This window comes from Mus musculus, chromosome 15 (assembly GCF_000001635.26).
Source record: "Mus musculus strain C57BL/6J chromosome 15, GRCm38.p6 C57BL/6J".
In the NCBI taxonomy this organism is placed as follows: domain Eukaryota; kingdom Metazoa; phylum Chordata; class Mammalia; order Rodentia; family Muridae; genus Mus; species Mus musculus.
The window spans coordinates 102396904-102681962 of record NC_000081.6 but is presented as its reverse complement, the minus strand read 5'-3'; the positions used below and the strand labels follow the sequence as shown (position 1 = coordinate 102681962).

The 285059-nt window shown below is 43.2% G+C and overlaps 9 protein-coding genes, 3 long non-coding RNA genes, 2 other non-coding genes and 2 pseudogenes across 86 annotated transcripts; 7 read left to right on the top strand and 9 right to left on the bottom strand.

The window, feature by feature from the left end:
• The first annotated feature begins 10096 nt into the window (after positions 1-10096).
• Mir688 (microRNA 688) lies at positions 10097-10171 on the top strand. Its single transcript, NR_030460.1, has one exon. It is a non-coding gene; the product is annotated as a microRNA 688 (primary transcript).
• A 744-nt stretch (positions 10172-10915) lies between these two features.
• On the top strand, positions 10916-19095 carry Atp5g2 (ATP synthase, H+ transporting, mitochondrial F0 complex, subunit C2 (subunit 9)). Its single transcript, NM_026468.2, has 5 exons — positions 10916-10945; positions 14184-14252; positions 16108-16200; positions 16716-16909; positions 18835-19095. The coding sequence occupies exons 2-5, from the start codon at positions 14214-14216 to the stop codon at positions 18947-18949; spliced, it is 441 nt and encodes a 146-aa protein (NP_080744.1). The 5' UTR covers positions 10916-10945; positions 14184-14213; the 3' UTR covers positions 18950-19095.
• A 2396-nt stretch (positions 19096-21491) lies between these two features.
• On the bottom strand, positions 21492-24491 carry Gm4544 (predicted gene 4544). Its single transcript, NR_166829.1, has 2 exons — positions 24185-24491; positions 21492-22408 (listed from the first exon to the last, which is right to left on the bottom strand). It is a non-coding gene; the product is annotated as a predicted gene 4544 (long non-coding RNA).
• On the bottom strand, positions 46623-46981 carry Rpl39-ps (ribosomal protein L39, pseudogene; annotated as a pseudogene).
• On the top strand, positions 54078-54184 carry Gm25141. The gene has a single exon (XR_003951732.1). It is a non-coding gene; the product is annotated as a U6 spliceosomal RNA (small nuclear RNA).
• Positions 54185-56498: 2314 nt separating this feature from the next.
• On the top strand, positions 56499-156017 carry Atf7 (activating transcription factor 7). 3 transcript variants are annotated; one of them, NM_001310070.1, is made up of 12 exons: positions 56499-56924; positions 88223-88291; positions 118553-118649; positions 124385-124503; positions 128042-128179; positions 130402-130559; positions 134091-134190; positions 134696-134809; positions 135406-135558; positions 141026-141223; positions 143672-143780; positions 155851-156017. In NM_001310070.1, exons 2-12 carry the CDS (start codon positions 88244-88246, stop codon positions 155889-155891), a joined length of 1275 nt encoding a protein of 424 aa, NP_001296999.1. In that variant the 5' UTR covers positions 56499-56924; positions 88223-88243; the 3' UTR covers positions 155892-156017. The 3 variants fall into 3 exon arrangements, with proteins under 3 accessions (NP_001296999.1, NP_001296996.1, NP_001296995.1); NM_001310067.1 differs by lacking the exon at positions 155851-156017 and adding an exon at positions 147525-153327 and having other exon boundaries at positions 56499-56601; NM_001310066.1 differs by lacking the exon at positions 155851-156017 and adding an exon at positions 147525-153327.
• On the bottom strand, positions 73952-78955 carry LOC105246046 (uncharacterized). The gene is made up of 2 exons (NR_155446.1): positions 78855-78955; positions 73952-74344 (listed from the first exon to the last, which is right to left on the bottom strand). It is a non-coding gene; the product is annotated as an uncharacterized LOC105246046 (long non-coding RNA).
• A 1324-nt stretch (positions 156018-157341) lies between the features above and the next one.
• Positions 157342-158124, top strand: Npff (neuropeptide FF-amide peptide precursor). Its single transcript, NM_018787.1, has 3 exons — positions 157342-157456; positions 157692-157831; positions 157934-158124. Exons 1-3 carry the CDS (start codon positions 157355-157357, stop codon positions 158034-158036), a joined length of 345 nt encoding a protein of 114 aa, NP_061257.1. The 5' UTR covers positions 157342-157354; the 3' UTR covers positions 158037-158124.
• A 162-nt stretch (positions 158125-158286) lies between these two features.
• On the bottom strand, positions 158287-165886 carry Tarbp2 (TARBP2, RISC loading complex RNA binding subunit). Of its 9 annotated transcripts, XM_030248453.1 has the most exons (10): positions 165708-165886; positions 163361-164312; positions 162672-162841; positions 161386-161488; positions 160750-160842; positions 160167-160239; positions 159865-159982; positions 159412-159539; positions 158913-159114; positions 158287-158778 (listed from the first exon to the last, which is right to left on the bottom strand). In XM_030248453.1, the coding sequence occupies exons 2-10, from the start codon at positions 163411-163413 to the stop codon at positions 158621-158623; spliced, it is 1098 nt and encodes a 365-aa protein (XP_030104313.1). In that variant the 5' UTR covers positions 163414-164312; positions 165708-165886; the 3' UTR covers positions 158287-158620. The 9 variants fall into 9 exon arrangements, with proteins under 9 accessions (XP_030104313.1, NP_033345.2, XP_006520784.1 ...); NM_009319.3 differs by lacking the exon at positions 165708-165886 and having other exon boundaries at positions 163361-163771; XM_006520721.4 differs by lacking the exon at positions 165708-165886 and having other exon boundaries at positions 160750-160825; positions 163361-163691.
• On the top strand, positions 164959-184316 carry Map3k12 (mitogen-activated protein kinase kinase kinase 12). Of its 10 annotated transcripts, none has more exons than NM_001163643.1 (16): positions 164959-165175; positions 171958-172044; positions 172585-172673; positions 176395-176873; positions 177310-177493; positions 177657-177848; positions 178080-178238; positions 178316-178474; positions 179218-179326; positions 179539-179648; positions 179781-179897; positions 179992-180129; positions 180238-180862; positions 181041-181111; positions 181194-181455; positions 181787-184316. In NM_001163643.1, the coding sequence occupies exons 4-16, from the start codon at positions 176429-176431 to the stop codon at positions 181880-181882; spliced, it is 2667 nt and encodes an 888-aa protein (NP_001157115.1). In that variant the 5' UTR covers positions 164959-165175; positions 171958-172044; positions 172585-172673; positions 176395-176428; the 3' UTR covers positions 181883-184316. The 10 variants fall into 10 exon arrangements, with proteins under 10 accessions (NP_001157115.1, NP_033608.3, XP_030104449.1 ...); NM_001358844.1 differs by lacking the exon at positions 164959-165175 and adding an exon at positions 171263-171379 and having other exon boundaries at positions 172566-172673; XM_030248589.1 differs by lacking the exon at positions 172585-172673 and having other exon boundaries at positions 165019-165175; positions 181787-182520.
• On the bottom strand, positions 181895-211513 carry Pcbp2 (poly(rC) binding protein 2). Of its 50 annotated transcripts, XM_030248396.1 has the most exons (16): positions 210826-210853; positions 208862-208966; positions 208561-208678; positions 207809-207832; positions 207684-207716; positions 207272-207388; positions 203216-203347; positions 198675-198803; positions 197723-197797; positions 195923-196015; positions 194834-194875; positions 193686-193758; positions 193149-193187; positions 192156-192211; positions 191160-191329; positions 183032-183474 (listed from the first exon to the last, which is right to left on the bottom strand). In XM_030248396.1, the coding sequence occupies exons 3-16, from the start codon at positions 208627-208629 to the stop codon at positions 183438-183440; spliced, it is 1089 nt and encodes a 362-aa protein (XP_030104256.1). In that variant the 5' UTR covers positions 208630-208678; positions 208862-208966; positions 210826-210853; the 3' UTR covers positions 183032-183437. The 50 variants fall into 50 exon arrangements, with proteins under 50 accessions (NP_001361700.1, NP_001096635.1, NP_035172.2 ...); NM_001374771.1 differs by lacking the exons at positions 208862-208966; positions 210826-210853 and adding an exon at positions 211160-211424 and having other exon boundaries at positions 181895-183474; positions 192156-192208; NM_001103165.1 differs by lacking the exons at positions 208862-208966; positions 210826-210853 and adding an exon at positions 211160-211331 and having other exon boundaries at positions 181904-183474; positions 208561-208702.
• Gm36331 lies at positions 211467-212522 on the top strand. The gene is made up of 2 exons (XR_384469.3): positions 211467-211708; positions 212242-212522. It is a non-coding gene; the product is annotated as a predicted gene, 36331 (long non-coding RNA).
• A 6634-nt stretch (positions 212523-219156) lies between these two features.
• Prr13 (proline rich 13) lies at positions 219157-222793 on the bottom strand. Of its 2 annotated transcripts, NM_025385.3 has the most exons (5): positions 222708-222793; positions 222382-222499; positions 221817-221855; positions 221244-221593; positions 219157-219792 (listed from the first exon to the last, which is right to left on the bottom strand). In NM_025385.3, exons 3-5 carry the CDS (start codon positions 221833-221835, stop codon positions 219748-219750), a joined length of 414 nt encoding a protein of 137 aa, NP_079661.1. In that variant the 5' UTR covers positions 221836-221855; positions 222382-222499; positions 222708-222793; the 3' UTR covers positions 219157-219747. The 2 variants fall into 2 exon arrangements, with proteins under 2 accessions (NP_079661.1, NP_001164382.1); NM_001170911.1 differs by lacking the exon at positions 222382-222499.
• A 2508-nt stretch (positions 222794-225301) lies between these two features.
• Gm24128 lies at positions 225302-225400 on the bottom strand (annotated as a pseudogene).
• A 1922-nt stretch (positions 225401-227322) lies between these two features.
• On the bottom strand, positions 227323-236961 carry Amhr2 (anti-Mullerian hormone type 2 receptor). 3 transcript variants are annotated; one of them, NM_001356575.1, is made up of 12 exons: positions 236825-236961; positions 236441-236559; positions 235976-236158; positions 235508-235699; positions 235184-235255; positions 234851-234963; positions 234502-234732; positions 229700-229814; positions 229404-229576; positions 229071-229218; positions 228795-228931; positions 227324-227750 (listed from the first exon to the last, which is right to left on the bottom strand). In NM_001356575.1, the coding sequence occupies exons 2-12, from the start codon at positions 236487-236489 to the stop codon at positions 227457-227459; spliced, it is 1707 nt and encodes a 568-aa protein (NP_001343504.1). In that variant the 5' UTR covers positions 236490-236559; positions 236825-236961; the 3' UTR covers positions 227324-227456. The 3 variants fall into 3 exon arrangements, with proteins under 3 accessions (XP_006520357.1, NP_001343504.1, NP_653130.2); NM_144547.2 differs by lacking the exon at positions 236825-236961 and having other exon boundaries at positions 236441-236596; XM_006520294.4 differs by lacking the exons at positions 228795-228931; positions 229071-229218; positions 236825-236961 and having other exon boundaries at positions 227323-227750; positions 236441-236743.
• Positions 236962-245558: 8597 nt separating this feature from the next.
• Positions 245559-275647, bottom strand: Sp1 (trans-acting transcription factor 1). 2 transcript variants are annotated; one of them, NM_013672.2, is made up of 6 exons: positions 275541-275647; positions 274031-274191; positions 272244-273747; positions 256167-256332; positions 251807-252006; positions 245559-251238 (listed from the first exon to the last, which is right to left on the bottom strand). In NM_013672.2, exons 1-6 carry the CDS (start codon positions 275545-275547, stop codon positions 250931-250933), a joined length of 2346 nt encoding a protein of 781 aa, NP_038700.2. In that variant the 5' UTR covers positions 275548-275647; the 3' UTR covers positions 245559-250930. The 2 variants fall into 2 exon arrangements, with proteins under 2 accessions (NP_038700.2, XP_017172012.1); XM_017316523.1 differs by lacking the exon at positions 275541-275647 and adding an exon at positions 274548-274689 and having other exon boundaries at positions 245570-251238.
• Positions 275648-285059: the final 9412 nt, after the last annotated feature.

Below are 285059 nucleotides of genomic sequence, written 5' to 3'. Positions count from 1 at the left end.
GGTAGAGTTCGGTGGTAGAGCATTTGCTTAGCATGAATGAGGGCTCAGTGTTCATATGAACGTACAAGCCCTGTATGGTGACTCACACTCCTAACTCACAGCACCTCGGAGGCTGAGGCAAGAGGACCATCCATGAGTTCAAGGCCAGCCTGAGCTACAAACTGAGGCGCTGCCTCAAAGAACCAAGTACCAAATGAGAAGATGTATGGGATTCTAGTAATCATTAAAAAGAAAGACAAAGGAGTTGCCAAGGGGGCTGAGAAGAAAGCACAGCCATTGGTTACCTAGGGTGGTCAGGAAAGCTCTGAAGAGATGATCCTGTCAGTGAGATGAGAGTTGTAAGCGTGCATTCAAGGAAGAATGTTTCAGGCCCTCAGTTCTTTGTGTCTGAGAATCAGTAGGGGCCATATAGCTGGACCCTTTTTGTCTCTTTGGAAGAAAACTTTTATTGTTTTTAATTATTATCATTATTATTGTTGTTGTTGTTATTTTGTTTTGTTTTTTAGGTTTTTTGAGACAGGGTTTCTCTATGTAACACTGTCTATCCTAGAACTCTCTGTAGACCAGGCTGGCTTTGAACTCATAGAGATTTGCCTCCCTCTGCCTCTCAAGTGCTGGGATTAAAGGCTTATTATTATTTTGTTCATGTGGGCATGTGTGTGTGTGGCTCTGTGTGTGTGTGTGTATGTGTGTGTGTGTCTATGGGTGTGTGACAGTATGTGTATCTCAGTAGTCTGTCAGTGTGTATGTGCCAATGTATGTATGTGTGTGTGTGTGTCAGTATGTGAGTCTCAGTACTCATATGTGTGTCAGTGTGTGTGTGTGTGTGTGTGTGTGTGTGAGAGAGAGCATGTATGCTGCAAGAGATTGAATTCAGAGCACTTAGGCTGAGGCGGACAGACTGCGGCTGTGAGGACAGCCCAGGCTATGTAGTGAGTTCTCAGGGAAGACTGGGCTACACAGAAAGATCCTGCCTCAGAAAACAATAGAAAGGACTGGGGAGGCAGTGTCATTGGTAGAACTTTGCAAGCAGAAGACCTGAACTAGATCCACCTCTTCCCTCAGAACCAAAAGCCTGGCCATGACCATGCCTTTAATCCCAATGCCAGAGTGGTAGAGGCTAGTAGATGCCTGGGACTGGCTGAGCAGCCAGCCTAGCCTACTCCATGATTTCCAGGCCAATGGAACTCTACCTTGTCTTAAAGAAAAAAAAAAAAAAAGAGGAGCTAGAGAATTTGTACAGTGGTTAAGAGCAACTGTTGCTCCTGTAGAGGACCTGAGTTCAGTTTCCAGAATCCACCTGTCGGCTCAGAATCATCTGTAACTCCAGTTGCAGGGCACCAGATGATGCTCTCACCATATGGATGCTGGGATTTGAACTCAGGACCTTCGGAAGAGCAGTCAGTGCTCTTAACCGCTGAGCCATCTCTCCAGCCCCAGATGATGCTCTCTTCTGACCTCCTTGGGCATCAGACATGCATATGCTGTGCAAACACACATTCAGGCAAAATACTTATACACATAAGATTCTTTAAAATCTTTACAAATAAAAGAAAATTTAAAAGGTGGATTGTGAATAAGGAATGACATCCAAGGTTGTCCTCTGGCCTCCGTGCACACGGGCACACAGTTGCACTCACATTCACATACACGCACACGATTCTTCATGATCTAGTTAACTCCTAAAAATCAATGAGGAGATGATAAATAACCCAGTAGGAAAATGGACAAGACATACCTGAGTAGTCACTTCACAGAAGATGGAACATGAATGGCCAATAAATATATGAAAAGATGCACAACCTCATTAATAATCAAGGAAATATAAATTCAAACCACCGTGAAGTCCCACTTTATGCACAATAAATTGATTAAATACCAATGCTGGCTTCAGATGGTATAGCAACTTAACTAACTCCTTTATACTTTAGAAGATATAAGTATTGAAAAACAAAATGAGGTTAGGTAAAAAAGTTAAATTAAAACTTTTTGTTTGTTTGTTTCAAAACACAGTTTCTCTGTGTAACAGTGCTCTGGCTGTCCTGGATTCACTCTGTAGACCAGGCTGGCCTCAAACTCACAGAGATCCACCTGCCTCTGCCTCCCGGGCACTGGGATTAAAGACGCATGCCACCACCACTAGACCAAAACTAAAAAAAAAAAAAAAAAAAAAAAAAACAGGGTTTCTCTGGGTAGCCCCGGCTATCTTGAAACTCACTCTGTAGGCCAAGCTGGCCTCAAACAAACACTCAGAGATCTACCTGCCTCTGCCTTCAGAGTGATGGGATTCGATTTATTTATTTATTTATTTATTTTATGTGCTCTATCTGTGTGGATACCTACATGCCAGGAGAAGGCTAGATCGCATGATAGATGGTTATGAATCACCATGTGGTTGTTGGGAATTGAACACAAGAGGAAGAACAGACAGTGAGCTATCTTTCCAGCCTGAAATATTGACTTTTCAATCCTCCTGCCCCATCCTTCCCAGATGCTGGGATGGCTGGTCTGTGCCACAAGGTCCTGCTCATTTGTAGTTAATACTGAAGATTGATCACAGAGTCCCAGCCACGCTAGGAAAATTATCTGCCACCGAGGCCCATCTTGAAAAGATTCTTCTCCATGTAGTCTAGGAGACATGTATAAAAATTCTAAAAGCAATATTATTTGTGAGGGCAAAAGTGAGGGAGCAAATTTAAATATTGGTCAATAGGATAAATTGAAATACAACTATTTACACCAGCATGGAGGAGTCTTAGAGATACAGAGTGGAATGAAAAAAAGCAAGTGGAAGAAATTACAGACACTCTGTCACACTCAGGAAAAAAAACAAAAACAAATGTAAAATCCAAAATACTAAACATGAAACTCAGGATTACTGTAGGTGAGAAGCACATGGGACTCACAATGGTAACTTCGAGTTTTTGTTTTTGTTTTGTTTTTTGCTTAAGCTCAAGGATTGTTATAGGTGCCCAGTCCATTTCATATTATGCCTCATGGTTTATATAACACATCAGCTCTCTGGATAGATGAAGGTTTTGTGGTGGTAGTGCTGAGAGTTGTACTCAGGTTTTCGCACATGCTAGCCAAGTGCCCTATCACTGGTTTTTGTTTGTTTGTTTGTTTGTTTGTCTTGCTTTGTTCACATCTGTGTTCTGAGGTCCATGACAATACTTTGAATATAGTAGATGTTAAAAAAAATGTTCAAGGTGTAGGACCTATACCTCAGTGATAGAGAACTTGCCTAGTGTTTGTGAGTTCAAATCTCCAGTACTCCAAAAACAATCTGTTGAGTATATACATATGTTATGTACACATATACATATGTATACATATATGAATATGTATATGTGTATGTGTATATGTATGTATATGTATGTGTGTATATGTATACATGTATGTGTGTATATATGTGTACATATGTATATGCGTGTATATATATGTATATACATATATGTATCATTCTTTTTATAATTTACAAAAACATAGCCACACCTTGTAGCACAGACTGGCCTTAAACTTGCAGCAATCCTCCTGTCTCAGTCCTTTGTGTTCAAGGATTACAGTCATGAGCAAGTTAGCCTGGCTTATATTTCATAATTTTTGAGACAAGGCCTCACTCTGTAACTTGGCTGACCTGGAATGTGCTAGGCAAACCAGGTTAGATGGCCCAGACCTCACACAGATCCACCTGCCACTGCCTCTTGAATGCTGGGATTAAAGGTGACCATGTCTGGCTCATAATTTTTTAAAGAAAGCAAAATGTTCATTTTAATCATGATTTTCATTTAGTTATCTTGGCTAGAATTCATTCTACTTTCTCAACTTTTATTACCTATAAAGCCTTTTATTTAATATGCATATGCTATGCATCTGAAGTCTAATCTTTTATTTGTTTTGGTTTTGAGAAAGGGTCTCACTGTACATATAATATGCATATCCTATACATATTATACTTATGTGTGAAGTGATTCTTAGTGATTATAAATTCAAAAAACAAGGCACTACATATTATTTCTTCATTCCTTTCTTTCTCTCTCTTCTTTCTTCTTCTTTTTCCAAGACAGGGTTTCTCTGGCTAGTTAGCTCTGGCTGTCCTAGAACTCTCTCTCTCTCTGCAAACCAGGCTGGCTTTGAACTCAGAGATCTGCCTGCCTCTGCCTCCCCAGTGCTGGAATGAAAGGTGTGTGCCACCACACCTGGAACATTTTCTTTTAAAAAAATACTCATGCACAATATATAGTACCATACCTTGCAAAGTAAACATTCAATAAATGTCAGCTAATCGTTTAATGTCATCACAGGGGACAAGGGAAAGTGAGAATGACCAGACCTAAGCTCTACGATACGCACGTGAAGATGAAAATGAGCTAGTTTTCTGTATTTTACAAATGAGGACACTGAGGCACAGAGATTTGTTTTCCTCGGAGTCACATAATAAATTAGTAACATCCCCAAATTAGGCTTTGCTTGTAAATCCTAGCACTTGGGATGTGAAGCAGGAGTGTCACAAGTTCAAGGCCAGCCTCAACCACAAGAGACCCTGTCTCAAAAAGGGCATTTGCGGTGGGGATTAGAGGTCAGGAACCCAGCATAGTAGTGCTCGCCTTTAATCCTAGCACTGCAGCAGAGGCAGGCAGATGTGAGTTCAAGGCCAGCCTAATCTACAAATAGAGTTCCAAGCCAGTCAGGGTCACACATTGAGGCCCTGTCTCAAAACTAAAAACAAATGAAAGATTAGACTTCAGATACTGTACTGGCTTGTTCTTTGTGTCAACTTGACACAAGCTGGAGTTATCACAGAGAAGGGAGCCTCCCTTGAGGAAATGCCTCCATGAGATCCAGCTGTAAGGCATTTTCTCAATTAGTGAGGGCCCATTGTAGGTGGTGCCATCGCTGGGCTGGGAGTCCTGGGTTCTATAAGAAAGCAAGCTGAGCAAGCCAGGGGAAGCAAGCCAGTAAGCAACATCCGTCCCTCCATGGCCTCTGCATCAGCTCCTGCCTCCAGGTTCCTCCCCTGTGTGAGTTCCTGTCCGTCCTGACTTTCTTTGATGATGAACAACAATGTAGAAGTAAACGCTGAATAAACCCTTTTCTCCCCAACTTGCTTCTTGGTCATGAAATTTTGTGCAGGAATAGAAACCCTGACTAAGACAGAGATGTCTAGCTTGTAGTCTTCAGTTCTTCACAGCGCAATTAGGTTTGTTTTCTAACTTGTCTGTGACTTCCTCAAGTTGAGAAATATTTGTTGATTTTGTTTTTCTTCTTTCTTTCTCTCTTTTCTTCCTCCCTCCCTTCATTTTTCTCTTTCTTCCTTTCTTTTTCTTTAAGACTTTATTTTTATGTGTTTAGGTGTTTTGCCTGCTTGTGTGTGCACTTTATGCATGCAGTGCTTACAGAGGCCAGAAGAGGGCAATGGACCCTATGCGGCTGGCATTATGAACTGTTATTAGCTGCCATGTGGGTGCTGGATAATAAACCTAGGTTATCTGGAGGTACTCTTAACAGATTAGCCACCTCTCCAGCTGCTCCCTCCTTCAACATTTTTAGATAATAAGGTCCAAGTCATGGCGTCTAAATAAATAAGTAGGATATGTACAAATTCTTTTAAATTTTTATTTATTTAATTTTATTTTATGTGCATTGGTGGTTTTGCCTGCATTCACGTCTGTGTGAGGGTGTTGGATCCCCTGGACCTGGAGCTACACAGTTGTGAGCTGTGGGTGCTCGGACTGGAACCCAGATCCTCTAGAAGAGCAGTTAGTGCTCTTAACTGCTGAACCATCTCTCCAGCCCCCAATGTACAAATTCTTAATACAAATTCAAAAGCACTTAAATTCTGGTCTAGTAAATGCTTTTAATTAATTAATTTTTACTGTATAAAAATGAGTTTAATTTAGAAATAGGGGGTGGGGTTCTGGACATGACAGGACATGCCTGTGATCCTGTCACTCAGGAGGCAGAAGCAGGAAGTACAATCATAAGACCAACTGGTCTACAAAATACTTCCAAGCCAACCAGCAAAATCCTGTCTCAACAAACAAGCATTCAGGAGTCAGAGGTAGGCAGATCTCTGTGAGTTCAAGACTATCTTTGTCTCGAAAAACCAAAAAAGCCAGGCATGGTGGCACACACCTTTAATTCCAGCACTCAGGAGGCAGAGGCAGGTGGATTTCTGAGTTCGAGGCCAGCCTGGTCTACAAAGTGAGTTCCAGGACAGCCAGGGCTACACAGAGAGACCCTGTCTCAAAAAAAAAAAAAAAAAAAAAAAAAAAGAAAAAGAAAAAGAAAGAAAGAAAGAAAGAAAAGAAAAGAAAAGAAAAGAAAAGAAAAAGAAAAAAGAAAAGAAGAGAAAAACAAAACAAACAAAAAAGACTAGCTTTGTCTACATAGTGATTTAGGTCAGTTCTCTTGGGATTACAGGCAAAGTCAAATTTGAGGATATTACCGATTCATTATGTGACATTATGAGAAAAACTGTCTCAGAAAAAAAAATCCCTTTTTTTGTGATTTGTTTTTCCTATGCAGCCCAGGATGGCTCCTCCTGCCTGCCTCTTATCCTCACCTCTCTGCTGGGAAAATACTTTTGAGGACCTAATTTGTGACATTAAACATCCCACTGATCCCTACCTCCTCAGAAGCTGAAATATCAATGGTCCTTTCTTCACTCATACCTTGTGTCCTGCTACCTGGGAAACTAATTTAACAAGCCAAGAGCAAAGCCATCAGTCAGAGACCAGTATCCATCTCAGCCCCAGGAGTCTAACCAGGAGGTTGACATTAACTATCACAAATGGCCTTGAGGTAGATCTCAGTGCTAGAAATATACAGCTTTGTCTGCTGGAGGCTCTGGGTTCAAATCCCCAGCATCAAAAAGCAAGTACGAAAGGAGCTCAAGACCAAGAAGGAGTCATTGCTGAAGTACAAAGACATAAAAGTTGTAAAAGGAAAGACTTTTGGAAAGTTAACACTGGATAGGTTCTTCCTTCTGTAAATTCTTTTAAACTTGGAAAATAGAGTGTTGAGAGATGGAGTAACTCAGTAGTCACTCAGCTCAGTAGTAGTAGTAGAGCTGGAACTGGGCTCCTGAGCGGCTTCCTCCAAGCCAGGAGTTCATTCTGTGCTCACTGCCTCTAGCAAAATTACATAGCTTGCTTTTAAATCATCAGAATAAGAAATAAACTATGCAACCCTTTATACACACACATATACATACACATACATACATATACACACACACACACACACACACACGTGTGTGTGTGTGTGTTGTTTTTTGAGACAGGGTCTCTCTATTTAGATCTGGCTGTCCTAGAACTTACTATGTAGACCAGGCTAGCCTTAAAATCACAGAGCTTTGCCTCCCAAGTACTGGGATTGAAGACACATCACACCTGGCTCTCTGGAAATATTTTTAACTGACAAATAATAATTGTGTTTATTGATCAGGGTGTGGTAGCACATGGGTCTTGAATCCCAGCACTCAGAAAGCAGAGACAGGTGCAAGTTTGAGGGCAGTCTGATTTACATAATGAGTGCCAGGGCTGAGTAGAGAGACTCTGGCTCAAAACAAACAAAAAAAGTGTATATTTATGGGCATAATGTGATGTTTTGATCTACATATTCATTATAGAAAGACTCTATGTAGCTGATTAACATACACTTTATCCAGTCAATTCATTTGTATATGTCAGAGAAAACCTTAAAATTTATTTCAGCAGCCTTGAAATATCCAACACATTAAATGTAGTTAACTGCCAAGTTACTAAACCGTCTTTCTTCAAACTGTAACTTTGTATCCTTTGATCAACATCTCCCTTTTCTCCATCTCATCACTTGACATCTTTTATACCTTCGGTCGGTCCCTTTTATGTTTCTTCCTGTGAATCCTCCTGTCTGAGGTTTCATATTGAACAGAGCTAGCTGTGCCTGTATGATTTTGATTTTTTTCTTCTCTTAACTACTCTGTCTCCCGGCCAAAGGCAAATATATTCAAGACAATCAAGATTCTTTCTTGGTGACCTTTGAGGAAAAGAACTCATGGAATTTCGATACGTGGGATGCCAAACCTCCTCCTAACCTACCGGTCAATTAAAAGAGGTCTCTGTTCCCCTGAGGGTTGTTAACCAATCGGAGGAAAGGAAAGATCAATCTCATTTCTCCGTCACTCTACTGCAGGGAGGCTGCTAACCAGTTAGAATTTGCCACTAGAAGTCATTAGGAAAACTGGCCAATCAGACCAACCTTGTTACATGGCCTGGTCCGGAAGAGACCGGGACTGATTGGAAGGGATGGTTCTCGCTCCACACCCTTTCCTCCCAGGACCGCAGGTTCCCTAGTTGTTGAGAGAAGGACCCTTCCCAAGCCCAGGGTTAAGAATATCCCTAGACCCCACTCCCTCACGTGCCTCAATTCAGTTTTTTGGCATGCCCCTGCTCTCTTATTGTCTAATTTCCTGCTTTAAACCTTGTTGCAGAAGCCCTCAGGATTTTCAGCTTCACAGATTACCCATCACTATGTCAACTAACTGGTTTTGCATGATTTATGTGATTGAAAAAGTTTTGTAATATTTGAATCTCTTTCAGGAGATAACCGTGCAAGGACCCTTCACAATAAACAGTCTCACGGGAGCATGACAGAATTAAATTGCAGTGATCGTAACTATAATACTAACGATAATGATTATGGCGATTATTGAACTTTTACTGAGTACCAAGCCCTCTGCTAAAAGCTTCATGTACATTATTATCTCAATATAGGCTGCAGGGTAAGCGCTGTTATTATACCCAATTTTAAAAGGAGAGGGGAAAAATGACTTAAAAGGGTTAAATAACTTGCCCAAGGTCACATGTGATTTGGGAACTCAGGTTTGTCTAACTAAATCCTACCACTCGGGCCAGGGAATTATCAGACTCTGCAGTAACTTTTAGGAGAAGCCAGGGTTAGCTCCTCACAGGCCCTTTCTCTGATTCATCCTCCTCCGGGATTTTGTTAGCGATATATATACGAGATCTCTAAATTGTCGCAACCAACAGCTGCAACACCATTTGGTGGCGGCAGCTCCTAAGAACTATAGATTGTGCCTCTTAGGGTATGAAACTAAGAGCTACAAAGAATTCAGTTTTTGGCGGAGCGGGGTGTTCAGGGAACCTCAAGGGACCAACTCCTAAGCCCTGCTAGCCTGGGCCCCTCAGAGGGTGGCGGGTTTGCCTTTTCTCACACGGCATCTCACACTGCTTAGTACTTGGAAAAATACCTGTTGCTTCCTAAAGATCCCGGTTCTGCCCCTGCCCAGGTCAACAACTGGCACTGGAGGGAGATTTGGGGACCTCAGGAGAACCTGCGAGCATCCTAATCCAGCTGAAATCCAAGGTTTAGGAAAGGCGGGGAGTCCTCCACCCTCTTCTTCCATTTCTCCCCACACTTTCCCTCCCTTTCAGGAGCTCAGGGCCATAAAAATGCAGATGGAGGATCGGTGTGAAATAACGGGCCCATATAAATCCCTCTGCCGCCCGCCTGCAAGATGGATTGGCCGCATTGAAATTCCTCCGCGAGGATAATTAAACTCGGGGCCTCATCCGGGCAAAATTACATTCCTGTAATGGCGTCGCTCGGGGTCCCGGGAAATTGCTCCGTGGGCTTTCAGCGGCGGTTTTTATCGCCGGCCGGGGTGTGCCTGGCTGCGGCTCGCCTCTCCTCCGGGACCGTAAAGCTGCTGCCGTGATTTATCCTCCCCTTCTCCCAAATCCGATTAAATGGAGGAGCTTGGGGCCGGGGCGCCGCGGGGCCGGGGGCCGGGAGGGGGTGGCGGGAAGGACGGGGCCAAGGAGGGGAGGACAAACGGCCCCTCAGAGGGTGGCGGATTTGCCTTTATTTACAGCCGCGGCTTTCTTTTTATTTTTTTATGGGGGTTTGGTGAGCTCTTCCCGTCTTTCTCGCGCTGCGTCCAAGCACCCTAACCGGACAGCCGGGCTAAGGGGCTGGGTCAGCCTTGCAGCCGTCTGCTAGGCTCGTGCGTTCCTGCGTGTACACAAAGGCCTGCTCCAGGACTAGCGCAGGAAAGCCCCCGCCCACCGCCACTGGGGGAGGGACGGGCGAAAGGGCAGTGAAGAAAAGTAGGGGCTTGCTTGGGGAGAGCACCTCGCAGGCGACTACTTATTCCAGCTCGCCCCCCAGCAAGTCCGACAGGAGGTAAACTGGTCGCCTGGGGTGACTTCGCACCCCTACTGCAGGCCACAGGTGCGGTTATCCCTAATTGATCCCAGGACTCACAAAAGGGAGAATCAGGCCTTGTTTACCCCCCCAGTCTTATGACTCGAAGATGCTGGGTTTTTTTCATGCTTTGCTCATCAACGAGATAGGGAAAACAAAAATAAAAATAAGTTAAAGCAGAAACTGCCATGGCATTTTGCTAATAGCATTGGGCCAGTTCCCATCTCCCACCCAACGTTGCCAGTGTCCTGAGGGTGACAAGAAGCCAAGAGTTCTGTGATTTTATTTTCCCCTGCTACATTTTAGGCACTGAACCCCAATCCCTACTGTATGCTATAAACAATTTCCGAGTAGACTGGGTAGGGTGTTTTTTGGTTTTTTTTTTTTTCCTTAACTTTGCGCATGCTCGGAAAGGGGACTCGAGTCCAAGACTCCAAAAATGCTGTGCAGTCCACAGTTCCACCACGTTGCAGATCAGCAAGAGTTGGCGGCTCTTCCGTGCACGGTGGGCTCCTTTTGCAGTTTCTCCTGTTGGACGCCAGGTGGAGTGCTTGTCCCCCAAGACACCACCAACCTGGCAGAGGGAGCTGTGGCGTCCCGGCCGATCCTCTAGCTTGTGTCCACTCTATCCATGGAGAAAAGCGACTCGTTGGCTCCGGCCGCGCATGCGCAGAGCCTTCCCTCGCGCTTCCCGCGCCCCCGCCCCTCTCTGTCTTCTCTGCCCTGGGAGCAGGTAAGGCCTTGAGGCCTCGCGTCCTCTTCGTGCCGCGCAGGCGCGCGCAGCAGTACCCCTTGCGAGGACGCGTGGCCGCCCTGACCTTGCTAGCTCCCACGCGGGTCCCTGAGCCCTCGCGGTCCCGGCATCCCCACGCGGAGGGCTACCCCTTCCTCGTGCCGATGACCTCTAACCGCGCGGGCCTGGCGCCATCTTGGGTGTCTCACGGGGGTTGGGGGCTCTGCGGCCGGCGAAAGGCAGATGCTGGCGAGCGTGTTCTCTCCGGGCGCGAACCAAGGCTTTTATGGGTGCTCTTCGCTCACCCACACGCCTTTCACCATTGTCATGACCCCAGACTCTCCCCTCCTACCTTTGCCTCCCCTTGTCATCCTGAATCAAAATAGCCTTTATTTTTTATTTTTTTGAAGCTTGCAGACTTTGAACCTCAGGACCTCTGGCGCAGTCAAGCTAGTTCACCGTCCAAAGCCATCATCTCCCTAGTCAGCATCCTTCAGTTTGAAATAAACTGAACGTGGTAGAGAGTAACAGAACAGGCTAACCGGCCTGTGCACAGGTGGCAGGAGTGAGGCCTGAGCGAGGCCTGTTCCCTTAGAAACTGGTTGCCTCTAATGAAGGCCCTGACATACTAATGAAGTTAGAAATAAAATCTTAAATGGTGGAAATGGAGGTTTCTGTTAGGCAGCAAGCCCAGAAGATGGGAGCAATACGAGCTTTAGAATTTATACCTGCCAGCTAGTGGGAAGGTTTAAGGAACGGAATGGTTAAGTGGGGAATTCTCATTGTGGAGGGTTTCATTGCTCTGGTGTGGGCTTGCCCATATTAAGTGACCACTGGAAGGGCTCGCCGAATGATACGCTTGGGTTTATTACACACCAGCAACAGATTATACTATTCCATATGTTTGTAAACTATTAAATTTAATTCCCCTACTTTTTTTTTTTTTTAAGAATTGTTTACTGAGTTCTCTGCAAGCAAGCAGTGGGTTGGGCAGTAATTAGAGTATTGCCAGAACTACATTTTATAAGTTACCATGTTAAAACTTGTTTTTGGAAAAACGTCTTCCATTTTATTTTGGCTTCTTGACTCTAACCCACGTTTACCTCAAATTTATGATCCTTCTGCATCAGCCTCCCCAGTGCTAGGATCACTTGCACATACCACCATGCCTAACTTCAGACCTCCCTTTATTCACGTGTATGGTGACATGTATGCATGCATGCTGAGAGGTTAATGTGGGGGGCATTTCCACTCCACCCTCACCTTTCGAGACAGGATGTCTTACTGACCTGAAGCTCATCGACTCTGATTGCAAGCCAGTCAGCTTCAGGCCACCTGCTTCCATAGGTACCCAGCGCACGGGGTGTGGCAGGCACCATCATCTAAGCCATCAACCCAGCTTAAGCCTCTATTGCAAAAGTTTTAAAGAAGTACTGGGTTTCGACTCAATTAAACCTGAGTAGGTGGGCATCAAATCTGGGTTTAGGTTGCATAAAGACAAAAGGGAGGAGTTTGTTACAGGGTCGCACTGTGTAGCCAAGAATTCACAGAGCTCTGTCTGCCTCTCTGCCTTCTGAGTGCTGGGATGATAGATGTGTTCCACCGAATCCAGCAAAAAGTAAAGTTTTAGATAGAGCCAGCCTGAAGACAAACATTGGTCTAAAAGTAAAATTCAGGATTTACAAGTAGCATATCTGCCTTGGACAGGTTGCGTCCAGTGTACTTAAGGGAGTAGTGTTTAACAGGCCTATACTTTGAGCATCTTAGTTTATGGGCTATTCAAACTTCAGAGAGAAAAAGCAGGGGACGTAGCTTGGTGGTAGGACACGTTACCTAGATTGCACTAAGGTCCTAGGTTCTACCTCCAGTGTGGCCTCCCTCTGAGTGAAATTACAGAGTTACAGTCCTTTCTCTCTCACTGACAACCTGTTAGTGTTGTTGAGGCCATACCATTGTATACCTTAAATATAAAATGATTGGAAAAGTTGTTTAAAATATTGGCACCAGAGATCTTGTGTTTAGGGACTGGAGAGATGGCTCAGAAGTTAAGAGCAACTGCTGCTGTTCCAGAGGCCCCAAGTTTGGTTCCCAGCACCGGTGTGATGGTTCATAACCATCTCTAGGGAGTTCAGTGCCAGCTCTGACCTACCTTCTTGGGCACTAGGTGTGCATGCGGACAAAACATACATACAAATCTAAAAATGTCCTAAATTATTTTATGTGTGTGAATGTGCAGGTGCACATGTGCCTGTGGAGATCAGAAGAAAGCTCTTGGAAGTACTTCTTCCACTATGTGCTCCAAGAATCAAACTTGTTTTATCAGGTTTATAGGGCACATGGTTTTACCCTCTGAGCCATGCTGCTGGCCCAGTGACAGTCACTTCATATATATATATATATATTCCCTCAGATAATTCTGATTCAAGTGGACTTCTCGCTTCACTTGAGGAAGACACTGTCCTAAACCTTTACCTTACATATTCTTCCTTTGGATCTTGAAGACACAAAACTTAATACCCCTTAATGGAGTGGTGAAATTTTACAGTTGATGCTTATTAGATTAATGCTAGGGTTTCCCTCATTGATTGGCTGTATCTTGTTAAAGTAGAAATCAGTATTTTAAGGAGTGAGATGCTAAAAAGATAGTTGAAAAACTTCCAGTGACTTAGTCTTCTGAGAACTCTCCCAGAAGTTTAGGGATTCTGTAGGGATGGAGATACAGCCAGCACTAGGCCAGTGTGCTTCAGGTCTAGGGCTCTAGCCCTAACAATCCCCAGACTCTACCCAATAAAAATGAATACTAGTTCTTTCTGTCTTGAAACAAGGTCTTACTCAGTAGCTCAGGCTGGCCTGGAACTTTCTGCAATTTTGCCCTTGCCTCCTGAGTACTAGGATTGCAGGTGGTTGGAGCCTGTACACTGTACACTGACTGCTTCTAGGCCCAGACACTGAGACCAGAGAAGGGATGCTTTTGAACCTAGAAGAAGAAAAGGAAAGCAAGGGATGCTGGGGAAATTACGTTGACAATCCCAAACCGTGGGCTGTGGAAGTGGTCATGGTTCTTTAAGCAGGGAGCAAGTCACTTACTTGCCCAGGCCATGAAAGTCACTTGATTTCAGGATTCTGGTGTCATTTTGGCTCTCTGAGCTAATTAAGCTTCCTAGCGATCCTTCTCAGGTGTGAGGATGAAGTTTAAGTAGCAAAGCAAAGTGTTTACAATGCTGCTGCTTATTTCCAGCCCTCCTGCCTCGGCCCCTCACCCCTGAAAATGTACGCCTGCTCCAAGTTCGTCTCTACCCGCTCCCTGGTGAGTACATTTTCTGGAAGGACTTTAAAGGACACCTTGTTTCTTCATATAGGAGAATGCCAGAGATGTCCAAACTTGTAGTATAGGGATGTGACATTATCATGTACAAGTGTGCAGGGCTGCCTTCATAGCTTCCCTAAGGTGCCTGTGCCTGCAGTGAAAGAGAAGGCCTTCTGCCTGGAAAAGTGTTAGGCTCTGAAGCAGCAGGAGGTTAGAAATGTAAAAATAATAAGATAGTGGGTGCTCTTGCTAAGTTCAAGGGTGTGCTGCTGTTGGGAGGTACCAGCTACTAAGCACTTGCTTCATGCCTCATGCTGTTCACCAGTCTGTATCTCCCCATTTACTCCTCAGAACCCTAAGATTGTCCCCATTTGACAGGTGCAGAAATAGGCTGAAAATCATTAAGTAACTTAGCCCTTATACTGCATACCTGATAGAAAGTTAACATTTGGGATTGGAGAGATGGCTTAACAGTTAAGAGCATGGTTACCCTTGCAGACAACTTGGGTTTGGTTCCTGGCATCCAAATGGCCGTTCGTAATCACTGTAATTGCAGTTCCAGGGCATCCAGTGTCATCTGGTCATTGTGAGCACCAGGCACCCACAAGGTGTGCATACATACATGTAGACAAAACACTAATAAACACAAGAGGAAGTTACCACCAAAGGGATAAAGATACAGTCCAGTGTAGAGTGCCTGCCTAGCATGTACAAAGCCCAGGGTTCCGTCCCTCGTACAAAAAAAGAAGCAGCAGCCAGACAGAGTGGCTCATGTGTGAGCTAGGACTTGGGAGGATGAGTAGGAAGGTTGGCTAGTACGAATTTAAGATCAGCATGGCCTACCATGAGATCCTGTCAAGAAGAGGTATGTAAGCCTCGTAATTCTGTCTCTGTTGTCTGCCATGTATCTTAGAGATAAAGTCTTGGAGCTGATGAGAAAGGGCTGTCAGGATGAGGTGAGGTTTGAACATGGCTCTTTACATCCATTTTCCAGAGGAGGATACATGTATTCAGGGGAGAACACCGTAATCCTTGGCTTTCCTAGGAGCCAACTATTACCTGTAAATGTATCCCTTGTTGAGTGAAGCAGATACATCTGGGGCTTAGATCTCTTCTGATTCTCAAAAGGGTAAAAGAGTAGAGCAGAAGTTGTGGCCTCCTATGGCCCCTACAAGGAAAAACACTTTTCTTTCCATAAAGCAAAACCTGAAAAGCAAGACAATGACCCTGAATTCAGAATTTGTTGATACAAGGAATAATGTGACACAGTGCACGTGTGAAGTCCCAGTACCAGGGACACTAAAGCAGGAGGGTTGCTTAGCCTGGGGCTTCAAGGTCAGCCTGGGCAACATAGCAAGATTTCTGTGTCTTTTAGGATTTGTTTTGTTTTTAAAGATTTTTTTTGTTGTTGTTTTGTAGAAAATTGTCTCATGTGTATGAGTGTTTTGCTTACATATATGATATGTGTGCCTAGTATGGTATGCAAGGAGATCAGAAGAGTGCTGGATCTGCAGTTACGGATGAGTGTGAGACACTGTGTGGGTGTTGGGAATTGAACCTGGGTCTCTTCTAATGCCCTTAACCTCTAAGGCATCTCTCCAGTCCAGTTGTTGTTGTTTTTGTTTTGAGACAGGGTCTCTGTGTAGCCCTGGCTAGCCTGGAACTTGTAGAGATCCGCCTTCCTCTGCTTCCTAAGTCTAGATTAAAGGTGCCTGCCCGTCTCAAAAAAAAAAAAAAAAAAAAAAAATAGAAAGACTGATTCAAGGTTCAGAGAACATCCTACTGTGTGCAATGGAATGCTCTAAAAGTCACCTCCACAGCCTTCCTGACCTCCCTGCCCTTGTCATTCCACTAGATCAGGAGCACCTCTCTCAGGAGCACCTCTCAGCTGCTGAGTCGTCCGCTGTCTGCAGTGGAGTTGAAGCGACCACAGATGCCAACAGATGAGGTAGGTACCTTAAGGTGGAGTTGGAGCTATGGTTTGGTGAGGAGGAGTAAAGAGGGTTACCTCCCCGGACCAGTAGGGGGAGTGCTGAGGATAATCACCACAGGCTGGCATTCAGGAAGGATCAGACCTTTGCTGCTCTAGGTAGAAATGGAAGGCAGTGAATACTCTGTGTTGGCAGTTGCATCTGGTAGTTCCTGCTTTGGTGGACCTCTGTCAGCTCCCATTATTAGGCCTGGTCTGCTGACCAGGTATTGGGGGTCAAGAACAGGCTCATGTCTCATAACACTTGTAGACCATACTGGGTTGTGGAGGTATTTGAACCCTGCCTCCTACATTAAAAAGTTATCTTGCCAACATTTTAGGGAGGTTTTCAGGGAACTAAATGATTTTTCCATTGAGGGAGGAACATCAGATTTGACAGCCAGCCTAGCAGTTTGAAATAGTACAATGTTTCCAAAGCAAAACACTGAATTGATAACAAAAATCCCTGCCTTCTGTCTGCCTCTTTGTCACAGAGCCTCAGCAGCTTGGCGGTCCGGCGGCCTCTGACTTCACTTATCCCTAGCCGCAGTTTCCAAACCAGCGCCATTTCAAGGGACATCGACACAGCTGCCAAGTTCATTGGAGCTGGGGCTGCGACAGTTGGGGTGGCTGGCTCTGGGGCAGGGATTGGGACTGTTTTTGGGAGTCTCATCATTGGCTATGCCAGGTAAGGATACCTGGGCCCTCTGTTGGCTCTGTTGAGTGTTCCAAAAGCCGGGTCTAGAGCTTCACTGTCCTGTGCAGAGGCCACTAACTCAGTGTTGTTACTTTTTATCTAAATTTCTGGATTTTGTTTGAGATAAGAGTAAACCAACTTGTGCCTCCATATGCATGTGTTCGAACACATGTGAATATACACCCACACCTAAATGCATAAATAATAATTTTTGTTTCCTCATTATGTTGCCCTAGTTGGTTGGCATAGAACTCACAGAGCCCTGCTTGTTTGAATGTTGGCATTAAGGGCATGTACAGCCACACCTTGCTTTAATTTTTTTTAAATATGAATACTACTATGAAGATTATACTAGCTGTGATAATCCAGACCTGTGATGCCAACAGTTGTGTGAGAGAGGCAGAATGATCAGCAGCTCTGGGTTAGCCTGGGCTACATGGTGAGTTCAGCCCAGCCTAGTCTATATGAGACCCTGTCTCACATAAAATTGAGGTTTTCAGTTACTCTTTCCTGTAATTCCAAGTGCTTAGGAGCTGGAGACAACCGTGGTTGACAGTGCATCTGTAGCACATGCACATTGCCAGAGTTCTCTTGAATGGCTGTAGTATGGAGTAGGGACTGGCAGTCCAAGTCACTGCCTGGCTTTCTATGGTTGAGTTAAATTGTATGGCCCTGGCTGCCTCAGACTCCTGCTTCCCCGGTGCCAGGAAGTTTTTACATCCTTTAAAAGTATTTTTAAAAGCAGCAAGAAGAGGTTTTCCATGTTCTTACAAGGAAGCCACAGTCTACAGTGCTGGCTGCTGTGAGTCAGTGCATCATCATATGCAGTTCTTGTTTACACGCTAGAGTAAACGTCAGCACGATAGGCTCTGTGGTCCCACAGCCCCAAGTGAAAACCCCGGCCTTAACAGAGAAGGCCTCCATCCCTGGGCTCCTGCCAGTCAGTGCCATAGCCTTACTGCTGTTCTCCTCATCTTGGGGAGTCCCCTTGCTCCTGGGACAGCTGCCTCTGCTGCCAGCCCTGCCGGCCCCGGGCACCTGGGACTATTTAGTCTCTGCCACCTCTGGGCAAGTCACTGAAGAGCTAAATTAATCCCCTGGAGACCAGCGGGATCTTCTCGTCTGGGGAAGTGGTTCTTTTTCTCAGGATTTGCATTGAACAAGAAGCCTGATTACTTTTGTGTCCACAATTGTGCAAGAGTTTGTGCTGATTTACCTTACCCATGAGACTCTGTAGATACCAGGGTAAGGGAAATGAAAATCATCTATTGACTTGTAAAGTTAGCTCACAGTTGTCCTATTTGGATTCATATTATAAATATATCATACCACAAGCTCCATTCAGTGTCTTAAAGCCCAAAATCAAAGCTGTGATGGCACACACCTTTAATTGCAGCATTAGAAACCTTGTATCAAAAACCAAAATCATTAAAAAAAAATCTTGACTATTTTCAGATGACCAAAGAAAGCCTTCTGCCTCTCCTGCGTTCTGGAACAGTGTTATTCCCGTAGCGTCCTGGTATATACAGGGTGTGAGCTGCAACCCATCTGCAGTTTTGCTTCTTTGTCCTGTTAAGGTTCTGCTTCTTGAGAAAGAGCCAGCCATTTTGAGTATTCTCCATTCTGTTCTGACCCTGAATGTTAAATATCCAGGCCTGTGGTTCTAAGTTACTATGGTAGGAGAGATCCACTGGGGAAGGTGATGTTTGCACACAGGCTGTCAACACCATCTAAGATTGTCGTCTCTACCGTGTTTTAACCCCTGTTGAAACTTTAGTGCTAGAGTTTGAGTACAATGGGGTCTCTCCTAGATGGATCTTCTTATGAATAAGCTTCAAGTGTCTAGAAGTCCACCTTAGACGTTTGGCCTTTTCCTTGTGTGGACTAGAAATTCAGTCTTCTCTCCTTTTTCCCAGGAACCCTTCTCTGAAGCAACAACTCTTCTCCTACGCGATTCTGGGCTTTGCCCTCTCAGAGGCCATGGGGCTCTTTTGCCTAATGGTGGCCTTTCTCATCCTCTTCGCCATGTGAAGCAGCTGTCTCCACTTCCACCTCCCATGGTTCTTTCGTGTCTCGTCTGCCCTGTATGTTCCTTTTCCTGTAACTCCCCAAGAAGTCTGGGGAAAGTGCTTGGCTCAGGGTTTGACAGAGAGAAGACAAATAAATACTGTATTAATAAGATGTTTCTTGAGTCTCCTGTGTATATTTCTTCTCCACAGTTGGCAGAGTGCCTTGGTGAGAGCACAAGGCCAACATGGTGATGGTTCTAAGCTCTACAGGGATCTGGCTGGGCTCAGTCTCTCTCTCTCTCTTTTTTCTTTTAAGATTTTTTTTTTTGAAATGTATTTTATGTGTGTGGGTGTTTTGTCTGCATGTGCATCTGCACACCAGAATTAATTCTTTGTTTCAGGAAAGTTCTATTAAAAATAGCTGTCCTTTTCAATAATTAATACCTGGTATGACCTGTTACTTGCCTTGGAAGATTGGGGTAAGTACTTAAAATGGTTACTAAAAGGGTTTGTTACCTGTCACTGCCACGGTCCTGGGGCCCTCTTTGTCACTTATCTGGTCAAGTGCATGTGCCTCTTAACTGTCAGCCTGCTTCCAGTTTTTTCCAGCATTTACTTCTACTGAAAGCCAGGTAAATCTTCCCTTAAGAACAGGACTGATTTTGTCATTTTCCAATTCAAAATTCACACATGTCCCATACCTCACTGGCCTGATACTCTTTGTAATCAAACTCATGGTATTGTAGGCCTGTCATACCAGCATTTAGGAGTCTGAGATAGAAAAATCAAACTCAAGGCCATACTCAGCTATATGGGTAGTGTAAGGTTAGCCTGGGCTACATGAGACTGTCTCAAACCTAAGACCTGTATTAAAAAACTAAGATGGACAATCATGGATGTGATCTTCTGGCCTTTACACGTGAGCACACACAAGTGTACACAAAAAAAGCCACCAACAGATCCATTCCCATCATCCTTGACTTTGATACTGTGCTGGAAGGGTGGAGGGGAATAAGAGGTTTGGTTTCAGAGTTATATACACTGTCTGCAGTTAACTCTTTCTGACCTCTGGAGCTGACTTTTGTCTCCAGCCAAAAGTTGATATGAAGTATCTACATATTTAGAAGTAAGCAGTAGCCCTCCCTTTGGTTTGGTCACTTGAATTTGAACCATGATGGGAGGCTCTCCTGCCTTATTTTATTTCCCCTCTTGACCTTGGAACTGCATTGAGCTGAGTGAGTCTCTTGGAGAGAGCAAAGCTCTGTGGCCCACATGTTTATGTTTTTAGGTGTTAATGAAGTGGTTCTGTAGACATTTGCTGATTTATTCAGTAGTTAATACAACTGGCTCCTCTCTGCTGAGGCCCCAAGAGATACTGATTGGAACCCAAGTTGCCACCAACTTGGGGTGAAGGTGTGTTGTTTTTAGTAATGGATTTAATAGATTTTCTAAAGATCTGTCCAGCTTTCATAACTTTGGTTTCTGCTTGGCCTGGTTTTCAAAATAGCCCATGATTTGAAATCAAGAAGTCTCAGGAATTGATTTCTCTTGTAACACTAACCAGCTCTAACCAGTAAGTTTTCCAGTACTTCTGTTTTTCCCATCTGTAAACAGGAGTAGCACTTCTCATCACAGGCATTATGGAAGAACCTATAATACCTGGAGTATTCAAAAAGGACAGTGTTGTCAAAACTTAATATGCTGGTTTTAATTTTTTTTTTTTTTTTTTTTTCATTCTTTGTGGGCTTTCGCTGTCTGTCTGAGCCATTTTCTAGGTGGCTCTTCCTTCATAAGGAGGGGAATTTTGTCATCTGACAGGAAAAGTGCTTAGGAATGAACACCCAGAGATGCTACAGGCAGAGACCTGCTTTCCTGTTCTTAAAAGGCTCAGTAGAAGTAAGTGATGCTCTTTGAAAGTCATCTAAATATTAGGCTGGGGATGGTGATGTAATGCACCCCTTTAATCCCAGCACTCGGGAGGCAGAGGCTGACAGAGTCCTGAGTTCAAGGCCAACCTGGCTTATGGAGTGAGTTCTAGGAAAGTCGGGGCTACATGGAGAAACCCTGTCTCTCAGCAGTGAGGGGGAACCTGACCCCAGCCTCTCTCAGGATGGCTTCCTCAAGGGCATCACCAGGAGGACAGCTGTGTGTGACCTTCGATCAGGGAGCTGGGAGAAAGGAACACTTTACTTAATTCTGCAAGAGGGAAGAACAGTAGCAATCAGGGGACATCACTGTAGTCCTAGTTTTGAGCAGTAACACTTTGTATTGAGCCATATCTCAAAATACCTTGCTTTCCCCAGTCTGTTCTGAGCACACACCACTGTTCAATCTGGTATGCTCACCAAGAGGTAAGGAAAAACTAAAGCCTGAGACGACCTGTGAGTCCCCAGGTATTCCTCAAAGTTTCCTTATTTTTCGGGCAATGGTGGCAAAGGCAGGCAGATTGCTGAGTCCAAGGCCAGCTCCTGCACCATGCTTGTCTGGATGTCTACAGAGCAAGTTCCAGCATAGCCAGGGCTACAAGGAGAAACCCTGTCTCAAAAACCAAACCAAATGACAAATTATTGTTACTATTATTTTTAATATTGTCTTAGGGTATTATGGCTGTGGCCAGACACCATGACCAATGTAAGTCTTATAAGGACATTTAATTGGGGCTGGCTTACAGGTTCAGAGGTTCAGTCCATCATCATGAAGTCGGGAACATGGCAACATCCAGACAAGCATGGTGCAGGAGCTGAGAGTTCAACATCTTCATCTGGAGGCTGCTAGCAGAATACTGACCCCCAGGCAACTAGGATAAAAGGTCTTATAACCCACACCCACAGTGACACACCTACTCCAACAGGGCCACACCTAATGCTGCCACTCCCTGGGCTGAGCACATACAAACCGTCATAAATATTTACTTCAACACACTGTGGATATTAGTACATTGTGACCAAGTGGCTACTTTAGAAATGGCAAAACCCAGGCAGGAGGACTTTCTTGGCCTCTCCTAGTGCTCTGAAGTCAATCAGAGATGCTTCATTCCTGCTTCTTCCTTTTCCCTGCAGGGATCGTTTTTTCCTCATCTTTTGATGAACTGCTGTGATAGGCAGAGATTTTTGCATGTCTCACTGTGAGTCTTGTTCACCCAGCGCTGTTGTGGCTTGCACGTGGACTCGGTTCTCTTCCACTGCCTTGTTGAGGCAGCAGGCTTTTTGTTTCTGTGGCTCGGGAGCACTCCAGGCTGGCTGGCCCTGGAGTTTCCAGGCTGCAGAAGAGCTGTGATTGCAGATGCGTGTCACTGCTACACAATTTCTTTTGAGGGGGAGGTGTAGACCGTAGCACTGATGTGGATGTCAGAGGACAACTTGGGGGAGTCAGTTCTCTCCTACCGTGTGGGGCCTGGGAATGGAATTTAGGTCATCAAGTTTGGCAGAAAGTGTCTTTATCCCTGAGCCATCTTCCTGAATCCAGCTGTTTTACATGGGTTCTGCGGACCAAAGGTACTCTGTTAACCACTGAGTCATCTCGCCAGCCCTAAGCAAAATTCTTTTAAATGAACCTTTAAAAAGATCTAAGCCAAGCATGGTAGCATAAACTGGGAGGCTGAGGCAGAAGAATCTTGAGTTTGAGGGCTGCCTAGGGTACATATATGACCTTGCTTCAAAAACAGAAGAAAGTAAAAGACCTGATGGTATAGCTCTAAGGTAGAAGAATATTTGCCTAATATATGTGTATAGAGCCTCGTTTTATTCCCTGTACCTCAAAATAAATGACTCTTTAAATGTGCCCTTCTGTAATCCCCAGAATTATGCATTTGACCCCACTCCCCTGCTTTAGGTACTGGGGGGCGCTGCATGGGCCACATCCAGTCACATTAACAGCACAGAGCTTTCTCACACTATCAGCATTAGAGGAAATCAGATTTGAGGAAGGGATATAATGGACTATTGCTTGCTTTGTAGCTAGAGAGGACCATTTGCAAAGATAGAAAGTAGTCTGTCTGCTGAGAGAATGACATTCTGCTTCTTTCCCCTTCTTGCTTTTGTTTAGGGGATGTGGGAGAGACGCTTGCCCTGCTAGATCTAGCTAGTAATACACTGAGGATGAAAGAAAAAGTTCTAGAAAGCACAGGTTCATTTTTCTCAGAACCTCCAGAAAAAGGCCCAGCCCAGACAACAAGTTGCCTCCTCACTTGACTGGATCTGATGTAGCTCAAGAAAGCTGAGTAGGAAAACCACTTAATGCAGAAGGGCATGCATGCTTTTAATTCGTGTAAAGTAGGTACCTTTTTCTTTGGTGTTTAAGAATCAACACTTGCCGGGTGTGGTGGCGCACGCCTTTAATCCCAGCACTCGGGAGGCAGAGGCAGGCGGATTTCTGAGTTCGAGGCCAGCCTGGTCTACAAAGTGAGTTCCAGGACAGCCAGGGCTATACAGAGAAACCCTGTCTCGAAAAACCAAAAAAAAAAAAAAAAAAAAAAAAGAATCAACACTTGTCCAGGTATGGTGGCACATGGCTGTCCTTGCATTATACAACTGGGAAAGAAATCTGGACAATTTCTGAGGTTTCTCAGTGGAGACTTTTTAAAATTACCATCCCTGTGGCTATCTTGAAAACAGGTACATTTCCCTGCTCCTGGGTCTGTTTTACCACACTCGTCATTTTCTGAGGGGTTGTGAGCACGCTCAGTTTAGCTGGCACAGCTCTGGCCCTGTGATAGATATTTTTAACCATGGTGGATTATGGCCTTCCAGGAACTGCAAAGCTGCTTTTACAGAAAGACTCTCTCTGCACATCTTGCTGAGGTGGGGGTGGGGAAGTTGGCTGGAGTGAGGTGTTTGTATAATGTGAAGGAATGGTTTCTGAGTTAAGCAGACTTGTGCCGCCGCCCCCCCCACCCCCTTCCCTATGGCTTCTCTATCCACATCTCCCAACACCTGAAGCAGTAACTTCAAGTTTCCAAAACATAGCAGCAGAGTAATAAACATCTAGCCTGGCTCCCTTAGCAACAGGGCAACAGTCAATAGGGATTTGAGGCAGGGAAAAACTTTACAGCAGGGAAAGTTTACTCAGTACAAAAGACTCAAGGGCCAGAGATGTTCTCTAGTGGTGGAATGCTTATACAGCACAAACAGGCCCCGGGTTCAATCCCTAGAACCACAAAAACCTAAAACCATAAAAGACTCCTGCTGCTTTCGGGAAACAGTTTGACCCTGTGGAATATGGATTGAGAGATCCAGAATCTGGGGCTCCAGTTACTCACCGAGCTTTGTGTTCTCTTCCTGGGCTGCGTGTTCCTTCCCTTGGGAAATGAGGTTGCATCTGCCTCCCTGAGACGCCACAGAATAAGTGAAATTAGCACAGCTTTAATCTGATTTTCTTTCTTTTTTTTTTTTTTTTTGCTTTGCTTTAATTTTGGCTCTGGGGGTTGAACCCAAGGTATCACCAGGCTAGAACATATGTTCTACCATTGAGCTGCAGACCCAGCACAAAATTAGGTTTTAAAATGACTTGTTGGAAAGCTAGACTATAAATTCTCTCTCTCTCTTTCTCTCTGCTGCTTCTTAGTTACCAGTTTACCAAGAGTAACTTAACACTAGGATTCTCTGCCAGCACTAAAATTAGACTCTACCACTCTCTTTCCCCTTCTTGCTTTTGTTTAGGGGATATGGGAGAGACGCTTGCCCTGCTAGATCTAGCTAATAATACACTGAAGGTGAAAGGAAAAGTTCTAGAAAGCACTTTACCTACTAACCTGCTATCATCTTTTCAGAATAATCCAGTCTGCCCTGGGACTTGATCATTTGACTCTCTTGTAGAAATGTATCTCGGATGTAGGAAATGGAGGAGAATGAAGAGAATCAGAAGCTGGGACAGAAGCTGGGCTTCTGAGCTCTGCTCCCATTCCCAGCCTGATAGGCTGTCAAACTCCCCTGTCCTGTCCCTAGAGTTTACTTCTGAGTGCATAGGGTGGGAAGGTCAAGAAGTGGGCACCTTTCCTGCCCAGAGACTCTGGAATAAGGAACAGCAAGGAGGAACTCAATCTTTTCCAGCTGCAACCTAGAGAGGAAAGGAACAGATTCCTCACTGGGGAAGATTGTGTAAACACCGCCTTTGGCTGCAGCTATAGCACTGGGGAAGAAGAGAAAGAGATCTTTGTTTTCCCCTACCCCGGCCTGAGCACAATCGGAGAACTGGGAGTGTTTGCTTTGGCAAGGAACTCCCTGCCTGGAAAGACTGGTGAGGCCTCTGTCGGGTTTCCCTATGATGCTGGAAGGAAGACAACCCCCAACTTAAAGCCTCTACCTAAGGAAGTAGCTGGGGAGCCTGAGGCTTCTGGCACATTCTCTAGCTTTGTCACTGCCTTCTTTCTGATTCTCCTCTCAATACAGTTTGTTCATTAAGTTGACTTTCACCTTCCTGTCTTTGAGGGTCCTATTAGTTCTTGTTCAATTGCAAAAGAAACTGCATTTTTACTGGGCATGGTGGGGTGGCTGCAATTCCAGCTTTTGGGAGGTAGAAAGCAAGACGAGCAGAGGTTCCAGGCCAGGTCTGGTTACACAGAGAGTTTGAAGCCAGACTACACTACAGTAGACTGCCTCAAACATGAACACCTCACTACTGCCCTGGCCTCCCCCAAAACTACATTTTGGTAGAGCAAAATGATGTCAGGGCTGCTCTGTAAGGAGTCTCCTAATAAAGGGATTCGAAGACAGCTGGTCATACTGTCAAATGCCTCTGATCCTAGGAGAGACAGGAGGAACAGGAGTTCAAAACCAGCCATGGAGGCATTGTGAGTGTGCAGCCAGCCTGGGATACATGAGACCAGGACTCCAATGAACTGAAACAAATAAGGGGGCTCCTGGGCCATCTTGTCTACCCTGTTCTGGGGAACAGCAACACATGATGCTCATAGTTACAGCAGTAGACCTGTGCCTTCAGCTGGCATTGTTCTGTGTGCTTCTGTGTCCACACATTCCCCACTATCATATTTGCAGGCACAGAGGGTTACTTGCGACTTAAGCATAAGAGTTGTGAAGCTTATGCAGTTCAGTCTGTAATGAGTGGTAGCCTGGTTCTATTCACCATACTGGGTACTGGGCCATCTCCTAAAAATCAGGAAGTTCCTCAGAGTTTCTTCTGACTTCCAGTGTCTCCCTTCGGTCCACATTACTGCTTCTAATTATCTTTGGAATCATGGACTTGATCAATTTCCCTCCTGCTAAAAAAAAAAAAAAAACAAACAAACAAAAAAAAACATTGAATGAGTTCCAGTAACTAAATAGACTACAAAGTCCAGATCCCTTTTAGTGGTAAAAAAAGATCATGGCATCTCAAGTGATTTCTTTCTTGCCTCTTTTCTGTCTCCCTCCTATCTATCATTCCCTTACCCAATCACCACAAACACCAAGTACCTTGCAATCCCTTCACATTGTGCCCCAGACTCAATCATGTCTCTTTTTCATCCATGACTTAACTTGTCTCATCCCAGCGATTCAGATGGAACCCAGCAGGCACCCTTGGTTCCTCCACTCTAGGTTGCCAGCCACTGTAGTCTCTCACATGGGACTGACACAGCCTCCCTCCTTCCATGCTTTGCTCCATGCCTCCTCCCTAGTACAGCCACCCCCAATGGCAAGACTATATTATTTAGAATAAAACTACCTATGACAGGGCTGGGAGGATGGCTCATTTGAGAGAATGCTTTCAGAATAAGCAAAAGGCCTTGCATTTGGGTCTCCCATGCCCCTGCAAAAAGCCAGACATGTAGTAGTTCACTCCTGCAATCCCAGAGCTGAGGAGGCAGACACTCACAGACACACGTTACCTTTATAACTGTACGATTTAGACATTTTAATTCCAACAAGGTCCTTTGAGGCCTTTGTAGTTCTGTCCAACCCACCACAGCTTCCAGGAGCCTGATTTCTATCTTTGAAGTTTGCTTTCTCCGGAATGTTTTAGAAGGCTTTTGAGTTGTGTATGGAAAGGTCATGATGCATCCATGTTTTTGCATGCATTGGTCCTTATTGCAAATGCAGTCTCATTGAACCGTGTGCTGTCACTTCTTTATCTGGTCATCAGTTGCTATGCATTCTTGTGGGCTATAATTCAGGGTGTTACAAAGCAGCTACCATGAGTATTTGTGTGGCTATATTTTTATTTCTCTCAGATTTCTGGCTTATGTGGTAATAAGTGTAGGTGGACCTTTATAAGAGATTTCCAAAGACTATTTCCAAAAGAGGCATATCACTTTGAACTCCTACCAAGGGTATGGGAGTGTTCCAGCTGCTCTACATCCTTTCCAGCACTTCTTTAGTCTGTCAATATTTTAAATTTTAGCTGTTCTACAACTCTCTTATATAATTATCAGCTCTGTTTCTTTTTAAATTTGGCAAAGCCTCTATTAAATTTTTTTGTTAATTTGTTCTTAAGACCAGTCTTCTTATTACTAAATAATGATAGGTTTTTTTTGTTTGTTTGTGGCATCTTACTATGTAGCCCAGGTTGGGCTTTGGTCTCTCAAGTGCAATAATTACACTTGTGTACCCATTTTCTGTATTCTAAAAAAATTTTCGTTTTACTGGAAATTACAAAGAGTTTGCGTTTTATCAGGCATAGTAGTGCCTGTCTATAATCACAGCACAGACACTCGTATGAACTCATATGAACTCGTATGAACTTGGTCACGTCGTGCCATTTCATGCTCAGTGTAGGCTTCATGAAAGGCCAGTTTTTGTTTGATCATCCTCTATCAATTTGTACAGTGAATGACTTCAAATGTGGTTGGCAAGCTACTAGAAATTTTATCATGGACATACCTGCTTTAATGATAAATCCTGATATTCTGTCCCACCATAAGCACAATAATAGCCAACAGTACTGTTATAAATGGCAGTCACAATGAAAAGTGGGTATTGAAGGTAAATGCACTGAATGGATAGTTCTCAAAAGAAGAAAGAAAAATAATGTTTTTCTTGTTTTGTTTTGAGTCAAGGTCTTGTTCGATAGCTTGAAGCTGGCTATAAACTCACTGTGTAGCCTAGTATGGCCTCAAACTTTTGATTCTCCCATCTTAGCATCACCAATACTGAAATTACAGGCTCACACCAGCATGCTTGGGTTTTTAATTTTTTTTAAAGCCTACATTTTCTTTTAAAGACTTTCTTTCTTTCTTTCTTTCTTTCTTTCTTTCTTTCTTTCTTTCTTTCCTTCTTTCTTTCTTTGATGAGTATACTGTAGCTGTCTTCAGACACACCAGAAGAGGGCATCAGATCTCATTACAGATGGTTGTGAGCCACCATGTGGTTGCTGGGAATTGAACTCAGGACCTCTAGAAGAGCAGTCAGTGCTCTTAACCTCTGAGCCATCTCTCCAGCCCCTAATTCTCTTTTTATTTATTTACTTATTTTTACTTTATGTGTATGGGTGTTTTGCCTTGCACCATGTTCATGCAGTGCCCAAGGAAGCTAGAAGAGGGTGCCCTCTAAAACTGGAGTTAGAGATGTGAGCTCTGACTAGGGTGATGGGAACTGAACTCAGATTCTCTGAAAGAGCAAAAGTGCTCTTAACCGCTGAGCCATCTCTCCAGCCAGTCATGGCTTTTTAAAATGTTTGACTAAAGAATAATTCCAAACATACCTGCCAGTCTTTCTTACTTTCCTTTCTACCTTTGTCCCTCCTGAATAATTCAGTTCTAAAGCTGTCAGATTGATCTGGGCTTTAGTGCCAAAGTAGAGTGTTTGTGTTTACCAATACACACACACACACACACACACACACACACACACACACACACACACACACAGGTGTAGGAATACATGGATTTAGGAGCTCAGTAAGATGAGCAGCAACAGTAACTTACTTGTGAGGGTATCAGGACTGTGAAGGACTACAACATTTCTAAGTATCTATGGGGTTAGCTCTGGCGCATGGAGCTTGTAGGGGCAATGCACCTCTGTAGGTAGAGATAAGGAAAGGCATCTATGGCAGGGGTAGGGGCAGCAGTAACAGCATCAAGAGACTGGATGCACGTGAGGAAATGCTGATCAAATAAATGTACTAAGGATAGAATAAGTAAGATTTCTTCCTGCCAAAGGTCTCAACTGGGGAATTTTTTTTCCTTTAAGTCAGAATGAATTGGAAGTACCAATGTGATATAAAATGAAATATATATTCTATGTAATATACATTTCCCCCTCTAATACTGTTTACTGAGGCCTTAGGAAGCATAACACCTCAACATTATCAATCACACCTGGTATTGGTTTCTCAACGACATACTTCATTAAAAAGAAGCATTGCAACCGGGCAGTGGTAGTGCCGGCTTTTAATCCCAGCACTTGGGAGGCAGAGGCAGGTGGATTTCTGAGCTCGTGGCCAGCTTGGTCTACAGAGTGAGTTCCAGGGCAGCCATGGCTACACAGAGAAACCCCGTCTTGAAAAAACAAAAACAAAAAACAAAAAAAAAAAAACAAAAACAAACCCCTTCCTTCCCCCCAAAAGACGACAACAACAACAAAAGAAACTTTGCCTCTTGAATAAGATTGATTCCAGTTGGGGTTGGGAGACACTGGAGCCTTCTGAGGGCTGCCAACCTGGACTGATGCAAACATCAATAAACAATCGTAACCACAGATATCACAGGGTCATCACTGAGTCATTCTTTTTTTTTTTTTTTTTTAAAGTTTTATTTATTTATTATATGTAAGTACAACTGTAGCTGTCTTCAGACACTCCAGAAGAGGGCGTCAGATCTTGTTACAGATGGTTGTGAGCCACCATGTGGTTGCTGGGATTTGAACTCCAGACCTTCAGAAGAGCAGTCGGGTGCTCTTACCCATTGAGCCATCTCACCAGCCCCACTGAGTCATTCTAACAGTGATCATCTGAAGGAGATGAAGCTTCCTCCCCTCTAACCTAACTAATTAGGAATGCAGAATTCAAAGTTAGCACTTAGAGGGCTGGACAGATGCCTCAGTGGTTAAGAGCACTGCTTGCGCTTGCAGAAGACCTGGGTTCCACTCCCAGCATCCACATGGCAACTCACAACCAGTTGTAATTCCGTTTTCAGGATTCGGTTGCCTACTTGTGGCTTCTGCGAGCCTGCATGCACATAGCACACACACATACATACATGCATGCAAACATACCTATAATTTTTACTAATTTGAAAAGAATACATCTTTAGTAGTCATCAGAGTAATAATCTTAGAAGCCACAAAAATCTAAGTACTAAACCAAGTGTGTAGAAGTGTGATGAGGAACTGGATATACCTGGGTCTCAAAGTACTTTCTCATAACGCTCTCATTAATTACCAAGGAAAAAGTAATTTTATAGCAGAGAAGCTTCTCAGACATTACCATTATCAGTTGATCAAACTCACTAACAGGCCACATCAAAATAATTTGTCGTTTTATAGAGGTGTAATCAGAGCCTCACTTCTGAACCAGATGTGGTTAACATTCACAAAGCATTTGGTCTCTAGCTCTGAATTAACCAAGCATAAACCAGTGCGACTACATACCTATAGTCCCAGCACTTGAGAGACAGAGGCAGAAGAACCACAAGTTTAAGGTCATCCTCAGTTATGTATTCAGTTTGAGGTAACCCTGAGCTACATGTCTCAAAATACTTACGACTGAATTGGACAAAAGATGCAAAGCCATCCTGAAATACATGAGACATGTGGTTAGATACTAAAGGCCTGAGTACAGGCTGGTGAGATGACTCAGCAGGTAAAGGCACTTGCTGAGCAAGCCCTGAATTTGACACTGTTTTGGACTGCTGTGTGTGTGCTGTGTGTGTCCAGTAGGACATCCAATCCAAGGCCTCACACATGCCAGGTAAGTGCTTAACAATGATATATCTCTAGCCCTCTCGTTCTCCTGTTTAAATCACCGTGACACCTTTGCTGGCATTTAATTGATTGTGTGTGGGTAGAGCGGTCCAAAAAAGAACAAAGAATGTACTTTTCAACAGATGGTTCTGGAGTAATATGTGAAATAAAATCACCTTGCTGTTTGCCTCGTGGTATATACAAAAGTTACCTGAAAATGTCAAGATGGAGCCAGGGGTGGTAGCAGATATCTGTAATCCCAGCACTTGGGAGGCTGAGGCAGGAGGCCCTGAGTTCAAAGATCTTCTAAACTATATATTAATAGTCTGTCGAAAAGATAAAGAAAGACAGGGAAAGGAAGGAAGGAAGGAAGGAAGGAAGGAAGGGAGGGAGGAAGGAAGGAAGGAAGGAAGGAAGGAAGGAAGGAAGGAAGGAAGGAAGGAAGGAAGGAAGGAAAGGAAGGAAGGAAGGAAGAAAGGAAAGAAAGAAAGAAAGAAAGAAAGAAAGAAAGAAAGAAAGAAAGGAAGAAAGAAAGAAAGAGATAAAGAAAGAAAGAGAAAGAAAGAAACTGTGCAGATGCAGTGGCAGATGCCAACAGCCCAGTGCTGGAATGCAGAGGCAGGATCACTGCAAGTTCAACCCCAGTCTGCTCTATATTATGGTTTCAGGACAGCCGGGGCTTCATAGAACCCCACCCCCAAACAACAATGAAACAACAAAAATTATTAAATCCAAATATGGGTAGAATCTAAATTGTAAAGACGCTAGAAGAAAACAATGAAACTTTTAGTAACTTTGGGTTTGGCAGAGATATCTATTTATTTATGTGTGGGGGTGGGCAGGCATGTTCATGCACCTGCGTGCTCATGCAGAGACATGCATACATGTGGTACCTGTGTGAATGTCAAGAAGACAACTTGAGTCAGTTCTTTCCTTCCACCATGTGTGATACAACTCAGGCCATCAGACTTGGCAGCAAGTGCCTTTGTGGCTGAGCCATACTGCTGGCCCTGGCAAAGATTTCTTAAAGGGAACACAAAGAGGACTATGAGAGATGACTCAGTTGGTAAGTGACTGTGACACAAGCATAAGGACCCTTGCACCCACAGAAAAGGCCAGGCAGCTACTCATGCATCAAATCCCAGATCTGGGGTGGCAAAGACGGGGTGGGGGTTCCTCAGACTTGATAACCAGCCAGCCTAGCCACTCAATGAGGTCTAGTTTCAGTGAGAGAACCTGTCTCAAAAAAAATAAGGTCCAGGACTGGAGAAATGGTTCAGCAGTTAAACATTCTTTTGCAGAGGAGCTTGGGTTCCAACATCCATGTCAGACAGCTCACAAGTGCCTCTAACTACAGCTCCAGGAGATCTGATGGTACTGCTCTCCTCTGTCACCCTCACACATGTATACATACACACACACACACAGAGAGAGAGAGAGAGAGAGAGAGAGAGAGAGAGAGAGAGAGAGAGAGAGAGGCTTAAAAATAATAAATAGGGGCTGGCGAGATGGCTTAGTGGTTAAGAGCACCGACTGCTCTTCCGAGGGTTCCGAGTTCAGATCCTGGCAACCACGTGGTGGCTCACGGCCATCCCTGACAAGGTCTGATGCCCTCTTCTGGAGTGTCTGGGGACAGCTACAGTGTACTTGCATATGGTGAATGGATAAATCTTTAAAAAAATAATAATAATAAATAGGACTGGAGGGTTGTCTTCATTGTCAAGAGCAATTGCTGCTTTTGCAGAGGACCTAGACTCAGTTCCCAGCACCCAAGTCAGGCAGCTCACAATCATGGGAAGAGGAAGATCCACCCTGAATGTCGGTGGCACCAAAGCACAGACTGGTATCCTGGAATAAATAAAAGGGAAAAGGAGGAATAAAGAGGAAGCCAGCTGAGTATGCTCTGTATCCTGACTCTAAGACACGGTGTGATGATCCACTTCCCACTCCTGCCCCCGTGCCTTCCCTCCAGGTGAACTTCGGTTCTCTGAAGTGTGAGCCAAAGTAGACCCTTTCTCCCTTAAGTTGTGTTTTGTCAGGCATCTGAGCAGCAAAAACGAAGACAGCTAACATGTATGGGGCAGCTGTCCTCTCTCATGTACAAGCCCACTAATGATCTGTCATGGCAGAGGGGCTCAAGCAGTAGCTAACACTTGCTGGAGGGCAGAGACATTTTCTTCCTCAGTGGTGCACCCATGCTCATCTTGTAGGTTAGCCCCTCACCCATGCTCCTATAAGAAACCTCTGGTAAACTCATGGATTCACCAAGCTAGACTCCAGTGGAATACTTTCTTCGATCGGCTGTTGGTGTCCTACCAGGACTGAAGAGTCATTTGCTCCTCTCCCCAGCAAAAGCTTGTGCAACACAACACAATGAGCTGTGGCTTATGCAATTATAGAGATGGAGGAGTCCTACAATCTGCCATCTGCAACTTGGAGCCCCAGGGAAGTTGGTGGTATAAATCCCGTCTGAGTCAAAGAGGCTGAGAACTGATGATTCTCCCTTAAAGAGCCAGTGCCCACACTGAGGTATGTCTCGTGACACTTTCTGAAAGAAACTCACAGCCGAGCTTCCTGCTTTGTCTTACTGTCTTCTCAGCACCTCTCTTTCTCTTAACCCTTGGGCTTAAGCCTGTATTTTAAAAGTTGGTAGGTTGTAGTCCTCACATAAGAGGAGATGTATATGATACAACAGCCAGGCAGAGCAACTTCTCCTAAGTCCTGAGCTTGCAGCTTTGGGCCACGATGCTCAGCCCACCTTTTCAATTCAGACTTCTAATGGATTGGATGAGGCCCAACTACATGAGAAAGGCAATTTGCTTTACTCAGTCTATTGATTCACATGTTATCTTATTGAGAATATCCCCATGGATGGTCCCAGAATGATGTTTGGCCAAATAAATGGAGGCTGCCTGTCTCGGTCAGGTTGCCACAAAAAATAAATTATTCTAAATTATCTCTTTATCATGTTGGCATCCATATAAGCCTCCCCAAGCCATACTTAATCTCTAGTATCAAGGTCATAATACTGCCTAATATGATACGGCTGTCCTGAGTCCAACCACACTGAAACTCGCAAGGAGGAGGCAACATCCCTGAGTCGTGTGTGTTTTCTTCAGGAGGTAACTGTGCTACCACATCGACCCACACTGTCCTTTACTTTGCTAGCCCATAATTTAAATACCGTGATATCAAAATAACAATACTTTGGCTGGAAAGATGACTCAGCAATGAAGAGCACTGACTGCTCTTCCAGGGGACCTGGGTTCAATTCCCAGGACCCACGTGGCAGTTTCAGGCAATCTGGCACCCTCTTCTGTCCTCTGCAGGCACCAGGCTTGCATGGACATGCTTGCAGACAAACATACATAAAAAAAAAAAAAAAAAAGAGCCAGGCGGTCGTGGCGCACGCCTTTAATCCCAGCACTTGGGAGACAGAGACAAGCGGATTTCTAAATTCAAGGCCAGCCTGGTCTACAAAGTGAGTTCCAGGACAGCCAGGGCTATACAGAGAAAACATCTTAAGTTTACAGATATTAAGCTGAATGATAAGGACTAAAAGACAAAACAAAGATATTTGCTTACTATGTATACACCCATCCATCTAGATCCAGATAGATATGTGTGTATACAAAATAAGGATTTAGCAGGGCATGGTGGCGCACGCCTTTAATCCCAGCACTCGGGAGGCAGAGGCAGGCGGATTTCTGAGTTCGAGGCCAGCCTGGTCTACAAAGTGAGCTCCAGGACAGCTAGGGCTATACAGAGAAACCCTGTCTCGAAAAACCAAAAAAAAAAAAAAAAAAAAAAAAAAACAAAAAAACAAAATAAGGACTTGAAACAGTTACAGTCCTCCTTTCTGCAAGTCCACTCAAGCTTGCTGCTGTCACTTAATAATTACTTTATTCTGCTACCCTTCACATTCCTCTTGACTTCAGAAAGCACCTCAACTGGTCACAGTTGTTTTCTGTTGTCTGTGTGTGGTGTTTGCTCACATGCATGTGTACATGCGGAGGAGAAGAAAGGAGGATGTCCTGTGTTCTGCTCCCTCACTCTCCACCCTCTTCCCTTGAGTCAGGGTCTCTCACTGAAGCTAGTGCTGGGTCAGCAAGCCAGCAAAGCCCCAGTGCTCTCCAATCTCCAACCCCCACAGTGCTGGGTTATGGACATGTAACCAGTCACACCCAGATTTTCTCAAGGTCTCTTAGTATTTGAACTCATGTCCTCATACTTGCACAGAATGATCTCGTGCCCACTGAGCCATCTCCTCAACAGTTACCTTTCCTGAAGGATCTAGGCCATTGACGTCTTATCTGGATAGGCTGGTCTACTTTTCCACTGCTCTTAATCCCTAGGCATAGTAGTAGTAAGAGACACCCAAGGATCTCTTATATTCTAGGCATAGTTTTCCTTATCTCCCTTGTTTTTCTTATTTTTCCCATGGTAGGTGTACTGGCTAGTTTTATGTCAACTTGACACAGCTGGAGTTATCACAGAGAAAGGAGCTTCAGTTGAGGAAATGCCTCCATAAGATCCAACTGTAAGACATTTTCTCAATTAGTGATCAAGGGGGAAAGGCCCCTTGTGGGTGGGACCATCTCTGGGCTGGTAGTCTTGGTTCTATAAGAGAGCAGGCTGAGCAAGCCAGGGGAAGCAAGCCAGTAAAGAACATCCCTCCATGTCCTCTGCATCAGCTCCTGCTTCCTGACCTGCTTGAGTTCCAGTCCTGACTTCCTTGGTGATGAACAGCAGTATGGAAGTGTAAGCCGAATAAACCCTTTCCTCCCCAACTTGTTTCTTGGTCATGATGTTTGTGCAGGAATAGAAACCCTGACTAGGACAGTAGGCAAAATCAATCACCTCAAATTGCATAGTAACTTTCTTCTTTGCTTGTTGATTCAGAGCTATAAGGAATCCATGCAGTGAGTGATGAGATACAATTTTAACCTTCAATTCAATGGTCTAACTGTTGTGTTTATCGGTGGAATCTATACAGATAAGTAGTTTATTGCTTCCAAAATCTAAACTGATTCACTAGGTCTTATGCTTCCTTCCCCTGAAGTAAGGGCCAGGTGCAACAACTTAATCCTTTAGCTTAAAAGGAATATCTGTGCCTACCCTGTGCCAGTGAACCCCTAGAAATTTTACTGAAGTAGAAGGCCCCTAAATTTTTGTCCTGCTTCTCCCCTGCTATCTGCCATGCAAACCTCTTACCCATACATTTTTAGTAGTTTTTTTTTCTCATTAAATTCAATCAACAGAACCTATCATCAACATAATGGATACCATGATAGACTCCCCAAAGGAGGAATTGGATATCCAAAGATACACTTGGGAGGAATTCAAGGTCATGCTCAGTTTCGTGGCGAATCAAGATCAGTTTGTAATCCATTAGACTCTGTCCCAAACAAACAACAAACAAACCAAAGATTCTGCAAACTAAATCACAGCATAAGGCTTGAGAACTGATATACAAGTTTATATACTGCCACAACCTGCACCGCTCCAAGGATGGACCTGACTGGGGCAATGAGAGACTTAAGGCAGCATGAACATACAGACAAGATGGGGCCTGGTGGACAAGGCTCTCTGACTTACTGGATGCTAAGAATATCTATTGTAGTTATTCAAAATGGAGAGAAAATAACCAGAAGACTATCATACAGACCCACTAGATACACAGTGAGACAGATACTTAAACTCCTCCATTGGCCTCCTGAGCTCCATAAGCCCTAACTCTGACTCCATTGACCTCCTGACCTCTGTAAGCCCTAACTCTGCTGAATCACAGTGACACTTTGGTCCTCCTACAACTGGTGTCAGTTCAAAAATAGTGCATGGTATTCTCTAAAGCTCTTCTTATTCTCCTTTTCTCAAAGTATAGCTACCCTGATAAAAGGTCATATGTTTTTCTGATGAAAACTAGAAAGAAATATTAAAAGTGTACATTTTGGTTACTATCAAGGCTCTCTATTATTCAAGGGGTTGTGAATCTATAAACTGCCTCGGGTTTGGGAATTGTTGAGGGGGGTTGTAACTTTTTATGATTCAGGGTAGACTAGAAAATTTCTACATATACAGATCAAATAAAAGTCTGAATTTGCGGGGCTGGGTTTAGCAGATAAAGGTGTTTGTTACCTTAAGACCTGAGTTTGATCTCCCGGTCCTACATGATAGAGAGAACTGACTTCCAAAAGTAGTATTCTGACCTCCACATGTGTGTCATGGCACACACAAATAAACAAAATGGAAAAAGATATTCATGGATAAATTCCTATTTATTTCACTTTTAGGAACCATAGCCAACAAAGCTTCATGAGTGTACACATATATAAAAACCTAGCAAACCACAACAGATCAAAATGCAGAGAGCTGTGGGTCCCAGCTCCAGCTGAGACATCTACAACACAGTTCCTGCACCTAAGGCTCAGGGATGATTGCAGAGGAGCAGGGGGAAAGATTGTCAGAGACAGAAGGTCAGGGAGTTTACTGTGAGATTGTCTCCTAGAAATGTCAAAAGCTACATTCATGAAAACTTACCAACATGGCTGTCTAAAGAAGACCTGAACAGGGCAACATGTTGATGTGTAAGGGGAAAGGCCCAGTATGCTTTAATCATGGACAAAGAACTATAGGCAGCTAAGGAAAGCTAAGAGCAGGAGAAGTAATCTTCCCCAGGGAAGAGCACACCAATCGTCTCTCCAATACCAAATGGTTAGCCCTAGTTAGCCCTGAACACACATGACAAGGAACAGCATACAGTTTGGAAGGAGAGATACATGGGAGGCTTGAAGGAAGAAGGGAAAGGGGGTAATGATATAATCTCAAAAAATAAAAGATTTTTTTAAAAACCTGCTCCTCTTGTGGGGGATATGGAGATAAACCAGGTGGAGGAAGTGGGATGGAGAGCAAAGTGCCACAGGCTCCTGTGACTCTTTAGGGTCTGACGTGGCTCCCGTCACACCAGTGAGACAACACCAAGGACCTGAGGCCAGGGCAGTGGCTGCCTCCTCTGTCTTCACAGAATCTCCCTGGGGGATTGTTCCCTTCACTACAGGCTCATGGATAGGTGAATCAGATTCTGCTAAACAATGCAGGTTTGACCCTGAATACATAAACATACCCTAATTGGCTAAAAAGCGATATATAATCTTGTATAATAAACAATAAAGTTATATCTGCATTCTGATGCTGGTCTCCAGAGTTTGAATCCTGGGCATCTTTGTGGGCTCTGTCTCCACTTTCACCCCACTTCCCAGTCCCTGTTCCCGCAAAACCTATCATATTTTATACTGTAGTGGTTTGAATAGGTATGCTCCCCCCATAAATTTATGTGTTTGAATGCCTGGCCCATAGGGAGTGGCACTATTAGGAGGTGTGGCCTCATTGGAGTAGGTATGGTGTTGTTGGAGGAAGTGTATCACTGGAGGCGGGGTTTTGAGGTCTTATATATGCTCAAGCTACACCTAGTATGATACACAGTCTCCTGCTGCTGCCTGTGGATCAAGATGTAAAACTCTCAGGTCCTCCAGTACCATGTCTGCCTGCAGGCTGCCATGCTTCCTGCCATGATGATAATGGACTAAACTCTGAACCTATAAGCCAGCTCCAATTAAATGTTGTCCTTCATAAGAGTTGTCTTGGTCATGGTGCCTCTTCATAGCAAAATAACCCACTAAGACATATATTTTAAGTATATGTACATCAATTACACTACAATAGATTATAAAATACTTTGGGATGTGAATGATTATAAAATAAAAACATTAACAAATACTTTTAACAATTGGATTTAGGCACAAAGTCTTATTATCTACTAGCTTTTCCCCTTCTTTTAACATCTAAAGTGGAAGCTTACCACTACTGTGCATATTTTACATTTTTTACACTATAATGAAATCCATAAACTATAATTCTGTAAAGTATATGATGGATCACTCTGCATACTTTTAGTCAATAATTATAACTATACCATTTTTGTTTGGCTGGAGTTGAGAGTCTTGCTATTTTCTCAGGCTATTCTCAAACTAGTCTCAATCTCACAGTTTATATTATTCTCCCAACTCAGCCTCCATGGTGCCTAGGACTGGGCATGTGCCACAAGCCTCCCCATTGCCTAGTACTACACATGTACTACACGACATAGTATTTCATTTCTTCTCATCTTGCTTTGTCCACTTGTGATGGTTTGTATATCAGCCCAGAGATTGGCACTATTAGAAGGTGTGGCCCTGTTGCACCACTCAACACTATGTTTTTGAGATGGATCCGTGTAGATAAATCAAGTGTAAAGTAGACAATTTCCCAGTGAGAAGCAGTTAGATGGTTTCTTATTTTCTTTATTACACTGAAATGAAACGATGAACATTGTCTACATGTCTCCTTGTGAACTTGTGACTGTTTCTCAGGGGAGGACTTCTCCACATAATATAGATAGGTAGTGTGGTATATGGCTTGTGTAGCACTGATTTTATGGACTGTCATTATTTTGTACCAACAAAGTAGGTGAACCAACAATTGTCCTGGCTGCATCCATCTAACACTTACTATACCTAACAGTTTCCATGGCCAAGTGTTGCATCATAGAATCTTGTACTTTAACTTCCACTTTCCTAATTATCAGTTTTCGGGGGATGCTGGAAATCCACCAAGAGCCTGGCACATGCCTTATTATTAGTGTGTGTATGTCTATGCAAGCACAAGAGCACATGTACGAATGCATGCATGTGGAGGTGAAAGGACAACTTTAGGGAAGTTGGTTCTCTCCTTTTATTTTTATGTGGGTTCTAGGAACCAAACTCAGGTTGTCAGGCTTGAGTGGCAAGTACTTATTGTGTGTGTGTATAAATGTGCGTGTGCATGCATACTCAGGCCCCTTGTACATGCCAGGGCATACATTCAAAGGCCAGAGGACAACTTGTGAGAATCATTTCTCTCCTGGGAATGGAACTCCCATATCTGGCTCAGCAGCAAGCACCTTTGCCCACCTTATCACCTCATCACCACGGCTCCCTATTTCCATTTAATTTATTTGTGTGTATGTGTTTGGGTGCACATTTGACATGGTGCACATATGGCAGTCAGAAGACAACTTACAAGAGTTGGGTCTCTCTTTCCACCAAACTCAAGTCATTAGGCTTCATAGAAAATGCCTTTACCTGCTGAGTCATCTTCTGCCTCCCAGCCGCCACTTTTGAAACAGGGTTTCCTACTGGGACCTGGGGCTAGCCCCAGATCTCCACCTCCCAGCACTAGGATTATAAGCATGTGCCACCATGCCCAGTTTATGTAACTAAGTTGAGTGCTGGGGATGAAACAAGGTCCTCTTGCTTGTATGGTGAGTAATTAACCAACTGAGCTGTCTTTTGGGGTCCTGTGTGTCTTTTGATGCAAAGACCTTCAGCTATTTCCATCTTTTCCTTTATGACTTTTTAAAGTAGTTCTGGAGATCTCTGGTCTGTATGAAAGCCAGACCAGTGCTCTGAGCTATATCCCCAGGCCATGAGTATTTTTTAAAATTATGTATGTATTTATATGAGTACACTGTCACTATCATCACACACCAAAAGCAGGTATCAGATTCCATTACAGATGGTTGTGAGCTATCATGTGGTTTCTAGGAGTTGAACTCAAGACCTCTGGAAGAACAGTCAGTGCTCTTAACCACTGAGCCATTGCTCCAGTGCCCTCTCCCCCTTTCTTTTAAATTACCCATGAGTATTTTTCTTAAATTCTTGTTTTAGGATCCTTCCTAATCCTAATATTATTAATATATTCTACCATATACTTTTTCTTAAAGGTAATTTTGGTTGGGTTACTAACTAGCTGTGCAATCTCAGGCAAGTTTCTTCATCTTTCTAGGCCTCAAAGTTCTCTTCTATAAAATAGGAATGGTAACAGTGTTGCCTCACAAAATTAGTGTTTGAGCTATTTATTTGTGCCATACAAGACTTCTCAAGTTAGGATTCAGTAAGAAGGATACATTTACAACATATGGGATGGGGGCGGGGGGGGGGGGGGGGAGGTCTACAGAAGAAACGGAGTAGTGACAGCAGTTTTTTCTGTCCTGAGGCCAAATTCCAGGTAGATACAAATGAAACTGTAGTCTCTTCTTCACAAGCTTACTTTCTGATGTGAGGAGACAGATGAACATTAGCAAATAAAGCATGTCGGATAATTGTAAGACCTGAGGAATAGTGAAGCAATGTAAAGAAAATGGAGTGAGGAGATGTGAAGGGTTACACGGGTTTTATCTAGGACCACACAGGAATGTAGCTTTTTTTTTTTTTTTCCTACTTTGTAGATTCTTCATGGGTTCTTCTCCTGTCTCCTGACAATATTTTCTCTGGCTCAGCTCAGCTTCTTCTGGCTCAGCGCTCTCCTATCTGAACTGTGTTCAATCTCTTCTCCTCTCCTCCCCTCCCCTCCCCTCCCCTCCCCTCTCCTCCCTTCTCCTCTCCTCTCCTCTCCTCTCCTCTCCTCTCCTCTCCTCTCCTCTCCTCTCCTCTCCTCTCCTCTCCTCTCCTCCCTTCTCCTCCCTTCTCCTCCCTTCTCCTCCCTTCTCCTCCCTTCTCCTCCCTTCTCCTCCCTTCTCCTCCCTTCTCCTCCCTTCTCCTCCCTTCTCCTCCCTTCTCCTCCCTTCTCCTCTCCTCTCCTCTCCTCTCCTCTCCTCTCCTCTCCTCTCCTCTCCTCTCCTCTCCTCTCCTCTCATTTGGTTAGCCATTGGGGATCCTTTAAAGGTCAGGCACACAAAATAAATCATACTGCATTTCCCCCATTTGTTTTAGCTACTAATTATGCAGTCTTGCAGCTGTTCTTTGTAACCATGCTATTGTTGCAATTTTTGCTCCTCCATTATTTCCAGTGTCTTTGCAGGAGATCTAGTGTCTGATGTGATCTTTCTGTTGGTCTCTCAGGAGCACATTTACAACTGAGATAGAACCTAACAGTGATGATTCTCTTTCCTGGATACCACTTGCTGAACCGTTTATACCCTTGGACTATCTTATTCAGGAGTTCCTTGATGACCTCTCTTAATCTCTGCCCCCCAACTCTGTGAACCTTGGCTTATAGTCCCAATGTGGGCACGTAGAATGTGCATTCAGCAAGGTCTGTCTTAAAGACCTGCTCATAGGCCTGTAGTTGCTCTGTATTGCAGATGGCCCTGTACCACAAGATACCAGAGTCCTGCACATAGGCCTGTCAGTGGTTAGGTGCTGAACATTTCCAGGCTTTTCTGAGTGATCAGCTTTCTTCTTTAATCATTTTTGGGTCTGTGGCCAAAGTTTTCAGAAGGCCTCCCCTGCTCAATTCTGAGTTTTATTAGTTTTGATGGTATCCACTGCTTTTCATTTCCTATGAAAATCCAAGTCCCCAAAGCAAAACAATTGCTGACTTCCGTTCTGATGTTAACACATCTTTATAATATATAGGATGCTTTAATTCCACATTTTTCCCCGTAACCCAGTATCTCTTAGTTTCTGTTGCTCCTTTCTTGTTAACATTCAGAAAATTTAAAGTTAACAGTGTACTATTTAGTCTATCCTTGGGTGGGGTGGGGTGGAGGGGATCTTTATTTTTTTCTTTTTTCTTTTTTTCTTTTTTTTTTTTCGAGACAGGGTTTCTCTGTGTAGCCCTGGCTGTCCTGGAACTCACTTTGTAGACCAGGCTGGGCTCGAACTCAGAAATCCGCCTGCCTCTGCCTCCCGAGTGCTGGGATTAAAGGCGTGCGCCACCACGCCCGGCTCTATTTTTTTCTTTTTTGTTTTATAAGCATTTAAGATATGATTAGAGTTTTCTACAACTGCTTGTTCTATAGCAATGTGTGGTATATCTGTTAAAAAGTAGCCTTTATGCCATGTCTTAGGTGATAAAAGGAATTCCAGACTGTAATAGATCTATTGGTTGAATTCCTCTATTCAAAGCTCTTAAATCTGTTAACATTCTCCAAATCCCCCATTTCTTTTTTACAAAAAATACAGGGGAATTCCATGACTGTCTCTGGTATTGAGAGAATATTCATCTGAGTTTCCCACTGCTGTGATAAATCTCATTCCCATAAATGTATTGCTATGTCAGCCACATAAGGTCTTATGGGTATGTCACTTTGACCTTACAGTACCATACATTTAATCCATCACACACTTTGTTTTATCTGAGATAACTGTCTAATTTCTAAAAACTGGTATAAACCTTTTTAAGTGGACATTCTGAATTCCAAGATTTTTGTGAAAAAATAGTTACATCAGCTCCTGTGTCCACCAAACTTCTGCCTTAGTTAGGGTTTTACTGCTGTGAACAGACACCATGACCAAGGCAAGTCTTATAAAAAACAACATTTAATTGGGGCTGGCTTACAGGTTCAGAGGTTCAGTCCATTATCATCAAGGTGAGAGCATGGCAGTATCCAGGCAGGCATGGCACAGGAGGAGCTGAGAGTTCTATGTCTTCATCCAAAGGCTGCTAGTGGAAGACTGACTTCCAGGCAACTAGGGTGAGGATTTTATACCCACACCCACAGTGACATACCCATTTGAACCAGGTCACACCTATTCCAACAAGGCCACACCTTCAGATTGTGCCACTTTCTGGTCCAAGAATATACAAACCATCACACCTTCTATTTCAATGTCATTCACTTGCAACTTTAATTTCGGCCTCTGATCATAAACAACTGTTTGCAGAACACATGTTTTCCAGTACTTCCAAAAACCCTTCTGATCTTTCTACAGGAGCAGCTTTGCATTTGAGTCCTGGAACTCTGTAGTTCAGGCTGACCTTGAACTCAGAAATCTGCCTGCCTCTGCCTCCCAAGTGCGGAATTTTTCTTGATTGTATCATTTGCGGTGAGGATACCCACTCTCAATCTGGACTTCAATATAAAAGACAAGGAAGAAGAAAGCTTTTCCCTTTTGCCGTCTCTCTCCTCGCTCTCAATACCAAATGTACCCTGCTCCTGAGGCGTTAATGAAAGATCCTGACAGAATGTAAAAGGTCACAAAAGCCTTGAAATTGGCAAGATAGATTTCATTGCTAGCAGAACTAGCTTTACTGATTTAGAAAAATAGAAGTGCACAATGCTCTGGCCACTCCTTGAACCCGTGTGTCTGCCAATGTTTTGACTGTTCCTTAAACCCATGTGTGTGCCCACTGATGAAGCCCATTGCCAGGTGTTTGTGACATTGTTTAGATCTGGAAATCCCCTACTCCCCCCTTCTCCTTTCTCCCCTGAGGGCCTATAAAAACTGGGACCCCTTTTCCCTCAGGGTCGGCTCCTCTACCCCTGCGTGGGATATGAGTCGTCCCCAGAGCTCTGGCTTTCCCTGAATAAAGCCTCATATGGTTTGCATCAAGCTTGGTCTCTCGTGAGTTCTTGGGTGTTCGCTATCGTCCTGAGGCCTGAGTGAAGGGCTCCTCTCGGAGTCTTTCATTAGGACCAACTTCTTCAGGATTCCAGCGAATTCTGAAGAGCTTTTGAGACATCCAGCCTTGTGGGCTGAATGGCTATTAGAGTCTTGGGCTTTCCTTCAGAAGATGGCTACTGTTGGACTAACAGGACCACAGCCTATAAGCCACTCTAATAAATTCACTTTTAATATATAGAGATTCATTCTATCAGCTCTGTTCCTCTAGAGAATTCTGACTAATGGCTTAGTGGATGGAGCGCTTGCCACCAAGCTAAAATCCTGAGTCTGATGCCCAGGACCCACATGGTGGAGAGAGAGAGAGCCGACTCTCACATTGTCCTCTGGCCTCCACACGTGTCATGGCACGTGAACAACAGCCCTGCTCTGTCACAATAAATAAATGTGACTAAAGAAGAAGAAGAAGAAGAAGAAGAAGAAGAAGAAGAAGAAGAGGAAGAAGAAGAGAGAAAATATAAGAAAGCACTTGGAAGCAACAGCATTAGCAAAAATGGTAGATTGAGTCTATTACTGTGGAAGTAATAAACAAAATTGTCAGGATTAGCTTTTAAATGAAAAGTATTACTTTTGGCCGGGGTGTGTGTGTGTGTGTGTGTGTGTGTGTGTGTGTGTGTGACACATGTCATGGTACACATGTGGTGGCCATAGAGTTCTGGAGTTCTAGTTCAGATCATCAGGCTTGCTTGGCCAGAGTCTTTATCTGATAAGCAATCTCGATGGCCCTGAAGGTTCAGCTTCTTCAGAGCCCTGGAAATTAAGCTGGGTGTGGTAGCTCATACCTGTAATTCCAGCACTCAGAGACCTCCACAGAAAACTGTTACACATTCAAGCCAGTATGGGCCAGTGAATTCTTTCTTCTTCTTCTTCTTCTTCTTCTTCTTCTTCTTCTTCTTCTTCTTCTTCTTCTTCTTCTTCTTCTTCTTCTTCTTCTTCTCCTTCTTCAGATTTATTAATTTATTTACATGAGTACACTGTAGCTGTCTTCAGACACACCTGAAGAGGGCATCAGATCCCATTACAGATGGTTGTGAGCCACCATATGGTTGCTGGGAATTGAACTCAGGACCTCTGAAAGAACAGTCGGTGCTCTTAACCGCTGAGCCATCTCTCCAGCCCTACAGTGAATTCTAAGCCAGTCTGGGCTAGAGTAGTGAGGCTGTCTCAAAAATTAAAAGCAAAATAAACAATAAAAGCACAAAGTTTGAAATGTATCCAAGGGTTTGCATCCATGAGTGTTTATTCAAGGAAAATGGTAGATCTTAGTAAGAACAGCGAGTCTTGAGGCATTTTAACGTGTTCCTCCCATCTTCCTTCCTCCCTAAGTTCTGTGGGAACCATGAAAACCAACCCCCTACAGCCAGCAGTGTGGCAACCATGAGAGGGATAGAGTGGGCTCAAAGTTCATTCAAAGTCACGTTCACAGCAAACTCATAATTTGACATGTTTAGTAGCTTTCTGGAAGATTATACTTAAGGGTTTCAATGTTCCCTGCAAGGACCCTTGAAACAGTTTTTCATCAAACCAGCAGCTTCAGCTGCCACATTTCTATCTTTGGCTTAAGATGCACTACATTGCTTACCTCCAGCCTTGAAGCATTTGGCAAATGGTGGCAATGCAGACTCACCAGAAACATATACCTGATTTCCAACAACTACAGCAGTGCTGTATTAGAGTGGGGTTGCCTGCTTCTTGCCATATGGATAGCAACAGAAATACACACTGGAACAGAGCAGAACCTGGCCCTGCTGGCAGAATTGCTCCAAAAAAAATGCAAAGATCAGTAACAACGCCAGCTGCTGAAGTAACTCCTTCAGAGCCAACTCAGAATCATGCCAGTTCATGCCGACAGCCCTGCGCACCCACCCATCCACATACTGCATGCCAAGGAAATAGAGTACACATGCAGTCTGAAAAGAGAAGGCTATATTTATTTGATCTGACTTGAAGCTTGCAGAGAACATATTTTTTGTTTGGGGACTGTGGGGAACAGAGGAAGTTCTGAATAAACAGAGGTACACAGCCAGGTTAAGGACCCCATAGCCTCAGACCCATTGTAAAATGGTAAAACCTTCCCCATCCCAGCTCAGAAGAATGGCAAAGCCTTCTGCTGGTCCATTTGCTTGTGTTGATAGTGTGTGCAGAAATGTCCTCCATTGATTTCTACCCCCAGATATTTACCACCTGAAGAAAGCTCCCCTATAGAAATTGCTACTATTGAGATTAGCTAAACCTGCCCCCTTGATCTAGTTGTATGCCATAAGCCCAGCTTCCTTGTTTAGCTGCGTGTGACAGTCTTCCTCCTTGTTCAGCTACATACAATAAATCTATTTCTCAGTTCAACTGTATATAATAAGCACCCAAGCTTCCTTATCAGTGAACCCAATCCACAAGATTCCATATTTTCTGAAGGTCTGTTTGTCTTTTCTTTTTCTTTTTTTTTTTTTGAAAGGTTCTATATTTTATTACTGGACAAACATCCTAATTCAAGACACGAAAAGTCTCCAGGTTTAAATGTTGAAATCCATCTGGTAGGACTGATTGATGACAATTCAGTATAAATCCTCAGTCTTGCCATTGTGTGAATCCTTACAGACCCAGCTTCGTTCTCCTCCAGTGTCTTCTCTTAGAGTTGTACCTGATTTTGTTGCCAGTTTTCATCCGGATCCACTGAGGAATAGGGCGATTTTGCTTTTGTTTCTTGGCCAGGAATCGCTTGATTCGGAAAGTCTTGTGAGAAGACATGGCGAGAAGCCGAATCAAGAATAGCGCGCACGATGGCGGAGGAATGGAGAAGAGAAAAAGCTGTCTTTTCTTTATTCCCTTATTCAACTGGGGCCATGCTGGGCATGTCAGAGACATTTGTCTAAACAACAAGAGGTAACTGTTTAATGTGGCAGCATTCTGTGATAGTAGATAACAACTGGGGCAAAAGATAAGGTAACTAACATACACACAAGAAAAAGTTAGAGAGTCTGGTGTCTGTGTAGGGTTTTGGAGAGTCTTAAGGTGTTCCTGGGAATCTAGAATGTACACATACATTAGGTATGTGAATACTCAGGACTGTGTGTAGTTAGGAAAGACCAGAGGGCTTCTTACTTTCTTACCATTGATTCAACTCCAGGCTCCATCCCAGCAGGAAGTGAAGGAGTATCATAAACTGCCTGGCTGGGGGTTGAAAGCATGCCTCAGCAAGCACCGAGTCCCTTGGCAAAGACTGAGAGACTTATTGGTTCTAAGCATTTAGGAAAATCTCTATGAAATAAGTAGTTGACCAGCAAGCTTGCTGAGCAGAGATTTCAGTGGGCATAAACATGAAATAATATAGAATGCTTAAAAACATCTCTTGCAAAGAACATATGGACCTCACATAATAAAAAAAGAAAGTTAAAAACATTAAGTAGGCATGGTGGCACAGGACTTTAATCCCAACACTTGAATGGTAGAGGCAGGAGGATCTCTGTCAGTTTGAGGCCAGTCTGGTCTACAGATTCCAAGACAGTTCCAAGGCTGTTCCAAGACAGCCAAGACTACATAGGGAGACCCCATCTCAAACAAACAAATACATTCACACATACATACATACATACATACATACATACATACATACATACATACATAAAATGCTTATCAAGTTTGTCTGAATTTTCTAGAAAAGCACTATGGTTTGGACCTTCAATGTCTCTCAAAGGCTAGTGTAATAAATAAAGGCTCAATCTACAGAATGGGGCTATTTGGAAGGGGTAAAATTTGAGGGTGGAGTCTCTCTCTGTCTTATATATTGTATAGATGCCTCACTTGTCAGTTGAAAACTTTATGACTTATGGCTTAGGAAGGAAATAGAGGTGGGACATCAGGAGGAAAAAAAATTCTGGACGAGAAGGAGGCAGGGAAGGAGCCCTGAAAAGAAGCGAGGAAACAGATGCATAGACACATGATGCCCGAGCTCAGGTAACCAACCATATGGGAAAATGTACGTTAAACAAGTATCTTTAGTTATGATCTACTCAGAGTCGAGCCTAGCTCTATGGCCAAGGTGTTTGTAAATATAATTTGAGTCTGAGTCTTATTTCTGAAAGCATGAAGCTGGGAGGCAGATCAGGGACTTAACTGCAACAGGAGTCCCAACCCCTTCCTGTTCTGCTCTTGGATATCTCAGCCTTAAGGTAAATGAGTTGACTATGTCACAAGGTCATGCTGTGATGTGCTATGTGCCTTGTAGAAACCTACAAGCAATGGGTTTCATGATCTTGGACTGAAACATGAACCAGCAAAAAGATTCAACAAGTAAACATATTTGCCACCAAGCCTAACAGTCTGAGCTCAATTCCCAGAACCTACATGGTGTAAGGAGAGAACAGACTCCTGCAAATTGTCAACTGACCAATGTGGCACATGCCCCTCCCCCAAATAAATTGAAAAAGAAAAGAAAGAAAGAAAATCTAGTTTTGAAAAAAATATAGTAACATGAAAATCAGAAGAAAAGTTCCCCCATAGGTGTCAGTGAACAGAAGAAAGCAAGCTTTGGATGCCCAGAGGATCAACAAGAAAAACTAGCAATCAAGAGAAGAACGTCAGAGGTTTGTGGTGTCATCAAATGCCACAGATGGCGAAGAGAAAAGGGGGCACGAAGAATATCTGAAGAAAGAGTTGTGGATAAAATACAAACTTTCACATTCAAGAAGTTCAACAAGGTTCAAGCGAGAAAACGTCAAAGATTCAGAGGTGCTGCATGTGCACCTTAAGCAGCACAGAGTTGAAAAGCAAAGATAAAGACTCACGTTGGGGAACAAAACACCCATGAAAGGAGTTGCAGAGACAACATTTGGAGCTGAGACGAAAGGATGGACCATCCAGAGACTGCCCCACCTGGGGATCCATTGCATAATCAACCACCAAACCCAGACACTATTGCATACACCAGCAAGATATTGCTGAAAGGACCCTGATATAGCTGTCTCCTGTGAGGCTTTGCCAGTGCCTGGCAAACACAGAAGTGGATGCTCACAGTTCTATAAGATGGAACACAGGGCCCCCAATGAGGAGCTAGAGAAAGTACCCAGGGAGCTAAAGGGGTCTGCAACCCTATAGGTGGAACAACAATATGAACTAACCAGTACCCCCAGAGCTCGTGTCTCTAGCTGCATATGTAGCAGAAGATGGCCTAGTTGGCCATCATTGGGAAGAGAGGCCCCTTGGTCTTGCAAACTTTATATGCCCCAGTACAGGGGAAAGCCAGGACCAAGAAGTGGGAGTGGGTGGGTAGGGAAGTGGGGTGGGGGGAGGATATGGGAGGCTTTTGGGATAGCATTTGAAATGTAAATGAAGAAAATACCTAATAAAAAATTGGAAAAAGGAAAAAACAAACAAACACTCATGTTGGACTCTGCGGTAGTGTTGCGTACCTTTAGTCCCAGCTCTCTGGAGGCAGAAGGCAGATCTTTGTGAGTTCAAGACTAGCCCAGTCTATACACATGAATGCCTGTGATGTACCCATGGTATGCACATTCATAGTGGTGCACGTATGTGTGTGTGTGTGGGTGCTTGGATATGTGTTCCCATATGTGTGGAGGCCAGAGGTCAACCTCAGATGTCATTTCTCAGGTGCCTTCCATTTGTTTTTTGAGACAGGATCTCCTACTTGTCTCACCCAGTAGACAACACTGGTGAGCCATAAAGACCAAGGACTCTTCCAGTCTTTCCCTCTCTGGCACTGAGATTATAAGTGGGACACTACACCTGGCTTTTTACATGGGCCCTGGGGACCTTAGATTCTTGCACTTGTAAGGCAAGCACTCCACCAACTGAGCCCAAAGACATTTCTAAATAAAGGAGAACTAAAAGAACTTTTCACTAGCAAACTAACACACTGAAGCAGTGAAGATCTCCCAGAAGCTATGCAAAGCAAAGCTTCCAGAGAGCAAATAAGTGAACCCCATGAGAACAGACCTCAGGGGAGATGTGCAGAAATGTGAATGCTCTTGGAAACAGCTCATCCTAAGCTGACATTGCCTCACCCTCTGGGTAAAACAAGAGCTGCACCACCAAAGGAATCAGTGGGGGGCAGAAGTGCCGTGAGCGTGCAAACAGGAGTGACCCGAACAGTGCCTTCTCTTGACACCAGTCCTCCCAGGCATAAGCATAGGTATGATGGACTTGAAATGGCACAGCTTCTGATGGTACTTTTTGCCAGACCCAACTCTATCAGCTCACTGTTCAAAATTCAGTACTCAGGAGAGGAAGGTCAAGAAGGTCAACAGGAAGGAGGTCAGGGTTATTCAAGAGCTGACTTTTAGAAGAGATGGGTAAGCTGCCCCATTCTTGGGCATTGAGGTACTACTCACTTCTTATTCATTTTTGTTTTATCTTATGTGCCATGTATGTCTGTGCACTACTTGAGTGCCTGGTGCCCACAGGAGAGGACATCGGATCTCCTGGGAGTGGTGTTACAAGTGATTGTAAGCCACCATGTGTAGGCCAGGAATCAAGTCTAGGTCCTCTAGAAGAACAGGCAGTGCTCTTGTATTGCTGAAACATTTCTCCATCCCCAGGGGAACTATTTGTGATAGCCTGATATATGAGAGCAATTTAGATGCACATAAGACATGAATGGATAAAGAAAACATGGTGAACATAAATGGCAGAGTTTTAATCTACCATAAAGAAGAATGAAGCTAATGTGATTTTCAGGAAAATGGGTAGAACTGGAGATCATCGTGTTAAATAAAATACACTAGACTCAGAAAGAGAAGATTGCATTCCTTTCATTTGTAGGCTTTCGTTCATGTGTGACCTGAGAGCAGGAGACTCTTGCTGGAAGCAAGGGAACTCAAGGGAAGAGGAGGTAGAAACAAGAGAGGGTTATGGGGGGAGAAAGAAAGACAAATACCAAATGCTTTCTGTCAGAGACGGAATGTAGAATTAACTATAACTACGCAGATAGACAAGTGGCATGAAAGCAGAAGGGGACCACTAGGAAAAACTAGTAAGAGGGGAAACAGGAAACAGTGATGATACTCAGGTATGAAGAAAATGCCACAGTGAAACCTGTTGTTTTGTATGCTAACTAGATAAAACATAAATCTCCATCTTGGACACTTGCTGTCTACCTTAGGCCTCCACATGCATGTACACATGAGCACACACACATGCACATGCTATACCACACACATTAAGTTAAAAAGAACCAACACACCCTTCAAGGACATGTTCCCAGCCACCTCATTACTCCAAATGGGCCTCATGTTCCTAAGTTTCTTTCCCTCCAATAGCACATTGAGCAATGAACCCCATCAAGAGAATGGTCTGTTGATAAGGTGGGAGCTCTCCTGGTCTAGTTATGTCCTACCTTCCAACACTGTTGCACTGAGACCATACTTCAACACACAGGCCAATGTGGAGACTGTCCACATTGAAAGGGTAGGTCCATATGATTCAGATGAGACTCTGAACTGTAGGCTTATATTTTTTCTTTTCTTTTTTATTTTTATTTATTTATTTATTTTTTGGTTCGAGATAGGGTTTCTCTGTGTAGTCCTGGATGTCCTGGAACTCACTTTGTAGACCAGGCTGGCCTCGAACTCAGAAATCCACCTGCCTCTGCCTCCTGAGTGCTGGGATTAAAGGTGTGCGCCACCATGCCTGGCTTATATTTTTTCAAAACCTAAATTACTAATGGTTCTTAAACCCTTCAACCTTACTGACAGTCCACGGACCAAAGGTAGGGGAGGAAGATGGCTACTAGAACAAAGGCAATAGTTTAGCAGTAGTTCCTTGGGGCAATTTCAATCTCTGTTGTCTGCAGTCCAGTCCACTAGCAAAACAGCAAACAAGAATCAGCAGCAGCAGCAGCAGATCAATCCAGAAGAAACCGCAAGGCTCCAGCTATCGGCATGAGTCTCCTGAAGTGGCTAGAAGCAGCTGGAACAGCACCAGAAGCTCTTTGGTGAGCTTCTCTTTACAGAGTCACGACAAGCGAAGATCAACAAAGTAAGTAAGCAAGGTGAACCAATGCAATGGTGTTGCCAACTAAGACCAGCAAGGCAAACCAATGCCAGAGTGTTATCCATTGTCTGTTGGGTTATACTTACACGCTTTCCAAACATGGTGTGTCCTCTTAAGTGTCCACTCCAGCAAAACATCACATGCCCTTTTACCAGACATTTTCCAGAAAAATACTGTGTGTCTGTTCTCAGCAAAAGATCCCCTCTCTCTTTTGTCTGCTTCAGCAAAATATCCTTTCATAAGACAGCTTCCAGGAAAAAAATCATAATTGAGTCTCCAACAAAACCAGAAATTCCCACTTCATTGAACTTTGAGCTTTTGAATAGATCCATAAATGGGTCGTCATTTGGAATGAGTAGCTTTGTGAGAAGAATATTACTTCTAAGGTTAGGAGACAATGCTATAGTTTGGACATTAAGGTAGTTTAGAAGCTTAGAATATCAAGGTAAGAGGACATACGTTTGAAGATTTACCTGGCAGACCAGTGTTCTTGATTGTCAAGTTTAGTTTGGGAAGCCACAACTTATTTCAGGATTCCTGGGTCCATCCTTTAGTGAAGTTTCCTCAGGGTAAGAATGGCTGCTATAAGGTAGTTCCATAGTACTCTGGAGTCTAGTTCTAGAAAGATGGTGTCTTGGAAGACTTGATCCTATCCATTGTCTATGCAGAGAGTGGCGGTGTTTTCACCAGTGTTCCAGAGATAGAGACAGGAGGATCAGATATTCAAGGCTCTCCTAGGCCACACAGTGAGTTTGGGGACAGCCTGGGATACACAAGACTCTGTCTCAAAGACAGAGAGCCAGTAAAATGGCTTATTAGGTAGGGGTGCTTGCTGCCAAGCCCAGTGACTTCAGTTTGAGCCCTAAGACCTGCATGGTAGAAGGACAAGACTGACTAGATACCCTCTGCTGTCACATGTATGTAATGGAATGCACTACACATATCACATGTGTACACACGTGTGATGCACACTCACACATGCACGTCACACACACTAATCATAAAACTTAAAGAGAAAGAACACTGATTGATTTGTATACTAACATTGGCAAAAGGGCATGTGTGGGAGAGAAAAGAGGGATTCTGTTTTAGACACAGTAAGTGTGAGATTCTCAGTGGGCATCTTCATGGATTTCTTAAGTGGGCAACTGGAGATGCCAGTCTGCAGTTCAAAGGAGAGTTATAGATTAGTGACATAAAATTGGGGAGAAATGAACACACATAAAACATTTAGAATAGGTCATGGAACATAGGATTCATATGTGTTGCTATTACATGTCCAAGTATGTCAGTATAACGTGTAAAATCCCTTCCCCTCCGATTCGTAACACCATCGCTGTTATGCACAATTTTCTTTGCATAGTGAAGGGTCAGTTTCTACCATACCATTCTCTCTTTTGAAGATTAGAAGAGGACAGCTCAGAAGCGAACAGTGCCTCATTTCTTTAAACATCCTTTTTTTAAAAAAAGATTTATTTATTTATTTATTATATGTAAGTACACTGTAGCTGTCTTCAGACATTCCAGAAGAGGGAGTCAGATCTCATTATGGATGGTTGTGAGCCACCATGTGGTTGCTGGGATTTGAACTCCGGACCTTCGGAAGAGCAGTCGGGTGCTCTTACCCACTGAGCCATCTCACCAGCCCGCCTCATTTCTTAATTATGAAAATAATGGTATTTTTTAAATACTAGGAGCTGGAGAGATGGCTCATCAGTTAAGAGCACTGGCTGCTCTCCCAGCAGACCCGGGTTCGATTCCTAGCACCCACACAGGAGCTCACAACTCTGTAACTCCAATTCCAGAGAATCTGACACCCTCACAGAGACATACATGTAGGCCAAATATCAATGCACATAAAAGAAAAACAAAGACAAAAACAAACAACCCTCATGTGCTCGATTCAGTAGCACATATACTAAAATTGGAACGATACCTAGAAGATTAGCATGGCCGCTGAGCAAGGATGACATGGAAATCTGTGAAGTGTTCCATAATTAAAAGTAAAGACAAAGCAAAACAAAAACCCCCTCTTTATTTCACTTTTGCTATATAGGGAGAAATCCCTTGGATTCTTCCACCATTGAGAGGATGCCAAGAGGTTAGATAAGATCACTGACAGGAAGTTCAGAAAGCTGAATAACAAAAAAGCTGTGAAGGGAATCAGGTCTGGTGAAGCATGCCTGTAATCCTAGCACTCTGGACAGAGGAAAAGCATTTAGAACACATATTCTAAGTTACCCAGATAGTCAGACCCTGTCTCAAACAAACAAACAAAGAAAAAAAAAAAAAGAAAAAGAAAAAAAGAAGAGAAAAGAAAAGAAAAGAGAAGAAAAGAAAAGAAAAGAAAAGAAAAGAAAAGAAAAGAAAAGAAAAGAAAGACTGTGTTAGGTGTTGATATTTAGCTCAGTGCTGGAGTACAAGGCCCTGGGCTCAGTGCCTAGAACAGAGAAGAAAACAGCTTCAAAGGGGGAACAGAGCCCATTACCACCCCTCCACCCCACCTCACCCCTTCTTCTGCCCTACCCCATACAGCCACACACTGGGCAGAGACTATGGCTACAATATTGCTACTGTTATAAAGAAGAAAACACAACTAGTTAGCTGTCGGGATCCCTGGAATCCCTTGTCAACTCTACTTAAATCTGTTCAATTCTTAAGCTTTTATTTACAGTAACACAAACACAAAAAGTACCATCTTAACCACATAATTTGTGTGTGTTCATGTGTATCACAGACTGGTCTCAAATTCACAGAGACCTGCCTGCCTCTTCTTCAGGATAAGTTTTTCAAATGTAGCTCTTATATTTGATGTTCTCCTGAAAGTCTCAAGGCTGTCTCTTAATAATTCAACTCCTCAGGCTAAAGAGATGGCTCAGCAGTTAAAAGAGGACAGACCATTCTTCCAGAAGACCTTGTTTCTAGTCCCAGCACTGACACTGCAGGTCTCAACCATTTGTAACTTTAGTTTCAGGGTACCTGGTGCCCTCTTCTTGCCTCCACAGGTAGGCATCTGGTATGTAGATGGTATACATTCAGGCCAGACAAGTGGCTCATACTTAATACAAGTACTTAGGTGGAGGCTGACACAGGAAAATGAGTTTCAGGACAGCTTGGCTTCAAAATAAGCCCTGCCTCATTCATAAATAAATAAATAAATAAATAAATAAATAACTTTCTCAAGAGGACTTCTCTCAATACTAGCAATAGTGTTTTTCCCCTCTTAGAGTTGCTTTCGGTCTCATTACCCTGAAAAGCTCTTCACTTTCTGAAGTAAGTATAATTATTGACTTATGACCTATCTCTCCCTCAACCGTAAAATAAAAATTCTGTCAGAGAAATTTTCCACATGACCAGGACAGTGTTGTGTGTGCTTTTGTTTTTGACGTAGTATGTGCTGTTGGTATTTCAATAAAATACTTGCTGGGTAACATATACAAATTTTAAAAAAAAAAATCACTGTGCTGTGGCTTCACACTGAGCTACACTAACAGTCCTACTTTCTCTCTGTAAGTGTGTGTGTGTGTGTTGTTCACAGGTATGGAGGGTTGTCCAAGAGACCAGATGACAACTTCAGGTTTGGTTCCTCAGAGCTATCCCCCTTATTTTTATTGTTTGTTTAACGCGGGATTTCCCACTGGCCCAGAAGGCTAGACTGGTGATCATCCATGGTCTTTTGGGGGTGGGGTGGGGGGTTGTTGAGACAAGGATAGCGCTGGCTGTCCTGGAATTCGCTATGTAGACCAGGCTGGCCTCGAACTCACAGAGATCCGCCTGCCTCCATGTGGCGATTAGAGGCGGGCGCCGCCGCGGTGAGGCTGGAGTTGAACGTACTTCCTCACACTACCATCGTAGCTCACACACAGCACACACCGGGCAGGGGCTTCGGCCAGTGAGGTGCTGTCAAGTGTAAAGCAGAAAGTGCAAGCAGTCACCTGCTCGGATCGACTCTTGCTTAACTTCCTCCACACAACTAATGACCAGCTTGGTGACTGAAGTCCCTCTCTTGGCTCCGCTCCCTTAATTCCCCTTTATCCGAGGGCTGCCTGAGACACTCTCAGTCCCTCCCTGCCTTTGCTTCACCTTCGGACCTCCACAGCTACAGACAGATCGGCAGCGTTAGACGCCAGGGCCGCTCTCCCCGCGCTGCCCACACTTTGCAGCCGAACACGTGCGAGTCGTGTGTACAGCGCTCGCCCAACCTTCCACTCAAGCCACGCTCACAGCAAGCCCCGCCCCTAGGCCCTGGTCCAACTCAGCCCCACGAGTCGCGCCCTCGCCCCCACTTCTCGCGAGAAGTGAACACGCCTGGCCGGACGGGAGGAAAGTATCTGCTCCGCTGAGGGGGGAAAGGAGGAGCAGGAGACAGATTGTGGGACCGAGCGCGGGCGGGCGGGAGGCGCCGGAGCTACCAGCGGGTGAGTCCTGTTAACATTAGCTAGTCCGTGGCCTGACAGGAGTCTCTCCTTCTACTCTGGCCAGTCCCAGCGTCCCGGGCCGGGGTCTCCCCTCCCAGTCTGTTGGACGGGGGCGCTGAGGCGGTGGCCAGGCCTGTCTGAGGAAGAGGGTGGGGCGTAGGCTAAAGACAACCAATAGGAGAGAAGGAAGCCACAATTGGCGGCCATGAGCGCTAATGGGAGATCGCCTTTACCTTGCGGAGTGCCGCCCTCTTCTCTTCTCCCGCCTCCTTCCTTTTGGAGGAAGGCGGGGCCAGAGGACTGAAGTGTGGGGAGAACTTGGGGTAAGTAGCCCCGGGGGGCACAGGGCGTGGCGAGGAAAGGGGGGTTGAATCCTGAGGGAAGCGAAGTCTAGTGGAAGTCTAATGGAGGGATCTTGGAGTGGAAGATAGAGGAGGACTGCTAAACTAGGTTGAAGACTCAAAAGATTTCCCAAAAAGTGGGTTTAGGGCTTGGCACTGCAGAAGGCAGAGGTAAATAGGCAGGAGGTAGGTTTGGGTGACGAGAGCCTGGCTCAGGTGAAAGCACGCGTTGTGTGGTCGAAGTGGAGCATTGGGAAACGGGGGTCCTGGCGTTTCGATTGAATTCAGAAGAATCTGAGCAAGAGACACGGTGTCAGAAAGTATGGATCTGGACAGATTAAGTGGATGAGTTTAGGAGGACATGTGAGTGGGTTGGGTTGCTAGAAGGCATCGCTTCGGTGATAATATGGAAATCCAGAGGGTAAGGGGGGATATTTGGAGAAGAGACAGCGACTGACATACAGTCTGGTTCTTTCTTCAGTCGGGAGACCGCCAGGATACTGCTTAGTGTTTTTTGGTGGATATGGCACCCAGACTGGTGACCAGCCAGCCAAAATGCTGGCCCGGGGGTTGAGAAGAAGAAAAGTAGGGCGCTACTCTGATTGTCATTTTTCCAGTGTTCCACTTTCCAAGTTTCATTTCTTTCAGAACACAGGGATGTGGGCCTGGGACTTCGCAGTCCAAGTTGGAGACCCGTTGGGACTTCTATGTTGCTCTGAAATGCTTATTATGTGCACTCACTGGGGTGTTTACTACCCAGGGCACCTCCTACCCAGATTCCCGTGTTACTACTTTCCTAACTTTGTTTTCTGCTTAGCAGAGGGTGTTTTAATATCTCTCAGGGTTCATATGAAGTATAGGTTTGTGGAGATGTGCAGGTTTTTTTTTTTTTTTAATTTCAGCAAACTCATTTGTTTCCTATGTTTAAAATTTTTTCAGCAGTATAATTTCTGAAGAAACTATAGGTACTCTAAACACTAACAAATAAATTTTGTTTCCTTAAATGTGAATTTTCCCTTTCGTTCATTAAGAGTTATTTAATGGATGATTGAACTTAATCTTAATTATCTTGTATATTTTCTTGTTTATTAATTGGGGCAGTGTTTCATATAGCCCAAGTACACCTCAGACTGAGATAACTGAGGGTGACCATGATCCTCCACCCACCTCCCAAGTGCTGGGATAATAGGTGTGTACCACCATATCCAGTTTATGTAGTACTAGGGTTCTCAGGGTCTTATACATGGTAGGTAAGAACTCTGCCATGTGAGCTACAGTCTTTAGCCCTTGTGTGTGTGTGTGTGTGTGTCTGTGGTTTATGTAGTGTGTCATGTAGCCCATACTAGCTTTGAACTCATTTTTAAATTTCTGATCCTTCTATCTCCACGTACCAAGGGTTGATACAAGCATTCGCTTCCATGCCCAGTTTATCAGTTTATGTGGCGCTGGGGATTGAACCTAGGGCTTTGTGCATGCACTGTACCCATTGAGCTTTATCCCCAGTCCACTTTTTATATTTTGAGTGGTGTGAGTGAAATAGACTCATAGTTCAGGAAATTGAACATTTTCTCATGTTTTCTTTGCATCCAGATTTACAAAAAAGAGCTATCATAGTATTTTAGGACAAGGGTTGAGGAACTCAAACACAATTTGTTTTTAAGCATGGGGGATGTAAAGTAAGTGGAAGCTATTGCGAAACTCAACATGACTGTAAGAAAAGAAGCTAAAGAAAAGGTTGGCAGCCATACGAAGTAGTCTTACCAGTTTGTTCTTAATTCTGTACAGAAAAGGGACAGGACATTGCCCTTTGTTTAGTAGTTGTATATCACTTAATAGTGAGTTAAGACTCAAACAGCTAATTAATAACTTTCTTTGCATAGGTTATATTCCTTCTACCGCCCCCCACCACCACCTTTTGGCATTTGTGCATGCATGAGTGTGTGAGTGTGTGTGTTGTAGGGATTTATAGTGGTACTTAAGTTAGAGCTTGTGCATGCCAGGAGAGCATTCTACCAGTGAGTTATAACCCTACCTCTTTTATTTTTGAGAATTGAAGTACTACTAAAGAAAAAACACAGATCATGTGGTTTTGTATTAACCCCTGTTCTTCAGCAGCCAGTTGAAGTGTTTCTCCTTGGCTAGAAATTGTCCCTATATAAACACTGAGACTGATCAACTACCAAACCTTTACTATTAGCTACTGAATTGGGTTTCAACTGGGAGCATTTGCTACTGAACAGTAGCAAATTTTCTAGGCAGTAGTCTTCCCCTCCCCCATCCAAAAAAAAAAAATCAGTGAGAGAACAAAGTCCCTTGTTTTGATCTTCCAATCTAAAACTTGTGATGGCTTTAACTTGAAAATTCTTAAGTACAATGCTTGTTTCTCCTCTCTTGGGCAGTATTCCCACCTGACCAAAAGATGGATATTGGGGTCTAGATATGTAGCTGAGTAGGAAGAATGCTTGCTTAGCATGTGTGAACCCTGTTACTACATAAAACTGGACATGATGGTGCACACCTGTAATCTTAGCACTGGAGAAGTGGAGGCAGGGACCAAGACCATTCTTGTCTACGTGGGCAGTATGAGTCCAGCTTAGGCAGCATGGGACTGTGTCTCAAGAGAGAAACAAGAAGAAAAACAATTCATTGGAAAGTTTGTTAGTTGATAGTAAATTTGTTAAAAGTTTTCACTTAAATTTAATGTCACACTAGTCAGCAACATTGAGGGTCACTTACAAGGGCTAGAATGCTAATGTTACTGTATCTTGTCCTTTTTTCCTTTCCTAACTCTTAACCAAAACAGAGTTATATTTTCAATCAGTTCTTACACAGATCTACCTGGCTGGTCTGTCTGATTGCAGCTGCTCTGAAACTCTCGGAAGATTGTGTTGTTCATGTTAAGTTGTCCTGGGCTGTGGTGGGAAGAGGCAGTGTTGCCACTGTCTCCTATCCAGACCTGATAAGGAGGTGTTTTTTCCTTACAAGGAAATTTTAGGTAGGGCAAGTAGCACTGTCTTTCGAGTGTTTAATCAAGACAACTCTCTTCTTGGGACAGACTGGAATATAATTGCCCCTGTTCCTTGATGGTGGACATGAAAGTGCATATTTTGTTTCTTTGAGAAAAACAAATGAGGCATTTGTTAAAAAGAAAAATGTGTAATTATTTTTTAAATGTTAACTTTTTTGATGTTTGGTTTTTTTTTTTTTTTTTAAATGTTTTAGAGTTCATGAAAAAGTCTTACTCTAACTTTAAAAACATGTCAAAGATTGGCTGGCAAGATGGCTCAGAGAGTAAAGTGCTTGCTGCCTAAGTATGCAAGTCTGATGGCCTGAGTTCAATTCTCAACCCTAACCTTAAGATAAGGCAGAAGGAGAAAAATGACTCCACATAGTTGTCCTCTGACATCTGTGTGTGTGCTGTGTCACTTGTGCCACAGCACATGCACACATCATACATATGGATACACAATAATAAATACATATAAAATGTCCAAACAACAATATTTATTTATTTATTTATTTATTTGGTTTTTCAAGACAGGGTTTCTCTGTGTAGACCTGGCTGTCCTGGAACTCACTCTGTAGACCAGGCTGGCCTCGAACTCAGAAATCTGCCTACCTCTGCCTTCCAAGTGCTGGGATTAAAGGCGTGCACCACCACCCGGCCAAACAACACTTTTTTTATTTTTATTTTTTAAATTTAATTTTATCTACATTGGTGTTCTACCTCCAAGTATGTCTGTGTGAGGGTGTCATATGCCCTGGAACTGGAATTATAGACAGTTGTGAACTGCCATGTGGGTGCTGGGAACTGAACTTAGGTCCTTTGGAAGCACAGACGGTACTCTTAACTGCTGAGCCATCTCTCCAGCCCCAAAGCAACCATTTCTAAGCTTCTCTGATATGTCTTTCTCCTTAATAGATTTGTTAGATAATAATTGTATTCATATGTGAAAACATATTGTTTTAGAAATCCTTAACAGATGATCTCCATATTTTTAATTTTTTTGTGTATTTGGTGGAGCATATGTGTACGTGGTAGGGATGTGTGCACAAAGGCCAGAAGAGGGCACTGAGTGTCTGTTCTATTAAGCTTTCTTCTTTATTCCATAGAATGGGTCTCTCACTGAGCCTGGAGATCACCAATTAATTGGCTAAACTGAGTGGCCAGTGAGCTCCAGGAGTCTGACTGTTTTTTCAGTGCTGGCATTCTAGAGGCATCCTCCACAACCAGGCCTTTTAAATAGGTGCTGATGGCCTGAACTCAGATCTTAATGCTTGCCTAGAAGGGACTTCATCAGCTGATCCAGCTTCTCAGCTCTGTGCCTTTTCTTTCTTTCTTTTTAATGGTTTGGCCTTAATACATTTTATTGGGGGTGGGAACGGAAGAGGTATGTGCATATACATGCCATGGCATGTGTGTGGAGACCAGAGGACAGCTTTGAGAAATGTGCTCTCTTTCTACCTTTACATGAGTTTTGGGGATTAAACTCAGGTCATCAGGTCTAACCAGCAAGTGTTTGCATTAGCTGACCCATTCTTTGGTCCTTTTGGCTTTTCATTTGTTCATTTGTTGATTTTCTTGAGAAAAGGTCTTGTAAAGCCTAGGATAGCCTTAAATACACTATTTAGATGAAGATGACCTCAAGATTACTGTTATTTTATTTGTTGAGGCAGGATCTCTCAACATAACCCTGGCAGTCCTGGAATTTAGTATGCTGACCAAGCTGGTCTCGAACACTCAGAGATCTGACTGCTTTCTGAATGCTGGAATTAAAGGTTTGAACCATTACACGAGACCCAAAGATGAGCTCAAACTTCTCCATGCCCAATTTATATAGTGCTGGGGCTTTACTCATGTAGCTAAGCACTGTATCAACTGAACTACATCTCCATTCTTAGTCTGAGGTGTAGTTGATTTCCTTTCTTTTCCAGTATTGGGAGTTGAATCTAGGATCTCATATATTAGGCAAGTGCAAACATTTTACCACTGAGCATATATATATATATATATATATGTAGCATATATATATATATATAGCCTTAGACCTCTTGTAGTTGATTAAAAAAAATATTCACTTTACATTGCTTTTTGGTATTTTTTGTTTGTTTGTTTTTTGAGACAGGGTTTCTCTGTGTAGCCCTGGCTATTCTGGAACTCACTCTGTAGACCAGGCTGGGCTGGAACTCAGAAATCCGCCTGCCTCTGCCTCCCAAGTGCTGAGATTAAAGGCGTGCGCCACCACTGCCCTGCTCACTTTACATCTTGATTGCTACCTCCAACCTTCACAAATCCCTCTCCCTTTTAGTTTCTCTCTTTCTCCTTAGAGAAGGGGAAGCCCTCCTTGGGTGCAACCCCACCCTGGGACATCCAGTCATAGCCGGTCTAAGCGCATCCTCTCCCTCTGAAGTTCAATTAGTTGAGTTAGGGGAAGGAGATTCAATGGTAGACAGCTGATTCAGAGACAACCTCTGCTCCAATTGTTTGGGAACCCACATGAAGATTAAGCTGCACATCTACAAGAAAATTGTAAACGAAAACTTTACATTTTTTGTAGGTATCAGCTGGTTATGACTTTTTAAATAGCTAGATAACATATTTTAGATTCTTGATCAGTCTTATATATTTAAATTATTGATAAATTTGATAAACATGATTACTGTATTTTCATTTTAGGCCACTGGTAAATGTATAAGGATAGGGCTGTGTTAGGTCATCTGACCTACCCTTCTTCTTTTCCACGTCCTTCTCTTCCCTTCTTTCCTGTTTTCCCCCTCTTCTTTCTCACTCTCTCAGTCTCTTTCTGATGGGGATTGAATCTAGAACCTCCTACATGGTAGCAAGTGAGTTATTTTCCCAGCCCATAACCTTTAAAATATTAAGAAGTATCTTGTTGAAATTTAATTATGTTCTGTCTCAGACATCCCTGAAGTCCTAGGCTAGTGACTGACCATTGGATAGAAGAGGACAATGAGACTATAAAGTTAAATATTGTAATTACTATTTACTTTTGTTTGTTTATTGCTTATTTGTTTTTGACTTTAGGGACAGGGTTTGGCTCTGCTGCCCAGTCTGGCTTCTGGCTTTCCAACTCACAATCTTTTTTTCAAGACAGAGTTTCTCTGTGTAGCCTTGGCTGTTCTGGCACTCACTCTGTAGACCAGGCTGGTCTTGAACTCAGATCTGTTTGTTTCCACCTCTAGTGCTGGGACTAAATGTATGTACCACCACTGCCTGGCTGCCAACTTATAATCTTACAGGTAGATGTACCGTCACTTCTGGTTTTAACTATCTTATATTAATGTCTTCCTTTTTTCATTTTCTTTTTTTTTTTGAGACAAGGTTTTGCTATGTAGTTCTGCCTGGCCTGGAACTCAAAGTGATCCACTTGCCCCTATGTACCAAGTGCTGGATAAAAGCCATGTATGTGCCACCATATACTTAGATATTATATATGTGTGTGTGTGTGTGTGTGTGTGTGTGTGTGTGTGTATGTGTGTGTATGTGTGTGTGTGTATATATATGTATACATACATATACAGACACACATATAGTATAAGGTCACCATCTTATACTCATGCTTATGGATCACTGTATGACTTGCCAACTAGATCATAAGTGATCTATTTAATTTACTTTAGACTCTTCCTGGGAAGTAGTATCTGTTCCATCAGTCTACAGTTTTTTTATTCTACCTTCATTTTCTGTTATATATATTGACTGCTTTTTGATTGTGTAATGACTGAAAGTATTAATTATAGTGGTTTTTAAAATCACCCCCAACTGCCTTATAATGTAACTCTTGGGGCAAAAATTTCTTCCCCAGACATTTTAAGTTAGAAATCAGAAGATTAAAACTCTTGCTTATGGACCAATTAGTTATCTGCAGCTTCCCTATAATTTTAACATTTCCAGTTTTGACCTCATGTCATATTTTGTTTGGAATATAAATTAATACCACTATGTATACAAACATATAATTTCCATTTACATTTAAAGTTTCAAGGTGTGGTAGTCTATATTCTAGAGGAGAAATGGTGCTACATACCAGATAGGGCATCAGAGGATATCTAGGGAATAAAGTCTTTATATTGGCAGCCAACAACTTTTCTGCATGTTAATTTTAGACTTGACAGTTGAATTTATGTTTGTGCAACTTTAGTTGGTGAGTACATCTTTAAAGTACCTTCCTCTTTTGGGGTTTTAATTTTCACTTTCATTATTTAAAGTTACATGTTGTACTGGGGATGTAGCTCAGTTGGTAGAGTGTTTACCTAATATGCAGGAATTCCTGAGTTAAATTTCCCACACCTCAAAAACTGAGTATGGCGGTACATGGCAGGAAGATACCAAGTTCCAGGTGCATAAAACCTTGTCTTGAAAAAGTATTCTTACTTGTTCATCATTCTGATACAGTTGGTTTGGAATTCTCTTGGAAAGCATGGTAATATTGATCATCCCTAAGGTCTTTTCTAGTCCAAATATACATAAATAGAAGCTCAGATCAAAGAACAGTTAAAGAATCAGGAAGAAAAATAGACTATAAAGAAAATAAATTGACACGTTTTTGCTGACCCATAGGAAGTGGTTTAAAAGGGAGGCAGGGACATAAATAATAAGGAGTAATCATGTCCGAGCAAATCCAACAGCAGAGCTTTTTCATCAGATCACTATGTGTCTTAAAAATACTTCATGACAGTTCCTCGTCAATAGTCCCCTGGTGGACACTTATTTGGTAGTTTTATTTTCCTGTTAAATCATAGTGTTTTGTTTCCTTTTCTTGTCTTTTTATTTACAAACTTGTTTTTCTTCTGTGTTATATATATTGACTGCCTGTATATGATGAAGCAAAATTCAGTTTAATTTTGAAAGTAAACATTTGCTATCTAGCTCCCTTGGAGAGGGATTTGATGTGTGTTACAAACTCCAGAAGGTTGCATGGGGCTGGGTTTGTACCTCAGTTGGTGGAATGCATGCATGAAACCCTGAGTTCCATCCTCAATACTACATAAACTGGGTGTAGACCCACACATGCCTGTAATCAATGAATGTAGGAGGTATGGGAGGGATCAGGGTTGTCCTTGGAGAGTCCATCCTGGACTAAATGAGACCCTGTGTCCAAACAAAACAGAATTGCTATATGAGAAGAGAAACATTTTATTTGTGTAACTTTGTAGACGGATGTTTAGGAAAGCTCACTAAACCCAAGGTTAGTATACTAGCCTTTCAAATGTTGTGTTTAGGACAAAACTCATTACAAATTTATAAAAATGTTGCTTTTTCTCATCCTTTGCCAACTTTAATCCTAAATGTTCCCATATATTTGAAAACAGGCTTTGCAGAAATTTTTTGCTTTTCAGTATTGTCATTCTTCCTAAGAAGTGTTATTCTTGTTTTGTTTTGTTTTGTTTTGTTTTGCTTGAGACAGGATTTCTCTGTGTAGCCCTGGCTGTCCTAGAACTCACTCTGTAGACCAGGCTGGCCTGGAACTCAGAGATCCCTCCTGCCTCTGCCTCCCAAGTTCTGGGATTAAAAGTGTACGCCACCACTGCCCGGCAAGAAGTGCTATTCTAAGGAAGTCTTAACATAAGCCAAGATTTAACTTAAAAGTTGGTTGTTGGGCTTGTGGTTTGGGCCTCTGTGGCAATACTCTCTTCCATAGTCTCCTTGAAAAACCTAACTTGCCTTTGAGTTGAATTGCTCACTAGTTGTCCTATGGGTGCAGTGTTCTTTCTGAGCTGAACAAGTAAACTTTATGCACTAGGCTGGTCAGATTTTATTTGTAACTTATGTAGAAACAACACAGTTTTTCAGATTAAATAAAATAGGGAAAGACTGGGAATGTATCTCAGTAGTAGAACCCATTGCTTGGCATATTGAAGGCCCTAAGTTCAGTCTCTAGCACCAAAAAACTACCACCACCATCATAAGCCACATTTTAAAGAAATTGTGTGTGTATGATATATGGGTGTGTAAACATCAGCTGTCCCCCTCTATAGCTGTCTGCCTTATTGCCTTCAGTCAGAATCTCTCTGTAGTAGGATCTTACCAGCAAGCTCCAGCTGTCTCTGTCTCTTCCTTTTCCCAGCCTAGGCATGTCTCCTCACCACTCCCTTTGAACAGGGGTTGTAGGCCATACCCAGCTTTTTACCTAGGTGCTGGAGATCCAAACTCAGGTCCTTGTGCTTATGTGGTTAACTATTCTATCTGTGGAAGCATCTTCTTAGCTTAAGAACCATTCTTTTTTGGAATAAGAATATGCTTATTATAATAAAATCAAGCTTTGTTGAATAAAACATAGGTTTGCTAAAAATGGTTTATGTTGAAACCAAATTTCCTGCCAATATTATTTATTAAACCATTACATTGGTTTTACTTTGATATATTTCTGATACTAGCATAGATCTGATCAAACCATTTTTAATGAACATACTTTTAAAAGTTTTGCTCAAGTAGTAGTTTGTGTGTATTTAGTTTGTGTGAAACTGGAACGTGCCAGTCAGTGAGTATTGGAATACCCCAGATAGATCCTGTGCATCAAATGAGTAGACTTAGAGAATATTAATAGATCATTTTCTCTGGAACTTCTGGTCTTCCCCAAAATTATCATTGTGCAGTATTATGGGTGTTTTTCTACCCAGAACAAAACTTTTACTGAGGTATTAAAGTCCAGTCCAGCATAATGGCTTAGGCCTGTAATTTTAGTACTCAGGAAACAGACAGAAAGATGCCTATGGATTCTGAGGTAGCCTGGTCTAGATATGTACTGAGTGTAAAACCAGCCTGTGCTACAGAATGGAATCTTGTCTAAAAATCAAACAAAACAGAAACAACCCCCCCACCACCACCACAAAACAACAACAACAACAACAAATACCCAACAAACAAGGAGGGCAGAGAGATGGTCAGCAATCCAGAGCATTGACTATATCTTCTAGAAGACCCAGGTTTGATTCCTGGCACTCAGATGGCAGCTCAAAATAGTCTGTAACCCTAGTTTCAGGAGATCTGATACCCTCTTTTAGCCTCTGTTGACACTAGGCACACATGTAGTATACGGACATATATGTAAAAAAATCACCCACATGAGGTTAAAGAGATGGCTTATCAGTGAAAAGCACTTGGTCTTGCAGAAGACCTGGATTTGACTTCAACTCCCATATGGTAGCTCACAACTAAATGTAACTCAAATTTCAGGGGACCCAATGGGTCCTTCTAGACACCAGGAATGCATATAGTATTCATACATACATACATACATACATACATACATACATACATACATATATTCAAAACACTTATACACATAAATAAATAAAAAATTTAAAAACCCATATACATAAAAATCCCTATAAAACAACCCCCTCAAACAAAAACATCCTTATTTGTTCTTTTCTAAATCCATAAGAATTTTAAATTGGTCCTTAAAGATCAGTGTTCTGAACCTGACACAGTAGTCTATGCCTATAATCCCAGCTACTTGGGAAGCTGATGCTTCAAGAGGAATGCAAGTTAAAGACTAGACTGTGAAATATAACAAAACCTTATCTAAACAGGGAGTGGGGGAGGCATTAGGAATGCAGCTCACTTGGTGGAGTGATGGCTTATCATGCATACAGCCCTAGGTTTGGTCTCTAACACCAAGTAGTAGTAATGCCTGTTATCCCAGTACTTGGGTGATAGAAGTAGGAAGATTAGAAGTTTGAAGCCAGCCTGGGCTTATGTAATGAATTTGAGGCCAGCATGGGATACTTGAAGCTCTTTCACAAAAAGATACACACTAATAAACAAATATCTAAAAAAGGAAATAAACTGTGTTGATCACTGTTGTTTTAGGGGTCATACTTTATCTGAAAATAATCAGAAAAAACAAATTTTTTGTTTGTTTGTTTGTTTGTTTGTTTTGTTTTTTTTCGAGACAGGGTTTCTCTGTGTAGCTCTGGCTGTCCTGGAACTCACTTTGTAGACCAGGCTGGCCTCGAACTCAGAAATCCACCTGCCTCTGCCTCCCAAGTGCTGGGATTAAAGGCGTGCGCCACCACTGCCTGGCTAACAAAACAAATTTTATTTATTATTTATTGCTGCCATACCTGTACAAAACAAAGTGTTTGCATGTTTTGAAGTGTGTGTGTGTGTATGTGTGTGTGCTTTGTCTGTATATGTGGATTATGTTTGTATTCCTGTGTTTGCATACGGAGGCCAAAGGTTAATGTCCTTTATTACCTTTATTTTTTGAGGAAGATTATGTCTCACTGAAACTGGAATTCACCAATTGTCTAGTCTGGCTGGCCAGTGAGCTCCAGAGATCTGTTGGTCTTACCCCTTCCCCATGCTCTGAGAACTCTGGCTACAGACAGCTATTGCCTCATCCTGGTTTTGTGTGGGTGCTAAGGATCTGCACTCCAGTCCATATGCTTCCATAACATGCCTTTATCAAGTGAACCGTCTCTTCAGCCTGTTTTGTTTGGTTTTGTTTTTTTTTGAGGAAGGGTTTCACTATGTTTCCAGTTTTTCATTGAACTCATGATTCTCTTGGCTCCACCTTCATTTAGGATTATCATCAAATCCATCACACCTGGCTCTGCATTTTCTTACTGGTTTCCAGGAATTCTTCTACCTCAAGAGCACTTTGAGAGAACTAGTATAGTTCAACAATAAGTATTTCCTGAGTATGATTAAAACCTTGGATTTGCTCTTTAGCACTGAAAAAAATTTTTAAAACTAGGGATTGGAAAGATGGCTTGGTGGTTTAGAGCATTGGTTGTTCTTCTGGCAGACCTGGGTTCAATTATCAGTACTGACATGATGGCTTACAACCATCTATAACTCCAGTTCCAGGGGATCTGATGCCCTCTTCTGGCTTCTCTGGGCACATGCATGTACATAGTGCACAAGTGTACATGCAAGCAAAATACCTATACACATTTCTTTTAAAAATCACACCACATTTTTAAAAAACACCAAAATATACATTGAAATATAAAGTATGTTAATGTTCTTTACTCCCTCCCTTTTTGTTAGACAGAGTCTTAACTTGTAACTCTGGGTAGCCCAACTTGCTATGTAGACAAGGCTGGCCTTGAACTCAAAGAGGTCTGCTTTTTTCTGCCTTCCAAGTGCTGGAATTAAAGATGTGTGCTACCACTTGCAGCTTATTTTTTACTTCTGCTTCTTGCTGTCATTTTATGTTATTAATTAGTATTATTACTATTTTTGAGACAGAGTCTTACTATGTAGTCCTTGCTGGTCCAGAACTTGCAATGTAGACCAGGTATGTGTAACCAGGACCTCCTGTCATTTTAACAAGTTGTAGCTTTTCATCCCCTTATTAACTTTCTGAGGATAGCTCAAAATAGTTTCTTGAATCTTCTAAAATTTCTAGGTAGGGATGGACAAATGGCTTGGTGGTTAAAAGCATTGGCTGTTCTAAATGATCAGGGTTCAATTCCCAGCTCCTACATGGTGGCTGACAACCATCTGTAACTCCAGGTACAGGGAGTTCAGTGACCCCTTCTGGTCTTTGCTGGTACTCTAGACACATGGTGCACAAATACATAAACACAAACAAGACATACATATATATATATATATATATATATATATATATATATAATATTTTAAAGATTAAGTTTGAAAATTAAGAAAAAATATAAACTTTTGAGTCAGGTAGTTGGCCTTTATAAATCTGCTTCCAGATGGTTGTAACCATTGCCCATTTATTACATAACTTATGATTTAGCCTAATTTCTACTGACATCTGTTTTCTGTCATTTGCTAAAAACTATTTGATCTATTTAGCTGGCTGTCTTTGGAACCTTCATGTCTGAGATACAAATACAGAAATTAACTTAAATATTCTGTTGATTATTCTGTTTAGTTACTGTACTACTCTTCTGTTTTTTAATTTACATTTTAATATATCTAGTGTGTACATGCCATAAGTATGGAGGTCAAAGGACAATTGGGGTGGGGGGATTGTTTCTGTTCTTCAACCATGTGGATCCTTGTCTGGCTTGGTGGCAAGTTCCCTGCTGAACGGTCTTTGGGGACTTCTGTAATTTTTTTCTCCATTTATTTATTTATTTATTTATTTATTCATTCATTCATTCATTCATTCATTTTCCATCCCAATCACTGCCCCCAACCCTTCTCAGAGAGTCTCTCTCCCCATATCCCATCCCCTTCTTCTCTGAGAAGGTGAGAACCGCCCTGGGCAGCATTGCCTCCCCACCCCCACCACATCCCCGTCATATCAAGTATTTGCAGGGTTAGGACATCCTTTCCCACCAAGACCAGACAAGGCAGCCCAGTTGGGGAACAGATTCCACAGACAGGCAACAGCTTTAGGGCCAGCCCCACTCCTTTCCAGTTATTGGGAGACCCACGTGGAGACTGAGTTGCACATCTGCTACATAAATGCCAGGGGCCTCAGTCCAGCCTGTGAATGCTCTTTGGCTAGTGGCTCAGGCTCTGAAAGGACTTCTGTGTTTTTATAGCAATGTATCTGCAACTTTTTTTTTTGTCTCAGTGCTACTCATTTATACTTTCAGAAGTTACTAATGGTTGTGCATGCCGTTGATGCTGATACTTGGAAGACTGAGGCAAGAGACAAAACAAAAACTAAAGGCTAGCATGGGATATGTAGTAAGTTCCAGGCCATCCTGGGCTACAAAGTGAGACCGTGTCTCAGTTTCCCCCTCCAAAAAAAAAGAGTTATTGAGGATTTTAAAAAAAACCTTTTCTTATCTGAATTTATGTCTATTGATTTTTCTTTATTTACTAGAGATTAAAATGTATTTTTAAAAGAAGAGTTATTTATAGCTGGGTGTGGTGGCACACACCTTTAATCCCAGCACTCGGGAGGCAGAGGCAGGTGGATTTCTGAGTTCGAGGCCAGCCTGGTCTATAAAGTGAGTTCCAGGACAGTCAGGGCTATACAGAGAAACCCTGTCTTGGGAAAAAAAAAGTTATAGTGTGTGACCTGAGGCCACTTCTGTGAAGTTGTAATACTGCTAAATTGAACAGTATTGTTGATCTGTTTTGATCTTTAAATAGATCTTTTACTTGTAAGTAATTTTTTTTAACTGCCATGAGCCCTCTGAAAGAGTCTTAGAGATCCATGAGTGATCCTGAAGCCACTTGGAGAACTGCTGACTTACAGACTTGTGAATACAGCTGCTTTCCAAATGGAAGTATCAGAAGCTTTCCAACTTCTTTTTTCCTTTTTGGTTTTTCGAGACAGGGTTTCTCTGTGTAGCCCTGTCTGTCCTGGAACTCACTCTGTAGACCAGGCTGGCCTCGAACTCAGAAATCCACCTACCTCTGCCTCCCAAGTGTTGAGATTAAAGGCGTGTGCCACCACTGCCTGGCGCTTTCCAACCTTCTTAATGATTCTCAAATACTGGTCATCAAAATTTCCCAAGGTATTTTTAAATTTTTAATTACTTAGTTAAATTTTTAGATAGTCCCAGGTATCCCAGGCCATCCTCAAGTCCATGTATGTAGCTGAGGATGAACTTTCTGTCCCTCCTGGCTCCATCCTCTCACGGTTGTGCCTCTAGCTTGAGCCACCACATCTGGTTTATGGTTTTATGGAGATTAAACCTAGAGTCCTTTGTATGCTAAGCAAACACTTTGCCAATTGACCTATATCTCCATTCCTGTTTTATTTTATAATGAGCTAGCATCCATCGTAGTTAGGCCTCATTAGCCACACTGAAATCATATACAACCTTATTTTAATTTGTATGTTGCCGGTTATTGAATCCAGCACCTTATAGTAGGCAAATAGTCTACAAGTGAGCCACGTTTCCATATAACACCCCCCCACACTTGGTTGTGTGTAGCTGTGGGTGTTTGTAGGGGTGTAAGAAAGACAGACAGACTCCAGTTTTTGCTTTGGGTTTTAAAATATATTTATATGGGGCTGGAGAGATGGCTCAGCGGTTAAAAGTGCCAACTGCTCTTCCAGAGGTCCTGAGTTCAAATCCCAGCAACCACATAGTGGCTCATAACCACCCGTAATGAGATCTGACATCCTCTGGTGTGTCTGAAGACAGCTACAGTGTACTTTCATATAGTAATAAATAAATGTTAAAAAATATATATATATATATATATATTTATATGATGTTGTGTATGTACATGCATGTGTTACAATGCATTTGTGAATGTCAGTAGACGACTTTGGAGAATAGGTTCTCTCCACTATGAGTTCTAGGGATTGAACTCAGGTTGTCAAATTTACACTGTGTTTTAGTTTCGTTTTTGATGCTGTGATAGTCTATAAGCAACATAGGGGAGGATAATCACTTACTGAGGTATGTCAAGGACAGGAACTTGAAGGCAGGCCTGTTTGCTGTTTCACACAGCAACTACCCTTATAGCCAAAGAAGTACAGCAGGAACAATGAAGAATACTTCCTGCTAGTTGGCTTGCAGGCCAGCTTACACTCAGCTAGCTTTTTGTTTGTTTTAAGATTTATTTATTTTATGAGTTCTCTATCTGGATGTACCTTATAGATGGTTGTGAGCCAACATGTGGTTGTTGGGAATTAAACTCAGGACCTCTGGAAGAGCAGCAAGTGCTCTTAACCACTGAACCAGCTCTCAGCTAGTTCCCCCCCACACACATTTTTTTATTAGATATTTTCTTCATTTACATTTCAAATGCTATCCCAAAAGTCCCCTATATCATCCCCCCGCCCTGCTCCCCGACCCACTCACTCCCACTTCTTGGCCCTGGCGTTCCTCTGTACTGGGGCATATAAAGTTTGCAAGACCAAGGGGCCTCTCTTCCCAATGATGGCCAACTAGGCCATCTTCTGCTACATATGCAGCTAGAGACAGGAGCTCTGGGGGTACTGATTAGTTCATATTGTTGTTCCACCTATAGGGTTGTAGACCCCTTTGGCTCCTGGGTACTTTCTCTAGCTCCTGTATTGGGGGCCCTGTGTTCCATCCTATAGATGACTGTGAGCATCCACTTCTGTATTTGCCGGGCACTGGCAAAGCCTCACAGAAGACAGCTATATCAGGGTCCCTTCAGCAAAATCTTGCTGGCATATGCAATAGTGTCTGGGTTTGGTGGCTGATTATGGGATGGACCCCTGGGTGGGTCAGTCTCTGGATGGTCCATCCTTCCAGCTAGTTTTCTTACATTAGTTAGGACTACTTGCCTATCTGTAATAGAGCCTACAATGGGCTATTCAATTAAGCCAAGATAACCCCGCCCCCAGATGTACTTGAGGCTGTTCTGACCTAGGAATTCCTCAGTTAAGGGTGTTGTCTGGCTGGAGAGATGGCTCAGCAGTCTGCTCTTCCAGAGGTCCTTAGTTCTAAACCCAGCAACTATCTGTAATGAGATCTGATGTCCTCTTTTGGTGTGTCTGAAGACAGCTACAGTGTATTTATGTATAATAAATAAATCTTAAAAAAAAAAGGCTGTCTTCTCACTGATTCTAAGCTGTGTCCAGTTGACAGTTTAAAAGTAACCAGAATACATAGCTTCTTTCATCAACCCCAATGTCTCACTTTGTAACCCAGGCTGTCCTCATGCTTGCAATTCTCCTGCCTCAGGTTCTCTCCTAAATGTTGGGATTTCGTAAGTTCTTGGGGCTCAGTGCTAAGATCTTTTACAAGATACCCAAGTGATTATGAAGTGCTTAAAAACTATTGTGCTACCTTACCTTAGTTAGTTAATTTTAGATTTTTTTAATGTATTTGAATAGTTTCCCTATAAATTAAGTAAGCCTTATTTTATTTAACAGTCTTCTCAAAGTGCAAGAGGTTTGAAAAGATGTACAGGACATTATATACTGAAGAATGGGCTGAGGACTTAGCTCAGTTGGTAGAATACTTGCCTAGCAGGTCCTGGTTTCCATCCCTAACACCACATAAAAGAACTCAGGAGGATGAAAAGTTCAAATTTGCTTTGGCTACATAGCAAATTTGAGGCCAGCCTGGGATACTTGAGACCTTGTTGCAAAACAAAAACAAAGGCTGGCTGTGGTATACACACCTTTACCCTTTAATCCACAACACTTAAAAGGAGAGTCAAGAAGATATGAGTTCAAGACCAGCCTGATTTACATAGTGAGTTCCAGGCTGGCCAAGACTGTAAAAGCTGCCTCTCCTCTGTGGCCATGCTGCAGAACATATAGGAAAAGCAGTGTTTGTAGCAGTTGGTGCTGTTATAGTTAGGAGTCCTCTGCTGTGAGTCTTGGATGTTTTCCTGTAAGGGAAAACTGTTGTACTTAATTTCCTTGATTCTTCAAGCTTGTGGTAATAGGGTCTGGTTGTCAGCATAGCACTTGTTAAGGCTGAGGCAGGAGAAGCAAGAGCTTGAACTGAGCGAGTGCTTCGGAGTAAGTCCATACCAGCTTGGCCTTCACAGTGAAAGCCTGAAAAAAGAAAAAAATAAAAAAAAAAAAAAAGAAGAAAAAAATTTGATAAAAAAATTCAAGAACTTGTACTCAGATTCATGTTTCTGGAGATTTGTTTATTAAGCATACAAGAAACCCCTGTTGAGTGCTACATTGTACTATGTACTGCAGCTATAAGAAGTTGTATAACATGGCAAGTTTCACACTTTTAGAAGTTACAAAACATTTTGTTGTTCCTTTTGTTTGGAGTACCTGAGAACAAATAACTAGAATTCATACTACCCTCAACACCTTTATTCCTAATTTGCCAATTTTTTTATAACTGTGTTTTTTTTTCCCCAGAAGCCTCTTAGCAAAGAATTTTACAAAATCCTAGTATAGGAAGGATGTAGTGGTGCAAGCCTGTAATCCCAGGCAGAGATGAGGCAGATTGCAAACTTGAGGACAGTTGGGACAAAATGGGGAGACCCTTTCTCAAACAAGCAAACAGGAAACAAATACAAAGCTTAGGAAGATGGCTCATTCAGTAATGTGCTTGCTGTGTAAGCATGAGGGCCCCCAGGTGAGGCAGCACACATCTGTAACTTGGGTGGCAGTGTGGGGGAGGACATGGACAGAGGGAACTGGCAGATCCCTGGCGCTCACTGGCACTGTAGTCTGACTTCCACACACATACACACATGCCACATGAAGACATACATATACCACTTCCATACACATACATACATGCAAATATAAAACAAACCAATTTTGGTATGAAACAATAAGGCTAATTTGTTTAAGACTATAGTAGTCTGGGCTGGAGAGCTGGCACAGTGGTTAAGAGCACTTGCTGCCCTTCCAGAGGTCCTGAGTTCAATTCCCAACAACTATATGATGGCTCACAACCATCTGTCATGGGATCTGACACCCTCTTCTGGTGTGTCTGAAGACAACTACAGTGTACTCATATAAGTAAAATAAATAAATGAATCTTAAAACAAACAAAAAGATTATAATAGTCTATGTGGTTTTACATCATCCTTTTGAGTCAGTTGATTTACCTACTGGCAAGATAATGTATGCTGAACTATGGTAATGCTAAATAGTACAATGGAAAATTAATCCAGAATTAATAAACTGAGTTTCCAATTCCTGAATAGTCTACTGCCTAGTAAAACTTGAGTCTACTTTGTTTTCTGAGGTTCATAGAACCTGCATTTTAATTTCCACAGTTTATGTGTACAGGAATCTTTTCCTTAGGTGGTTTTTTTAGATACCATGCAAACCAGATCATCTATGAGTGTCCTTTTGGAGGATAAACAGTTGAGACTGGAGCTGGAAGGATGGCCCCATGGATAAAGACACTTGCTAACAAGCCTAGCAATCTGAGTTCTATCCTCAGGACCCAAATGGTAGAGAGAGAACTGACTCCCAAAACGTGTCCTCTGACTATCACACATGCATTGTGACATGTGTGAATGTATACATACATACATACATACATACATACATACATACATACATACATACAATTTTTAAAAAGACTGTTGACTAGTCAAGAATGTCAGTATTTGTACACTTTGTTTACTAACAGCTAAATTCTCTAGAGTCTGAAAGTTAGTAGCTATTATTTTTTTTTAGAGAACCTTTTTGCATATAGGCTTTTTTTGTATTATTGTCATAAAAGAATGGGGATGTAGAGTTAGAGCCTGTCTTAAAATTTTCAGCTTGTTTAAAGCTAAACTAAATTGTACTCAGTACCTGCTTGGCTTAGTTTTAGCTCCTTTCATTTCCTTAGAGATGCGTGTTAGAAACGATTTCTAATTATTTCCTTTTTCTGTCTGTCTGTCTGTCTGTCTGCCTGCCTGCCTGCCTGCCTGCTTTCATTCCTTCTTTCTTTTTTTTCCAGACAGGATTTCTAAGTGTAGCCCTGGCTATCCTGGAACTTGCTCTGTAGACCAGCAACTCAGAGATCTACCTACCTTTGCCTCCTGAGTGCTGAGATTAAAGACTTGTGTCACCACTACCCAGATTCAGTCTCTAATCATTTCTGATTGGTTATTACTAGAAATAATATTTCTCGCCAGGGATTCTGAAAATTAACTCTGGACAGGAATAAAGAAAGAAGTGCTGGAACTGCTTGGCTATCCCACCAAACCTGTTTTCTGTATGAAACTGGTAATATATAATTTTAGATTTTTTTTATGTTCCTTGTTGAGTTTATATTTTCAGTTGCTACTAATGCTCTATAGAACTTTATATGACTCTCTAATTTACTTTTCAGTACTTATATTCTTTGTTTGTTTGTTTGTTTTGGTTTTGGTTTTTTCTAGACAGGGTTTCTCTGTGTAGCCCTGGCTGTCCTGGAACTCACTCTATAGACCAGGCTGGCTTCGAAATCAGAAATTTGCCTGCCTCTGCCTCCCAAGTGCTGGGATTAAAGGCATGTGTCACCACTGCCCAGCAGTACTTATATTAAAAGGTACAGGCTTTTTTTTCTTTTTTAACTCAAAGACATTTTTTTCCCAGTCATACAGATCAGCACTCTTTTCTTAGGTTACATTATATGCATGTAAATTTATTTCACTTATCATTATTATGTGTAGATATGATATGTGTTGAGGGGGCACATATGTCATGGTACACATGTGGAAGTCTGAGAACAATTTTATGAAGTGAATTTTCTCCTTCCACCTTTACGAGGGTTCTGGGGTGCAAACTCAAAAAAGTTATTAGACTTGTATGGTAAGCACTTGTATGACTAGCCCATACATTTTATTCTTGATTTATTAAAAGAAATTTCTGGGGCTGGTGAGATGGCTCAGTGGGTTAGAGCACCCGACTGCTCTTCCGAAGGTCCAGAGTTCAAATCCCAGCAACCACATGGTGGCTCACAACCATCCGTAACAAGATCTGACTCCCTCTTCTGGAGTGTCTGAAGACAGCTACAGTGTACTTACATATAATAAATAAATAAATCTAAAAAAAAAAAAAAAAAAAAAAAAAGAAATTTCTGATCATTCTAGACTTGAGAATACTAAAGTACAAAGAAGAAAGTAAAGTAACCTAGAATACGGTTATCTTAGGCATAATGATTATTCACTTTGTATCCATTTTAGTATTAATTTCTTATCTTTTTAAAGAATTATGTCTTTTACGTGAATGTTTTCCCTGTGTGTATGTATGTGTACCATATGCATGCATGCCTGGTGCCTGAAGAATTCTGAAGAAGGTGTCTGACTCTTGGAACTAGGGTTATGGATGGTTGTGAGGTGGCATGTGGGCGGCATGTGGGCGGCACGTGGGCACTGGGAATTGAACCCAGGACCTCTGTAAACAAGTCTGCTTATCCACCAAGCCATCTTGCCAGTCCCCACCATTTATCTTTTTTTAAAATCTTTTTAAATTCTGCTAGCTTTCTTTTTAATAGGTTTGGAATTACACTGCATATGGAATTTTATCTATTTATCTAGATTTTTATTCTTTCTGTGTGTATATGTATGTGAGTGCCAGCACCTTCATGCCACAGCTTTCCCACCTATGGGAAGTCAGGGTGTGTCCTTCCCAGAGTCAGGGTATGCCTTCACCTTGTTGAGGTTGAGTCTCTTTTATTGAATCTGTATCCTGCAGGCTAGCTGGCCTTTGAGCCAATCTGGTAGGTTCTTCTGTTTTTGCCTTCCATCTTATAGTAGGATAGGATTATAGCTGTACACTACTGTTCTTTTTATATGGGTTCCAAGGATTGAACTCAAGTTGTCAGGCTTGTATGACAACCATTTTTGCCTACTGAGCCATCTCCCTGACTCCATAATTTTATATTATTTTTTTCATTTAATGAGTACTGCTTTCTCATGTCATTAAGTAGTTTTTAAAATGTTATTCTTAACACCTTAAATATAGTCCATTGTAATGCAGCACCTTAATTTATATTTTTCTTCAGCACTTAATTCCTATTTTTTTTGTCATAAATATTACTATGACAAACATTTTACTATGTAAAGATCCCAGCACCCATGTTGAGTGGTTCACAACTGATTGTCCCTCCACCTATGAGGGATTCTCATACCTCTGGTCTCTGAGGGCACCTGTACTAACATGCAAACACACATACATATACACACATGTGAACATACATGTAAATAAATAAAATATTATAAAAATTGTAATTCTCTCAACCATGGCTTTTCTTTTCTTTCTTTCTTTCTTTTTTTTTTAAGTATTTTTATTAGTATGTATGGATGCCCATGCTCTGTATATGGTGGTCAGAGGACAGCTCTCAGAAGTTACTTCTTTTCCTTCTACCTTGGGATTTAGGGATTGAGTTCAGACCAAATGCTTGTATTTGCTAAACCATCTCACTCCCAGCATTCATATGAGTTTCACTTTCAGGCAGATCCTAACTGTATCATTTATGCATCCTAATTGCTCTGAACACACAAGCTTTTTCCCCTATAGACTGGATGGGCCTTGTATTAGTCAGGGTTCTCTAGAGTCACAGAACTTATGGATAATTTCTAAATAGTAAAGGAATTTATTGATGACTTACAGTCGGCAGCCCAATTCCCAACAATGGTTCAGTCGCAGCTGTGAATGGAAGTCCAAGGATCTAGCAGTTACTCAGTCTCACGCAGCAAGCAGGCGAAGGAGCAAGAGCAAGAGCTAGACTCCCTTCTTCCAATGTCCTTATATTGTCTCCAGCAGAAGGTGTAGCCCAGATTAAAGGTGTGTTCCACCACACCTTTAATCCCAGATGAAAGGCGTAGCCCAGATTAAAGGTGTGTTCCTTAAACTCAGAGATTCAATCTTCTGGAATCCATAGCCACTGTGGCTCAAGATCTTCAAACCAAGATCCAGATAAGCATCTCCAAGCCTCCAGATAAGGGTCACTGGTGAGCCTTCCAATTCCGGATTGTAGTTCATTCCAAATATTGTCAAGTTGACAACCAGGAATAGCCACTACAATCCACCCCTTGTCAACTTGACACAAATAATATCTCATGTTCACATGAAACAATAACAAGGTTGTAAATACGCCTAACATGATATAACTATCCCTCGTACAATCGCAAACGCATTAGTAAATTTACAATGGGCATTCATATTACTTTATAATCCTCGTTTCTGCAACTGGTTACGTGGCCTTAATTGGTATTTATAACTACCTTCCTCTACTACCCATTCTGTATTTCCTTCTCCTTCAGCCAGCACCTCAGCAGGTCTTGGCTCTTTTCCTGGAGGATTGACCCATACCTTCATTCCTGATGGGTCTGCATCCTTTGTCATCCTGCTTGGATTAGGCTGTTGTAGTTTCCCATTGACTTTAATCACAGGACATGGTAGTACTAAGAGACGCCCTAAGGGATCTCCTACACTCCAGACATAATCTTGCTTACCACCATTGTGAAGAGGTAATCCAATTTCCCCATGGTAATCTGGATCTATCACCCCTCCTAACACTGTTATTCCTTTTTTAGCCTGTTGGTTTAAGGGCATTAGAAGCCCAAAATGACCAGGGGGAAGTTTGAGCTTCCAGTTCAATGGAATGTTTGTTGTAGCTCCTGGTAGGAGCACTCCCCTCTCTGGAGCCAAAACTTCTAAGCCAGCAGAACCTAGAGTTATGGGGACAGGAAGCAAAAATTTTCCTAGAGGGTCACTAGGAGTGATAGTAAGTGGAACTATTCCTTTTTCCACCCCTTGATTCCTGGACCCATGAATCCTGGCTATGGGTGAAACTGTACCATATATCGAGCGCTGATTCAAAGCATATACTGCCTTCTGAAGAACTCTACCCCAGCCTTCCAAGCTGTTACCACCTAATTGGCGCTGTAACTGCGTCTTCAAAAGGCCATTCCATCTTTCTATCAGCCCAGCTGCTTCAGGATGATGGGGAATGTGGTAAGACCAGTGTATTCCATGATCGTGGGCCCACTGTCGTACTTCTCTGGCTGTGAAATGAGTTCCTTGGTCAGAAGCAATACTGTGTGGAATACCATGACGATAGATAAGGCATTCTGTCAGTCCATGAATGGTGGTTTTAGCAGAGGCATTACGTGCAGGAAAGGCAAATCCATAACCAGAATAAGTATCTATTCCAGTAAGAACAAAACGCTGTCCTTTCCACGAAGGAAGTGGTCCAATGTAGTCAACCTGCCACCAGGTTGCTGGCTGGTCACCTCGAGGAATGGTGCCATATCTGGGGCTCAGTGTTGGTTTCTGCTGTTGGCAGATCTGGCAATCAGCAGCAGCTGTAGCCAGGTCAGCCTTGGTGAGTGGAAGCCCATGTTGCTGAGCCCAAGCATAACCTCCATCTCGACCACCATGGCCACTTTGTTCATGTGCCCATTGAGCAATGACAGGGATGGCTGGGGAGAGAGGCTGATTGTCCACAGAACGGGTCATCTTATCCACTTGATTATTGAACTCCTCCTCAGCTGAAGTCACCTTTTGGTGAGCATTTACATGGGACACAAATATCTTCACATCCTTTGCCCATTTGGAGAGATCTATCCACATACTTCTTCCCCAGATGTCTTTCTCACCAATTTTCCAATTGTGATCTTTCCAAGTCCCTGACCATCCAGCCAATCCATTGGCTACAGCCCATGAGTCAGTGTATAATCGTACATCTGGCCATTTCTTCTTGCAAACAAACTGTAATACCATGTGTACTGCCCGAAGTTCTGCCCACTGTGAAGATTTCCCTTCACCTGTGTCTTTCAAGGTTGTCCCAGAAAGGGGTTGTAATGCTGCAGCTGTCCACTTCTGGGTGGTGCCTGCATAACGTGCAGAGCCATCAGTAAACCAGGCTCTAGTCTTCTCCTCTTCGGTCAGTTGATCATAGGGAACACCCCATGAGGCTATAGGTGCATGCTTGGCAGCAGATGGCATTGTAACAGGAATAGAAACCATAGGCATTTGAGCAACTTCTTCATGTAACTTGCTTGTGCCTTCAGGACCTGCTCTGGCCCGATCACGTATATACCACTTCCATTTGATAATAGACTGCTGCTGTGCACGTCCCACTTTATGACTTGCAGGGTCTGATAGTACCCAGCTCATGATGGGTAGTTCAGGTCGCATAGTGACTTGGTGTCCTATTGTCAGACGTTCAGTTTCCACTAAGGCCCAATAGCAGGCCAAGAGCTGTTTTTCAAAGGGAGAATAGTTGTCTGCAGATGATGGTAGAGCTTTGCTCCAAAATCCCAAAGGCCTTTTCTGTGATTCACCTACAGGGGCCTGCCAGAGGCTCCAAACAGCATCTCTATCAGCCACAGACACCTCAAGTACCATCGGATCTGCTGGGTCATATGGTCCAAGTGGTAGAGCAGCCTGCACAGCAGCCTGGACCTGTTGAAGGGCCTTCTCCTGTTCCAGGCCCCACACAAAGCTAGCAGCTTTCCGAGTCACTTGGTAAATAGGCCTAAGTAACACACCCAAGTGAGGGATGTGTTGTCTCCAGAATCCAAATAGACCCACTAAACGTTGTGCTTCTTTCTTGGTTGTAGGAGGGGCCAGGTGCAATAACTTATCTTTCACCTTAGAAGGAATATCTCTGCATGCCCCACACCACTGGACTCCTAAGAATTTCACTGAGGTAGATGGTCCTTGAATTTTGGTTGGATTTATTTCCCATCCTCTGATACGCATATGTGTTACCAATGAGTCCAAAGTGGTTGCTACTTCCTGCTCACTTGGTCCAATCAGCATAATGTCATCAATATAGTGCACCAATGTGATATTTTGTGGAAGATCCAAACGATCAAGATCCCTTCTAACTAAATTATGACACAGGGCAGGAGAGTTAATATATCCTTGAGGCAAAACTGTGAAGGTATACTGTTGGCCTTGCCAACTGAAAGCAATTTGCTTCTGGTGGTCCTTATGGACAGGTACTGAGAAGAAGGCATTTGCCAGATCAATAGCCGCATACCAGGTGCCAGGAGATGTGTTAATTTGCTCAAGTAAGGAAACTACATCTGGTACAGCAGCTGCAATTGGAGTTACTACCTGATTTAGTTTTCGGTAATCAACTGTCATTCTCCATGATCCATCTGTTTTCTGCACTGGCCAGATAGGAGAGTTAAATGGAGATGTGGTGGGAACCACCACCCCTGCATCTTTCAAGTCCTTGATAGTGGCAGTAATTTCTGCAATTCCTCCAGGAATACGATACTGTTTTTGATTCACTATTTTCTTTGGCAGAGGCAACTCTAAAGGCTTCCATTTGGCCTTTCCAACCATAATAGCCCTCACTCTACAGTTCAGGGAACCAATATGAGAATTCTGCCAATTTCTGAGTATATCTATCCCAATTATACATTCTGGAACTGGGGAAATCACCACAGGATGTGTCCGGGGACCTACTGGACCTACTGTGAGTCGGACATCAGTCAAAACTCCATTAATCACCTGCCCTCCATAAGCCCCTACTTTAACTGGAGGGCCACAATGTTTCTTGGGATCCCCTGGGATCAGTGTCAACTCAGAACCAGTATCCAGCAGACCCCGAAAAGTCTGATTATTTCCTTTTCCCCAGTGTACAGTTACCCTTGTAAAAGGCCGTAGGTCCCTCTGGGGAAGAACTGGAGAAAGGGTAACAGCAAAACCTTTGAGTGTCTTATCAAGATCCTTCCTCAGAGGAACCTGGCCACCCCTTCATTCAAGGGGTTCCGGATCTGCAAACTGTCTCAAGTCTGGAAATTGATTCACTGGCCGAGATTGCTGTTTACCACGATCTAATGTAGCCTTTCTTTCATTTGTTTGAGAATTTTTCTGCTTATACAGATCAAACAAATATGCAGTAGGCTTCCTATGTATTTCATTCCTGGAAACACCATGATTGATTAGCCAGTACCAAAGGTCCAAGCGAGTCATGCCATTATAAATTTCACCTCTCCTGTGCTGACCATTACTGGGTATGTTATTATAAACATTCTTTTGTCTACGCTGTCCATTATAATAACTAGGATCACCTTGTCTCCGGCGATTCAATGCTGCCACCTGGCCCTTGTTACCTCGGGATCCAACTAAACCCAGTGAATTTAATTCATCTAATTGAGCAGAAGCATCTCCAATGCTAAGATCTGGCACAAGGAAAAGGGAAAGAACAAAACCCTTCAAATGTGCTGGTGCCCCTCTCACCAATTTGCGTCTTATAGAGCTGGTGAAAGGCATATCTTCTGGACCTTCCCATTGTGGACAATTATGCTTTACACAATATATCCACTCTAGCATTGCAATTTCCCTAAGTCTTAAAATCCCTTCATCAACACTAAGCCACGGAATATCAGGCATCTCCAAGTCATTTCCAGTAGGCCATCTTTTGATAAACACCTCAGCCAACCATTCAAACAAACTTTTGACACCTTTTTTAACTATGCGAGCTTCCGTATTAAACCTAGAATCTCTGCTCAGAGGACCCATGTCAATAAACTCAGCCTGCTCTAGTTTTATGTTCCTTCCACCCTTATCCCACACCCTTAAAATCCATTCCCACACATATTCACCAGGTTTCTGCTTGAATGAATTAGCAAACTCATTAAGCTCCTTAGTAGTGTAGCGAATTTCCTCATGGACTATACTTTCTACCTCCCCTCTAGGAGCCTGTTTTGCTTTGAGTCTGGTTACAGGTCTAGAAGAAACTATTGGTGGGCCGTGAGCAGACTCTGCAAAATTAATTTCCTCATGTGGGGAAGGCATTATTTCAAGAGGTGGGGCTGAGGGTACTACTTCCTCAGGTGGGGCAAACCCTTGAGAATCTGAGGATTCAAAATTCTCAGCTTCAACATGGTCTTCCCACACATCCCCGTCCCATGTTGTAGGATCCCATTCTTTGCCAATTAGAGCCCTTACTTTAACTGTCGACACACTCTGAGGCTGAGACTTGAATTTTCTCTGTAGTTCAGCCAACCTTACAATGAGAGTTTCTGTTTGATTTTCTGCAACTTGAGCTCTATTGCTACAAGAGAGAAGATTCTCCTCAAGGACACACTTAGCAACTTTTAGATCGTTTACTTGTGTCTGGAGCCTTTCGATTTTATCACACAACTCCTTCCTTTCATTCATCATTTTTTCCACAGATACTAAGAGCAGCCAGCCAGTAAAATCATTTTTCGATTTTTTCCCCATCTTGTAGAAAGCTTTGTGCACTGAATCACCTAATTCATTAAGAAAATCAAGGGCATTAGCTTCTTTAAGTTCGGAATATAGTTTCAACCATGGGTCTTCAAAATTCTCTGAGCTCCCAGGAGGGAGAGAATCTGGAGAGGTTTCAATATTTGAAAGTGCTGGTGGATCAACAAGCCAATTCCAGTATTTTAAAAGATTCATCCTTGTACTTCTGTTACTCTAGAACCACTCCTGGTACCAACTTCTGTATTAGTCAGGGTTCTCTAGAGTCACAGAACTTATGGATAATTTCTAAATAGTAAAGGAATTTATTGATGACTTACAGTCGGCAGCCCAATTCCCAACAATGGTTCAGTCGCAGCTGTGAATGGAAGTCCAAGGATCTAGCAGTTACTCAGTCTCACGCAGCAAGCAGGCGAAGGAGCAAGAGCAAGAGCTAGACTCCCTTCTTCCAATGTCCTTATATTGTCTCCAGCAGAAGGTGTAGCCCAGATTAAAGGTGTGTTCCACCACACCTTTAATCCCAGATGAAAGGCGTAGCCCAGATTAAAGGTGTGTTCCTTAAACTCAGAGATTCAATCTTCTGGAATCCATAGCCACTGTGGCTCAAGATCTTCAAACCAAGATCCAGATAAGCATCTCCAAGCCTCCAGATAAGGGTCACTGGTGAGCCTTCCAATTCCGGATTGTAGTTCATTCCAAATATTGTCAAGTTGACAACCAGGAATAGCCACTACAGGCCTCTAAGGACAACCTTCTAATGCATCTTTGTTTTCTTGTCCTAAGATCCTTTCAGAAAGCATCTCACTTATTCTTGGTAGTATCTTTTAATTTGTATATTCCTCTCATCATTTATTGTTTAGTCCTATAAAGTTCTTACATTTTATCCTGGAAAATAGATCAGGAAAGGAGACAGCAAACTGTGTCATTCCTAGATACATGGTCTGCTTGTCAGGCCCTAGAGTTACAGATGAGCAGTGAGTTAAATTCACATTGAGTGGCAGCAACATCATTCAAGACTTCATTTTTTTTGTCTCCCTTTGCTTATATGATAGAAATGTGTTGGTTTTTGTTTTTCACATAGAAATAATCAGAAGCATTCTTTGTGTGTCACAGATGTAGCAGATGGAGAATGAAGAAATAATTAAAAAGGTGTGAGTGGAATTCTTTAAATGGGGAGAAAGATTATTCTTACTGTTAAGTAATTAAATTTTCTTGAATGCAGCAATGATAGAAATGACAAGGGATAGTAGAATAACAGGATGATTTAAGTATAACTAGGCACTTAAGAAAGACTTCTTCCTTCCATTGTGATTTCTGTTTTGGTAAACATGGTAAAAATAAAGGCTTACAAATTGGGACGGAAGCAGGAAATCCTATTAGTGGCTGCCAGTTTAACATTCAAGACCAATGGGAAGCTCACTTCTGTTAGATTTCAATGCTTTTCCTCCCAAAGTCTTCCTTTTCTTTCTTTCTTTCTTTCTTTCTTTTTTTTTTAATAAGGCACAATTTTGTTTTCATATCAGATTCTTATTAGAGAGTCCAAATTATAATCATCCTCACTTTTTGAAAATCTGAAATTTGTGGCTTGAGGAAAAATGTTCTTAAACTCACTTTCTACTCCCCTATTACCATAAAGAACCCTTTCTTTCTTCTGATAATCACTAAAAGGGGAGAATTTCACCCAAGTGCTAGAATCAACGTAAAAGAGAGGACTTCTCCCTTATCCTTGTGTCCACCTCTACCTTGATAGAAGTAGACCCAGAGGAAACCCTGAAAGCCAAGTTCTGGCCTTGTGATACGTTAGGAAAACAGGCTCTGGAGCTGGAAGTGGAATTGTCTGCGGTACAGCAGTTGGGAATTCCCATAGATGAATGATTTGCTTTTCAGAGACATCTGAGTTTTCAGCCTAAATGACCATCATTTTTATATTTATTTGCTTTTATTTACTTATTTTTTTAAATCTGTATTATGGTTTTAGAAAGTACTAAAAATAATTTATTTGTTTTTTTTAAATGTATTTAAAACAAACAAACAATCCAGAAAACCTTGTTGTCCTGGGGCTATGTGAGGAAGAATGAAGCTCTCATTTTCCGGTACCCAATCAGCAGCTTGAGCTGGCCTCTCCTAGGAACAGAATTTATTGAAGCAATTTATCCTGGCTAACTGTGATATAAATCTGTGTATACGTATGTACATACAGAGTCTATTCCATTACAACAGGACTGAAGCATCAGTTTTCTTCATAGTTAGACCATGTTCCTATCACATTGAAAGATGACCAAGCAGCCCCTTCTATTTTATGGGGCACCTCACACTTTTAAACACCGATTAGCTGTGGAATTACTGATTAGACAACCAGAAATACTGGTTTCTAACCTAAAGATAAATCCTAAGAGAATAGGAAGAATATTACCTCGTTGCCCTCTATTTTAAGCATGGTTTTCTGGCTACTAGATTCATTCTAGCATGTTAACATTTTATTTTAATGCAGGTCTGACTGAGATTGGCCTGACATTTTGGTTTATCTCCAATATAAAATTTGAGATTTGGTTACAGTTCTGAGATTGTTTCCAGACATATTCCAACAGACATCCCTCATTCACATCCTTTTATGAATAGTTCTGTGTTGTGGATGGTTGTATGAAAATGTCCTTAGCACCTTGTTTTACAAGGCTACTTTCACCTTTCCTCCCAGTTTTCTCTTTGACTTTTCCAAATAGTGTTTATCTTTTAGGGATATTTTTACTGTGATTTGCATTTCTAATCATTATTCATCTCTGCCTGGTTTTTATTCTTAATTGGAATATGAGAACTTTTCTCAATGCGTTCAGATTGCATTTGTTGTTTTTGACAAAGAATTTTGGGAGACATTTTAAGAGTCATTTAAAAAGAGCAATATAAATTCTGTTAAGTTCTTCAGAGAAATAGAGGGAATGGATGGTGGTGCCTTTAAGTGCATTTCTTTATCCCCTGCAGCAGTACACATCTGTTGGCTGCAGCAGAGCAGCCTAAGAACTCTGGCCGAGAGCAGCACAAACAGCCGGAACATATTCACCCAGTAAACCCCCAAAGAGTCGACATTTGTTTTATTGCTGCTTTTAAAAACCTAGCCATAAATAGAATCAGAGGGGGGAGGGGCACTGATATTTCTTCATTTGCAACAGACAATTGCTGGGGGGGAGGAGAAGGAGGCTCCCAGTGGGGAGGGGAAGTTTTTATTTTTATTTTTTTATTAATGAAAATCATTTCCCATGTAGTCCAATAGGATGGGTGCTTTGTTTTCTTTGGCAATAATCTGGGATAAACGACCCTTGCCAACAGTCTCGTAGTTTATACACCAGGGAGCCAGATTATAGCCCTGTAAAATGGAGCACCCCTCCTATAATCCCTTAATTAATTAAATGACAAATTTTGGTCTTCTCTAGTTCAGAAATATGGCTTCCGCATCGAGCGTTCAGTGAATTTATTGACATAGAGAGCTGCACTGGTTGTAATTTAGTAGACTGGAGAAATATGTTATATACTGTAGCAGAAAGAGGGAAAACCCAGCAAAGGCTTAAAATTCCTTGACTATTTAAGTCTGAATTTTCCTAATTAAAAGTTTCAGTTGAGGCATAGTAGATCATATGCCACCTGTCTAATGGGTCTTACCAAAGTAGCCTGTGTTTACAGCTATGATAGATGGCATTCTTGGAACACCTGTTTCTAGGCTTGATATTTTTGAAGCGTATTTTTTTTTCTCCAGCGTATTTAACATAACTTTTCCCCTACTCCCCTCCCCAGCTCTGCTCTGCTTTATGAAATATGGGAGACGACAGACCGTTTGTGTGCAGTGCCCCGGGCTGTGGACAGGTACGTTTACAATATACTTTATTGTGAATGTCTTGTTGTGAATCAAAGTGGCTGTTTTATCACTAAGGCAAAGAGTTTAAAGCCGGTATTTTACGTGATCACTGGAGGTAATCAGATCACAGGATTTGCAGCGTGTAAATCCAAGTTATGAGGAAGTGTAGGCACTCCACTGTAATGAAATCTGCCTTGCTTTCTTCCATCTTGTTATTCTACTGATGTTTGTTTTCCAACACACAGTATTAAACAATACATGTTACCCTTTCTTCTTTTCTAAAGCTGTCCATCTAAACACAAAGCAAGTTTAGAAATACCTTCTTGACCTTCATATATATAAAAGTCTGTTTAACATATTTAGAGAGTCAGCTAAGAATGTTCCCATTCATTGTAAGCCTCCAATTTCATCGTCTCTGTAGATTTCTCAGATAAGAAAAAGGAATGTTTCTTTTGATTGTTGATTCAGAAAAATCGTGCTAACAGCTAAGTCAGGGACAGACAAACCCAACATAGAACTTGAAATCCAGTGGTATTCTACAAATATTTCCCATGTCTGATACTGTGACATGGGTTGTTCTGTATGTCAGCTCCTAATTGTTTGCATGTGTGTCCATGCTTCTTTTTTATAAAATAATTCTGTTAGAATTGCCTTGTTTTTCATTTTATATTTAACTTTTTTCCCCTAGATTTTTTTTCTACTGCTTCTACAAATAATGAGAAAAAAATGAATTAAAGTTTTATTTGCCTTCATTTGATAGAACCTGAACTATAATCAGTTAGGAATATATCATGTGACTGTCCAGTGACACTTACTGGTGGTATGTGAGATTGCAGACTGGTTCTATTATGTATTGTAAATACTTAAACAAGAAGAGCTAAGTCCTAGACACGTCTAAGAATTGGAAGTTGAGAGGTAGTAGAGATAGTGATGGTACAAGAAATAGGAAGAGGATCCTAGATTTCAATAAGTGCTGAAAATTTCTGATAAGACATTTAAACAAAATCCTTGTTTTCTGCAGGATTCAGGATCCTAAGGTGTATTTTCTTCCCTGTTAAAAATTTTTAATATGAATAGATATGTTTCCATTTTCAAAAGCATTATTAAAGTAGGCATGTTAAATGATCCTTTCAAATTTGTATGTATGAATTTTATAATGCTGTGTGTTGTGACTCTGCAGCTGATACATAGTAATATGCTATGCTGTTGGAAAAATCTGAATTTTTGGTGAGTTTATTTTCCTCATATTTGACTTTTTTTTTTTAAGACAAGATCTCATTGTGTAGTTCTGAATACCCTGGAACTCTCTATGTAGACCAGGCTGGCCTCAAATTCACAAAGATCCACCTTAAAGGTGTGTGCCACCATTCCTGGCCAGGCCCAGGCTACAAGAGACCTTGCCTCACAAACAAATGAACAAAAAATTTTGTGAGCCAGACATGGGAGTGCACACTTAATAACAGCACCCAGAGGCAGAGAAAAAAATGATCTTTGTGGGGTGGGACCAAAACCGTTGAAAGGGCAAAAGCACTTGCTACACAAGCCTGATAACCCATGGTAGGAAGTTGAAAAGAAAGTGGACTCTTAAATATTACTGACCTCCACATGCACACTCTGGTATGTGTGTACCCACACTTACATATCATAAACACATTAACTTTTATTAATAAATAAAAATTTTAAAGTTTTAAAATGCCCAGCAGTGGTGGTACATTCCTTTAGTCCCAGCACTCAGGAGACTGAGGCAGGTGGATCTCTGTGAGTTTGAGGCCAGCCTGGTCTAGAAAGCAAGTTCCAGGATAGCAAGGACTATATAGAAAAACCCTGTCTCAAAAAAAGGAAAGTTTTAAAATTCATTTTGTACTAGAAAAGGAAAGTAGTAAGGACTTTTTACTTTGACTTCTTTAACAGGAGAGAAAGCTCCAACTTAAAGGTTTGGTGGCAATGTGACTTTACCTTTTTTGCATATCAGAAAGTGTTCTTTCAGGTAAGATTGTAGTTCTCCAGTTATATTTAGTCCTTTTTTAGATTTCTTCTGAGATCTGATAACAAATAGCTCCAAAGTAGGATTTCAACAGATACATGTGATCACCCCATGCCATGTAAAATAGAGAAAGTGTGGGAGAAGATACAAATTTGGTAAAGCCAGCTACCATTCTACTTCCTTAAATCTTGGGAGTCTTCATTTTTAGAGCCACCCAGAGGCCTTTGAGTTACTTGTAATCTGCTTGTTATTGACTCAAATTATCTGTTCAAAAGTGGTAGAAACAAAAAAGTAAATCCCAGGAAGGAACCGTGTCAGTTTCACCTCTGGAAGGCATGATTTAGGACCTGTTATTGGAGAAGACTCAAAAATCAGTGGTAAGAAGGAGTTGACGCAGAGGCTAAGAGCACTGTTGATCTTGCAGACGACCAACGTTTGATTCTGAGAACCCGTATATGGCAGCTCACAAAAGTCTATAACTCGGTTCTAGGGGATTCAACACACTCTTCTGACCTCGAAGGAGCTGCGTGCATATAGAGCACAGGCATATGTGCAAACAAACATTCAAATGTGGAAGATTCTTTTTTAAATCTTTTTTTTTTTTTAAATCTTTGTTGGAGATTTAGCTCAAATGTGCAAAAAATTTATGCAAGGCTCTGGGTTCAGGCTTCAGCTCTGAAAAAAAAAAAAAAGAACAAAGAGAACTAAGGGAATTCAGCTTTGTTTCTGTATCTAGACCTGTGTAGACTCCACCATATGCATCTTTAAACTCAGAAATCTTCCTGTAGTTTAATATTAAGGAACTTTAAAAGGAAAATTTACTTAAAATAGACTAGTAGATTATACCCTCCACTATATAATCAAAACCACCAGGCTTTCAATGGATACATAAACATGTTTTGGTTGCTAGGTTTTTAATGGCTGTTATTTTTGGACTGTGTTCATGATCTACTTCCCAACAGTCTGATGTGACACAGCTGAGTTCTAAATACACTGCATGTACTTAAAAAAAATGGCTACCAAAGGTTGTGCTGTCTGCATTCTTTTGTTAAAACACAGATGATAAGCTTTTTAGCGCTTTTATTCCTATTTTCCTTTTGAGACTGTTTCTCTTAAGGCCTTCATGAAGGAGAACTTGAGAAAAAACAATATCCTTGCTAAAAACTTCTCTATGAAATGTGGTATACGCAGTCATTAATAGAGTGGAGCTGCCTCCTGAGAATTGGTTAGTTTTGTTAAGGCAACAGTCCCCCAGGTACTCTTTTGACTGAGGCCTAGGTGAATCGAGTTGTATGGGCTTTTGAAGCAATTATTAGGTAGCATCTATTTAAGAGCCAACTCACTTAAACACACCTGTAATCCTAGCCATCTGGTTAAGAAAAAGAAAAATAAGAAAGAGGATCACAAGTTCAAGGACAGCCTAAGCAACTTTCTGAGACCCTGTTTCAACATAAAAGTCCTGAGCTGTAGCTCTGTGTCAGAGGGCTTGCCTAGCATTCTTTTTGTTTGTTTGTTTGTTTGTTTGTTTGTTTTTTGAGACAGGGTTTCTCTGTATAGCCCTAGCTGTCTGGAACTCACATTGTAGTCCAGGCTAGCCTGGAACTCAGAAATCGCCTGTCTCTGCCTCCCGAGTGCTGGGATTAAAGGCGTGTGCCACCACGCCCGGCCTTTGCCTAGCATTCTTGAGTCCCCGGTTTAGGCTGGAGAGATGGTTCAGCATTTAAGAAGATGTATTGCTCTTGCAGAGGACCTGAATTTGATTCCCAGCACCCAAATGGTGACTCACAAGCACCTGTAACTCCAGCTTTGGAGGATCTGACACATTCATATGCACACATGCAAATTAAAACTAAGTCTTAAACCGAACGCTGACACCATTGCATACACTAGCAAGATTTTGCTGAAAGGACCCTGATATAGCTGTCTCTTGTGAGACTATGCCGGGGCCTAGCAAACACAGAAGTGGATGCTCACAGTCAGCTATTGGATGGATCACAGGGCCCCCAATGGAGGAACTAGAGAAAGTACCCAAGGAGCTAAAGGGGTCTGCAACCCTATAGGTGGAACAACAATATGAACTAACCAGTTACCCCCCACCCCCCACCCCGAGCTCGTGTCTCTAGCTGCATATGTATCAGAAGATGGCCTAGTTGGCCATCATTGGAAAGAGAGGCCCCTTGGTCTTGCAAACTTTATATGCCTCAGTATAGGGGAACGCCAGGGCCAAGAAGTGGGAGTGGGTGGGGGGAGGGTATGGGGGACTTTTGGGATAGCATTTGAAATGTAAATGAAGAAAAATACCTAAAAAACAACAACAACAACAACAAAAACCTAAGTCTTAAAAGGGTTGAGAAAAAAAGAGAGAGAGAGACCCTGGTTCAATCCCCAACACTGAAAAAACAAAAACAAACCCAATCTTTCTGTTAAAACATTGGTGGTGGGGCATGTCTTTAATTCCAGCACTTAAAAGGCAGAGGTAGGGGCTGGCAAGATGGCTCAAGAGGTTAAGAACACTGACTGTTCTTCCAAAGGTCCTGAGTTCAAATCCTAGCAACCACATAGTGGCTTACAACCATCTGTAATGAGATCTGACACCCTCTTCCCATGTGTCTGAAGACAGCTACAGTCTACTTACATAGAACAATAAATAAATCTTTAAAAATAAAAAATAAAAAAAAGAGGCAGAGGATCTTTGAGTTCAAGGCCAGACTTGTATTCAGAGCAAGTTTCAGGGCAGTCAGTGCTACATTAAGAAACCCTGTCTCAAAAAAAAAAAAAAAAGTAATTATAACATGGCAAAATGGCTTTGCCTTTGTGTTTTGTTAAAATAGTAAAGAATAATTGGTGCTGAATCTAGAGAGTCTTGTAGGAAAAAAAAACTTAAAGATGGGTCTTAATTGTATTGTTAATCTAAAACTCCTGGGTTCAAGTAATCCTCTTGCCTCAGCCTCCCATGCCAATTGAATGGAAGCAAGTATATATACTTGTTATTATCAGAAATCCTAAATTTGAGATGTTGCTTCATGTGCAGTTAGATTGTCTGTGTGTGTGCATTTGTGTATATGTGCAAATGGAGACAAGAGATGAGCCTTGAATGTCATTCCCCAGGATCCATCATCCATCTTTGTATTTTTTTATTGATAATTACATATAATGTATTTTGATCAGATTTATCCTTTCATTTCCCTTCTCTCCATTTCATACCTTAGGCCCTTCCCTCCTAACTTCAAATGCTTCCCCACCCCTCTCCGAAAGAACTGAGTCTGCGTACTGTTCTCTAGATTCATGGTTATAGGTCCATCTACTAAAGTATGGGTAGCCTTTAAAAACAGATTCTCCCAACCCTGGCAGCCATCAGTTGCCAGTTGTTCCTCGGGTAGGAGTGGAACTTCATGATCCACCTCTCCCATCCATTTTAGAAATTTGGGTGGCTTAATCTTGTGCAGATCTTGAACATGCAGTTGCAGTCACTTTGAGTTTATGTGTTCAACAAACTGACAGAGGATTTCTCACTGGGACCTGGAGCTTACTGATTAAGCTAGACTGGCTAGCTCTCCAGAAAACCCTAGTAATCTACATTTCTCTGACTCCTCAACTTTGGAATTACAAATGAGAGCCACCACACCTAGATTTTCATGTGGGTGCTAGAGATCAAACTCAGATCCTCATTCTTGCATGGCAAGCACTTTACCAATAGACCAATCTCCTCAACTTTTTTTTTTCCTTTTCCATTTTTTATTAGGTATTTAGCTCATTTACATTTCCAATGCTATACCAAAAGTCCCCCATACCCACCCACCCCCACTCCCCTACCCACCCACTCCCCCTTTTTGGCCCTGGCGTTCCCCTGTACTGGGGCATATAAAGTTTGCGTGTCCAATGGGCCTCTCTTTCCAGTGATGGCCGACTAGGCCATCTTTTGATTTCAATTTTTATTACCAAGAAATCAACAGACTCCACACTGCTATGTTATCCTATCAGGAACATATGCTGGCTTGCAGAGCAAATTATGCAGCTTTAAATAGAAAATATGGCTATCATCATCAAGTCTTAAAGTAGAAGCTGGTTATATCTGTTTATTATGTAAGTTGTTTCTGAAGAACAGGACATTTCCTCTGAAGACAGTATTTCATTGTTAACCACTGAGAAGTTTTTGTTGTAACTATGCTTAACAGTCCTGTCATTTAGAGAAATGATTATTTCTTTGTCCAGTGTGACCCCAGGTATTTATTCTCAAGATCTTTTTTTCTCTTAGAGTACACAGACCTCTAGGACCTTCAGTTGTATGAAAAGTTTGAGGTCAGCCTGGGTTAAATGAGACCTCATCTTTAAAAAAAAAAGAGCAACAGCGGCATCCTAGTTGTAGTGGGATTGAGAGCAGCTTCTTGTACCTTCACATCTTGTCATAGTAGGAATAATGTTTATGGTGCTGTAGTTCTGGCTTCACTTGGCGTCTAACCAACCTCCAGAGCTGTTTATTGCTTTGTATCCTTTGCCTCCATGAGCATTAGCCCTTAAATCTCTATTGCTCTGTAATACTTGAGGCAACAGATAACTCCTGTGATTGGTTAAATGCTACAAAGGGATGTTTTATTGTCTATATAACACAAATCTATAGATTATTTCTGTTATCCCAGCTTTCCCATTAAAAGGGCCATACTGGTTCTATGGGACTCTGGATCTTTCATTCTGCCCCTTTGGCAAGTTTCCCTAATATCTGTCATGAGCACAAAAGAAAAGCAAAGAAGAATAACTTGATGTTGATTACTCATTCTTTATGTTAGGGGAGCATCATGAATTGAAAAATGACCAGGAGAGAAATGAGTTAGGTAGGCAAATGCTCTTGTGGTGGTGTATGCATGCTATGTTTGTATGCTAGGACAGGTGAAGGCAATTTTAGACAAACAAATAAGCTTTTCATTCTTACCCCCTGCTAAGATTTTTTTAACTCAAAATTTCATTTAATAATTCATATTTTACTCAATAATTCATTTAGTTCCCATCTGGTAGGGGTGACTGCATGCTGTCAGGCAGCTGAAAATATACTACATGATACACAGTTAGGCCAAATGTTAGCCTTATTTTTGTAAAATGTTGATTTTGCAATAATTTCCAGTCCACTTTTGAGAATTCTGTAGTTGTATGTAACCTGTGATGGAACTGGTCTACAAGTATGTATTAACACAGAATTGGGATTAGGTTTAAAAATGCTCAGAGGCGTTAAGGACTAAGAATTAACTGGTTTCTTAAAGTCAAATCTGATCTCTTGATGCTCTTCCTAAACACATGTTACTGGGTTATTTTAGCTCTTTGTGTTATATATTGTGCTATTATTAAAAGCATATAATACATTAAAGCGTCCTTGCTTTAGCCTGTTCCCTCCATCCCCACCAAACAAACAAAAATTAAATGATGCTGTATGAATATAGTTGGAGCTATAATTAGGAAATTAAACTGAAAATTTTTCATTCATTAACTCTTGTTTTTCCTGCATACAACTGAGTATTTAAAAAGAAATGGGAGTGTTGGAATTTTTGTCAGAGCATTCGTGTTACAAATAAAATAAGATCCTGTATCTTTGTATTTCAATAATTCTTCCTAAGCCTAAACTCCTCCTCACACCCATCTATCTTACTATTTACTTATTTCTTTAATACTTTTTAATCAAACTGATGACTTTATAAAGCGCCTGGATCTCACAGTCTCTTCTTTCACTTAACTCACTTTGCCACCATTGCTAAACCACATATTGCTAGAGTTTTAACTGGTTGGATGCTATCACTGTGTAGAACTCATCATTCTTTAATCAAATAATCTTTCAGCCAATTCAGCATATTAAAAAAGAAAAGCCTGGTGTTCTCGCTCTCTCTAGTTAATGCGTTTCTTTAATGCGTATTGACTTGCTCAGCAGTCACATTCTGTCTGAAGTCCTTGTTAAGGCCTCTCTGTATGTGGATTCATAACACATCTGTGTGTACATCAACAGTGCGGTATAAATAATAATAAGTAATCACCAGATGGCCTGTAACTGCTCCTCTGGACCCTCTGGGTCTCTTGAAGCTGTTAGTAAAGTCTTCTGGCATTTTGCTGGTGAAAATTTGTCATAGATTTATTTCTAAAAAAATTCAAACTCACAACTGGGTGTTTAGGACTCGATGTTGCTGTCTGTGTTGTAAATATTTAACAGGCTGTGCACAATGGCAAGTAAAGGCCATTATGTACAGTGCACAGCACACACAGCGGCTCTGAAGCTTCTCTTCCTCCCAGCTATGTGAAGAGGAAAAGAAATGTCAATAAACTGCATTATGACCAAATGTGAGGTGCTTTCTGGAAGATTTTTCTTAAGAAAGAAAATGTCAACATTCTGCTCACAGGATTGTAATCAGGCTGAATTAAGCTTTTCAGCGGGTAACTTCAATAGCATACTATGTATTTATAAATTGAACTTCTGATATTTTGAGAAAAGCTCCTTCAGAAGTACTTTGGTTAAATCCTGGGTTTGAGCTTAGTTGAGATTTTAGCAAATAACAAACCTTTTTAAATGAGTTACAATGACCGGTATTAGAAATGTAACTCAGTTTCAGGCCTTAAACTTAAGACATTTATTGTTTTCCTAATATTATTTATAAAACAAACATCTTTATTTTTGTTCTCATTTCATAAATTTTTATGGAAAGGGTTTGTATTTTGTTGGGGGAAATTCTGTCCTGTTTTTTCATAGCATTTCACTCTTACTGGTCCCTTTGCTTCTGTACCTGTTACAGGACTCAGCACAGTTATGCACATTTACGAAATAAAATGGGCTTCATTACTACTACGTTTATGGTTCCCTTTTTCTTTGTTTGCTATAGATAATCAAAACATTTTTCACCAAAAATTGAGTATCTTCCCTTTCAAGCCTCATTTTCTTTCCTCTTTTAATTGTTGAATCTGTTTAACCAACGAGGTATACTGTCCTTTAAACTGTAGCACGTGGCTCTTATTTTTTTAGTAAGGATGTTTGAAGGAAAGCTTTTCTTTTGAATTCTCATCCTGAAGAGATGATACAAACTATGAGGGAAAATGTTAATACCTTATTTTAATGACATTTTGCCTTTTAATTTTCTCAAAATTATCATGTTTATAGATAAGATTTTAAGAAGGGGGATGAGATTTTAAGAAGGGAAATACCATGAGGGAAAAGATTTGAGACAATATCTTTGTGGTTTGCTTTTGAAATTTCTTTGTACAACAAAATTTGCTATTTAAGATAGCATCTAAGATGCATGGGTAAGAATCTGGATTTCTAGCGATCGTGTGAAGTACAGACAGAATGAGAATGAGCTTTGTGAAATTAGCTCGTTTCCAGTCTGGCATCTCCATGTGCTTTGTGTGGCTGCTGACTCTGCGGGCAGATTGAAGTACTGAACCAACTTCTGTTCTAAATGTTCAAATTGCCAGCCACCATTCTGGCTTTTAAATCTTGTTCACATCCATGATGCCAGATTTTGAGCGAGCATAGCTGTCTTTTACATCCCAGACAGAATTTGTAATTCCCTGTAATTTAAGGAAAGAGTTTTTCCTTTTTACCTTTGAAAATCTCCGAGTGGCACTGCAGAATAAATCTAGCCTTGCTTTGTCCTTTGCGTCATTGTAGAAAGCTAAGCACTCCATTTGGTATTCAGCAGATTGGCAGTCAGAATTGCAGCTCTGCTTATGAAAGACGCAGTGTCTTGAAGAGCCATGAATACTGTTCTAGAAAAAATTTGTCCTGGGGCAAAAGAAACAGCTCCTTATCTTCCCGAGGGCCAAATCTTTTGATACTAAGCAATTATCCCTTGACTTTCCTGAAAAAATAGCTCAATCTACCATAGAGATTGGCACCAGCACAAATTACAGTGCCAAGCTGATTCCTTAGCCACATGGAAAGGCATTGGTGATGCCAAAGGCTTAATGGTGGTGATTGTTCTGCTGAGGATCTGTGTCCCGTGTAAGCCTCTTGGCTTTTCTACCTCTGAGGGAGATAGCTTTTGATGTTTACCCACCAATCACCATAAGACTTCATTGTGAAAGGGCCAGTGTCACATCCTCCTTTCTTCAAGTTTCCCTCCTTGTCCTCTGTGGGTTGAGAACAAGCTATAGTTTTTCTTTTCCTTTCTTCTCATCTCTTCTATGTCCTTCTTTCTTTTCTTTCTTTCTTTCTTTCTTTCTTTCTTTCTTTCTTTCTTTCTTTCTTTTTTTTTTTTTTTTTTTGCATTCTTCTTATCGTGGTTCTTATTAGCCCCTGTCCTGGGTGAACATTACTAAACAGTGTTTCCTTTTTTTAAATTAATAGACTTTATTTTTTAGAGCATTTTTGTATATGTGCTCTTTCTTCCTTCCTATTGTTGTCCTCCTTATTTTTAAGATAGGGTTTCCTGTAGCCCAGGTAGCCCAGGCTCATCTCAGATTCACAATGAGACTTTGTCCTTGGTCCCTCTAGTGTTGGGGTTGCAGGTGTGTCCTATCGCACACGGCAGGAGCTTGGGTGTTTTAAAATATATATTATATATATAAATAAATAATATCATATTTTGGAGGTGTATGATGTAAGTGTGGTGCATACATGCCATTGTATGTTTATGAAGATCAGAGGACAGTTTGGAGAGACCTCACCTTGTTGAGGCAGGGTACATAAATATACAGTACCCACACCTTTAGTCCCTGCACAGGGAGGCAGAGGCAGAGGCAGTCTGATTTAATTACAGACAGAGGCAATCTGATTTACAGGAGGCAAGGCCTGTCTGGTCTACAGACTATGTTTCAGAATGCCCAAAGCTACACAGAAAAAAAAAATTCTGTCTCAGAAACAAACAAAACAACAAAAACAAAAAAAGGATAACAGGTGTTAGACACCATGCTCAGTTTATGATGTTCTGGAAATTGAACATAGGGCCCCCTGCTTTCCAGGCAAGCACTGTACCAACTGAGCTAAATCTTCAGCCCTATTAATAAAAAATTTAAAGACAATTTTAGGTTCATACAAAATTAAGTAGGAAGTAGAGTCCTCATCTATCCCCCACCCATGAGCACAATGTACAACTTCTCACTATCAGTCCACTGAAACACTGATACATTTGTTATATATGAGTAACCTACACTGACACATTATCAGAGTCAGGAATTTACATTAGAGTTCACTCTTGATGTTGCACATCCTATACGTTTTAACAAATATATAATGACTTGTTTATGTCATTGTCACATCATATGGAACAGTTTCACTGTCCTAAAAATCCTGTGTTGTGCTTGTTCATCCCTCTCTCCCAGCTACCTCTGTTCTTTATTATCTTCATGATTTTATCTTTTCCAGAATATCACAACCTGTAACCTTTTAAATTAGCTTCTTTCACCTACCAATATACACTTATATTCCTTTATAGCTTTTCTTGCCTTAAGTAGATCATTTCTTTGTAGTACTGAATAATATCCTAGTTTTGGGATGTCAGAGCTTATTTATCCATTCACCTAATGAAGGATATCTTGGTTGCTTCCAGCTTTATGTAATTATGATTTCAAACATGTACAGGGTTTTATATGGACATATATTTTTAATTCATTTAGGTAAAAACCCAAGAGTACAATCACAAGATCATTTGGAAAGAGTATGTTTAGATTTTGGAGGAATAGTCAGACTGGAGCCTTTGAGAAGGCTCAGCAGGTAAAGGTGCTTGCTTCCAAGCCTGACAGTCTTTAAGTTCCTCATGATAGGAGAGAAAACGGACTTCCTAAAGTTGTCCTCTGACCCTGACCTCCAAGTGCCATGGCATGTATGTGCCTACACACACACACACACACACACACACACACACACACACACACACTGTCAAACTGTCCTCAAAGTACAGTATTATAGTCCCACCTACAAAGAATGAGAGATCCCAATGCTCAACTTCATCAGTATTTGTTGTTTGTTAAAGGTTTTGAATTTTGTCCTGTCTAATGGGTGTGTGTTAGTATTTTCTTACTGTTTTAATTTACCCTTTCTTTTTAATGATTTACTTTTTTAAAAAAATGTATTTACTTATTTTATGTGCATTGGTGTTTGTCTGAGGGTGTCAAATCCCCTGGAATTGGAGTTGCAGACAGTTGGGAGCTGCCATATAGGTGCTGTGAATTGAACCCTGGTCCTTTTGAAGAGCAGTCCTTAACCCCTGAGCCTTCTCTCCAACCTGATTTACTTGTGTTGGTGTTTTACATACATGTATGTCTATGTAAGGGTGTCAGATCTTCTGGAACTAGAGTTACAGACTGTCTCTCCCTCCCTTCCTCTTTTCGTCTTTCCCCTAACATACAGGAGAGATAAGAAAAGAGAAAATCACTATGTGATTTTCAAATGTAATTTTTCTTTGTTGATCCTCCTCTCTACCTCTTTCCCCCATTCCCCATCCCCTTCCTTTACAGACTTTATCCCCAGTAGCTCTGCTTTAGTATCTATTCCCTTTCTCTAACTTAGGAATGCAGGCTCTGATGGTATGGGCAAGGCAAAGCTGGCAGGCTGACCAACTCAACTACCACCCAGATCCAGGGCTTTGAGTTGGGCCAACCCAACATCTTCCCCATGTGTGAGCTGCAGAGCCCATGAAGGAGCTGGTCCTGTGGATCCAGAGCGGTAGCAAGATATCTGAGAGTCTCTTTAAGGGTTCAGTATTGATGTTGAAGCAGGATTCAGAGGCCTCAGCTAGCCTAATGACTCATTGTAATGTACATTCGAAAGTTAAGTTGTTTGGGCAAAGGAGTATACTGTGTGACACACCACAACTTCCAGTGTCACTATAATGGATGAATATGTGATGGGGATGTGGGAAAGATGGAGGAGTGGAATGGTTCATGCACAGAGACTAAAAGAGGAGCAGCTCATTGCCCAGAAGGTTCAAGAGATAGTTGTTGTCGTTTTCTTTTTCTTTTTTTTTAATTACGTATTTTCCTCAATTACATTTCCAGTGCTATCCCAAAAGTCCCCCATACCCTCCCCCCCACTCCCCTACCCACCCATTCCCACTTTTTGGCCCTGGTGTCCCCCTGTACTGGGGCATATAAAGTTTGCGTGTCCAATGGGCCTCTCTTTCCAGTGATGGCCTACTAGGCCATCTTTTGATACATATGCAGCTAGAGTCAATTGTTTTCTTTTTCTAATTTTCATTTTTTTATTCACTTTTATTTACCATGGAGGGTGGATATGGAAAGACTGGGAGATAAGTGGGATTGGGATGTATGATGTGAAATTCCCCAAAGATTCGATAAGGAAGGAAGGAAGGAAGGAAGGAAGGAAGGAAGGAAGAAAGGAAGGAAGGATAAAGGAACAATCTGATTAATACACTTTGATCAGACCTATGACCTCTAGGACTGTGAGATAATAAAACACTGTTGTTTAAACCATCTAGGTCATCTGTCAAGCTTTGTGAAGGCAACTCAAGCAAAAAGACAGGGGAGCTTGTATCAACCTACCACACCACAGTTGGAATCTGGCATTTGCTATAGTGAATGGTTACCCAGAAGCAATGACTAGGGCTTCCAAACCATTTAGTTCTCTCTGGTTTTCCTCAATGTGTTTAATAATGTTAGTATTTATAGTTTTTCTTGTTCTTCCCCTGACAGATGAGACTCGGGTAATAATGTCAATGAGATCCAGTTAACACTTCCTGGTTTGTCTACATTTCAGTATGATAGGATGAGAAGTTCTACATAATTGAAACAATTTGGTATTATTTTAGATCATAGTCAGAACTCACAGATGACTCAATAATTAAGAGTACTGGCTCCTTTTTCAGAGCTGGGTTTGATTCCTGCCACCCACATGGCAGCTAATAAGTATCTGTAACTCCAGCTTCAAGGGATGCAATGCACCCTTATGGCCTCGCTGGGCATCAGACATGCATATACATACATGCAGGCAAAACATTTATTCACATAAAGTAAAAATAAATTAATATAAAAAATTTAGTTGAAGCCGGGCGTGGTGGCGCACGCCTTTAATCCCAGCACTCGGGAGGCAGAGGCAGGCGGATTTCTGAGTTCGAGGCCAGCCTGGTCTACAAAGTGAGCTCCAGGACAGCCAGGGCTATACAGAGAAACCCTGTCTCGAAAAACCAAAAAAAAAAAAAAAAAAAAAAATTTAGTTGAGTTTGGGATGGAATTGGAGAGATGGACCACCAGTTAAGAGCATATACAACCATTTCGGAGGAACCAAGTTAGTTCACACCCTTCTGGCAGCTTAAAACTGCGAATAACTCTGGCTTCCAACACCTCTGGTCTCCAAGAGCATCTGCATTCACATGCATATACCACCCTCCATAACATAATTTTAAAACATTTTCTTTTTTGTAAATATGGTCTCTTCATATTGTCCTGGCTGTCCTAGAACCAATTCTGTAGACCAGGCTAGTCTTGAACTCAGATTTTACCTGCCTGTGCCTCCCAAGTACTGGGAATAAATGTAAGTGCCTCCATGCCTGAAAAAATTTTTAGCACTTGGGAGGCAGAGGCAGGTGGATCTCTGAGTTGGAGGCCAGCCTGGTCTACAGAGTGAGTTCCAGGACATCCAGAGCTACACAGAGAAACCCTGTCTCAAAAAAAAAAAAAAATTTAGTTGAGTGTGAGTTTTTGACAATGTTTCTGATGAAAGAGAGAGGCTTAGTGCATGAAAAACCCAGGCTATTCTTTTAGATGGCTATGATCTTGAGACCAGTGTACAGACTTTGTGAAACTAACCCATAAGTAATTTTCTCTCTTTGTTTTTTATTTTCTAGACAGATCCTCTTGCAGCCCAGGTTGGCCTTGAACTCAGTATTTAACCAAGGATAACCCTAAACTTGTAATCCTCCTGCTTCTACTCCTGAGTGCTGTAATTACAGGCCACTATGCTTGGTTTCGTGTAGTTCTAAAGTTTGAATATCTGCAATGTGCCGGACCCTATGCTAGGCAGTAGAGATAGAAAGGTATATAAGACATCAGTTTATTTATTATTTCAAGAGAGTCAGATCTATGATGTAATTACATCATAATATAATAAATGTAGTGATATATTTGCAAGTCCTGAGAGGTCTGGCAGATACCAGAGAAAACGTCATGGACAAAATGCTGCTTTTGAAAGATAAATAGGGAGTTTGAGCCTGGGATGGCAGATCTCTATGGGTTCAAAGGCCAGTCTGGTCTATGTAGTGAGTGCCAGGGTATCTAAGTGAAGCATCAGAAAAAAAATCTCTATTGAGGGCTGGAGAGATAGCTCAGTGAGCACTGGCAGCTCTCCCAGAGGACCCAGGTTTTGACTCCCAGCACCTACATGGTAGCTTACAACTGTATAACTACAGTTGCAGGGGATCCGGTGCCCTCTTCCAGCCTCCACCAGCATCAGGTACTCAAGTGGTACACAGAGGTGCAATGCTGGCAAAACACTCATACACATAAAACAAAATAAAAATAATTTTTAAAAGAAGTTTGAAGTTCGTGGCAGCACACGCCTTTAATCCCAGCACTCTGGAGGCAGAGGCAGGTGGATTTCTGTGAGTTCTAAGCTAGCCTGGTCTACATAGATAGTTCCAGAACAGTCAAAGCTACAGTGAGATCCTGTCTACAAACAAACAAACAAATGCATAAATAAATACAATTTTAAAAATTAGAAAAGAAACATACTGGGTTAAACACAAAAATAATCAGATTAGTATGTCAATAAATAAAAGTAACAGGTTTCTTCCCCCATGTAATTAAAGTGGCAAAGGAGAATAACACCACCATACTTGCCATTTATTTGAAAATCTGCCAAACAATTTGAGCCCCTTTTTCTTTGACTTTTTTTTTTTTAACTAACCTACAACAACTACTGTGGTTACTGAATCTCTGGACACTTAAGCTCTTATCTATCTATCCATCTATCCATCTATCATCTGTCTATCACCTGACAGAGTCTCTTGTAGCTTATTTGGTCTCAAACACCCTTTGTAGCTGATGATAGCTTTGCCTTGAACTTGTCTTGTTTGTTTTGTTTTGTTTTTAATTCTCTGGCCTGGACAGATGGCTCAGCAGTTAAGAGCATCTGGCTGCTCTTCTAGGACCCTAATCCAGTGCCTAGCACCCACATGGTGACTTAAAACCATTTATAACTCCAGATCCAGGGGATCCAATAGCCTCCACTGGCAAGAAGTGTGCAAGTGGTACACAGACATATACACAGGCAAAAAAATTCATACACATACAATAAAATTTTTAAATATTATTTATTCTTTGGCCATGTCATACATTTTATACATGTTTTGATATTTATAGACACCTCATTACTCCCTTCTGAGCCCCTTCCTCTCAACAAGGGCCCCTTCTACTTTGGTGTTTGCTTTTTAATAACCCACTGTGTTTAATTAAGGTTGCTTACATGTGCATGCGTGTGAGATTATTTACTTGAACATGGGCATTTTTTCAATGGCTTCTGAAGAAAAATGACTCCCCCCCTTCTTCAGCAGGCATTAACTGCCAGGAGCTCCACAGCTAGGGCCTCATGAGCTCCTCCCACCTCCATTGTAGAGCTAACCACAGCTGCTGTGAATTCATGAGTGCAGTGGATGTGTTCTATCCAGAAGACAGTGTTCACAGTATCCCTCCCCTTCCTCTGGCTCTTACATTACTTCTGTCCTGTCTTCTTTGATGTTCCCTGAGTCTTAGAGAAGGAGTGGGAAGTTGTTTTATAAATATCCCATTTAGGGCTGACTAGTCAACATCCACTTATACTAAACACTTTGACCAGTTATGAGTCTGCATTCACTGCTGCTTACTACAGAAGGAAGCTTCTCTAATGAAGGTTGAGGACAACATAAATCTAAGGAGATAAGCATAAATATTTAGAAAACAGTTTGCTGCCATATACCCTCTAGGACTTGTGACCTCCCCAGCTTTTGACTAAATTTACAGTCCCAAGCATGAATTAATTCCCTTTTGTAGAATAAGCCTAAATCCAACCCGAAAGTGGCTGGTTATCCCCATAGCAGTCATACCATTGCTATACCAGTTACATATCTTGCCTAGCAGGTTGGCTTCTGCTTCTGCTCATCTTTCTTCCATCTTCCTAGGATTACAGACATAAGCCACCCACTACACCTGTTTGTGTGGTTCGAGGGACTAAATTAAGGATTTTGTACATGGTAGGCAAATGTTCTACCAGTTAAGAGACATAAAAACAAATTGCTGTATTTGAAACTGAGAAATTAATTTTGTGTGTAGAGGGAGTTTGGAGGGAGTCTTTGTAAGATTGAGACGGCCATGTAAACACTAGCTTTAGAGAATAAAGTCTTTGTCTTACTTTTCAATTGCTGTGATAAAATACCATGACCAGGGCAACTTATAAAAGAAGCATTTAGATGGGTTTCAGAGGGTTAGAGTCCTTGATGGTGAAATGAAGGACAGCAGCAGGAACAGCCAAGTGTTCACACCTCAATCTTCATAAGCAGAAGCTGAGAGAACTCAGGAATGGAATAAGAATAGTGTGGGCCCCCGGTGGCACACCTCCTCCAAGGCCACACCTCCTAATCCTTTCTAGACAATTCCATCAGCTAGAGGCCATGTATTCAAACATATCCTGAGGTGGAGTGGGTGGCAGTCTCAGATGACCACAAGCTAGCTCGCTCTCTCTCTCTCTCTCTCTCTCTCTCTCTCTCTCTATCTATCTATCTATCTATTGCCTTCATTTGTATAGCAATCAGTTGTGTGAACACTCAAAGATGCTCTCTACTGAGTTCATTCTCTGCTCAGCATATTCCAAGCTTCTGTGTTTTGAAGATATGTTCACAGTTTTGTTTTCCATAGTGAGGTTTTCAGCAGCTTAGGCTAAGCACAGTATACTAGATTTTCCAAGCTTTAATGTTAAAATAGCACTTTATCTTTGTCCTTTCCACCCATTTGTTAGATACTGGGATTTACTGTGTGACAAATTAAAAAATGAAATACTTGTTGGCTTTTCTGAGGACTGTGGACCTTATAACATCCTAACAAAAAGTTGGCATTAGAAAAGATTGAAAATAAGATGAATAATGTCAGTAAGAACTTTTAAAGTATTATTATTTTGATCTTCAAAAAAAAAAAAAAAAGCTTTCCTTGGTTTGTTAAAAACTAAAGTCAGGCATGGTGGTGCAGACCTTCAATCTCAGCACTCAAGAGGAAGAAGCAGTCAGATCTCTGAGCTTGAGGCCAGCCTGGGCTACAGAGTGAGTTCCAGGACAGCCAGGACTACATAGAGAAATTCTTTCTCTAAATAAATAAGAAAGAAAGAAAGAAAGAAAGAAAGAAAGAAAGAAAGAAAGAAAGAAAGAGAAAGCGAACTAAAGCTATCTTCTTGGATGACTCTACTGGTATCCCAACTAAGTGGCTGCATCTGGGAAGTAGAATGTGTCTATCATGAGGCATAGCACCATGTAAATGACACATGACCAGGTTCTACTGAATATGGGGTTTCTCCACTCCTAGGAACTGGTCTTTTAAAGTTAGTTGAACATTTAATCCATTCCTCTATAAAACTACTATCTAAGAATAGATAATATATCTGTCTTTATTAATTTTTTCTAATTTTATTTACCTTTATTTTATATGCATTGGTGTTTTACTTGCATGTATGTCTATGTGAGAGTGTTAAATATTAGTTACAGACAGTTGTAAGCAGCCATGTAGGTGCTGGGATTTGAACCCAGGTCCTCTGGAAGAGCGGTCAGTGCCCCCAGCTGTTGAGCCACTCTCTAGTTCCCACTATTAATTCTTAAGCATAGTTCCCAAGAGGGCTCCAGAGCTTAATAAAGAGCATAAAAGACACAACCAGATGTTGTAGTTAATGCTTGGAATCCTAGCCCTTGGGAGGCTGTCTCAGGAAGACTTTCAAGTTCAAGGCTAGCCTGGGATATATAGTTCTAGGGGTAGAAAGAGAGAAGAGAAGAAATCCAATATTAGATAATAAGAGAGAGGAGTAGCCAAGAATAAGAGAAAGAGGGCTCTAATTTAAAACTCCATCTTTCAGCCTTTCTTCCAAAAGATTCTCAGAGCTCTGCCCGATGTTTGGCTGTGGGTCTCTGCATCTGCCTCCATCCACTACTGGATGAAGCCTCTCAGGAGACAGTTATACTAGGCTCCTGTCTGCAGAGTATCATTAATAGTACCAGGTTGGCTCTCTCACATGGGATAGGTCTTGAGTTGAGGCAGTCCTTGGTTGGCTGTTTCCTCAATATATGCTCCATCTTTATCTCTACATAACTTGTAGGCAAAACAGATTTTGGGTTAAAAGTTTTGTGGGTAGATTGTTGTCTCCCTCCCTCCCCTGGAAGTCCTGCCTGGCTACAGGAGTCAAGGACACCACCAGAAGACCTACCTAGTCAAATAACCTGAGACCATGGGGACTCACAGACCCTGGGATGCCAACCATGGAACATGCAGGAGCTGGGCCTAGACCCCCTACACATTTATGGCAAATATGCAACTTGGTCTTCATGTGGGTTCCCTAACAAGTAGAGCTGAGGCTGTTTCAACCTCTGTTCCCTGCCATAGTTCCCTTCTCCATACCTGGACTGCTTCAGTGGGAGAGGATATGCCAAGTCCTGCTGGGACCAGATATCCCTAGGTGGGGTGGTACCCAAGGGGGGGCTCCCTTTCCCTGGGAGGGGGCAATGGATGGAGAGATTTATAAGGGTGGAACCGGGAAGAGAGGAGGGAGGGGGGCTGTAACAAAGATGTAAACTGAATATAAAAATAAAGAAATAAATCTGTAAATATTTTTTAAAAACATGCCATCTTTAGTGAAGGATGATCTATCTGTAACTGCCTCAGTTTCATGAGCAACATCATCAGGTGTTTTTCTTTTTTCCACCATTTTGTTCTTTCCCAAAGTCTAAACAGTTCATAGCCATTGTTCCCAAGGAACTTTGAGGTCATAAGTGATAATGAGATGGTGTCTTTGGTATGCTGTACAGATGTGAAAATCTTTTTTCCATTAGTGTGACGTTGATACTCATGAAGATGTAAAATTATATACTTTCTGGCATATCTCATTTCCTAGCTTCTTAAATAGAAAATGAAGAAGACTCTGTACATCCTGGGAATTACCTTGTATTGGTTAGGGATTATTTTACCTACAATAACTACTTAATAATAGCTTAAAATTGTGTGAATGTTTATAACACAGTAAATCCAGAAAAAGGAGTTTGAGCAGCTAAGCAAGTATCAAGGATTTACATTCTTTCCCCTCTCTGCTGAATCAGAAAGGGCAAGAGACTAATAATATTTCCTCAAACGTTGTCTTACCTCGGCTATATGCCCAAACAATCAAGTTCTGCAAGGCATTGTTTGATAGTAGTCTTTCTTGGGCACATAACTTAGCTTAGGATTTACCAAAACATATAACAGAATGTTACTGAAAGAAAAGTAGAGAGCAGGGGATGTTGGCACACACTTTTTTTTTTTAAAGATTTATTTTATTCATATGAGCACACTGTAGCTGTCTTCAGACACACCAGAAAGGGCCATCGGATCCCATTACAGATGGTTGTGAGCCACCATGTGGTTGCTGGGAATTGAACTCAGGACCTCTGGAAGAGCAGTCAGTGCTCTTAACCACGGAGCCATCTCTCCAGCCTGGCACACACTTTTAATCCCAGTACAAAGAGAGACCTTACCTCAAAATACAAAACAAGGGCTGGAGAGATGGCTCAGCTTTTAAGAGACTGACTGCTCTTCCAGAGGTCCTGAGTTAAATCCTAGCAACCACATGGTAGCTCACAACCATCCATAATGAGATCTGATGCCCTCTTCTGGGTTATCTGAAGACAGCTATAGTGTACTTACATATAATAAATAAATAAATCTTTTTTAAAAATACAAATCAAGGGCTGGTGAGATGGCTCAGTGGGTAAGAGCACCCGACTGCTCTTCCGAAGGTCAGGAGTTCAAATCCCAGCAACCACATGGTGGCTCACAACCATCCGATCACGAGATCTGACTCCCTCTTCTGGAGTGTCTGAAGACAGCTACAGTGTACTTATATATAATAAATAAATAAATAAAAAAAAAAATACAAATCAAAACAGCAACAACCACAAAAAAACTTGCACTCAGTCACGGAATCAAAGATTCTTTTAGCTGTCAGTCTTTTCCTTATTACGATCATTTAGCCTTCTCAAATAGAAAACCCCTCCACCCATACATAAAGGAATTTACCTTAGGTACAATTCAATGGAGTGTTCTGCCCTGTTTTTTCCTCCTTCATTTTCCTGACACCATTTTCTCTTTGAGTATTTTGGGAAGAAGTTTCCTGTCCTTATTTTTCCTCTATAAATTACCTCGCTCACAAAGCCACGCTGCTGTGGTTGTATTTATTTGTTGAACAATCCTGTCCTTTGAAATGATTCATTGGAAAGCCATGAAGCATTCAGAGCAGGATGTGTGACTCACTTTGCAAACAGCAGCATCTTGAAGGAGAAAACAGGCACCTGGGAGTGCCTAAGGTGAAAAGGAAAACCGCACTGCCTCTGAGGTGTCTGTGTGAGGGTTTTCTGTCCCTTCCCTTCTCTTCCTTTCCATGATTTCCCAAACTTGATATGCCTTGGGGAATGAAGCCCTTCAGCAATGGTGAAAATCATGCCCTGTAAAAATCATGCTCTAAAAAAGAGCAGTGTGCTTTCTGCTGCTTGCTCAACACTTGCTCTCTGGTTTTTCAGGGTTTCCATAGCTTTTCCTACCACTTTCTTTTACCAAAATAGGTCCACGAGCAGGTACTATAATAAAACAGAGTTGTTCTGTCCATGTAGTACCACCAAACCCAGAAACTTCAGAGAAACAGGTAGTTTGATTTTTAGCAGTACTTTTCAGATAATTATAAATGTAAATGCAATTCATTGCATTATTCCTTGATGGTTTATGTATTCAGAGCTCATTTCCTAAAGAACTGTGATTGTCTTCTCATCTCAGTCCACTCTTCTAAAATAAGGCAGGTCAGGCCTGCTGTCAAAGACTATAACCCCATCTATTAAAGAGTCTGAGACAGGAGGATTACCAGTTTTAATCTGTATTACAGAGGGACTTCGAAAGGGGCTGGCAATATGGTTTATCAGATAAAAGTGTTTTCTGTTCATGCCTAATGACCTATGTTGGACCCTGGAACCCATTTAAAGGTAGAAGGAGAAAACTGACTCCATACAGTTGTCCTCTGACCTCTACAAATCTGCCATAGCATGGTGTCTCCCACTCAATAATAATAAATTCTTAAAAGTAAAAGTAAACCAAAGTAAAGAAAAGTAAAATGAGGGCTAGGAATGTAACTCATTAAGAGTACTTCTTAGCATTTTAGACAGAACAAGAGCAAGCATCAGCACACACACAAGAAAACATATGACATGTAGCAAATCTACAAGGAATATTGCACAGAAATGTCATTGATCAAAGAGTCTTACCAAGGATTTATCAAGGAACTTCTATAATCCTAATGCCAATATCTTTGTCTTTGGTTCAGCCAAATTGGAAAAAAAAAATGGCTTTAGTTTGGTCTATGTCTCTTTTGTCAGCGTTATTTTAGTTTTGTTCAAAGAAACTACTCAAAATACTTTGAGGAAACTAAGTAAAATTGAGTTAGGAAACGAATTGTAAACACTGATTTACTTAGAATTATTTTGCAAATAAGTTAGTATATCTTTCTTTCTCGAGATATAAAAAGAGAAGAAGGGACTGCCTGAATATGTGCGTCACACAAGTACTATACTATCTTGTTTAATTATTTCACTTAAAAATGTAAGAGAGCCAGGCATAAAAGTGCATGCCTTTGATCCCAGTCCTGGGAAGGATGAGACAGGGGATCTCTGAGTTTGAGGCCAGCATGGTCTACATAGAGTTTTCTAGGAGAGCCTAGGCTACACAGTGAGACCCTGTCTCAGAAGTAAAGAAATGTATACGGGAGTTTTCATGTTTTGCACTTGTGGTGTTTACTCAAGTGCTCACTTTTTTTTTTTTTTTTTTTTTAAGATTTATTTATTTATTATATGTAAGTACACTGTAGTTGTCTTCAGATACACCAGAAGAGGGCATCAGATCTCATTACGGGTGGTTGTGAGCCACCATGTGGTTGCTGGGATTTGAACTTCGGACCTTCGGAAGAGCAGTCGGGTGCTCTTACCCACTGAGCCATCTCACCAGCCCCTCAAGTGCTCACTTACATACAGTTTCATTGAGACAACACTGTACAACTCAACAGTATAAGTATTGTTGAGATAACAATAAAATGTGTGCCTTTTCAGACCAGAGAGATGGCTCAGACTCTTACTGCAAAAGCCTGGCAAGAATTTGTGGAAGGAGAAAAACCAACTTCACAGAGTTGCCCCTCACACTCTGGTACACGTGTTCCTTCACACAATAATTTTTAAAACTGCACTGACCTGCATGATGTTGGGATTGGCCTGACTGAGGCAGTAAGGAAGAAAAAACAGCAGATGCACACACACAAGAGAAAGTGGGCTGTGTGCTCTGATGGAGCCACACCAGCAGCAACCTGCAAACTCAGCAAGTTTATTATATATAGCACTAAGGATCAGGCAGTGGGTTAGCTAATGGACAGTCTCAGATTGTAGTCATCTGCCAGGAGAAAGCTGTGGTTGATACTTTCTGCATACAATGCCAACATTTCTTTTAGGACCAGGGGAAGTATTTAGACTAGGGGTTAAGCCCTGGTGTTTAGAATTCTGAGGACCGTCTGCAGTGAAACGTGGTTATGAGGCTGGTTTTGGTGATGGACCACCTTCTAATCCCAGCACTCAACAGGCAGATGTTAGTTCAAGGTCAGTCTACACAACAAGTTCTAGACCAGCCACAGCTACATGGTGAGACCCTACCTACTGGGTATAAGACTTTCATAATTCAAGATAATAGTGGTATATCTTAGATAATTTTGTTACTTGCCCATATCCACCACTGTATTTGGGTCAGAGACTTAGTGTCTTCTCATTGGGAATGCAAGGCGAAGTGTTGTACAGTGTCAGAGGCAGGAGAGTACTGTCTTTGTTTCACCATGTGCTGTGTTGGCTGTTGTTTTCCCACCGTGAAGCACCGGCTTTGCAACACTACGAAACAAATAAAACATTCATCCTCTTTGTTTAAAAAAAACAAAAAACAAAAAAAAACATACATTTACACAATGGAGTACTATTCAGCTATTAAAAAGAATGAATTTATGAAATTCCTAGGCAAATGGTTGGACCTGGAGGGCATTATCCTGAGTGAGGTAACCCAATCACAAAAGAACTCAAATGATATGTACTCACTGATATGTGGATATTAGCCCAGAAACTTAGAATACCCAAGATATAAGTTACAATTTGCAAAACACATGAAACTCAAGAAGAACGAAGACCAAAGTGTGGACACTTTGCCCCTTCTTAGAATTGGGAACAAAACACCCATGGAAGGAGTTATAGAGACAAAGTTTGGAGCTTAGACAAAAGGATGGACCATCTAGAGACTACCATATCCAGGGATCCATCCCATAATCAGCCTCCAAATGCTGACACCATTGCATACACTAGCAAGATTTTGCTGATAGGACCCTGATATAGCTGTCTCTAGTGAGACTATGCCAGGGCCTAGCAAACACATAAGTGGATGCTCATAGTCAGCTATTGGATGGATCACAGGGCCCCCAATGGAGGAGCTAGAGAAAATACCCAAGGATCTAAAGGGATCTGCAACCCTATAGGTGGAACAATATTATGAACTAACCAGTACCCCGGAGCTCTTGATTCTAGCTGTATATGTATCAAAAGATGGCCTAGTCGGCCATCACTGGAAAGAGAGGCCCATTGGACTTGCAAACTTTATATGCCCCAGTACAGGGGAACGCCAGGGCCAAAAAGTGGGAGTGGGTAGGTAGGGGAGTGGGGGCGAGGGTATGGGGGACTTTTGGGATAGCATTGGAAATGTAAATGAGGAAAATACCTAATAAAAAAAAGAAAGAAAGAAAACAACAAAAACAAAAAAACAAAGCCAGGCAGTGGTGACTCACGCCTTTAATTCCAGCATTTGGGAGGCAGAGCCAGGTGGATTTCTGATTTCGAGATCAGCCTGGTCTACAAAGTAAGTTCCAGGACAGCAAGGGCTACACAGGGCTATCCTGTCTTGAAAAGAAATGAAACAAAACAACAAACTTAAGTCACAGTGCAAGTGCTCAGTAACCATGTACTATATTGAATAGTACAGAAAAATATTTTTCAATTCATTTAAAATTCAGTAGAATAATGGGCATTGATCAATCACACAGTGAACCCTGAGATTGTGTTATTTACTGAAAAAAAAAAAAAAAAAAAAGCTGTTTCTAGTTGTGGTATGGCTCAGCCTTAACACACACCTTTAATTTCTCTGTCTGAATACAGACATACCCTTAGTACACCTTTAATCCCAAACAATGAAGATAAAGTTAGTTTGTTGAAGGAAGCACGAATGTTTGAAAGTCGTGTCTAATTGAGTGGCAAAGAAATTAATAAATCAGAGAAAGATTTGACAGAATAGTGTATGCCCAACTCTCACAAGAAGAGGGAGGAAAGAGAAACAGTGCAGAGAGTTTGAAAAGAAGAAGTTGGTTTTACCAGGACAGTTTTATGGAGACAGATTGAAGAGAGAACAAGCTAGACACAGATAAAGACAGAATGAGCCAGAGAATGAGAAGGAGCCAGAAGATTAGAACAGATTTCTAGAGTTACTTTGAGGTCAAGCAGAGCACTTCAGGAGAGGCAGAGAGAAAGAGAAGCCATATTGAATCAGTCAGCTTGGAGAGGAGTTTGAGCCAGAACAGCTGAGTTAAACCACCCAGCCAGAGTTCAGAAAGAACTAAGATGGGATGAAATTACTCAGCACTAAGTCTCTCAGAGGCTGAAAACACTCTAGGCCTAGATAAGATTTTACAGACGCTAGAAGCATCCAGGACTAGGCCTAGGTTAGCAGACTAAGGCAGTAAGTCTCAGAGATGACAATTATATATAGGAATATAAAATACTTTTACAAAGCCCCGATTTATTATTATGTATTAATAGTTTTTACTATTCTGTTTGAGAAGTTGCTTTCAGAAAGATTATTCCCTAAGCATGGAGTTCAGAACTCGACCCCTGGGACAGGGACAGGTTTTGGTTAATAAATTGATCTAGATTTATTTTTCCAGTGGTGGAGAAAGCTCAGGGTCTCATGCATGCTATATCCTGTAGCCTACGGTCTAAAGAACTGCTAAAGTATTAACATTAATAAATGAAAGGAAATGTAAACTGGCAAGAAAATTCAGTGGTTAAGAACACTGGCTGGAGAGATGGCTTCATGGTTAAAAGCACTGACTGCTCTTCTAGAGTTAAATTCCCAGCAACCACATGGTGGCTCACAACCATCTGTAAAGGGATCTGATGCCCTTTTTGGGTGTGTGAAGAGAGCAACAGTGTACTCACATATGTAAAATAAATAAATCTAAAACAAAAAACAACAACAACAAAAAAACCCACTGGCTGCTCTTGCAGAGGATTTCAATTTCTTTTTTCTCTTCATTTCCACACTTTGCTGTATACTTTCTTTTTTAAAAAATTTTTATTAGATATTTTCTTCATTTACATTTCAAATGCTATCCCAAAAGTCCCCTACACCCTCCCCCCAACCCTGCTCCCCTCCCCACTCACTCTCACTTGAGAATTTCAATTTCTAACACTCACATAGCAGTTCAGGACATCTGTAACTCCAGTTCCAGGGTATCCAAAACCACCTTCTGGCCTCCAGGAGCATCACACACAATACACATATATACATTGCAGCCAAATACTCGTACACATAAAATAAAAACTTTTTAAACTGGTTTTTGGTTTGTTTGTTTGTTTGTTTGTTTGTTTGTTTGTTTTAAATGAGAGGGCCCTGGAGAAATGGCTCAGCAGTTAAGAGCACTTTCTTCTCTTACAAGGATTCAGATTCAGTTCCTAGCACCCTCATGGCAATTTATAACCGTCTGTAATTTCACTCTAGAAATTAGAGACAAGGGGGGCAGGGTGTAATACTAGTAGACAAGATGTCAGTGTTCAGCCCTAACTGGACTGGAACTCTGTAAATAGGCCAGTCTGGCTTCAAACTCAAAAACATCTGTCCTCTGCTTCCCACCTTTAATGCCAGCACAGGCAGGCAGAGGCAGACGGGTCTCTGTGAATCTGAGGCCAGCCATGCCTACACAGTGAGTACCGGGACAGCCAGGACTTTGTAGAGAGACCCTGTCTAAAAAAGAAAAAAAAAAAAAGCAAACAAACAAAAACCATGGCCAGAAGCCAGGTGTTACTGTGCACCCCTTGATTCCCAGCACCAAGGAAGCAGAGGCAGGCAGATCTGGGATCTATTTTGGCTTGCAGTGTCAGAGTCCTTGGTCAGCTAATCTATCATGTGGGTCTGTAGTAAGGCAAAATATCTTGGCGAAGAAGACATAGCAAAGGGCAGAGCTGCTCACCTCAACTGTGGTTGGGAGACAGAAAGATGGAGAGGGCTCTGTGACAAGATGTAGTTCCAGTGACATGTCTCCTTTCTCCAACAAAGCCTGACTGCTGAAAGTTTCCTCACCTCCCAGAAATACCATCAAATTATGAATCTTTCAGTGGGTTAACTCACTGATTAAGTGGGATCCTCTCTGCATGTGTGAGCTTGCTGAGGGGTACATTTCCTATCCAAACTATGCACAAAATGTTTTGTTTGCTTTTGCTTTTTTTTTTTTTTCCAAAATGGTGTTTCACTATGTAGTTATGGTAGACCTTGAACTCATAGCCATCCACCTTTGCCTCTGAAGTGCTGGTATTAAAGGCAAACATCACTACATTGAGCTCAGAGTAATGTTTTTAAATCCATAGAATACAATACAGAGAGAGCTATATAGCACTATAAAGTGTTTTTCCTAGCTTATGCAAAGCTCCAGGTTTCATCTCTAGTTCAGAACACACACACACACACACACACACACACACACACACACACACACACACACATGGTTAGGGAAAGCAGGAGAGAGTGAGAGAGAAGACTGAAAAATCTTAACCCAGAGCAAAATTTGATAGAAATTCAAAATATTTCTCTCAACCTCTTTGGGGTGTTGGGATTTCTCTAGGTAGCCTAGAACTAGCTTGCATGTAGATTAGGCTGCCCTCCAGTGCACAAAGCTCTGCCTGTCTCTAGTGTTAGAACCAAAGCACACACAACCATACCTGGCTTCTCAGCCCATTTTTTGAGCAAATTAATGGAAGAGACTTTCTTAGTTAAATGTTACTCCTCTAAGTTCTAACATCATACAGTTTGGTTGTTTTTTTTTTATTTTTTTTCAAGCATCCTACATGATATTTACTTAAGTGTCGTTTAAAATACTTTTTTGTTTGTTTGTTTGTTTTGTTTTAAAGACAGGGCTTCACTATGTATCTGGCTGGCCTAGAACTTACATGTAGACCAGACTGGCCTCCAACTCACTGAGCTATGTGTGCCTCCATTGTCTCCTGAGTACTGTGGTCAAAGGTATTGGCTACCACAGACAGCTTATAAAATACTTTAAAAATGATTATTATAGAATAACAAGTTCTTACAGTAACTTACTTAACCCTCTAAATAGACTATTTCTCTCCTACCATCCCTTAGGGGCAAATCTATAATTGAAAAAGCTGGTGCATAAAATTTCTTTAGGAAACCTTTATGTCCATTTTGTTCTAGATCTCTTTTACTTGAACCATGCTCTTCAGGCCTTTATGCTTTCCCTGGAAGTATCTTAGTTGTTAAAGCTGGCTTTAGTTATAAATTGGTTAAAGAGGCAGGCTCAGAGGTCAAGAGCACTAGCTATTTTTTTCCAGAGGACCCAGGTTCAATTTCCAGCACCCTAGTAACAACTCACAACTGTCGGTAACTGCAGTTCTAGAGGGTCAAACATTCTTGATATCCTCTTCTGACTGCTGTGGGCACCAGGCATGCACATGGCACATAGACCTACATGCAAATAAAACACCCATACACATAAAATAAGAATGTTGAAAGTGATAAAAATTGAGTAAAATCTAGGAGACAAGACCAGTTTGATGCTGTTACCTGACTATATGGGAGCTAGGCTAGGAACCAACTTCTGTGTATTTGTTTTGTAAAGGCCCTTGGAAAAGGGCTACAGGTGTGGTGTTTGGTGTTATGTATCTAATGAAGAAAGTAAAAACAAGAGACTAAGTAGTCACTATTTTAGAAACAAGACATCTAGAACCATGTTTCCAAGACTTTCTGTTAAGGGACTGTGGAAACCTGCAGCATAAAAGCCGTTCCTGTGACAGGGATGTTCTAATGAAAGAACAGGGCCATTGGCCTCAAAGAGACTGAATTATTTGTTCATCTGTTCCTTTCTCCTCCTCCTTTTAAAGAGTAGCAGCATAAAGTATGTCCAGGAACCTGCCTTAGTCATAAACTGGGCTAGACTTTGCCTCACCTTGTCATTTTTCTTTCACTCAAATCTCTGAGCAGAAATCTATATGATATCTCCTTCTCTCATACTGCCTACAGGCTCCTTTCTACCCCCCCCTTTTTTTTTCTTTTTTGCTTGCATTTTTAATTTTGTCATTATACAGCCAACAGCATTGTACTGGCCTCTTTACGGCTACAGGAGCCCAGGCAGGCTGCCTGATGAAGGGAGACAGCATTTGGCTAGTAGGGCTGGTGTATGCTATTATTGCTGGCCATTGGGCTTCTGTCATCTACAGTTCCGTCCTGGCTCATTAAAACTGTGAGCCAAATAGCCGCAAAGGCGCCTGCTGCAGCACTGTGGGGGCCAGGAAGTTAAATGGTTCTCCTAATCCTGCATAATTTATCTCCCTGTTAGTCCCCTCATAAAATACTCTAATTCAGCCCCACCACAGAGGGCTTCGTTCTGAAATTTCCTGATTTTGTGATGACCACTGAGTGCCCAGCCTTTCCCTCTCTTTGTTATTATTAGAAACTGTTTCACCCTTGTTTACTACAAGTTTACCTTAATGCATTTCCATGCCTAGACCCCACCTCAGCAACAGGCTATCCTCCTGGTTGTACCTGATGATATAAAGCAGTTGGTGATGCAATCTTCCCTCCTCTCTTCCCCGCCTTCAGTGCCATTATTCTTCATCTCTTCTATCGTTTCCATGGTTTTTCCTCTCTCTTCTTTTCCAGGGGCCAGTGTCACTGTAATGTCCTTTTGTTTAGTCGGCCATTTTAAAGAGCCCTGAATGGAGAAGCAATGCCTGCCTTTTTTCACATCTCCATTTCTATTTCATTTCAGAGATTTACAAATGAGGACCACCTGGCAGTTCATAAACATAAGCATGAGATGACACTGAAATTTGGCCCAGCCCGAACGGACTCAGTCATCATTGCAGGTATTTGCTGCCCCCAGAGTCACATGCTTTGCTACCACCAAACAGTTAAGATTAATTCCAGGGCCCAGATGTCCTGGGAGAGCTGCACTACCCTCCTCCCATCAAGACCTCTTTGTGATCTGTATTTAATCAAGAAATAGCACTAATAGCTCCCTCGGTCCTACTGCACCTCCATTCAATTTTTAATAGTACACTTGTGTTCTGTGGCTTGTGAGGATGGTGTTTTGAGATTTTTGTCTTCACTTTGGTCAATCTGTTCTCTCCTTACTTTCTATTTATTAAGATTCTGGAAGAGCTACGGACAAAAGACACCATTGACATTTCTCCTTATCCACAGTGGAGAAGGTGAACAAAGATGGCAAAAAAAAACCAAACCAAACCAAAACAAAAAACCCTGCTTTAACCTGGCTGCTTCTCTTCCCCTGGGTGCCAGCTTTCCTCTAGCAGTCAGATTATCAGTTCAGAAATGAACTTCCCTTGTGAACCTAGACACCACTGTAGGCACATTTCCAAAACACAAGACATTTAGTCACTGGGACTTTTCCTGAACCAGTTTATGTGACCTGGAAGCTCTTACCAGTTGCAGATATTGTCTGCACTGTACTCAAGGGAGCATTCTTAGCCCTTGTTTCCAAGCCCTGCAGTAGGAGCTCTTTTGTGCAGTTTGCAGCTAGATAGATGTGCAAAGCACGGTGAGCTTTTTCTTTTGATGCAATAAGAGCTTCTAATTTAACCTATGCCAAGCAGATTAGCTTAATATTTAATCAGTAGTGTACTTACTTGATGGTTATTGCATAAATCAATAAACTAGTCAATTTATAATTTTAATTAGTTACTACTTGCAAACATATTACCTTATACATGGAAGAGGAAACAGAACCCCCTCTCCTTGTTAATACATAAGATGAAAAGGACTTGTCCTTTTACTTCTCCTACTCCTTATTAATTCAGTATGTATTGAATATCTACTGACCTACTGTGTGAGCTAGCTACCTTTTTCAGGAGCTTACAGATTTGTGATTTGTAATCTCTGGAAAAGAATATAAACAGGGACAATAGCAATGATTTGTTTTTGTTTTTGTTTGTTTTGTTTTTTCGTGACAGGGTTTCTCTATATAGCTCTGACTGTCCTGGAACTCACTCTGTAGACCAGGCTGGCCTCGAACTCAGAAATCCACCTGCCTCTGCCTCCCAAGTGCTGGGATTATAAATTGACTAGTTTATTGATTTATGCACCGTCACCAGCTGGCGATTTTTTCTTTTAAGACAGGGTCTCACTGTATAACTCTGGCTGGTCTGGATCTCAATACATAGACTAGGCCAGCCTGAAACTCATTAAGATCTACCTGCCTCTGCCTTCTGAGTGCTGGCACTAAAGACTTGCACCACCACACCCTGCTATATTTATTTTATATTATGAGGGAGGAGCGAGTATGGGAGTGTGGGTGCCTATGGAGGCCAGAGAGGGAGTCAGAACCCTGGAGCAGGAGTTGCAGTTGATTATGTGCTGCCTGCTGTGGCTGCAGGGAACCAATGAGCTGCCTGCTGTGGCTGCAGGGAACCAATGAGCTGCCTGCTGTGGCTGCAGGGAACCAACGAGCTGCCTGCTGTGATCTTTTTTTTTTTTTTTTATGTATTTTCTTCAATTACATTTCCAATGCTATCCCAAAAGTCCCCCCCCCACTCCCCTACCCACCCATTCCCATTTTTTGGCCCTGGCATTCCCCTGTACTGGGGCATATAACGTTTGCCTGACCAATGGGCCTCTCTTTCCAGTGATGGCCGACTAGGTCATCTTTTGATACATATGCAGCTAGAGTCAAGAGCTCTGGGGTACTGGTTAGTTCATAATGTTGTTCCTCCAATAGGGTTGCAGATCTCTTTAGCTCCTTGGATACTTTCTCTAGCTCTTCCATTGGGGGCCCTGTGATCCATCCAATAGTTGACTGTGAGCATCCACTTCTGTGTTTGCTAGGCCCCGGCCTAGTCTCACAAGGGACAGCTATATCACCGTCCTTGCAATAAAGGCTTGCTAGTGTATGCAATGGTGTCATCGCTTGGAGGCTAATTATGGGATGGATCCCTGGATATGGCAGTCTCTAGATAGACCATCCTTTTGTCTCAGCTCCAAACTTTGTCTCTGTAACTGCTATGATCTTGAAGAGCATAAATTATGGACTCTTAACTACTGAGTCATCCAGCCATCTATCTACCTCTTTTTGAGACTGGATCTCACTGTAGCCCAAGCTCACCTTGAATTGAGATTGTCTTTCATTTACATCCTGGAAGCTGGGATTAGAAGTGTGAGCCACTGTGTTTGACAGAGAAAATGTTCTTTACACTTCATTCAGTTTTGGAGTGCTGAAACCAATACCTTAGATTTTAACTCTCCTGTATAGAATAAGCTGGAGTGTCTATCTCCTATTAAGACACAGAATAGGTATACTGTATGTATTCCAACCCCTATTGAGCATCTTTAGTTGGCTGTAATTCAGATCTTCATTTCAGTGACTGAACATGTCTCCTCCTCTCTGTTACTCACTGGTACCAATATTCTCAGTCTTGTTGATTCATTTTTTCCTCCCAGTTCTTTCTGTTCTAGTCCTTCATGCATCAGTCAGCATCTATCACTTAACAAATACTTGAGAAAAATCAACTAATAAATAGAAAACATATGGGCAGTGCATGGTGCTTATCACTTGGAAAGTAGAGGCAAGAAAAGCTCAAGTTCAAGACCATCTGCAGCTACATAGCAAGTGGTCAGTTGGCCCTGTTACTTTGGGGTCTTCAGTGAAGCAGCACATTACAGTGAGGAGTGTATGGAAGGTCCACAATTCCCTTCAAGAAAATGCCTCTAATGACTTAAACCTTCCCTTTGGGTTCTAGCTGTTACAGGTCCCATACTACCAAGGACTTGGGACCCAGCATTTAACTCATGGGTATTTTTGATCAGCATGCAAACCACAGCGTTCCTCTTCTTCTTCCCACCATTCCCACTATGCTTGTCCTCCTCCAGTGTTGCCTCACTGGCCTCCCTAATGGTCTCATGCTACACCATCTTGTGTGCTTTTAAAAAGCTAGTCGTGCCAGGCGGTGGTGGCGCACACCTTTAGTCCCACCACTTGGGAGGCAGAGGCAGGAGGATTTCTGAGTTCGAGGCCAGCCTGGTCTACAGAGTGAGTTCCAAGGCAGCCAGGGCTACAAAGAGAAACCCTGTCTCGAAAAACCAAAACCAAACCAAAACAAAGCAAAACAAAAAACAAATTAGTCGTTACATTCTGGTCTTATGGTCACAATCTCTCACTATGCTTTCTCTCTAAGGTTAACTAGCTTTTCAGACTTTCCATAATAGAGTCTCATAGTACTTACCCAATTTTATGTGAAAGTTTTATGCATAAAATGCCAATGTTGTCATCTAAACATTGTTTTCTCCTAGTCCATGTGTGATAACCTTTCTCTGTGCTTTCACCAGCATTATTTCTCTCTCTCTCTCTTTTTTTTTTTTTTTTTTTTTGGTTTTTTGAGACAGAGTTTCTCTGTATAGCCCTGGCTGTCCTGGAACTCACTCTGTAGACCAGGCCTGCCTTTGCCTCTCAAGTGCTGGGATTAAAGGTGTGCGCTACCACTGCCCAGCTTCTCGTAGCTCTTAAAGCTCTTCTCTCTACAGTCCAACACTATTTCCCAAGGCCTGGCTCAAGCCCTGCTTGAAGGTTTTCCTAACAACCCTAGTAATTAATTAATGTGTATTTATTTTATGTTTATAGTAATTTTATTCTGCATCTCAAATAGCACTTAATTTTTACCCATTGTGGTGCTATCTACATATATTAGTTTTACTTCTTTAAAAAGCATTCTCTTGGGCTGGTGAGATGGCTCAGTGGGTAAGAGCACCCGACTGCTCTTCCGAAGGTCAGGAGTTCAAATCCCAGCAACCACATGGTGGCTCACAACCATCCGATCACGAGATCTGACTCCCTCTTCTGGAGTGTCTGAAGACAGCTACAGTGTACTTACATATAATAAATAAATAAATCTTTTAAAAAAAAAAAGCATTCTCTTATTTGTCTATAGAAATATTCATGTCTCATATTTGCTTATACCTTTATGTCTTCTCCAAATGTGCATCTAAGTTTATGGATGTAACACCAAAGCATACAGAATTATTCAGTAAACATTTAGGAATCATCAGAACCAATTAGGCTTGTTAATATATTTTCAAATTTTTTGTTCAGGAACCAGAAGCAGTTGAAAGTTAGAGGCCACCTTGAAAATGAGAAATCAGGTTTAATATAGGGGAGATTTTAAAATTAAACCAAGAAATGCACATGGGCAGCAGGGTATAGGAGAAGTCCCAAGTTCTTCTCCTGCCCTCAGTACTGCCAGCCGCCCTTTTCTTCCACTTGAGGTGTGATTTGTGTTACTGAGGATGGTACCGCTCTCCTCACTGTAAAGAGGAGTGTGGCTTTATCTCCAGCTAACCACAGTATCCAGAGAACCTTTTACAACTAGTTTAGGAAATAGTGGTAACTTTTCTAAAGAGTTTAATTCAGAAGAGGTTTTGTTTAAGTTTAAAAAAAAAAAAAATGTTTTCCATGGAAAATCCCACTGGACTATTTCCAGCTAATCATGCTAAAAGGAACAATTTCAACACTAGGTCTTTGCTTAAAATACAATTGAAACATTATTCTGTGCCTGTCAGTCAGTTTAGTTGTTTGGGATAGACGAATCCTTGAGATCATAAGCACATCAAAGAATCTAACAAACTAGAATTAGGCCCAAGAACAAGGTTCATCTCTAGAAAAGCAGCAGGGTGAGGGAGAAGCTATGACCTGAATGAAGCTCAAGTCACTTCAGAAGTTCCCTTAGTTTATGAAGAGCTCTCACCTCCTTAAGAACAAAGAAGCTGGTCTTTGTGGCGCATTGCTGTAATCCCAACACTTGAGAGGGAGTGGCAAGAAGATTGTAGATTCCAGGATCACCTGGACTTTTCTCCAAAAAAAGGAAAGAAAAGGCAGAGGCAGTGTGTTAAGAAAAAAGTTTGCACAGCCCCTGTGGGGATACTTTGACCAGCAAACCTAAACCAAATAGCCTGGTTTCTGGATTTTGTTCTGGGCCCATCGTGTCTCTGAAATAAGCGCTATTGTTTGTAGTTTCCTTTTCTAACTCATGATACTACTGTCTTGTTCCCTCGTCTCTAGTTTTCTCTAGAATGGCCTCAGAAAGGGACAGACCTTTCAGTGGCACACAGCCACCATTCCTTATTAGGTAGCTTTAGTGAGCAAACTCAGCAATCTGATCCTCAGTTTGTGCTCCGTCAGATTTTAACACCCATCTGTTTCTGTCTACTCACTATAGACCTGGCCTGGTGTGTGACTAGAAGGGAAGCATTGCTTAACTTCAGTTTTCAAATCTAGAGGTTTCATGAATGATTTGTTTTATTGGGGCTGTATTTTCATTGGGGTAAAAAATGTAAATCCAGCACTGAGAGATAGTGGATATCTGGCTAGTCACACAAACATTATCCTGTCTGCCCCTGCTGGCCTTGAGACAGTACAACACAGACACCCTGTGGTAGCTGAGAACCACAATCCATCCACTAAAACTCAAAAAAAAAGCTTTGCCCTAATACAAATTCACTATCTCCAAATAGAATAAAAATACAATCCCTGTGCACTCTCAAATTTTAATCTTATATTAAAACTAAATATATTTTTCTTTTCTTTTTATGTCTACAGATCAAACGCCTACTCCAACTAGATTCCTGAAGAACTGTGAGGAAGTGGGGCTCTTCAATGAACTAGCTAGCTCCTTTGAACATGAATTTAAGAAAGCTTCTGATGACGATGAGAAAAAGGCAAGTATGGCTGAAGAGACTTGGGGTGTCCTCATTATGCCTAGGAAGAGCTCCAGCCATATCAGTGAAGAGGTCTCACCATTTACCTGGACTAGCCTTGTGTCACTATGTAGCCCAGGCTGACCTCAAGCCCATGGTGATCCCCTTGCTTCATTACACTGAGGCCTGGGATGACAAGCATGTGCCACATCTTACCTGCCATTAGGTAGAGTTCTAGTTGGTGGACCAGCAAAGGTCTGTCTTCACCAGAACACAAATGTTCCTACCCTCCAGTAAGTCATTAGTTAATATATTTTGATTAATTTCTCTGTGGGTGTGGTATATGTATGTATCTGTGTACTCATGTATATGGAGACCAGAGATCTAAACTGAATGTCTTCCTTGTCTCTGTCCACCTTATATTTTGAGGCAAGGTCCCTCAACAAATCTAGAGCTCATTTATTCAGTTAGGCTTGCTGGCTAATGAGCTCCGGGGATCTGAGAATCTCTGATCTCACCAGACTACTGGAAACATTAGATGCTCTGCTTTTATACGGGTGCTGGGGTCTTCACTCGGATTATCAGTACTTTTCTGGCAGTTCCCTTAATAATAATCTATTTGCTTCCCTTGTGAATATGTTGAAGTTATTAAAAGAATATGATTTGGGGGATAGAGAGATGACTCCGAGGTTAAAACTGGTTGTTGCTCTTCAGTTCCTAGTACCCATGCTGGCAGCTCACAACCACTCCAGGAGTTTTGACACACACTTCTGGCCTCCTCTAGCACTAATATACACATGTTGTACATGTAAATAATAATAAAAAATTTGAAGAATATGAGTTGGGGCATTGAGGGAGGGGGTTACAGTCAATTCAAGGTCAGACTGAGCTAAATAGTAAATTCAGGTGAGTTGAGCTAGAGAGTGAGACACTGATTCAAACAACCAAACAAAAGTATGAATTGCTCAGATTTTTATTAGGTAACTTTTTTTTTTTTTTCAAATTTCCTTTGAGGGTACTCAGTGTTAGGGTGTTAACAAATGAAGGACCTGAGCCCACCACCACCCCCAATTAAGAAGCAAAGAAACAAGTTCCGCTGTTTGTTTTTGTTTTTCCGAGACAGGGTTTTCTCTGTATAGCCCTGGCTGTCCTGGAACTCACTCTGTAGACCAGGCTGGCCTCCACTGCCCTGCTAGTTCCACTGTTTATAAATTGATGGCTTGGAGAAATTTTTTTAGTTATTTACCGTTTGTTTGTTTGTTTGTTTAGAAAGGGTCTCACTGCTATGTAGCCCTGTCTAGCCTCAAACTCATAGACATCTACCTGCCTCTGCTTCCTAAGTGCTGGGATTCTAGACGCCTTTGGGTTATTTTTATTCAGTTATCCAGACAACAGATGTGTTGAATTTCCTCTCTTTTTTGTTTCAATGTGTGTGATTTTGTGTTTAAGTAGCATCCTAGTGCTGCTTGATAATACCTAGGGCAGTGGTTCCCAACCTTCTTAATTATGTGACCCTTTAATACAATTCCTTGTGTTGTGGGGACCCTCAACCATACATTTATTTTTGTTGCTACTTCATAACTGTAGTTTTGCTACTGTTATGAATCATACAGTGAAAACCTGATGTGCAGGATGTCTGATAGGCTACTCCTTCCTGTGAAAGGGTTATTTCAGCCTCCCCATCTGTATTTGCCACACTTAAGAGGCTGAGGCAGGATGGTTACCACATGTTTGTGACTCAGTCTCAAAATAAAATGAGGTTATTCTTACTACCTTACACAGGAGATCAACCTGCATGATGAAAGATGTCACTTTAGAAACATTTCAAGAAATTGAGAAAGTTTTTGCTTAGAATAAAGATTTAGTATGAATAAAGTACACTCTTGAAATACGTCAAGGGGTTTTTATGTAAAGGAGGGATTCCATGCCAGGAATCGTACACAGTTGTAATCCTAGAACTCAGTAAACTGAGGCAGAAATGTCTTAAGTTTGGCTACCTAGGCTATGTGGTAAGACTGTTTCAAGCAGCCTGGCTTGAATGCATGCCTTTAATCCCAGCACTCAGAAAGCAGAGACAGACTGATTTCTTTGATTTTTTTTTTTTTTTTTTTCGAGACAGGGTTTCTCTGTATAGCCCTGGCTGTCCTGGAACTCACTCTGTAGATCAGGGTGGCCTCGAACTCAGAAATTCGCCTGCCACGCCCTGCTGATTTCTTTGATTTTTAAGGCCAGCCTAGTCTACAGAGTAAGTTCCAGGACAATCAAGGCCACACTGTGAAATCCTTTCTAGAGAATGGGGGGAACCAATCCTGTTTGTTGATTTTATTTTTTTTGTCTTGTTTTGAGGAAGGGGAATTTAGAGCTGGCTTAGTTGGTTAAGTGCTCGCTTAGCACACACATCCCTGCAAACTGGGCATGGCTGCAATCCCACCACGCAGGAGTAGAGGCAAGGGGATCAGAACTTCAAAGTCATCCTTAGCTGTATACCAATTCAAGGATAGCCTGGGCTACATGAGACTGTCTTAAAACAAATATGTTAAGTTTAGAGAGCTGGAGAGATGGCTGAGTGGTTAAGAGCACTTGCTGCACTCCCAGAGGTCTCAGGTTCATTTCCCAGAGCTCACAACCATCTGTAACTCCACTTCCATGGGATCCAGAGCCTCTTCTAACTTCCTCAGGTTCCTGTACCCACTTGGTACATATACACATACTCAGACATGTACACATGTGAAGAAAAAAAGAAAAACAAGAAAACATTAATTTTATTCTTTGTGGCCCAAAGACAGAAGCAAAATAACTGTAGAAGATAACACAGTGTTCAGATGCATGAACATACTTAGTAAAGACACTGTAGTAGGAACTGAAATGTTGGGGCTCTTTCTCATCCTAAGATACTGTGACACTAGTTTTAACTTTTATATGTGCTAGATTCCCAGAGAATCTCAACATTTGAAAGACTAGATGTTAGTTTTGAAAATACAAAATCAAACGAAAGTGATCCCAGTGGAAGTTTCCTGCCTTTCGCAGCTTTATCTTTCCTATCTTTTAGCTCACTTGACACGTTTGGAGCCAGTTCATAGTTGGTCAGGCCTTTCTCTCCTTAGTGGGGATCCTTTGGTGTTTCTGTCTGTCTATCCAATGGTGGTCTTTTTCTTCTACCACTGCACAGATGTAGTGGACTATTTGTCTCCAGGGGTATTTAATGAACCTGAGCTTTCCTAAGCCACAGCTTTTGTAGGTGAGACCCCTTGGGAATTCTATAGGGGACTTGTTTTGTTCATAGAAGCCTCTCTTCCCATCAACATCAGAGATCTCAGAATTTAGAGCTGAATTGGCTCTGACATATTAGCAGTGTAGAAAAAGTGAGATAGAAATTAAGATCCTTTGGTGTTTCTTACCCCTGTGAGAGGGAACAGGATCATTGCTACCTTTAGTACAGTACTGAATTGGTTTGTTGTTCAGGCTTCCAGAGGGTCAGGTAGCAAGTGATGGTGCACATGCCTTCATCTAAGCACTAACATAGTGAAACTAAACTCTGTTTTCTCTTTTTTCCTAACAGGGTGCTGCTGGGCCTCTTGACATGTCTCTGCCTTCTACACCAGACATCAAAATCAAGGAAGAAGAGCCAGTGGAAGTAGACTCATCGCCCCCTGACAGTCCTGCTTCTAGCCCCTGTTCCCCACCACTGAAGGAGAAGGTAAAGTTCTCTCCCAAGAGTCACCCCAAATGTTAATTCTGATCATAAATGGTATGAGAAGGATTGATTAGGTTCAAAGGGATGGCTGTTTGTTTCTCGTCTGCCCTGCCTTTCTTTTCTCTCCTTCCTTCCTTCATTTCTTGAAAGCATCTCATCTGTGCAGCTCAGGCTGGACTTGAACTCAGCCTCCCGCCCTAGTCTCCAAATTACTGGGATTGTGGGTACATATGCCTAGTTTGAAAGGAATCTTAAATATTTAAGCATTGTATAATAATTACACATACTCAGCCATCCATCAATCTCACTTCCAACTCTAAATAGAAGAAAGATCAGTCTGTATTTGTACCAACAGAAATAAGTAAGAATTTTCATAGAAATTTTATTCATTTAAAAAAAAAAGTGTCTGGGAGCTGGAGAGATAGGTTAGTGGGTAAAAGTTCTTGCCATATAAGCATGCAAACCCAAGCTCAAATCCAGAAAACTCAGGCAAACATACTACCCATGCTCCTACTATTAGATAGCAGGTATAGATACGTAGAAAAATACCCTTGCATGCTACATACTTGGTGTTCACAGTGGCAAAACAATAGCCCCTTTCTCAAAATAAGGTATAAAGAGAAAGACCAAACCCCATGGTTGTCCTCTGACCTCCACATATGTGCTGTGGTGTGTACATGACATAACTCACATATAAACATATACAAATCACATATATACTAAGATTAAAAGAGAGAATGAAAACATTCCAAGTATCAGTCAACAAAAAAAACCTTGAATTTATTAATAAGTTGTAAGAGGCTGGTGGTGTTATCTCAGGGTAGCATTTGCCTAGTATTCACAGTGCCCTGGATTCCATCCCAGCAACAACACGTTTCTCAAGTGGAATATGATGCACATGCATTGACTGGGCTGAGGGAGAAGCTCAGTATCAGAAGATCTGTGTCTGAATTAGAGTTCTGTTGTTGTGAAGAGTCGCCATGACCACAGCAACTCTTTTTTTTTTTTTTTCAACAACCCCCAAACCAAGGTCTTTTTGTAGCCCATACTGGCTTTTTTTTTTTTAATGATTTATTTATTTATTTAATGTATATGAACGCACTGTTGCTGTCCTCAGACACACCAGAAGAGGGCATCGGATTCCCATTACAGATAGTTGTGAGCCGCCATGTGGTTGCTGGGAATTGAACTCAGGATCTCTGGAAGAACAAGCAGTTAGTGCTCTTAACCTCTGAGCCATCTCTCCAGCCCCACAGCAACTATTATAAAAGAAAACATTAAATTGGGAGTTCTACATCTTGATCCCACAGGCAGCAGAAGGGGACTGTCTTCCATAGGCAGCCAGGAGGAGGCTCTGTTCCACCCTGGGCAGAGCTTAGACCTCAAAGCTCACCTACACAGTGATGCTTCCTCCAACAAGGCCACATGTACACTAATAATGCCCTTCCTCCTAATTGTGCCACTCCCTATGGCCAAGCATTGAAACACATGAATCTATGGTTCCAAACCTATTCAAACCACTACAACCTACCTGTCCTGTGTAAGACTGTGGGCTCAACCCTGAGTACCACAAAAAGAGAAAGGGAAAGAAAGAGGGAGAGGATAGAACATTGTCTTGCTTGGTTTCAAATTTGACTTGTTAAGTTCTCAAAGCTACCTTCTTCATAATCATTAGCCATCTCCCTCCCTCCCTCCCTTTCTCCCCTTTCTGTAGGCAGTTAAGTTCTGGAGAGTGTCTAGAGATGTTTTCAAGACCTGTGTGGCTACCAACCACCTGAGATCCTAACTAGTTAACAGTGAGAAGCATGAGTTTTATTTCAATCTGATAGCTGTTTAAGCTTCTGTCAACCTTGTCTAATGAAGTCTATTGGAAACACTGGATTGTGTTTCCAATAAAAAAGTATACCTTCCTTTTTCACAATTGAAGATCATAGGGCACTTCATCAAGCGTAGAAAAGCCATAGAATTCACATGATACTATACTATTATATGGTATAGTGTAGCTCCAAAGATTTCAAATGATTTTCCAGTTGTCATCTCATTGGTATAGCCATCATCTCTGAAATGTTCTTAAATCATCATTCCTGCTGAACGGATGAGGTATGGGTATATGATTGTGATGGAATTGGGTCACAATTATTTGTAATACTCTTTCAATAAAATCATTGTATTTCCATATACACAGTTCTTAAAACATTCTGTGGTTTACTGTCTCCTCTTCCTAGGAAGTTACCACAAAACCGGTTGTGATCTCTACCCCTACACCTACCATTGTACGTCCTGGCTCCCTGCCTCTCCACTTAGGTTATGATCCACTTCATCCAACTCTTCCTTCCCCAACCTCTGTCATCACACAGGCTCCACCATCCAACAGGCAAATAGGGTAAGTACAGAGAGTAGAAGAAACAGTAAAATCATAATTTTCCTTTTTTTTAAGATTTATTTTTATTATCTTTTAAAGTTATGTATAGGTGTGGCTTCCTGTGAGTGTGTGCACATAAGTACAGGTGCCTTCAGAGGCCAGAGGCACTGTCAGATGCCTAGGAGCTGGGCTTGTGAGCTGCCCAAAGTGGGTGCCATAAACTGAACTGACCTTCTACAGTATAAGGAGAGCTGTCTGTTCAGCCATTCTGAATCTTTCTACAGTTTGAAATTGTTTGATAAAAATGGAAACTTTTGATGTTCTCAGATTTGTTGTTTTGAGACATGATCTTTCTAAGACTCCAAGGCTTGTGTCTTAGTCAGGGTTTCTATTCCTGCACAAACATCATGACCAAGAAGCAAGTTGGGGAGGAAAGGGTTTATTCAGCTTACACTTCCATACTGCTGTTCATCACCAAGGAAGTCAGGACTGGAACTCAAGCAGGTCAGAAAGCAGGAGTTGATACAGAAGCCATGGAGGGATGTTACTTACTGGCTTGCTTCCCCTGGCTTGCTCAGCCTGCTCTCTTATAGAACCCAAGACTGCCATCCCAGAGATGGTGCCACCCACAAGGGGCCTTTCCCCTTGATCACTAATTGAGAAAATGCCCCACAGCTGGATCTCATGGAGGTACTTCCCCAACTGAAGCTCCTTTCTCTGTGATAACACCAGCTGTGTCAAGTTGACACATAAAAACCAGCCAGTACAATTGACCCCTTGTCAACTTGACACACAAACACATCACTAGTAAGCCTCAACCCTTAGTTCTTATTCATCCCCAAGATCTAAACAACTTTAAAAGTCCCACAATCCTTTTAAAATATCCAATATCGGGCTGGTGAGATGGCTCAGGAGGTAAGAGCACCCGACTGCTCTTCCAAAGGTCTGAAGTTCAAATCCCAGCAACCACATGGTGGCTCACAACCACCTGTAACAGAGATCTGATGCCCTCTTCTGGTGCGGCTGAAGACAGCTACAGTGTACTTACATATAATAAATAAATAAATCTTAAAAAAAAAATATCCAATATCTTTTAAAATCCAAAGACTTTTTACAATTAAAAGTCTCTTAACTGTGGGATCCACTAAAATATTTTCTTCCTTCAAGAGGGAAAAATGACAGGGCAGTCACAATCAAAAGCAAAAATTAAACTCCAACTGTCCAGTGTCTGGGATCCAACTCATGATCTTCTGGGCTCCTCCAAGGGCTTGGGTCACTTCTCCAGCCATGCCCTTTGTAGCACACACCTTGTCTTTTAGGCTCCAGCTGCCTGTACTCCACTGCTGCTGCTGCTGTTGTTCTTGGTGGTCATCTCATGGTACTGGCATCTCCAAAACGCTGCTGTCTTCCACTGTAACTAGGCTTCACCAAAAGCCTCTCATAGGCTCTCTTCATGGTGCCAAGCCTCAACTCCTTTGCATGACCCCTTCAGTCCTGGGCCATCTATTGCAACTGAGGCTGCACCTTCACCAATGGCCTTCCATGGCCTCTCACAGTGCCGAACCTCAGCTGCTCTGCGTGACACCTTTATGCCTTCAAAACCAGTACCACCTGGGTAACTCTTACACATTACCAAGTCCAGCCACAGCACAAGGTACAACCTTGGCTATCTCTGGAACACAGCCTCTGTGCTCTCAGAAAACACTTCCCAGAAGATGTCACCTCAGTGATGATGGTCTCTTCTTAATCACCGCTAATTTCTTAGCTCCAGCTAACCAGCATCAATAGTCCCAGTAATGCAAAGTTTTTGCTTTAGTAGTTCTGGTATCTTGTTAATCACAGCTGATTCTTCAGCCCCAGCTAACCAGAACCACAGAATCTTCACAATCAAACTAGCAACGGCCCTGAAAAAAAGTCTTTAATCTTCCCTCTGAAATTTCACAAGCCAGGCCTTCATCTTCTGCACTGTTCTCAACATTATCTTCCAAGCTCCTACACAACTTTGACAGAACTCTTAACACCGAATGGATCTTCTGGCCCAAAGTTCTAAAGTCCTTCCACAGTCCTCCCCAAAACATGGTCAGGCTGTCACAGGAATACCCCACTATGCTGGTACCAATTTGTCTTAGTCAGGGTTTCTATTCCTGCACAAACATCATGACCAAGAAGCAAGTTGGGGAGGAAAGGGTTTATTCAGCTTACACTTCCATACTGCTGTTCATCACTGAAGGAAGTCAGGACTGGAATTCAAGCAGGTCAGAAAGCAGGAGCTGATACAGAGGCCATGGAGAGATGTTACTTACTGGCTTGCTTCCCCTGGCTTGCTCAGCCTGCTCGCTCTCTCTCTCTTTTTTTTGAGGCAGAGTTTCTCTGTATAGCCCTGGCTGTCCTGGGACTCACTTTATAGACCAGGCTGGACTCGAACTCAGAAATCCGCCTGCCTCTGCCTCCCGAGTGCTGGTATTAAAGGCGTGCACCACCAAGCCCAGCTCAGCCTGCTCTCTTATAGAACCCAAGACTGCCAGCCCAGAGATGGTCCCACCCACAAGGATACTAATTTCCCCCTTGATCACTAATTGAGAAAATGCCCCACAGCTGGATCTCATGGAGGTACTTCCCCAACTGAAGCTCCTTTCTCTGTGATAACACCAGCCTGTGTCAAGTTGACACACAAAACCAGCCAGTACAGCTGGCCTCAAGTTCTCATCATCCTGCTTTTTATTATTATTATTATTATTTTTAGTTTTGGTTTTTCCAGACAGGGTTTCTCTGTGTAGTCCTGGCTGTCCTGGAACTGGGGTGCGCCACCACTGCCCAACCATCATCCTGCTTTTGCTTCCTGAGTTCTGGGATTGATAATGAAGCTGGCTCCGGGAATTTATTCTTACGTACCTAAGAAAATGAGTTGTTGAAATTATTTCCTAAAATAAAACATTTTATTTGTGGTAGAGATGTTTAATCATCCCAAATTCCTAATAGAGTTAACTCATAGCCATTGAATTCAATTAATTTGAAAGGTATAAAGGTATTTCTAGACTGTGGGGCTTGATGTGTAGCTCAGTAGAGCACTTTCCTGGCAGGTCCAAGGTTCTATTAATCCCTAGCACCAGAAAAACACCAAGGCTTTGTAGGCTAAGGCAAGTAGACTAGGGCTTGCCTGATGTGTCTAAAGCATTTTTGTTTAATCCCTAGAAAACAGACTCATTTCTCACCATCTGTTTTTCCATGTTCAAGAGAATGTCAAGGTTTTATAGTGCTACTCTATACCGTCCCCAATGAGAAGACTGTAAAAAACATTCTCTGATTGTACAAGGAAGGCCAATAGGCAAAGGGTCAAGGCTGTGATATTTAGGGGCTGGAGAGATGACTCAGTGGTTAAGAACACAGAGGTCCTGAGTTCAATTCCCACAACCACATGGTGGCTCTAACCATCTGTAATGGGATATGATGCCCTCTTCTGGTGTGTCTGAAGACAATGTTTTTGTATATATTCATATATAAAATAAATAAATCCTTTAAAAAATATATTGTGATATTTCATTTCTCCTGCAGATCTCCTACTGGCTCCCTCCCTCTCGTCATGCATCTTGCTAATGGACAGACCATGCCTATGTTGCCAGGGCCTCCAGTACAGATGCCTTCTGTTATTTCGGTGAGCTTTGTAGTTGAGCAGCCAAACCTACCAGCACACCGATTCCTCCTTTCCACCTGAATGATCATAACCCCAAGACCCCAGGGATATGTGGGCCTGGACTGTATTAGTTGTGTGTGGCAATGTGCCCAAACTCTTCACTAACCTCTGCCAGTGCAACACTGTGAAGCACTAGACAAAGCTTCATCTGGACAGTTGGCTCCTAGTCAAGGAGTTGATCTTGCCAACCTGCTGACTGGTTGACTTCACTCACCCCATAGCTTCTCCTGCACTGCTTACCCCTTTCCTGAAGATACACTCTCAGTCTTTCCCACAGAAAAGGACTGCAGAATGAGGTTCCTTACTCTGTGGTACTCCTTAGGAAAGATGATTTCCCAGGCTATCCCTGCTTGTCTTGTGAGCAGGTTACACAGAACAGACCCTGACATACCAATCTCAAAAACACTTGATTTGGGGAAAACAAATGCTACCATATCTCCTGGTTTTGATCCTTCTCTTGATTTAGCTGGCCAGACCTGTGTCCATGGTGCCCAACATTCCTGGTATACCTGGCCCACCGGTTAACAACAGTGGCTCCATTTCTCCCTCTGGCCACCCTATGCCGTCAGAAGCCAAAATGGTGAGTATACCCTAGTCTGGAGTACTTCTAATTGTTGGCCTTCTAGAAGAAGTAATAACAGTCTAGATTTTTCAAGTGAACCAAGCAAAGGAACCTTCTGAGGTTTGCATAGCTAAAGATATTCTGCTGTGGGGTTGGAAAAGACCCTGATTTCTAAGTCTCCTGTCCCCACCCTTACAGCCTGGCACAGGCCATGGCACAGGAAGAAGCAGCACAGATTGTTTGGAATGGAACACTTGCTATTTCAGTTCCAGGACAACAGATGGAGGGGGTGAGTGGGCAGGGGAGCTGGCCAAGTGGTGAATAGCTGCGTAACTAGCATCTGGCCAGGTTCCAGGAGAGAGCTTTCATGTGGGACCTATTGCTTCCACAAGCCCCAGTCCCCAGCTGTGCCCAGGATAATAGTCAGGGAACAAGAGTAGGCATTTCAGGGATCCAGGTGGGCACTTTTCTCTTCCTGTCATTTTCTTTTAGTTCCCTGTTAAGAAAAACTTGGGGCAAGAATTTTAATTATAAGATCAGTAATACAATCAGTTCATCCTTCCTATCCTTGACAGAACCTCACTCTTGCCTTCTTAAATAATCTTTCCACATAGAGACTAAAAGCCACGCTGACCCATCAAGTTTCTTCAATCAATGGAGGTTGTGGAATGGTGGTGGGTACTGCAAGCACCATGGTGACTGCCCGTCCAGAGCAAAACCAGATCCTCATCCAGCACCCAGATGCCCCATCCCCTGCCCAGCCACAGGTCAGTTGTGCCCTTGGACGAGCACTGCAGGTGTGCTGCCCCTACTCTTTATGTTATATCTGTTTTTCAAGAATCATGAGATGGGAAAAGAATAAATTTAGCTTTTGGGGTAACCAGCTATTTGGTAGATTGACTACAGCAAAACAAACTATTCATTATCTACCTTCATGTTAGGCATAAATGCAAACAGCTTGAATTATGCAGAGCTTTTGCAGAAGAGGCCTCTGTATCTCCTGCTTATCTGTTAAGTCATAACAAAAAAGTTATCACGGGGCTGATGAGATGGCTCAGTGGTTAAGAGTGCCGACTGCTCTTCCAAAGGTCCTGAGTTCAAATCCCAGCAACCACATGGTGTCTCACAGCCATCTGTAATGAAATCTGATGCCCTCTTCTGGAGTGTCTGAAGACAGTTACAGTGTACTTACATATAATAAATAAATAAATTTAAAAAAAAAACAATCTTTAAAAAAAAAAGTTATCAGTCACCGGATTAGAGTTTATGGCATAAGACTCATAAGAATATATTAGGGGCTAGAGAAATGACTTAGCAGTTCAGATCTGCTCTTCAGATTTGAATTGAACTGCAGAGGTCCTGAGTTCAATTTCACAGCAACCACATGGTGGCTCATAACCATCAATAATGTAGTCTGATGCTCTCTTCTGGTACTCATACATAAATAAATAAATCTTAGGGAAAAAAAGAATATATTGATACTGGGACTGGAGAGATGGCTCAGCAGTTAAGAGCACTGGCTGTTCGTCCAAAGGACCTGAGTTCAGTTCCCAGCATGGCAGCTCACTACTGTCTATAACTGTAGTCCCATGGGATCCCATAACTTATTTTTTTGTTTGTTTGTTTGTTTCTCATTATGGATGGTTGTGAGCCACCATGTGGTTGCTGGGATTTAGACTCATGACCTCTGGAAAAGCAGTCAGTGCTCTTAACCGCTGGCCATCTCACCAGCCCCCATAACTTCTTCTGATGTACATGTAGACAAAACACCCATATACATACATAATTAAATCTTTTTAAAAAAGAATATATTAATACAATATATTGTTATAGTAGTAAAATAGATGGTTCATTAAAAACTAAGAAAACACATACAAAAAAGAACTTTCATTACCAATCCTCTAGTCCCTTTTCATCACAGAGAAATTAAAATAAAAAAAAAATTTTTTTTAAGCCAGAGGAGGACCCAGTTAGTTGCCTAATCTCTTCTCAACAAGGTCTCCATTTTAATACAATTCTTTAGGAACTGAATAGCTCCGGTTCTTGTAATTGTCTCTACTGGACAGGTGACAGCGACCTGAGATTGGTGTCTAGAATTACATTCATTGCCTCGTCTCTGTTTTACTGATGTCACCACCTGCTTCATCAGCTACCACCACATGTCCAGGCATTTCATGGCCATATGCTGCCATAAACCTTGGCCAACAACATGAGCTTTCATTTGTGTGTCTTCTTAGAAGCTGGGGCTTCCCACCATTCTGAGCTGCTCATTCCCCAAAGCCAGCAGCAGTTCTGGACACAGTAGAGCTCTGCCTGAGCTGGGTGGTCTTCCTCTTGGAGAAAGGCTGCAGCGCCCTTGTCAATCACTGCTGAGTTCTTGCTTTCTTTTTTTCTTAGCTTTTCTCATTTGTATTTAGTTTGGAATATTTTAAGGGAGAGATCTCAAACTCATGACCCTCCTGCCTCAGCCTCTTGACAGCTGAGGTTAAGGGCATGTGCCACACTCAGCTGCATTCCTTGAAGAAAGGCTCTTTATACTAGGATCCAAGCAGGGTAGATCTTTAGTTCATTATATGACTTAGAAATTCCCTAATTTATTTCTTTCAAGTGATACTACTAGTCTAAATAAATAAGTAAAATTATGTCTTAGTCACTGGTACTACTGGAGTACAAAGTTCAGTATTGCCTAAAGTAGATTTCCTTTTGTTGGCTTTTGAGATGGGGGTCTCACTATGTAGCTCTAGTTGTCCTAAAACTCACTATGTAGACCAGGCAGGCCTCAAAGTCACATAGATCTGCCTGCCTCTGCCTCTTAAGTGCTGGTATTAAAGGTAAGCACCAGCCAGGCAGTGGTGGTGCACGCCTTTAATCCCAGCACTTGTGGGGGCAGAGGCAGGCGATTTCTGAGTTTGAGGTCAGCCTGGTGTACAGAGTTCCAGGACAGCTAGGGCTACACAGAGAAACCCTGTCTCAAAAAAACCAAAATAATAATGATAATAATAATAATAATAATAATAATAATAATAATAATGATGATGATGTAGGGGCCAGAAAGATGGATTAGTGAGTGGAGATGCTTACCACCAAGCCTGATAACCTGAGTTCCATCTTCCAAATCATATAAAGATGGAAGGAGAGAACTGACTCTACAAACTTGTGCTCTGACCTCTAAACACACCATGGCATACGTATGTACATGTACATATGATGATGATGATAATAATAATAATATAATTTTTTAATTTAAAAAAGAATTACTTTTGGCATTGTTTTATATTCATTTTGTCCCCAGGAACAAGTTGACCTTTCTGCATTTGGTTGACTTTAGCTGCTATCATGAAGTTGACATGCCTTCTCTGTGTATGTGCCAAATAATAGAATGGAAAAATAATTCAAGGTGCTTTAGTGCAAAAAGTTTCAAATGGAGCCTAAAAAAAAAAAAAAAAAAAAAACAAAGACAAAAGGGAGTGATAGTGCACACTTTTGATCTCAGTACTCAGAGGCAGATGGATCTCAATGAGTTCAAGGTCAGCCTCGTCAATAGAGCAAGTTCCAGGACACCCAGGGCTCTATTACACAGAGAAATCCCATTTCAAAAAACCAAGAAAGAAAGAAGGAAGGAAGGAAGGAAGGTAGATGGATGGATGGATGGATGGATGGATGGATGGATGGATGCTAAAGCAGGAGGATTACTTCAAGTGTAAGTCAAGCCAGGGCTACATAGCAAGACTGTTTCAAAGAATAAATAATGTGTAAACCTGCAAATCCCTGTGTGTGGTAGATTGAGGCAGGAGGACTAGGCATTAAAGGCCAGCCTGTGTGACATAGCAAGACACAGTCTTTAAACAAGCACACACTATGCTCTATCGTGTTTGTAAATAAAGTCTTTTTTCTCTATTTGCAAACAACAAAGGTAGAGAGGCTTTGTTGAGGTGGTTAACTACTGATTGTAAATAAAAAGAATAAAACCAGGTGTGGTCCACACCTAGGATCCCAGCACCTGGGAAGTGGATACAAGGGGTCGGGTGTTCAAGGTCATCCTCAACTATGTATGGAGTTTGAAGCCATCCCAGTCTATGTGAGACCTTATCTCAAACAAAACAGGAGGCAGACAATGAGACTGAATAAATGGATAGGCATGGTGGTGCACACATAATTTAATCCTAACCCTGGGGAGGCAGAGTCAAGTGGATCTCTGTGAGGACTAGCCTGGTCTACATAGAAAGTTCCAGGACAGCCAGAGCTATATAGAAACCGTGTCTTAGAGACAGACTTGGGGGGTGGGGGAATAGATGTTAGCCTTGCTGAGTGTGCAGAAAATTCTGGATTTAATAGATACTCATATCCCTGCATAATAGTTCATGTCTCACTGATAGTTAAATGAATAAAGGCATTTTTCCTTTTCTGAAACCTGATATAATATGTGATTGTTTATATATGGTGCTTGTCCAAATTTTTGATTCTCAAGCATTTTATTATTTCTGTCTCCTTAATAGTATTGGGTTTCAGACCTGAGAGAAGGGACTGAGGTGCCTACTTTAATACCAGAGCAGACCTGGCCTCCAGGTTCTTTCAGCATTCCTCAATCCCTACTGTCCCCAACCCTGAACTTTCTGGTCCAGTGGCTGAGCTGCCCTTTTCCCAGAGGCTCTTTGTATGTAACCCAAATGCCCCCTTACCACCACCCCCTTCTTTCTCTCTCTCTCACCAGTCCCTCCCCCAGCTCCCCATGGTGATTTCCCTGGCCTCATTCTTTGGGATGAGTGAACTCTGCCACCTGAGAGTGGTTTCCCAATATCTGCTTTCATACTTTAATCTAGCTTGAATTGGTTCATTTGGCTGGTGGAGAAATAAAATCACATAACTCCCCTGTCACTCTCCCTAATTCTGATGTCCTTGCCTACAAGACTCCATACTGTAAAGAAACAAAAAGCACTAGGTGTAACATTGCACAGCTGTAACTCCCATGATCAGGAGTTTGAGATACAAATTTTAAAGGGACTTCCAGGCTAACCTGGGCTCCATAGTGGGGTTTGGATTAAATTGGACTACAGAAATAAGATCCTGTGTCAGGAGGCTGGAGAAATGGCTCAGCAGTCAAGAGCCACTTATGCTCTTGCAGAGGACTTTAGTTCAGTTCCCAGCACCTACATGGTGGTTCATAACCATCATGTTCCAGTGGATTTGACACTGTATCAAAGAAGGAAAGAAGGGAGAGGAAGGGAAGGAAAGAGACCAAGTAGTTGGGCCTTATGGCACAGGCCTGCAATCCGAGCTGCTTAGGATAAGACAGGAAGAGCAGCAATCTCAAAAGTTCCAGCAATTGGGGGGAATAGAGCCAGGAAGAACAGGAATTCAAGGTTGATCCGGGCTCCATAGTGAGTGGAGGCCAGCATGGACTGTGTAAGGCCATGTGTCAACCAACAAAAAGATTGTTAAAAAAAAAAAAAAAAATGTAGCTCAAACCAAGGTTCAGTCCCCCCCCCTCAAAAAAACAAAACAAAAAAACTTATGTAGACCTAGTTTGATTTCTGTGTCTCAGAAATAATCAGTTTCCAACAGAAGTATATCTTATCTGCATATGGTACTGGAAGGATTGGAAAGAGACGGGAAGGCAGAATAAGAAGCTAACAGACATAGTGATAGGACTTGGTATTATTCCAGATCTTTACCAGACCTTACTAATCTTCCTAGCTCAGGTTTGATTTCAAGAAAAAAAAAATGGTATTCCCATCAAGTACTTCTCTGTTCTGCCAAATGACAAAGTTCAAAGTTTGTGCCTGTGAATCCCAGCACTCTGGATGCCTATGCAGAAGGACCAAAATTCAGGGTCTGCCTGGACTATATAACAAAACTGTTCAAAGTCAAAAGAAAAAGGGGAAAAAGTATTGTCTTAGGGTTTTACTGCTGTGAACAGATACCATGACCAAGGCAAGTCTTATAAAGCACAACATTTAATTGGGCCGCTTACAGGTTCAGAGGTTCAGTCCATTGTCATCAAGGTGGGAGCAGGGCAGCATCTTGGCAGGCATAGTGCAGGAGGAGCTGAGAGTTGTACATCTTCATCTGAAGGCTGCTAGTGGGAGACTGGCTTCCAGGCAGCTAGATGAGGGTCTTAAAGCCCACACCCACAGTGACACACCTACTCCAACAGGGCCACACCTTCTAAAAGTGCCTCTCCCAGGGAAGAGCATATACAAACCATCACAAGTATTCTTCTTTACTGGGCAACAGGTCTCTCCAGCTCAGCCCACCCCTAGCACTGGGGGACGGCGACGGCGTACAGTGGATGAAGATCCAGATGAGCGGCGGCAGCGGTTTTTAGAGCGAAACAGAGCTGCAGCCTCTCGATGCCGGCAAAAGCGGAAACTGTGGGTGTCCTCCCTGGAAAAGAAGGCAGAAGAACTTACTTCTCAGAACATTCAGCTGAGTGTGAGTGGTACTGGGTGACTGTTGTGATTGTGGAGTCTGGCAAGAGGCTGAACCTGAACAGTGCAGCTGCAGAGCAGAGAACAGGCATTCTGTACTTAGGTTAGATCCAGAAGTATGACCAGAAGTGTAAAGAGTCCCATAATAGTCAGAATTGAAACCTTTCCCTTAGCAATTGAGAAGGGGACTGTCTCCTTCCAGATTTGCCACTAGCACAAGACCCATTTGGAATTTGAGGTTATAAACTCAGAGTGCTCACCAGTTGGAAGTCTACAGAAAAGGCAAGAATATACCCATCTGGATGAAGGAAATCAGGTTAAGCACCCTGGGGTATGCTCTCTCAAATCATCGACAGAACCTGACTGAATTAGAGAACACCTAATGAAAAATGTGTTTACTCAGGCTGGAGAGAGAGCTCAGTGGTTAAGAGTACCAAATGTGCCAGACGGTGGTGGCGCACGCCTTTAATCCCAGCACTTGGGAGGCAGAGGCTTTCGGATTTCTGAGTTCAAGGCCAGCCTGGTCTACAAAGTGAGTTCCAGGACAACCAGGGCTATGGAAAAACCCTGTCTCAAAAAAAAAGTATATTCTATGGATCAGTAGGTAAAGTCACCTGCCATCAAGCCTGACAACCTGCATTCTACTCTTGGGATCCACATGGTGGAAGGAGAGAACTTGTCCTTTGACCTCTACACATGCACAGTGTGGCATGCATGTGCCCACCCACAAACATATACACATAAGATATAATATGCACATAATATATAAAGTACATTTTTTTTTAAAGATTTATTTATTTATTATATGTAAGTACACTGTAGCTGTCTTCAGACACTCCAGAAGAGGGAGTCAGATCTTGTTACGGATGGTTGTGAGCCACCATGTGGTTGCTGGGATTTGAACTCTGGACCTTCGGAAGAGCAGTCGGGTGCTCTAACCCACTGAGCCATCTCACCAGCCCCTATAAAGTACATTTTAAAAGGGGTCAGCCCTGATGGCTCAGTGGCAAAATGCTTACCACCAAGCTTGATAACCTGAATTTAATTTTTCAGATCCCACAACTTGTTTTTTGATTTATACACACACACACACACACACACACACACACACACACACACACACACACAGACTGTGATGTGCACATATGAACACACACAAAATAAATTTGGTTTTTTTTATTTATTCTTGACAATTTCATACCTGTATATAGTATATCTTGTTTACATTCATGGCAACTCCACTTTTCTAATTATTAAAACATTTCATTACAAAGATACTAGATGAATAAATTTCTTTTTTTTTTTTTTAAGTTTATGTTTCCTTCATAGTCTTCTTTTATCTCAAACACACATATATAGGGTAAAATCAAAGTTCCTTAATTTACCTTCCCAGCAACAGTCCCAATATCTTCCTTGTAGATAAATGGGGTATAAACAGCCAGACTTTCATATTTCTGAAGAGTTTTTATTTCTTTTTGTGGTAGAATTGGAGGGATTGTGAGTTGGTTTAAACATGAATGATTTAACAGTATCTCATGGAGACCTAGTGAAGGAGATGAAGGATCTTCCTTGTTCTTTTAAGCTGCTGTATATTTCTATGTTCTGAGTGTGTTAGGTTCTATGGATCAGTGGACACTAACACTGTTAAATTGTTCATTGGAACAGTAGTGCTCCAGTAGACATTGCATGCACTTAATTAAATGATTCTATTAAAAAGATTTCTTACATATAATAAATAAATAAATCTTTAAAAAATAAAATAAAAAGATTTCTGAGCCAAGCTTGGTGATTTATTCCTATAATCGCAACACTTGGGAGGCAGAGGCAGGTGGCTGGCTCTCTGTGAGTTCCAAGCCATCCTGGTCTACAAGTGGAACTCCAAGCCAGCCAGGATTACAAAGTGAGACATTGTCAAAAGAAACAAACAACAAAACCAGATTTCTAAAGGCACACTTTCTTCTTGGTCAAAAAAGCTTACATTATTATTTAAGGTTAATCATATTTATCCCAGGTAACAGTCATTTCTCTTTTCTTGTTATGAGTCCTTACTTTTCATTGTAGGCAGTTTCTGCCATTGACTTCATGACTTACCAAATCATGTCTCAATTTGGGGAGGAAAATCTAGACAGCATTCTGTTCCTGCTCAACATTAGAATAATTCTAATGTTAATGTTACAATAAATGGTTTGTTATAGATAGCAAAAAAAATAAGTTCATATAGATGTTTGTTGTAGTGTTTTGATATAACCAACAGTCATTAGCAGTCCAAGAATAAAAGATGAGTTTTGATTTTTGGTTTTTCAGGACAAGGGTTTCTCTGTGTAACAGCCCTAGCTGTCCTGGAACTCAATTTATGGACCAGTTAGAATTAAAGGCATGCATCTCCACACCCCAATTGCTTTCTTTTTTAAATGAATTTTCTTAAAACTCTTTACTTCTCTCCCCCCTTTAGAATGAAGTCACATTACTACGCAATGAGGTGGCTCAGCTGAAGCAGCTACTGTTAGCTCATAAAGATTGCCCAGTCACTGCACTACAGAAAAAGACTCAAGGCTACCTAGGTAAGTGATTTGTAACCTAAGCGAAATCAGTTGGTAAATCACAGGTATTGAGTATCTTAGGTATTCATAAAGCCATTCTTTCTGGTGCATCAGTCATTCACACACACACACACAAAATATTTTTTCAATCTGTAATAGCAAGAAGATCGGTAGTTCAATCTGTGTTATCTATAACCACTGCAGAGAAGTGCATGAAGTAGTTCTTGCATCTGTTTTATTTACATTCTTTACCATTTTCACAGTTCTCTCATGAAGTAGCCATCCTATTTGGAAATGAGAAAGCTACTCAGATTAGATCACTTGCCCAAGTCAAACAGTAGGAAAGTGGTAGAGGTCTTTTGATCCCAAAGACAGTCTTGGCCTAGAGAAAGATGAACAGCTGATGGTTCTTAGAAACTGAAAAGTTGGGACTTGAGGACAGAGTTCACTTTCTAATGATAGCCCAGTCTCGGTTTCAGTTTGTAATCAGAGATTTCTACAGACTTGTGTTCAGCATTAACAGTGTTACAAAATACATACTATAGTGAAAAATTTGTTATGGATAATTAAAACTAATAATTGCTAGTTTTCCTTTACAGATTAAATAAATGCATAGAAATACTAGATATAGCAAATAGTTTTTTCACTAGTTGCATTCATCATTTCAGAGATGTAAAATATTTTTCAGAGATTCTGCGAAAAAATTTAAGAATCGTTATTAAATTATTTATTTAAGTGTTAATCTATACTTCCAGGTGTGTTATTTGTTAAGCAAGTACTGACAGAGTTGTTGTTCTGTGCTAGACACATAACAGGAAACAAACAGATTAGGTTAGATTCCTGTCCTTGAAGAGCTTGTATTTTAGTACATAAGACAAATTAAAAAAAAAAGATGAAATATGTGGCTTGTGGTAAATGTGAAAACAACAAAAAAAATAATACAGCTAGAGTATAGAGATTGCTCAGGGGGTAAGAGCATTTACTGCTCCTGTGGAAGGCCTGTGTTCACTTTCCAGCACTCATAACTATCGATAACTCCAGTTCCAGGTGATCTGAGATCCTCTTTTGCTGTCTCGTGTACCTGGCTCATGGATGTATGTGCATGTAGCTCTGGCTACCCTGGAACACTCTCTCTCTCTTTTAAAAGATTTATTTATTTAATGTATATGAGTACACCATTGCTTTCTTCAGACAAACCAGGAGAGGGCATCAGACCCCATTGCAGATGGTTGTAAGCCACCATATAGTTGTTGGGAATTGAACTCAGGACCTCTAGAAGAGCAGTATCAGTGTTCTTAACCACTGAGCCATCTCTCCAGCCCTGCCCTGGCACTCTCTATGTAGATCAGGCTGGCCTTGACTCATAGAGATAGTTTTTAATCCCAAAGTGCTGGGATTAAAAGCAAACAATCAAACCCAGCATAAATCTTAAAATAATAATAACAGTAATAACATAACTAGAAATGGTGCTACAAGAATGCAGTCCCAGCACCCAGAAGGCTGAGACAGGAAGTTCATGAATTCAAGCCCATCCTGAGAGACTTTGTCTCAAAAATACAAACAAAAAAAGAAGGGAGGGAAGGGTCAGGCTTGGTGGTCCACACCTGGAATCCCAGTACTCAAGAAGCAGAAGTGGGAGGATTATTGTAAATTCAAGGTCACCCTGATCTATGTCATGAATCCCAGGACTGCCAGAATACATAGAGAGACCTGCCTCAAACACAGACAGTGTGACTGTATGGGGCAGTATCATTGGAATGAGATGGGGAAGAATTTGGAACATTTACACCCAGTCTTGGTAATAACAAGGACTTCAACTTTGCAGACCAGAGGGTGCAAAGCATAGGTACAATATGAAGGATCTGATACTCTGCTAGAGATCAGGGATATACGTGTTCTTCAGTATGCAGTCAATATATAATTTTCTACTCAGTCCTTATAATAACTCTTATTGGTGCTTAGTCCATTAAACTACATATTTATTACCACAAAGATGTGTTTAACTATTACTTTGTGACATCCACATTGTATAGGTACTTGACATAAGACATTGTCTCTACCTCTCAGAGATATATTGGGTCATTGTGAACCTGTGAATGAGAAAGGACAGATAGGGCCCCTTGAGGACTCCTGGACGGGGAGCTTCTGCTGTGTACCCCAGTACCCTCACATGTAAACGATGCTCAGCAAGTGTCTGTGGAGTGAGTGAGTGTGTGCTCTGAAAGCACAGGTGACAAGACAGTTTCCTGGGGTAACAAGGAAGTGTTTACTGAAGAAGCAGTATTTGAATCTTCTTGAACCATTTGAAAGATGACTGAGACTGTCATCAAGAGATGGACATACCAAACTCAGACGTGGCGATACACACGAGTACAATTAGAGCTCTTGGGAGGCAAAGGCAAGACTGAGAATTTGAAGCCAGCTTGGGCTACATGAAACACCATCACAAAAAGACAAGACAAAACAATACACTTACTGGAAATTTTCCCTAATTTCGTACATCTCTGTTGAAGCAGCTATAGAGACTAACATTTAGTAAAACTACCATTACCTTTTTATGCAGCTAAGATGTTGTGTAAATGTCAATAAAATGTTATTGTCACTTTAGATAGAATGATATAACTTATAATAAATACATCATCAGTGAATGGCTAACTGATAGGAGACTCTTGACAGACTTTATATGTGTTTTATGAATCTTAGCATTTGATTGTAACTTGGTATTTAATAGGCTTACTCATAGTGCCAACTATATGCTAAGGGAACATTCTTTAAAATAGAATGGTTTAATTCCTTTGAAAATTAATAAGAGCAGATTAAGAGCTGGGCGTGGTGGCGCACGCCTTTAGTCCCAGCACTTGAGAGGCAGAGGCAGGCAGATTTCTGAGTTCAAGGCCAGCCTGGTCTACAGAGTGAGTTCCAGGACAGCCAGGACTACACAGAGAAACCCTGTCTCAAAAAAACAAAAAAATAAAATAAATAAAAACAAAAGAGCAGATTAAGGAATCTATTTTAAATTGCTTTTGCAAATGGTGGGATGACTTAACAGGCTTATAGCAGGCTTAGCAGGTTCACATACTTGATGCCTAGCCTGACGATTTGTGTTTGATCTAAGAGAACAGAGTCCTGAAAGTTGTCATCTGATATCCACATGCATGCTTTGGCATGTGTGTGACCATACATATACATGCATGCATGCATGCATGCATACATACATACATACATACATACATACATACATACATACATGTATATTTACAAATGCAAATTTTTCTTAAAGGAATGGAAGAGAGATTCATTTTCTTATACAAAGAGAACAGGTTCAAAGATAATTTTAGATAATCCTGAATTATCTCCAGCCTATCCTCACTTCCAAGTAGTCTTAGTTGATTTCTGGAGCCAATGGATCACATCCCTTTAAGTTTTTCTTGGAGGAAACAAGTGACTTTCACAATGGTAATAATTTAGTACAAGCTTCAGAAAGGGGCTTTTATCCACCTAGAATGTAAGTACAAGCTACTAGGAGAACCTCCATCACAGTGTGTTAAATGTGATGTTGTGCCTGGCCTTTGGCTCAGATCTTACGTTTTGTGTCAGAACTTATTTTGCATGCCATTCATGACTCTGGAGAGTTTTCTCCAAAAGGAAAGATGAGATTAATTTTCTTTTGCATTCTTTGTAATTATGACAAAGAAGAGTCCTTTCTGTTCCTCTGTCCTATTTTCTAACCACTTGCTCTCTACTGTTTGCCCTCCTTCCTGGCAGAAAGTCCCAAGGAAAGCTCAGAGCCAACGGGTTCTCCAGCCCCAGTGATTCAGCACAGTTCCGCATCAGCCCCTAGCAATGGCCTTAGTGTTCGATCTGCAGCTGAAGCTGTGGCCACCTCGGTCCTCACTCAGATGGCCAGCCAAAGGACAGAACTGAGCATGCCCATACAGTCACATGTGATCATGACCCCACAGTCGCAGTCTGCGGGCAGATGATGCCTCCCATGATGGAGAGGTCCCCAGCCAGAGCTCGCCCGCCTGAGCCAAGAGAGAGATCAACTTAACCCCTCCTGTCTGTCTTGGAATTGGGCAGAATGGAGAGGGAGAAATTGTGTGTTGTGAGTATGGACAGATGTGGGGCTTTTCTCTTTAGCCACATGATCATGTACGATTAACACCTGTACTAGGCGCTTCTGGCCCCAAAGCCACATAGATCATCCCCCAAGGGTAGGGTTTCTTATGTACCTACAGCCAAAGGCCTTTCCATATGGTCTGAGCAGTCATCCCTGGCCCTGATGCATGTGTGCCTGTCTCTTAACACTAACCCTTGCACTTGTAGGTTTGGGGTTTCTCAGTGTCCCCTCCTCCCATTGACCTGTGGCTGTTACCTTCTTATTTCTTATTAGCATGCCACTTCCTGCCAGATGGAGGGAGGTGAGATTTGATGGCGTGTTACTTGCTGTCCCACCCCTAGCCACCACATGCACTCAGGACTTTGTCTCCCAATAGCTGCTTATTTGTCTCTTTCCTCCTTCCTAAACTGCAGTGAAAACATTCACTTGTTGAGAATGTAATACATTTAATGTATGAGGTAGCAGTGTTTCCCACCTCTTCCATGTGCTTTATTCCTATCTGCTACCAAAAACAAACACAAACAAAAAAAGCAAAACTCTGAGAGTTTGAATCATTTTTCATTTCCAAATCTATTGGTACCTCATTTCGTCTCTTGACTTTCCTTAGTCTAGTGGTGGGGTCTTTCCTACTTCCCCACTAGGCCTTGGGAACCTCATCTTGTGGCCTTATTGTTAGTGGCAATGAAAAAGGAGAGAGCTGGAGACCTAACTGGGCTTCCCTGTCTCCTTCCCTACCCTCCAGTTCTAATCATCAGGGCAGACAGGAACAGTGTAATTTAAAACTTGTTCCATCAGGTTACTGGATTAACTGATTCTTTTATGTTTTACAAGAGTTTACTGGCCAAAGTCTACATATTGTCATCTTTGGTCATCTGTGCTCCTGCCTCTCCACTGTGCTTCCCTGTCCACATCACTGCCTGTTCCACTATAACTACTTTAGCTCAGACCTCCTAGGAGTTGTCAGACAGTAGCTGCTTCCATTCTCTGTCCCTCCTACAGCTCTCAGCCTCCCTTCTTTTCTAAGGTATGTTTTGTACCCACCAGTGTCCAGCACTCTCTCAACAACCTTTTCATCTTCTCACCCAGTTCTTAGCCTACCCACTGGTTGTCTCTAGTCCTGAAATTTCGTTGAACTTGTCCATGGTACAGGCTCCAGGGCTCTGAAGCATCATGGTTGAGGTCATGGATGCTTTTGAATATAAGACTGAGTGGAGAGAGGAGGTATACATTTTCCTATGTATAATCTCAGCAGAGCACTCAGGATATGGCCTGTCTGTGAGATTGCTGTCTGTGGCTGTTGGCTGTCCTTATTTTATGGGTTACAGAGAGAAAATACACCCCTCCTCTTCTTCATCTTCCCTTGGCTCTGAGCTATGCAGGCTCTTCCAGAGCCAGAGGCCTGTGGATAGATAGGTCAGCTTTAATAGCTCTTGAGTTGAGAATCCTTCCCATTGTCCTAGAACCACCTTCTGCCATCTGCTCAAGCCAAGTCCTCTTTTCTAGCTCCATCTTAAGTATGCAGAATAATTGCTTGCGTCTTTGTCTTCCAAAATTCACTGTCGTGGAGGAATGGAAATGTCGTGTAGCTTATATGATTATTTCCTCAGAGTTTAGACTAGTGAGCCCATCCTGTGACATGTTTGTATGTTTTATGTAAATTTCCCTCCTGCTCTTTAGAGTCAATGCTGAACAGGCCACACCCAGTGAAAACTAGGAACTGGTTTTATAGTCTTCTCCCACAGGGTCTTAACAAAAACATCCCCTGAGGTGACAAGGATAGCAAATGCCACAGCAGATGGTTGAGGGCAAGCCACCATCTCCAGGGGTTTCACTTGGCCTTAGAAACTCACAGCCATAGTTTGAGCTCAGGACTTCTTTAGATGGCTGCTTCCTAGGATTTTTTTTTCCTGCTTATGAATTTTGTTTCTTTTTTTTTAATTGTCTTGATTTCCCAGTAGCAGCCTTACACTAAAATATGACTGAGCTTATAGCTTCCAAGGGCCCCCCTTGGCTATTTTCTTCCTCCATCAGTCAAGTGTTTAATTCAGTGTAACCTACCAGTCTGTCCTGGGTTGCATGTCTAGTATACGTGGAGGTTCTTTTTCACTTTCTTGACCCTCATGTCTGCTTCTCTTGAGTCTTTGTTTTTATAGCAGGAAGTTAGTATTGGGGGCTTGAATGATGCAGGGCACCAACAGAACCATTGCAGGACTGAAATCCCCAGACTACCGATACCTTGGTGGTCGGTTCTCAGCTTCACTAAGAAAGCAGAACGGCTGCTTATGCTGAAGCCTCTGTGACAGTCAAGGGGGTCATCACCTACATTATTGCTGCCAGGGGTCACAGCCCTGACCTTTGCCTTCCAGACTTAACTGAACCAGAACCAGATACCATAGAGGATAGCAATAAACCCTTCTTGACATCTGACTATGATGTGTCATAGCGGGGTCTCTGGTCATGTCTATTTGGGGTTCAATATGCCTCTTGTATTTGAATGTCAACTCCTGTCCCTAGGTATAGGAAATTTTGTGATATAATTTCATTAAATAGTTTGACTAATTCCTTTTTAATTTATCTCAGGTCCTCCTTCTCCCCAGTGGCTTCTGAGGTTTGTTTGGTCTTTTAAGTATATTCCAAGCTTCTTGAAAATACTGGTAATATCTATCTCTCTCTTTCTCTCTCTCTCTCTCTGTCTCTGTGTGTGTGTGTGTCTGTCTGTCTGTCTGTCTGTCTGTCTGTCTGTGTGTGTCTGAGTATATGATTGTTCCAACTTTGTGCTCCACTGCAGAACTGCATGATCTTAATCTCTTGGGGACACTTTCTAGTGAGGGTTTTCACTTTCATGTTTCTTTCATGTTAATTTCTATCTTGTTCCTTTTCCATGTTTGAATGCCCTCATCAAAATCTCCCTCCATATATCTGACTTTCTCCTCCAACTTACCCACTGTTTTGTTCATTTTGGAGGTTTTGTATACAGTTCCTAGTTCATGCATTTGTATCTGAGACTTCTACATCAACTCTGAACTCTTTCTCAGACTTCTCAGTACTTTTGGTTTTCATTAAGGAGAGGTTTGTAGTATGCCCTGGTCTGCTGTTGTCTCATGTTCCTTGTGTTTCTCTGTGGAATTTTGTACATCAGTCAGGATGGCTATGTCCTCCAGTTTTAACTCATCTTTTCCCAACTCTGTTTTGTTTCATGTAACTAAGCCCTTCTTCAGAGGTCTGTCAGAAAGGCGCTGAGAGTGTGATGTCTCAGGCCCAGGTGTGGTCAGAGGCCTGGTCTGTGCTCTTGCCACCCACTCCATATAACACAGAGTGTTCAGAGTCTCAAAGGCTGAGAAGCCGCCCAACACGCAGGGAGAGCTGGGAAGGACACGGCCCCTTCATTCACTTTCACTCCCTTCCTGTTGGCTGAGATGCCAGATCTGCCTGCTTCCTTCCTCCACTCCTTCCCATGGCTGTAAGCACCAGACCACATACTTAAGGGAGCTGTGCTGGTGAACCTTGCCTTGCTGCCTGCCTTCCCTCTCCCATTCTGTAGCTCTTGACTCCTTCCTTGATTCACCTCTTCCGTCTCCTCAGGGACCCGCCCTCCAGCACCATCATCCTGAGAGATATAACTGTACTTTGTACAGCCTGAACCGCCAAAAAGACACACACATGCAATTCTTCCTCTGGCTTCTGAGAGGCTCCTTAAAGGTGCTAACTGCTCAGCTCACTCTCCCCGGCGTGTCCCCATCCTCAGAACACATTTCCATTATCTATTGTACCCACCAAAAAGAAATATGTACTTCTTATGAAAAGAAAACCCTAGTCTGTTCAGATGTGTCTCACAGCTGTGTGACACGTGCCTTCGTTGCTATGCTTTCTCCTTTCTTTAGCCATGTTTGACCAGGGTGGGAGGGGTGGTGGGACAGGACAGGTGAGGATCCTAAAGCCTATCAAAAGACCCTACCCCACTCCAGTCCAGCTAGACATTCTTCTTACAAATTCTGTTTCTGTCTGTATATGTGCATATGCATAGACAAATCCCCCTATTCCACCAGCCTGGTGATCCATAGGAATGAGCAGTGCCTGCTGGCCACATTCCCACCGTTTGCACTGTTACTTTGAGGTAAAATCCTACCCTAGAATGAACAAAGGCTGGTGAAAGTAGGGCAGATTAAGGCAGCTTATGTTCTTGTAAATGCAAGTTTCTATTTCAGCTAGTAGGTGTTTTCTTTTTCTGTTTTGTTTTTTAATGTAGAGCTGGTAGGCTATAAGCCAGCAATTGTGAGTAAGGCTTTAGCTATTAGTGGCTGTGAGCACTAGTTTCATTGACTTTACCTTAGGGCAGTGGTTCTCAGAACATGGTCCAAGAACAACATCAGCAGCACCATCACCTGAAGAGCTTGCTAGAAATGTACACTCTGGGCCATCCCAACCTCCTGAGTTGGCCACTCTGAAGGTGAGCTTTAACTAACAGTCTCTGCTGCTAGTTCACACTAATGCATGACAGTCCCTAGCGGACAGGCTGGGAGCATCTTAGCTCTGGGATGACAACGATTACTTTAAATGTCTTCTCTGCCTTAGAATTGATATTTTTATTTCCCCCAGTCCTTCCTTCCTCTTCCATTAAAACAGCCACCACCACATTACTCATCTCAAATTCTAGGTTGGTCTTCCTTCTAGTCTTAGCTCTAAAACTCTTGCCTGCATTGGTCTGGACTCATATTTCCTTGCAGGCTACTAGTTCTGCATTCTTGGTGACTTTAGCCAGCAGGAAGGCCAGGAGTGGTGGTGGCATATGCCTTTGATCCCAGCACTTTTGAGGGAAGCAGAGGCAGGCAGATCTCTTTGTGTTCAAGACCAGTCTGGTCTACATAGGGAGTTCAAAGCCAATCATAGCTATGCAGTGAGACCCTGTCTCAAAACAAACAAACAAAATCAGCAGGAGCCTTAGTTGTCCATTTCTTCCCTGTGCACACACCACATCTCTTACAGGAAGATTAGCCTCCACCCCCACAGTGGAGCCTCCTACATCCTGATAGAGTATATGTTGAGAAGCCATGTGTATCTATGAATATAGCTCTGTTCTATATCCTTTTGACATGTAGCAATACCTCTCCATCCTCAAGGAACTCAACCCAGTCTGGGTCTCCCCAGGCTCCAGTGGTAGACTCTGACAGGTGGGAGGATACAGTGCTCTGGGCTGTTTTGTTACAAAAGTGTCTTCTGTCCTTTCCCTCCTCCCAATTCAGCATGACCCCTGTGAGCAGGCTCTCACAATCTCCTGGGGCAGGGCTGAGGCAGGGGCTTTCAGCTCTTCTCCATAACTATCCCTTCTTCCTTCCCCCATGCCATTTAGCAGTTATCACCCAGCCTTGCCTTCTCCCTCCATCCCTTGCCCTGACATATACTGTGCCTTATTTATGCTGCAAATATAACATTAAACTATCAAGAGAATGACTGGTATGTTTGGTGCTTCCCTACGCAGACTCATGGGGCCCATTGGTCACTCCTAGAGACTCAGTAGGCATTTGTGTCTGACCATCCTCCTCCTTCCACTTCTTAGGGCAGAACTAGCAGGCTCTCTCTGCTTTCAGTAAGTAACATGGTGTTGGAAAAGGCACAGAGTTCAGATCTTTAAACTGCCTCAGAGCCAAGGCATCACAAAAAGACTGACCAATGGGAATACTGAACACCCTGGCTCTTTCAGTGTTTTATGCTCACCCACTTCCAACAATTGAAAGGAAGAAAAAGTCCTACTCCCAAGAAAGGGGCTTGGGAGTGTACAAAGAGGTAGACAAAGTCAAGCTTTCTCCAGAGACTAGAAGGAATAGCTGAAGAGATGGCTCAGTAGTTAAGAGGAAAAACTGCTCTTGTCTCAAAAGATCCGTTTGGTCCCCACACCCATGTTGGCTAGTTTACCACCACCCTTAACTCCAGCTGCAAGGGATCTGGTGCCCTCTTTTGGCCCCCACAGGCACTGCACTCACTTGCATAACCCTTCCCCCAGCACACATATACACAATTAAAAAGTTAAAAAAAAAAAAATTAAAAAGAGAAGAAGATTGGAAACTCGAGGCAAACTTTGTAAAAGCAGATTAAAGCTCACAGGAGAACAGGTAATGATCAGGGTGAGGAAGACGGACAGGTGAGCCACTGATCCTTTCTGTGTCTGTGTCTTCCACTAAAAGTGGAAACCACCAAGGAGACAGACTGAAGAACCTGACAAAAGACAGAACAGGTACCTCTAAGGTTCCTTGGTAGAACAGATCTACTGGGTTGGTGTCTGGTGAAGGACTCAGAGCCTCCTTAGGAAATGGAAACACTTACTGGCCATCACTGTGTGGGCCCCAGCAATTAAGGTACTTACTGCCAAGCCTGAAGACCTGAGCTTGATCCCTGGATACATGTGGTGGGAAGAGAACTGGCAAGGTGTTCTCTGAGCTCCACATATGCTCTGTGGGGCATGTGTCTCCTTCTCCCCAGGTAAATAAATGAATGAGAAAGTGGGTGGGGAGCACACAGTATGTCCAAGAAAGAGAGAACATTACCAAAAGCTAAGACAGAGTCTGGAGGAAGACTGGAGAGGTGGCTCAGTGGTTAAGAGCACTTGTGTTCTAGAGGACTTGAGTTCCGTTCCATTTAGGTGGCTCACATCTGGAATTCCAGCTCCTCAGACACCCGCTCTTGCAGATATACAATTAAAAATTTAAAAAAAAATTTTTTTTAAAGATTTATTTATTTATTATATGTAAGTACACTGTAGCTGTCTTCAGACACTCCAGAAGAGGGAGTCAGATCTTGTTACAGATGGCTGTGAGCCACCATGTGGTTGCTGGGATTTGAATTCTGGACTTTCGGAAGAACAGTCAGGTGCTCTTACCCACTGAGCCATCTCACCAGCCCCAATATTTTTTTTTTTTTTTTTTGAGACAGGGTTTCTCTGTGTAGCTCTCACTGTCCTGGAACTCATTCTGTAGACCAGGCTGGCCTTGAACTCAGAGATTTGCCCTACCTCCCAAGTGCTGGGACTAAAGGCATATGTCACCACAGGCCAGCTGAGATCCTGTATTTAAATAAATAAGTCTGGAAGGTGATAAATAAAACTAAGTCTAGAAGATGAGAATCCTAGCACACAGGTTAGGATGATTAATTTTTGTTGAGGTTAGAAGTGAACCAGCTTCTTTGTGAACTTAGTAGCTTCAGCCCAGACTCCGGTACTGAAGCAGCAGTGCAGTGAACACAGGGTGGCTGCTGTGAGACTGCTGTGTACGCAACCCATCTGCTGTTCAGGACAGCTTCCTGTTCACAGGGTTAGGTTTTTTTATTGTTCTCTGGGTGCTGGAGATTGTGCTCAGGGGCCTCCAGCAAGTTGCCTCTTTGTTGTTTTTTTGTTTGTTTGTTTTGTTTTGAGGCAGGGTTTCTCTGTGTAGCCTTGGCTGTTTTGGAACTAGCTCTGTAGAAGAGCCTGGCCTCGACTCAAAAAGATCAGCCTGCCTCTGAAGTCACACAGTGAATTTCGAGAGCAAAGATAAAATACGAAATTTCTGCCAGGTGTGGTGGTGCACATCTGTAATCCCAGCACTTGAGAAACTAAAAACAGAGGCCAGCATATTGGGCTACATACAGAGTCTCAGGCTTAGAAAACCAGACAAGCTGGGCACTGTGACACACACTTTAATCCCAGCACTTGGGAGGCAGAGGCATCCTAATCTACATAGTAAATTCTAGACCAGCCAAGGCTAAATGGTGACACCTGTTTCACACACACACACACACACACACACACACACACACACACACACACACACACACACACACAGTGGAGACAGGAAAAGAGAGAGGTGGGGAGAGAAACCGAGAAGACCCACAACAAAAGCAGCAGTGAAATATTTCAACTATAATGTATGACAAGCTCTACAGGAAATCTTGAGACAAACCTTACAGAAAGGTTCACCCAAGCCTGGATGCATTGTATTCTAGAACATCAGAAACCTGATCTAGAAGGTCTCCCTCTGCAGTAGAGCACCTGCCTACCATACACAAGGCTCTTCATTTGGACTTGATTCCCAAGAAAGAAATTTTAAAATGCCACTTATCCGCAAACCTAAAATGTAAGTTGGTTCCAATAAAGTACTTCCCTGTTGAGCAAAGAAGATGTGGATACATGGTATTTCTCCAAATATGTGAGGGGCTTTTACATATGACTGAGAGATAACCTGAGACTCCATTGAACAAGCTAGGACCTCTGGTAGAGGCCACCAAGAAGCTAAAGCCCACTCAGCACTCTCTGGAGATGGTAAGTTCCCCAGGACTGGAGTGGGAGGACAGCAAAGGGAATCACAGTTGACATTTTGAAAACACCGGGTCTGTGCTTTCCTACAAAATGCATCCCAAATGTTTCTCCTAGCAAGTAATTCATTTTACTGTTCCCATATGTAAGTGAGGAAAAAAAGAGTGTGAGCAGCTTGCTTTGCTCATGGGGTAGAACCCCGACAGTCCTTCTTCTGTTTAGGCTAGAGACATGGTACTCTGACACCTGGATTTGCAAGTGAGGTTAGGACTAGCTCCTTTAAAGGACCCTTCCCTGAACTGGAGTGATTGTCTGTCCCTAAAGCAGAACCCTAGTCGCCAGCTCCAGTAGTATATTAGAACCAGAACCAGGCAGAGCCCATGCTGACCAGACGGAACTGGAAAAATGTCACAATTCTGGGCCCCAAAGAACTAGGTCCTCAAGTCCTAGACAAAATGTATGGAAAGGGAAATGGCTGGACGTGGCAGTGAAGAGTAGTGGCCACAAGGTGGCAGCAGAGTTTCAGCTGTGGAGGCCCAATCCCCAGTTCTCTTGCAAAGATGGGCCTGTCCACAAAATTTACAGGCCACCTCTACTCAGTAAGGCTCCAAAAAGAGTCTCCTATCTCTCACTTAACTATTCACAGGTAAATCTTAAAGGGTAGTGAACCCACATTTAACCTGACTAGAAGCAGTGGGGATTGAAATGGGGCTGTGGTCCTGATCACCCATTCCAGGCAGGAGTAGGGACCAAGCTGGTTCACCCTAGCCTGCACTTAACACTAGTTCCTTCCCATCCAGGACATAATGCCCAATTCTGACAGGAGTTTCTCCAGTCAGGAACAAGAGGTGATCAATTGAAGCTTCTCCAATCTGTTGAAGGATTGGAGGTTCTTCTAAGGTTCCCCCAGGGTCTAACTCTGACAAACTGTCTGCAATTAATGATGCTTCCTGAGCTCCGGAGACAAGATTTATGCATCTAATAAAGTCTATATAACTCCAGGCTTAGGCTGGGGGGGAGGAAGCTAAGAGCAGAGAGTCCCCAGGGGAGTACGGGAGGGGGGGTCCCAGGTGGCTCTTAATAGAGCCATGCATTTCCATTGCTTGTCTAGATTTCCCCCCAGGCTGCCGGTGAGGTGGGGGTAGGGACATCAGGTATAAGAAGACCGTGGGCACTCAGGAGGCAGATGGCAGCATGGACTCCAAGTGGGCTGCTCTGCTGCTGCTGCTACTGCTGCTGCTGAATTGGGGCCACACTGAAGAGGCAGGGAGCTGGGGTGAAGACCAAGTCTTTGCAGTGAGTGAACATCCTGCTGCCCCATCCACCCAGCCGCCATCTCTCCTTCAGCTGAAACTTATGATACAGGGTTTGGTGTTCCCCAGGCTGCTAAGGTCTTCAAAAAGTCTGGCTTCTAAGGGAGGGAAATGGCTTCTCAGCCCACGCAAGTTTCCCCTAGAAGCCATTCTTTCCCTCCATGTCTTCAGTGTACAAGACACTGCCAGGTTCCTTCCCTGCCACTCTCTCATCACAGGGAGAAGATAAGGGACCCCACCCACCACAGTATGCCCACATTCCAGACAGGATCCAGACTCCTGGGTCCCTCTTTCGTGTTCTGCTCCAGGCCATGGACACACCTAGAAGGAGCCCAGCCTTCCTGTTTCAGCCCCAGAGGTGAGTTCCAAAGGGAAGAGGCTGAGAAGGGTGGAGGGCAGAGGAAGATGTGAGAGAAGGTGAGATGGAGGGAGTGCCAACTAAGGATGAATCTCTCCTAAGGTTTGGCAGAAGTGCATGGGGGTCCTGGAGCAAGGAACAGCTAAATCCGCAGGCCAGACAGTTCTGGAGCCTGGCCGCTCCTCAGCGCTTTGGGAAGAAGTAGCATCGTCAGCTGTGATGCCTGCATGCAAAACCACTTCCCCATGTTCCCTGTGTGCCCCCAAATAAAAATGGTCCGGCTGGCTTCAGAATCCCTGTGTTTGGACAAGACTGTCAGGGAGCAGGTGGGAGCCCAAGGGCAATAGCTGTAGCCCCCCTTCACCTCCACTCAGTCTCTAGCCATTCTGTTGTTAAGGATCCCCAAGGCTACTACTGCACCTTGCCTCCTCTCGGTAACAAAAAAGAACAAGGGGTTCAAAAGGAGAACAAGCTCACCATGTTTATTCCTTATACCCTCATGACCCAAGGCCAGAGAGAGCAGGGTTTTGGAAGCCAAAGAGCAGCATTTATTCAGGACTCCAATAGATTCATCCATCACCCACGGAATGAGGACAAATCCTGTGCTGGCTGGGGCCCTGTGGTTCATGGCTCCTTGCTTGCCTGTGCCTTCCTCAGTCTCAAGGCAGACAGGCTGTGTCAGAGGTAGAGATGGCACCTCTGGAGGGTACCAGAGCTAGGTGGATACATGGACCCAGGGGCAGAAGGAGCAAGAAGTAAAAGATGCATATCCATCACTGCAGTGGGATGCTACTTGCTACCCGCCATGATCCTGAGGTACTGTAGGGCGCGGTGAGCAGCATCACCTCGGGCTGCCTCCCTGGTGGTTGCAGAACCATAACACACAGTGGCTGGCTGGGTGGACAGTTCCACTAGGCACTGGCAGAGCCCACTCAGGCTCAGTTCCTCTGGAAACCAAGAAAGAGAAGGGAGGCACTGGTGGGGAAGGGGCACCAAACAGTGTACACATCACCCATCTCCCAACTCCTTCATACTTGCTTTGATCCAGTCCCCTCCATCCCCAGTCTCTAGTTGGCCATACCAATATCCAGATAGCTGACATGGAAAGCCTGCTCCTCAGAGAGCTCACTGAGGACACTGCAGCAGGCAGAGCCCAGAGCCCCTAGAGAGCCCACGGAGCAACTGCGAAGGGATAGGATCTTTTCTCCCACAGAATTCCGCAAGGAATCCCAGGTGCAGCCTGGCCCACGATTCCTCAGTCCATCCAGGCGGGAGCTCACGCCCTAATGAGATAAGAGTGAGAAAGCAGCTAAGGACTGTGGGACCCAAGAACTGGGTATTATGCTCTGACTCCTGGCAGCCTTCCTCATCCCAGGAAAAGTTGCCTATAGGGGCTTTGCCCTAGGCCAGCTTTCACTAGTGACCCTACATATAGGCTGAGGGGACTTCTGGGCGCACAGGTTCAAGGAGCCCTGGGAAGGAAAGCAGGCCCATACTCACTTCCAAACCACAGACCCAACCCAATTCCGTACCATGTCCTGCAGTGTGAACCACATGTCGAGCCCACACAAGCCACTTACAATGGAAAAATGATCGTCATCAGGCTCTGCCTCATTGCCATCCCGGGCATCCAGAGGTACAGTGTGCACTCGAAGGAGCATCTTAGCTGCTGCGTTACGCTTTGCCAGCTTTTTGGAAGTGCCACTGCCTGAGGGTGGGGAAGGAATTGTTCAACTTGGGGATTCCTAACAGACCAATGCTTTCCCTCTAGGTTAACTTAGACAGTCACCCAATGAGATACCACTGCAAAGAGGAGCTCAAGGCCTGATCTTTTTAACTGAGGAGTTGGTGAGCCAGATAAGAGGGGGAAAGATGGGCAGGGACAAGGGAGAGACAGGAAGGCAGGAGCTGAGCAAGGACCTGCAAAGCAAAGGAAGCTGGGACAGAGCACAGCCAGGCAAAGAACCACCTTGTGTTTGGGGTTACAGTGTGGCAAAGAGAGAAGGTGAGTGAACCCCCTTTTCCCCAGTTACCAATCTCAATGAAACGCTCCACCCGGCAAGTCATGGTGAACTCTTTGCGGTGAGCAGGCCCAGACTCTTGGGTCACCATGTACTCTGGCAAACGCCAGCCTTTTTGCACCACCAGCTCCTTGAAAGAAAACCATAAGAGAGTCCAAGGCTTAGTGAGGAAAGGGTCCTTAGCCAATGGCCTTCTACCAAGAGCCTCCACCTTTGAGTGAGAAGGAGGACCACCCTACCCACAAGTGCACACGCCCCTGCCTCAGCCCTACTTCAGAGAAGATAGCACACATGACAATGAAGACGAGGCACACCTGCAGAGCACCGACGGGGTTGCACTCAGACTGCTGAGGAGAGACAGGGGGCTGCATCTCCATGGGAGGGCTCCTAAAGAAAAAAGGGCCCAGGCCAGTGCTGAGGAAAATGCAGAGGTTCCTCCTGTCCTGGTCATGGATCAAGTGCCAGCCACTACCACCTCCCAATTCCTCACCAGGCAGGCAGCTATCTGTCCAAACATCTAGCCTTTCTCCTCCCTCCCCACACCCCACCAAGTGAGGCTCTGCTACTTCCCAGGAGCACTTAGATGTGGAAATCCTTCAGCAATGTCCCTGTGATGGAGGTAAAGGAGCTGTACACACAGTCCTGGAAGTACCTTTTGGGTCTCAAACATGGAGCCTCTAAGATGTTTAAACAATCTAACATTCATTGCTTGGCTATTTAATCATCATAAATTACCTCCTAGCTCAGGCTTACCAACCAGCTGGTGCAAATTTTTCAATTACACCAGTCTGTCTTTACTCTCAGGCTTCCTCATCCTGACCTGCCTGAGTCCAAGAGCTATGAGACTAGAAGCCAAGACCCCCTCCTTCCTCCAAGACGTCAGGGGACTCAAGATACCTGGTTAGTACAGCAGATGGAACAGGGGCAGCAGCTTCTGCAGCAACGACAGGAGTGTCCTCAGGCGGTGAAGAGTCTAGGAGAGAAAAAGAACTTCCCGAGGGGAAGAAGGTCTTGGATTCACACCCATGTAGAAGGGAATGAGGGTGTGAGGTCCTTCTGACCTTTCCATCCCCTGAGAACTCCTTCCCCCCGATGCAGACTCGGAGAGCCTCAGCAACAGCTCTTCCTCCTGGGATCCTCTGCTGACCCCACACTGGCTCAGAAGCACTGAGGTTAGGGTGGGGGCTCAGAAAAGAGTCTCTTTCTACCCAACAAGCTGCAACCTGAATGTGGAAGAGGGAAAGCCATCTTGCTAGAAAGAGGGGGCATGCCAGGACCAACTTTATCAGTCTTTGCCTCCACCCCCTATGCCCTTTTCTCATGCCCCAGAGCAGCCACCACCCATCAAAGGGGGCTGGCTATTACTCTGAGGCACTCTAGAAACACCCTGTTCAGCTTCAGAGGAAATTCTCAGGAAGGGGCCACGAGAGGGTGGCCATGAGTCACCAGACCAGGCTTAGGGAGAGAAGTAGATAGTGCAGAGGCCTGGGTTCTCAGCGGGCTTCTAGTGTGCCTTGGCTGTTCCTCCCTCACCTGCTGTCCTCCAGGGCTGGTTCCAGCATGCTCCCCCCTTTGAGGTGTTTGAGGGCCACCTCAGCTGCCTTGTGCTTGGCTGCCTTCTTGCTGGGGCCCTGACCTAAGAAAAGGGGCGTGGGCAATACTGGAGGTCACCGGCAGGACAGCAGAGAAACCAGCCCCCACAGCCTATCTCCTCATAGCCAGAGGGAGTGAGAAGAGCCCTCTGACCAACCTCCCCTGTCAGAACTGGAAGGGTTCTACTAATTGTTGGACTAGCCTTTTTCCTAGTTAGCATTAACAGTCAACTTGGCACAACCTAGGATCTAAAAGGATCTGAAAGGAGAGCCTTAACTGAGGAATTGCCTACATCAGCCTGGCCTGAGGGCATGTCTGGGGGTGGGTGGGGGGGATGGACTGATAGTTAATTGATGCTGATATGCACAGCCCACTATTGTGGTACCACCCCTAGGCAGGTGGTCCTGAACTGTGTAAGAAATCTAGTAGAGTATAAATAAGCCAGCCAGCCAGCATGGAGTATCTGCCATTGTTCCTGCTGTGCTTCTGTGGCTGTGAAGTGAGTTCCTTAGTCAGAAGTAGCAAGAATCAGATTATTTTCTTTGGTCTTGACTGATAATGTGAGTTTCTTCCTTAGCTTCCCTTAGTCATGAATGTAACCTGAACTGTAAACCTATCAACCCTTTTCCTCCTCTAAACTGCTTTTAGTTTCGGAGCCTTACTACAGCAACAGAAATGGGCCTTGAACACCTCCTCTTTCAGTCAGCTCCCGTAATGAAACTGTGCCAGGCAGGATTTTTGAGCTCCAACACTGGTGGGTTGCGGAGGGATGTTTTGCTCTGTCTTTCTTTCCCCTTTTCTCTTCCCTCGGTAAATAGGAAATAGAGACAACTGAGGGTCTGAAGTCAAAGCTCTGCTCTGCCACTTATTACATGTGAACTGGAGCCTACCATTTAATTTCTCATACTAAGTTCTTCGTGTTCAATGTGAGGCATGAAGGCTAGCAGAGTATGTGCTCCCCCTAATACCCACGAGGAGTTCAATGTCTCATTTACTCTTCCTCTGGGGTGATAAAGTAGCAGATCTCTGTGACATTTCCTGTTCTCGCCAGTGAGTCTCTCGGGTCCCGTCCACCGTCTCACAGCCCTGTTCCAATCCTTCTTTCCCCCTGAAATATCTCCATCCCTCCCTGGCTTTAAAGGAGAGGACTGTGAGGTGATCGCATGATATTAAGCCACGGGCCCTGTGAATGCACACCCCAGCCAGGCTGCCCAGGCCTTCCTCACCAGTGCAGCTGGTGTCGCCAACGGTGACCCGAAAGGTGAAATTAGGTTGATGGGCTTGGCCCTCGGCTTTGAGAAGGTCGTACACGGGCGTCTTTCCTATTCTGGTCCCATACTCCTGAAGAAGGCTGATCGGGGTCTTGCCCGGGTTGGCGGCCAGCATTTGCTCTATGCTGGGAAGGGGCACAGACCAACATCACACTTCCCCTTTCGGCACCCACCTGGCAAATCACTGTCACATTAGACCTAGCCACATTATAGGGTCCATGAATTCCCAGGCAGTATAGCATCCATTGGCTGGGTTAAAAGTTAAGGTGCATGAGGGAAAGCAAGGTCCCAAGGCAAGTGGAGAATGTACTGTTCTCAGTTAAGGCGAGGGATCCTGTGCCGTGGTGCTGGTTGAACGTGCATTTCCCCCGACACAATACAATTCGGGAACCCAGTACCCACCAAATACACTGAACGTCGGGGCATAAAGCCCAGGGCTCTAGTGCAGTCTGGGAATCAAGCCAACCCCAAACTAGAGCTGGAGGCGTTGGCCACAGCCCCAGTGCATGCCGGGAACCTCTGCCCACTACCCCAGTGCTTGCTGGGAACAACCCTCAGGCCAGGTGCATGCTGGGGCCGCGCCGCCGCCCCTCCTCACCACCTCACACTTTTCGTCCTTCAGGAATCCAAGCGAGGCAGCTCACCTGGGCAGCCCGCAGCCTGTAGTAGTGCCGGAGCCCTGATCCTCTTCACTCATTCCCTCCTCCGTCCCCGCGGGCGCCACCGTGACTACAGCCTCCACGCACCCCAGTACACCGCCGAGGAGCTAGGGCCGGGGCCAAGCCCGGAGTCGCGGCCGGTAGGGCCCGCCGCGGGGCATGCTGGGATCTGGAGTCCCCCGCCCACTCGGCTCCTTGTGTCTTCTTATGGATCCGAGCTACCCGCCCCACAACCCTCAGCGAGACTCGCCCGGGCATCTGCACCGCCTTCTGGGAGGAGCAGACCCTCGGCGGAAGCTTCCCAAGCTACTACGAGTGGGTTGGGTTTTTTGTTTTTTTGGTTTTTTTTTTTTCCTAATGTCATTCCCGCCTTCCTCCTTGCGCACCGCCTCCTCCCAAGCCGACACTGTGAGCATGCGTATTAGCTGCGTGTAGGCGGCCAGGGGCGGGGCGGTAAGGTCTGTCTCCCTGAGAGAACTACAGAACCCAGGCGCCAGCGCGTCATTCGGGCGCCGCTGCGGGCTTCGCTGCTTTATTGGCTATACTGAGAGCGACTTCCTGTAGGCGCTTGCAGATTGGTCACTTGGCCCAGAGGGCGGAGACGAGGAAAGGTGTAGCCTTCTCCTTGAGGAAAGGCTGTGATTGGCCGAAGTCCTTTTGCTGCCCCAGAGGGTGTGCCTTACCTGGCCACCCCCACCCCAGAGCTCTGGGGTTTTATAAGTCCGGAGTTCTCCTCAGACCCGGTCTCCCAGGCTGTAGCGTAAGCTTCTCAGCACTCCGTGTCAAAAAACCCGTTGCTTTTCTGTGGCTTGTCCTTCGCCTCTCTTCACTAACTCCACGCAGCCTGACAGGGTTCGTGCCTCTTTAGATCAGCCCTAGTGAACCTCTTTTAACTGTCCCGAGAATCATTAGATGGACCTTCTGTGTTTAGTCTCACCTGAAAGAGCACAGGAATAATTAACGAACTAATATACGCGCAGAGCTTAACGATTACCTTTGGCTCTCCAAAGCCTTGATACCACCAGAGTGAAAGAAATATGGGAAATCTTGTGACCTTGGACAGAAGGAGAAAGTGATACCACGAAAAACGTGATTCAAAGAGTGTTTTTTAAAATGGGTCTAGGATAAGATGTCTTGCTAGAAAGGAATAGGGTTAGAGGTAAGAGGAATCAGTAATGAAAACGAGCGATCGGTCATCCAGGAGCACAGAAGTGGGAAGGGACCTACGGCTGGGTGGATTCCAATTGGGTGAAAATGGAGCAGCGACGAGGGAAGGCCAGCTGGAGATGTCGGTATGACAAGGGACCAGTGCCAGAGCGTTGTGTATACTGATGGACTGCGCTCTCGGGGTGTAGGAAAGAATCTGTAAGACAGGTCACAAGGGGATCCTACAGATTCCGCATGAGGACCAAAGTGGAACTGCCGTAGAACACCTCCAGGAAGGAGCCTGGATCGCGCCGGATGGCAGCCACAGGCTCCTTTAAGAGGCCGGCGACTCCAGCGCAGCATCCCCCGCTCAGGGCGTGTCCGTCCCGGGGGGCCAGGGGCGGGGGCTTTGGAAGGAGCGGGAGTTCAAGTCGAGTGGGGACGGGGCTTCGAGTAGGGGGTGGGGGCTAAAAGCTGGGGCTGACACCCGTACACCTGAGTTCCACACGAGCATCGCCGGTGACAGCTCTCCAGGTCCGGTGGAGGGCAACGGGGGGAGGAGGGAAGGAGGAGGAGGAGGAGGAGGCGGGAGCAGCATCCGGAGCGGAGCTGCAGCAGCGCCGCCTTTTGTGCTGCGGCCGCGGAGCCCCCGAGGTGAGAGCCTGGGCGACTTGTGGGGGTGGGGGGCAGGGATGGGTTCGGGTCTTGGGATCCTGGCGTGGAGGGAGGGTCGGGATACAATTGTGGCGTGGTGGGGGAGGAGGTGACTCGAGGATGCTGAAGCTGTGGTATGAAGGAACTAGAGCCCTGGACCCGACGCCTGGAGATAGGAAGGAACCGGGCGAAGCTGAGGGATGCGGCGGCCCAGCTTGGAGACCAAGAGCCTCCAAAGCTGTGGTGGATTATGCGAGGATGAGGGTGGCTAGGGGAAGACCTAAAGGACAGCGGGCAAGAGCACGTCCTCTCCTCCTCAACCTCAGGACCTAGAAAGGAGGGAGAATTGTGGCCCCCTCCAGGGAAGGGATGGAAGGGCAAGGCCTAATATACCCACCGCCCCCCTCCCCCACTCCTGCACCTAATAGGCTCTACCTGAAAATTAGGCTGCACCTACACCTGCATGCCCTGGCAGGGCCCTCTCCCCCGTCCATCTGTAATCCCTCTAATCTCCAGCTGTGGCATTCCCTACCGTCCAGCTGTTGCACCCCGTCCTCCATTTGGATGTAGTTTTCTCTCTCTTCTGCCTGCTCGTCTCTGGTTTCCTTAACCCATTTCCCTAGTCAGGCGCTTCACAAACCTCCCTTTTTCTCACACACTCACCAAACTCCTTGGCTTACAATCTTGGTAGGCAAGGCTTTGGCTGAGGGTAGAAAGAGAAGAGGGGTGGGTTCCATAAACAGTAGTAGGGCTGCAGGGAGGAGCCTTGCGGCTCTCTGTCTTCTGCCTCTTTGGCCTTCAACCAAAAGAGCATGCACATGAGGTCTCACACACCCCAGGCACCTGGAGCCTCACTCTAAACTCTCTTCTGATTCTCCCAGCCGCCTCGTGGTTTTCAGGCAGAGGGTCATCCCAAGCTTACACCAGTAGCAAGAATTTGGAAAGGAAACAGCCCAAGTTCCCTCTGGGCCTTGCTGTCCAAACATTAGTGTTTACAAGTTCAAGAGTGCTGCCATCTCTCATGGAAAGTTATCTGGGCCCCAAGTTGGGTCTAACCAACTGTTGACTTCCAGGAAGACCCCAAGGTCCAATACTTGCCAAGTCCTAGATCTTTGGTGGATGGAGGTGGAAGATGGAAGGTGTGGCTGGGGTTTCCTAGACTTCTTCACAAGAGCAAAACCCTGTTAAAAGCAGTTACTGCTCTGAGTCTCTGGGAATGGGGGTTAATAATAAAATGATAGAGAACACGAAATTCCAGCACCCACCTCTGCCTTTGCTGCCCATGCCTAGGGAGTAAGAGAATGGGAGGTGGCAGCTTTTCTAGAATCCATTGAAAGGATGCCAGCAGAGGACATGGTGGCTTTAGGAGAGTTTGTCCATTTGCCCTCAGAAAGCCCGGTCATGTGTGAACCAGGATAGGGGCCATGCTGTTCTGGGGCATAGGGAGCTCCAGAGAAGAGCCCTGTTCTTCAGTTTTATCTATTTATTCATGGTATTAGGAATTGACCCCAGGGCCTACATTCTGGGCAAGCTTTCTACCACCAAAGTACACCATTGGGTTGTTTGTTTGTTTGTTTGTTTGTTTATTTGTTTTCAAATTTTTTGAGACAGTGCCACTAAGTTACCTCTCAGGGCTTGAACTTTAAATTCTCCTGTCTCAGCCTCTTAAATAGCTGAGCCTTTGAGGCCTGTGCTGACAGACCTGGCAGGTCGCATTTTTCTTTATTTTCCTTTTTTCTTTTTTTCTCTACCTCCCTTTCTTCCTCATTATTACCTCTTGTCTTGAGGAGGTAAACAAAGGAAGCACAGAGCATGGTGGCTGGTAGAAGCCTCAGCACAGTGGAGGCAGGTGGAGACAAGTGGATCTCTGTGAGTTCAAGGCCAGCCTGTCTACACTACAAGTTTCAGGGTAGTCAAGACTACATTGAGTCTGTCTCAGCAAACTAAAAAGAAAAGACAACTTTGTATCAGGGTCTAGTGGTGGTTCAGGTGGTAAAGGCCTGACAAACATGCATGCAAGAAGCAAAGACAAGACTCTGGGTTCCATCCCTAGCATAAAGCCTGCCTGCCATGATGCTTCACTTTCTCCTACACTGGGAAAGTAAAGGCAGGAGTTCACGGTCATATTTCACCACATTGCAAGTTTAAGGCCAGTCTGGGTGACATAATACCTTGTTTCAAAAAGAAAAGTATTTTTTTCTATGTACTTTGTGTGAAACATCATGGTTGCTGTCTATAGAGTGCATCCTGTGTGCCAGGTTCCAGGCCGAAAACTTGTTTTGGTTACTTCAGTGATGCCTATAACATCATCAAGTTCTGCTGTCGTCACTTTAGGGATGAGGACACTGAAATGACTTAGTTATTCAAGACCCATTAAATAGTCTTGGTGGCGTTCGTGTTTCAGTAATCAGCGGGCTAAAAAGTCAAAAATGCAAGGAGGATCAGGACTTTGAGGCCTGGCATGGCATGATAGCAAACACCTTTAATCTAGGACCCCGGAGTGCAGAGGCTGGCAGATCTCTAAGACTAGCCTGGTCCACACATCAAGCTCCAACCTAGCCACGGCTACATAATGAGAGCCCCACCCACCCACCCACCTCTCTCTCTCTCTCTCTCTCTCTCTCTCTCTCTCTCTCTCTCTCTCTCTTAAACACACAGACACACACACAAGGAAAGAAGTCAGCATATGGCTAGAGCTGGGCCTATCCCACAACCTCATGTATGACTGATATAGTATCACAGTCCACATTTAGATGCAGAACAGCTTTGTTAGCAGACCTTATATACTATAGGTCACCCAGCCAATCAGAAGCAGCCCCAGCCTCTGCTGGTCCTGAGGCCTATGGCTCCCTCATGCCTAGACCAGGGGCATGAATTAAAAAACATATAAAAACAAAACCATCATCTTTTATGATAAAGGAAACTCAACATTATTACTGAAATAATATAGACACGCCAAAAGAAGAGAGTTGGTAACCGACTTGTGGTACATGACTGCAATCTTAGCACTTGGGAGAAGAGACGGAAGGAGTTCAAGTCTGGGTTGTGCTATTTGAGGCGCCATCTTATTTAAGGAAGAGTTTCACCTGTGACCTTTTTATTAATTTTTTCAAATTTACAGACATTGGTGTTCTGCCTTAATATATGTTTGTGTGAGAGTGTCAGATCTTCTGGAACTGGAATTAGTCACAAACTGCTATATGCTGTGCTGGAGATTGAATCCAGTTAACTCTGGAAAAGCAGCCAGTGCTTCTCCAACCCCCTTCCCTGATTTTTTTTTTTTTTTTTTTTTTTTTTTGGTTTTATTTATGTGAGTACACTGTCTTCAGATACGCCAGAAGAGAGCTTGTGACCTACCATGTGGTTGCTATAAATTGAACTCAGGACCTCTGGAAGAGCAGTCAGTGCTCTTAAACATTGAGCCATCTCTCCAGCCCTTCTGTTACGTTTTTTTAAGACAAGGTCTCACTATGTAGCTTAGGTTGGCCTTGGACCCAAGATCCACCTGCCTTAGCCTCTCTGTTTGCAGGCACGTCTTAGCTCATATGGTTACTTTCAGATAGTTTTAAATGCAAATTCAGTTCTGGTTCTGTATATTCAACTTCTTCCATGCTTGACTTACTGTCTGAGAGAGACTGTGACCCATGACATACTGTTCCTGCTCTCTGCTTTTTATGATCTGAGCAAGGATGAGAGCTAATTTCAGCCATGCCATCAGAAGGGCTGACATTATTTCTTCATGAACCAGAGGGAACCAGCTAGGGGGTAAGAACGAGGTGCAGGACTCCAGGCCTTCCCTGCAGTTTGCAGAAGCAAGACAGCAAATATGGCATTTCCAGCATGTCTGTTGTCACATGACCACTGAAACCTAAAAGTGTCATTGGTCCCGGGGTAGTAAAAGGTCAGAGACCAAGTCCCCCTTTCTTCTGATTAAACAGGAGAGCTGGTCTCCCTTGAATCCATAAAGACATGGTGTCTAGCTAGTTGGGAAGACAGAACTAATCTAGGAAAATGGCCAGCACAGCTCACTGCACCCTCTCTCCTTCTCCTACCCCTCTTCTGCCCTTAAGGCCAGGTAAGAGTCTCACAGAGACTTGACATAAGGCAAGGCTGCTCCACCAACCCTTCTCCCTGAGCAGCACCCCCTCCCCAGCCCCCTCACTGTCCACCTTACTGGCAGAAGTGTGAGAATAGGGAACCCCTGGGCCTGATGGGGGAGAACCTGGGGATCTATGTTCCCCCAGTTCTCAAAAGGTAACTCCCTATTTAAAAATAAGGCCTAAAAGAGTGGGCATTCTTCCCATGTGGGGAGAACTCTGGGGTAAGGACAATGGATCCTGTCAGAAGGGAGAGTAAACCTGCAGGCAGGCAGAAAGCACAGCTGCATTCATCCGAAACATCTATCCTCCAAGGGTCCCAAAGGTAGAGAACCAGGAATCCCAAGCCATGGCCACTTTCTCCTCTGCAGCCTCTCCTCAGACTAATTAGAAGAGAGTGGAACCTCCCAGCCTGCAGGAAAATGAAGTCCAAGCAGGCAGGGATAGTTCGGTGTAAGAACTCAAGACACAGGCAGATGGCCACACCTCTGAGCAAAGCTTCCAGCACTGGCCCAGCACACAGGCCATTGGATGCTGCTGTTAAAGCAATAGAGCTAGGGAGAGCTCACAGAGTTCACCTGCTACAGCCTTGCTGCCTCCTCTGGCGGGAAAGCCTAGGAGGACTGAGGCAGAGGTGAAGGCGACTTGCATACAGGTCCCGACTCTGTAGCCTTCCTGTGGGACCCTGAAGGAACCATCTGTAAAGCAGGAGAGCTGGCTGTCTTTAGAGCCTCTCCATTGGTAGATAAAGGCAGGGACCTCTGTTCCCTTGCAGTCTGACAAAGATGCTGTCCACATTTAATCCTTGTGGTTCAGAGTGACAGGCGAATCCCTCCTCTATGCTCCCCCCCGCCCCCGCCCCCAGGCACTGCATAATTGATGGCCAGGGAGACAGGTTGCCCTCCCCCAGGGTGACCGAATGTCTGGGGCCCCGGGGCTTCTAGTCCACCACTCCCAAAGTCCCAGCGCCAAGACCCAGCTTGGGTTAATGAGACACAGCTGGTGGGTCAGGAATAAAGGAAGCAGAAAGGGGGACATTTGCTGGGAAAGAGGATTCTCCAGTTTACCATGGCTCCCTGGAGACCCTCAACCCTCCCTGTCTTCTTTCAGGTCAATCTGGAAGATCTGTCATCAGCCTGAGGGGTGGTAGGGGTACCCGGAGCATAACTGAATACCCTACCTGGGTCTCATCTCCCAGCTTCTTCAGCTATTACCACTGCCCTAAAAGTCGAGCAGGTGAAATGGCTTCTCTGCTCTCCCCATCTGCTGGCCCTGGATACCACAGGGCCCTCTGGGGATGCCTGTGTGATCTGAGGCAGGCAGAGCTGCAGACCGTTTCTGAGGATGTCATCCTCTATGACTAAACTAAGCCCAGATGATGGAGGTTGGTGGGGGGCACACAAACCATTTTAAAAGGCCTGGTGTTATAATACCCAAAACTCAACTTCTAGATAGGAAACGGACTAGGGAAGGGAGAGTCGATCTGTGTTTTTCATCTCCATCTTCCCTGAGTTCTCTGCTTTTCAGACCGGCTTTTCAGGCCATTCTCCAGGTTTGAAGCTGTTGGCCAGTCTCTCACCTAGTTCCTTTGACTGTTCCTTTCTTGTCCCATCTCCATTTCTTAACTTATGTGTGGTACTGTATCCCAAAGCAACCCCACGAGTCTTCCCCTCCAATCCCTGCCACTTTTTCTCCACCAGGTGCCGAGCCCAAGTAACTGAGGTCAGAGGAAGGTGGGCTTCAGATCACCCAGGTGGGGGATGACTTCGGGGTCCGCATCTGCATACGGGCAGCAAATATAGCCTGCCCAGGTCAGGGGCGGGCTCCTACGCGGCCCCGCCCCTGCCTCGCGTTCACGTGACCCTGGGCTAATCTTGTCCCGGTGACTTCACGGGCCCAGTAGTCATGGTTACGCCGCAGCGCCCAGCCCTTCCCCCAGCTGGCTGTGCTCTCTTCTCCCCTCTTGGACCCCTCCCACAGCCGCGCCCCCAGCCCCGCACCACGTGACGGTCGGGAAGGAGGTCGACAGGGGATGGGGCGCCGTGGCAGTAACCCCTTCCACTCCGCTTGCCGCGGTGCGGTCACTGGTGGCCAGGCGGTCCAGCAGGTGGGCCGAGAGCTTGCGAGGGGGCTTTGGTGAGGGAGGCGGAAGCCTTGGGGTCGTTTGCAGGAAATTCTCCGGTGCGTTCTGGTGCAGGCTGGTCTGTGCTTGTAATTTACCTTACAATAGACACCGTGGCTCTCCAAGCCGCACATTTTGTAGGCTATGACAGCAATTCAGAGGCTGTGGTTCCTGATTTCTGGACCTTGGTTTTCTCTAGACCGTAGGAGAACTAATAATGCCTTCTTTGCTAGGCTGTTCTGAGGGTGCAGGGAACTGAGAAATACACGGAGCATGTGCGGCCCTGGGTGGGTAGAGCAGTGCTCCTACTCTGGTTGGAAGCTGAGCGGGAGCCATGGAGCGGGAAGCTCAGGCTTTGCCCACCCAGAAGGGAATTAACTAATCAGGGTTGGAACTTCACAGAAGACTTCCAGGTTGAAGTGAAACTTGGAAGACAAGAAGGGTAACCCTTTGTCGCCAGTGGGGCTAATAATGCCAACTGTATTTGTATAATTTTTAGTTTTTTAATGACAGGGTGTGTGTGTGTGTGTGTGTTTTGAGCTAATGGCACCTTGCACTTGCAGGGCCTTGGATCCTCTGGAACAGGAGTTATAGGGGTTGTGAGCACCATGTGGATGCTGGGAATGGAACCCCAGTCATCTGCAAGAACAGTAAGCACTCTTGACCCTTGTCCATCTCTTCACCCCCTTAGCATATGTTAGTTACACATTTTAATGGGTTTCACTGTTACATTTTCATACGTGTGTGTAATGTACTTGATCACCCATATTCCCCATAACTCTGGTTCCATCGTTCCCATAGCCTCCTTGTCTCCTTACATTGTCATATCGGTTTTTGTTTTGTTTTTTGTTTTGTTTTTGTGACCCACAGAGTTTAACTAGGTTTGCAAATAGGATCATGAATGAGGGTTAATTTACAGTATCACTAGCACCTTATCAATGGCTATACCATCAAAGAAAATGGCTTTCCTTCTCCCCAGCAACCATTAGCTGCATGTATAGTCTCAACAATAGAGGACCAGAGGGAGGGAAGAGGTGATGTGGTGTGAGCCCTCCATATCTCAGGATTGCATGTTCACATATCCAATATGTGATAATCACTATATTTTATGCTGATAATCACTATATCCCTAGAGTTTATGGGTTTGTTTGTTTGTTTGTTTGTTTTTAAGACAAACTTTCACTCTATAGCCTAGGCTGGCCTGAAACTCACTATGAAGCCAGAGATGACCTTGAACTTCTGATCCTCTCACCTCCATCCCTGAGTGCTGGGACTGCTGGTATGTGCCGTTATGTGTGTGCTGTTGGGAGATTGAACTCAAGGCCTCTCCCATGCTATGCAAGCACCCTACCAACTGAGCTATATCCCCAGCCTTCCCACCTTAGAGTGGTATATTGTACTGAGGATTAATTTCAGTAATATGTTTATACCAAATGCTAACTTACATAATAATTTCTTGAAAAGTTCACATTGTCTTTGGACACCATAAATCAGAACCCTGATATAGCGTCGTGTCCAGGGTAGCCTAGATATCAACATAAATAAGCCACTAAGGTATCTAAAGCAAACGGGGCTGATGAGTTTGTGTTTTGGGTCTTTCAGAAGCTGGATAAGAAATTAAGAAAGAACTTAAGAGGCATTTGGTGGTGACAGCTGATGAAGCACTATAAGGACAGAATGACAATGTGTCATTTATTTTAAAAATTTTTTAAATTACTGTATATTGTGTATGACTGTTTTACCTGTATGCATGTATGTGTACCAAGTGTGTGCCCGTTGGATTCTCTGGAACTGGGGTTACAGATAGTTGTGAGCTACCATGTGGATGTGACATTCAAAGCCAGATCCTCTGCAAGAACAACTAATGCTCTTAGACACTGTGCCCAGCCCAGTATGTAGGATTTTCAAATGTACTAGACACAGAATCAACTGAGGTGCTTGTTAACTATGCAGATCCCAAACAAACCCCGTCCCCAGTGAGAGTCTTCAAGAGCAAGGACTGCAGATGATGGTTAGGCAAGCTAAGACTTTCCCAAACTTCCTTTGCATCATGCTCTGAGCATACTCCTCTGTGACACCCCACACACACTGTGGTTCGTTCCCAGGAGAGTACTGCAGGGGCTGAAGAACTTGCCTCAGAAGCTGTTAGATTGTTGTCAGGGAACCTTGCATCTCATCCTATGATATCCAACTAAACATGTGGCTGGAAGAATAGTACGTCTCTTGGAGTCAAGTTCTGAAGTAAGCCTGAAAAATTGGGAGAGTTTGTTGTGCCTGAGTGCTGTTGTTACCTAGTTCAGCTCTTTGTATGACTGGAGAAATTGACACTTAACTATACTTTACTTGAATCAAATATAAAACTTAGAATTTTTGCTGTTGTATTTGTAGTGCCAGCTAGGGACTAGATCCATGGCCTGTGCCTGTTTGTATTTTATTTTCTTGTTTGCTTCTCTTTTTCTCTACATAGGGTACAATTTTATGTAGCCAATGCTAGCTTCAAATTGAGGCTCTTCTTGCCTCTTCCTCTCACGTCCTGGGATATATGGTACATACCACAGACCCAGCTGGATGTGTGGATTTTATTATTTTTGGAGATAGGGTCTTTGGTAGCTCAGACTGGCCTCAGATTCATCACTACTTAGCCAATTGAAGATAGACAGGGTCTTTTGTAGCTCAGGCTGGCCTCAGATTCCTACTTACCAATGGCCTTGAATGTTTGATCCTCCTGCCTCCAGCTCCCAAGTTCTGGGGTGATGAGCCTGTGCACCATGCTTGGGTTTATGCAGTCCAGGACCTTTTGCCTTCTAGGCAAGCACTCTACCTAAACCACATCCTCAACCCATTTTTATTTCACACAGGGTCTCCTTTATTCAGACCAACCTCAAATTTGCTGTGTAGCTGAAAATGACCTTGAACTGATTACTGCCTCCACCTCCCCAGTGCTAGGATTGCAGGCATGCACCACCACAGCAGGTTTATGTGGTGCAAGGGCTCTGTGTATGCTGGGGAAGCACTTTACCAACTGAGTCACATCCCACTTCCTCAACTTGTGATTTTCTAATTAGTGCTGTTTAAGTAGCACACAGCTACAAACTGGGACGAATTTCTATTGCCTGGGGCTGGGCGTGGTGGCACACGCCTCTAATCCCAGCACTTGGGAGGCAGAGGCAGGCGGATTTCTGAGTTCGAGGCCAGCCTGGTCTACAAAGTGAGTTCCAGGACAGCCAGGGCTACACAGAGAAACCCTGTCTCGAAAAAACCAAAACCAAAAAGAAAAATAATAATAAAATAAAAAAATAATTCTATTGCCTGGGAAGCTGAATCTTGGTTTGGGGAGCTAGGGGTAGAAGAATGATGCAGAAGGCTAGAGCTTCTCACAACCCCATTGGATAGTTCTGCCCTCAACCCCTTTATTTTTCCAGTTGTGCCGAGGGGATAGTACAGCTCTGTGGTTATGGTTATAGACACAAGATCACATCCCACTGGAGAGGCCTAAGTAGGTACCTGTAAGCACAGAGAAGAGAGATGGGCCCAGATACTAGGTGTTCCTGGGAAGGCCTCAGTGACTGTTAACTAGGGAAGCCCAGGAACATCATCTGGGTAACTGAGTAGAAAGCCTGCCAGTATCATTCAATATAAGGGAGGTTTAGGTGCATTACCACCATGTGCCCAAGATTTAGATCCAGGGTAAAGTGATTCCTAGGCTGGACTTAGTGATACATACCTTTAATCTTAGCGCAAAGGAAAGAGGCTGGTAGATCTCTGTTAAGTTCAAGGCCAAGCTATTGTTCCAGGACAACCAGACCTATATATGTATATTTTGTGGGAGGGGGGATCTGATTTCATATAATATCTGTGTTTTTACAGTCAACCTCAGCTGATAAGAATGGGTGCTGCAGGGGTTAATGACAACTGCACAGCCAAGAGGAAGTATTTCAGTTGCTCTTTTTTTTTTTTTTTTTTTGAGACAAGGTCTCACTGTACAAACAATGCTGGCTTTGAACTCTGCCTCCCAAGTGTATATGCCACTACACGAGGCCTAGTTTTATTATTACTAAAAAAAATACGTATATTTTTAGATTTATGTGTATTGGTGTCTTGCCTGCAAGTATGTCAATGCATCTTGTATGTACAGTGACTGGAGAAGCTAGAAGAGAGCGTTGGATCACCTAGAACTGGAATTTCAGATGATTGCTAGTCATGGAGTAGTAGGTTCTAAGACCCAAAGCCAGGTCCTTTGCAAGATCACCAAGTACTCAGTGCTGAGCCATCTCTCCAGCCCTCGCTTTTGTTTTTGATCTTGCCATGCTGGGCATGAAACCTGGGCATGATGACGCCAGGCAGTGGTGGCACACCCCTTTAATCCCAGCCCTTGTGAGACAGAGGCAGGCAGATTACTGAGTTCGAGGCCAGCCAGGGCTACACAGAGAAATCCTGTCTTGAAAAAAACCAAAAAAGAAAGAAGAAAGGAAGGAAGGGAGGGAAAGGAAGGAAGGAAAAGAAAAGAAAGAAAATAAATGTTGCATGATGGAACTATGATAACACCACCGCCATCTCTTCTGCAGCAGCGGTTAGTCCCGTGCCTTGCACATGTTGAACGCTTTGCATTCCACTACTCTAGCCTTTGTACTTGAGTTTGATACTTTAAAAATTGTGGGGGTGTGAATGTGCTATAGTACATGAGAGGCCAGGACAACACTTTTGGGGGTTGGCTTTCCTTCCGCTGAGTAATTCACTAGGCTTGCAACAGCAGATTATTTTACCCACTGAGTCTTTCTTTAGCCAGTACCTGAGTGGGTTTTTGCTTCCCTCTGATGATACTCAAGTATATTATTTATATACAAGAGTATTGTTGATCACTAATCAGTGCCAAGAAGCAGCTCCTCTGTATTAGGTTTCCCATAGGGTACAGAGAGTTGACACTCAGGCCAACTCCAGCTAGGTACCGTGAGCTCTTGCAGTAACTGGCTGATGGCCCTTCCCTCCTTAATTCCTTACAGGGCCCGCTGCTCAGCACACCTGGCTCCAGAGGCCATGGCCTGCCTCCATGAAACCCGAACACCCTCCCCTTCCTTTGGGGGCTTTGTGTCTACTCTAAGTGAGGCTTCTATGCGAAAGCTGGATCCAGACACTTCAGACTGCACCCCCGAGAAAGACCTGACGCCCACCCAATGTGTACTTCGAGATGTTGTGCCTCTCGGTGGGCAGGGTGGAGGAGGACCCAGCCCCTCCCCAGGTGGAGAGCCTCCCCCAGAGCCTTTTGCCAATAGTGTCCTCCAGCTACATGAGCAGGATACAGGTGGGCCAGGGGGAGCCACTGGGTCACCTGAGAGTCGAGCATCTAGAGTTCGAGCTGATGAGGTACGTCTGCAGTGCCAGAGTGGCAGTGGCTTCCTTGAAGGTCTTTTTGGCTGCCTGCGCCCTGTCTGGACAATGATTGGCAAAGCCTACTCCACAGAACACAAGCAACAGCAGGAAGGTAGGCCAGATCCCTGTAAGAACACCCTCCATTTCCTTCAACAGTCCTACCAAACCTTCCTAATCCGCTTTATTTTCCTTTACATTTGTTTCTGGTGCTAGGATTAAACACTACATGCTAGATAAGTGTTTTACTTAATCTTCAGCTCTTCAGTATTTTCTCACATTGTGCTAGGAAACTGAACCCAGGAACTTGGGTTTTACACATCCTAGCCAAGTGCTCTACAAAAGAGTTTTATATATGTGTATATATATATATATACACATATACACCCTTATGTCCACCTAGCTTTTCACAAGACCACCCAAGTATTTCCTTTACTAGACTTTTCAGCCTACTTTGTTTTCTCATCATTGATATATTCAGCCAACCCTTGAGTGTCTCAAGTTCAGTGCAGATCTGTCTGAGTCTGTGGCACTGTGCCTCCTACCTACAGACCTTTGGGAAGTCCCCTTTGAGGAAATCCTGGACCTGCAGTGGGTAGGCTCAGGGGCTCAGGGTGCTGTTTTCCTGGGACGCTTCCACGGGGAGGAGGTAGCTGTGAAGAAGGTTCGAGATCTCAAGGAGACTGACATCAAGCATCTTCGAAAGCTGAAGCACCCCAACATCATCACTTTCAAGTGAGGTCCAGGGCAGGGGCTGGGGGTACCATGACACATAGGACTCCCCTCACCTGGGACTATATCCCCTTTCTCAAAGGAGACCCAGAAATGGCATGGGTAGAAATGTAGGTCCCAGGTACACAAGGCAGATAATTAAGCTTTACCCCTGTCTGGCCCTCAGGGGTGTTTGCACACAGGCCCCCTGCTACTGCATCCTTATGGAATTCTGCGCTCAAGGACAGCTATATGAGGTGCTCAGAGCCGGCCGCCCTGTCACCCCCTCCTTGCTGGTTGACTGGTCCATGGGCATCGCTGGTGGCATGAATTACCTGCACCTGCACAAGATTATCCACAGAGACCTGAAGTCACCCAAGTGAGTAAGGATGCAAGCTGATGTGCGTGTAGGTCACCTACCCATGGCAGCCTGGCCAACTCCCTATGTTTTAGATTCTGCCTTAAGTCCATCCCTTCTTCCCAGTGGCAGTCCCCTGGAGGGCTGTGGTGAGCCTCTCTACTTTAGGTGTGTCAGATATTATCAGAAAGTAAGAGCAGTTAGATGGGGTATGGAAGGATGTGGATCCTGGCTGACTACACTCTTTACCAGCATGCTAATCACATACGACGATGTGGTGAAGATCTCAGATTTTGGCACTTCCAAGGAGCTGAGTGACAAGAGCACCAAGATGTCCTTTGCAGGAACAGTAGCCTGGATGGCTCCTGAAGTGATCAGAAATGAACCTGTGTCTGAGAAGGTTGACATCTGGTAAGCAGCAGGATGAGACAGGTACAGAGGTCATGCAGGTCTGGAGAGAACCCTTCCAAATGATGTTCCTTCCTCAGGTCCTTTGGGGTGGTGCTATGGGAACTACTGACTGGAGAGATTCCCTACAAAGATGTAGATTCCTCAGCCATCATCTGGGGTGTGGGAAGCAACAGTCTCCACCTGCCTGTACCCTCCAGCTGCCCAGATGGTTTTAAAATTCTACTTCGCCAGTGCTGGTAAGGATGGGAGCTGGGAGACTGGACTGACAAAAGTTAAGGAACATCTAGAACTCAAGACATCTAGGCTCAGATGTCCTTAGCAAAAGCAAGCCAAAGCTTTCTAATCTCTCCAAGGTCCAGGACACAGAATGTGTACCAAGGGAACTTAACTTACAACTGAGAACAGGCTGCACTGGCCTGCAGAAAACACATTAAAGATTTGCATCATATCTTCTTTGAACATGTATCTGACTTGATGCAATGAGCAATATTTACGATGTCAGGTTGCTGTAAAGCAGAACGATGTCACTGACCTTAGTCCCCAAGGAAGGAAGACTGAACCTGTTACTGACATTCCCAGTGTTTGTTTCCTTTGATGGAATCATTTAAAAGTTGTGGGGAAAGGTGTGGCCCTGGCTGGCTTGGAAGACACTATGTAAACAAGAATTAAAGGCACCACAACCAGACACCAAACACTTTACTCGGGTATAAATATTAAAGCCAGGAACTGGTGGCACATGCCTTTAATTCCAGCACTTGAGAGGCAGAGGCCAGCCTGGTCTACAAAATAAGTTCCAGGGCAGCCAGAGCTATACAGAGAAACCCTGTCTCAAAAAAATCAAAAGGAGAAAAAAAACAAGCCAGGTTAAATAGACCCCTCTCTGTGGTATTTTGCTGTTAACAATGGTGTCAGATTAGGTGCTAGGAAAAGATGCTCTGGTTCCATTCTAATCCACCTTCCTATTTCACAACTCCTTTAGGAACAGCAAACCACGAAATCGCCCATCATTCCGACAGATCTTGCTGCACCTGGACATCGCCTCCGCTGATGTGCTCTCTACACCCCAGGAGACTTACTTTAAGTCCCAGGTGTGCTTTGGGTGGAAAAACAGACCTTTGACCCTTGCAGCCATGGCAGCTTTTCATGTGACCAGTTAATGTGACTGAATAGATAAGTCCTTAGAGAAACATCCATTCCCTTTTGTAACTTACAGTGGCTCAGGCAACCTTCCAATAGCACAGGTCTGTGAAGTGACAGGGACATAGTCCTCACCCCCTCCCCCGTGTCTCTCCATCCCTAGGCAGAGTGGCGGGAAGAAGTAAAACTGCACTTTGAAAAGATTAAGTCAGAAGGGACCTGTCTGCACCGCCTAGAAGAGGAACTGGTGATGCGGAGAAGGGAGGAGCTCAGGTATGTGCCTATTTAGGAAAGTGAATCTTATCTAAACAGCAGGAACCATTCATCATGGAGTCACAGAGAACAGGGTCCATTTCGGCCACAAGCGAACCCAGCTCACCGTGGGAAAATCATCTGCCCTTTCAGACATGCCCTGGACATCAGGGAGCACTATGAACGGAAGTTGGAGAGAGCCAACAACCTGTACATGGAACTGAATGCCCTCATGCTGCAACTAGAACTCAAAGAGAGGGAATTGCTCAGGTAGGTAAATAACCCTTAAGACAGTATAGTACATTCCTAGTTTTCATGAAAATAACCAATTTAGGAGACCCATACTGAGTCTGGATTTTTTTAGGCGAGAGCAGGCTTTAGAAAGGCGGTGTCCTGGTCTACTAAAGTCACACCCTTCTCGGGGCCTCCTACATGGAAACACTATGGAGAAGCTCATCAAGAAAAGGAACGTGCCACAGAAACTGTCGCCCCACAGCAAAAGGTGAGACTCACATGAGGACATTGCAGGAGGGATCCTAGCAAGGATCTCTTTAGTGGGGGGAGACTTACCACTGTTAATGTGAACATTATACTTTCCCTCCCTTACCAGGCCAGATATTCTCAAGACAGAGTCGTTGCTACCTAAACTAGATGCAGCCCTAAGTGGGGTGGGGCTTCCTGGGTGTCCTAAGGGCCCCCCTTCACCTGGAAGGAGTCGGCGTGGCAAGACCCGTCACCGAAAGGCCAGTGCCAAGGGCAGCTGTGGAGACCTGCCTGGGCTTCGTGCAGCTTTGCCACCCCATGAGCCTGGAGGACTAGGAAGCCCAGGGGGCCTAGGAGTGGGCCCTTCAGCTTGGGATGCTTGCCCCCCTGCTCTCCGTGGACTCCACCATGACCTTCTACTCCGAAAGATGTCATCATCATCCCCAGACCTGCTATCAGCAGCGCTGGGAGCCCGAGGCCGAGGGGCTACAGGGGGAGCTCGGGATCCTGGCTCACCACCTCCACCCCAGGGCGATACTCCTCCAAGTGAGGGATCAGCTCCTGGTTCCACCAGCCCAGATTCGCCTGGGGGAGCTAAAGGGGAACCCCCTCCACCAGTAGGGCCTGGAGAAGGTGTGGGGCTGCTGGGAACTGGAAGGGAAGGGACTGCAGGCCGGGGAGGAAACCGGGCTGGGTCCCAGCACTTGACCCCCGCTGCGCTGCTGTACAGGGCTGCTGTGACTCGAAGTCAGGTAAAGTATGGGGATGTTCTTCTACCCCACACCAAATTAAAATCCTTTAATCTCCTCATGGGTCCAAGTGCTAACTATACCCCAACCCCACTCAACTATGTATCCTTGCCCAATTCTTAATGACTTACCATTTTTTGACTGGTTTACTTACACCTACCCACACCCATCTCTACTGTAGAAACGTGGTATCTCATCTGAAGAAGAAGAAGGAGAGGTAGACAGTGAAGTAGAGCTACCCCCAAGTCAAAGGTGAGTGGTGCTGTAATGGCATCTTTCACTTTGGGAACTTTAAAGGACTCTACACAAGCTGTAACCATGACTCAACATTTAGGTGGCCTCAGGGCCCGAACATGCGTCAGTCACTATCTACATTCAGCTCAGAGAACCCATCAGATGTGGAGGAAGGTACAGCTAGTGAGCCTTCCCCAAGTGGCACACCAGAAGTTGGCAGTACCAACACTGATGAGCGACCAGATGAACGATCTGATGACATGTGCTCACAGGGCTCAGAAATTCCACTGGACCTACCTACTTCAGAGGTGGTCCCTGAACGTGAAGCCAGCTCCTTGCCCATGCAACACCAGGATGGCCAGGTAAGTTTGAGTTGCAACCACCAGACACTGAAAAGTGAACTGGGATCAGAAACCCAGTCATTTGAGAATCTAAAAATCATTATTCCATAACCATTAAAACAAATATCCATGTAAGTAGTAGTTGAGAATTAATGGTTCCGAGCATATAGTGCCTGATGTTTAATTTGTGTGGCAGCTTTGATGACAGTAGTCATCAAGGTATCCTAAAAGGAATCTAGCATAGTGCCTTGGACCTATGAACAGATTTAAAAAAAAAAAAAAAACTCCACTGTTAATGTAAAAGAAGGGTCCCCAAGGCTCCCCCACCTCACTGCATTTCTACTCTTCACAGGGCCCCAATCCTGAAGACTCAGACTGTGACAGCACTGAATTGGACAACTCCAACAGCATTGATGCCTTGCGGCCCCCAGCCTCCCTTCCTCCATGAAAGACACTCTTATTCCTTGTACATAGAGAAATATTTATATAAATAATATATATGCGCCACATAATCAACAGATAGATGGGGCTTTCTTAGCCTTAAGCCAGGCTTGAGAGTGAACGACGCCCCTGACCAATTACCGAATAAGTTCTGGGGACACTGGCAGCTGTGGAAATGAATGACTCCGAGTACTACCCTAGAGCTATAAAGAAAGGAAGCTGGCCCCTTCTTGCTTCACCCCATTCCTTATGTTGAACAAGCAAGTAGGCAATAGAAAAGCCAGGCTTGTCTCTATACTGTCTATCCCTGAACACTGGAGGGGCAGGTAGAGGATTCACTTAAAACTGCACTTTTATTTTCCGTTTACTGTTTACACATTTTGCACTTGGGAGGAGGGAAAGAAACTAAGGCTGGGTCATCCCTCTGAGGTTTCTCAGGTGGCAATGTAACTCATTTCTTTGTTCCTGTTTCTCTGCCCAAACCCTGGCTTTGGGCCAGACGACTAACAGCATGTGATGGCTCAGGCTGAAGAACTGGGGTGCTGTTAGTCCCCACTGTTATCTTGGTGCCTGGTAGGGGTGGGGACTGTCATATTGTAACCCCTGTGAACAACCTTGAAATATAACCACTCCATGCAGGCCCAACTGTCGAGGGTTTTCTTGGTGAATGAGTAGAGTGGTATAATACATGGTTTCAACTTGGATTTAAGATTTTATCTGAGGAATTTGGACAAGTTATTTTCTAAGTTAACATAAATGATAGCAGGTAAACTTTTCTAAATGATTTCAGAACAAGGAGGTCTCAAAACACCTATGGAGAAAACTAAATGAACAATTACTAGAACTTTAAAGTATGCAAGGTAGAACAAGGGGCAGCCATTCCCAAGTTTACTATCCTTACTATCCACGAGTTCCTGCCCAGCTCCATAAATGCACCAGCTGCTCTACAATCCTAGGGTAAGTGTAATTGTCAATCTCCGTAAACAAGTTTTCAGAGGCTACCCAGTATCATGGAGGGGGAGGTGATTGAGGGCAAATTAAAAAAATTGGAGTGGTAAAAAAGGGAAGAAAGTCCATTAATTCTATTGAAACTGAATCAGGGCTCTCTGGAAGTTAAAAGGTATAAAAATAACATCAGACAGGAACAACACCCACGTAAGTCACTGTGGCATCCAGTTTCTATTCACAAAGAAAAAGCTCCAGTCCATCTTTTAATTTTTTTTTTTGAAAAATTCCTGACATTACAGAACTAAACTGAAATGTATTAATAATCCACTCTTACATTTCCATGACAAACAAAAATTCATGAGCCAAACAAAAACAAAAACCAAAAAACAAAAGGGGGAGAAGCTTATAAAACTAAATATGGATATCTCAGCGTAACTGCTGAACAGAGAAAGGAATTAAAACACTTTAATTAAAAAATCATGAGTGGATGATAAAGTGTGTAGAAACTGAAAATTTACAAACTATTTTAAAACCTGGAGTCGCTGACTGTTCAGAAACTACACAGATGGATCATGGGTGGTGAACAGCAGGATTATGGATGGGTCTGCTCTGTTCTAGCTGCTCCCCATGCCACCTGTCTCCGAGGAAAGCCTGTAAAACACAAAGAAGAATAAGTCAGCTTACCTAGCTACAATTCATCACACCAAGGTATTTCAAGGTTTCTTAGATTAGCTAGTACCATAGTGCACAAGGTTGTTTATGTAACACCACTACAACCAAGGTTCCTGAGGTGTTCTCAGAAGAACATAACAAATGATGTTAAGTTGGTGACACTGTCTCTTCACGTTTTACTCTTTGCAAACTGAAAGCATTTCTAGAGAACATTAGGCTTCAAGGAGTTGATCCTGTCGTGTTTACACTAGAACAGCCCACCAATGTGAAGGAACTTTGTGTTGGGAGCCTAACATTTAAAGATATTATGTAATTTTAACAATACTTAAAGGGAGGAGCAAGAATAGGAACTATAGTGAAAAATTGAATTATTGTTTTCAAGCTTATAATTTTAGGACAAATACCAACAAAAAAACAAGTATCAAAGCTTCAATTCAGTTCCTTAGCTCACTCTTCAAAATCCAAAACCTGTGGCCTTACTGGTACCAAATTCTCCTTGTAAACATACCTGGCTACAGTGCCTTTCTACTTGTTTCAAATAGGTCATTTGAGGTCCTGGAATACAATTAAGCTTTGAGAGAAAGGCATTCAGTGTACATTTCATTATCACTGGGTAGCAGCAAAATGCCTCATTCTGAACACAACTAGAGGTGTCTCAGGTCCACACCACAAGCTTAACTTCACAAAGAGCCAACTGACATCCATTTGTGATGTTTGGCTTAATACCATGTGCACTAAATGTACAAATACCACAGGGGAAGGGGTATATCCCGGAAACTAGAAGTCATTCTTCAATTAAAATATGTTTTCTTTAACGTCAGAAATTATTTGTCCTGTCTATGTTACTACCGTAATGTGCCTAAACTTTAAATATACATGTGAGATCTCAAACTATGCAGAGTGAAGCCTCTCATAGGTAAAATGCAGCATAGAGGGGAATCTTTAGTTTTTTCAAAAGGAAGGAAGAGATGTTCAAGCAATGAGGACCTGCCCACAATATAAAAATGCCAGAAGTGGCAATGTCCACCTGGAATACCAATGCAGGGGAAGTGGAGAGGAGGGCACATAATCTAGCCAAATCAGTGAGCTCCAAGCTCAGTAAAAAATCTCAAAAAAGGGCTGGTGAGATGGCTCAGTGGGTAAGAGCACCCGACTGCTCTTCCGAAGGTCCAGAGTTCAAATCCCAGCAACCACATGGTGGCTCACAACCATCCGTAACAAGATCTGACTCTCTCTTCTGGAGTGTCTGAAGACAGCTACAGTGTACTTACATATAATAATAAATAAATCTTTAAAAAAAAAATCTCAAAAAATTAAAGATGACTGAGGAAAATAACAAAATCAGTTTTTGAATTCCACAAACCCATACATGTTCACATGCACATATATCAGGTCTACATAGGCTGTGGAAATGGCTCAGATACAGGTTTTGTCATCTGAGCACATAGACACCTGACTTTAACAAACCCAGTGTAGTGTTAAAACAGATACAGTAGATAGTGCATAGCATCTGTAGTAACAGCACATCAACCACAAATCAAGAGGCAGAGAGAGGAGAATTCCTAGAAACTGGAAAGTCAGCTTTTTTTTTAGTGATCAAAAGGACTATCTGAAACCAAGTGGAAGACAATGACAACCTCCACTTGTACACTATGGTACACACCTAGGCCCACACATGGACCCATGAACAACAAAACACGAACGCAGCAGAATCTTGCCTATCTCAAAATAGGATGACCCAATGACAAGGTAAATAAGCTTTAGGGACTCAAGATATTGCTCAGTGGTTAAGGACACTTGTTGCTCTTGTAGGGAATCAGATTTTATTTCTAGAACCGACATGGTGGCTCACAAATATCTGTGATTCCAATTCTATGGGATCCAACATTTTCAGGTCTCCAAAGGCCCTACATGTATTATTCAGCAAACTGAATAAGAAGAGACCAGTGGGAAAGAAAGTTTCAATGTAAATGGTTTGTTTTAATCTAGTATTTCAAAAAACAACCATATAGGGCAGTAGTACAGTGGCCATATAAACAGCTCAAGAACTATCCAGTACTCATAATAAAGCTTTATCAGGAATTTAAAGAGCAAGATGAACTAAATGAGTTACAGAGGGAAATCTCAACCAGAAATGCAATGACTTTTGACATCAGACTCATATAGGAGCATCAAGCTCTTAAATATTTTCACACCAAAAACCTTTGTTAAAAAGTATGGTATCAGCCAGGTGTGGTGGCGCACGCCTTTAGTCCCAGCACTTGGGAGGCAGAGGCAGGCGAATTTCTGAGTTTGAGGCCAGCCTGGTCTACAGTGAGTTCCAGGACAGCCAGGACCACACAGAGAAACCCTGTCTCGAGAAACCAAAAAAAAAAAAAAAAAAAAAAAATGGTATCAAGCCCCTTGAACATCTGTATTATTTCCCGGCAAATCTTTATTTGGAGATATTTATTGGATTAAGGCTAAGAGGCCTTCCAACAGACAAAGTTAAAACTCAAATCTCAATGAAGATGGTTATCAGCATAGTAAGTTTTAACTACAGAAAGAGTTGACCTACACAACATAGGAGGCAGCTAACATCAACCCATAAACCTGCAATTTGCTCTTCTAAAAATCCTTAACCCAGGCTGGGTGGGGGTTAGTGCATGTACAGCTAGGACCGCACACACACACACACACACACACACACACACGAAAAAAATCCTGACCCAGACTTAGGATATGTGAACAAATGTGTTGTAAAGCTAGGAGGGAAGAAAGGAGCCACAATAACACCAGAAACTGAAGATTAATAACAAGCATGAACAACTATTGTCTTCATGATGATGTTCAACAATGTTACCTTAAGGGATGTTTGGAAAAGACCATCAAGGGGAAAAAAAAAAAAATCTAGAAACCTTCACTGCCTACCTACCAGTAAAGAAAACTCACAATATGTACCTTGGATTATCAATAATCATTGCCTCCTTTTAATTTTTAAATGCTAGAAAACAAACCCAGGGCCCAGCAAATATCCTGCCACTGCCTAAGCCTCAGTCACAAAACCCTTAGTGTTCCATTTTTTTTTTCCTTGTGGAAAAACATCTGTGGCTTATCTTAGTTTTTAAAAGTGGCCAAGGAGCCAGGCGTGGTGGCGCATGCCTTTAATCCCAGCACTGGGGAGGCAGAGGCAGGGGGATTTCGAGTTCGAGGCCAGCCTGCAGCCTGGTCTACAAAGTGAGTTCCAGGACAGCCAGGGCTACACAGAGAAACCCTGTCTCGGGAAAAAATAAGTAAAAACAACCAAACAAACAAACAAAAAAATTGGTCAAGGTGTACCTAGGCAGTAAACTATGGGATCAAGCCCACACCAGAAAAAAGGAGAAAGCACACACCGTGAGCTAAGTGCAGCACTGTGGAAAAGCACAGCACAAAAATTAGTCCTGACAAATCATTCATAAAGTTTATATTTTCTTAGGACCTCTTTTCTATCTCCCATTAGAGAATTCATTCAAATATAAGCATATTATCTCCCACTCATGGTACTGTTGCTAGTGAGAAAGACAGGTAGGAAATAGAAGGTAAATGAACTTGACTGAGCAATATTTAGAATGACCAACAATCAATCTATATAAGCCCTCTCTAGTATCCCAGAAGCATATCTAATGATCCATTAAAGGAATATAGGCAAAAGCTGCTCAACTCTTGACACTGAACACTGCCTATCTTATGGCTAAAGAAGTCAGTCCTGTATATGCCTTTGAAATGACTATTCACCAGAGAAAAGAGCTCAGACAAGACACATCATTATAACTATTGGTGTGTTGGCAAAGTAAGTGTGTTCTTGACTTAAAAGCTTCTGGTCAGTCATGAAGGATCATCAGTATTTAAACTACTGAAGACCCTTCTACTTGAAAATATTGACAAAGGATTACAAAATTCATGGAAGATACAAAAGGGCTGAACAGCCATCCAATCTGACAAGGCACAAATCACAAATCCCCACCCTTCACCCGTCACATCACACAGTGAGCTACTGTTCTTACTGTGGCAACTTTATTATAACTAGAACACAGATTCAGCCAAGAAGTCCAGCTGACAGCTTTAACCATTAAATGATTTAAAGTTAAAAAAAAAAGAAAGGACTAAAGGAGAAGCTTTTATTCATCAACACAGAGCCTAACACATTTTTTATATTGCAAGGCAGAATAAAGCTACAAAAAAGTATAACAGAATTAAAGAGTAAGAACTGTGGCTCTAGATAGAGATTTCAATCAACAAGTCAGACTCTGAACAGGCACTGAGCTGTGAAGACCTAACCCTAAACAAGTATTACCCCTGTTTCCATTCCCACCCAGTTATCCCCCAAAGTAGTAAAAAGAAAATGATCACAAGCTCACAATAGTTTGGTTCTCACCAATGTTAACAAAGAAAAACAAAATAAACAAACACTTGAGGAAATGCCAAGATAAGCACTCAGTAGGGAGAGAATCTCTGCTTCTCGCCTTTCAGTTTGTTAGTTACACATGGCACAGTAGAGGTGGTGGTGGTGGTAGCTGAAGCCCCGGTACCCTTAGCAGCAGACACAACATTTAGAGCCAGGAGAGGGATGGGTTTCATGCCAAGCAGACTGGAGACACAAGGGGCGGTCGGAAGAGGGTTGGGGAGGCTGGAGGGTGCGTCGGAAGTCCCCGCTGTGGCGAGCGAGGGGGTGGTGGTGGAAGAGGAAGAAGAAGAAGAAGGGGTGGAGGGTTGAGAGAGGTTGATGCTGAGGTGATCAGGGATCGTGACGGAGGCTGCCTGGGAGGAGGGTTTAGCGTTTTCTAAACTGTAACAGAGGAAAAAAGGAACAAAAAAAAAGGGTGGGTGGAAGGGAAGACCACAATAGGGAAAAAGTACAGGACAAAATCCGCTTCAGTTATATCAGTAAGTGCCTTTGGCTGCCAATTAGGAAGATCTAATATCAACTTATAATAAACTTTTATAGTCTGTGCCCCACCCTCTAAAATATCTATATAATCACTCCCCCCACCGCCCACCATACACAATGCTACTTAAACCTACTTTGATAAAGACACAGCAGACAAGACTGGGAAAAGGAATCACAGAGCGCATATTTCCAACTATCTGATAGATTGACCCAACCCAGAAACCAAAGTAAAGTGGCCAAACCATGGTGGCACAGCTACTACAGAAGCTGAGGCAAATAATCAACAGTCCACACTAGTCTGGACTACAATAGGGAGTAGCCTTTAAGGCAACTTTAAAACCGTCTTTCCAAAAAAAAAAAAAAAAAAAAATCTCTAAGTCTAGCCCCCAACAGTGTTTAAAAACATAAACAAAAAAAAATTTTTAGATTGAAAGAGTTAAAACTTTGTAAAGAAAAAATCATTTCAACCGGGCGTGGTGGCGCACGCCTCTAATCCCAGCACTTGGGAGGCAGAGGCAGGCGGATTTCTGAGTTCGAGGACAGCCTGGTCTACAAAGTGAGTTCCAGGACAGCCAGGGCTATACAGAGAAACCCTGTCTCGAAAAACCAAAAAAAAAAAAAAAAAAAAAAAAATTTCATAAACCAAATTATCAGTTTTCAGATTCAAAATCATGTTAAACTATAATTATTAAAAAAAAAACCTGCTTAAGAGACAGGGTCTGTGTAGCCCAGGTTAGCTTAGAACTGGAGCCTCTTGCCTCAACCTCCTCAGTGCTACTGGTGTGAATCACCCTACATACCTAACACAAATTTTCCTGTAGCTAATATTTAGCTATTTACATCTGCATGGCAAATGAACCAAAATATTAAATGGAAGGCAAAAGAAGTACAAAGTAGGTCACAAAGACTACAAAGAATGTAGCATTGTTGAGGAAAAATGCTAAAAACAAGTGTAGATAAGATCTAGGAAAGCTTTTCTGGTGAGAAGTAGCCTCTTTATTTTAACTGACCATTCCTAGACATTAGAGTTGAAAATAATCAAGTACTACCAACTTTTGTGTCTAAAAAGCAAAAATAATGTGTTTCTATTCCTAAAATTGGCTACATATAGTCCGTATCTAAGCCAGAGTTACAGGCATTTGCGGAGATCCGAAAACCTGCTGCACAAGCCTACTTCCAAGGGCAGAAAAGCTCTTTTTTTAACTCTATTTAGCTTGTTCAGAGCCAGTTCAGTCCATTAAGGAATTGTCACAGCAATGAACCACAAAGACAGAGCCCTGTGAGGAAAGGTCAGGAGTACAGAAGAAATGCTTTGAAGCCAATAATGAGAATAATAAAACCAGTTTGTTTTTCTCACTCAATCTCAGCCAAATAGTTTTAAAAGATAAAAAGCATATTTGTGCATCTTCTGGTACTGGTGATAAGGCTTTAAAAAGTTCTGATCCAAATCCAGTGTTTGCATAGTTTTTTTACTCAGCTGTTTAATTAAAGGAATTCTGCAGTTTCTTCAAATAATGAAGCTGTCTCCTTACAATGTAGACACTAACTTATTAAAACAAAGTCAAATTTAAAATTGTAATTTTAGCTATCTCATTTAATATAAGCTTACCAAAAGCTGAAGGTAACAATTTCTAGCATTTTTGCCACATAAAACTTACCTCCCATGTGAACTAGAAATAAGTTTTTTACTAATAGGCTATGTGTAAAATTACTATTATTTAATTCAATATTAAAAAACGACATAGTAATATAAAACAAAGTTATGTATAGATTTAACTTTTTTGTTGTTGTTGTTTTACCTTTCATGATAGGGTTTCTCTGTGTAGCCTTGGTTATCTTGGATCTCACTCTAGACTAACCTGACCTCAAATTATAGAGGTCCACCTATCTCTGCCTCCCATATGATGGGGATTCAAAGGCATGTGCCACCACTGCTGGGCTGTATCATCCTTTTTACAGCATTAGCTCAAGGCACAGAAATACAAATACAAAAGACCACCATTGGCATATTGACAATGTTTACAACTAGGGGTAAGAGAGTCTGGTATAAATACATAAGCACATGTATAACATGAATATAGGCTTCATATCCCTAAAACCTTTCCTTAGATTCAGGAACTCTTAATTTTTATTGGAAGAGAATAAATATAACAAACATCCAGTAGGATGCACATTTGATTATACACAATTGTCCTACAACTGAGAGTATAGCAACAGAACCTAAATATAGGGAAATAAAACCCGAGGAGGACATTTATGAAGTATGAGAATAGGGTGAGCAATGGGATAAAAACTATGAATGCATCTGGAGCACTACTCCTAGTCGGCTTGATTTTCTCACAAACAGAACATACTTGTCATTTGAAAAATGTCTGCAGAATGATGACAGCTATTTCTAAGAAGCTACTTAGATATCTCATTATCCTTAAAAATTCAAGGTGCTTTGAACTCCAAATTCAAAAATGAAATGATCTGTCTACATGATGTGTGAAAACAAGCAAAACCCAAGTGTGTTTCAGTGAGCCTGTTATTACTAGAGCTCTGTCCTATTCAGCACAGGCATATACTATATACCACAGGCATATATTTCCACTTCCCAAAAACAACCCCATGAAAACTTACTCCAATCTGCTTGTTTTCTCTGCTACATTAAAGACAGAAAAAAAGCAGAACTTATGGGGAAATAAAAAACCCATACTTGTTATATGGCAACCCTCTCCCTCCCTGTTATGTGACACAGTGAAGAGATTCTTACCTGACATTGATTAGATACTGAGCCAGGCTAATGCTGGCAGCAGATCCAGTGATGGTAACCTGCCGATCAGTAGATCCTTCCACTGGGTTTGCAATTTTGATCTGCGCCCCAGACATCTGACGGATCTCATTGATTTTGGCGCCTTGACGCCCGATTATGCAGCCAATCAACTTGAGAAACAAAACAAAAACAAATTAAGAGTTGCACAGCGAAACAAACACAAATACTATTTACCAATTTCTACAATTTGTACCTAAATTTGCACTCTACAATCCTTTTGGTATACTGCTATTAAAACCTTGGATTTTAAAACCTGAAGGTCCCACTTCAATGCCTGATTAACTACAAATCAAGGCATACTCCAAGCCAGTTTCTCATCCCAAGAATTAGCTTTTGTTTCTATCCCCACAATGTAGCCTCCACTCCATGACAAATTAACCAGAGCAATATTGAAATCAAGTGAGATAGCTACAAATAAATCAACAATGCCTTCGCTGTTGGGGTGTCAAAAAAGTGTGAATTCATTTTTCCACCGTTACCTTATGATACTGACAAGAATTTCAAATTTGTTTTTGTGCTTCAGATTACATTTGCATTATCTAGTATTAAAGAGCAGTAATTCCGTAACATGTTAACTGTGGCTTAACTGAGACACTAACTTTATTATAATTTTATTCTAATAAACAGCCCCACTTGTAGAAAGGGCAGATATACTATCACTCTAGAATAACTTCTCCAAAAGCAGAGTTAAATTCTGATGTTCTTTTGGGGAAACAGGGTCTCACTATATATTTCAAGCTGGCTTGAACTCAAAGAGTGCTGAAATTAAAGGCATACATCACAACCCAAGTTCCAGATGCTTTAAGAGAAAAGTAAGAATTTCTACAGGATAGGAAGAGGTTCTTCTACCTTTGAAAACTGCTAATAAAGTTAATTGTATCAATTCTCTCTAGTAAGGTTTTCTTCAGACTTCTAACATAGTTTAATTACACTTACATCATTTGGAATGGTGAGTTCATGAGAAGTAGTTTGAGCAGATGCATCCAAACCTGCTAAAAGACAGAAAAGAGCAAGAAAATTTAATGCACAGCATTCAGAATCAGTGATCTGCAAATTAAACTAACAGAAGAAAATAAAATGGAAACCCAGCATTGGCTGTTGGGGTTTATCACTAACTCTGAAGCCTCCAAGTAGGAAAGATGGGCAGGGTATCAAAAGTAATGCTGGAGAAAGATTCTTCTGTACAATCAGAATAGCTGATTTCATGCCATTTCCTGCAAAGCCCAGACTAGTATGTACAGAGATAAAAGGGGCAAGAGAGTGTGATATTCTTAAACAGGAGCAAAATCTAAACATCAAATGCTTCTGTACATCTATCCCTTTTCTGATTAAGATTATGGTTGTGTTCTGATTTTATTTTGTCCAATGCTCACTAAAATCAGTGCCAATTTTACTCTTGTTACTGGGTATCATGAACTCTTGGCAGGCAGAATTGCTTTCATTATACCTCTACCAGAGTTAACATCCTCCACCTCTATCCCCACAAACTAGACTTAAAAGACCAAATAGATAAAATAGCAATCTGTTTGAAGGGAATTTATTTCTCTATACTTATTCTGTTCTTTGCTCTAATTATTCTGGCTTTTGTTTTGTTTTCCAAAGAAAAAAAGAAAGAAAGAAAGAAAGAAAAAAAAAACCAATCCCATCACAAACACCCCTACTATTCATAAGAACACCAGGACTAGGCCATTCTGGCTGGCTAACCCTTAACCATTCTTTCTAGTCCTGCTCTCAACTACATTTTTAGAAGGTGGTTGGCCAGATCCATCAAGGGACCCTAAAGGGCACCAGGCCCACCCCTTTGCTCTCTCAGCTCCTCTCTGCCATATGTGCATGTTGCTGGTATGGTTTATGGGCAGTGAAACAAGACTCCCACCAGTTTATTAATATAACAGTAGAATACTACAGATTTTTTTTTTTAATCATTACCCCAATAGCCTTTCACCTCTGGAGAGCTGGATTCAATGCCTGTTAAGATACAAGTGAAAATGAGTTTGGTGGTCTCATTCTAACCCTATCGGACAAGTTATTCCTTATATATAAAATTAAAAAAAAGTCCCAAAAACAAAACAAAACAAACAAAAATACACTACACAATTTGGCACAAATGGATTGTCTCTACCCAAGTCTTGTGAATACCTGGTGGAGAAAAAGGAGATGCTAATCAGATCAAGGTGGCCACTATCAAGATGGGGTCACCAGAAATAGCAGCCTACCCTTCTCCTGACAAGCATCCCCTGATCTCACCCCAAACCTTCCAGGGATTTTTACTCTTTTATAATTAACTCACCCCAAATGAAATTCACATTAACAAACACATTACCTCCTTTAGCCATAGTAGGTCAAGTTTAAACCAGCAGATGCTGGATGGTAATGAATTTTTTTTAACAGTTGACAAGCTGAGACCTTGGGACTGGCCTCTATCTTGTGCTACACCTTACAGAAATAACACTGAGTTATCCATACCACTGAATCCGGTGTTGCCATGGGTCATGGGAAAATGAGACTGTTGCATTGCCAACTGGTGCAGCTTGGTCAACTGCATGAAGGAAACAGGAGAGATCAGCATTAGAAGGGTAACCTAGTCAGAACTCAAGCACACTCAATATGTGAAAATGCACATGGCCCCTGATTCCCAAAGTTGAGTCTACTATTCCAAGTATAACATAGGATAAGAATGGGGCTTACAGTACAATCCAGAGGACAGGCAGAATATGACAGGTAAAAGTTAGAAATAGAAAGGATGTCAGTATACAAGAGATGAATGCATTTGGGTATGTGAAAAAGAAAGCAGTAATAGCAGCCCAACAACTATCCCCTGTGGACTGTTTAATGGAGGTATATATGCAGCCATTGCCAACGGTTGCCCCAGGGACAAGCACAGACAGGCTAGATAAACAAACTGTGCAGTGGTGCTAGGGAAGACACACCATGCAGGGTTCTACTAGTACTGGGAAAAGGGAAGGAGTTGAGGGGGGCAGGGAGACTGCAAGGAGGAGAGAAGATTAACAAGAAACCAAACTGGGCTTAGTCCCCAACAAGTATTTTTCCAATGATCTTATGTGTAATACACATAGATAATTGTCCTAACTGGTGATAAAATAATCCTTAATCGGTCTACTTCACACCTCTCCTAGGGGCTTCCACTAACCAAGAACTAATCAAAGTCTAATGTTTGGCACCTGAAAGGATTAGTAAAAATGAAAGAGGCATGCAAGAAAAAAAGACAAAACTCCAAATACTAGTACTTTTAAAAGTAAGAAGTTGTTAGTAAAGTTTGAATTGAGGTTCAATAATCAGTTTTCTAACCTTACTTATATAAATAAACCTTCAGCACCTAAAGGCTCCATCTTACCCAAAGAAATTACTTAAGGGAAGCACACTTCACTGACAGTTTGAATTGTGCCAAGATATTAATAACATATACCATGGATATATAATTTCTAGGGGTTTCACATTCAAAGGCTAACACATTGATACTGTGTGGTTCACCTTTTAAGCCACAACACCACCACAAAAGTTGAAGACCCAACTTACTCCTGCCTAAGGAGAAAAGATTCAGATAATTTTGGATGGAGAGGGAGTTTTTCAAAACAAATGAAATAAAAACTTACATCTGGCTGTGGAATGGCATACTGTCCTTGAATGGTATAGGCCTACAAAAGGAGGAAAACAGTTCCTATTAAAAACCAGTCATGGACAGCAACCCAATGTGGGGGAGTGGGGGAGACAAGTTTTCAACTAGCCAGGAAGCCAGAGTTGAACTAGAGAAAGGGAGTCCAGGGACTGAGGCAGTAGATGAAATCTCACAATGGTCAGAACTGAGCTGGCCTTCTTTGAGCCCCAAATACAGTATTAACTTTATTCCACGGGATCCTCTAAGGATATACAAATTCTCTTTAATTAAGGCAAAATATACATATTTGCTTTTTAACAAGAAAATGTGGAAAATGAAAGTAAAGCAATGCTTTGACTGACCAATCCCCTGCACCCTATATATTTAATACAAGATAGTAATCATACTAATATAAATGATTTGCATCTAGACAAACCTGCATGGCATGTATTCAAACATTGCCTATGAACTTAAGTGCACTAGATAGAAGCTAGCTAGGTCTCTAACACTAGGGACCTGACCACAGAAGCATTTGGGGGGGGGGTCAATTTGCTATATCCTGGTTTTGCCCACCCACCTGCATAAAAGGTACTTGCAGCTCCCACTATGCCCTCCTCCCCACAGCAGATTCTCCCAAAAAGGGAGCTTGGTCTTTTGGGCAATAGGAGGGAGTTGGGGGGAGGGGCAAGGAGAAAAGGAATAAAAGAACGGATGGGGAGAAAGGTGTAGCTGGTTACTTAAAACAATGTGAAGTCTCTCACATTACAATGCAGTGGTTATTACCCCCAAAAGCACACCCAGGTCGGGGTGGAAAGGTGAAAATGGGAAGGGAAGAGTGGGAGAGGGAAAAGAGGGATTGAACAACAACAACAAAAAAAAAAAGTTAAAAAAAAAAAAAAGTTGGTGTTACCATCTGGTGGGCTACGCGGCCTGTGTGAAATGAGGTGGGGAGGTCAGTCCAGGTCCCCGTGGACAGGTGGTGTCCACAGCACAAAAATCACCAGCGCCACTCGCCCCCCGTGTGTTGGCAGTCTCGGCTGAGGCGGAAGGATTGAGTGAGCCTTGGAGACTGAACATCCCCTCTCACCTCTAGAGGTGGTCCCTCCAGGTCAGGGTTGAGGCACATGGACGGGGTGGTGTGGGGAAAGCTCGCACTGTCGCTGCCTGTGCTGTACCTGTCCTGTGGATAAATAGAGGATTTCAGTCTCCAGGGCTGTCAATCCGGCACCTTGTCACCAGCATGAAATTCACACCAAAAAAAAAAAAAAAAGTTGCTTATTTTTTTTTTCTTGTTTCCTTTAAAAAGGAGCTCACAACACAGATTTGAAACGAGCTGTAATCAGTGAATTAAAAAAAAAAAGTTACCTAGAGGCAGATGACACTGCACAATTGGGTTATTTTCAGTAAAAGTGAGCTGATGCCAGGTCTTGGTCACTGTAGGATTAACTTGAACCCCTACAGAGCCCACTTTACAACAAAAGATACAGGTCCATCTCTGGACACTGTATGAACTGGTCTATTTATAAAAAGGTCCATGGGAATGACCCATAAGAGGGCAACTGATAGATAGAAGAAGCTGTAAGCTTTTAGAGGGCAGTTAACTGAATAAAGGGAGGGAGGGAGGGAGGGAAGCAAAGAGGTACAAAGGGAGAGGAGTGAGGTTTGGAATGAAGATAAGGAAGGACAGACTGTCGTGCGGAGGTTGATGGGTGACACAGCACTGAAGAACCTAGAGTTCCATGGGAAGAGGATGACTCCTGAGGCTAACCCTCCTGTCTACAATGACTGATTGAGCTGCTGCTTCTCTTGCCCCAATATTTATGACAGCTCTGACAAACCTGTTAAAACAAAGCTAATGCTAAAACAAAGATCTAACACATCTCAATATATAACACTGCAATATGACCACTTGTGAAAGCTCTCAGCAAGACATAAACTTCTTCACTTTCATTATATTTCAATAAAATGTGGAATTAACTCCAAGTTGATGCTTTCCCCTCTCAAATGGTTTTCAGACAAAATACAAATAAATATAACTAGTTAAGCATAGATGTTTTTAAATAGGGTAGGCCCTAGTTACAAAGATCACTATTTTAACCTGAATTTCAATACTTTAAAAACTGCTTTACCTATTATTACTCAAGAAAACACTAACCATGAAAATACACTATTATCATGACATTTATCAAGAAAACACTAACCATGAAAATACACTACTATTATCATGACATTTATCAATCTTCTCACACAACTCTAACTGTTAAAGGTAAACGAGGCATTGAGAGAATGCTCTGGTGTTCTCACACTACAGCCCAGTATGTTCCCGCATCCTATGCTTATCTTACTCCAGCTGATTTCAGTTACACCATGGGGTTTCAAACCAGTGTTTATAAGGTTAAGACTCTAGTGAAAAACAAACTGGATTTTGGGGGGGTAAAAGGGTAGGAGTAGGGGAGGTGAGGTGAAAGGGAGGGAAAATTTGTAGGACACTCAAATTCAGGACCTGATCCCATGTCCCCATGCCATTTGAAACCACCATCCAGAATTTCCAGAGGCCCAACTCCTTTGCTATCATTACTTAGACCTCCATCATTCCACACATACAGAAGCATAGACGGGATGGTCGATATCGGGAGAGAGGTAATAACACTGGAGTAATTTAACTCTAACCCAAACCACCAATTTCTCTTCTGAGTGTCTACAAAACTTCCGTTTTCTGCTAAAAATAAGGTCTTGGCATTCAAAATTTTCTTAAAAGCAAATCAAACTATGGCCAAAAGTACAAGTTTTCAGCAAGCATGCAAAGTAGCTTGGTGTGTTGCTGGCAAAGTTGATATTTATAATATAATCTTCGTTCATTCTAGCCCACCAATAAGGATTTTCTTACCTGACCACCTGCAAAGATGACTGGAGAACTGGAGGGCTTGGGCCGGTACGGGATGGTCACGCCCTTCGGGGGGGACTGGGAGAGAGTCAGAGGGGAAAAAAACAAAAAGAGATAAGGTTTCAAAGCTGCTTCAGCTGTGTGGCTATAGCACACACAGGTCAGTTAAATAAAAATTATTCTTTCCAGTTCCTTACTTATCAAGTTGTGCATGATTAGTTGTCTTTAAAAAGCAAGTAGGAAGGTTATGGATTATGTGGCTCATACTAATTCTCAATGAAGAGGCTTTGAAATAATTTTAATCCTGATTTCCAGACTTGAAAATAAATTTAATTCTCACACACACACACAATATGTGTAGATATACTTTAAGTGGTAATTTTTAGGACCTCACATTTTTGTTAATTAAGACATAAAGTCCCAAATGGTATGTTTATGGTCCAAAGACAAAAAAATCTTTCTTTATGATTCATATGGGGCCAACTCCATGTAACTCAAGATCTAATTTCCATCATTTTTTTGCTGCAGAATATATAGGACTTCATAATTCACTCAGAAATCCCATCATTGATACTTTTCCTATGATATAACTATTGTTTTGAATATATCCTGCTTCAAATGAAAAATAGAGAATGTATCAATGTCAAGAAATTCAAAAGGTAAGTTAGCTAACATTTCAAAAATCCCAAGTCCTTACAGTCTACCTTACTCTACCCACACTACTAGAACATTCTGAACTACAACACAACTGCTTTTTAACAGATCCTATTTTTGCTCACAGACTAAGATACATTAAAACTGGGAGAAAGAATGTATGAACTCAAGGAACCATTTTACCCACACCTATACTGATAAGCCTCTTAACAGCTTCAACTAATTCTAGTCTTACTAAATATAGATCAGCTCCCCTGTCCCCAGAATCACCCCCACCTCCAGCATGAGCCTGAGGGCTTACCTCCAACATGACCACGCAGATCTGTTTGACACACTCAATGATGGACTGCGGAATGCCAGCAATAGTGATTGCCCGCTCAGTTGAGTTGGGGAGCATATCCCCTGCCACCTGGACCTGAGCCCCTGTACTCTTTAGGGTAAAAGGAAATTAAACAAACAAAAAGAAATTTCAGAAAACCTGTTCTTCAATTCCTCCTTACACCAGCTTTAGAATATCAAGTTCAATAGAGCCTTATTTCCACCCTTTCTTTCTCATTTCCCATTCTTCCTTACTCCAGATATTACTGCTTATTAAAGTTAAAAATACAATACCTCTGAGAGACAAGAATAAATCTGAGTAACAGCCTACATTTAACCTGCACTCAGAAAAAAAGTCCCTTCTATACAATTTACTCTTACCGAGTAATGAAAGCTTTGTGGGTCAAACAAAATCCTCTTAACATCACCCATTCCACCAGGTAGTGGTGGCGCACGCCTTTAATCCCAGCACTTGGGAGGCAGAGGTAGGCTGATTTCTGAGTTTGAGGCCAGCCTGGTCTACAGAGTAAGTTCCAGGACAGCCAGGGCTATACAGAGAAACCCTGTCTCGAAAAACCAAACCAAAAAGAAAAAGAAAACAAAGCAAAAAACACCCGTTCATTTTTCTCTTATTGAGCAAATATTTTGTCAGGTACCATTCCAACCAAGTATTCATCAAAAGAAAATCTTACACTGGTGTTTACACTTACAATCTCATCACTGAAAAGGTGAAAGAGGAAAACCATCTAATATGTTTGTAACCAGTCTGGGATATAGTGAGAGACTATAATAAACTTAACTAAAGCTACCATCCCCCACACCAACAAACACATCTTCCTGGACCAAAACAACTAACAATCCTGAACAAAGACTTCAAAACATTCCAACTATTTTTGGAATCATTTAGTAACATTTCACTTAGACATGAAAAATGTCATGAGAGATGGCTCAGTGGTTAAGAGCACTGACTGCTCTTACAGAGATCCTGAGTTCAATTCCCAGCAACCACATGGTAGCTCACAATTATGTGTAATGGGATCTGATGCCCTCTTCTGGTGTGTCTGAAAAAAGCTTCAGTGTGTGTACTCATATACATTAGTAAGTAAATAATTGTACAAAGAAAAAAGGGGGGGGGGAGTATAGAGACTGTCTAAAAAAAAGAAAAAACATATCTAGGGAAATGCCAGATAGCTCAAGAGGTAAAAATACCTTACATTCAATCCCTGGGGGACTCACATGGTACAAAGAGAGAACCAAGACCTGCAAGTTGTTCTGACCAAGCAAGTATATACACAAACACACACAATGTAATAAATTGTTTCAGGCACGTATGCTGCACCTTCTTTAAATTACCAGTACTTAAGACGCAGAGGAAGGAGGATCTCTGCATTTACAACCAGCCTAGTCTACAAAAATAAGTATTAGGCAGAAAGGCTTCACAGTGAGTCCTACTCTGAAAATTTTAATTATTTTAAGGGGCTGGAAAAATGGTTAAGACCATTTGTTGCTATTGCTAGGGACCTGGATTAAGTTCCTACTACCAACATGGAGCTTAAAACCACCTATAACACCATCCAGGAGATCCATCTCTTTTCTGAATTCCACTAATGGCACATATATAGTACATACATACATACATACACACAGTAAGACTAAAAGCTTACAAATAAAATAATGCTATTAAATTCTTTAGGCTTATAGATGGCTCTGGATTTACAGTATATATTGTTCTTGTAGAAAAACTGAGTTCAGGGGCTGAGAGATGGTGGCTCTGCAGTTAAGACAACTGACTGCTCTTCCAGAGGTCCTGAGTCCAATTCCCAGCAATCACGTGGTAGCTCAAAGCATTTGTAATGAAATCTGATGTGTGTGTGTATGCATGTATGTATGTGTGTGTGTGTATATGTATGTATGTATGTATATATATATATATATATATATATATATATGTGTGTGTGTGTGTATATATATATTCTTTAAAAAAAAGAAAAGAAAAAAGCCTGAGTTCAATTCCAAGCACCCATAAAAGTTCACTCCCAACACATGAAAATTCTAGCACCAAGGGATCCAAAAACCCAACTCACATGCAAATAAATCTACAAGTGGCTCATGGCTTTAAACCCAGCACTCAGAAGGCAGGATGTTTTAAGTTCGAATCCAGCCTGGTCTACAGAGTGAGATCCAGAAGAGTCAGGGCTACAGAGAAACCCTGTCTCAAAAAAAAAAAAAATCAAAATAGACAACCAAATAAATCTACCAAAAAAAATAAATAAAAATTTTAGTGGTTCAGTAGGTAAAAACATTGAAACCCAATCTACCCATCAGAGTTAGATGCCAGTGAACCCACAGCCACATGTGCTTATAAGTAATTACAAGTAATGGGGAAAGGCATAAGAAAGATGGCTCAGCCTATAAAATGCTTATAGCACAAGAACCAAGAACACCCTTAAAAAGCTGGGGAAGAGCCGGGCGTGCACGCCTTTAATCCCAGCACTCGGGAGGCAGAGGCAGGCGGATTTCTGAGTTCGAGGCCAGCCTGGTCTACAGAGTGAGTTCCAGGACAGCCAGGGCTACACAGAGAAACCCTGTCTCGAAAAACCAAAAAAAAAAAAAAAAAAAGCTGGGGAGGGCATTTGCATTTGTGATCCTAAGACTTGAAGACAGACAAGAGAATCCCTGGGGGCTTTAGAGGATAAACTGGGGGTGGGTGGACACCACACACAAAAAAAACACCAAACAAACAAAAGTAAAAAAGGAACATATAAGCCAGGCAGTGGTGGCGCACACCTTTAATTCCAGCACTTGGGAGGCAGAGGCAGGCGGATTTCTAAATTCAAAGCCAGCCTGGTCTACAAAGTGAGTTCCAGGACAGACAGGGATACACTAAGTAACCCTGCCTTGAAAAATTAAATAAATAAAAATTTAAAAATTTAAAAAAAAAAAAAACATGTGGGGAGGGAGAACTAAATACATAGCCAGACATCTCTGAATTCCAGGCCAGCCATGGCTAAACAGTGAGGCCTTGTCTCAAAAAAGAACAGCAACTATATGTCATGAAAACTGGGAGATTGTATTAACGTATGAAATTCTAAGTATGGGGGCTGGTGAGATGGCTCAGTGGGTAAGAGCACCCGACTGCTCTTCCGAAGGTCAGGAGTTCAAATCCCAGCAACCACATGGTGGCTCACAACCATCCATAACAAGATCTGACTCCCTCTTCTGGAGTGTCTGAAGACAGCTACAGTGTACTTACATATAATAAATAAGTAAATCTTAAAAAAAAAAAAAAAAAAAAAAAAAGAAATTCTAAGTAACACTCATATTCTTACATTACTGAGCCAGGCTAGGTACTTGAGAGACTGAGGCAAGATTACTAGTAAATGTATATAAGGTTCTAGTATAGGCTAGTAACATAGCAAACCTCACCTTTAAAATGAAAAGGGGGTGGGGGGAAACAGAGGACGGGGATACAGAATAGTGTACTGGGATGTAGCTCAGTAAAGGAACATCCACCTAGCATCTGTGAGGCCTTAGATATCAATCCTGGACACCACAAAATAAAATTTATGATTTTTTAAAATTAACTTCAATATCACCACACTATAGTCTTCATGGGATGTTAATCATGATTGCGGAGGTAGGTGTCCTGTGGAAGCAGTACTAGGGGTTAAACCTAGGGCCACATACATGCTAAGCAAACTACTGTACAACAGTATATGAACATTCTTTTTAATCCCACTTTTTTGTTGTTGTTGTTCTTGTTTGTTTTTTAATTGAGGGGATTTTCACCATATATCCCTGGCTGGCCTGGAATTTACTGCACAGACCATTCTGACCTTGTCTGTCTCCAAATCCTGGTATTAATCCAGCTTGTATTTCTCAGATATGGTCTCTTAAACTGCCCACAGTAAACTGGCCTTGGAGTTTCCCTTCTCAAGTCTCTTATGTCCTAAGATTACAAACCTGCTACTACTACCATCAATCCCCAATTAAATCTTCACATCAAATGCTAACCTTTTCTAGCTGTAACACAATTTGGTATGGGGTGTAATGGTATGTAGTCTCCCCTCCCCCAGCCTGAAACCTGTTTGCTCAGGGGTGGAGCTTCCCGCTCAATCATTTTGCCATGCCCACTGCTGGAACCTGCCGCTTTGCTGTTCGGAGCTGTGCACGTGGTCACCCTGCTATTGGACCCCAAGATTAATTGGCGGGAATCGGGCCCCCTTCCCCTGCTTTATAATTGCGTGCAGAACAGTAAAATTGAGCTTTGATCAGAATGCCTGTCTTAGCTGCATTTCTTTCTCTCGCCACCTAGCCCCTCTTCTCTTCCAGGTTTCCAAAATGCCTTTCCAGGCTAGAACCCATGTTGTGATCTGCTGGCCAGACACAACAATGGTGCACACATTCAGGAAACAGAGGGTAGGTGGTTCTCATAGAGATCCTTGTCTACATAGTCAGGCCAATCAAGGCTAAAAATAAAAACAAAAAAAGCAAAGAGATATTTGAAAACAAATAAACACCAACCTCTCTTATTTCCTTGATCTTGCAACCACCTTTTCCAATAAGAGAGCCACACTGACTAGCAGGAACCACCAGCCGTAAGGTAACCGGGGGTCTACTGGCAGCTGTACTATTGGTCATAGAGCTGCTTATGTCCTGTTAAAAAAGAAAACTGCTTAGAACACCAAAAGGATAAATAGCATATCTATACTTGAAAGCCTTCCATAAAATAATCACTTACTCTTGGACATGCATGTACCATAACCATACCAAACTATGAAGATCACAATTTGCACCCAAATATAAGCATATATAAGCATATATAAGCATTGCTTATAGTTCAGCACTCACAAAGAGAAGGAAAAAAAAAGATCTATGCCGGGCATGGTGGCACATGCCTTTAATCCCAGCATTTGGGAGGCAGAGGCAGGCGGATTTCTGAGTTCGAGGCCAGTCTGGTCTACAAAGTGAGTTCCAGGACAGCCAGGGCTATACAGAGAAACCCTGTCTGGAAAAACCAAGAAAAAAAAAAATCTGCAGATACAGGCCAGTACAGACACAGGCCATTAGACACAGAACTATAACCACCTTTTCCAATAAGAGAGCCACACTGACTAGCAGGAAACACCAGCTGTAAGGTAACTAGGGGGACTATTGGCCTAAAACAGGACTGGGAATTTTGCTCACAAAACAGAAAAAGGAATTTCAGAAGCAGCTATAAACTTATTTTTCTTCACAGCAAGGGTACGGAAAAAAGCAACACCTTTATTTATTTTTTTTTAAAGGGCTTTTCTGAACATATTTCTTTTTCCTTTTTCTTTTTTTTTTTATTTTTATTATATGTAAGTACACTGTAGCTGTCTTCAGACACTCCAGAAGAGGGAGTCAGATCTCATTAAGGATGGTTGTGAGCCACCATGTGGTTGCTGGGATTTGAACTCAGGACCTTCGGAAGAGCCATCTCTCCAGCCCCAAAAAGCAACACACTGACCTTCCTTCCATCTGGTTTAGAAACACAGCTTAGTAAAGCACTTGTCTAGCATGCATGAAACCAAACATTCTAATCCTATTACCAAATATTTTGTTTTGGTTTGGTTTTTGGTTTTTTTGAGACAGGGTTTCTCTGTATAACCCTGGCTGTCCTGGAACTCACTCTGTAGGCCAATCTGGCCTCAAACGCAGAAATCCACCTGCCTCTGCCTCCCAAGTGCTGGGATTAAAGACATGCGCCACCACCACCCGGCCCTATTACCAAAAATTTTTTAAAAGTAGAATCAAGGTACTGAGGAGATAGTTCAGTCGGTAAAGAGCTTGTGCAAGCAATAAGGACTGGAAATAAGATCAGACCCTCCAATACCACCCACATAAAAAAAACTAGGTATGGCTATGCATACCCATAATTCCACCACTTGATGTGGAAACAGACCAGTCCTAGGAACTAGAAGGCTGACAAGATTCCAGTTCAATTAGAGACCCTTTCTCAAAGTTCGAAAGCACAATGCAATAGAAAACATCTGATATCACACAATGTAACCAATTTCAAACAAAATATCCTCTTACAAAACCAATATAAAGGGGACTGGAGAGATGGCTCAGCAGTTAAGAACACTGACTGCTCTTCCAGAGGTCCTGAGTTCAATTCCCAGCAACCACATGGTGGCTCACAACCATCTGTATATAAGGAGATCTGACTCCCTCTTCTGCTGTTACTCATATACATGTAGTAAATAAATCTTTTTAAAGAATATATAAAGTTGTTTAAGGTCTGTATGGTTTGTTTGGGTTTTTTGTTTGTTTGTTTTGCAGTGCTAGGTCTCCTATATGCTTACCAAATACTCTCTACACCCTAATCTATACCAATCAACTCAACTTTCCACATAACAATAAACAAACATAAACTACTCTAAAAACAATGAAATCAGGTATATCTAAAATGCTTTGAAATAAAGTTTTGGAGTTGGCAACAGATGAACTGGAGTCTATGCTTAGCCAGGCATGGTGGCGGACGCCTTTAATCCTGGTCCTGGGAGGCAGAGGCAAATAGATGAGAGTTCTAGGACAGCCAGAGCTACAAAAACAAAAACAGGCCGTGCATAATATGCATGATGCCTTTGGTTCTTTCTATTCCAGCAAAGCAAAACAAAAACCCTCTATTGATAGGTTTTCCAGTATACTTGTATCTCAAACCATAGTACTGTACATTGTTATAACCATTAATATATTGGCTATGTGCTTAGATTAGAGAACAGTTTGTGCAAGTTAATTTTTTCTTTTTTTAAAGATGTATTTATTTTTATTTATATAAGCACACAGTCACTGTCTTCAGATACACCAAAAGAGGGCATCAGAACCCATTGCAGATGGTTGTAAGCCACCATGTGGTTGCTGGAAATTGAACTCAGGACCTCTGGAAAAGCAGTCGGTGCTCTTAACCGCTGAACCATCTCTCCAGGCCGCAAGTTAATTTTTTCATTGCACCATATGGGTCCCAGAACTAAATTAATGCCATCAGTTGTGGGACAAGTGTCTTTACCTAATAATCAACTAAGCAGCACAAAATTTTTGTCAGTAATTCATTCATTATTAAAAATGTTTTTTGAGCTGGGCAGTGGTGGTGCATGCCTGTAATCCCAGAACTTGGAAGGCAGAGGCAGGCGGATTTCTGAGTTCGAGGCCAGCCTGGTCTACAAAGAGAGTTCAAGGACAGCCAGGGGTACACAGAGAAACCAACCCTGTCTCGAAAACAAACAAACAAAACAAAACAACAACAAAAAAAATGTTTTTTGATAGAGGGATTCTCTGTGTAGCCCTGGCGGTCCTGGAATCCACTCTGCAGACCATGCTGGTGTCTAACTCACTATGTGTATGACACTGGTTAGCTTTCACATGGGCTAGGGAGAAATCTAGCTTTACCTCTTAACTTTTTTGTTTTGTTTTGTTTTGAAGACAGGGTTTCTTTGTGTAGCCCTGGCTGTCCTGGAACTCACTCTGTAGACCAGGCTTCAAAGAAATCTGCCTGCCTCTGCCTCCCAAGTGCTGGAATTAAAGGCGTGCGCCACCATTGCCTGGCCCCTCTTAACTTTTAATACAGTATTATCAGTATCTATTATAGTTTAAAATCCAACAGCACACAGGGTTTGTAAAACTGTTTGTAAAATGTCCTAGTTTTTCAGCAGTATCCTAATAAAAAGTACATTAAAGCCGAGCAGTGGTAGCACACGCCTTTAATCCTAGCACTCAGGAGGGAGAGGCAGGCGAATTTCTGAGTTCGAGGCCAGCATGGTCTACAGAGTGAGTTCCAGGACAAGAGAAACCCTGTCTCGAAAAACACCCAAAAAATTTTAAAAAAAATTTAAAAAGCACATTAAGTTCATTCAACTGTAAAGAAAGCAATAGCATACCTGTGAAACAATTACTAAAAACACTGTAAATGGCAAAATTAGAAAAGGTAATGCATATTTCCATGTAATCTCAGCACTCAGGAGCCTATCCCAGACGTGCTGAAGGACTCACAGTAGTGCCAGATTTACAAAACGAGACCCTTATGTCAAAAAATAAAAATACTAAAAACCATACTAAAAGTGTGTGTGTGAAGAGATGACTTGGTGCTAAAAGTGATAACTGGGGGGCTGGAGAGATGGCTCAGCGGTTAAGAGCACTGACTGCTCTTCCAAAGGTTCTGAGTTCAAATCCCAGCAACCACATGGTGGCTTACAACCATGCGTAATGACATCTGACTCCCTCTCTCCTGGTGTGTCTGAAGACAGCTGCAATGTACTTACATATAAAAAAAAAAATTCTTTAAAAAAAAAAAAGAGTGGTAACTGCTCTTCCAAAAGAACCAGGTTCATTTCCCACCAGTCATGTAATGGCTCACACCTGGAGTCTGCAACTACAGTTCCAGAGGTTCTGACACACCTTCCATAAACATACACTCAGATAAAACACTAATGAACATAGAATAAAATTATATTAAAAAAAAAGTCAACTGAGGGTATATAGCCCAATTACTTAACATGAACTTTATTTTTTTTATTGCCTGGTATGGGAGGAGGAGGCAATCATAAAGGTACAACAAACCTCTTCCAGTTTGTCAATGATCATAGCAAAGGCTTTGAAGATGGCATTAGTCGGTCCAGCCAAAGTGATAATTCTCTCAGGACAATTCCCTTCTGAGATGTTGATACGTGCACCACTCTAGAAAGAAAAACAAGTAGTTTTAATAGATAAAAAGAACTAAAATTGTACAGAATAGTCTGTCCTAGATAACAAATGCTACACAAAAGCATTCCTAATACTGCTCTACTTGTCTTCAACCTATTGCATGTGCCTTACGTTTTTAGGACTTGACACAAAACTCATTTCTATCATACTATTATTATTACAAACTAACTAGAAAATGCTTTCCTTTTCTGAGCTCTTCCCCCTGTAATCTCACAAACTTTTTCAGGTTTTTCCAAGGTTATCAATCCCAATGTTCCTTGCATCTTACCTCCTCGCGCATCTTCTTAACAGATTCTCCTTTCTGTAAGAAAGAAAAGTCAAACATAAGTTCCAATTGCTATTTCAGCCCAGACTGACTAAACAGGAATTAATGCTGAAGTGAAACTGTCTTACCTTTCCGATGATACTGCCAACTTCCTGCAATGGAGAAAATCCAGTGTTAAGAAATTCAGAGTTCATCATAATGAAGAGAAAATCTAAGTGTTCAGCTAACCAAGTACTAACTATGTTAACTACCAATCCAAAGAAATAAGAGTTTAAGATTTATGAGGGAAGACAATCATTTCTTCTCATAAAATTTTATACTGACACTATCAAAAAAATTGAGAATAATCAGTGATAAATTCCACAACTTTGGGAGTGGGTGGGTTGGTGAGCAGGGGGAGGGGGGAGGGGAAGGGGATTTTCAGAGGGAAAACCAGGAAAGGGGATAACATTTGAAATGTAAATAAATAAAAAGAAACTATCCAATAAAGTTAAAAAAAAAAAAATCCACAACTTTGTATAATATGTAGAGGCCTGGGTTAGTTTAATGGTATTTGCCTAGATACCCTGAGTTCAATCTCCAGTACCACTGAAAATCCAAAACAAAATCTTCTTTCTAAAATTAAGTAACCGTAACATACATCAAAATGCCTCACCAAGCAGCTATGTCTGCTTTTTGGCTCTAGCCACTTGTTAAGTCTTTCTTGCTCTCTTAGGCTTCCTAGTAAAAGCTGTCCATTTTCCCACCACACTCCACTAGAAAAGAGTGCTAAAGCCAGATGTCCACAGTGCTAATCTGATGAGCTCCAAGATGCTTGTCTGCTTTTCCTGGCCCCTCCCGTAGCAGTTACTATGACCCAATTTTCCAAGCTGGTGCCTACCTTTCCATGCATAAGTAGCCTGATGGTGAGAGTGACATTTAATCCACCTTCAATCACACCGGTGTCCATGTCTAGCAGTTACAGGGAGCTGGACTTTGAGTGGTCAAGTCTTTGGTCACTGGTGAAGAGTGAAAGCCAAAAACTGAAATGTAAGCATGACCAAAATAAGAGGGGAAAAATAAAGAGTAATTCCTTTCCAGTTATTTTCACTTTGCCATTTTCAGTCTTATCTAATTGACTCTTTAAAAGTGTTAGCCTATCAGACTTGTAAACACTCCCAGCACAACTCTTTTACACTTACAGATCAGGTTTTGTTTCCAGTTTGCTCATTAATGATAGGCTTTCCACTGATGCTTGAGATGAGAAAGATCCGACCATTCCACTGGTAATGGTTCTAAGTGAATTGCTTAAGTGCAAAAAGTTGTCCTTCAGCTGAGGAAGTTTTAAAAGGACTCAGTAACAGCTGGGCAAACTTTTAACTACAGTGAGGACAAATTCAACCTGCTTTCTACTGGACAGCAGTTAGAAGTGAACAGACTATATATGTAAATGTACTTAGTATAGAAATTTCTAAAATTTAGATATACTTATCTCAAAGGTTGATGAATGATAAATGATTTTGAAATGTTTTAGTTTAGATGTGTGGATAAGGGTACATTTCTGTATAATCTCAGCACTTTGGAAGTTTTGACAGGATTGTTTTAAGTTCAAGGCTACCTTGGACAACCTATTGAGAAACAAGTGCAGCTGCTAGAACTACACAGTGGGACAATCACAAAATAACAAGAAAAATAACTACACTCATGAGTCTCACAGAAAAAAGTATTCAAGATACACTTCACAACTTTGGGTTCCATGATCCTTTGAAATTTAATCCTGTACGTCTCAGTTCTTTGCTCCCATTCTTCCTCTAATCACTTGAGAAAATTCTCTTGTGCTTTTGTTTTAACTTTCACTATCACACAATTAAGTCTTTTTAGTCCCAAATTTTCTTCCAAATACAATAGAAAAAGTACTAAAATTTTACTTCATATTTGCTTTGATTGATGAAAGATTGCCAAGATGGCCCCTTTTTACTCATCCTCTGAAACAACTTTGAAATAACTACTTATGTAGACAAAGAATTTGGTTTTTGATATTTTTGTTTTTAATACTTTAACACCAAACACTGACAGTTCCAAGAGTCTCAAGCCCTGAAATTTCTCCAATAGCATGGCAAGTATTCATCCCTTCAAATCAGTATCAATGATTTCTCTCCTCCTACAACTAATTTTGTCCCTTCATAAAACCAGTCAGTTTTCACTTTGCCATAAACACACACAATACACATACTGTTGGGTTTTTTGTTTTGTTTTTTTGAGACAGGGCCTCACTATGTTGCCCAGTACTGAATGTAACTATTAACACCAGGCTGGCCTCCAAACTCTGAATCCCAAGTCCATACTTTAAGTATGTTTAAAGCACTTTAAAGTGACTGTCACACCACTCTATATAATGCAAACTATCTTCTGGTTACTTCAGGATGTAAGTGATTACATAAATGCATCCCTAAAGCACATCAGTTCCCTATTTCCAGAAAACAGTTAATTGCTGTCAAAAAAAAAAAAACCTCACAAATCAACATCTCATTTATGGAAAAACAATGCTTGTTCACTGAGTCTGCAAGATTAACACCCCCTCATACAGTATAAAACTGTTAGTTCCACTTCCCCACTGTTATATTAATCACCTTAGAAATACAGTTATACAAGTTCAAAAGGCAAAGAAACTGAAAACCTAGCTACAAATTCATTTCTTAAGTAAAGCACGAAGATGTATTTTTTTTAACTCCAAGTCATGTAAGTAATCTGAGAAACCTGTCAATTCCTCTCCTGAGTAGGTCAATCTAAGTGTACCCCATCCTGGGAATCCAGCTGTTAATCCTGCAGTCAATTACCCCTCTATAAATAGCTCGGTCTGGTTTATAGCGGCAGGCATTTTGTAATTTCAAAATTCGTTACCCGAGAGAACGTCAGAGTAACTCGGTAACAGGGAGTCCGCCTACCCTTTAACTCTGCAGCTCCCCACTCCCCTCCCCCGCCCGGGTCATCCAAGCATTTTCCACTTAAAAAAAAAAAGCCCCCCCCCTTTCCCTTGACTGGGAAAGGGGGTGAATAAACGGTTCGGTCAGGGGGGGGCGCTGCGACCCAGGGGGAGGGGCCGGACAAGCAGCGCCTCCTCGTGTGTCTGCGCCAGCGCCTGACCCCCGCGGGGAGCCGCGCTCACCCGCCCCGCCAGCAAGCCGGCCATCGCCTCCCCAACCCCCCTCAACCAACAAATCCACCGCCGCCCCCCCTGCCGCGCGCGCGCCCTCCCTGACTCCTGCGCAGCCGCCACCGGGAGGGAGGGGGGAGGGGGCAGGCTCTGCGCGAGGCCTACTAGGCCGCGCCGGAGCCAGGGCCTCGCGTGAATGCCCGGGCAGGCAGAGTGAAGTAGTAGACGCTCATGCGGGTCTACGAGAGGCCGAGGCTCCAGAATAGGGCCGGAGTCCGCCAAGAAGGATGTCACGAGTGGAAGAAGAAGCTATTGCCGGCGGCGGAGCAGAAGATTTTAAGCTTACCTGGAGGCGCGAGTCGACTGAGGGGAAAAGGGGAGCGGGCGGGAAGGGGAAGGGCGGGAGGCCGGGGGCGGAACAATAGGGGCGGGCGGGAAGGCGAGGGGGGCCCCGCTAGCGGGCGGAGGAGGGGGGGGTGAGGAGGAGGAAGGGGGAGAGAGACCCCGGGGCGGGTGGAGGGCGGCGGAGGGCGGGCGGGCGGGCGGAGGGCGGGCGGGCGGGAGAGGGCGCAGGCTGCGGCTGCTCCGGCTGCTGCCTCTGCTGGTCTGGGAGGGGGACGGGGCGGAGCGGGCCGCTTTCAACCCCGCGCACCCTTCGACCCCGGAAGCGCTAACCGCCCCGGGGGCCGGCGAGTCGACTGCGTCGTCCACACTTTCCCCACGCAATGCGGACCGCCTTCCCGGAGCCTAGAGCGGCTCCTTGGACAGCGTCGGCACCAGCGAGACGGCCAGTAACCAGCGGCGAGGTCTGAGATAGAGCGGCAGCGCAGAGGCGCGGAGGATACCAGTGGCCTCTAGCGGAAGAACTGGAAAGCTCAGGCCTAAATACGAAGAGGTGGCCAATGCTTTGGGATCAAGATAGGAGGGAGGGAAAGGAAAATAACAGTTGTCTAAAATAAAAAACGAATGGCCAGACTGAAAGTGTCAGGCAAACTGCTTACTCTAAAAATAATCCACTTTAGTGAGTGCAGAAGAAATGAAAACATCATTATTTTGCAGCCCAGATACTGAATCAGGCAATAATAATTATAATAAAGAATTAAAACGTAAAAGAATGTTCTTAAATCAGACGGTGGTGGTACCCAACTTGATTCCAACACTGGAAAGGCAGAGTCAGGAAGATCTCTGAGTTCGAGTCCACCCTGGTCTACAGAGTGAGTTCCAGGACAGACAGGGCTTTTTAGAAATCAAAAGAAAGAAAGAAAAGAAAAAAAAAAAGAAAGAAAGAAAAGTAACTTTAAAACTTCACTGTATTAGGACAACATTGATCATGTGAATATCTCACTATTATATAAGAAGTACTGTATAATCTAGAATTCCTGCCCAAATTGGTTAATCTTTTTATTAAGTCTAATTATCCATTTATAGGAACGAAAGAACAAGTTAAACATCAGTACAAGAAGGTACTCTGTGGCCAAGCACAGTGTGTGATACAAGCTGATACCATTGGGGAACTTAAGGATGACAAAGGTGAACCTCAGGCCACCTTGGACTGTAGAGCAACGCTGCTTTATTGTTGCCTGTTGCTCCTTAAAAAAAAAAAAAAAAAAAAAAAAAAAAGACATCTTGAAAACACAGAATTTTGTACACAACACAAGACAACTATCCTGGTGTCTTTAAAAAGGCAATAAACCTTTTTTTAAACGGTTTGTATGTGTGTATACAAACTGAGTGTGTGTGTGTGTGTACTTACACCACAGCAGGCAGGAAGAAGTCAAAGGAGGATTTTCAGGAGGAGTCAGTTTTCTCCTTCAACCAAGCGGGTCCTGAAGATCGGACTCAGGACATCAGGCGTGATGGCAAACGCCCTTTCCATCGCACTGGCTGTTAGGACTGGGACGATGTCTCAATAGTTCTCCAACTGTTCTCCCAGAGATTCAGTGTTCAATCACCAGTACCGACATAGGATCTCACAGTTCCATGGGATACAACACCCTCTTCTGGATTCCACAGGCACTTGCACACAAGTGGTGCACATATATACATGGCAGGTAAAACCCATACAAAATAAATAGGTACATCTGTAAGGAGTCCGAGGCACATGCAGGTAAAAGGCAGGCAGATCTTTTGAAGTCAGCCTGATCTACATGGCAAGTTTCAGGACACTGAGAGCTACATAGTGAGATTCACTCTCAAAAATCAAACAAAAACAACTTGTTCTTACAAAGGAGCCAAGTTCAGTTCCCTGTAGATGGGTTCACAATTCCCTGAAGATTCAACTCCAAAGATCTGATGCCCTCTTCTGGCTTGCTAGGGTGCTTACACCCTCGGGTGCACATAACTATCCTACAGATACACATATGCATAAATTTTGTTGTTGTTGTTGTTGTTGTTTCTTAAGACAGGGTTTCTATGGGGAGCCCTGGCTGTACTCACTCAAAGATCCAATTGCCTCTGCCTCCCAAATGCTGAGATCAAAGGTGTGTGCCACCACCGCCTAGAAAAAAGAAATTCATTTTCCTCTCTTTTCTGTACACAGGTGTTTTTGCCTATTGTGTATGCAGTACTTGTTGTGGTTTTACTATCAGTCAAATGGAGCCAAGTGACTCCAAATGTCTTTCTTTCCACCACCCAAATGAGGAGCTAATATTGGGAATGCAAAATAAAATCCTCATTTGACACCATTTGGTGCCAGGTGTCACTGTACACACTTTTAATCCCAGCACTAAGGAGGCAGAGGCAAGTGGATTTCTTGAGTTCAAGACCAGCTTTGTCTTGGACAGGGCTCTATAGAGAACCTGTCTCAAAAAAAAAAAGAAAGAAAGAAAGAAAGAGAGATAAAGAGAGGAAGAAAGAAAGAAAAACCAACAAACAAAACCTTATCATTTGGCCAAAGGTAAAGGGTAAAGGGTGGAAAGGAAGTAGGGAAAACCCCAGGAAAAAAAAGCCAATTAAGGAACAAGTTTACTGGACTGGCAAGATGGCTCAGCAGGTAAGAGTGCTGACTGCCCTTCCAAAGGTCCTGAGTTCAAATCCCAGCAATGACATGGTGACTCACAACTGCCCTTAATGAGACCTGATGCCCTCTTCTGGTGTGTCTGAAGACAGCTTCAGTGTACTTATTTAAATAAATCTTTGAGCAGGATTGAGCAGGGACTGAGCGAGTTAGATAACCAGAGCGAGTGGGGTTGACTAGAACAAGCAGAGGTCCTAAATACAATTCCCAACAACCAAATGAAAGCTCACAAGCATCTGTACAGCTACAGTGTACTCATAAACATAAAATAAATAAAACTTTAAAAACAAAAACAAGTTTACTGTCAGATCTAAGCTGAAAGTTTAACCTAAAGATTTTGCAGGTGGGCCAGTAAAAACAGTGGGGCTCCCAACAGCTAGAATGCTATCCACTTTCCATGAGGTCACACATATGGCATCAGGCAAAAAATAAAAATCAAGGAGTTTTATTAAGGCTGACCAAGAGTTACAGTCAACACTGAGACAGTGAAGTCCTGTGGGTGGGTTAAGAACCTTGAGCACAGGGCTGGTGAGATGGCTCAGTGGGTAAGAGCACCCGAATGCTCTTCCGAAGGTCCAGAGTTCAAATCCCAGCAACCACATGGTGGCTCACAACCATCTGCAACAAGATCTGACTCCCTCTTCTGGAGTGTCTGAAGACAGCTACAGTGTACTTACATATATTAATAATAAATAAATCTTAAAAAAAAAAAAAAAGAACCTTGAGCACACAAGGTCCTGGGTGAAATCCCAGACACAAAGCAGGGAGAGAGGGTTGGCAATAGGTTCAATTGTCAAGCCTGAAGACCTGAGTTCAACAAGAGTTCAGCTGAGTTCCCTTGAGACTAACTACCACTTATTATCCTGATTGCCACACTTGGACCCTGGCGTGTGCCCGCACATATACAAATAAAATACAATGTAATACAATGTAAGGAGACAGATGGGCTGAAGAAACCGTTCAGTGGTTAAAAGCACTGGCTGCTCTTCCAGAGGACCTAGTTTACATTCCCAGCACCCACACACTTGCTCACAATCACCTGTTTTTCTACAGTCCTAGAGGATCAGACTCCCTCTTTTGGACTCTGTGAACACCAAGCATGCATACAGTGCACAGAAATACATCCAGGCAAAACATTTTATGTAGTAGTGCTCTATCAAATAAGTAAGTTTGTTAGTTAGTTTGTTTGTTTGTTTTAATTATTTATTTTATGTATGTGAGTTACACTGTAGCTGTCTTCAAACACACCAGAAGAGGGCACTGGATTCCCTAAAGATGGTTGTAAGCCACCATGTGGTTGCTGGAAATTGAACTCAGGACTTCTGCCTCTGGAAGAGCAGTCAGTGCTCTTAATCCCTGAGCCATCTCTCTAGCCCAAGTTTGTTTTTTTTGTTTTTTTTTTAAAGAGCACTTATTAATATTGCAGAGGACCCAGTTTCTGTTCCCAGCACTCACATCAGGCAGCTGACAAGTCACCTGTAACTCAGTCCTAAGACATCAAAGTGCATCTGGTCTTCGTGGTCTTATGTGCTTGCATACAAGTATTACACATAAACTCACGTAGACATATAAATTTTATTTTTTTCCTGAGACTGGTTGTCTCCAACTCTAACCCTGGAATCACTCTGTAGACTCGGGCTGGCCTCAAAATCCCTTGTGTTGGGACTAAAGACATGCACCACCACTGTCCAGCACAAAATATATCTTTAAAATGAGGAAGATAAGGGGAGAGAGAGAAGAATCTAATAGCAATATCTGACTATGGATCAAGAAATTTTCCAAAGCAGAAATGGGTGAACTTGCCTAGGATCACAAAACAACATATTTATCTACAGAAAGTATTCAAAAAAAAGCCAGCAAGCTACAGATTCATTTCATTATTCATAGTCGCTAGAGCTAAACTGCCAAATTTGCATGTTTTTTAAAGATTTGATTTTCTTACATGTATATGAGTGTTTACTTATAGATGTATGTGCGACACATGCCATGTGTCTACAAGACCAGAGACTTTGCTATTGGGTTTTTATTGTTGTTGTTTGTTTGTTTTTTGTTTTTCAAGACAGGGTTTCTCTGTGTAGTCCTGGCTGTCCTGAAACTCACTCTGTAGACCAGGCTGACCTCAAAGTCAGAAATCCGCCTGACTCTGCCCCCTAAATGCTGGGATTAAAGGCATGTGCCACCAGTGCCCAGCTGCTATTGGTTTTTTTGTTTGTTTGTTTGTTTGTTTGTTTGTTTCAGACAGGATAGGGTAGCCCTGGTTGGCTTAGAATCCGTTCTGAGATCCACCTACCTCTGCCTTCAGAGTGCTAGGATTAGAGCTGGAGAGATGGCTCAGTGGTTAAGAGCAATGTCTGTTCTTCCAGAGGTCCTGAGTTCAATCCTTAGCAACCACATGGTGGCTCACAACCATCTGTAATGGGATCAGATGCCTCCTTCTGATGTGTCTGAAAACCATGACAAGTGTACTCATATGCATAAAATAAATAAAATTATAATCTTTTTTTAAAAAATCTGAGAACTATCACCTTTGGGAGTATGGACTGGTGTACAGAGGAGGGGTGGCAAACCCAATGGTTTCAGGAACCAGGCCAGTAATGGAATTGGGAGGAGCTAAGAGAGAGTACAGAAGACCCAGGGCTCATTTATACAGGGCTCAACCATTACACTTAGCCAGAACTTATATCTTTAGATATGTCAGTGCATGCCAAAGTTTCAGCTTGAAATGTAAATCATTAGGAAATGACTGGCATCTTAAAAAGACAGTGGTTCCCCCACAGTGCTCAGATATAGCCAGTGGCTCCCAATGTTTCAACTGCTGTTCACTAAAGTAGTCACTTCCACATTAAGAATATAGGGAATAGGCTAAGCAAAGTGGCTTAGAGAACCAAAAGTCCTGTAGACTAGCTAATACAGCAAGTTCCAAGACATCTAAGGAGGCCCTCTCTCAAAAACAAAACAAAAATAAAGGCAGGCGGTGATAGCTCACACTTTTAATCCCAGTATTGGGGAAGCAGAGCAGGTGAAACTCTGTAAACCTGGGGCCAGCCTGATCCACATAGTGAGTTCTAGGACAGCCAGAGTTATATAATGAAGACCTGTCTCAAAAAAAGAAACAAACAAAAAACAGGTCTGAGAATGTACCTCAGCACGTGTGCTTGCCTAACATGCTCAAAGACATAGCTTTATTCCCTGAACCAATAATACTTGGATCCTGAAAACTTGTTAGCTAGCCCACCTAGCCAGGTTCAGTTACAGGTTCAGTTAGAGATTGTTTCAAGGGAATAAGGTAGAGAGCAATAGAGGAAGACACCCAAAGTCTTACTCTGGCCTCCAAATTTGTGTGTGTGTGTGTGTGTGTGTGTGTATGTGTATGTGTATGTATACACATATATACATACACACATCTTTATGTATATAGATTTTTATATATGCAAATATATGTATTTATATAATGTATATTAGTACTCTGTAGCTATCTTCAGATATTAACAAAAGAGAGTAGCAAATCCCATTACAGATGGATTCGAGCCACTGTGCAGTTGTGCTGGGAATTGAATTCAGGGGCTCTGGAAGAGCAGTTAAGTGCTATTAAGCACTGAGCCATCTCTCTAGTCCCATATATACTAGTATACTGTATATTTATATATAATACATATTTATTTCTTCTAACATATAGATACATAAATATTTATGTCCTTTAGAAAACCCTAATACTCTAATAAAATACTTTCTAAAACTTCAAGAGCTGGGGTTGTGAGCATGTTTACCTACATACCAGGCACAAGGCCCCAGGTTCAGGCCCCAGCACTACATAAAATAAGGCAAACCAGTACACACCCATAATTCCAGCCCCGAGGAAACACAGAAAGATCAGGAAGTTGTTCATCTTGGCTACGTAGTGAGCTTGAGTTATGGACTACATAGGACCATCAAACTGGCTTGTTGTTGTTCTGTTTCTTTCTTATCGTCAAAAATTAAATCCAGGACAACATACAGGCAAGGCAAACCTTCTGCCACTGAGCCTCCTCAGTTCTGGGCACTGTGGCTTGGGTTTATCATGGCAGTACCTGGGATGCTGAGGGAAGAAGACCTTAAATTCAAGGTCAACTTGAGTTAGATACCAAGACTCTAAAAAAAAAAAGGAGGGTGGTGATGGAGAGATGTTTCTGTGGTTAAGAGCAGGGGTTGCTCTTCTAAAGGGCCTGGGTTCAATTTCCAGAGACCCATAATGATCAGTAACTCCAGTACCACAGTATCCTCTGCCCTCTTCTGGCTTTTACAGGAACTGCATGACATAAAGCACATACATACTAGACCTGTACAGACCTCTGTGTGTGTGTGTGTGTTTGTGTGTGTCTGTGTGTGTGTGTGTGTCTGTGTGTGTGTCTGTGTCTGTGTGTGTGTGGTATGTATGTATGTACCTATCTATCTATCTATCTATCTATCCATTTATCTATCTATCTTATTTATTAGATCAAGGGCAGAACCCTAAATTGCCCCCCCTTAAAGTTGATGAGCCGCCAAGGATTGAAAACCTCTGAAGCCAGCTGGGCATAGTCGGCCACTCCTTTAATCCCAGCCTTGGAATTCTGAGATCTGTGAGTTGGAAGCTAGCCTCCTCTACCTATTGAGTACAGGCTAGCCAAGGCTACATACTCAGACCCTGTCTGGAAGAAAACCTCTGTAGCAAATGAAAACATATGCAAATGGGTCCGTATCTGGGAGAGCAATGTGGATTCAGTCTGTAAAACCTGAGTTCATTCTGAAGGCTCTTCCCCTCTTAGACTAGCACAGTATCCTCTTCACTGATGCGCTGGCTCCGCACTAAACACCACACTTTAGGCTGGGGACGTAGCTCCAGATAAAGTCCGTGACTAGGAGGCACAGGTCTTGGTTCAAGCCCATAAACAACGTGTGGTGGCTGAAGCTTGTGATCCCAGCACTCCAAATGTGGAGACATAAGGATCTGTATATCAAAGTCACCATATATATATATATATATATATATATATATATATATATGTGTGTGTGTGTGTGTGTGTGTGTGTGTGTGTGTATGTGTATGTGTATATGTATATATGCATATGTATATATGCTTATGTATATGTATACACACATATATGTGTGTACATATATATACATATACACATATATATGCACACACATATATACATATATATGCATATACACACATACATATATATGCATATATTCACACACATATATGAAGCCTGGGTGATGTGAGACTCTCAGAGGAATTAAAAAAATAAAAATAAAAAAGTGACGTACTTTAAAGAGTATGACCAAGAGTAACAAAACTAGCCCAGTCAAGGTAATGGCACAGGTGAGTAGAACCTGGAAGAAGAACTTTTATTTGGACTTAGAGCCATCAAAGATAACATACTGAACTAAGGAATAAGTCGGGTCCCAAAAGAGCTCACCAAGTAAAGAGACTGCACTTTCCAGCAGCTCGACAGTTACTGAGATCCAAAAGCCCTGCCGGGAACACAGTTGCCATTAAATCACTCTCATGTGCCGCCATTACAAAAGTAGAGGTTTTTCATCACAAACTGTCACAAACCCAAGTCACAAGTGTTACAAAAGAAAGTGGAAGAAAAAAAAAAATCACATGGTGCAGATCTTAAAATGGTGCTCCCCATTTAGCTCAGAGGTCTTGCCATCTTCAAAAGACAGTTCCCCCCACTGACCTCATCAGCTACGATCAGATCAAGAAGGCCGCTTTGCTTTTGCTAGCTAGCCCTTGACAGCCGGGACAGAACAGCAGGGGAAGGCACAGGTAGGAGTGGGGCAGGGAGCAGAGGGCTAATGCCCCTCACTCCGTACGAGGATGACAGCTGAAGCTTGGTGGGAGAGTGGAGCTGGTGAGGCTGGAGGGGAGGAGGCTCCAGGCCCTGCGTTCAGTCAGAGTCACTGCTGGAAGAGGAGGAGGAAGAGGAGGAGTGCTGCAAGGGGAAAGGACACATCATCAGACCCAGATGACCTCTGGTTACCCCAAAGGCCATTTTTTTCATGCCCCACCCATCCACCCAAGTATCCAGTAAGCAGGAGTCTCGTACTGTCCTGTCCCAATAACCAACAAAATCAAGGGTTTCCTGCAGCAGGGAAGGTACAAGAATGGATTAAATTGTCCTCAACCTCAACACATTGCCTTCCAACCAAGTTTCCACACCTAGCTAGGACCAGGAAAGTGGAGCAGGGTGTGGGAGGCTGCTGCTACCTTAATCATCCCTCCTTGTTTGTTTTAAGGAATGACAAACTAGCCAGGTGGTGGCGCACGCCTTTAAACCCAGAGGCAGAGGCCGGCGGATTTCTTGAGTTCAAGGCCAACCTGGTCTACAAAGTGAGTTCCAGGACAGCCAGGGCTATACAGAGAAACCCTGTGTTGAAAAAAAAAAAAAAAAAAAAAAAAAAAAAAGAATGACAAACTAGAATCTCTCTGCACCTCAGGGAGGGTAGGAACGGCCACCGTGTGGGCCATGCTGTATTTCTAAGTCCCACTAGGGGAAAAAGTGGGGAAGATGGCAGAGACAGACAGATGGCTGGAGAAATCCCATCCCAGGATCCACACAGACATACCTCCATCAACTACCGTAAAAAAAAAAAAAATGTTTTTAGACTCTCGGGGTACTCTCCCTGGTTAGTGTCTCATTTCCTTCCCTACTCCCCACATGTCTACCTAAGACCCAGACTCAGGAACTAGAGCCCAGATCCACGGAGCAAACAAACACGGGCATAAAGTCTATTCGAAGCCTCAAGTTTCAGACTGAGGTCTTCCTGAGTCCTCAGGGGAACTCCCCCCCTCACTAATGGGTTCCTGTGGAAGGACTGTACTGGTCTTGTGAAGGAAAATCCCCTTTCACCCCAGGCTTTGCTGGAGGCTGAGTCACAGAAGGCTCGTCCAGGGAATTAACTCAGTACCAGGGAATACTGAAGGAGATAAAGAAAATCCAGGAACTAAGGGCCATATGACCACTCAGTAAACTATTATGCTTTGTCACTGTGCTTTGTCACTCTTTTGACATTTAGACAACCTCAGTGGGTGTGTCCAATTTACCAAAGGATACACCCGGGGTGGGTGAGGGAAGTTACTGGGAAAGAGTTAGGTAAAGAAGGTCGAGGGCTTTTGGCACAGAAATCCTCCCCGCACCCCTTCACTTTTCCTTGGCAGATGGGAGTGATCTGATGCCTCAATATTACTAAACTCCTTTCAGGAGGATCCCCTTACTTAAAGGAAAAACCATCTACATCTGCTAAAGCGACAAGGTTGCGGGCTACCGCTCCCACACACCATCGCCTGTGCCCACAAACCGTGAAAGTCCTTCCCCAACTCCTGATCACCCCTGGTCCCTCTGAACGGAGCTCCTTCCCCAGCCAGGCTCCAGATGACACTGACCTTCCCGTGCTTGTGATGCTTGTGCGACTTCTTATGAGCTTTCTTCATTTTCTTCCGAGTCTTCTTGTCTATCACGATTCCGGGACCCACCATGCCAGGAGCCGGAGGATTCACGGGGCACATGCCAGGAGCAGGTGGTGGGTATGGGGGAGGGTAGGGACCTGAGGGTTGGTATCCTGGACACCCTGGTTGTGGTACAGGATAAGGGGGACGACACGGAGGGAAAGCTGGGTTTCCCTGGGGAATTCCGGGAGGACAGGGGCCAGGGGGAAAGGCAGGATTGAGAGGTGGTGGACAGGCAGGATTGGAACCTCCTGGGCACACAACTTGGGGTGGATATGGATTCGGTCCTGGAAGAAGAATCCGAGAATAAAGATTAGAACTGTCCGGAACCTCTATCAACACATAATACAAATCACTACCGTTCTTAAGCCTTATGGAAAGGCAGAACTTGGTAACTAGCAGTGGTCCGGTGGCTTTGCTTTTGCTTGGGGCTGCGGGGATAGATAGAAACTTCCTGTTTCATTGCAAAATGGGCTGGGGCAGGTCAGAGGAGAGCCCCCAGGAACTTACCAGCATTAGGATTCCACATGTCGAGATGTTAGCTCAAGCCTAGGAAGTAAACCAGGCAAAGTCTGAAGGTTCCAGGAAGGGAGGAGGATTTTCGAGAACCCGAGCCCCACCCTACAGCCTCCACCCTACCAAGACTCTCACAGATAAACCTCCACTTAAAAATGGGCTGCACTCTGGAAACAGAGGCAGGTGGATCTCTGAGTTCCAGACCAGCCTGGTCGAAAAAGAGTTACAGGACAGCTAGAGCTACCCTGTGTCAAACCCAAAACAAAAGGAAATGAAAAAAAGTTCCCTGCTGGGCGTGGGGGTGCACACCTTTAATACCAGCACTTGGGAGGCAGAGGCAGGCGAATGAGGCCAGCCTGGTCTACAAAGTAAGTTCCAGGACAGCTGGAGCTATACAGAGAAACCCTGTCTCGAAATAACAAAAACAAACAAACAAACAAAAACAAAACAAAAAAAAAAGTTCCCTTTTTCTTTCCCGCATCCTCATAGCCTACTCTAGCCCAGGATTTAAATCACAGGAACTCTCTTCCCAGGGCCCCTCCCACTTTCACTATCTCACCTGGATGGAGAAGTCTCATTTCCCTCTCCCTGGAAAGGGACCGGAGGCCTTTAAGCATCCGTAGTGTGAGATGGGACCTAAACTCCCTGCTCGCCCCGGGGGCACCCCTGAAGTGAAGCTAAAATAAACAAATAAATAAAAATAAATAAATAAACAAACAAATAATCCCATCCTGAATATCAAGAAAGACACTCCAGGTCCCAAAACTCTTAGAACACACACACAACCCCCAAAGAGCAAATGGAGTTCTTAGTTCTCAGGAATAAATGGATCCCTGGCCCAGCTAAGAGGAGAGATGGAATTTGGGAGGCCAGATGCCCTGTCACCTTCCCAGATCGCCAGCCCGCTCCTGTCCTCCTTCTCAGTCTGGGTTCGCACTTCCTGGTCACTCCTATTCATTCTATACTTCCGCACCGCCCCTGTGACCTAGTTAATAATTATGTGATCACTTTGACACGATGATTGGAGAACTGACTTGTCAATCGCTGTGGTCCAACTAAACAAGGAGGAAACCGTTGCGCTGGCCGCCAGGCGGAGCCTTAGGGAGAAAACATTGCGTTGTGAAATACATACAGGTGAAATACGGAGACGCAGCGGAAATGCTCCTTAGGGCGGGACCGAGGCGGGGTCAGCTCCAAGCAAGGACCTGAGCCAACGAGATAAACTCTCACTGTTTTTTTTTGTTGTTGTTTTGCTTAAATTTTAAGATTTTTTTTTTTAATGTGTATGAGTGTTTTGCCTCAGTGTATGTGCACCAAGTGCCTGCTTGATGGGTAGACTTGTCTGTAACCTAGCATTTTGGAAATGGAGGAAGAGAATCAGAATTTAAAGACAATATTAGCTTCTTAGGGAACCCTACATAAAACCTCAGAGAGAGCTCTGTCATGATGGCACAACACCTTTAGTCCCTGAACTCAGGAGGCAGAGGCAGGTGAATCTCTGAGTTTGAAACCAGCATGGTCTGCATAGTGAGTTCCAAGACAGCCAGAGCCACACAGACCAGCCCTGTCTCTGACTCGGAAAATAACAACAAAAACAAACAAACAAAAAAAGGCCTCAGAGAACAAAAGGAGGAAGTTCTGCTGAGTCCCAGCCCTGGGCTTCAATGTTGCCAGCTGCTAGAACCACAGCCTGTGGTTCTTTTTTTGTAGAAAGATAAGAGACAGGGTTTCAATGTGTTCAGCAGATGGTGCAGTTATAGTTTCATGTCATTGTTCTGGGTAACTAAGTGAATTCATTTTTGGTTTTGATGTTTTTGAGACAATCTACCAGTATGACTTGGGTTGACTTTGGATGAAAAGCAGTCATCCCATATCTCTCTCTCTCTCTCTCTCTCTCTCTCTCTCTCTCTCTCTCGGGTGCTAGAAAAACAAAAGCAAGCCACAACTCTCAGAATTTTTTTTTTTTGGTTTTTCGAGACAGAGTTTCTCTGTATAGCCCTGGCTGTCCTGGAACTCACTTTGTAGACCAGGCTGGCCTCGAACTCAGAAATCCACCTGCCTCTGCCTCCCGAGTGCTAGGGTTAAAGGTGTGGGCCACCAAGCCCAGCTAACCCCAGCACTTTGCAGATAGGGCTTACAGGATCCTGAGTTCAAGGTCACCCTTGGCAACACAGAGAGTTTTAGGTCATCCTGCGCTACATGAGACCCTGTTCATAGATAAAATGATGAATAAATCAAGGACTTTCCCACAAGCCACACAAGGCCTGGACCTTAGCTGTCTACATTCCTCTCCCCACCCTCTACACTTTTATTTTATTTTATTTTATTTTATTTTATTTTATTTTTTTTTATTTTTTTTCCAAGACAGGGTATTCTCTGTATAGCCCTGGCTGTCCTGGAACTCACTCTGTAGACCAGGCTGGCCTCGAACTCAGAAATCCTCCTGCCTCTCCCTCCCGAGGGCTGGGATTAAAGGCATGCGCCACCATGCCCGGCACTTTTATTTATTTTTGAGACAGGATCTCACACTCAGTTTAGGATGGCCTCAGCCTGCTATGTTGCCAAGATGATCTCAAACTTTTACAAATATTTACAACAATTTTTATTAGGTGTGATAACTATTCTTGGTTGTCGGGACACACCTTTTTTTTTTTCTTCTTAACCTGAAGTAGGTGAATAGATTACTTAATCTAGATTTTGAAGTGGGAAGACACACCTCTAACCTGGGCCATACCATCTGCTGGAAACCTAGATAAGGACACTGAAGAAGGACACTTTGCTCTTGGCCAGTTTGTTCTCTCCTGGAAAGGAAAGTCCATTTCTTTACCGGCATTAAAGCCTAGTTCTTTGGGAGTCCACCATGTACTGAAGACATCCAAGCACGTGGACTGTACTGGACTGTTGGACTTCCTGCTTACAGCCAGTCATTGTTGGATTTGCTGGGTTGCAGCCTGTAAATCATTCTAATAAATCCTGCTTACCTGCATCTATATCTCTGCCTATATATTTATAGATAGAAATTAATACATTAGGGTAAGATGAAAATTTATTCTTTTTTTTTTTTTTTTTTTGCTTTTTCCGAGACAGGGTTTCTCTGCGTAGCCCTGGCTGTCCTGGAACTCACTTTGTAGACCAGGCTGGCCTCGAACTCAGAAATCTGCCTGCCTCTGCCTCCAAAGTGCTGGGATTAAAGGCGTGTGCCACCACGCCTGGCTTGAAAATTTATTCTTAATGTATACATTCGGGGATGTATAAGAGTACACTGAAGCCATTTTCAGAAACACCAGGAGAGGGTAATCAGATCCCATTACAGATGGTTGTGAGCCACCGTGTGGTTGTTGGGGGTTGAACTCAGGACCTCTGGAAGAGTGGTCATTGCTCTTAACTGTTGAGCCATCTCTCCATCCCAAAATTGTATTCTTAATGTATAGAATATGAAGGAAAACATATATATTTATTTTTTTAAAGAAAGCTTTTTAAAATATATGAAATGCTTCCCAACTTTGTGGGTTACCCTTGTACAGGGACAACAATAATCTCTGTATTGTTTTAATTTAGTGTTTGTGCTGTAGAAGCAATGTAGTATATGTGCTGTTTGTCTGTCTGTTCGTCTGTATGTGCACCTGTGCATGGAGGTGCCCACAGAGGCCCGAAGAGGGCCTCGGGTACCCTAGAGCGAGAATTATGGGCATCTGTGAACTTGCTAATAGGAGCACTGGAAACTAAACCCTGGTTCCCTGAAAGAGCAGCAAGTGCTCCTAACTTAGCCCTCTCTCTCCAGCCTCTGACTTTGAAATGTTGATCCTCCCTGCCTGCCTACAGCTCCAGATCAGCTCCGGCCTCCACCTTCCCTGTGCTAGGATTACAAGGACCTGCCACACTGCTTATGCAGTGCTAGGGATGGAACCCAGGGCTTCCCGAATGTTCTGTAAGTACTATGCCAAGCGAGGTATAGCGCCACCCCCTGGTGCTCCTGGGCAACTGCTGCCTAGGTAACCTCGCTCACCTCCCTGAGTCTGGACAGATCCCCACAGTGTGAGCTTCAGCGATCTGAGTGCACTCAGGCCAATGGCTTCACTGTGGCCACTCCTCCAATGCCCAACAGGTGGTGCCACCATGTGAAAATTAGTCCTGGTGGTCCTAGAGAGATGACTTAGAGATTAAAAAGCATACACAGCTGTTCCAGAGCACTGGAGTTCAGTACTCAGCATTCATATTGAGTGGCTCCTAACTCCCCCGACTCCAGGGGTATCCAGTACCTTACCAGTGCCCCTCTGTACACCACACACACACACACACACACACACACACACACACAGACAGACAGACAGACAGACACAGAGAGAGACAGAGACAGAGAGTTTTAAAATGATATAAATAAAGTCTTCAAAAATAAATGTTGGAGCCGGGCGTGGTGGCGCACGCCTTTAATCCCAGCATTTGGGAGGCAAAGGCAGGCGGATTTCTGAGTTCGAGGCTAGCCTGGTCTACAAAGTGAGTTCCAGAACAGCCAGGGCTATACAGAGAAACCATGTCTCAAAAAAAAAAAAAAAAATGTTGATACCTGCCACAGGGGCACACACCTTTAATTCTATCACTTGAAAGAGAGAGAGAGAGCCAGGCGTGGTGGCTCACGCCTTTAATCCCAGCACTTGGGAGGCAGAGGCAGGTGGATTTTTGAGTTCGAGGCCACCCTGGTCTACAAAGTGAGTTCCAGGACAGCGAGGGCTATACAGAGAAACCCTGTCTCGAAAAACCAAAAAGAAACCCCCCCCCAAAAAAAAAAAAAAAAAAAAAAAGAAAGAGAGAGGCAGGTAGATTTCTGTGAGTTCAAGGCCAACCTGGTCTACATAGTGAGTTCCTGGCCAGCCAGAGCTACATAGTGAGACCTTGTCTAATAAGTAAGTAAATGCTAGTGTCTCAAGCATGTGCTCCAGATGCTGAGGCAAGAGGATTGTTTCGAGAGTCAGAGACTAGCCTGGGCTACATACTGCATAGCAGGTGTAAGTAAGCCAAGGCCACACAGTAAGACCCTGCCTCAAAAATAAATAAATAAATAAATAAATAAATAAATAATAAAGGGCTAGCCGGGCGTGGTGGCGCATGCCTTTAATCCCAGCACTCGGGAGGCAGAGGCAGGTGGATCTCTTGAGTTCCGAGTTCGAGGCCAGCCTGGTCTACAAAGTGAGTTCCAGGACAGCCAGGGCAATACAGAGAAACCCTGTCTCGAAAAAAACCAAAAAAAAAAAAAAATAAATAAATAAAATAAAGGGCTAAAGAGATGGCTTAGGAGCTCAGAGCAATTACTGCTCTTGCAAAGGACCTATTCCCAGCACCCACCCACATGGTGATTAACAACTGCTTGTGACTCCAGTTCCAGGAGCTTTGACATCTTCTTCTGACCTCCACAACCTCCTGCACGTATGTGGCACACACAAACTCACAAACACACGTACTATGAATAAAATAAACGGATCTTAAAGAAGTAAAAACACATTGATGAAGAGTGTGCGGGAACCTTATTTATTCTCTTTCCTGAGCATATCTACCCCATGGGTTAGAAACCCACAGAGAATGACAGCAGTAGGCATGTCGGCCACACGCATGTCGGCCTGTACAGAGAGTTCAAACAAGCTACTCATTTACATACACCTGAACAGTGTCGCCTACAGGATCGGGACTCCTAGAGCCAGGGCCTTGCTGAACACTGAGGAGACAAGAACTCTGCTGAGGCCGACAGGGGAAAACGGCAGAGGCGGGAGCTGAAAGGCAGTTCTCTGGGCAGCCCTGTGGACTCTCTGGGAAAGAGGACGCCCCGTGAGGGTAAGCCAGGGCTGCCAGGCGCTGCTGCACACACTCAGCTGTCAGCCGTGCTTCTGGGTCTGCGTCCCAGCAATCTTCCAGGAGCTCCCTCAGCCCCCGAGGGTCCTGGAGGGAGAGAGAGAAGATGGCAGGCCTGGCCAACCCCAGAGCAGACATCTCCAGTCTTCACTTCTCCCACGCACTCCGTTCCATTCTGCACGGAGTCCTTGCTAAGAGCATGTCTCACCACTCCTGACTCCGCACCCCACCTGTGGAAGGCCTCCAAGCCCCATTCCCTAAAGTCTAGACCCTTGAGTTTGTTCCCTGAGACAGACTCCTGGGATACCTTCCAACGGGTCTACCTTTTCCTCTAAGGATAATTCAGGCTGACAACTTTTGTGCTAATGGAAAGTTACTCTTCCTTCTCTTAGTCAAGCAGTGTGTCCTGCAGACAAAGCCTGGCTTCCACAGACCAATCCAATAGACACTAGTATGGTAGACATTTCAGGTAGGAGAGTGGGAGAAGGGACATCTCAGGAAACCATTTGTGAAGAGCTCTGCGTTCACTATCAGGTGACCCTTCTGACCTTGTTATACCTAGAGCTGGCTTTAATTGGTCCACAGTAGAAACAGAGCTGCATAGTACAAAATGATGGGGCACTGATTTGAACTTTGGGGTACACTATTCCTAAAGAGATACTGTCGCCGGGCAGTGGTGAAGCACACCTTTAATCCCAGCACTTGGGAGGTAAAGGCAGGTGGATTTCTGAGTTTGAGGCCAGCTTGGTCTACAGAGTGAGTTCCAGAACAGCCAGGGCTACTCAGAGAAACCCTGTCTCCAAAAACCTAAATAAATAAATAAATAAATAAATAAATAAAGAGAGAGAGAGATACTGTCAAAGGGGCTGAGGTCCATGTAAGAGAAAAGTCAGAGAGGACTTCCTGGAGGAGACGACTGAACAACAGAGTTAACTGTGGAGTAAGGGGATAGGAATAAAAAGGCTCCACAGGGTGGTATGTGGGTGGAACCAACTGTGTGACACTTGTAGAAGAAAAGGTAAACTGAGGCTCAGGATAGGAGGAGAAGGTCTGGTTGTGGCAGAGAAGTCCTTGAAATCCAAACTCAGCCCTGACTCCCGGTCCCCAGCTGGCAAGCCTATGGCTTCTTACTGTGGCAGAGCAGCTCCAAGTGGATGGGATGTTGGGGCGCTTCCTCTCCTCCACTGCCAGGGCCCAGAGCTCACAGGCACTGGGATTGCTGCCCAGTTCTGCCTCATAAGCCAATTGGAAAGGTGGTGGTCTGTGGTCTGGGAAAGGTATAGACATAGACTGTTAACCTACCCTGGCGAGGGGGCTCCCAGGTGATAAAACTAGGGGAGATCATAGCCTTCTGGAATAGAAGGCACGTGAGCCTTTGTTAGGTGGGACACTATGGGTAGACTTTACCAGGCCTCAAATCGGAACAGCGGCTCAGGATCTCCCACAGTAGTAGCGCCAGAGAGTAAACATCCGCTCTCTGGAGAGCTGTACCCCAGTCCTGCAAGTCTAGAGTCTTGTCCAAGAGCTCTGGAGCCATGTACCGCTGGGTGCCAGCCTGGAGAAGATGTGGAGTGCCAGGAGTCACCTCTATGGCAACCTGTCTTGCAGCTCTGGTCCACAAATTCCCCAATTACAGCAATGCTCTGTCTACTAGCAAAGCCGCACCGTTGCCACAGCAAAAGTTGTACTGTCATCAGAGCCACCGTCACCACAGGTCTCACACTTATCAAAAACACTCACCTCCAAAATGGCAGCGGGGCCTCGGGGTTGAGTAGGGGCCAAGGCAGGGGGCTGAGCAAGACCAGGGAGTACCAAGGCAAGGCCCAGGTCCCCGATGGCGCATGACCTATCTTCCCGAATGAGCACATTCTGGCTGCTCAGGTCTCGGTGGGCGATACCTGGTTTGTACTGGCCTGCGGACACAGGTCATGTGGTTCTCCTTGGTGCAGTCCTTCTCCCATAAGCGGAGAGAGAACTGGGCCTGCACGCATCGGGTGCGGCTACTGACTCCTCCCTCCCTGTTGCCGGATACTCACCATCCTGCCAACGCTCCTCGTGGAGAAAAGCCAAGCCCTCTGCCAGGGACAGAGCCATCCTCAAGGAACTTCCCCAGTCGCTCGTGTACTGAGTCAAGTAGTGGCATAAGGAGCCCTTGAGAAAAGCAGAGAGGAGCAGGGTGCACAGAGCTCAGGAGGTTCATTCCAGGAAGCAGAGAGCTACTGACAGACCCCCCCACACACACCCCAGCCCGCACCTCCCCAGCAGACAGAGACACCCTGACAGAACCAGGTCAAGACACTACAGACGGTGGAAGCATGAGAATATGCAGCAAAGTGACAGCAAAAAATAGTAACTCTGGTTGGGCGTGGTACAGCGTGTCTGCCACCCCGGCACTTGAGAAATGGAAGGAATGGGGATCAAGAACATGCCAGTCTGCACGTGCGCGCGCACATACACACACGTTATAATTTTAGCCAGACATAGTAGCACATGGATGTAACCTCAGCACTCAAGAGGCTGAAGCAGGAAGCACCTACATTTAAGGTCTGAGATGAGGGGAGGGGCGCGCGGGGGGTGGATTAGTAGTTTATTTCAGTGGTACGGGGTACTTTGCTGTGACCCAGGTCCTTAGAACAGGGTCTCCGATAGACCTCATGAGGACCCCATGGTGACGGCATTCTGATTACCCTGATTTTTGTAGGTCTTTTATTCTTTCTTTTTTTTTTCCCCTCTCCTTTATTTTTAAAAAAAAAAAAAGTACACTTATTTATTTGTGTGGGGGTATGTGGGTCCCCACACACTACATGGCACCTGTGGAGGTCAAAACACAACTTGCTAGAGTTGGTTTTCTCCTTTCACCTTCTGGGCTCCAGGGACTGCCTCAGGCCGTCATGTGGAAGCTTCACAGAAGGACCTTTGCCCATGACATTGCTGGCCCTTTTTCTCCTTCCCTTCCACCTTCTTTTAGGCAGGATCTCACTGGTTTGTATGCCACCGTAGCTGACGTGGAAGACTGCTTTCATGGTTGCAGTGATTCTCCTGCCTCTACCTCCCAGTGCCAGCAGCACAGGCACAAGCTACCTCGGGGGCTGGAGGTGGAGCTTTAGCAAATGCTGAGTAAGCTTTCTTGAGGTCGGACAATGGAGTTGTAATCCAAGTAAATCCAAGCAATCTGACTAAGAGTCGCTGTCACACGCTGACTCAGAGGACCCAAGACAAAAGTGGTCAAGGACCTCTGTCCCTCCAACCACCTGACCTGGGCTAACAGGCCTGCGTAGATACAGATGGGTGGAGCCAAAGGAGGAGGGGCAACTGGGAATAGGCTATTCATGAACATACTGAACACCCTTAGTTTGCCACAGTTGTACCCAGGCAGCACTGTGTCTCAGGAGGAGGAGAGCATGATAGAAGTAGAGAACTGAATGAATGCCACAATATGAAAATGAACTGGGCTGGAGAGATGGCTCAGTGGTTAAGAGCACAGACTGTTCTTCCAGAGGTCCTGAGTTCAATTCCCAGCAACCACATGGTGGCTCACAACCATCTGTAATGGCATCTGACGCCCTCTTCTGGTGTGTCTGAAGACAGCTACAGTGTACACATATAAATAAAAATAGATAAATAAATTGCAGTATAGGAAGGAAGGAAAGAAGGAAGGAAGGAAAAAAGAAAGGAAGGAAGAAAGAAGAGAGAAAGAAAGAAAGAAGAAAGAGATAAAGAAAGAACCTGGCCTTCTTTTTTTTTGTTGTTTTTTCCGAGACAGGGTTTCTCTGTATAGCAGAGGCAGAGGCAGAGGCAGGTGGATCTTTGCAAGGCGTACCTGGTCTACAGAGTGAGTTTCAGAATAGCCAGGGCTACTTAGAGAGGCCCTGTCTCCAACAAACAAACACAATTAATGTACTTTGGGCTAGAGAAGTGAGTCAGTGCTCAGTGGCACACTGCTCTTTTAGTGGGTCAGAGTTGAACTCTCAGGACCCACATAAGCAATACACTGCCTCTAACTCCAGCTGCAGGGGATCTGATGCCTTTAATCTGAGAGCACCCACATCTATGTGCACATGCCCACAAAGAGAAAGGAGCACAATCCATAAATAAAAATAAACTTAAAAAAAAAATTAAGCCGGTCGTGGTGGCACATGCCTTTAATCCCAGCACTCCGGAGGCAAAGGCAGGCGGATTTCTGAGTTCGAGGCCAGCCTGGTCTACAAAGTGAGTTCCAGGACGGCCAGGGCTATACAGAGAAACCCTGTCTCAAAGAACAAAACAAAACAAAAAACCTAAATATGGGTATTGTTTCTTTGTGTGTGAATGTGTGTTGCAGGTGCCAATGGAGACCAGAAGAGGCCATTGCATCCCCTGGAGATGGAGTTACAGGCAATTGTGACAGCTGGCATAGGTGCTGGGAGCTTGGGTCCTCTGAAAGGGTAGCCAGTGCTCTTAACTCCTGAACCATGACTCCTGTCCCAAATCTGGCTTCTTAAAACTTATTTCTGAGAACTGAACTCGGGCCCTCATGCACAAAAGGCACTTTATTGGCTAAGATATATCCCCAGGCCGGAAAGTTGTTTTTCAATTGACCCAAGAAGAATGTGGTCAAAAAAGGAAGTTTCCAGAACTCGGGATCTCAGCAATGAAGGAGTTGTAAAGGTTGGTAAAGCCTGGGAAAGAGCCACCGCATTTAGGCAAGTTAGGAGCTGCAGCAATCAGGGCAAAGGCGCCAGGCAGAGTTCCTTCAAAGGAACAGATGGTGCTGACACTGGATAAACAGGAGATAGCCGCAGATCTGCGAAGAGCCAGACTCTCCAGTCACAGAGCCTGAGCAAACGAGACTCCCTTTCTTCTCTATGGATACAATGTCTACCTCGTAGTATCCTTCTAAAGATTAAGTATGGGAATGTGTTCAAAGTGCCTAGAGTCCCACCCCAGTCTTCAGCAGCTCTGCTCCATATGGCCCCACTTCTGCCTATGTTTTCTTCTTCACTCTTATTTTCTTTTGTTTTGGGGGTTTTGGTTTGTGTTGGATAGGGTCTTACTTTGTAACCTTGGCTGGTTTTGAACTCACATAGATATGCCTGCCTCTGCCTCCCTAATGCTGGGGTCTAGGGAGCATCCGCTGCACTCAGGCCTGTTTTATTTCTTCGAGTCAGGATCATATGTAGCCCAGGCTAGCCTGGAATTCACCTCAGTCCTCTCACTTCAGCCTCCCAAGTACGAGGATTATAGTCAAGTCCTACTACCCAGCTTTCCTCCTTTTCACGTTGTTACCTTTTCACATTGTTAATCTCTCACCTCAGGTTACATACATCTTTTCTTTTTATTAAAACTAGGAGAAATGGCTCAGGAGTTATACTGTCTGCTCTTCTAGGGGACTAAAGTTTAATTCCCAGTACTCACATCACAGCTACGTTGAGAGCCCCAGGAGTGTTAATATCCTCTCCTGACTTCCATGGGCACCTAGCATGCCACAGTGCACAGACATACGTACAGGTGAAACACCTATACACATTTTTAAAATTATTACTGGAGGGGAAGTCTTTGGGAGGCCATACCAGAATGGATTGTGGTGGTCAGAAAACAACTGTAATGGCTGGTTTTGTATGTCAACTTGGCACAAGCTGGAGTTATCACAAAGAAAGGAGACTCCCTTGAGGAAATGCCTCCATGAGATCCAACTATAAGGCATTTTCTCAATTAGTGATCAAGGGTGGGAGGGCCCATTGTGGGTGGTAGTCTTGGGTTCTATAAGAAAGCAAGCTGAGTGAGCCAGGGGAAGCAAGCCAGTAAGTAACATCCCTCCATGGCCTCAGCATCAGCTCCTGCTTCCCGACCTGTTTGAGCTACAGACTTCCTTTGGTGATGAATGGCAGTGTGGAATTTTGTAAGCTGAATAAACCCATCCCCCGCAACCCCCAACTTGCTATTTGGTCATGATGTTTGTGTAGGAATAGAAACCCTGACTAAAGCCAGGCATGGTGGCGCACGCCTCTAATCCCAGCACTCAGGAGGCAGAGGCAGGAGAATTTCTGAGTTCGAGGCCAGTCTGGTCTACAAAGTGAGTTCCAGGACAGCCAGAGCTACACAGAGAAGCCCAAAAAAAAAAAAAAAAAAAAAAAGAAAAAAGAAAAGAAAAAGAAAAAGAAAAGAAAAGAAAAGAAAAGAAAAGAAAAGAAAAGAAAAGAAAAAGAAACCCTGTCTAAGACAACAACTTTGTAGAGTTCTCTCCTTCTACCTTGACTGGGGTTCTGGGGACTGAACTCGGGTCCCCAAGGCTTGCACAATAAGTAGGCATCTCGACAGCCCCTCAGGTTGAATCTATCATCTGTTCCCAGTGTCCTGTCCTTCAGCACACTTGACATTTGCAACTTCCTTTTGTGTTGATCCCTTTCTATGACCCGTTAGTCTATGACACCTGCAAACCTAGGCACCCTGTGTGCTTTTCTCAGCATCTAGAAGTGCCTGCCACATAGTTTATAAATATTGGTTAAGTGAACTCATGAATGAGTTTAGAGAGCTACTCCTGGATATGTATTTAACAATGGCTCTCTTCTAGACAGGCAGGAGTGGAACATGCCTTTAATCCCAGTGCTTGGGAGGCAGAGGCAGGCAGATCTCTCTGTGTTCAAGGTCAGCCTGGTCTACAGAACAAGTTCTAAGAGAGCCAAGGCTACACTGAGAAACTGTTTCAAAAAGAAAAAGAATATATATATATATATTCATTCTAAGGAAAGTATGAGGCAGGAGAACAGGCATGAGGGAGTGAGTGAGGCTCCACTGCCACATAGCACCCCATAGGTGTAGTGCAGAGTAGTACAGACGACAGATGTTGCTTGGTGCTCACCTTAGGGTACAGTTCCAGTACCAGCAAAGGCCCAGAGGGCAGAGGGCCAGGGCCTCCCTGGCCAGCAGTGATAAAGCGAACGATATGGTCATGCTGTAGGCCTAGCAGCTGGTACACAGCCCTCTCAGCTCGGAACTGGGCCACAGCCCTTGGGGGGAAGGCCTTGATGGCTACCATCTCACCCTGAAGCCTCCCGGCCCAGACGACTGCATGACCTCCTTCCTGGATTACCTAGTAGAGAGGCTGCGTTGAGTGTGGGCCTCAGAGCTAGCGCCAGGGCCAGGCTTCCTCCCCAGCAGAACCTCCAGGAGTGCCACAGAAGCCCACCCTCCTCCCACCGATGGAGCACCTGGGAGAAACGCAGCTCGGCCAGCTCTGGCAGTTCCTCACTGCAGTCTCCGCCTGAGCCGGGCTCTGGGTCTGACCCACCTTGCACTCTGCAGGCCTTTCGTTGTAGCAGGGCTGAAGTAGAGAAGAGCCTTAGGGTAGGTAGGGTGCACTGGACCGAGACAGACAAGGGAGCTATGTGGGAAGAGGGCATCTTGCAAGGAAATGTGGAGCTTCAAAAGAAAATGGGGGATCAGCAGAGCCTGGAGGAGGCTTCAACCTTTGGGGAAGTGCCTTGCTCTCATGGGGGGGGGGGGGGCGGGGAAAGGGAGGGAGGGATGGGAGAGATTAGTACCCAAGATGATGCTACTCAGCAACAACACGAGAAACATTCCCAGGAGCAGCAGTGCCATCCAGACGGGCCCACCTGGACAGCAAGGGAAGAAGGCGTGTGGGTGAGCACTGAACCTCTCCCCTCTTCAAAGAGATTGCTTTCCAAACCACCCCCATGCTGGTCACAAGCCCCCTTATCACCCAGTCACCAGGGCAACCAACTTCCCAAGGCCAAGAGGAGGGAAAGTTTGGGCGGGGGTGGGGTGGGGTGAGAACTGGCCCGGTTCTCACTCTGACCTATGCTTCTGCCCACTGTGGGCTCTAGTACCCTGGGGAAGGCAACTACCTGGGGTAGCCTGGGGCTCCTGGGGGCCAGGAGCCCCTTGGTTTCCCGAAGGAGGCAGATGGCTGTAATTGGCATTGCAGAAGTCAGTGCCACAGGAACACGTGAAGAGTGTGGAGCTGGGGTTCGGGTGGGCTCTGGGGACTGGGTCACAGTGGAGGGACTCACAGCCTGGCTCATCACTGTCTCGGCATCCTGAAGGGGTGGGATTAGGGGAAGGAGGAAAAGGAGAGAGAGTTCAATGAAGTTTGGGGACAGAGAACAAATCCCTTCTCTATCAAAGGCATCTGACATGCCTGTCTTCCCTCTACACATTCCACTTCTCCCCTTTCTTTTGGCTGCCTCCCTTAACCTAGACACACCTCTACCCTAGATTCTCCCCTATCCTAGACTCTCCCGTGCCCTATACTCTCCCCTGCCCTAGTCTCTCCCCTGCCCTAGCTCTTGTCCACCGTGTACTTGGTCATTCACCTTGCATCTCCACTTGTGCCCGGCCATGGGTAAGATTCCAGATCCCAAAGCAGCAATGGCTGTAGAGGCAGCGGATACCCTTGGGGGGGCCTGGTCCTGCATCTACCATTTCCCCCAGTGTCTTTGTGCTTCCCCGCACTCCAGGAGCCTCAAAGAACACACAGGTCCTCCTGTTTGGGGATACTGAAGTCCAAGGTGAAGAAAGGGGAGTCAAGGCAAGGACAAATAACAGCCAAAGATAGACAAAACATGATGTCCAGATCCCAGGTCAGTACAGCAGAAGCACAGGACTCTGGCTCAGCAGAGGCCTGAGTTCTGAACCCCGCCATGGGGACATGTGGCTCTGCCTTTCCTATTCACTCATCCAACCCACTGGCCTCCTTCAAGTGGGTGGCTGCTGCTTCAAGTACACCTTTTCCCTTACTGAGTGGTGTAAAGACCCCGCCCCGCTCTGTAGACTCTTACCTTGTGCTGCCGCAGGAAGCAGTGTCCAAAGCCCCAGTGTCCCCAGCATCCTGCAAAAGGATGCCAGCTGGACAGCATAAACCAGCAAAAACCAGCACAGCTACCTCAGCCAAGGCTTCCTACAAATACAGGGCACTGTGGGGCTTCCAAGCCTTCAATCCCCAACTCCGCCCCGCTCTGTCCTATCCCGGTCTCTGTGGGGGAGAAGGCTGCTGTGGGGGAGAGGTGGGTGTGAGGGAAACAGGCAGAGAAAGGGAGGAGCAGAGAATCAATCTTTTCTTCAGCTACCTCCTCTTTTTCTCCTCGGAGAGGGGAGGAAGGGACCTTGGCTGTCCAGCTGAGAACCCTGTGATAATTGACTACGAAATCTCTACCCCTACTGACCTTGGAAGAAGGTGCTGGACCTTCTGCCCTTTTTCAGAAAGATGTCAAACATTTAGGGCGCTCAGCTCTGTCCAAGATGGTTCCCATGGATGGAGAACTCAGATCTGTAGCATCCTGAACAGAGAAGACTCACAGATCAACTAAAGTTGATCTCATTTTTTTTTCTTTTCTTTTTTTTTTTTTTTTTTTTTTTTTTCAAGACAGGGTTTCTCTGTGTAGTCCTGGCTGTACTGGAACTCACTCTGTAGACCAGGCTGGCCTCGAACTCAGAAATCTGCCTGCCTCTGCCTCCCAAATGCTGGGATTAAAGGCGTGCGCCACCACCGCCCAGCTGATCTCATTTTTCAAACTCAAAAAATCAGAAAGGATATGAAAATTTTCAGAGTAGGCCTGGTGAGATGGTGCTGTGATCAAAAGCACTTGGAACTCTTGTGGAAGAACCAGGTTTGGTTCACTCACATGGCAGCTCACAACTCCAGTTCCAAAAGATTTGACATCCTCTTCTGGCTCCCATGGGTACCGGGCATGCATATGGTGTGCAGACATACATGCAGTCAAACACCCAAGCAAATAAAATAACAGCACGTGCACCTAACAACTCCTAACGGCTGAGCCATCTCTCCAGACATCCAAAATAAATAAACCTTTAGAAAGAGAAAAATGTTGGAAGTGGTTAGAATTCCAGCACTCAAGAGGCAGAGGAAGGCAGATCTCTGTGAGTGTGAGGCCAGCCTGGTCTACATAGTTCCTGGACAGCCAGAGCTACATAGTGAGACTCTTGTCTCAAGAACTAAAAACCTCAAAAACAAAACAACAACAACAAAAAAAAAACCAACTTGGGATGGAGAGATGGCTCAGCAGTTAAGAGCACTGACTGCTCTTCTGAAGGTCGTGAGTTCAAATTCCAGCAACCACATGATAGCTCACAATCATCAGTAATGAGATCTGACTCCCTCTTCTGGGGTGTCTGAAAACAGCTACAGTGTTACTCACGTATAATAAATAAATAAATCTTTAAAACAATAACAACAACAACTCAAAACTAGCTTAAAAAAAAAAAAGGAGCCGGGCATGGTGGCACACACCTTTAATCCTAGCACTCAGGAGGCAGAGGCAGGCAGATTTCTGAGTTCGAGGCCAGCCTGGTCTACAAAGTGAGTTCCAGAACAGCCAGGGCTACACAGAGAAACCCTGTCTCGAAAAAACAAAACAAAACAAAAGGTAAAGGGGCTGGAGAGATGGCTCAGTGGTTAAGAGCACTGACTGCTCTTCTAGAGGTTCAATTCCCAGCAACCACATGTTTGGCTCACAACCATCTATAATGTGATCTGATGCCTTCTTCTGGTGTGTCTGAACACAATGACAATGTACTAACATAAAATAAATAAAATCTTTTAAAAAATTAAAGTAAAATGATTAGATTGGTAATGTGTTGTATATTTTGCCATAAGAAAGAAAGAAGACAGCATGGTAACAGGAACTGCCTAGAGTCTACAGAGAGCTCTTGTACAAACAGTACAAAGCCCGCATACATGCACTCACTTCTGACACTGAGGAAACTACCACCATCGAGAGGATATCTTTTATTAAGCATCTAGTATGTTTTAGAGAACAGCCAGAAATATGCATTTTAAATTATCTAATTTTTCTACTCACTAAGATTCAGCATAGATGAGCTGTTAAGAGTTATTCTTTTTTTTTTTTTTTTTTTTTTTTGAGACAGGGTTTCTCTGTGTAGCCCTGGTTGTCCTGGAACTCACTCTGTAGACCAGGCTGGCCTCGAACTCAGAAATATGCCTGCCTTTGCCTCCGGAATGCTGGGATTAAAGGCGTGCCACCACCACCCAGCTGTCATTCATTTTTTTTATTAGATATTTTCTTCATTTACATTTCAAATGTTATCCCCAAAGTCCCCTATACCCTCCTCCCACCCTGCTCCCCAACCCACGGACTTCTGCTTCCTGGCCCTGGCATTTCCCTGTACTGGGGCATATGATCTTCGCAAGACCAAGGGCCTCTCCTCCCATTGATGGCCGTCTAGGCCATATCAATAGTCATTCTAATTTTAAACAACAACAACAACGAAAAGCAGAGTGAGATTTGAACCTGGGTAGGTATGACCCCAAAGCCAAGGTTCTGTTCTCTGTATTATCCACGTTGCCTTAAAACAAATGCAAACTTAGCTGGGCGTGGTGGCACATGCCTTTAATCCCAGCACTCGGGAGGCAGAGGCAGGTGGATTTCTGAGTTCGAGGCCAGCCTGGTCAACATGGCAAATTCCAGGACAGCCAGGGCTACATAGACTGTGTCTCAAAAAAAATTTTTTCCCCACTGTTTACAGAATTTCAACATTTGAATTTGGATTGCTGAGAAGTGTGTACCAGCCAGCATAACCTTTGCCCAACAGGCTAACAACTGGGAAGGGCGCCTACAGTTCAAAATTTCACCACCAGAGGTCAGCAGACATAAAAGACACTTGTCCCTGGCAAGAGGGCCTCCTCAGATGACTAACATTCACAGTATGCCTCCAAAACCTCCTAAACTGTAGTATTATAAAATATAAAGGGAAGCCACAGGGTGTGCAGAAAGCATGTCCATATGAACAGAGGGTCTGTGGCTTGTGTTGCCATAGAGACAGGCATGCAGCCTCAGTTCCCTCAGAGTAAGAAACCAGTCATAGGTTATCATGTTCACACCTGTGAGCTTCAAAGCGCTGGTCAAAGGGGCCTGGTTCCTGCTCCTGTCTCTGTACTAGCTGCCTTTCTCAGAATGATCTAACTTAGATCAGAGATGAAGGTAGCAGCTCATTGAGACAGGGCCTTTCTCCTGGGGAGCACGCATGAGAGGAGGCAATCTCTATGAGGAAAGGACAGGGCTGGAGACAGCATCGTCGTATCCTTCCTTGGCCCTTCCGGAAGTCTGCAGGGCTGTGTTAGTAAGGTGTGGGATGCTGCGCTTAGTTCCTGCTGTCCTCCTTCGACAGCCTCCAGATCAGATAAGTGAGGATGTGGGCAATTGAAGATCAAATGGCTTCTTTGGTCTGGAATGTCTCTGGAGACCCTCTCCTCCAGAGTGGGAGCAGGGTAAGGATGCAGCAGCAAGGCGAACGCCTCAGCCAAAGCCTCGGGTCATTATTTCTTTTGAAGACAGAAACAACCCAGAACCCAAGCACGGTGGCTCACTCCTGTAATCTCAGCATTTGGAATTAAGAGGCAGGAAGACTGCTTCAAGTTGGAGGCCATCTTGGGCTACACTGTCAATCCCAGGCCATCCTGGGCCTTGTCTCAAGGTGGCAGTGCAGGGAGCAGGGGGAACAACTGCAGTTGGAGAGAAAGAACCTGAGTTGGAATCCCAAGCAGACAAAAAAAAAAAAAAAAAATTGTGTGTGCCTGCACATACATATAACCCAGGCTTAGAGGGTAAGTGTGCCCTGCTGTTTTTATAGAAGATCTTGAGTTCAGTTCGAAAACACGTGTAACTGCAGAGCTCCAGAGGAGTCAGCACTTTCTTCTCAGACACTGGCATGCATGTGCCTGCCACTTGCACACACATATACACAAATCTCTCTCTGTGTGTGTCTGCCTTTCTCTCCCCATGTGTGTGTGTGTGTGTGAGTGTGAAGAAAATCTGAACTGGTGGTGGCACAAGCCTATAATCTCAGTTACTTGGCTGAGGTGGGAGGATTAAAACTCCAAGGTCGGCTGGGATACAGAAGGAGTTCAAGGCCAGCCTAGGCAACTTAAAAAACAACAAAGCCAGGCACAGTGGCAGATGCCTTTAATCCCTGGTCTTGACACAGGCAGTAGGGGTGTGTGTATACAGGGCAACAGAGACAGAGGTCTGGAGAAGAAGAAAGAGAACATGCTAGAGTAGATGAGACTTGAGAAAGAAGAGAGAGAGAGAGAGAGAGAGAAAAAGAAGAAGAAGAAGAAGAAGAAGAAGAAGAAGAAGAAGAAGAAGAAGAAGAAGAAGAAGAAGAAGAAGAAGAAGAAGAAGAAGAAGAAGAAGAAAGAAGAAAGAAAGAAAGGAAGGGCCTAAGATGGAGCACCAATGCTTAAGTGTCAGAGGAAGTAATGTCTCTGAAGGAGACTAGAAGGGCTGGAGAAGATATAAGTGATTTAGTGCCACATTCTGTTTTGCCAGTGTTGGGTGGCTTAATTTTTCACCACCAGATATACACATATGCATGCACACATGCACACACACACACCACATACATGCATTCTGAGACAGAGTGCCACTTTTTTTTTTTTTTCCCAGACAGGCTGGCCTCGAACTCAGAAATCCACCTGCCTCTGCCTCCCAAATGCTGGGATTAAAGGTGTGCGCCACCACTGCCTGGCAGAGTGCCACCTTGTAAATCCGGTTGTTCTCTCACAGAGGTGCACTTGCCTCTGCCTCCTGAGTGTTGCGATTATAGATCTAAGCCACCACACTTGGGTTTTATTAATTCTTTATACCTATTTGAGTGTTGTGGTGTTGTGTGTACATACATGTGCATGCCACAGCACACGTATGAAAGTCAGAGGCCAACCCTCAGGAGACAGTTTTCTCCTTCTACCATGTTGGTGCCAGGGCTCAAACCCAGGTTGCCAGGCTTAGGGGCGAGTACCTTTACCTGCTGAGCTGTCTCACCAGATGGTTTATTACATCTTGCTTTATTTAAAAGATTTTACTTTTTATTTTTATTTATTATGTGGTCTTGGATGTCCTTTTATTTTAATTATGTTTTTATGTGTGTGTCTACCCGTGAGTTTGTGCACTGAAGTAGTGTCTTCAGAGGCCAGAAGAGGACATCAGATCTTCTGGAGCTGGAGTTACAGGTAGTTGTGAGCTGCCATACATGGGTCCTCTGGAAGAGCAGCAAGCATTCTTTTCTTTCAGTTTTGTTGTCTTTTTCTTTTTTTTTTTTTTTTCTTTTCTTTTTTCTGAGACATTCCCCAGAACAGCTATGGTTGTCCTGTGACTCATTTTGTAGACCAGTTGGTCTCAAATTCAGATCTATCTGCCTGCCTCTTGAGTGCTGAACTAAAGGTGTGTGTCCAGCTTCCAGCAAGCATCCGTAACTACTGTCTCTGTGGCTCCTTGTAACTTGCTTAAATCAAGTAAGGTCTCACTGTGTAGCCCTGGCTGGCCTTGAACTCACAAATACCCACCTGCCTTTGTTTGTTTCCAGAGCACTGAGATAAAAGGTGGGCATGTTCACATTTTCCTTCTCCTACCCCCTTCAAACTTTGGCTTTTTAAGATTTATTTTATGCCGGCGTGGGTGGTGGCACATGCCTTTAGTCCCAGCACTTGGGAGGCAGAGGCAGGCAGATTTCTGAGTTCGAGGCCAGCCTGGTCTACAAAGTGAGTTCCAGGACACCCAGGGTTATACAGATAAACCCTGTCTCAAAAAACAAAAAAAAAAAAACAAAAAAAAAAAAAGAAAAAAAAAGATTTATTTTATGTATATGAATACATTGTAGCTATCTTCATACACACCAGAGGAGGGAATTGGATCCCATTACAGATGGTTGTGAGCCACCATGTGGTTGCTGGGAATTGAACTCAGGACCTCTGGAAGAACAGCCAGTGCTCTTGACAGCTGAGCCATCTCTCCAGCTCGATCTTTGGTTTTAGTTTTTTAAAAAGAAAATGCAGTCTATTTATGTATTGTATTTGTAGAGGTCAGGGAGCAACTTGCAAGGAGTCCGTCCTCTCTACCAACTACATGGATCCCAGGGGTTGAACTCAAGTTGTCAGGATCAGTGAGTGCCAAGGGCCTTTACCCTTCTGCCATCTTACTGGCCAACTGAGCTAGCCCCCTCACTGGTCCACATTCACATCACCATCACATTCTGCCACAAGAAAGCTTAAAGATGAAGAAATCAATCAGGGGCACACTGTGACATGAAGAAATCATTGGTCTGCAACCAGGTGGCTGACAGTAATCTCAAAATTTTTTAAAGAATTAGTGATAACAAAGTGGTCTGAGGGGTGAATAAAAATGGGCATAAACTGCTCCCACTAACTTTGGGGAGGACGATAGTTAGATTAGCAACCAGAAAAGGAAGCAGTTTTTCAGAATGGGGCTGGGGGAGAGGGAGACTGGGAACAGGCTTATAAGCTAAGGAGGGAACCAAAGGCAGGCTGAAGATGAAAGGAAAAAAAATCACATCAAAACAAAGAACAAAGAGAAGTCAAGTGAGAGAAAATGGGAGGCCTTCAAAAGGAAGAAGTGTTTCCTTCCTAGGAAAAGGAATGGGGCAGACTGGTAGAGAAACATGTTTTGAGGAGGTGAGGGACAGTTTGAATAAATTCCAGCTTTCATTTTCTCCATGAACTACAAAGCAAATTGGCTGCTGAAAATGAGGTCAGGATAGAAGAAAGAGCAACTGGTGGCATCTGTATCTCAGGCCCAACTGTAGAGGTCATGGTGGGGGGCCTGTCTCATCATTTGCCTTAGCTCTAGTACCAAGTAAATAGCAAAGGCTTGAAAAACATTTATTGAATGAGTACATAATACCACTGAGCTCAGTTCCAGGCTGTTAAAATACACATCTGGCTGGGCATGGTAGCACCACTCACCTTTAATCCCAGCACTGGAGAGGGTCAGGCAGAGACAGGCAGGTCTATGAGAGTTGAAGCCAGCCTGTTCTCCATAGAATTCCAGGCCTGGCAGGGTTACACAGGGAGACCCTGTCTCAAATATAAACACACATCTAAGAGATGGCTGTCAATAAAGCACTCACCACAAGAGCATGAATAGCAGAGTTAAAACTTCTCAGTATACTGGAGATCCATCCGCCTGCCTCTGCCTCCACTGTGGTAGGATTAACGATGCTTTGGGGCCACCAGCACCTGGCTTCTATTTTGTTTGTTCTTTATTTAGGATTTGCAAGACAGAGTTTCTCTGTGGAACCTTTGAACTAGTTTTTTAGACCAAGTAGGCCTCAAACTCCTAGGTAGTCCTAATTCTCCTTCCAAAATGCTGGGATTAAAGGTGTGTGCCAAGCCAGGCAGTGGTGGCGCATGCCTTTAATGCCAGCACTTGGGTGGAAAAGGCAGGCAGATTTCTGAGTTCGAGGCCAGCCTGGTCTACAGAGCAAATTCCAGGACAGCCAGGGGCAACACCCTGTCTAGGAAAACAAAACAAAACAAACAAACAAAAAAAAATTGAAGGTGTGTGCCATCATGTTTGTGTGTCTCAGAACAAGGTGGAAGACAAATCAATCTAATACCCAAAGTCCTCTTCAATGTGTACTGTGACACATGCACACACCTGCATTCACATGCAGTCATTTACATGGTTGTTAAAGACTGGCCTGTAATGAGAACACTTAGGATTCTGAGGCAGGAAGATTTCCTTCATTTCAAGGTCAACCTGGGCTATATAGACCATATATCAACAACCACCACAAAAACAGGGGGTGGGGAGGCTGTTATATAGAAACCCTTTGTAACTTTTCTACAAATCAAAAACTATCTTTTCTCCCTAAAAGATAGTATTCCAATATATGTAGCTTAAAATGTGGCTAGAGACACAGTTCATTCAGTAGGTAGTGTGCTTTCCTCACATGCACAATGTCGTGGGTACAGTGTGCTTGCCAACTTAGCACTAGGGAAGTGGCAGCAAAACTACAAGTTCAAGATCCTCAGCTATAAGGTGTTGGGAGCTCATCCTCTGCTAGAGAGACTGATAAAATAATAAAATAATAAAATATTCCCAAGGTGTGGTGACGAGTGGAACAGGAGCAGGAGGAATGACTCTGTGGTTAGAGCACTGAATACTGGTCTAGAGGACTCAGGCTTGATTACAAGCACCCACATGGCAGCTTACAATCATGTCTTAACTCCAGTTCTAGGGAATCTGACATATTCTGGCCTCCATGAGCACTGTACACACATGGTGCACAGACATACATGCAGACAAAACACCTGTACATATAAAATAAAAACCTTAAATCCCAGCACTTAGAGACCAGCAGAAGGCAGGTAAATCTACTGTCCCTTCTAGGTCAGCCTAGACTCCTGTAGACTGAGTTCTAGGACAGCCAAAGCTACATGGACCTACCCTGTCTCACAATACCAAAATAAGTAATTAAAAAAAAGGGGTGGTGGTGATGAGAATTTGGCTCAGTGCTAAAAGCCTCTATAACCAAGCCTCACCACCAAGTAACATCGGTATTCACAAGGTGGAAGATTTGCTGCAAGTCGCCCTCTGACTTCCACATGGGCTGTGGCAAGAGTGCCGGCCCCCAAAACAAATGCAGAAAAAATTATCTGAAGTTGGGGCAGCCAGTATTCTTATTTTCTCCTCACAATCATCTTTTTAAAGTGTTTAGAATTACACTTAGGGCATCATGCACAACTCAGAAGTACTTTATAGTTGAGCTCTGAAACTCAGCACTCAGTGTCCACCCTCTTTTCTGCTTTATTTTTGAGACAGATTCTAAACTGGCCTAGAACTTCCTATATACACCAATCTGGCCTCTCAAATTCACACTACTTCATCCTACTCAGTCTTCCCAGTGCTGGGTCCATAGGCATGAACTACGGAACCCGAAGTCCTCCACATTCTGTGCAGTCAGAGTGCACTGTTCCCTTCCTGAGCCCTCGTCTAAGGTTAAGTGTAGAGTAAAATGCATTCATTAAAATGTATGGGAGCACAATATAGTGTAGGTAGCTGCAACATTTGTTGGATTCAAAATAGGAAGTTACCACACACACCCCATTCCCAACACTCTCAATACACCAGAGACATGATTTATTAAAAAAATTTTAATTGGTTTACAAAGGAGCTACAGACTACATTGAAACTAATCTTTGTACAAAAGGCAGAGAGATTGAGATAGAGATATAGAGAAAGAGATACTGAGATCCCCAAAACACCCAGGGACAAAATTAGGGGGAGAGAGACGAGGAAGATACAAAAGGAACAGGAAGACAAGAGATTAACATCATACATACTCAAGAGTGAGGGCAGAGAACAAGGTAAGTGACTGTTTAGAAGTATTTACCCTCACAGCCCTGGTGATAACTGGATTGGAACCCACAACAAACATCGTGAGATTAAAAGGTTTAAAGGCAACAGTGGTACAGAGACTGGTTATTGCCAGTATTAAGAAAGATAAACTGGTTTTAGGCACCAGATTGGAGCACTACTCCTCTGCCCAGAGATGACAGACTTGGGAGAGGGAAGCAGGCCCTAGGGCAGCTGCCTTTGGCTTCCTCAGACCATTATCAACATATTCTGACTTTGTGCCTAGTCTTTAGCTAGGTAAGGGATATTAGGATGTTATTGGGAGAAAAGAGTCATCAGAAGTATGAAGAACTGCCATTACCCACAATTTTCAAGAGCAGTTACTGGAAAAGCTGTGTAGATAGAATCAGTTCCCTAGTGGAGAAGGCACAGTGTGATTCCTGAAGGCAAGATATAGGAAAGCACACAACCAAGCAGATGTACCTCAAGTCTTCTCTATCTGTAGCCCCAGCCTAATTTGCCAGGCTCCTCTACCTCCACGAGCTGAGACTTAGAGGAGCTGAAGGACAGATGAATCCCAAGACAAGGAAGGTTGGGCTGTTTGATAAAGAAGGGGCAAATTGGAAAAAAAGAAGCAGCTTCTCTCTCACATGAGTGCTGTGGAGAAATCCTTCTGAGTGTGTGGAAGTTTGAACAGAGATGACTTAGGGAAGGAATGGAGCCGAAGACTGCCCCTCTTCTCTCTTCCCAGTCTTCAACCTACAACACATGAGCCAAGTCTGAAGAGGGAGTAGGAACGTAAAGGCTGCTTAATGTCTTTTTGGGGGATGTTATTTAAGGAAGGCAGACAAAGACAAGAAACAGCTCAACCTCAAAGCTTCTACTCATCCTCCTAGATGAGATCTGTACCCCGGAGCAGAGCCAAGAGACGCACAGTCTTCTAAACCAAACTAATAACCTGCCCATGCTTTATCAGCAGCTTTCAAAGCAATGTTTTCCGGGTTGGAAAAGTGCCATGCCCTCCTCTCCCAAAGTAACTGCTGCTACCTTTATCCTTGTAAGTTACTGGCTCTTCTAAGAGAAGATGAAACTCTGAGATTTCCAACATTTCTGCTTTCAACCCCAAGAGGCTACCCAACTTTGTCTATGGAAAGTAAAACCATGAAAGAGGCCCTTAGCTGAGGCAGGCACACTATCCTCACTCCCTCGGTACCTGATCTCTAAATCACTTCTCAACTGATCCCAAGGTCCAAAAAGACATTAGGGCACTTAAAATTGAATGAAACGTTAATCATGTAGCACCAGGGCTCCTTCAAAGTGTAACAGAGGCCTGATTAGCACCTCCAAAGAACCCCTCAAAAAGTGTCCAATTTTATTGCGGCCTACAAAGATCTGCAGCGTCCAGTATTCACATAATGTGAAGTATTAACAATACAAAATATATTCTGAAAGTCAAACACCTGCAGTTCATAGTGCTTTCTCAGATTTGTTAAAAAAATACAATGCTTAGTTTTCTATATAGGATATACAAAAGCAAAAAATATATGTATATAGTAGAAATAAATCAGCCATAGTAATTTACAGCTTTAGTCTCCCACCCTCCCCAAATTATAACACCTTCATCCCATACTTCAGTCTATATTTTCTGTGATTAAAGGGTCTATTTATTCTGAGACCAAGCTGAGAAAGAACCATTATATTGCGTTTTGAATAGCACCCCGAAGGGTGCCTGTTAGGAGGTCCCTGAAGGAAGATGGTGAGTTGGTCCTTTCTAGGAAAAAGATGACACAGTCAAATAGTTTGTAAATGAGTACAAATGGGCAGCCTAGGACAAGGAAATGAATGCTTTAAGATTACTATTTCTGCTAGATGTGGTGGCACACACCTGTAACCCCTAACACTTGAAAGGCCAAGGTGGACAGATCGCTGCATCCTGGACTACATATAAATTCAGATCAGCCAAGGGTACCTAGAAAGACCTATTTCAAAACAAAAAACAAGATTATATTGGTGGTCACCCACCACTTTGCAAGGTGCCGTCATTTTTTTTAAAAATTAAGTGAAAAATCATGAAGGCTGGACATAGTGACATATACTTGTAATCCCAACACTTAGAAGGCAAAAAAATTATTCAAAATTCCAGGCCAGTCTGAGTTAACAGTGAATTCCAGGCTAGCCTGGGCTACAGAGTAAAACCCTGTCTCAATGAGACAAAACAAACAAAAAACCCCAAACAACAAAAATGTAATGAAAAGAATTTCAGAATCAATATGCATGCCAGTTATGTTAAATTCTGAAGGCCAAAAGTTTGGGGAAAGGTTATTTTTCAGTCATGAGACCCTGACTAGAGGAATGTAGTCTCTTAACTTTAGAAAAGGCTGAGCGGCTCACAGACAGGGAGACAAGAGCGGAAACTGATTCCATTTTATGGTCAAATAAGACACCGGAGAAGGAAATTTAAAAAGCAGAAAGAATCTGATGTAAATTAATTCATGGTAATGTGTTAATGTAGCAGATGCTGAGGGTCAATCATCAGCTTTTCACCCAAGAGAGAAAACACCATCAGATAACTTATCCAAAGGCTTATAGTCCTCAGCATCTCGAAGCCGGCTTGTAACTAATCACCTCATACTGAACAAGATTCTATTTCTTGAAATTTTCTAGCAAAATACTGCACACTCCACTGAGTTATCCTGCCCTCTTCCTCCAGAGATGCAAAGTACATGATTATAAATGTAAAATAACACGGTTTGTTTGAGTTCTGCTTTTCTTTAGGAATAAAAGGTGTGATGGTGGCTGAGGACAGATAACTTTTACGTCAACATTAATAACATGTGATTTGGGGACAGTCCCTTGAAATATTTCCTGAGTCTTGATAACAGTATTAAGTCTGCATAGAAAGGACCAAATGGAATAAACTAATGTTAGTATTTCAAGCTAACAATACCATAAACTTATCAAGAACCTAGTTTAGATGGAATTTACATAAAATGTATAATAACACTATAATCTATTTGTAGCCAAGATAGAGAAGTTAGAATAAGGAATCCACTATAGATTTGGATGTTGATTTCATTTTCAAACACAAAAATAGTTTCTTCTTTAGAAAGTGCACTAGGATATCCCCCCAACCCCATAACTGTTAACCGATTTAGCATAAGCAGAGAACTGACCTTAGGAACATACCCAAGTTTTATGACCAATTTCTAGATACTGGACCTGAAAGGCGTTTTGATCTGAATTTATTTTCCAACAATTTCAAATATAAGTTCTCATCTGCATGTAGATATATACAGGCACAAATACATTCACACGCAGTCATACAAAAACAATTTAGTTTCTCTATCAGATCAGGGTAATTTTTTATTGCAGGTCTCTTTAAATATTGGCTAACAGAAAACCTATCCCCAACCTAACAGATCTCACACATACACTCAACCACTCCCATACTTCCTCACAGTGAAAAGCTCTCTGACAAGATAGCACAAGGTCTAGAGAGACAATGCTTTAATGGCTGGGCCTTGAGGACAATTCTGGTTGCATTTAAGTCTCAGTGCCAAACGCACTGAGTTTCCCTGCCGATAAAATGTTTGGATCAGTCTCTTCTGGAATCAGGCCATAGAGAAAGCAGGATAATTTCTCCCAGTTTCTCCTATAATCCACAGTGGTAAGACAAGATTTCTTTTTGTTCTGGGCTATCGTTCCCATGATTGTGTGCTTCCCTTTCCCTTAGGAACCACCCAAGTATATCTAAGGAAGAGTTAAGGGGGACTTTTTTTTTTTTTTAAAGAACCACTTTTGCCACTGGCACAAGTTTTGCACTCTACAGGATGGAAAATCCAAACAGGTTCACTGGCTGATGCTCCTTAACATTAAAACAGTAATAGGAAGGAACTACAGAAATGTTCAAAAGAGGAAGTGTACTTCCTTTCAGAGTGTGAACTCAGAAGCCCATACATTGAGGCTTATAGCTATTTGGAAGACAATGATACTGAAATCCGAATAATTCCACTAACTTCTGAACCCAAGACTAAGAGTTATTTCCTTTTCTGAGAACATCTTTTTCATACTGAAAGCTGCTGCCTACTATTTGACCATTTTGGAAGTATATCTCCTTCAAAGGGCCTCTTGTACAATTCCACAGAAAGACTTCTGATTTCTGATGTTTAGAACAGCTAAAAAAGGGAGATGGTTTTGACTCTCCAGCACTAAGGTGCTTGCGTCAGTAGTATTTTGAACACTCCCTCCATAGCTACTTCAAGCATCAGACTATACTTCAGGCTTTTCCACTCTGTTGCTGGAACTAAAGTCTTTAAAATATTAACACAAGTGCCTAATCCAGGAATCACTGTCAAAAACAACACAGGAAGTGATCGTGTGAGGAAAGGGAGACAAGGATTAAGTCAGGAAAGGAGTGCAAGGAGCTGATCCCAAATAAAATAACAAAATTAAGAAAGAAGACACATTATATATGTATATATGAACTAAAAGCAGAAAGTATGAATGCTTACTCTGGTGGGATGCCAGGACAACATTTATAAGGAAAGCTTGATGTGTCATGATAAGGCTCAGCCATTGAGAAATAAGGCAATTTTTTTAAAAAAAAGAAAAGAAAAGAAAAGAAAAAAAGACCAAGGTATTTTGGTCACAGAATGGTCTTTTTCCTCCTCCCAGCCAGCCCCTGTGAAAGCATCTCTATATATTTTTTAATATATATATATATATATAATATAGAATCTGTTTTTGTTAAAAAGTATTTCAATGATCATATATATTTATCAAGGCATGATGGCTTTAGGAAAAGGGGGGGGGAATCCATCATGGGAGAGCTAAGAGGGAAAAACAGGAAGAGGAGGCTGGGGTAAGAAGTGTAAGAAGAACCTGGGATGAGATAAATGCTGATCAAAGGGTGGCACCAACAGAATTTTCACTAATATTTTCCATTTTCAAGGAGTCACCAGTGACATTGGGTGCCACAATCCCATCTCTTTTTTTTGTACCATCTCCCAATTCTTCCTACCACCAAGCACATTAATGCCTCATGGCTCTCTCTTCCAGATGTCTCTTGGACCCATGCTACCTTGCATCCCGGGCTTAGTGGGTATTGGCCCATATGTCTCTGGCACTGGGTGTCTAATCTTAGAAACCATTGCCACTGATATTAATGGACTGCAGCTCTGTCACCTGCATGACGTTGATGCCACTGTTGGCAAGACGGGCAATACCCTCTGGACAGATGGCCTCCATGGCTACCATATTGGTGGTAATAAGGGCTGAAGGAGTGGCAGTGCCTTCTGAACCTGCCCCACTGTCCAGGGGCAATGTGCCCACACTCAGGGCTACACCTGGGCCTCCCTTCTTGTTCTGGTGAGTCTTGATATGCTTTGACAGGTGATCACTCCTCATGAAACGCTTAGGGCACTCAGGGCAGGCAAATTTCTTCTCTCCTAGTTTAAAAAAAAAAAAAAAAAAGATAAATTAGCCAAAAAGCAGTCAGAACAAAGTTGAGGTTGATGTGTATCCTTCTGGACTAATTCAAGTACTCTTGGAGACACGCTTAGTTTCACATATACATTGTTTAGGAATTTCAGTTTGCTTCATGGGCATATCATTTCTTTTTTCTTTTCTTTTTATGGTTTTAGAGCTTTATTATAGAAAGACAGAAAGAGAGAAGGTAGAAAGAGAGAGGACTGCCATGGCCAAGTGGAGAAAGGAGGGAAGGGAGGGGGAGAGCTGGAGATGAGAATAAGAGAGGTGAGAGCTTATGAGCTCATTTCTTTCTTTCTTTCTTCTTTTTTTTTTAAAGATTTATCTATTTTATTCATGAATACATTGTAGCTGTCTGAAGAGGGCATTGGATCCCATTATAGATGGTTATGAGCCTCTATGTGGTTGCTGGGAATTGAAATCAGGACCTCTGGAAGAGCAGTCAATGCTCTTAACCACTGAGCCATTTCTCCAGCCCTCATTTCTTTTCTGTCTACTACTTTCCCTTTTCCCTTGGGTCTTACTCACCTGTATGTGTACGTTTATGTCTCTGAAGCTCGTCCGAACGTGTAAAGCGCTTCCCACAATATGACCAATTACACATGAATGGCCTCTCCCCTGTATGCCAGCGCAAGTGTGCTCGGAGATGTGAGGTCTTGCCATATACTTTGCCGCATCCTTGGATGTGACAAATGTGCTGTTTCTTTTTGCCAGGATCTCCTGAGGCTCTAAAAATGAGAATATTATGATTTATCACTCTGGAGCTAGAAAGTAGGGAACCAAGAAATTAGAATAGTAATTGTCAGAAGCAATTACTTAACCCATTCCTTTGTTTTTGAGAAAGACTCTATGTAGCTCTGGCTGTCCTGGAACTTACTAAGTAGACAAGGCTGACCTCAGAGATCCATCTGCCTCTGCTTGCATAAAACTAGGTAGGATTAAAGGTATGTGTGCCATTATACCTGTCACTAGGACTTACTTTTATATGCCATTCCGAAGAAAGACACAAGTGGATCTTCGTGAGTTCAAGGGAAGACTGGTCTACAGATCAAGTTTCAGGACAGCCTAGGCCTGTCACACAGAGAAGCCCTGTATCTGTCTCTCTGTTTGTGTATCAAAATGTTTTTTAGATTTATTTATTTTATGAGTATTTTGCCTGCACATATGTATGTGCAACACAGCACACCGGTGCCTACTGAGTTTAGAGAAGGATGGTAGGTCTCCTGGAACTGAAGTTACATATGGCTGTGAACCACCACATAGGGTACTAGGAATCTAAACCAGTCCTCTGGAAGAACAATCAATGCTTTTAGCTGCTGAGCTATTGTTCCAGCCCCTGTTGTTTTTGTTGTTTTGTTTATATTTGGGGACAGAGTTTCAATGTATAGTTGAAATGAGTTTCTGGCTGTCCTGAAACTCACTCTGTAGATCAGGCTGGCCTCAAACTCAGGTATCTGCCTGCTTCTGCCTCCCAAGGGCTGGAATTAAAGGCAGGTGCCATCACACCTAGCTTTTGTTTTTTCAACTTTTATTTTTATTGGGAGCTAGAGAGACTGCTCAGTAGTTAAGAGTACTTTTGCTCTTCCTGAGGACTGGAATTTCATTTCAAGCAACTACAACCAAGTGACCCACACCACCAGATTCAAAGACTCTAAAGTCTTCTCTGGCCTATTAGCTGCATATAAATACACAAATAAAATTTTTTTGGCTTATTTATTTTGGAGACAGGGTTTCTTTGTGTAACCTTGGCTGTCTTGGAACTTGCTCTGTAGACAAAAAAAAAAAAAAAAAAAAAAAAGACTGTGGGATCAGAAATCTTGTAAAGGGGTAATATAGTACATTTGAGTAGGTCCTATTATGCAGCTCTTGTTTCTGACTTCTCATTGACTCTGATTGCTAGGTAAATGTTCTACCATGGAGTTCATCTCAAGTTTGTGAGTTTATTTACTTACTTTTGCAACAAGGCCTCATTGTATAGCCCAAATTACCATAGAACTCCTTGTGTAGAACAGGCTGGCTCTAAAAGTGGGATTATCCTTGTGCCTCTGTTTCCTGAGTGATGAGATTACAGATATACACTACCATGTCTGGCTCCACAGAATGTTTGTTGTTCCAGACAGAATCTCTTTTATTTAGCTCATGCTGGTCTTAAATTGACTTTTAGATTAGACAGGTTTCAAATCTGCAATTTTTCTGCTTCCAAGTACTGTGGCAGCAGATCTGTGTCACCAACAAATCTAGCTTCACTGACTTTCTTACATGAATTTTTTTTTTGTTTTGTTTTTTGCACAAAGTTCTATCCTATTAGCCCATGCTCTCTTTTTATTATTTTTTATGTGCATGAGCAGTGTTTGCTTTTCTTATGGGTGGCTACTAATTTTATGCTGGTGCTGGCACATGCTTTTAATTCCAGCACACAAGAGGCAGAGGCAGGTGTATCTCTGAGTTCAAAGCCAGCCTGGTGTTCCACAACAGCCAGGGCTACATAAAAATAAATAAATAAATACCCTATCTTGAAAAACTAAAACAAAATGAGCCACTCCTTCAGGCCTAAATATGAAGGTAAAAGAAAAGCATGGAGGCTTCTCCTTGTAATCTCTGCTACTCGAGAGACAGAAGCACAAGAACCAAAAACTCAAGGCCAAGATAGGAGATGTATCATCTGATTCCATGTAAATTAAAATAAGGAGCTTAGAGAAGAATTATAATTCAGAACATGGCCACTCTGGCAAGAGATCATATCCAAAGATCTTCTAGGTCTATGTGATCCGAGAACTCACTATGCCATCCCCATTGGAAGACAGGCTGGGATACAGACATGCCTTTAATCCTAGGAGACTGAGGCAAGCATATCTCTTGAGTTCTAGTCAGTTCTGTTCAGTTAATGGAATTCAGAGGCAGTTTACAGGGAGAGGTTTCCCCTCCCCTACAGAGACAGGTTGAAGAGAGTTATAATAAGCTAGACACAGTTAAAGACAGAACAAGTGGGCTGGAGAGATGGCTCAGTGGTTAGGTCCTGAGTTCAAATCCCAGCAACCACATGGTGGCTCACAACCATCTGTAATGAGATCTGATGCCCTCTTCTGGGGTGTCTGAAGACAGCTACAGTGTACTTACATATAATAAATAAATATTAAAAAAAAAAGAACAAGCTAGAGAATAAGGAGTCAAAAGGCCGGGCGTGGTGGCGCACACCTTTAATCCCAGCACTCGGGAGGCAGAGGCAGGCAGATTTCTGAGTTCGAGGCCAGCCTGGTCTACAAAGTGAGCTCCAGGACAGCCAGGGCTATACAGAGAAACCCTGTCTCGAAAAACCAAAAAAAAAAAAAAAAAAGAGTCAAAAGATTAGAACAGATTGCTAGTTAGTTTGAGGTAAAGCAAGGAAATTAAGTGAGATGCAAAAAGAAGCCCATTTGAATCAGTCAGCTTGGAGGGGAGTTCTGAGTCAGAATAGCTGAATTGAGCCAGCAAAAAACAGCTTACTCAGCAGTAAATCTCAGAGGCTGAAGGTTTCCAGGCCTAGTTTAAAGGACAATTATCTGGTGAATAAAAGTTACATTTACAGGGGCTGGGTGTGGTCTCACACCTTTAACCATAGCACTGCGAAGGCAGAGGCAGGAGTGTCTCAATGAATTCAAGGCCAGCCTGGTTTGCATAGTGAGTTCCAGAAAAACCAGGGCTACAAAAAGACACCTTCTCAAAAACAACAATAAAATAAAAGCTGCTGAGCTTGGCAGACCACGTGACTTTAATCCTAGCACTTGGGAGGCTAAAGCAGGAGAGGTCAAATAGTGAGATCTTGTCTCAAAAAACAAAAACCAACCAAACCAGAAAAATACAATACATATTGCAAATACCTGTTAAAAGTCCATTCTGACTCTTCTCCCCCTGCCCCTAACCTAAACTTTTCCAGTTTATAATCTTCCCTCCCTAAGCTTATCATTCCCACGTAACCCTGCCATTTAGACAGGTGCTCTCTTGCCTCTCATATTTATCTTTCTCACTTTCTACCCCATTCTCTCTCCTGTTATGGCCAAGTCCAATCTACTGGTTGTTATTTAGTCTACTTTCTCTCCTTGCTCTGAACTCTTCAGTGCCTCTGGCTGTACCTTACCTCATTTTATTTTATTTTTTATTTTTTGTTTTTCGAGACAGGGTTTCTCTGTGCAGCCCTGGCTGTCCTGCAACTCACTCTGTAGACCAGGTTGAGCTCCAACTCAGAAATTTCCCTGCCTCCGCCTCCCGAGTACTGGGATTAAAGGTGTGCACCACCAAGCCCGGCTGTACCCTACCTCTTTATCTACAATAAAAACCTTCCCCTCAACTACACCTTGGAGAAGTCATAGTCCTGTTCTTAACTTTATCTCAAAACCCTCATTTTATTTATATACTCCCTATGTGGGGTTAAATAGACACATGTGCCAGGTGTGGTGGCACACCTTTAATCCCAGCACTTGACAGGCAGAAGCAGGTGGATTTCTTAGTTGGAGGCCAGCCTGGTCTACAAAGTGAGTTCCAGGACAGCCAGGGCTATACAGAGAAACCATGTCTCAAAAAACTAAAAAAAAAAAAAAAAAAGACACATGTACTTATTATACCTCCTCAGGAAAAGTCTGTCACAAAACATGGGATTACAGACACGTGTGACTACAACTGTCACTCTCTTTCTCTTCAGACACAACAGAAGACAACTTGGGATACCATTACAGATGGTTGTGAGCCATCATGTGGTTGCTGGGAATTGAACTCAGGACCTCTGGAAGAACTGTCAGTGCTCTTAACCACTGAACCATCTCTCCAGTCCTCTCCTATCATTTTTTCCTCATATTTTTATAAGAAAGAAAAAAAAAGTAAAAGAAAAATTCTATAATCAAGAAAATGAACTCACCTTCCCTCACTGTCTTTGCAATAGGGGCATGTACATGCTTCCCGACGAGTCCTGCGTCCAGCTTGGGGTTGGAGATCAGAGCTATTCTCTCCTTCTCCACCTGCTGTCTCATCATGTATCCCATCACCACCAGATCCATGAAGACCAAGTTGAGTTCCATGATCACCTGAAATAAAAAGACAAGGAGAAAGGTGAAAAGGCAGGACTAAATAGCTACCGAAATTTCACAACAGAGTCAGCCACGACTGGCTCTTTTTTTTTTTTTTCCCGTGGAGCACACTTTTAATCCCAGCACTCAGGAGGAAGAGGCAGGTGGATTTCTGAGTTCGAGGCCAGCCTGGTCTATACAGTGAGTTCCAGGACAGCCAGGGCTATACAGAGAAACCCTGTCTCAAAAAAACAAAAAACAAAACAAAACAAAAAAAGCGTGTGCCACCAACTGCCCGGCTCTAACTTTTAACTACAGTTCTTCCATGAGTGATATGTGTAGGATGCTTGTCTAAATCAAAGGACAACTTTTGGCAATCGGCTTTCTTTCTACCACATGGGTTCCAGTAACCAACCTCAGGCTGTCAGCCTTGACAGCAAGTGCCTTTACCTGCTGAGCCATCTCACTAGCTCATAACACACCATTTCTTCAAGATCTGTGTGTGTGTCTCTGTCTCTCTCTGAGATTTATTTATTTTATGTATATGAGTACACCACTGCTCTCTTCATGCACACCAGAAGAGGGCATCAGATCCCATTACATAAGGTTGTGAGCCACCATGTGGTTGCTAGGAACTTAACTCAGGACACAGACAGTGCTCTTAACTGCTGAGCCATCTCTCCAGTCCCGTCTCTCTCTCTCTTACTTTAATCTGACATAAGGTCATGCTATATTTGCCCAGGATGACCTTGAAGTCCTAGGTTCAAGCAATCTTCTGACTCAACCTCCTGAATAAGTACCTGAAAGACTGCCAAGGGACTACAGGTTTAAGTTTACATAGCAGTTCCAGGATGACCTTGGCTAAAGAGTGATACTCATGCCAAATACGAAGCCAAAATGACATCAATATCATTCTGGAATCTTTTCTCCACCCCTTTTAATAATAGTTTTAGAACAGTTTACTCTTAAAACATGGTACTACTAGTTAAGCAATGAGATAAATTAAAGATTGGCCTTCCTGTGATGAAAGTAGATAGGAAACCAGAGGCACAGTGTAATGACAGTCTTGGCCAAACCCAACTGTTGCCTCTAGCATCAATTTCTGAAACAACTATGGATGTTAAACATCTTTTCAGTTTCTTCTAAGTAAAGAAGTGTGGCTAAAGCCACAACCTTCCAAGATCACTAAGAGTCAAAACCTTATTCTTTGGGGAGAAAAAAAAAAATCTTGGGAATTACTAAAGTATGATGAAGACATCATGAACATCAAGAACTGTAAAGCAAAAACAAAACACCTTCTAGAACTGATCCGAGGGCCTCCACACAATAGACAAGTATTCTACCATTCAAAAAGCTAGTTTCTATATATTTCTAAAAACTCCAATTAGGCTTCTAGATTCCCATCTCTCATCTTGCTGTGAAAAACACGACAAAAACAAAAAAACAAAACAAAAAAACAAACAAACTTGGAAATTAAAGGGTTCACTTCATCTTACAACTCTTAGGCCATACTCCATCCTGACAGGGCAGAATGAGGCAAGAACCAAGAGGCAAGATTGACTTAATCTCCAAGGCTTCGTCATCCTGCTTACACCATACCCAGCTCCCACTGTGCTGGGTCCTCCCATATCAAGTATTAATCAAGAAACCTACAGACTTGTCTACAAGTGCCTTTAATCCCAGCACCTGGGAGGCAGAGGCAGGCAGATTTCTGAGTTTGAGGCCAACCTGGTCTACAGAGTGAGTTCCAGGACAGCCAGGGCTACACAGAGAAACCCTGTCTTGAGAAAAAGAAAAAAAAAAAAAAAAAAAAAGAAAAGAAAGACACACCAGAAGAGGGCACCAGATCCCATTACAGATGGTTGTGAGGCCACCATGTGGTTGCTGGGAATTGAACTCAGGACCTCTGGAAGGGAAACTAGTGTTCTTAACCTCTGAGCCAACTCTCCAGCCCCAGGACCTAGTTCTTATAATAGGTCTCTTAACAATCTTATAGTCCTTAGTCTGTAACTTCAGCTCCTGGGTATCCAACACCTTCTGGCTTACACACACACACACACACACACACACACAAACACACACACACACACACAGAGGTAGACGTACAAGTACACATAATTTTTTTACTTCCTCCCTTCATGTTTATCTCTCTCTCTCTCTCACACACACACACACATACACATACACATTTATATACACACACCAACACAGAAACACAAGATTTCAATATGGAGGCCTGGAACTTAGTGATTCACCAGCTTCTGCCTCCCTCATACCAGTATTAAAAGCATGTCCAAGCCTGGCGGTGGTGGCACACGCCTTTAGTCCCAGCACTTGGGAGGCAGAGGCAGGCAGATTTCTGAGTTGGAGGCCAGCCTGGTCTACAAAGTGAGTTCCAGGACAGCCAAGGCTACACAGAGAAACCCTGTCTCGAAAAACCAAAAAAAAAAAAAAAAAAAAAAAAGCATGTCCAGTCCCGGGATAAAAAAAAAAAAGTTCACCATGAGCAGGAAAGACAACTCAATCTGGAGTCCCTTTACAGGGATTGCCTAAGACCATCAGATAAAAAGATACTTACATTATGATTCATAATAGTAGCAAAATTACAGTTATTAAGAATTGAAAATAGTTTTATGATTGGGAGATCACCACAACATGAGGAACTATCATAAAGGGCTGCAGCATTAGGAGAGTTGGGAACTAGCTCAGATTATTGGCTGCTCAGAGGACCTGGTTTTGATTCCCGGCACACTCATGGCACTTCACAACCATTTATAACTTTAGTTCCAGGGTAGTCTTTCCATCAAATCTAAATATTAATTTTAGTTTTGTTAATGTTCCCTAACTAAGGCTTGAGTTTTGACATTTATCATTAATATAAAGGCAAAAGCTGATGGCACACTGATGATACTCTCCTGGACTCCTCTGGTACTCAGCACCCATGTACATAAACATGGGTGTACAAACACAGTCAGGCAAAACACCCATACACATAAAATAAATTTTAAGCTTACAACTAAGAAAATCCATGCTAGGAATAGTAGAACATGGCTGTCATCTCAGCACTACCAGGCAGGTGCAGGATAGTGAAATCAAAACCAATCTGAGCTATAAAGTGAGATCTTGTCAAGCACATGAACAACAAAAAAAGCTGAGTTCATAAGCATGATGGGAAGCCTTACTTTTCCCCTTGTATCTTCTGTAATTTCTCTGTAGTTAAAACATTTAGGGGGTAGGGTATGGGGGACTTTTGGGATAGCATTCTAAATGTAATTGAGGAAAATACATAATAATTTAAAAATATTAAAAAAAAGAATAAAACAAAAAAACATTTAGACTGTAACATTCTCTTTGGTATATTACTTTTTTTTTTAAAAAAACTGAAAAACTGCCTAGGTATGGTTAGAGAAGGCTCAGAGGGTAAGAGCACTGACTGTTCTCCCAAAGGTGCTGAGTTCAAATCCCAGCAACTACATGGTGGCTCACAACCACTTGTTTTTTTTGTTTTGTTCTGGTTTGGTTTTTGGTTTTTGGTTTTTTTTTTTCAAGACAGGGTTTCTCTGTGTAGCCCTGGCTGTCCTGGAAGCTGGCCTCCAACTCAGAAATCTGCCTGTTTCTGCCTCCCAAGTGCTGGGATTAAAGGCGTGCTCCACCACTGCTAGGCTTCACAACCACTTATAATGAGATCTGACATCCTCCTCTGGTGAGTCAGAAGTCAACTACTGTGTACTTATGTATAATAATAAATGCATCTTTGGACCAAAGCACGCAAGTGGTGCCAACCAGAGCGAATGTGGTTGACCAGAGCAGAGCGAGTAGAGGTCCTAAAAATTCAATCCCCAACAACCACAGGAAGGCTCACAACCATCTGTACAGCTGCAGTGTACTCATATAATAAAATAAATAAATAAATCTTTAAAAACAAAACAAAACAAAAAACTACCTCAAAGAAATGGGTAGCTTTCCTTAGAGCTAAGTAATCAGCAAAGCGGTGTTAATGGCTTTCACCAGTAGATGTCACTGTGACTAAATGAGACAGCGTTTTAAACCTACCAGACCTTTAAGAGAAAAAGGGACTGCTCAGATACTAGAAACAGAAGATATTTTGAAAGTCTTTCCATCAAATCTAAATATTAATTTTAGTTTTGTTAATATTCCCTAACTAAGACTTGAGTTTTGTCATTTATCATGAATATAAAGGCAAAAAAAGCTGATGGCACACTTTTTATTACAGTACTCCAGAGGCAGAAGCAGGTAGATCTGAGTTTTTGGCCAGCTTGGTAGAGTTGAGTTTCCAGGAAATCCAGGGCTTCAGAGAAAAACCGGTCTTTAAAAACAACAACAACAACAAAAAAAAAACACAACAACAACAAACAAGCAAACAAAAAAGAGAAAAAATGTAGTTCATGATGCTGATTGTCTATAATTCCAGCACTCAAAAAGTGCAGCTGGCAGGAATTCAATGAGTCACACAGATAGGGTCATAAACAAAACAAAGTAAGACAAAAACCTGCCTTAACTTCCCAACTGCAAGGATGATAAGCATGTGCCATTCCTGGCTATTGTGTACTTTCAGTGTCAATTCATTCTCTCTCACAGCAGAAGCACAATAAATTTATAGAAGTAAAAATGGTACTCAAAGCTAGGTGTGGTGGTGTATGCCTTGAATCCCAGCACTGGGAAGGCAGAAGGCAGACAGATTTATGAGTTCAAGACCAGCCTTGTCTATATAGGGAGTTTTAGGACAGCCAGGGCTACAGAGACACCCTGCCTCAAAACAAACAAAGTGAACTATTTCCAGCACTCAAGAGACTAAGGCAGGAAGATAACCACTGAAGCCAAGTATGGGCTACATAAAATCCTGTCTCAAAAAATAAGTACACAAACAGAAGTATTCAAGTGAACTATTCTAGGTTTCATTGCGAACCTGCAGCTACAACATGGAGGCTTAAAGAACCAAACTTAGGGGTTAAAGAGATGGTTTTATTCTTTAAAAAAAACAAAACTGCCTACTCTTTCAGAGGACTCAGGCTGGATTCCAAGTACCTACATGATTTCTCACAATCATCTTTAACTCCAATTTGGCTTCTGTGGGCACATGGTGCTAAGACATACAAAATAAAATAATTATTATTTTTTTTTTTTTGCTTTTTTTTAATGTTCAATGGTGTTTTGCCTGGATGTATGTACATGTTAGGGTGTCAGATAGCCCGTATGGGAGCTGCAATGTGGGTGCTGGGAATTGAACCTCTGGAAAAGCAGCCAATGCTCTTAACAGCTGAACCATGGCTCCAACCCCCAAAATAATTAAATCTTTAAAAATAAATGAAAAAAAAAAGAAATAAAAGAACTGAAACTTAATTTTTTTTTGTTTTTTGTTTTTGTTTTTTTTTGAGTTAAAATACTTCTAAACTAGGCTGGTGAGATGGCTCAGTGGGTAAGAGCACCCGACTGCTCTTCCAAAGGTCCAAAGTTCAAATCCCAGCAACCACATGGTGGCTCACAACCATCTGTAATGAGATCTGACTCCCTCTTCTGGAGTGTCTGAAGACAGCTACAGTGTACTTACATATAATAAAAATAAATAAATCTTAAAAAAAAATGGGATGCAGAGTATTTCTTTAAAAAAAAAAAAAATACTTCTAAACTGAACTTCCAAACTGTAACAAGAAACTTGTCATTTTCCCATTCATAAGCTGTAATTCTTTTCTCTAGGTACATTCTTAGGGCATGCTGAGCTCAGTATTTCTGAAGAGTATTTAATTGGCTCTTGTAATATACCCTGCCTTCATCAGAGGCATCATGATATATTACTAATTCCTTCAGAAAAAGTCCTCACTAAAGACTTTTAGTGGACAGAGGGTCAGAGACTGCCTGCCAAGGAAGCCAAATTAATTTCCAGCATCTACCTCAAACCTCTTTGATTAAAATGGTTTGATACACACACACACACACACACACACACACACACACACACACACACATTGATTAAAATGGTTTGATACACACAGACACACACACACACAGCTCAACAATCAACAAAGACGGGGTTGCACTTGCCACTCTTGTACAAGAAAGCTCACAACCATTTGAAACTCTGGTGCCCGGGGATCTGATGACACTCTCTTCTAAACTCAAGTTCAAGGCACAAATATGGTGCACACAAACATACAGGTAAGACACTCACACAAGCACATAAGAATAACCTAAATGAATGAATGAATAATACAGTGAAGGATCTAAAGAAGTCACCTGATGTCACTTCTGGCTTCTCCATATTCCTACACACCAACACAGAGTTGGGGTATGCTAGACAAATACATTACAGTTACAGGCCCCTCAAAAAAGATTTGGGGAGGCCGATCTCAAAGGAGTAAGCCAGAGAGTAATTGGAGGACACTCAATAACTGCTCTGGCTTTCCTGAAATTACATGCACACCCACATAGGCACATGTTACACACACATATACACTCTCAAATATTAAAAAAGAAAAGCCGAAGCCGGCCATGGTGGCGCACGCCTTTAATCCCAGCACTCGGGAGGCAGAGGCAAGCAGATTTCTGAGTTTGAGGCCAGCCTGGTCTACAAAGTGAGTTCCAGGACAGCCAGGGCTATACAGAGAAACCCTGTCTCGAAAAACCAAAAAGAAAAAGAGGAGTCAGGCGTGGTAGCACATACCTTTAATCCCAGCACTCAAGAGGCAGAAGCAGACTGATCTCTAAGTCAGAAGTCAGCCTGGTCTACAGAGTCAGTTCCAACACAAACAGAGCTACACAGAGAAATCCTGTCTCAAAATAACAAAACAAAACAAACATAAAATGCTTCCAATTTCAGCACTCAGGAGGGTGAAATAGAATGTCCATGAATTAGAAGACAGCCTGGGCTATCACGAAATCCAGTCTCAAAAACAAAAAAATATTCAATATGGTAATATAAACCTATAAACTGTTGTCATATACACTTGGGAGAAAGAGGCAGCAGGATCAGAAGTTCAAGGTCATATTTGTTACATCTTGAGATATAACTATAAGATAGCCTCAAAAATTAGGAAAAGGAGACCTGAAGGCAATATCCAGAATCACTTAGAAAACTGGTGAAAAACAATAAAAGTTTATTTGTTTGGTTTGTTTGTTTGTTTAAAGCTTTACTTATGAGGCCAGCCTGGTCTACAGAGTGAGTTCCAGGACAGCCAGAGCTACACAGAGAAACCCTGTCTCAAAAAAACAAAAACAAAACAAAACAAAAACCTTTACTTATTTTATGTATATGAGTACACTATAGCTGTCTTCAGACATACCAGAAGAGGGCATCAGATCCCATTACAGGTGGTTCTAAGCCACCAAATAGTTGTTGGAAATTGAACTCAGGACACCTTTGGAAGAAAAATCACTGCTATTAACCACTGAGCCATCTCTGCAGCCCAAAAGTTTGTTAATAATAGCTTCTCAGGGAAAAAAATAAGAAAGGTAGTCAGAGGTTGGTCTGTAGAGAACGTACACAGCATACATGAAGTCCTGAATTTGATCCTCAGTACTGCATAAATTGGGCAGAACTTTGGGCACTTACAAACTCAGGTCCTAGAGCTAGGGAGCCAGCTCAGTGGGTAAAAAAAAAAAAAAGAGATTGTGCCAGGCATGGTGGCTCACGCCTTTAATCCCAGCACTCAGGAGGCAGAGGCAGGGGGATTTCTGAGTTCAAGGCCAGCCTGGTCTACAGAGTGAGTTCCAGGACAGCCAGAGCTATACAGAGAAACCCTGTCTCGGAAAAAGAGAGATTGTGGTATAAACATGAGTACATGAGTTCAAATCCCTAGCACCATATGAAAAGCTATATATAACAGCACATGTTTATAGATCCAGAATTAGCAGGAACAGAGATAGGCAGAACCTGATAATTCAATGATTCACCAGCCAACCTAGCTGAAAATGTAAACTTCCAGTTCAGACAGAGACTCTCTCTCAAGGCAATAAGGCTGACAGAGATAAAGATGGCTATATAATGAGTTTGAGGTTAGTCTAGACATTATAAAACCCTATGTCAAAGAAATAAAATAAAATATAAAAGAGTCAAAGGCTGGAGAGACTGCTCCGTGCTTAAGAATACTAGCTACTCTCCCAGAGGATCTTGGTTCAATTTCCAGCTCCCACATGGTCAGTCACAATATCTATAACTCTAGTTCTGGGGGATTTGAATTCCTCCTCTGCATTGGGCACCAGGCATGTAATAAGTGTACAGACATACAGGCAAAACACCTCTACCCATTAGACAGAGACAGAGAAAAGAGTCAAGAAAACAGATCACATTGGATACATGCTTTTAATCCAAAGGATAGGGAGGCAGAGGTAAGCAGATCTCTGAGTTAAGTCTACAGAGTGAGTTCAGGACAGCCAGAGCTATATAAAGACCATGTTTCAAAAAAACAAAAAAAAACAACAAAAAGAAAGAGGACTCCTTAAACAAAACAGAGGCATCTCTATTGGATTTTCATGTTCAATAGTATGTAGGAAGAGGAGGGCTAAGGGAAGAAAGGTAGGAACTTTAAAATAAGTTCCTTATTATTCTCCCTTCCTTTACCCCCATCCTACCTCAGACCAGGCTAACCTCAAACTCAGAGATTTACCAGTTTCCCAAGTACTATATTAAAGGTGTGTGCCACCCCCAGACAGCTATTAAGTTGCCTCATTGATTAAAAATCAATTTTGACTGGGCTTGGTAGCACACGCCTTTAATCCCAGCACTCGGGAGGCAAAGGCAGGCGGATTTCTTAGTTCAAGGCCAACCTGTTTTACAGAGTGAGATCCAGGACAGCCAGGGCTACACAGAGAAACCCTGTCTTGGGGGGGGGGGGGGGGGCGCAAATTTTGGAGCTGGCAAGATGGCTCAGCGGGTAAGAGCACTGACTGTTCTTCCTAAGGTCTTGAGTTCAAATCCCAGCAACCACATGGTGGCTCACAACCACCCGAAATAAGATCTGACACCCTCTTCTGGTGTGTCTGAAGTCAGCTACAGTGTACTTATGTATAATAATAAATAAATCTTTTTTTAATAAAAGCAGCTGGGTGTGGTGGCACACGCCTTTAATCCCAGCACTCAGGAGGCAGAGGCAGGTAGATTTCTGAGTTCGAGGCCAGCCTGGTCTACAAAGTGAGTTCCAGAAAAGCCAGGGCTATACAGAGAAACCCTGTCTCAAAAAACCAAAAAAAAAAAAAAAAAAAAGAAAGAAAAGAAAAGAGCAAATTTTGGGGGGCTGGAGAGATGATTCAATGGTTAAGGGCTCTTGCTGTTTTAAAAGACCAGAATCTAAATGAAGGCTTACCACCTCCTCAAACACCAAGTACATATGTGGTACACATATGAACATGCATGCAAAATACTCATACACATAGAATACTAAAAATAAATTTTTAAAAAAAGGAGCAAATCTTTGTTGTGACCTAGGTATTTCCTGTTTAAAAAAACAAAACAAGCCGGGTGTGGTGGCACACACATTTAATCCCAGCACTCCTGAGGCAGAGACAGGCGGATTTCTGAGTTTGAAGCCAGCCTGGGTTAGGGTTCCAGGACAGCCAGGGCTATACAGAGAAACCCTGTCTCGGAAACCACCCCCCCCAAAAAAAAAAAAAAAAAACAGGAGTTGAAAATGAGCTAGAGGTCAACCTGGGTTATATAACACCCTGGAGATAGATGGGGAGAAAAGAGAATAAAAAGGAAACCAGAGGTATTTTCAGGTCTTCAAAAGGGGAAAAATTCTATTCAGGGATTTTTGTTTTGTTTTGTTTTTTGTTTTGTTTGTTTGTTTTTTTCGAGACAGGGTTTCTTTGTATAGCTCTGGCTGTCCTGGAACTCACTTTGTAGACCAGGCTGGCCTCGAACTCAGAAATCCACCTGCCTCTGCCTCCCAAGGGCTGGGATAAAAGGCATGCACCACCACCGCCCGGCTTTATTCAGGGAATTTTGGTTTTTTGTTTTGAGTTTTAAGTTTTGCCATTATTGAAAATAAGGGCTAGTCTCAAATTTACTGTCAACACAGCTGAAAATGATTTTGAATTCCAAATCCTCCAGTCTCCCAAGTGCTTTGGATAGTGCTATCATATTGTATCTGGTTACTTAACTGAGTTAAAATGGCCACACTGCATGCATAAAGCAGCATGATTTAACAATGATGTCATTTAGACAAAGCAATTGGAATGAACAGATAGGAACAATTGAAATGAAGACTGTCTTTTCATATCTTACTGCATTTCAAAGCAATAAAAGTACTCATATTTAAAATTTTTCTCTTTAAACAGAAGTCATCAATTAAAAAACACTGTTGGGGCTGGTGAGATGGCTCAGTGGGTAAGAGCACCCGATTGCTCTTCCGAAGGTCCGAAGTTCAAATCCCAGCAACCACATGGTGGCTCGCAACCATCTGTAATGAGATCTGACTCCCTCTTCTGAAGTGTCTGAAGACAGCTCAGTGTACTTATATACAATAAAGATAAAAACAAAAACAAACAAACAAAAAAAAACACTGTCACTTCAATAAACAAGTGTGTTAGATAAAAAATATAGTAACAGGAGTCATTTGATAAACTACATTATCTTAAAACTGAAATGTCTCTCATATGAGCTTTTGCACAAAATGCTAATTCTGGATAAATGTGGATGCTCATATCTGTAAACACTCATTGGTTGAAACAGGAGGATTACCATAAATTTGCAGCCAGCCCATAGTCTCAAACCAGTCTAAACAACAAAAAACTTAATCTCCGGAGGGAAAAATACTTTAAAAAAATTTTTGTATTTATATTTTAATTTCATAAACATTTTATGATTTCTAAAGTGATGCTCACATGCACTAGTCAAAAACACAACTTTTGCTGAGCGGTGGTGGGGCATGCCTTTAATCCCAACACTCGGGAGGCAGAGGCAGGAGGATTTCTGAGTTCGAGGCCAGCCTGGTCTACAGAGTGCGTTCCAGGACAGCCAGGACTACACAGAGAAACCCTGTCTCCAAAAAACCAAAAAAAAAAAAAAACAAACAAAACAAAACAAAACCACACACACACATAGCTTTTTAACAAATTAGGTCTAAGCAATCTGAGCCCAATCTCAGCTAGACTGCTGGCAAACCAATGCCAGTATCACATTCAACTCAACTGTGAGACAAAACATGTTCCTGACCCCAATGAAACTTAGCAGATGTAGAATTTTTATTTTTAGTGCCTGAAGTTTTCATGAGTGAATTGTAGACATCAAGATTATCTGTTCTATTCTCATGCCAAACCCAGCTCTGCACTATTAGAACTCCCAAGAAGCCAACCACATTCTATGATTCAAAGCTGCCCCATGCACACCCAAGGCAAGTTTCAAGAATTGACTGAGGAGGAAGAGATGTGAAGTTTAAGACTACAAAATGAGAGCGTAAGTTCTCATAAAAAGGAAAAGGTATTAAAAAAAAGAAAAAGGCTTTGGGTTATTTAAAAGCAAACAAAAACAACTCTAGGAACTTACCTATCATTTCACTTTTGGAAACTAACCTCAGTTAACAGAGTGGTCCCTTCCCTCACTACCACCCAGCAGGGGCAAAGCCTGAAAAGTATGGGACACAGAAGTAGGGGTTTTATCTAGGTTCTACATTAATGCCTTGGCTTATATATTTAACATAAGAATTAAAAAAAAAAGTCAATAGAAAATCCAAAGCATTTTTTTAAAATATGACTTTAAAAATAATGTAACCAGAATGAGCATGAAACACTATTATAGTTCTCTTCCCCTCCCCCTCATTCCCTTTTTTTTTTTTTTTTTTTTGAGACAGGATTTCCTCTGTGTAGCCCTGGCTGTCCTGGAGCTCACTCTGTAGACAAGGCTGGCCTCAGAAATCCACCTGCCTCTGCCTCCCAAGTGCTGGGATCAAAGGTGTGCACCACCACTGCCAGGCTTCCTTCCCTCTTATGGTGTTTGATTTTTCCAGACAAGGCTTCCCTTTGTAGCCCCTGGCTTTCATAGAACTCAGAGATCTACTTGCCCCTGCTGGGATTAAAGTCCTGATCCACTACAGCCCAGCTCGCTCGCTCGCTCGCTCTTTCTTTCTTCCTTCCTTCCTTCCTTCCTTCCTTCCTTTCTTTCTTTTTTTAAAGCATTTTTGATCCTAGAACTTGGGAGGCAGAGGCAGGAGGATTTCTGAGTTAGAGGCCAGCCTGGTCTACAGAGTGAGTTCCAAGACAGCCAGGGCTATACAGAGAAACCCTGTCTCGAAAAAAACAAAATACTAAAAAAAAAAAAAAACGAAATGGATTTTCTTTTATACTGTACTGTGAAAAGGATGAAAGTATTGTTAATGTTTGGGTTTTCTAATACATACCTAATCCTGTATCAGAAAAGAGGGTAAAATAAGATATTCTGTAACAACCAGGAAGTCTAAGTCTCTAGGGAACTATAACATTTTTTAAAGATAAAATTTGAACAATTAGCCGGGTGGTGGCGTGCGCCTTTAATTCCAGCACTTGGGATGCAGAGGCAGGCGGATTTCTGAGTTCGAGGCCAGCCTGGTCTACAGAGTGAGTTCCAGGACAGCCAGAGCTACACAGAGAAACCCTGTCTCAAAAACAAAAAACAAAAAAACAAAAAAATTTAAAAATGAACTACATGTATCTTCAAAAACATATTAATCAAGAAAACATTCTTATTTTACAAAATGTGCTTTCTAGGTCAAAATGCTGAGCAAACCTGGACCAGCTCAACACGTGAAGCCCACATACTGGTGGAAGAGAATCAATTCTACAAAGTTGTCCTGACCACTAGATATATTAAATGGCAAACTTCCCCCAAACACGATTGAGCAATGGAAATGCTTCACAACTGTTTTCTAGATCCTAAGTTACAAACCTTTCAGAAATCAAAATGGCCGGGCGGGAGTGGTGGCGCATGCCTTTGATCCCAGCACTCGGGAGGCAGAGGCAGGTGGATTTCTGAGTTTGAGGCCAGCCTGGTCTACAAAGTGAGCTCCAGGACAGCCAGGGCTATACAGAGAAACCCTGTATGGAAAAAAAAAAAAAAAAAAAAATCCAAATTTCTAGCTGGTACCATTGTAATCAGGTTATCCTTGGGTACAGAGTATGAATCTGTGCCTCATCACCAAAATATAATAGTTCCATGTTGACCTACATGGTAATTTTTTAAAAACTTATTTTGGGGGTCACTACATAGCTCAAACCAGCACTGATCCTCTTGCCTTGGCTTCCCTTAGGTGCTGAGATTACAAGGGCAGAGAATAAGCAGCCTTATAAATTGACAAATTCTAAAAATGCCTTCACTTTTATGGTTCTGACTTTTGGCTCTCTAAAATCTTATTGTTGGTTTTAGCAGGGTAGTTTTTGTTTTGTTTTTGAGCCAAGGCCTCCCAATATAGCTAGCAGCTAAGGTTTCTTAGCCTTTGATTTTTTTTTGGTAAGTTTATGGTTGGGGTGGGGCGTTTGGAAACAGGGTTTCTCTGTGTGGCCCTGGCTGTCCTGGAACTCTATAAATCAGATAAGCCTCAAACTCAAAAAATCTACCTGCCTCTACCTCCCACATACTAGGATTAAAGGCATGAGCCACTACTAAGTAGCAACTAGACAGCCTCTGAACTCACGATTCTCCAGTACAACCTCCCAAGTTGTGGGATTACAAGAAGAGGTCACTGTATCTATATATTCAATGCTTACGGAAGGTAGGGTGTTAAAGACCAACTAGGAAAATTAGATATGCAATTGCACACCTCTTAATTCCAGCACTAGGAGACAGACACGCAGATCTCTGAGTTCAAGGTTGGCGTGGTCTACATAGGGAGCTCCAGGTTAGCCAGGGTCTCTTAGTAAGATCCTGCCTCAAATCTGAGCAGGAGGATTTCTAAATTCAAGGCCAGTCTGATCTACAGACTGAGTTCCAGGACAGTCAGGGGTACACAGAGAAACCTTGTCTTGAAAGAAAAAAAAAAATTCCTGCCTCAAACAAATGAACAAACAAAACAATAAAAAACCCAAAACATGACCACCCAAAACATGACCACCCAAAACAAAAACCAGAAACTCATCTTGTTAAAAATCTTTCTAAGCAGGCGTGGTGGCGCATGCCTTTAATCCCAGCACTCGGGAGGCAGAGGCAGGTGGATTTCTGAGTTCGAGGCCAGCCTGGTCTACAAAGTGAGTTCCAGGACAGCCAGGGCTATACAGAGAAACCCTGTCTCCAAACAAACAAACAAACTTTCTGTTCTGAGTTCGAGGCCAGCCTGGTCTACAGAATGAGTTCCAGGACAGGCAGGACTATACAGAGAAACCCTGTCTCAAAAAACCCAAAAAAAAAAAAAAAAAAAAAAAAAAAAATCTTTCTGAGGCTGGAGAGATGACTCAGTGGTTAAAGGCACTAGCTGCTCTTTCAGAGAGCAAGAGTATGGTTCCCAGCACCCATTTATTTCAGGTGGCTCACAAACACCTGGAATTCCAGCCTCAGGAAATCAGATGACCTCTTCCAGACTCCAGGGGCACCCACCCATCCAAACTGCATAAATATACAGATATAAACACATACATATAAATAACATTTTAGGGAAAAAAAGCAAGAAAGAAAAGATCTTTCTGAAATCCATTAAGCCATTTTTCCCTCAGTTCAACTCATGAGAAAACTGTTCAAGTTGAATCATCACAATCTGTAACCTACTTGGCCAGAACTAGGTTCCTGAACCAAAATGTTAAGGAACTGCTTGCTGCCTCCTGCTCCTGACACTTGAGAAGCAGATACTACCTCAGTTGTAATGCCTTCTCCACCAAGATGGGAGTATATTTAATACTTTTAATCAGATAAAACTGCCAACCAAAATAAACCTCCTGATCCTTAAAGGACAAAGAAAAGCACAGCACATTGGTGCAAGCCTAAAATCCCAGCATTGGGGAGGCAGAGGCAGGCAGGTCTATAGAGTTAGTTCCAGAACAAGAGAGCTACTCAGAAAAACCCTGTCTCAAAAAATAATTTCTCATATGGTGCTGAACATGGATCCACAGTCTAGACTCGTGCTAAATAAGCATTTTACTGCTTAGCATCAATCCTAGTCTTGGTTTCACATTCTAGTTATCTTAGATTTTATTTTTATTTTATGTGTATTACCTAAATATATGACTGTGTGCCACATTCATACAATGACAAGTAGGCTAGAAGAAGGAGGAGTTGGATCTCCTTGGACTGGAGTCACAGTTGTCAGATACCACATGGGTGCTGGGAATTCAATCTAGGTCCTTTAGGAGAGCAGCCACTTTAACTGCTAAACCATCCATCTCTCCAGTCTCTGTTTTACAATCTTTATTTTGAGACAAGGTATCCCTACTTAGTCCTGACTGTCCAGGAACTACTACTTAGATCAGGCTGGCCACGAGGTCACACAGACCCACCTGTCTCTGCCTCATGAGTGCTAGGATTAAAGGCATGAACCATCACATCATCAGGATCCATTTTTACTTTCTTAAAAGGGTGTTTCTGAAAACCAATTGCAAACCAAGGGGTCAGAGATCTAACAACGAGTGTACAGAAGATTCAGAAGGCCATGTTCAATCCCTATCATTGCTGGATGAAGGGAAAACCAAAAAGAACACGAAATATATGACTGAGAATCCACATGGATCACTAAGGCATAAAATATTTAATACTGGACCCTATGCAGAAAGCACGCCAAGCCTTAGTTTGTGGTACCAAGACACTAGGAAGTAGAGACCACAGGATCACTCAGAAGTGCTCCTTTCTCATCAGAACATATTTCTATTGATTAAGTTCCAAATGTCTTAACTAAAAAACATCTTACACTTGCTTGGGTGTTTAGCCTTGAGTAAACATCTCAGAAAGTTCTATTTCCCCCTTTAGATTCAATAGTACCAGGGAAGTATTAGTTTGTGATAAATGCAAAGGAAGGATGTCTTACCTGGGGTGTTTGCTATAGCCAAAGGCAGGCCTGGAAGCTGGTGCACCTGGATCCCTGAAGTACCCAATGCACTGAGGTTAATGGTCTGGAGGCCTGGCATGGAGGAGAGTTGAGCAGCATTCACAGTGACTGTGCCAGCAGGAATGGAGGCAGCTGAGGCAATGGGTGTTAGGGTGGTATTACTGCTGCTAGTCTGCCCCAAGGAAACACCCTGCATAGGGGCCAAGGTGATTGTCTGGGCTTGTGGGTTCTGAACTTGAAGATTCTGCAGCTGAAGGGTCTGCCAACTGACCTGTCCATTGGGCCCCACGGTTGGTGTCCGAATGATGATGGGACCAGAGTTTTGAACAGCCTGAAGCTGGAGGTTCTGAAGGGTTTCCTGGGAAATAGCTTGAGTTGTGAAGGTCTGTCCGGACAATGGTGCTGCTTGAAGGGCCTGAAGAGCTTGTCCTCCTTGAACTAGCTGAGGCTGAATAAGGATTTGTTGTTGCTGTGTCTGCTGACTTTGCTCTCCCTCTTTCTGCTGACTTCCTTGCAGCGAGCCTCCTGATGTCTGGTTCTGCTGGATGTTCAGAGAATCAGACCCTTGTAGCCCACCAACCCTCTGGGGCGTCTGGCCTTGAGAACTAGTCCCTGATGAGCCACTGCTGGTAAAGTTCATAATTCCCATGTTGCTGGTGGTAGTAGTTGTTGAATAACTATTGGCATTGGTAAAAAAGGAGCTGGAACTAGCTTGTGATGACACCAAGCTGGCAGAACTGATGGCAGTCCCTGAGGTGACAGGCTGTGAGCTGCTCTCCTGGGATCCAGAGCTGCTGATAGTGCCTGCCTGAGAGCTGGGAGTCAGGGTAGCTGCAGAAACGCTGTTGACAGGTAGCAAGGTGATGTTCCCATTCAGGGCCACTGGTACATTGGTCACATACTGAGTCTGTCCTGAGAGCACATTATTAGCAAGGCCTTGAAGGGGGACAGCCTGCTGGAGTAGATTTGGCATAGCAGCAATAATGTTGCCCCCACTTCCTCTATTTGGGATGATCTGTTGGTTTGCACCTGGTATGATCTGTATTTGACCAGAACCATCCTGCTGCACTTGGGCCCCAGTGGCAGCAAACTGCAGCTGCTGCCCATCAACAGTCTGGAACTGTGGGATTACTTGATACTGAATATTAGGCATTACTCCAGGGAGACCTGTCAGAACTTGCTGGTTCTGTAAGTTGGGGGTAGCAGCCACAACATACTGCCCACCAGAGACTGTGCGGTTCTTGGAAGACTCGCTGCCATTGGTACTGTTGCCACTCTGTTCCTTTGAGGTAGGGGTAGCCCCAGAGGAGGAAGAGATGATCTGCCAGCCATTGGCACCCTGTGAAAGTTGTGCGGCTGTGAGGTCAAGTTCACCTGTGCCCCCTGACTGACTCGGACCCTGGGAGTTGTTGCTGTTCTCATTGGGTGACTCAATTCTGCTGCAGGTTGCTGCCAGCAGAGCCAAAGGAGATGGCTGGGATTCCTGGCCAGAAGAGAGGAAAGGAGTTAGTGGCACCCAATAGCTGGCCTAGGGGGCAGTATTCAACAGACAAAACAGCAACAATGCAGGAATATAGAGCAAAAACCAGAAACAAAATGCTCACTTTCTGTATACTGTTCCAACTTTCGTATCTGGGGACCCTCTAGATCACCTATCTTTCTGAGTGTACTTCCCTACTGTATTTTTCTTCCCAGAATTTTTGGTTAAGGAAGTTTCTAAGAATATTTATACCCTTTCAACACATTCCCCATCCTTGATCACTCACCTGCCCTCCTCCGCCACCACTGCTGCTGCTACTGCCTGTGCTGCTGCTTCGAGTCTGAGAAAAGGCGGCACCGCCACCATTGCCGCTACCCCCATTATTGCCACCAACATCTTTTTCAATCTTCACCACAGCTGTCACTTCATCCATGGAGTGATCTTGGTCTAAAAATAATTACAAAAGAAATAAATTAAGTGTATGTGTGTGTGTAGGGGGGGGTGTGTTAAAAACAACATAAGATTTAAAATTAAGGATTTGACCGTCAGCAATGACTGACAGAACAGTTTTTAAAAAGATCTTAGCCAGATAGGTCTAAATATGGTGGTAAGCCTAAAATCCCAGAATTTGGAAGTGGAGGCAAAAGTTCAAAGAAATCCTCAGCTACATAGTAAATTGGGATGCCAAAGCCATAGACACATAGCTTAATGGTGCCCAAGACAGGCCACTATTTTCCTATGCACAAATTAACCCCAGAAATGACTCAAAAATTGCTTTGGAAGCTAGGCATGGTGACTCACACCTATAATCCCAAGACTTGGAAGGATGAGCCAGGTGGTTCACCAGTTCTAGGTCTTCCAGGCCTACAGAGTAAGAACTGATCCCAATACAAATAGCCCTTTTGAGAAAGGGAATTTGGAATTTCAGTGTCTCAGAAATAAAGAGTTGCTCCTTAGGGTTGATAGCACTCTTAATCCCAGCACTCAAGAGGAAGAGGCACCTAGACAGCTAAAAGTCTGAGGGCTGCAATAGTAACTTCGAGTTACTACGAATACCACATAGAACCTATCTCAAAAAAGAAAAAAAAAAAAAATGCATCCTGGAAGGAAAAGGAGACCCAACATGTGGGTGGATGGAAAGTGTGCTAAAATTAGGACTATAAGAGATGAAGAAAGATCTAGTGTAAACAATAACAGGAAGGGACTGAGAAAGAGTAAATCCTAAGAGAAGGTGAGGAAACATCTGAGAGGACAGGTAAGGGTCTAGGGATTAGAACCCAGGTTTGGGGCTGAGGAGGCGGTCCAAAGAAGGAAGGGGCGGTTTCGGGGATAGAGGCGTGGCAAGGGCGGGTCGGATGGGGGAAGGGAAATTTACGGGGGTGCGGGGGAGGGCCCGGGGCAGGCTGCGACCGGAGGGCGGGCGGACCGGGGAGGCGGTTGGCCCAGGCGGGGCCTGCACTGGTCGGGCCGCCCCCGCGGCGCCAGCCCCCGACGGGAGGAGCCTCAGGCGGCCGGCCGGGTAGTGGGGGGTAAGGCCCGTCCCTCGTGGCCGGGGCGGGCAGGGGGCGGGCGAGGCCACGCTGCCCCCTCCCCCGGGGCGGGTAGCCCATCCCCCTCCTCCTCCGAGGCCCCGCCACTGCCCCTTCTCCCTCCCTTCCCTCCGCCCCGGGCGGGACCAAGGCCGCCGCCGCCGCCTCCCGCCCGCCCCCCCTCACAGCGGGGACCGCCCGGTCGGTCCTCGCGCGCGCCCCCTCACTCCCCTCCCACCCCTAGGCTCGGAGTGGACTCATCCTTACCGCTCATGGTGGCAGCTGAGGGGCGAGCTCAAGGGGGTCCTGTACGGGGGGGTTGGGGGGGGCCGGGAAAAACGCGGACGCTGACGAGGCAAGCGAACCCGGACCGGACAGGGAGGGGGGGGTAAGGAGGAGGGAGCAGCGCACCACAAGCCCGGCCTAATCCCCGCCCCTTATCTACTGCCCCGCCCAATGAGGGAGGGTGAAAGGAGGGCCTTGCAGAGGAAAGGCGGGCTGCCTACCCAATGGTAGGACTCGCTCTCTCGCTGAGGCGTGTAAGAGCAAGTTGCGTACTTGGTTTCCGCCCAGAAAGGCCGCCCTCTCAGTTTTAGCAACCAATTAGAAACTCAGGAAGTGGTGGTGGGCGGGATGAGATGACGATGGACTTGCAGAGAAACCAGTCAACCTCCAGGCGGGCTCCGTGAGCGGTAGGGATAGGAAGAGCTTAAGTAAGAAAGACAGGACAACGACCAACCAGAATCCTGGGCATGCCTGGGCAAAGTCCGTGTAGGGGGAAGAGTAAGAAATAGGCCGGAATGGGATAGGAGCAAGCTTCCTAAACCAATCAGAATTCAGGCGGGCAGTTAAGAAAGTTCTGATTGGACGATAACTGAAAAGAGCCGGAACAGGACGCGTATTGACGTGAACGAACAGCCAATTACGCGCCGAGGAGAAGGTGGAGGCTGGAACTTGGAATGGGGAGAGGAGAACAGGCTTCCTCCTCCGATACTCAAGCCAATGAGGCAGCGAAGGCAGCATGGCACCGCCTCTAGCTTTGGCCAATGGTCGTTACAGGGCCGCCCATCCTGAGGAGGGAACCGGGCTGTGCCAAAAGGAGTTGGTCGCCATGTTGGCCCTCCTCGGGAGGCTTCCTTCCCTCGTTAGGGTGTGCGCTTGAGTGGAGCCCTCCACAAGTGTCAGAGTCGAGACGCGTGAGGGCGAGAGTGTCGCGTCGCCCGAGACTGTTCGGGTTGTCCCTTCCCCGCTCCTACACAGCACCCCTCGAATGTCACCCCTGCCGGGATGGGCGGGCGGCTCCCCCTGGCCGTGGGTGGAAGCCCTGCGGCGGCGGGCGGGACGACAGCTTGGTGACGGCACGCGAAAACCCAAGTCGACTGAGCTGACCAATATGGAAGTCTTTCGGGAAGATGTAGCAAGCGCCATTTTCTTAAGCTGCCCCAGACCTGCTAAACCAACTCAGCTTTCAGAGTAACGCACGCTGGGGAACTTCGTGAAGCCAAGCTCTCATAAACTACTTCCATTTTCCCTCTTAGTAGAAAGCACGCTAACCTAGTTACTTCCTTTTGCAATCACAAAGGTTAAAGATTTTGCCTTAGGCACCTCAATCTCTGGCCTCCATTTCGCCTTCTTTCTCCTCATTTAAACTTTGTCACTGACTGGTGTCACCACGTTTAGTACTTGGAACTAATACAGTTAATCACTTAATGTGTCCTACTTTACGGGCTGGATGCTCCTGTAAAAAAAGGGAAACACTTTAAAGATAGGAACCGAGGCTCTCTGCTCCTTTGGAGATGGCCTTGGAAATGTGAAGTGACAGCTGAGATACCTGGTTGTCCCAGTTAAATAGGCATTTAGCACTGATTATGACAAACTCAATGTAAGGCATGGTAGTACACACTTTTAGGACCCAACTCTGGAGGCAGAGGCAGGAGGATCTCTTCTAAGTTTGATGCCAACCTGATCTACATACTGAGTTTCAGGACAGCTAGGGCTGTGCAGACCAACAATGTTTCAAAACAACAACGAAAATTAAGACGTTAAGAAAAATATTCACCCGGGCAATGGAAAGCAGAGGCAGGCAGATTGGATTTCTGAGTTCGAGGCCAGCCTGGTCTACAAAGTGAGCGCCAGGACAGCCAGGGCTACACAGAGAAACCCTGTCTCGAAAAACCAAAAAAAAAAAAAAAGAAAGAAAGAAAGAAAGAAAGATATTCAGCATCAGAAATATTAAGTGGAGAAAAATTAATTTGAGAAGTAACATGCCCAAGATTACAAAGCTAATAAATAATAAGTTTTGTCCTAAAAAGTCCTATATAGCCTCATATGGTGACAATTCCTGTAATTCTGTACTTGGGAGGCTGAAGCAATCAGGTTTCGGAAACATGGAGGAAAACCTGAACTACCAAAATAAAGTCCTCTATGAAATCTTTTTTTTTTTTTCTTTCCCTTTTTCTTTTTTTTTGGGGGGGGGTGAGGGGGGGTGAGGGTGTGGCCAGGGTAAACAGTATTTCTCTGTGTAGCCCTGGCTATCTAGAAATCACTCTGTAGACCAAGCTGGCCTCAAATTCACAGAGATCTACTTGCTTCTGCCTCCTGAGTACTGGCTGAGATTAAAGGCATGGGCTATCACCATCTTTTTTTTTTTTTTTAACCTGGTCTTTCAAGAACAGGAAACAGGATCTTATTATGTAGCCCAGGCTAGCCTGGAACCAACAATCTCCCTGACTCCCTTCCAGCTTGGGGATTCCAAGTGTCCCCACGCCTCAGTAGGGAGGGGCTTTCTTTATTAGTATGGAATGGGATTGTGGAGTAGGCTTTCTTTTTTGCTCCAGTTGTTCAGCAGAAAGCACCTTTATGCATTCAGGGATTTGTGGCCTCTAAGTGTTTTATTTTTAAAGGTACCAGTGTTTTAAAAACACACTGCAACACCAACATCGTACTGGGTAGTGGCTGAAATTAGGACTTAATTGAAATCAAATTCAAAAGTACCCTGGACTACAAAGACTTTGAGTCCAAGTATACACATATGTGAATTAATATTTTTTTTGTTTTTTTGAGACAGGGTTTTTCTGTGTAGCACTGACTGTCCTGGAACTTACTCTGTAGATGAGGCTGGCCTTAAACTCACAGAAATCTGCTGGTGTCTGCCTCCTGTATGTTCTTTGGGTTTTTTTGTTTTATTTTGTTTTGCTTTGTTTCTAGACAGGGTTTCTCTGCGTAGCCCTGGCTGTCATAATAGGAACCCACTCTGTAGACCAGGCTGGCCTCGAACTCAGAAATCTGCCTGCCTCTGCCTCCCAAGTGCTGGGATTAAAGACATGAGCCACCACTGCCCCACTGCCTCCTGAACTTTTAGATTGAAAGGCACACACTTAAAATAATTCAAACAGGGAGGGTATGGGGGACTTTTGGGATAGCATTGGAAATGTAATTGAGGAAAATACGTAATAAATAAAAATAATAATAATAATTAAAACAAGTAACAAAGGCTCTTAGCAACTGAGAGATCTCTAAGATCTGCCCTGCCCAGGACAGCAAACAGCCAGGACTTTTACAATTTTCCCCCAAGCCTCTGAATAAAGTATTTCAATAACAACAACAAAAACAAATAACAAATAAAATCTGGACAGCAGAGATGGTTTTCAGGATAAATCTTGCCAGACAAACCTGAATACAAGAGCTCAGTCTCAGGGTCCACTCAATAAGAGAACTCGCAACTCTCAAAGTCTGCCCTCTCACCTACACACATACACACACACACAAGCTCACACACGCACACTGCCCTGTATCCTCCACAAATTAAATGTACATTCCAAAAGCTCCTCTCTGACCTACATACATACATACACCGTGGCTTGTGTTCTTCCCAAAATAAATAAATGTAATTTAAAGTAATTAAGAAAATAAGGGAAGGGGCTGGTGAGATGGCTCAGTGGGTAAGAGCACCCAACTGCTCTTCCGAAGGTCTGGAGTTCAAATCCCAGCAACCACATGGTGGCTCACAACCATCTGTAACAAGATCTGACACCCTCTTCTGGAGTGTCTGAAGACAGCTACAGTGGACTTACATATAATAAATAAATAAATAAATCTTAAAAAAAAAAAAAGGCAACAGCGATTTGGCTGGACATGAATTTAAAAAAGAAAAAGAAAGAAAAAGAAAAGAAGGGAAGAGACTGGAGAGAAGAAAGCTTCAGGACTGGGAAGAACTTCCTGGAAGGAAAAGACTACATTACTCATCCCTGTAAGGCAAGCTCTGATGATTCTGACAGCTGCCTAGGATAGTCAGCACCAGACCACACCTAACTCACTCACTTAAGGGGTGGAGAGAAACAAATGGTGATCCTTATTCTAACTTGTTTTCTTTCCTTTGAGACAAAGGTCTTACTCTATAGCCCAGGCTTTGCCAGAATGTGTGCCCACCTGCTTCTAACTCTGTAATGTTAGAATATATGATCTCACTAGCGCACGCATTGGTGCGTACACCCATGGTTTAAAGAGCTTTGGCAGTCAGGTAATGATGGATCCTTGTAATGGTAGCTTTTATGAGTCAGAGACAGAAAAAATAAGTAGTGGGTTACAAGTTCAAGGCTAGCCTGACCTACATTGCTGACTCTAGGCCATCAAACCTTCACAGGGAGACCACGTTCCAAAAACCAAAAGAGAGACACAAGAGACAGAGTTGGAGCCAACCTGGGCAACATGGTATGCTTGAAGCAAATCAGGCTAATGAAACCTTGGGTCAAACCCAACAAGAGAGAAAACAGCCCAACAAGAAAAGAGAAGGGGAGCTGGGCGTGGTGGCACACGCCTTTAATCCCAGCCCTTGGGAGGCAGAGGCAGGCGAATTTCTGAGTTTGAGGACAGCCTGGTCAGAGTGAGTTCCAGGACAGCCAGGGCTACACAGAGAAACCCTGTCTCGAAAAATACCCCCACCCCCACCCCCAAAAAAAAAGAAAAGAAAAGAGAGGGTGTGTGTGGGTGGGCAGAGATAAATGCCTAAAAAAGCAAAAAGAATTGAAGCAAACCAGGCTTTTCAGTATGAAAATCTAGGAAACTTATGAGAACCCTAGAACTGGATGCAGACAGTGTTTGTAATCATTATTTTAAAAGACCCATTGTAAGTTGGCTATCTTTGTTTCCTAACCAGACAAGCACTGTGACTCCTGCTAGCATCAACAATGAGTGGTGCCTAGTGATAGCCAGGCATTCAGTACTGCAATCAGCTGGCGGCTATGGTGATACTGATGGCCTGCCTAGCTAAGAAGAAACACCAGATGAGGGAGTGTTGGTAGTCAAGGTCAAGAAAACAGGTAGCTGAGACGGTTCAAGACCAGCCTACTCTTATAGAGTAAGACCCCTGGGTTAGAGCCACAGGAGTGTGTAAGCCTTCCATGATGTCATTTACCTGTGAGTCAGAAGTACAAGGATCTAGAGTTCCTGGCTATTTTCCCCAAATACAGGCCTTAAAAAAATTAAAGCCCCAGGAGTGGTTGTGGTAGAAACACCTTTAATCCTGTAATCCCTGCCCTAGGAGGCAGAAGTAACCTGATCTCAGTGAATTCAAACCCAGCCTGGTCTAAAAGCAAGTCCCAGGCCACCTAAATCCGCACAATGAAATAAAAACAAACTCCACACAATTTTAAGTTTGTTTGTTTTTTTTTTCTCTGTAGCTGAACTGTGGTATAACCACAAATACATATTGCCTCTTCTGAGAAGAGCCTGTAATAAGACTGTCCTAATATAAACCCCACAGATGGTCTCTGAAGCAATAGGGGATGGGTACATGGAACCCTGTCTCAAAAAACAAACAAAAGGCAGGAGGTGGTTGTGTTGGCAGGCATTGCAGTCTGCAATTGAAAGGTTGTAGCTGCTGAGGAGAGAATGTCCATTGCTGGCACGGGCTACATAAAGAGACCTTGTCTCTAAAAACAAATAGGAAGGCTTGAGGTACAGTCCAGAAGACAAGTTACGTTAATTCCTAGTCCATCCGCACTTGGGGGTGGGGAACGAAACAAGGGTTGCAAGGAACAGGTCTTGACTGTCCTAGAGCTAGTTTTGTAGACCTCACCGACCTTGAACATACGGAGATCTTACCTCTACCTAGCTGGGGTTAAAACCGTTTCACGACACCGGTTACTAGCTGCATTTTGTTTGTTTGTTTGTTTTGTTTTGTTTTGTTTTGTTTCGAGACAGGGTTTCTTTGTGTAGCCCTTGCTGTCCTGGAACTCACTCTGTAGACCCGAATGGTCTAGAACTAAGAGATCCGCTTGCCTCTGCCTCCTAAATGCTGGGATTAAAGGCGTGCCGTCACCATGCCCGGCTACTATCTGCATTCTTGAGAACTTAAATATATATATTATGAGGTAGCTCGCTGACTGGGTTACTTCAAACAGGTAATTAGAAGAAAGGGAAGGCGATGGCCTGAACCGGGAACAGGGCAAATTATTTTCTAAAAGTATTTTCTAAATCTGACTGCTCGGGGACTATAGTTGGGGCGGTTACATAATCAAAGCGTTTTCTTCCCCGGAGTACCGAGCTCACACCTAGGAGGGAAGCACCACTCAATGCTGTCTTTCACCCAGGCCTGCACCCGGAAGGTGATGGGTCCTGCCTGGCAGGCTTTTTTTTTTTTTTTTTTAGTTCCACTTTTAACCAAAATTGGGGCGGTTTCTCTGTCCCGCCTCTCCTGGTTAAAACAACACGTATTCCTCTCGAAAAATCCAGAGCTGAGAGCAAGGGTAACCACCCAAGCGCCCACCCCTAGCAGAGAAAGGTCCTGGGGCGCGGGCCAGGAGCTAGTGTGCTTCCCCTTCTCCTGGGACACCACGGCGGGATCTGGATCCGTAAACAACACGTCAGGACCAGGAGTTGCCAGAGGAATGGGGTGGGGTTTACTGCCTGGGGTCCCACCGCGGGGTGACTGGGGCGGGGCTTGCACTTTATTTCCGCCTAGGGCAGGGTCATCTGGTTGCCCCAGCTGCAGATCCCTCCCTCCGCCGGACTGCTGCTGGCAGCTGAAGTTCGCAGATGCTTGACACCAGACTTCCCTTCTTCCGGAAGATTCCAAGAACTCCAGGGAGTAGAGCTGGATTAGTGGGTGGTCCCAGTAGGGGAAAAGTCCGGGAACCCTATGTCGATTTCCGCCTTAAAGGTGCTGGCGAGGAGGGAGGGACAGGGCAAGAGCAACTCCAACTTCCAGCCCGGAAGATTTTTCGTCCACTGACCCAAGTCCTCAGAGTGACAACTCCATGCTGGCCTAGAGATCCCCAGGAGGCTTCATTTACAAGACCAGTAACCTACAACAACATCCCCTTACGTCCGAATTAGAAGAGCCGGGTGTGGTGGTTTAAGCCTTTAATCCCACCCCTGGGGAGGCAATGGTAGGCAGATCCCTGAGTCCAAGGCTAACCTGACATACATTAGTTCCAGGACAACCAAAGCTACATAGTAAGACCGACTTTCCGAAAAAAAACAAACAAACGAAAACAAGATTGTGTAAGATATGTGGAACTTTGAGGAGCAAGCTAAATGCGTCCATAGCCTATCTTAAAGCATGGGGTGATTCCACAGCTAGAGATAGAATTTTGGGAGGGGGTAGGTTTACTTAGTTTTGTTTGGTTTTTTTTTGTTGTTGTTGTTGTTTTGTTTTTCGAGATAGGGTTTCTCTGTAAAGCCTTGGCAAAAGTCCAAGTTTGGCCCGGAACTCAGGTATTTGCATGCCTCTGCCACCCCCACCCCCAGTACTGGGATTAACGGTATGCACCATCACCACCCAGCTTTCTTTTTGTTTTTAAAGACAAGGATTTACTCCCTCACCTGAGCCCCCAAAAGTAGTCGAAATCCAACCCCTTGAGAACTCATCCCACAAACGTGTCATCCAACACCCAGACTGAAACTCCTACTGTCCCTGGGGCTTCAGCTGTATTCCAGCCCCGCCCCCATCCCTCTGTGTCTGCATCTAGGCCTGACTTACTGTCAAAGACAGTAAAGTTTATCTCAGTGACTAACTACTAAGCCTTTGCTCTCAACCCAGACTCTCCTCTGACCTAATTTCTGCAATGGCCGAGTTTAAAAGATTTATTTTATGAGATAGGTCTCACTTTGTAGACCAGGATGGAGTTGAACTTAAGAGTTTGGCTTGGCTCTGACTCATAAATCCTAGGTTTTTCTTTAAAGGTATGCCTCACAACATCTGGTGCTTGTGAGCTTCTGAACGTGAAGGCCCCATGGAAGCCAGAAAAGAGTGTCAGGACCCCCAGAAACATATATTCAGTAAAAGTATAAGGTCCTTTTAACCTCCAGCCACCCCCTCTCCACTTGCATATTTATTTTTGTTTTCATTTTTGAGTCAGCTTCCCACAACTCTGAGAGATTGACCAGCCTCTTCCCGCAGAGTATTAGGATTAAAGATGTGGCCACCTCAACCAGCCCCAGTTTGCATTTTCATCTGAACATTTCATGAACTCTGCAGGACCACGTTTAACTTGCCTTTATTCTCTTGACTACAAATATATATATGAAGAGCTAAATTTGGGCTGTGAATTGTGGCATGAGCCTTAATATTAGTAGTTAGATTTTAATCACAGGACTTTTTTCTTTTCTTTTCTTTTTTCGAGACAGGGTTTCTCTGTGTAGCCCTGGCTATCCTGGCACACACTTTGTAGACCAGGCTGGCCTCGAACTCAGAAATCCGCCTGCCTCTGCCTCCCGAGTGCTGGGATCAAAGGCATGTGCCACCACGCCCGGCTTGGTTGCTGAGATTTGAACTCAGGATCTTAGGAAGAGCAGTGCTCTTAACTGCTGGACCATCACTCCAGAGGAATTTTAACTCCAACACTGGGAAAGTAGAGATAGGTTGATCTCTAAATTTGGTTCTACCTGGTCTGTATAGCAAGCTAGGCTTACACAAAGAGAGAAACCTTGCTTCAAAAAAATATATATAGCCCGGCAGTGGTGGCACACACCTTTAATTCCAGCACTCCGAAGGCAGAGGCAGGTGGATTTCTGAGTTCAAGGCCAGCCTGGTCTAAAAGTGAGTTCCAAGAAAGCCAGGGCTATACAGAAAAACCCTGTCTTGAAAAAACCAAAAAAAAAGAAAGAAAGAAAGAAAGAAAGAAAGAAAGGAAGAAAGAAAGAGAAACCAAATATATATGCATACATATATATGCATAAAAACTTGCATTGCCTTGACCAGATGACCAAAGTAATAGGTTGGAATTGATTATGCTGCAAGGTCCTGTTAGTCATTGAAACCACTGCAACTATCAATTTGTAGTTATTCAATAAATTCTGACACTGTAAAAAGAAAAAAAAATGGTGTTTAATGTATACACAACATATGTATTTGAGGGTGTAAGAGACCAGGTCAGAAACAGTCCTAGCTGGCCTTTGTTTGCTTATGTATCAAAGGATTATCTTGAGCAAGTCCTCGCCCTCCCAGGAATGCCGGGAATATTAGGGTTGGACCAGCAGGAGTGGCTTTTATTTATTATTATTTTGTTTTTGTTTTTGTTCTTTCTAGACAGGGTTTCTCTGTGTAGCCCTGGCTGTCCTGGAACTCACTCTGTAGACCAGGCTGGCCTCAAACTCAGAAATCCACCTGCCTCTGCCTCCCAAGTACTGGTAGTAAAGATATGTGTCACCACTGCCCAGCAGGGCCATTTATCTTTACCTTTCTTTTAACGTTTATTGATTGATTGATTGATTGATCAATTGATTTAGAGCACTCGCGTCTGCATGAAAGCTAAGGTTCCCAAGTAGAATAGGTTCTCTTCCACC

Bases quoted from the DNA above. Each gene is read 5' to 3' on its own strand.
- Atf7 (NM_001310067.1), top strand. From the start codon at position 88,244: ATGGGAGACGACAGACCGTTTGTGTGCAGTGCCCCGGGCTGTGGACAG. The intron at 88,292-118,552 runs GTACGTTTACAA...ATTTCATTTCAG, and splicing joins GTGCCCCGGGCTGTGGACAG to AGATTTACAAATGAGGACCA. The intron at 134,810-135,405 runs GTGAGTATACCC...CTTTCCACATAG, and splicing joins TGCCGTCAGAAGCCAAAATG to AGACTAAAAGCCACGCTGAC.
- Npff (NM_018787.1), top strand. From the start codon at position 157,355: ATGGACTCCAAGTGGGCTGCTCTGCTGCTGCTGCTACTGCTGCTGCTG. The intron at 157,457-157,691 runs GTGAGTGAACAT...CTCTCATCACAG, and splicing joins GTGAAGACCAAGTCTTTGCA to GGAGAAGATAAGGGACCCCA. The intron at 157,832-157,933 runs GTGAGTTCCAAA...ATCTCTCCTAAG, and splicing joins TTCCTGTTTCAGCCCCAGAG to GTTTGGCAGAAGTGCATGGG.
- Amhr2 (NM_001356575.1), bottom strand. From the start codon at position 236,489: ATGCTGGGGACACTGGGGCTTTGGACACTGCTTCCTGCGGCAGCACAA. The intron at 229,815-234,501 runs GTGAGCACCAAG...GCTTTTCTCAAG, and splicing joins TACTGGAACTGTACCCTAAG to GGCTCCTTATGCCACTACTT. The intron at 228,932-229,070 runs GTAAAGTCTACC...TACCTTTCCCAG, and splicing joins CTGTTCCGATTTGAGGCCTG to ACCACAGACCACCACCTTTC.
- Pcbp2 (XM_011245495.3), bottom strand. From the start codon at position 208,629: ATGGACACCGGTGTGATTGAAGGTGGATTAAATGTCACTCTCACCATC. The intron at 207,833-208,560 runs GTAGGCACCAGC...TCTCCATTGCAG, and splicing joins GGCTACTTATGCATGGAAAG to GAAGTTGGCAGTATCATCGG. The intron at 191,330-192,155 runs GTAAGTGTAATT...TTGTTTCTCAAG, and splicing joins AACTCACCATTCCAAATGAT to TTGATTGGCTGCATAATCGG.
- Map3k12 (NM_009582.4), top strand. From the start codon at position 176,429: ATGGCCTGCCTCCATGAAACCCGAACACCCTCCCCTTCCTTTGGGGGC. The intron at 180,863-181,040 runs GTAAAGTATGGG...TCTCTACTGTAG, and splicing joins CTGCTGTGACTCGAAGTCAG to AAACGTGGTATCTCATCTGA. The intron at 181,456-181,786 runs GTAAGTTTGAGT...TACTCTTCACAG, and splicing joins TGCAACACCAGGATGGCCAG to GGCCCCAATCCTGAAGACTC.
- Tarbp2 (XM_030248453.1), bottom strand. From the start codon at position 163,413: ATGAGTGAAGAGGATCAGGGCTCCGGCACTACTACAGGCTGCGGGCTG. The intron at 161,489-162,671 runs GTGAGGAAGGCC...CCCTTTTCTTAG, and splicing joins TGGCGACACCAGCTGCACTG to GTCAGGGCCCCAGCAAGAAG. The intron at 160,240-160,749 runs GTATCTTGAGTC...TTTTTTCTTTAG, and splicing joins CCATCTGCTGTACTAACCAG to GAGCCCTCCCATGGAGATGC.
- Atp5g2 (NM_026468.2), top strand. From the start codon at position 14,214: ATGTACGCCTGCTCCAAGTTCGTCTCTACCCGCTCCCTG. The intron at 14,253-16,107 runs GTGAGTACATTT...TCATTCCACTAG, and splicing joins TCGTCTCTACCCGCTCCCTG to ATCAGGAGCACCTCTCTCAG. The intron at 16,201-16,715 runs GTAGGTACCTTA...TCTTTGTCACAG, and splicing joins CACAGATGCCAACAGATGAG to AGCCTCAGCAGCTTGGCGGT.
- Prr13 (NM_025385.3), bottom strand. The intron at 219,793-221,243 runs GTCAGTGTCATC...TTCCCCTTGCAG, and splicing joins AGCATCACAAGCACGGGAAG to CACTCCTCCTCTTCCTCCTC.
- Sp1 (NM_013672.2), bottom strand. The intron at 252,007-256,166 runs GTGAGTTCATTT...TCTCATTTTTAG, and splicing joins TGCAAAGACAGTGAGGGAAG to AGCCTCAGGAGATCCTGGCA. The intron at 251,239-251,806 runs GTGAGTAAGACC...TTTTTAAACTAG, and splicing joins ACATAAACGTACACATACAG to GAGAGAAGAAATTTGCCTGC.